Source organism: Notothenia rossii (assembly GCF_949606895.1).
Source record: "Notothenia rossii genome assembly, chromosome: 11".
Lineage (NCBI taxonomy): Eukaryota > Metazoa > Chordata > Actinopteri > Perciformes > Nototheniidae > Notothenia > Notothenia rossii.
This window is the reverse complement of record NC_136910.1, coordinates 54,129,872-54,364,871: the sequence shown is the minus strand read 5'-3', so window position 1 is coordinate 54,364,871 and position 235,000 is coordinate 54,129,872. Positions and strand designations below refer to the sequence as shown.

Below are 235,000 nucleotides of genomic sequence, written 5' to 3'. Positions count from 1 at the left end.
ATGACATTGTTTGCATTAATGTAATGCATATAGTCTATGATGTGGCAGAGGCAAAGTGTCAGTTGGGGGGGCGGGCCTTGTTTAAGAGGCCGGTAGCGGAGGGGAATGCAATGCATTGTAAACATGGCCCTGTAACAAAACAGTTTTCCAATTTGGGATTAACAAAGTATATCAAATCAAATCTATCTAAATCTAATTAAAAGCAATATTAATGGAAAAGGATGGAAAACTTGGAAATCATTCAAAACATAAAAGGTTACACAAAACTGTAAAAAAGGAAAAGCTTATCTTTTCTGTGATGAAGATGAGATACTGAGGGTCAGAGAGTTAACCTGCAGACTCGCACACAGTGTCAGATCTCAGCTGGCAGGCCTGGACTGCACCGAGCGGTAAAGGACTTAACGAGAAGGGTAAATAAATATAGCTTGCGTGTGTGATATGAATATGGAGGAGGAGAAGTGTATATGAGCGTGCTGTGGAGCAAATTAGCCCTGAGCTCGTTTTTAAAGGCTGAAAATGAGTCTGCTGGCAGAAAAGTTCAGCCAGCGGCAGCCGGAGCCAAGTGTGTAATGAGGTGAGAGAGAGAGAAACACACACACCCAGGCTGAATGTGTTCCTTATACTCACACTCACACACACACACACACACACACACACACACACACACACACACACACACACACACACACACACACACACACACACAGCGAGTGGAGGCTGTAAATAGAGGGTATTAAAATGGTTTTTGGCAGCAAACACTTCAAACTCAGTAGCAGAGCTGTGGTTTCCTCCTCCCTCACTCTCACTTTCAAAATAATTATGAACTATACCGATTTAAGTTATATTCACATATACATCCCCATACTCCACAGTGGGGTGAGTTCATCCAAATTACACACACACTAAACGTTGGCAATTGAACATCCAATACGATTTCCCTTTGATATTGGCGTATCATAGTGGGCTGTTTTAATCATAATTAAACCTACAGTAACAAAGTGAAAGGATTTATTTTCCAAAATATTTGTATGTTGAATTTGTTGTACTCTGCAGTCTACCTAAAGCAGTTCGACAACAATTCCCCAGGAAATGTGGGTGGTAATATTCAGAATGTCTCAATGACATTGAATACTGCATAAGCGACGGTCGCATCTTCAGGCAATATCTATTAACTTTACCTTTTTAAAACTGTCACCCCTGTTTGTGTAGTTTTATCCGATTTGATTGACCGTGACAAGACAATCCTTTTTTTAATCCACCCGCTCCATTAAGTTAGGTTAGGGTTAGGGTTAATGTTTGTCTGACTTCGGTTCAGCTGTTTCTAGGTTGAAAAACAATGGAGCCAATGATCTGCTGAAGGACAAATAATTAGCTAATCATCATCGGGGGACAGGACTTACGCCATTGCGGCAGTTTTGTCCAACATTTTCTCAGCCCTTCTGCGCACTTTGGCTAATATCAGACCGAACTGTCCCTTGTTACACGCAAAATCTGAATTTTGTCCATGCATCAATGTCAACTTAAAATGTCATTAGATTCAGGCGCTTATGTATTTGATTTGCTGTTATCCAGCTGATTCGGTGTCGTCAAGGACAAAAAACAGATCATTCAAATAAGGACTCTGGGTAAGATATCATCTTTTATATATAGCCCTCGATACGTATTTTCGTCCCTTCCATTGTTGTATGTTGAATGACACACACACACACACCAAACACAGGCCGTCACAAAATGCCTTCAGTCAGGCAGATGGGGATTCAAAATGGCTGACAGTTGGCCGTGTGTGTGTGTGTGGAGAACAGAGCGGAGTGTTTTGTGTTAACGAAGTTGGCAGCGTCCCAGTGTCGGATCCATACAGAAGTCAAATAAAGACTGCTGTGTTCAGCTGAGGAGTCAGAGAGAGGAACAGAGGACTCACATGTGCATCACCACTCCTCCATGCGGCCATCTTGAAGGGCGACGGCACAGAAATCTGCATTCAGACGTCAGCAGAATGAGCGGGAAACTGAGCGCCTGACATGTTCTTTTGAAACATTGCTTGCCTAAATTAACTGTTTTATCCACATAAATATGTAGTTTTTTAAAACTTGTATTATTTCTATTGATTTCAGAACCTTTTCTTACACAGGCCTGTTCAACATTGTGTTTCGTTTTTGCGGGACTTGAGATTGCAATGACATAAAACAATAATGGACCCACTTCTGCTTTTCGACTGTCTAGAAGTGTAATGCTACTTTCACCTGTGACGCTTATGGAGCACAATAACTTGCCACTGCAAAGACTGCTTGTCACTAAACGTATGTCAAATGTTAGGGTTAAGGAAACAATGACTAATGCTGTCATAGTGCACAATGTATTTAAAACTGCTTCCAAATTGTATCGGTCAAGTTTCTTTAAAATCGGCCAGATGTTTTTATGTAATCCTGCCGAAGGATAAACAATTCGTCATGTATTTTATACCTCAATGTGCACGTTCTTACCCTTCCTCATCTCCCCCCCCCCCCCCCCCCCCCCTTCCTGCAGCCATGTCCGGAGGCCTCCAGGGTCAGAGCGCCTCCTCCGTCAGCTCTGAGATCAAGTCGGAGGACGAGGGAGACGAGAACCTCCACCATGACAGCAAGTCCCTGGACACCAAGAAGGAGGACGGGGACAGCAAGGACCTGAAGTCCATTGAGAGGTAAAGATCTAGGTTCAGGTTCCTCTCAGACGTTGACTCTCAGCAAACCCCTCAGCTGGGCTGTTACAGGCTTTGACCAAAAACACCTTCATGCCCAGAGACCTTCCTTGTTCATTGAGAACATAAGTTATTTTAGGGGGTCAAGATGTTGGGTTTATACAAACTCAAGTTATCCGGGGCTTTTTCATTCTCTATTTTATATCACCATTTCCTGATAGGACAGGAATTGAAAACTGAAATGTAGCAATCTTTTGAATCTCAAGAGACACAAGGAAGGTCTTAAAGCTGTGATTGTTTTGGGGGACCAGCCTTTGGACTTTGATGAAGTAACTAAGTGTGATGAGAAGCAGCTAAATATAACAAAAATCAGAGATGTTCCTGGTTGACAGTCGCTCCATGGGCTTGAACCTGGTTTCATCTGTTTCTCACACAACAGAGTAGAGCCCATGCTCAATATTCTCAAAGAAGTGATGCCTCGTATTCAGAGCTGGGGAAACAACACCGACAGAATCATTGAAAATTCATAATCTTTCATTATAAACGTTTAAAAAATGATTTGAAGATATGTCAAAGGCAGGTATAACATCGACATACTATATAAGCCCTCAAGCCTGCTATATTTTCATTTCATTTGTATTTGTCCCGCTCATGGTACGCATACACAAATGTACAATAATTGCCAACAAAACATGTCTATAAACACACCATTGAGCGAAAAGGAGCAGGGAGAAGAATCAAATCTTATATGACCTGCCCCTTTCTAAAAAAAACAAAATAAATACCAATAGATGGTCACAGCCACACATACCAGTACACCCTCATCTGAGTCCTACTGGAGAAGAAGGTGGAAAGGCTATTTAAAGTAATAAAAAGATAAATAAGTGGTTTTGATCCATAGACTGTATAAAAATAAGTGGACGTAGCAATTTGAAAAGGAAAGACAATCTGGAAATGCCCTAAACTTGCATTTTTTTTTTTCTAATGGTCAAAACGGGGTGACCACTGGTAGAATATACTATATCAAAGTCTATGAAAAAATGTCCATACTTCTCACTGGATGTTTGACCACAGTAAACATGTTTCTAATGAGCTTATGGTCTCAATCTTTAGCTCCAGGCCTTTTTAAATTAAGCATGATTTTTGTTTGGTACATTTTGTTCACATTTAAAGTAAAATACATAATAAATCAGCTTGTGGTTGACAGGTTGTAACTTTTAGCTCCAAAAACTCAAGATGGCCGAACTCAAGCATTCAAAACGGGATTCCACAAACTAATGGGTGTGCTCCCTTAGACTCAGTCCCCTTTTTAATCAATTCTATATTTTGATTACGGTGTTGTTTCCCTTTCCTGGACGCAGCTGAGCAGCCTTCACCCTCCAACAATATTTGAACCTGGAGTAAAAATCTGAAACATTTGGATGATTATGATGATGATGATGATGATGATGATGATGATGATGATGATTTTGATGTTACAAACTGAGCTCTAACCCTCAAAACCTCCCCATCCTCCTCCTCTCCTTCCCTCACCCCCTGCTTCCTCTCCCCTTGCTGCCTTTTGTGCTTTTCACTGCAGCAACGCAGACGACGAGGACTTGTCTCCGGAGCAGAAGATGGAGAGAGAAAGGGAACGGAGGATGGCCAACAATGCGCGGGAACGTCTACGCGTCCGCGACATCAACGAGGCGTTCAAGGAGCTGGGAAAAATGGTGCAGCTGCACCTGAAGAGCGACAAACCTCAGACTAAGTTACTGATACTGCACCAGGCCGTGGCCGTCATCCTCAGTTTGGAGCAACAAGTCCGAGGTCAGTTTTATATAGAGACGCCTGACCTTCGACCTCAGTACCTGCTTTTATTCTTCGATGTTAATCTATTGCGCCTAGACTGGTAGTTCATCATGATTTGACTAAAGTTAAAAGAACACAACAATATAATGCATCTTGTTGTTCTTCTTATACAAATAATAAATAAAACACATAGCAATAACAACAATAATACATTTGTAGTTTTTAGGCGCAATCCAGAGAATGACGGACAAATGTTGATGGTCATAAATCTCGAACCTGATGCAATAAGAAACTGTGTCTGCAGGGACATTTGTGACCTTAAAACAAAAAGATTTCTAATATCCTAACTTCCAGTATTCATAAATCAGACTTTGATGACGGCCACGGCCTGGTGCGGTTTCAGTAACTTGGTCTGAGGTTTGTCGTTCTTCAGGTGCAGCTGCACCGTCACTTTTATCCATCCTTCCATCATGAACCATCTCTGGGTTTGGGATCCAAATGTTTCAGATTTTTCCTCCAGGTTAGAATATTGTTGGAGGGTGAAGGCTGCTCATCTGCATCCAGGAAAGGAAAAGAACACCGTAAACTATCAAATATAGAATGTATTAAAAAGGGGACTGAGTCTTTGTGACATCACCCATTGATTTGTGGAATACTGTTTTGAATGCTTGAGTTCGGCCATCTTGTTTCTTTGGAGCTAAAAGGGAATTTAAGGTAGGAATCATAGTTCAAGAAGTTAGATATCATTTAGCACATGTAGTGCTCCAAGAGCTCCAGGAGAGGGAACCACTGGCGCCTGTGGATTTTGTTAAAGTTTCAATACTTATTAACTAACACAGCATAAAGAAAATACAGTCAGGACAGTATGAAGTTGACTTTTGATTATGTTCTGGTTTTATGTTTCAGTATTTGTAAGCAACTGTGACTGAAAGAATATTGCTTTTATTTTACTTTTTATGGTTATTTCATTTGACTTTTTTTTTTTTTTTTTTTTTAAGAAGGGGCAGGTAAAAGAAGATTAAGTCAGAGCCAGTAATCACCAGAAATAATCTCTTCCTCCATGTGTGCAGAGCGAAACCTGAATCCCAAAGCGGCGTGTCTGAAGCGCCGCGAGGAGGAGAAGGGCTCCATGTCCTCGGACGGCGCTTCGCTCTCATTGGCCGCCGCTCACCACGCCGCCGCCACCATGGGCGATGGGTCCAACCCCCTGGGACAAATGTAAAACGCAGCAACACCTCCCTGAACCCCTGAATGGTCAGAAGGTTTCACTTATAAACTAATCTGCTGTTGTACCTTAAACTCAAACCAAAGAGTTTACATTTAAAAACCAAACCAGAAACTTCAAGAATTTTTTTTTTATAGCATTCAGTTGCCATGACATTGATGGCTAAGTAAACATGCCTCCATTGAAACGTTGGCTCCCAATGAAAGCAAATCGGAATATTACATTCATGCTTTAAGGGTCAAAAGTTACATTTAAATCATTATGACTTAACATGTAGTCTGTGTACTGTTTAACCATGTGTTTCCTGGATAGAGAATTATTGTAAGCAAACCAAAATGCAAAAAAAAGAAGCCAATCAGTCATTCAAACATATGTGAACGTCGAAGTAACGTAAAGTCAAATAACTATTTTCCACTTTAGATTAACTGATGACAACATGTTATTCAAATGTTTGTCTTATGACTCAACAATCAGAATTCACATTTTATTCTTGCAGTTGCATTATTTGTCTACTCTATTGCAGAAAAAAGGTTATAACTTACACAGACAACATGTTGACCGAATACTATATAGGTCAAATGTATTTTAAAACTTGAATGTTTTTGGACAGGGTTTTTTGTTTAGTTCTTGACAGTTAAAATCTGGAAGAGCTGATCATTCAGAAGGTCTAAAAATACAGGCCAGACTTGAGTTTCTTTCTGGTCCCGGTACATTTTAACAACAGATTGGAAGTAAGTGTGATTTTCATGTGTGACAGTGTGTGTGTTGTCGATGTTCTATGCTCTTAAAACATTCAAAAAATGTTAAATGCACATGTAATTAAATACCTATTTATTTGCACTTTTCATCAAATCAACATTATGTTTTTAGATGTTTAGACATGAAAAGCAATTTGTAATTTCTTATGGATAAGAAAAAAAAATGGAAATTGTGCAATTGGCAGATAAGCAGCACTGAAACTTGAGAATAGCAAATCATTTATCAAGTTCCTTCAAAACATTACTATGAGTCTCACAGCCTCAGTCATAAGGCCAGAATCTATTGGTATACAAATGGGGAAATATAAAAAAAAAGGGATATATTAAACATTACAAAAGCATCTATGTCAATGTTTATGTTGATTGAAATATATTTTTGTTAAGTCATTTATATATTAATCAAAAATGATTTGTGTACTTTTTGTACATTTACTTATGTCTGCTCTGACTGTAAAAGTTTGGAGTTTCTCTTTAACACCTGAGGGTAAAATAAATAAAGTTTTTTTTCAGGTGCCACTGTTAGAGCTACTCTTACAGTTAAAATAGGTGTTTGATTGTACGGTAAGTTAATGTCCCTCCTAATCCCCTGTTCCTTTAATTGTTTGTATACTTTTCAGGTCAAAGGTGCCAGAGTTCATCAAGATGATGAGTGACCACTTCCTCTGACAGCGTTTCCCTGCAATCGATCAACCACGTTGTTGCTTAAGCCTGACCAATCAGATTCTCTTGATCTTCGGTCTGACCAATCAGATCCTTCTCTCCTCTTGTCTGTCTCTTATCCTGCTCTTCACCTTCGTCTTCTTCTTCTTTCGGGAAAACGAACTACAGCGTCACGTTAGTCGCTTTTGTCACTTTGCGTCTCCGGCCGAAGTGAACTAGATGCTACTTTGTGGAGACGTTCAATGGCCGCCGTAAAAACATGGCTGCTGCAAAATGGCCGTCTGTGGGAGCTTCTGACACAAAGTGACAGCAATGGACAAACTTCTTTGGAATCACATCATCCGAGAAATTCTTCTTCTTGTACTTCTTGTTTTATCAGCATTCCCAGTTTTAATGAACAAAATGGTTCTATATATAGTATATATATATATATACGACAAAAAGGACAAAAAAGGACAAAGAACTTGTCAAAAAAAGGGCAACTGGACGCAGGGAGTTTGGAGGGTTTGTGTTGGAGCAAGTTATTCAGAACGGAGCAAAACATATCACAAAGTGTTAAAGAATTTTTGATTTCTTTAAAGCAACATTGCGCAGCTGTTCTTGAATGCAGCGCGTCTCTGACTGAATGGCAATCTAACGCCACACTGTGGATTAAGCTGTGCCTGATCTCCTCTTGGATGCCAACCAGTCAGATAGAAACACACGGAGAAGCAAAGTAAGAGAAATTAAAAAAGAACCGGAAAATCCAGAAAGAATCACAGAAGCAAGCGGCCCACTCATACTTCCCCTTACTAGCCACACATCACAGATTCAAGAACAATGTAAACAATATTAGATCCTGATATGCCGTGTCATTCAAGCAGAAATTAAGTTTGCAAGCGCTTTTTGACTATCATAGATAACTAGAATCAAACGGGGCTAAACAGCAAAAACATGGGCAACTCGTTATTCCCCTTCTAATGCATTCCCTCCTAACCTACTAACATTCACCTTAGATAAAAAAAAACGTGAACGTGTTTATGTATTTTTTAGCAGTGTTGACTTTGTTTACGAAACAACTAAATTGTACCTACTTCAAAACCACCATTTCAAAAAGGCTGAACAGTTTTGTAGAGTGTATTTTCTGGAAGGAAGACAATACTTAAAGAATCAGTCAGTTATTCAATCAATCAGTGAGGGACTCCACGCGGACCGGGGTGTTTAAATTATTAGAGGTAAAGGAATTACAGTAATCAAAAAAGAAGAAAGAACCATGCAGTAATAAAGAACTTTACTCTTAGACGTGGCAGGAAGAAAATACTTCTATTGACATCTTTGTTTAGGATTGTTGGGGTCTTTGAGGCCAGAACGAAAGAGTAGGAAACACACCTTTGTTAGATATTCGTCAACATGTGCAGAGTTTAAAATCATGTACAGGCCTTCTTTTTTTTAAATCAAAAGATTACCGGGCAGATGGTTGAGAGCATGGTGAGATCATACAACTGATACATGGATGACTGGATTAGAGGGAAGAGGGCTGGACTCAGCACTGAAGTGATTTCTATTCCATGTTTAGCACATTCCCTTAATCACCAATGCTCTGCTTGAATCGAGTGGTTGTGGAAGTCCCAAGTCCTGAACCATTCGAGTTGTGGGAGTCATAAGAGGAGAAAGGAATGAAGTGGGTCAACGTCCCCATGAGCTACTAAAAGAAGGGAGAGTATGGACAATAGAAATTAGAGGTCTAAATGATATTGGAGCTGTTGGCGAAGCAAGGGAACAATCGTCAGGGTGAATACTTTCTTCTGGGGGCCAAGCAGCAGAAGTCAAAGCATTCCTGTATTGGATTTATTTTTTAGTATCTCGCCAATCATAACCCTAAACTTCTACCCTCTTAGACTCCTCCCCTCCCTGAGTACGACCTTCGGGGACTATCTGATCGAAATGTTCCGTCCTGCAGATAACTGACAGGTTCATTGTAGTCTGTTACTGGGACCTTACTTTTCCTTGACCTTGCCATCCAGATGCATTGTTGAACATTTCTAAAACCTTGTCTTGTTTTCTGCATAGCATTGTAGAAACTAGAGAATCAAGTATACTTAAATATCCCACAGTTCCAATTGGACATTTTTGATTTTGGAAGACTACTTTCTGTCCTGTTTGGGTTTAGACGAGCTAAGCTTGTTCAGAAACAAAACTAGTTGCGCTCCTGAGACATGGGACCAAATTTAAACAGACCATCATCCGCTACAGTTAGGGTTAGGGTTAGCCCTCAGACTCTTTCAGCCAGTCATGGCCCTCAAAATAAAACCAGTATACTCCTGTGTCATTCCTTGTGAGTCTGGAATCAGTCCAGTGTGGGTTTTGCGCAATATACATGTCAATTCCAAACCCTTTTTAAATCAAGTGACACCATTGTCTGAGGCAAGTCCAATCTGCGAACCGCTAATAAAATATGTTACTTCAGACAAAGGGTTGCTTTGTGATAGAACTTTAGAAAACTGTAAAGAAAATGAATAAGGTCCGGATAGGTTATTAACAAAACCTTAAAGTTTGTTGCATTGCTAAGTATCAAGGTGTACTCCCGTCCAACAGGTGAAGTTACAAGAACTTCCATGGTTTTCTTGTATTAATCTGAAAGTCCCCTTTCACTTTCCCCCCAGTCTGATCCTCTCTCAATCCAGGCCTGTGTTTTATATCCAGTCCTAGTTCTGTCTTCTCTGCTGACCCTAGCCTTATGATCCCTAAACCAGAGCCCGAGCCCCTCTTCCCCCACCCCCCCCCCAAGCAGACCCGCAGATGCAATTTGAACATTCACACTACCAATGTGCCTTTTAGAGTTCATATCATTCGAGTTGCCAGAGGAGGACATTCAACTGGTCTTTTAATAGGATGCAAGCTTAGGGAAACCTGTTCTTAGTCATTAGGTTCTATGCAGTCAGGTTTTTTACCAGACCTGGGAATTTAAAAAAAGCTAAAAAGGAAAAAAAAGTATTTTTTGGATAAAAAAAACTAAACTGTATTTAATGTACTGTACGCTTATATGTAAGTAGACAGCCTGTTCTGGCTCTGAGCCAATGAGACAGACGCTTGATTTAGCAGGACAAGTCCCTATCCCTGTCCTTCCCTGACCCCCGCCCCAAGTTTTCCATACCCCCCCTGGTCCTAGCCCCAGCCCTGTTTCCATGGTGAACAACGCGTCTCTTCTTGTATTATAGCTTATCAGCTTTTTATCAATATTTGATCGGCTTGTTCGTAAGCCAATGTAGTCTTCAGTACAAAGTGTGTGGTCGTATGTTGTAAAACAGATTTTCTTTTTCCTCTCTCTCTCTTTTTTAAGAAGAATCTTTTTTCTTATTACTTTTTCTTTGTCTGTTCTGGTTTACATGTCGATTATAGAAAATGTAAAAACAACAAAAACAAAAACAAACAAAAAACACAATTAGCTATCTGACAGCACCGTTTCTGTCCGTGCTCCTTTTTGATGCGTTTTGAAATGCTACCCAATCAACAGGAAGGCACGGAAACTGGAAAATAATCTATTTGAATAAATCAATCTATATATAGATGTACAAAAAAATATATACGATATATAAGGAGGGGTGCCATTTTTTCTGTTATTTTTTTTATTTTATTTTCCAGAGGAGTGTTTGCTTGAGGACTTATTTTCTCAAAGATTGAACTGGCAGACGTTGGAAAGGCCCTTCAGTGTTACGAAATGTTCAACTGACTTTGTTGTGTTCTCTGTTGTTGCCATAACAACACCCTCTGACTAGTACGGCATCCTGCGCAGGACAAAAATGGGACCGGAGCGTCATCAGCTCCATTCACTGCTCGTATCCAAGGCAACAACACACAGACGTTTGTAAATTGTATGCAACAAAATGGCAAACTTTACCATTATTTTGAAATTGTGTATGTAAAAGTTATATTTTTACATGTAGACTGTTGTTATTTTGTGTTTTAGAAATATGTTGTATCGGTTTTTTTGTTAAAATATGAAAAAGTAAAATTCAGTGTGTGTTGAAAAAATGTGTCACATTGAAAATGTAGTGCGGTCAAAAGTTCAGAATCATTTTTTTTTTTTTTATTGTTTCAAACATTAGGTTTATATCTGTGGGGTTCATGGGAGGAATCCGAAAACATAAAATATATATGATATTTGTTTTATTCTCCATGCCTCATGACATTACCATTTTTAAATGTATTTTTTGAAGAGAATTGTGTAAATAGTCATAAAACTTTTTTTCTGTGGGGTAAAGACTTGCCAGTGAGAGGCGACGACGATGATGATGATGATGATGATGATGATGATGATGATGATGATGATGATGATCTTGATCTTGTTTTCCATTTTTATTGATTTTGTATTCGTCCCGTTACAGTAGCCAGGAGCCAACTGTTAGTATGAGTCAGTGCTGTATGTGGTTTAGGTTGACCATCTGAAGTGGAAGTCAAATTATTCACTTGTGTCAGAGCCGGATTGGGGCCTTTTTAGCGGCACATTACAAAATGTCTTCATCTTCAAAATTTCGATTTTCATAAGAAAAAACGCACTGGTCACTGACAAAAAAAAGCAAACCTTAGAGAAAGTGTAAAAGCAAATGAACAAAAACACAGATGATAATGATAACTGATATGATAACTGCAAAATACGCTACCTGATTCTGTTATGTAGCTCAAAAATGGTATTGTGATCATCAAAAAAAGAATAACAAAATTACAAATTGGTTATAACAAATAATTAACCTGTTTCAGAAGTAGCTATAAAAAACTGAACTGAAATATCCAAAGACTGTTCACATATTTAAATACTTCATTAACCTGGTAGATTTGGGCTTGCTCTGACTCCTGTGCATTTATTCTCTTCACGATGGGTTGTAAATGTTAATAAAATGAAACTCCCTTAGCACCTAATTCAAGATTAATATATGAAAATGTTGTAAAAGATTGGAGCGCCACTAATATAAAAAAAGCAGGTCATCGGCAAACAATCTTATCAGCTATTTCCCCAAAAATGTATCAGATCATGTGCAAGGCAGTTTCAATCAATCAAGCTTTTTTGTTAAAAGGAAAAGCTGCTTTGACTCGGACCTTTAGGTAAAACACTAGGATTGAATCTGTCAGTGTAAGTGCTAAATGTATTTTTTACGTAATGTTATTTTTGCGATGCTTCATTTTGTATTTCTCTTTGTTGTATAATCAAGTCATCTCCCGAATTACAGTATTTCATTTTTATGTTACCCCTGATGTTTCTATTAGCCAAATTGATACCTTTGTTTCTTTTCTCCCTTGTTGTACATACATGCCTCATTTCTCTTTTTCAGTGACTGTGCCATGAGCTTTGTAATCTGTTACTCTGTACCAGTTTTACTGCAATAATGAGTTGAATTGAAAATGGCCACTGTTGTTGTTTGTTTTCCCTGCGCTGTTAGAATCAGGAAGCATTACTCATGATAGTGCACCCATTTAAATGAACACTTCAGAATACCTTTATATTATTATTATTAGTATTTAACAGCAGCAAGTTACACAATCTTCAAAATACAAGATAGATACCTTGTAACAGTAAAAAGGGTTTAGCAGCCAGGTCAATCAATCAATGTTTATTTATATAGCCCAATATCACAAATGTTACATTTGTCTCAGTGGACTTCACAGTTTGTACAGAATATCAGTATGACAATACGACACCCTCTGTCCTTAGACCCTCTGTCCTTAGACCCTCACATCGTACAAGGAAACACTTCCAGAGAAACCCCACAGTTTAAAGGGGAACATGGGAGAAACCTCAGGGAGAGCAACAGAGGAGGGATCCCTCTCCCAGGACGGACAGACGTGCAATAGATGCCGTGTGTAAATTGAAAAGATAATACATTTGCAACATAGGTAGTCCAAATGTTTGGAAATGCATGTGTGTATAATAAGAAGATGAATCCACGAGTATATCCATCCAGGACTTATGATCCAGGACCACAGCCACGACTCAAGATCCAGGGCTCGCGATCCATGACACAGGACCGCAGGATCATCCATGACTCCGGATCCCGGCGTATATAGACACCAAAAAGAAAGAACATTTGGGGAAGCTGGGTTAATCTGAACATGAGAGTACACAGGTATAGACAGAGAGAAGGAAGAAGTAAGATGTCCCCCGACAAACTAAGCCTATATCAGCAAAACTAGGGGCTGAATCTAATCAGCCCTAACTATAAGCTTTATCAAAAAGGAAGGTCTTAAGCGCACTCTTAAAAACGGATAGGGTGTCTGCCGTCCAAACACAAACTGGAAGCTGATTCCACAAAAGTGGAGCTTGATAAGAAAAGGCTCTGGCTCCCATTGTACTTTTAGAGACTCTAGGAACAACCAACAACCCTGCATTCTTGGAACGCAATGCCCTAGTAGGACAGTAGGGTATAATGAGTTCTTTAAGGTAAGATGGCGCCTGCCCATTAAGGGCTTTGTAGGCGAGAAGAAGAATTTTAAATTCTATCCTGTGTTCTATAGGGAGCCAGTGTAAGGCAGCCAGAACAGGAGTAATGGTATAAATTACACAGTTATTAATGGCATATATATATTGCACATATAGCACATATTGCACAAAGTTGGTTTGTATTTAGCAGCAAGGGGTGTTATAGTCTGTGTTGCTAAATACAACTGCGGTATCCCTCCGTGTGACAGGTGGGGTGCAGCAGCCTGTCGCTGAAGGTGCTGCACAGTGAGGACAAGGTGTCCTGGTGGGGCTATCTATCCAAAGGTTGGGTATACTCTAGACATAAGCACTCACCAACATCGGTAGCACAACAATTCTGAACGTTGGTACAATATGTATATAACTACATTTAATTTTTTCCAATGAATAATTACACATTTTTTCTATTAAACATTTCATATAATCAACAACTTTATCAATTCTGCAAGGGGCAATTGGTTATGAGCAGCTTATGTCATGTGCACAGGCAGGAACATACAGGAAGACAAAGTGATATAACTCCTGTGACAGACATCAACATGAACAATCAAAGGAGCCTGTTTTCATGTCTTTAATCGCTACATAAGTTAAACTCCTGCCAATGTTTTAAATCTCTACTTGCCAAGGAAATCCCTAAAAGCATTGAATATTATTTAAAGTTAAATAACTTACATTTAAAACAAGTTATACTTTTATGGGACCCTAACTTGTTAAACTTCAACAGTATTTTTAGTTTAAGTTCAGTTGAGATATTAAAGTTTAGGAGCAACATAAGAAGTCATCTTTGAGACAATTCTTCCTAAAGGGGCCTGAATGGCTCGGTTTTATAAAGTATATTTAATCATCTGCTATCAGTAAGTCACCCCAAACTAGCACCAGCAAATTCACACATTTTTGATATTCTACACTTCATTATATATTTTGGATTATGTTTATTCTCTTCAACATTAAGTGCCATGGTTTCAGTTTAGTAATTACTGGCATACATTGTCACGACTAGGCCAACCAGTATGAACCCAAAAGTGGTGATGTTACGTATTGTGTCGAGTAAAGCAGCGTCCACATGGCGGCGTGCGTTGACGCTTGCCGGTGAGCTTGTCTGAAACTCGACCAAGGGGGGTCGAGGGGCGGTGGTGTCTAAATCGATAGGGACTTGACTTGGCTTGGCAACTGGAAGGTCACCAGTTCAAGTCCCGGCAAGACCAAGTGCTACCGAGGTGTCCCTGAGCAAGGCACTGTTCCCTACACTGCTCCCCGGGCGCCGTTCAAAATGGCAGCACACTGCTCCTAACACTAGGATGGGTCAAATGCAGAGAAACAATTTCCCCACGAGGGATTAATAAAAGTCAATTTTACATGAATCTCCCGCCCCGGACACACAAGCACGCGGTTTGATTGGCTAGAGCTTGTACTGGCATATGATTTGATTGGCTGACGCTTCCGCCGAAGCTTCAAAAGTTGAACATTGCTCAACTTTTGAAGCGAGCGAAGCAACGCTCCCACAATGCAGTTCGGCAAAGCGTGACGTCACCCCATTCAAAGTGAATGGGCAGAAACGTTGAAGCTTCAACGCACGACGCCGCCGCCGGGCCGTAATCCCCGATGCTTTTTTATGAAGCATGTATCAAGGCTTGTATCGTTTTGGGCCAGTGACGTCACCGATGACAAACGAAGCCTCGCTGCCTGTCGATACAACGTGACTGACTCAGAAAGTGCTTTAGATCGGTTGAACCACAACGCTCATAATACCCGAACGATATTACCCCTCCTGTACCCGGGCCCGGTGACACGATGGAATTAAGAGAGCTCAGACCCTCACTCATATAGAGGTCGGAACATGTCATAATTATAAATGAATAAAAGCACAAATAAATGAAGGAATAAAAACATAAATGAATAAATACAGGAATACATAGAATCCAGTGTTTTCAGGTAGATTCAGTGTGTGGGCTGTGGCTCAGCTGGGAAGCAGTTGAGTCACAACCGCAACGTCCCTCACTCCCTGGTTCAACGGCTTGTCAATACGTTTTTTTTATTTTTTTTATAAAAGCTACAGCTAAATGTGTAAATGTAGAATAAATGTATTCTTTGATATGGTTTAGCCTTTCTCAGGCTACAACATGGTTAAGTTTACGAGTATTATTAAGGAATACAAATCCCTCGTTGCAATGTTTACCAGCCTCTTTAGGCTTTTCAATCACAATCATTAAACTGGAATAAATACAATATTGTTAACATGAAAATATGATTTAATGTTCGTTGTTTAGAGTTATTCTAAGGCTTTACTCATTGGGAACTCGAGATAGAGCACACTGTTGAGATGTCAAATCTGCCTGTTTTACACACTTTGACCAACAGGAGGGTTCAAATGAAGCCTCATGAGATGAACCCTTTTGCGAACCAATTAGCTGGAAAGCTTCAAAGCTTCATAAGGCTTCCTCTCGCCATCACTACCCAAAAGCATGACGCGACAAACAAAATACAAAAGAAAGTCTATACTGAAAAAATGGCACTTAATGCACAACAGAAAATCACTCCGTACAGGTAACAGGTAGATAACAAAAAACACTCTTACGAGGAAAAGGTTACCAAAGTAGTTCCAAAAAATGCAAACGATAAAAAAAATCCAGACTCGGCTCTTAGCTCTTAGCAGAGAGACATGGACTTGACGCTGGCTGTCTGGCACATGGGACGAAACGAACTGGCAACAAGACTAGGGAGACAGGATCTATAGTGCGTCTCACTTCGGTTATTTTTCGTTTCCTCGCTGCTCGGGCTCGGTATCACCGGAAGCTGATTTGTCTGCGCCATCTTGAGGACTGAGGGCCGAGGATCGAGGAGTGATAACGGAGGAGCGATAATCGAGGAACTACCAGACCATCCTCCAGTGAAATCCTCAGACACTTGCCCCGCCCCCTTACTGTGTATCGCTCACTGATTGGACGATGCAGCGCATGCACTGATCTGGCTGCTGTCAGACGATCAGCTGTGCGGCGTCATCACAAACGGACGTCGCTTCACGTGACGCTCCGGAGGAAACGAGGTACCATTGCTCTTAAAACTCATTTCCCTGCTTCTCGTGGTTTCCCTGGCCGTTTCTCAGTCGCGAGGAAACTGGCTACCAAGCCAATATTTCAAGGATACTACGTCATCGAGTGGCGCCGAAGGACTGTTCCAATCTCCAGTATACTTGGTATTCCACGGAGGCCGCGTCCTTGGTTTGGGGGTAATTTCGAGGCTGCACATGGGTACACTTCGCGTCCTTCAAATCCCCACAATGCTTTGCGCACGGACCAATTTCAAAAACCCTTGCGGAGAATGGCTGAACCGACGCAGCACACATTTAAATGTAAGTATGTAGTGGCGTAGAACATGTGAAGGTAAATATGTTACTTTCTTACAATTGTTATCACCAAAAATGTATTCCTTGAAATTAAAGCAAGTTCATAATTAGATAGACATCGTGAGATATTTATTTTCGGTACAGTTTATGTTGAAGCCTTTAGAGAGAGTGGCACACTTGTTAGCCTGTTCCATTCTCCTTTGTTTTCTGAAGCCGTGGCTTGGAAGTATACTTGCTTCGTTTCTGAAGGAAGTGACTTGGAAGTATGCGACTACCAAGCCAGCATCCTCGCGATTGAGAAACGGCCCTTGCGTCTCTCCATGCTTCCATGGTGGGAGGGACTAGTCGCAGGGAAACGACGCAACTGAGGGACACAAGGAATCCATTTGACCAAAGTGAGATGCAGCCTACACATAGGCACGCTAAGGGGATAATTAGGGCGGAGTCGACAATCACAGTGGAGGGAAAACACACAAAGGGAGGACATGAGGTGACCTGCAACAAGAAGGAAAGGTTATTACAAAATAAAACAGGATACAAGACTGAACTAAAATACGTTAACTTAACGGAGTTTACGAGACACAACATACGTTTTCTTTAGTTATATAAGAAGATGTATTCAAATGTCCTCTCTGCGCGTTTATAACAGAAGTTCAAATATGTGTTTAGCCTAGCTTAGCACAATGACTGCAAGCGGGGGGAAACTGCTAGCCTAAGTTGAAGGAAAGAGAAACATAAGCTGTCTGATTTACATGTTTTATCTTTAGCAAACTATTTAGTAACTGAACCATCCAAAAGTCATTAGTTTTGTAATCACTAGAGCGCAGTAGAGCTCTAACATAAAATCCACAATGTCTCCTTTTAACGTTTTAATTTCTACTGCTTTTCAAAGACAGCATGTGAACCACAGAGAGTTGAAAATTATGCTGATTTTCAGTATGAGTCATGAACGGGCCATTTGAAACACGCTGAGAAGGGATTGGTAATGTACAGTTTCTTTGAAAAGTTTAATGACATCATTTAAGTAGTTTCTGTAAATCAATTAACAACTGGTTAGACAGCTCAACCTCATCCAAGTTTTTCACCATTTCTTATAAACGTATTTGTTGATAGAGTAAGATAAGATCTGTCTGGTACATTTTGCCTACAGTACAAAGCTCTGATTGGACGACTGTTTCTTCATCTTTAAATCAGCCCTCAGGTGACAACAGGAGACGTGTTGATAGATGTTTTTACAAATTGAAAACAATGGAGTATTTGTAAGGCCCAGATTGTTCAAAGTAAAAGTGTCATTTAAACACAATTTGTTAGACGAAGGAACATTACATTACATGTCACTTGTTAGAAGCTTTTATCAAAAGAGACTTACATACTCAATACTGTGGGCAATTGGGGTGAAGTGTCTTGCCCAGGAACACAACGACATGCTGACTGCAGTGGGGTTTGAACCTGTGACCCCCTGATCCCAGCACCAGCGCACAACCCACTGCACCACACGCCTCCAAATAATCAACCGTTTCTAAATACAGAATATATATTAAAAAAAACGTTCACTGGGACCAGTAGTTTCCAACATCAGTATGAACCATCACAAAGAACAGTCAACCTATAGGTATATCAATCTGATTATTGTATTAGATATTAGACTAGATTAAACTTTATTGTCATTGCAAATTTAAGTACAAAGACAACCAAGTGCAGTTGAGTTCATAATTTTCTCTTTTTAAGGATCATTTGTCATATTCAATCTCAACTTTCCCTATTACGATCATTATTGGAAGGAGGAAATATAATAATGTGGCCTTGTTTCTTTCTTCTTGTTACTTCTGATGCAACTCAGAGAAGAGATGGCAAAGGAAGGAAATACGTAAAAGCAGAATTACAGTTAGTTATCAGTGCCTGGGCTTTTTGTTAAAGGCTTCTTTGTTTAGTGCGCTTTAGCTGTTGAGAAGATGCATTTAGAAGTGAAATCAAAAGGTAATCGATCATAAATAAAAATACATTTGTCTCCTTTTTACTGGGCAATCCTTTCATACCATGAAAACTGGAAAGAATAAGTGCAGAAAAAGTCAGATTACTGTAGAGTAAGAGAAAAACCATTATCAAATATTACACTTTTTACATTTCTCGTAAAAATGTTCTCGAAATGGATGAAAAAAATGATACGTTTTATTTGAACCATGTTGCTGAAGTGGGCCACATTTAAGGACGTCCAATCCCAGCTGGCAAAAGATGACAATATGAAATAACAGAAGAATATAATGTGAAAAACATTTGAACAGTTAAACATTTCCCTCGTGTGTTGCCGATCGCCTCGAATCGCAATGCCCTTGTTTTTTCCTACGCTCCAATCCTTCTTAATTATTTCTGGTTAATATTTTAATCTTTTACTTCGTTTTTTATGCTAAATACTTATAATTGTCCTTATGGCTGCTGTTATTGTTGATGTTGGTACTACACTTTTGTATTGTAGATCAGTAGAGGTGTTGGGGAACAGGCTTCTTTTTGATTTCTGAGCTGAGGGTTTTATTCGTCCTGGTACCAGCCCAACGGTTGGTTCTCATCTCGTAGTGATCAATGAGGTTCATGTTCATGACCAGTGTGTAGCAATACATGTGCCATTTATAATACAGCACTTTGAATGCCTCTTTCTTTGTAGTCTTTAAAGCATAGAGGGGAATGACTGACAGTGCCAGTGGGATGTGCAATTTTATATTTAACAACTAGTTTTTCTACTAAACTTCGGATCAGCTTGGATGTTCAATCTGAATTCTTAACACTTTAAATAATAGAACAAAGCAAGTAGGGAGTGTCGTTGAGTTTATATTAAAGAAAATGTTTATCCAGGGACGTACAATACTTGTACTTGGCATGTAGGCTAAAGTCACTAAGAAAAGGTTTTCGAATTGAATTACATATATCACACAAAAGACTGCAAGATGATTGGCTGCGTCCTTCCTCTGCAAGATGGACAGTGATTGGTATTTCTGGCCATTTTTAGCTGGTTATACCGTGAACTCCCCTGCCCAGAGGTGGGTATACAGTCATACATGCAATGATCCTGGCGATACGATACGATACGATAATATGGCGTTATTATTTATATGTTTCCTGTTGTCTTGTTTCACTTCCTGTCTTTGTGTTTTTGGTGATTGTCTGCCCCGTCCTGATTCCAATCACCTGCTGCCCTTGTGATTTTGCTAGCCGTCTGTGTCTTGTCCATTTGAACTACTTCTGTGTGCATAGCCTATGCCGGTCTTTCCCAGTGTCCTCTGTAAGTTTGTCATCAATGTTCCTGTCGATGGTTCCCCTGGTGTTGTTCTACTCTTTAATGGTTCCCCTGTTTATCCCCTGGATGATCCCTGGTGCTCTCTTGTGGATTTGTCTTCAATTTCCTCCTGCAAAACTGTCCCAGAACCCAGTTCCTCCTCTTCAGTAAAGTCAAGCTCTACGTTCTCCAGAGGACGAAGCAGTGACACATCTTTTCCAGGTACGGTTGAGCATTTTATTTTTTTACATTTGGGCAGGAATGGTCGTAGCGTGGTTAACTTTGAGCCTTTTTTTCAATAATACCAACATGTGTAAATCTACCAAAATGCATTGAACACTAATAACAAAAATCGTAAAAACATAAACGTATCTATGGTCAGGTATGTGTCTGTAGCTTAACCTTATTCAGTTTTGTTATAATACAAATATTAAAATATCCTGTAATGTTGCAGTCACCAATCCTACCACCTCATCCCCTCTTTTACAGTTTGAACGCTAAGCTAGCCTATATCGTGTGCACAACAACATAACACCTAACCTTGTACTGATAGTGGGATTGTGTTTGTCTCAGCTCTGCAATAGACTGGAAACCTTGTCCTGGGTGTACCACTGAATGCAATTCTCCCAATGCATGCTGGGATGGATTGTCTTTTGTGACACTGAGAAGGATAAGCTTATTTCAAAAGGGGGCAAATGATTAATTTGACCTTTCCCCATTTCAATGGATGCATACTGTATTATGTAGGTATTCAGTGTCTTGTATTAACGGGTGAGAATCTGTATTCAAACTTCATCTCCTTTTTATTTTGGAACATGTTGACCTTATGCAGCTATATTCTTCGGCTCTGATGATTTATGTTTACTTCACAAATGATATAAGTCTGACACTAATTTGAATAATAAGCCATGTGTTTACAGTCTTTGTGTTTCCACCCAGATGTAACACGCCTGTACAGGCTTCATGCCTGAAGAGGAACTGGTTCTTCAGTTGAAGGGATTGCCTCCTGTCCTGATGATCCCGACAGGAAACGCTCTATTAAATTTGCATGTAGGAGGACTTTTCATTTTGACTCATCAAAGTGTTTTCATAGGCATCTGCCTGTGGGCTACAGGTACTGACGTCAATTTCCCGATATTTAGTACATGAACGCATTTAACGAGCTGTTTGTGAACTTGTCGACTTTACAAAACATGTTCATCTGACAGTGGCCAAACTCTCCATCTGTGAAGTACAGGCTTTCTGAAAACCCTTTTATTTTTAAGCTGCTACAAGTTAGAAAAAGATCATGAGCACTTGATCAATGTCCAACACGTGTTGTACCTTCACCTCCTGCCCAATAAAGAACATTTGGTCTCAAATTAGTTTTTTTTTTTAACGTTAAACAAGCATTTAAAACTGTGACTACTGGCTTGTTTTGTTGACTTTTATTACATACCGGTAACCAGATTTTTCATAACACAGTTGTTTATCTTTTGTTGGCTGGATGATTCTGCCAGGAGAGCTTCGTGTCCACCCTAGCCTGGGGCTCACTTTCACTCCCATTAAATCGTGTATGAAAAAAAAGAGCAAGACTTTTGCTTACAGTATGAAACCAGGAACACGTGAAATAAACTTTAGAATCTCTTATTGGATCATAGCATGTCATCTTCTGTGGTTTTGAGGAGTAAATGTGTAATTGAGGTATGTTATGTTGACATTTAATCTAAATTAATGGTGTTAACATTTTGTACAAACACTAGAGTTGTTCATTTGTTTCACTTCTTTTTTCATGAATAATTGGTGTAGCTACTGTATGGCCTTTTTAACATCGACGGGAGCCTTTCTCAAAATACGCAAAGGAAAAACCGTCCTTAATCTTTTCCTATACTTTGACTTGGTTTCGAAAGCTTTAAAGTTATTATAAGTTGACAGTCAGAAGTGTATAATGACTTATTTTGTTTTTAAGGAAGGAAAAAAGATCAGAATAACTCAGTAAATGGTGACGGTCTGAACTCATCTGGCAGCTCTTTCCAGCACGTTGGAACATTTCCTCTAAAACCTGTTCAGTCTAAGTGTTTTTAGACTGAAACGCAACATGTTCTGCCACAAACCATCAGGTGTGGCCGCTGGATGTTTTCCACCTGAGTCTTAGATCACCTTTCAGCATGATTATCTTGATGTTCGGCCTGTGTTATTTGTTCTTTTCTTACCAGTAGGTGATTAAGTGTGGAATTTCCACAACAACATTAATTAAATCAGCCGTACTAGGAGTACCTGAACATTACAAGATGATCACAATACCACACATGTTTGTCATTCGGGTAAATCAAACTTTGAGTATTTGGATAACTTTGTTTGCAATAACCACACAGTTCTTTACCATTTTTGATTCGGTATGTTACATAAAAAAGAAAAGAAAATCATAAAAGTTTCCCCAACATGTATAACTTTCAGATATTCTGAGTTTTTAACAAACAATTCGTTTTTCTGAATATTACATCTGTCCACAAACTTTGAAATGTTTTCCCCACAATGGCATTAATCAACAGTAATTATATCCACACAAAAGCGTTGTCATGGTGAGTTGTTCGTTATTTCTTTGTACAAAGTATATTCCCTTAAGGAAAATAAAAAAATTGATTAGTCAAGAGAGACTTGTAAAGACATTTATTTAATAATAATAATAATAATAATAACTTTTATTTATATAGCGCTTTTCAATAACCCAAAGTCGCTTACAAAAAAAAATTAAAAGTACAGAAAGGGGGTGAACAGGCAGAAGACAACATAATGGACAAGAAAATTGAACATGAACATTACATGAACAGGCAGAGGACAACACAGGGGGGGAGCAAGCATAGGACAACGAGCAAAAGACAACATAATGGAAAAGAGGAAAGAAAAAGTTTTATTTGCACACAGTTTATTGTTAACAATACAGATACAAAAAAAGAGAGAGACTTGCACAATGGAAAAAGAGACTAATCATACAAAAGCTTGTCTCCATAAATCAAGAAAGCGTATATAACAATTCTGTTGACGTATTAATGAGCAGCATAACTGAGCAAGAAGATCACCTCTTGTTGCAGCAGTGTGAGTTCTCGGTGTGTGAGTAAAGGTTGTCACCCGGACGCTCCCCTCTGCAGCATGTTGAGCTACACACACCCTGAACATCCAGGTGACGCAACACAGCGCTCTGCTGATTCACAGCCAAAGGAAATACATGTGGGAAAGAAGGAAATTAACTACTCATTACGCAGCTTTCACTTTTATTTCCCCTTTGTCGCTTGAGGGGTGTCTCACAGTTTCATATCACAACTGAGTGAAATATCCAAATCCTCGATTCTACTGTACGTCTTTTATGGTCATGATAGACACAATTCACCTACAGTAAATACATCTTGACATATTCTAATCTTTATTGGAATTGAATTCAAAGTTCTGTGGATTAAACAAAGCATATCTATACTCACTAGAAAGGAAATTGCAAACACTGACAGTGATTTCAAAGACTTTGTGATGCAGAAATTGTGTAACTATTACCATTTTTTAAATATGAAGTAAAAAAAAGAAATTCACAAGACAACCCAAACTTGAATGATTGCTAACCGAAGCAGTCGTTTTAAAATCTTGTGAATATAGGAAATGTGTTGATCACTTACAGAGGGAAACACAATGACTGGCAGTAGCAAGGGGACTTTGTTATTCTTTACTTTGTTACACAATGTTTTTCCCAGACACATTATAGCAGGAAAAAGTTTCCTATTGGTGTCAAGGACATCGCACCTTGGACTTTCTTGGAGGCAGAAGTCCTCCACGCAACACATTGAGAGAGATATTAAAAAAACAAATACATTTTCTATTCATTTTACTGAAGCTCCCTCTGGAGGGAACTTTGGGATTTTAGCCCATTTATATGCAAAGAACATTATATAACAGACTACAGGACAGAGAAACCCCCCAAAAAGCACAATAGGGCCTTTTTAATTATCAAATAGTTTAGGTAAAGGCCAACTACACCACGTAAACACACCATTATTATTTCCAAAATGGGTTAATCCTTTTTAAGTTTGATTGTTTTATTTTGAGGATGACTCCTATCCCATGTGGACTGAAATGTTGTTGCATAAAAGTTTGTGAAGTGTAATGTGAGTAAGACTGGATTTCAAAAAAACATATTTGTAATGATGTCTTTGAAACAGTTTCACAACAAGAGGGCCGTGCTGCTTACATCTCATTCCTATCAAGCCCACTAGCGGGCGTGTGCATTGGTCTGTACATGATAACGTGCCACGTGCTGCACTTTTATCAGATATTGGGGCCATTTGTTTTCAAAAACCCTCCTCAGGTGAGTCTGACCTGCCAGCAACCTGACACCAACCTGACAGTAACTTATTTAAATTCCAATGCATTAGCCTTTCCACAAACAGGTTTGTCGTAGCAAAGTTATTTGTATATGAATGGGACATTACTAAGGTCATTTGAATGCATGTGTAAGGTGAGTCCATAGTGTCGGCAGCAGAATGGGTGTGTGCTCAGAACAGAGGAATGTGAGGTGTGGTGTTCAGGGTTTCTCAACACAAGACGTTCAGTCTGACTCCTATGGCAACCAGCGGCTGGATAACCCACAGCCGGAGACTCCAAACATCACAAGAGCTGCCAGTGTGTCTGCTGTTTGCCACTGTGAGTTCAGACTGCTGGAAATCTGGCTCCAGTCTTGTAAAACGTCCCCCCCGTCCCGTCCCCCCCCCCCCCCCCCCCACTGTGATTATATTGAGATCAAAGTTGACATTTTAGTGTTCAGATATCACATCAAGCCTGCACTTAACACAAAAGAGATAGCATTGGTTTATGGTCCAAAAGATAATTTTTTTTTAGATTAGATTAGATTTACCTTAATGGTTAATTGGTCCTTAATTGGAAATGTTTTTGTTGAAGCACAATGTTAAGGAATTGCACATGAGATATAAAATATAAAATAAGTATAAACAGTAAATAAATACATAAACAGACAGACAAATATAGAGAATGTCAATTAAATTCACCATTTACTGTCTCTTCTACTCTACTAAAAAGTGTGATATTGATGCTTTACTTGAAGGACTGAAGTTATTACAATTTCTCCCGGGGGGAACAGGAATACTCCATAAAATCCATGCAGAAGTTGTTGTAAAAACATCTTAGGCTGGGACAAAGTGGACACAAAAAATCAACTACCATGCCTTTATCCAATACTATTTTATATATTTTAAAATATATATTTTATATACATTTTGGGAACACATTTAGGGTAATCAATAAGCATGTCTGTTATTGATTTGATACTATGCCAAAGATAAAACAAAAACTGTATTTGATCTCTTATCTATCTTGCTTGGATTTGGAAAATCTCCTTGGTTAAAAGGATTGCTTTAATATGAAAAAATTACTTTTCTTCTAACTTTTGGTCTTTGTTTGAATTTTACTGCATTCCCACTGGATGGATATAAATATATATAGATAGATAGATAGATAGATAGATAGATAGATAGATAGATAGATAGATAGATAGATAGATAGATAGATGGATCAGATATAGATAGATAGATAGATGGATCAGATATAGATAGATAGATAGATAGATCAGATATAGATAGATAGATAGATAGATAGATAGATAGATAGATAGATAGATAGATAGATAGATAGATATAGATATAGATATAGATATATTGATAGATGGATGGATAGATGGATAGATGGATGGACAGAAAACTCGAACAAAGAACAAGAACACCATAAGTGGCATAATCAGAAAGGAGAACCGGAAATCAAAAGGCCACGAGGGAGGAGAACATTCCTGAAAGTCTTTCAATAGTTGCATTTTAGTGTGAGACTGGCAGACTGTATGTCCATAAATGGTGAGCAGACAGAGAGTGAATATCTTTCTCAGTGGACTTCCCCCAGATTTGTTTTCTGCCTTCGTTGCGTTTCCCTCCTATCTTCCCTCCAACAGGTAAAGCGGCAACTGTCCTCCGTGCGTCATCGGCGTCGCGCGCGCTCATTACGCAGTTCTCGGTGTGCGGCAGGTGTAGCCCAGGACACACCCACGAGGCAAACTGCTGTCAGGCAGAAAGAGCAGCCTGTCAGTCTTCACAGAGCACCGCAGAGGGAGCACTAAGAGGTAAGAGGCTGATCATTTACCGGGACACTCGTTGGATTTTAACCTGCGTCGCTTTGTGGTCGTTTCCTGCTGCTGGAGTTAACTTGGTTTTGGTTTAGAATAAACTTTAGTCTGCCTGAAGCGTTTTTAGTGGGGCAACTGCAGGGAGGAATCACTGAATATACTTTTCTGGTAACTTTGTCTGAAGGCAGGATACAGTTGGCATACTGTTCAATACTTAGTTACCACGAAGTGATGCATGCTAGTAAAGACTTTGAATGTTACAAAGACCTATACAATTGGGATACAAAGCAACCTACTTTACATTTAATTATAACCAACAGTTGAATAAAGTAAATATTCACATTGCCACTAACCCATGGTGGAAAGTAACATGGTACATTTATTTAAGTAATACTTCTAAAAGTAAATGTTGAGTTTCATCTACTTGTCTTGAGTATTTTGACTTTATGCGATTTAGATGTGTATTACAAAATGTAATATATTTGTATAGGTTAAGATAGTTTGGTTACTACGTTGAAATAAGCTTCACTTCTTTTATAACTGCACAATTAAAGAGATACACACATTAATGCAGAGCTTATTATAATTCAGTTATTTAAAATATATTATTCTGAAATAGGCAGTTGTACAGAGTGAATACTTTTACTTTTGGGATATTACCTGATTTTGATTCTACATTTGACTTTTCCTTAGTAAGACTCTCAATTCAGGACTTTTTTTTAGTATGTATGTTTAACATTGTAGCATTACTTCTTTTACTTTAAAGTTACCTCTTCCAACGCTGATATTACGAGTATTCTTTCCACATAGAAATGTTGTTATCAGTCATAGGATTCAAATCTATTTGGCCCAAAATGTTGATACCCTTATCCCCCATTGGTGTACCTCTGGGGTCAGTTTGTGTTTTTGGTTTCATCAAAGAGACATCTCAGTGCTACAGTATGAAATACCTACTTTTCAACATGACACTGCAAATAGGAAAGCCCATAAAGACATTGTTTTTCAAGTTGGTTTTCTTTTTTGACTGACCTGCAGCGACCCCTGACCTCAAACCTATCCAACAGCTTTGGGGTGATCTGGATAATCGTGTAGAATCTTGTAGAAAGTCTAACACACAACTGTAGAAGCTGTTATAAGCGTGTTAATGTGCAGAGTTTATGAAGGACTTGTGTCACCCATCAGTTATGGCTGGAATGTTAGACGGCAACATACTTTTGCCCAAGGAGTATTGTTCAAATATTAACTTCAAGTCATTGAAGGAATGTTATCCTGTAAGAGAAAGAAAGAAAACATATGGCTGTTGGATTGTCTTGTCATAGTTAGATCAGGTGATAAGAGTTGTTTCCACTCTTACTTGAGCCTTAATCACAATCTGAATGAAACGGAAACGGAAAATCTGTGCAGGACCCAACTGGTAGTAATTAAACACCCACTGACAATGAAACGTGTCAAAATGATGAAATATATGTTTGTGGTTTCCCAAAGTGCTATTCTGTGTTCAGTCAAAGGGCGAGTTTGACTGGACTCTGCACTGTGCACCGATAAGAGGGCTGCGGAAAGGAGACCTTATCTTTATTTTAGCTGGGCGGGTTGTGCTAATGTCACTTACACTGGCTCCACATGGACCCTATGGTAGATATCAGTTCATTAATAACAACAATAATAACAATAACCCTATGAACAGGTGGAATTTATCTACAGCGGAAATGTAACCACAGCAGGGTTACAGCTGTGATGAAACAGGAAGTTGTGTAACTGTTCAATCAGTCTGACTGTTTGCTACTGATGCAGTGGTTTCCAGTTAGTCAATGTTAGATTTCTCCATTAATCAATTTATTTTTGATTAGAAAGGGGTCACTTGAGGAGATATCACCAACTCTCTCCAGAGCTTTTAGGCTCATAGTTTTAGTTTACAAAAAGCGTTGCAATGATAAGACCATTCGTTTACTAATCGATAAGTTGATCGGCAGATAACCTCTAAAAGTATTTCAAAATGAAGGAATGGAAAAATGGCGGAAAATGCTGTTTTCAGTTTTGGTTGCTGCCACAAGAAAACATTCATAACATTTAACTATTTGGCTCGCTGCAAAGACACAACAGGCTTAACTTAACCTACTTGTTCTTGCTTTGTTGGACAAAACGTAGCCGATCGAGCTATTCAGTATTGATATCTATTGGCAGTATCACTACCATGTCAATCTCTAGTGGAGAGAGAGTTAACATTATACTTGGACATGATTGACATGAAGTTGGCTAATGGGAATTTGTCAAATATATGTGGGCTTGTGTTTGATTTGTTCAGATTACGAGTTAGCAAGCTTGTTGCTAATGTTGCTAAATAGCTAGCTTCCTACACTGTGGCGCTAGCAACTATAGACACTATATATAACCAATAAAAAGTGCCCTGAAACTGAAACACAAAATGTATCTTTTTTGTTTGAAGTCTGTCCAAAATAGATGAGGTATAAAATGCTAGCCTCCTGTCGTAGTGTATGCCGGAAAAACATAGCTAACCCTGTGTGTCAAATACTGTAAATGAAAACAGTTGATAGACTGCTAAATATGCGTTTCAAGTAAATAGAAGATCTCTATCTTGTTAATTTGCATTCCGAAGTCTCATTTGTTTCTAAATCTGACAGAGGAGTCAGTCATACATGTTTAAGAGTTTTCTTTGAGTGAGGAATGCAGAAACTCTCACTGCTAGCTAATATCAGCTGCTAGCATCTCTGACTCTCTGCCGCCGGCTCTCTTCTGTCTGGCTCTTTCTATCCTCCTTCCCTTTATCTTTCTACCCATCTTTTTCTGATCTAGTTGTCCCACTTTCTCCTTCTGTTTTTATTCTAGCATATCTCTCGAATCTCACGTTTTCCTTGTCTTTTTGTCAACGTATTTTATCTCTCGCCCCTTTTTCATTTATATCCGGCGTTAACCTCATTGAGATTTCTCACACTGTCAACTCCCCCCCCCCCCCACCCCTCCATCTCTTTAATGTGTTTTAATGGGACTACATTCTTTCCCTTGACTCCGGTTCAGAAACTTGACCAACCGATCTAGTGAGAAAAAACAACTCTCTGTTTTGCCCAACACACACCCACCTTTTTGTCTCTCTCTCTCCTTCTCCTCCACAGTCTCTCACACACAATTGCCAAGAAAGAGTGCAGAAATAGACACATGTTAAACGGCATCCAGGGTTTCCTGACTACTTCTGAACTTGCATATAAAAGGGAGTTCTCGGCATGAAAATAGCCCGGATATTTTCCTCTTACTGGCTGAATATCGCTATTTTTATGTAAAACTGCTGATACAATATATTAGTTTCAGTACATTTGCCAAATCAAACTTTTTTAATACCATGCTAAACAAATATATGCACATTTGAAGACTTGGTGAGTACATTCTGGCCTAATTAATAATAGTAAGTATTGATAGTATACTCATTTAGAAATCTATTTTTCAAGAATTACAGGGAGAAATCTGGTTAAGCTAATTTGGTATTTGGTCATTTATTGTATATTATTAGTATATGATACTGTCATTTGTGATTTTATTACATTTTTTAATCATTTTGTAAAGTGTTTCGAAGTGTAAGGTCAGATATGATCAACAACTCTGTTACTGCTGTGTCTAAAGAAGTCATTTATTAACATGCTAACGTTAAATCTGTCAGTACGCTTATTCAGTTTGAACAGTATAACATTTTTTTTGTTTAATATTAAGACACACCTAATCTCCATGTAAGAACTGGTTTTGTGATCTAAGCCGTCACAGTTAAATCTCCACTTAATATATTGTATACACATAATGTGTCATATTATTTATATTTGAAGTTCGGCTCATTTTTAGCTTAAGAACATAAACTACATGGTATTATGGAAAAACACAGTAATACGTTAAATCAATGAGATTATACATGATGTCATTGTTATTAGAAACCCTGCTTCCTGTGTGTGTGTGTGTGTGTGTGTGTGTGTGTGTGTGTGTGTGTGTGTGTGTGTGTGTGTGTGTGTGTGTGTGTGTGTGTGTGTGTGTGTGTGTGTGTGTGTGTGTGTGTGTGTGTGTGTGTGTGTGTGTGTGTGTGTGTGTGTGTGTGTGTGTGTGTCGAAACTTCCATTACCTTTCCATTATAATGAGCACATCTTAAAGGATAAAGAAGGATATGTTAACAGTGAACATTTTATGTAAATACTTGTCAGATCTGTTGATACATGAGATATTCAGAGAGTGGAGCAGTTGTTAGTTTAAGGGATTAAAATGAACACAAGGTATAGAACTGACAAAAAGAACAGCATACATTAAATAGCAGTGTGCTTGCGGTGCTGTGTGATGAGTTGTTGTTCAGGGTGTTGTCTGTCTGCTATCTGTCAGCATGATTTAACAGAGAGTATGTCTGTGTTTTCCTTCACGCTAAATTCCGATCTATTCAAGTTATTAGAGGTTTACACACATCCTGTCTGAGACCTAACTTAGTTACCTGTACCGTGAAAACCATTAGATCTGCTGTATGTAGAGCTCAGCAGTATACATTAAAACAAATGTTCTTCGTTTTCAAGAAGTTTTTGCAATTTTATCAATTTCTAATAACACACACCCACACACAAAAAGTACATTAGGGACATTAGGTTGTGTAAAATAAATTATTAATTGGCAAAATAGTATACATTTAGCATAATATGACCCTCTACCTAATGTAAATCTTGTACTGCTAGTCAAGTCTTCTATGGAGAGCTCGTTAGTGTTGTCAGAAAAATATATAATTTCCGTCGTCATGTGTCAAAACCAGCAGGGTATCAGTGGTCGTTGGGCCTTAGTTTGAAGACTTGAGGCAGGAAGTAGAGTTTGGCTCGATGAAGAAGTGTTTAGCCTTCGTCAGTGCTGCCCGAAAGTCAAATGAACAAGCCGTCTATTATGCGCTGCATTCTTTTCCATTATTATCAGGAGGAACACCCCGAGGTGGCATCTGGTGCCCATCAATCATTTACGCAATGGGTTTTACAGAGCAAGAAAAAGTTCCCATAATGCTCTAAATACGTCTCTGTTTTGTGCATTAGACCCAATAGACGCATTAGTTCCAACTGTGACATCAATCTACTCTTCAATTCTGTACAGCGACAATTATTAAAGTCAGTTTAGAGACATTTCCCCATCTTTATTAAAAGCTCGATTTCAGTAATGTTACTAAATACAATCAGTGATACAATCCTTAAACTAATGCTTTATCTGTACTCTATGGCACAACATTTTTTTTTTTTTGTTAGCAGTTTTGTAAATCGTACATGCCTAGCCAAGCTTAGCCAAGCAATTTCTGGAAAGTACAGTTAAAGCACAGCAGACCACCGATTGGTCAAGATTGTCTCTCGAATGATAACTAGCGGGACATCCTCAAAAATGCTCAAAAAAGTCTAATCTAATCTACATCGGATATGAAATTGGCTAAATGAAAACATTCCTCTTCGGAAAAATCCTCAACAAGTGTCCCGTTACAGCACTTTCACATGATAACACCATGACTATCAGATACAAATTACGCTTACAATGAGGTGCTACCATCTGCAATGGAGAACAAAATAGAGAAAAGAACATGTACTGGACGTGATTATGATCCACAGTTAAATTGCGTGAAACTCAACCATGCACCAATTTTAATAATCAGCTTTGCAAATAGGGAAGTAGGTTGTGTTTTACACATCATATGCTAAAATGTTAGCATGGAGCATCGAACCCGCTACTTCCTTACATGGTAAACTGCTGAGTGCTACTGATTGTTGGCAGTGTAGTGGAGAATGTGACTTCACAGCAAATGTTTAGCATTGTTTAAAATATCACTCTGAATTCTGAATTGTAATAAGTTATCTAGAAGACTTCAATCACTCACCTCAGTCAACTAAAGTCTACTGTACCATGCTGCCTGCTGACTCATCAAAACGCTTATGTAGGTCAGGATTTCCCTCTTTTTTTACAATGATCACAAACCGATTTAAAAACATCCTAAAAGTATGACCTTTTAAAGCTAGCCTTGCACTTGTTGATATTTCATTATAGGCCAGATATTACAAGCACACAACATTTGGAGTCATTGTGTCACCAACTGTAACTCAGCAGTGAATCATGGGAAAGTATGAAGATGCAAGGAGGTGGCAGAATGTTAGGAATGAGGGTGTGAGCCTTGAATGGTAGGCTAACAAACAAAACATGCATGCATGCAAAATAGTTTGAAATGGTAACATCACATACTTCAGAGCATAGCTGACTCACCCTGTGAATGACAGCTCCTTGTTAAACACTGTGACGTGTTTTTTGTTGCCACATCATTGTGTTGTGCAGTTCAAATGTCAGACAATACGTTGTTTGTTTCTAGTGTAAGATAACAGCATTTATACATGATGTGAATAGCAAATAAACACACATTGAGACGGGTCATGAACTTGCACCATTGATTTGAGCTGTTCCCGTAATTGGAGAATAGAAATATCTTACTTAATGAAAAACTAATTAAGTAAGTCAACAAACTTGTAAATCAACAAATTACACAAAGAGAACATTGTGGAACCGCCCCCTATTGTTGATTGACAAATTATCTTTGGGCATCTTGGCAACAATAACACAGATGTAACTAAGGCAGATCCCAGAGTTTACCACATATCATAAATCCTCACAGTTCCTAAAACACTTGAGCACATTTTTGGGATATTCTTTGTGAACACACAGATTTGGTTGAAAGAAAACACGGAAATAGTTTTCTAATTTTGAAATGAATCAGTTGTTAATAGAGAGCCGCAGTGACGCGTCCTAAAGTAAGTTAGGTATGTAAGTTATAATTGTTACCACCGTCTCTTTAATGTGTCTCAACCACAGACCTTATTTCCAGATATTTTCCAAAACCCTATGGAGAAATTGCATTGCTTTTTGACAAAGGAACCGGAAGGAGTTTACTTCCTGGTTCTAGGACGCGTCACTGCGGCTCTCTATGTAGGGATAACACCTGATGATGTTTTGAAGGTGTGCAGAATAAACTTCACAGTCAGATAAAGACATGCATTGAGCCAGTGGCCGATTAGCTTTGCAAATGTGCATGACAGCACCTTTTAAATTAATCAAGTTGACATGTAATGTCTTGTTTGTTTTCCCCGACTAAGTCTTTGTGTTAAGCTAAGTTAATGACTTGCTGGCTTTAGTGTATGGGATTAAGGGCGGTGTCATAATAATGGTTTCAATCTTGTTTAAATTCTTGGCCATGGCCACATACTTCCCAAATGTCCCCAGGCTTGAACTATTTACTTCTTCTGTTCAACTTTGCAATGATAGGGCCAATGGTATGATGTGTTATGATTTGACCATCACTTATTTTACACTGAGTTCTTTGTGCAGTTGGTGTTGGCATTCAGGAGATTGAGTATCGTACAGTTTGTCCTGCTTATCTGTTCACTGGACATCAGAAAAGAACGTAGTTTAAAATCTGTATTACTGGAGTTGGGTAAACAACAACTTGTCGTCCATTATTGGGAGTGACTTACAATAATCATCCAGTTGATCTGGAACAGAGCCACAGTTCATCTTAGTTTCCTAATCTTCAGCTTTCTCTGCAAAGATGAACACATGAAAAGTCATTGGACTAGTTCAGTGTGTTGACTTGGCTTGGTTTCGATAGTTTAACGTCTGTTCCTAAATTATCTGATTTACAATGCTGATTGCAAAACATATTTTGACACAGATTTTTTAAATATATTCATACCATTTTAGACGAATTACCAAGTCAAATACATAAATTGCAATAGAGTGCAGCGAACAGGATATCATCTGGTTGAATTCAAAGTCCTTTATTTATTATTTCCCAAAACACGTACACTTATAATTGACTCAAATTGCAGACTGACGTATTATCTCGCTGAACTCATCTGAATGCTTCTCAGATTGTTTTTGCAGTAAAAGCCTTTCTTCCCATTTCATCAGCTTTTTCCCACTTCAACATAACGTTCAGGCCACACGGTTTACTCTAGGGTCAAGAGTGTGTATTGCAGCCCATTTCCTACATCTTGTAATTTCTCCTGCTAATGGATGCCTGAGAGTCCTAATTATTCATCTCAGTCATTTCAAAACTGCCACCGAGCTTCTCCTGAAATGCATCTTAGTGCATTTTTGCATTTTATAGCTACTTGTTTTTTTCCCCCCCTCCTAGTTTTAATGAGTGTTGTTTTGCATTATGCAGTACCTCCAGGCTTCAATTTGGCATCTGGGAAAGTTGGCTTGACTCCAAGACTGTGGTCACCCAGTGCTTATTACTCATTAAGCCTCGACGGAGGGCCAAGTGGGTGCAGGCTTGGTGGGTGCTGCAGTGCTTGGAGAGTATGGATGTTGTTGTTTGTCTCAAGGTTCTAGTTATGGAAGTAAACTAAGAAATGAGAAAGTGAGGGAATTTAAAAGTCTCCATCATCTGCATGTCTTTATAAGTCTGCAGGAAACATTAGGCCCTGAGAATTAATGAATGTATCCTAATGATCACACTGTTTTTTGTTTTGCTTTAGACCTTCAGTAATATTAGAGCAGATAGATTTAATAGTAGGTCAAATATAGCTTTGGAACAAATTACTGATGATTACAATATCAAGATTTGCTTCGTTTTAGGCATAGTTACACTGTGTTATAGTTCATATGCTTTATAGGGCTGAATGTGTGCCGAATAGAATACTTGCTACTGTTGGTAATGAGTAACTTAAGCTCCCAAACTTTTAGCATTCATCCGTAAAACACATATGCTAAGGTTAGCTCAACACAGGGATTATCAAGTCAGTCACACGTTGGGCAGCAACAATGAAGCAGAAAGAGAGTTTAAAATGAGGATGGTGTTGAAAAGCCATATAAAATGATACACACTCATGACTGGGACGATGGCTTGGGGACAGTCAACATGTTCGATGTGTCCTTGGGAAAGATACCTAACTCCAAGTTGCTTTGGAATGTTCGTGAATGTTAGCTTCCTTGAGCAGGTGGCCTTGTATAGCAGTCTTTGCTTCATCGTGAAAGGGTTTCATAGACTGGACAGAGTACCATATAAATGCAGGCTATTTACAATTCAAATTGAACAACAATTTTCCTAATTTTGTGTTTTCATTTCATAGGATAAGAGATGTTTTTTAGTTTTATAGCCTACTGTGATCTGTCGCCTTTTGGATGAGTTTTGTTGGTCCGTATTTTTTTATTTTTTTAAAACTGGCAAAATGCTACGTTAGTCCCCAGAAAAGGTTATTTGTAAATCTTTGACAATTTCAGTCATCTATTAACAATTACTGTAAAATAAATAACTTGTTGTCTCCATGTGTGGTTGTCAACATGCTCTTTATTTGTTGTTATTCACCTGTCTGTCGTCCTGTCTGAAAAATGACAGCTCAGTCTTTTTGTAATTTTTTTGGGAGGAGCTCAATCTAAGTAGGTTGCAAAACCAGCCCTGCACACGTGTGTGTGTGTGTGTGTGTGTGTGTGTGTGTGTGTGTGTGTGTGTGTGTGTGTGTGTGTGTGTGTGTGTGTGTGTGTGTGTGTGTGTGTGTGTGTGTGTGTGTGTGTGTGTGTGTGTGTGTGTGTGTGTGTGTGTGTGTGTGTGTGTGTGTGTGTGTGTGTGTGTGTGTGTGTGTGTGTGTGTGTGTGTGTGTGTGTGTGTGTGTGTGTTGGGTGGTGGCAATAGCTGTGCCTAAAATAACCTGTGGTAACACCTGCATGCAATGAAAACATGCCATTAATCAGTCTGCTGTACTCAAAGTGTGAGGGACAAAGTGACTTTACCAGAACTTGTCCTTTGTTTTTAATAACTGCACTCTATCAGTTATTACGCCTGTCTGTTATGTGTGAAGACAATCACACAGAACAGACATCTTTCACACTAGACGGCATCAAAAATGACATAAAGTTCTCTCTAATTTTGGCCTTGATCTGCGTTTCGATTCTCCTTTCACTTCATCTAGCTCCATTAACTTTTACTGACAAGGTGAAGGCAGTTCGAAAGGGATGCAGGGTGACAGAAAATAACAAATTCAACACACTTTCTGTATGAGTGGCGTTTCAAAAAAAACCGAGGCTGCAGAGACTGGTTGTTTTGTTCTGTTTTACACAGATACTGATAGTGTGGGGAGCAATCTTAAACTGGTGTAATTGTTAAACACAAAAGAACTGGTTTGGCTCTGCTTTAATTCCCAAGTGAGAGGCAAAGAAGGAGAGCCAGTACAGGACGAGTGATATGTTGCTTATTCACCGCATCATTAAGTACAAAACTGGTTCTACTGTTTAATAACTGGTGTGTTTATTGAGAAGCTGCATGCTACAATCCACTTAACTAATACAAACCTTCCTTGTTCTTTTAATGAAGCGAGGGACTGCAAATTAACTATTTCTAATTTCTAACATAGATCTCAGCGTCTCTCACCTCATGCTATGTTGGCCAAAGTCTGTGTATCATTAGTCGTTGGCTCCTGACTGAGAATTCTTAACGCTTCAATGATATTTTTTATAGAGGTCATTCAACTTTGTCCCATCAATTTGTGTTTCCATACAGTATGACAATGGCTCTGTGTACGAAGCCAGATCCGTAAAAAGTGTTCTTACAAGCTCTGGCATCACCTTCATGCTTCACCTTTTAAGGATAAACATGAACGCCTTCTGTGAGCCAAGTACGGAAGCCCTGAGATGCGAGTGAGAAATTCTGGTCGTACATTTTGGTCTAAATGTCCCTGTTTAGTTTTTTTTACTAAAGAATGGATTAGATCTACTGCTAAACATTTTTTATTTAATCCGTCAAACATTTTATTTAGAACATTTTGCAGTGTTTAAATTAAGCGTTTTGTGGCTGAAATTAGACAAACTGCATTCAAAAAATCTTTACTGTACGTCCCAAAATGTTTGATGTTCAACTGTGTTCATAAATAAAATAGGATTAACCAAGAAAAATGATGCTCTTCAAGCTTTTTTTGTGCTTGTAAAATAAAATGTCTCCACCTATTTCGCACAATTTAATACGACCTTGAAAAATCATGCCGAAATCATAGACCTTATCCCCAAACATGAGTGTCGGACCCCGCTATGGCTAAATGGGAACAAATCTCTGCAGCAGGTTTTACCATCTGGTGGAAAGAGGCTGTCGCACAGGGAGCATCAGTGTGAATGAAAGAAGTGGTTAGCGGAGGCGCTAAAGCAAATTGATTATACTTACTTTTATTAATTCAGGTATAACAATCAGGTGGACATTTTAGATTTTTGGCATAGACTCTCCTGTTGCCATTTACTATTTATTTCACAGACAAGCTGACATTTTGTTCCTTTTTTTTGTAGAAAATGCAAGAACAAAATATGATAATATGAAAATATGATGTTGTTTTTCCTGTAGTATACACCCAGTTGTATGACTAGAATTCACCACCTATGGTCATTGTCGAATTTACATCTCTAGAGAAGAAGAAAATATTATTTTAACTTTTCATTTCACTCATTTGTAAAATAGTGTGTCAAATGGTAACATATGTGCCACATGCTTTCAAACTAAGTTTTAACCCTATAGTAATACTTTTCTACGTGGAATTTCACTTTGAAATCAGCAACAAAACACATTTTATATGAAGTGCACGTTGTGTAACACTTGTGTACAGAGAGTTCAGGACTGCAGTTAAAATGTTTTTCCACCATAATGAAACATTCCTGGTCAGTTAATGAACATGCAGGGCGTCTCCCAATTTAGAGCTGCTACTGGATCAAAGTGCACCAGCGCAAGGTGACATACCACAGCTGTGAGTCATGAGCACGGCATGCTGGGTAGAGGGGTTTCCTGGTGCACTTAACAAATACAGATATGTTTGCTGAGTAATAACTTGTTTAGTCATCATGACAGTGCATGTCAAAAGACTTCTGAACATGAGAACGGAACAAAAGACGCAGTATACTTTTCACACCTTTCTCTCTCACTGCAGATTAATTGTCTGATACAATTGCATGTCTTTAACCCTCAATTTGACCCCAGTAGTTTAAAACTCAAGACAATGATCATATTCCAAATGTTAACCAACATGTATGTCTCTGGTGCTTTAGGTATCTAACGACCTAAATAACCATTTAAATAAAACATTAACCCAACCTTCCCCCCCGCAGACCCCTTTATACATCCAGAATTCCTATTATGTGACTATCGAAAAATATATAAATCACCATAAAATCTCACTGACTGAAATAAAATATTAAATTAAGATCTTTTTGATGTTGTTTAAGGACCAATAACTAAAGCAGAGGGTCGTTTTTTTTTTTACAATGATACAATTGCATGAAATAGTCACCTCAATATCATACTACACAAATCAACACAAATATGTGTAAAATATTGACATTTTTATATGTTTTATACTTCTAAAACAGCCGATGCGTACAAAGTGCGTACAGGACATTTGAAAAAGATCTTCATGTTCATTTTATGTTTACCCATTAGTCCTCACTAAATTGGGAAAAGTCATGAAATACTAAGCAAAACAAATAATGTGAAACGTTTTTTTTAGATACGTTAAACATTAAATGGGGTCAAATGGACCCCAAGGATAACAGGAGGGTTAAAATCACATAAAAACAATGTGATCAACAATTTTTAAGGAAAATAAATATGAATTAAAGAACAAATACATATTTGTAAAAGCATAGATAGGAAGGGCATATAGTAATGTGGATGACAAAGGTGATGGAGTGATTCATAACCTCACCTGACGGCACAATATGATTTGTTCAAACAGGGAGAGTCTGCAGTGTCTCATCTGAAAAGAATGGGACGCTCCTCTGAGCCGCTGACAGAGTTTTCAATGGGAGAGAAAGTTACTCTCTTCAGTCTCATCTAACTGAAGTACATCTTCAACTAAATACTGATCAACTCTTTCCGTTAAGCTCTCCTCTAGGACCGTTTCATATAGGCAATAAAATGAGTTCCACTTTAACGAGAAGCACTGCCCTGCAGACTAGTAGATTTTAAAAGTCCTAAAAAACATTATAGGGACATATTGTCTGCGATCTTGGCAAATAAACTAAACTCACTAAGAGTAAGAAGTTACTTAAAGCTACATAAACCAATATTTTTTTAAATAAACCATTAGTGGAATAAATCTATGTAATCTGCAATTTACACAATGGTGTATTTGTATTAATAACTTGTTAACATTACCGGCTCCTTTTAATAGTTTCATATCTAAACTACGGCAACTTTTTTATAATCTTGCGCGTCTATTTTTCTTTATTATATAAGTCCACTCCCTTCTGTTGTTAAATAAAAACAAATTACTTAAACACAAATAACCAGATAACCAAATCTGCAGTTTTACAGAGCATTTGAGGCTTTTTTAGCTTATAGTGTGTGTGTGTGTGTGTGTGTGTGTGTGTGTGTGTGTGTGTGTGTGTGTGTGTGTGTGTGTGTGTGTGTGTGTGTGTGTGTGTGTGTGTGTGTGTGTGTGTGTGTGTGTGTGTGTGTGTGTGTGTGTGTGTGTGTGTGTGTGTGTGTGTGTGTGTGTGTGTGTGTGTGGTAAAGAGACAGACACATGAACAGAACAAAGTCAACAAAAAGGAACAGAGAGCTGCAGACATGCTTCCATACCGGCCAGCTTATCAAGGTGTGTGTGAGTTGGCGTCCTTCCACAGTCATCGGGCTCCACCCTGACACACCCTGAGTGGGAAGAAGGACTCTTGTGACTTGGATAGGGGGGGGGGGGGGGGGAGATAGAGATTTGAATTCTTTGATCAAACCCAACCTCAGGTTTAGTCATAGTTTATTATTGCAGAGCGCGCAACTTGACTGGACTTGACGACTGGTTTCCCATCATGTCAGTGCGTTTATATTGAGCTTCCTTTTCAACATTGTGGTCGCCATAGATCCCCCAGATGGACTGTTTTGAAAATAGTCTGGAATTGAGACTCATTATTTTCCCACATGTAGTCATATCTTAAGGTTTGGGTTCACTTTGTTTAGTATGTTACACGTTACATGCTACTTTCCTCTACTAAAGTAATAACGCCATTTTATCAGCTAGTTAGTGCAGGCCAGGGATAAAGGTCTCCTCTCTTCATTAATAGGTGATGTGTCCTACACTAACGCACACACACACACACACACACACACACACACACACACACACACACACACACACACACACACACACACACACACACACACACACACACACACGAGAGGTTGAGTACACTGATCAATCGGGCAGGAAACCTAGACAGATATTAACTAACAAACTCACATTCTCTCACTCTGCTTGTCCATTGTGGTCAGTTTGAGGTTGTAGTTAGGGTCATCTCCATGTACACAGTACTGCGGCCCACCCACTAGCGCACACACCATACTTGCCAACCTTGAGACCTCAGAAATCGGGAGCATTTCAAAACCACCGCGGGGGGGTTGGGGGGGTCGCTTCATTGTAGTTGTAAGTGCACTGTCTTGATGGAGCATTATGTGTGGGCTGGAAAGGAGTGAGCAGAGGGTAGAGTTGTCGATTCTTGTGACTATCTTCCTCACCCTCTCAGACTTTCAGTTGCGCGTGCTGCTAAAGAGACGTGTCACCATGGAAACCAAACAATGGTGTAGCTGTATTAAAGTCCGAGTGGAAACAGTCCTGAGTAAATCTGATTTAGTCAGAAATCGGGAGACATGCGGGAGAAATATGACCCCGGGAGGAAACCGGGAGGGGGCAATGAAAGCGGGAGTCTCCCGCGAAAATCGGGAGGGTTGACAAGTATGGCACACACACACACACACACACACACACACACACACACACACACAGGAACCCCCTGTAGTTTGGGCTCAGTCAGGAAATTAGTTTTGAGTCTGTCTGTCATCATGAATACTTCTCTCTCTCCAAGATCTGCAGTGAGTACTTTTTAGAACATTGTAACAGCTAAGAAGCTATTTAATTGCCTTCAAACAGTGAGGGAAAGAGTCTTCTCTAAAGCTTTACTGCTAGCTTGATAACAGATCTTTGGTCAGTCAGCTAACTTTTTAAATCTTTATATTGAAGAAGTTCGATTTAACTTTATTTATTAAAGACAAGTAACAAAGCTTATAGCCTGAATACTTGGTGAGGTAAAGCTAAACATTTGTTTTGTTCTGCAGCTAGTGTGTTTAGCTATAGCTAAGTGCAGCACCTTAGCTAGCTTAACATTATTTTTAAGGCATATTATTACCTTTGATAAATGTTCTTGTTTTAAAACATAATCTTTTTAAAGCCTTAGTTAAAAACGGTCTAACATTTTCCTTTGTAATGTTATTGTAAGAAAAGTAATTTACTTGTTCTACTATTTAATAAAGAGGCATTGTGATGTTTAGATTTGATTGGTAGTTTCGACATAATGATGAAGTTGTTTTGGATGGGATTTGGATGATGCTTTTTTCAGCTGAAATTCTCTTCCCTTTCTTTGGCTGACATAATGACAGAGAGCAAGAGTTTGTGAAGTTTTTGATGTGTAATTGCATTGATGCGTTGAGGCATGCAAGTACCAGGTAACAGCTTTTGCACATTTCAACAATTTAATTGTGTAGGCGTTTAGTAAAGTGGGGACAAGTTATGTAATGTTAAAGTTATTAGTCATGGCGTTTTAAACTTAGATAATTTTGGTAGTTTTGGCATAATGATGAAGTTGGTGTTGTTTTGGCTGTGATTTGGATGACTTGCTTTTTTTAGCTAAAATTCTCTACCCTTTGGCTGACACCATGGCACAGGGCAAGAGTTTGTGTAGTTTTTTATGTGTAATTGCATTAATGCGTTGAGGCATGCACGTACCGGGTAACAGCTTTTTTGCACATTTTAACAATTTAATTGTGTAAGCGTTTAGTAAAGTGGGAACAAGTTATGCAATGTTAAAGTTATTAGTCATGGCGCTTTAAACTTAGATAATCAGCTAAATTCACCCTGGGTCAACGCCTGTAAGAAACAACACATACGGTCACAAGAAGTAGTCAGAAAACTACAGCCCTCATTACAACGTTCAAGCGCGGGTACTTTCTCGTAACTTTGTTTCGTCCGTAACCATATAAAATGTTTTTTCTGTAACTTCTGCAATCAGAACTGCTTTATGGTCCCGCTGATATTTGGCAAAAAGTAAATATGGTTACGTTCTTGTTGTGTCTTAGGTCGAACTTCCACGATTCGCTCATAACCGTCTAGGGCTTCTGGGAAATGGTGTTTGCTAAAGGAAATTTGTTTTCTAACTGTGGTTACCAATAATAAAGAAGGGATGAATTATTGAAAACATTTGTACAGAAGTGTTTAATATCTTTAATTGCCTAAATGTTTTGCCAACGATGCCAACAACATTTAGTTATACCTATGTCTGATGACGATAAAGATATTCTGATTCAGATTTTATACTGTCAGTCTCCGAGAAATGACATCCCTATACGACTAATTTGTTTTCCCAATTATGGTTTGCTGGTAAATGTAATTTAGAAAACAAATGAGCAGTATATAAACATAATTTAAAGGGTTGGAAAGTTACCAGGAGATAAATTATAGCCTCCCACATTCTTAAGGCACTTTATAACGAGATTTCTTTTGAAAAAGCGAATTTGTTGGGTCTAGAATGTCAGATGCTTCTGAAATACTGTATATTCAGAGATTTGTTTATCTTACCTCCATCCTCCTTTCAACAACGAGACATTCCTCTCTGCTCCTGTCGAGGCATGTCATCATTCTCAGAGGGATTAAAAAACAATGGACTTGTTTTGATTGCGTTTAATCAGACAACATAGATCCAGTGTGTCACGAGCACCCAGCCCACTCATGTTGTGAATGCATACACTCATATGGAGAGTAAGGGAATTAATTGCCTGCTGTCCATCTGTGGTTTTTTATATATATGCATGAAGATTGATTCCTTCCTTTAAGATGAACACATACATATGAGCCACTTGAGCTTAGTCTCACAATGGCACTCTGTGGTGTGTTTACACAGTGGTGGGTGGGAAGAGTCTGTTCAGTAGGACGACTTGTATGGTGGTTAACAACACCTCAAAACATTATTGAACATTTATGATGGCGTACTTTAACATTTAGCAGCTCAAACCAACGTAAACATTTGGCATTTGATATTTATTTTGCTTCAAAAATAAGACATATTTAGGGTTTTCTAACTTAACTTTTTTTTTTGTACAAATTCATCCGAAACATTGGAGATTTTAAACTTTGAAGGTCAACCCTATTGCTGCTTCAGTTTTAAACAATGACTTCAACCCTATTAACAAATTGCAGTTTTCCTAAATGACTTTTCTTAAGTAAACATGGCCACTCTCGACTCATATCTTTTGTTGAACTGCATCGATTCACCTGCCATGGCTTGGGGTTTAATGGAAATGTTGTCTGCTAAAGCAAGCTTACTTTTAAAAAAACTCTATTTGTTGCTTAACACTTGAACAGTTACTTAACATTCAAGAACACCCCACAGTCAAAGAAAAAATACTTCCATACGCAGTAGAGATGTCCCGATCCGATCACGTGATCGGGGATCGGAGCCGATCACGTCATTTTCAAAAGATCGGAATCGGGAGAAAAAAATTGGGGATCGGGATTTCTTTTTTTTTATTTCTTTTTTTTTAAATACTTTTTTAATTTTTTTTATTCAATGTTACAAAACAAAAATGACCATGTTCAAGTCTTAAAGTCATCCTGAGGCCTTAGTTTTGGTTTCAAATTACAGAACATCATGTATGTGTTGCTTCTTTGGGGCTTGTTCTCATAGACCTGGTTGCTTATTTCTCTCAAATCTGGCAACAGAGTGGGCAGGGCGCAGTGTCTAATTGTAGCAGTAAGCTAACGAGTACTGATAAGCTTTATTTTGTTTTGATCCAATGCTGCACAACTGAACTGATCCAATGCTGCTGTGAAAGAAAGAAGCTATATCCATGTTGGATAGAATATCCAATTTAAATAAAAAAATAACCTTAAGGGGCAACTTGAATGCTTTTTTTCTTTTTTTTCTCTTAATGCATTGCATAAAGATCGGATCGGGAAAAATCGGTATCGGCAAATTGTCAAAATCAAATGATCGGAATCGGATAGCGAGCAAAAAAAGGTGATCGGGACATTCCTAATACGCAGGAAATGTACCTGCATGCACCAATGGCCCTGTTGGCTAATTATTTATTTTCAAGTTGTTCAACCAGTAAGATAATACAACTAGAATTGCATTCGAAGAGCACAGACCTCCAATTGAAATATTTTAATAATTGACGAGCAGTCATCAAGTCTACTCCTCCGTTTAATGATGTGTGATGATGATGGTGATGATGTGGCTCTGATAGAGCTTTTAATCCTGAAAGGAACAAAGACATTATTCAGGTTCATCTCATTTTAATATACTGAGCATTTATCACCAAATGCTTATTGGTCAATAGAACAGACATAAATGATATTCAGTGCAAATAACAACGATTACAGACATTTCAATACAAAAAAACAATGATTAGAGAAGAAGCTACGGAAACATAGTCACTTACAAACACGAAAAGTACTTCTGTGATGTTTTTTCAACCACATTCAGTTTCCTAATTTCACTCAATTGTTCTTCAAACTTTCCGGACTTTATTTGTCCAATCAGATTCCTCTGTCCGTCTGATTCTCCTGACAAACTTTGGTCCACTGTTGTGTTTTGTGTCTGGAAACAGCTGTGTGTTTGTATTCAGGACATTTACAGTAATTCCTTGAGCTGCTCACGTGAACATATTTGAGTCTGGAGAGTGATCCTACCTGTTTGTCTCCATTCCTCACCAATGAAAGGGTTTGTTTCAGAACCAGAGGAGGATCATGCTAGCTGGGTGTTGCCTTAGTCCTGATTAACGATCTTCACATGCTCAAAAACTATTTGCAGAATGTCCTTCTGCTTAAGGTCTACAACCAAAGTGCACATTTAGAATAGAGATTGAGTAGATACTGTTTAAAGAAGAATCACTTCATCGACAGCCAATAGGATCCCTGCAGTGTTTGGTTGCTGCTGATTGGGAAATACAGTAGTTGGCAGTTTGACTGTATGAGGGTTACTGTGGTGAAAGTTGATAGCATACTCAGTCGGTTTCTCTTTCTCTAAAGCCTCCAGAGTTCCAGAGAAACAGAGAGGACTTCCCTGCTTCTCCAGACAAACTACGAGAGCTGATAGAAGATCACGTCCTAAAATCACGCTTCACTGAGGAGCTACAGGTAAATGATGAGAAATCTTGTAAATCTCACCTTTATATATAAACCCTTATGTAAAGTTAATTTGTACTTGAAAAGCAATTAAAGAACAGCAGTTACTACTGGGTTTTTTAATACACTTTTGTTCACCTTGATGTGGGTTAACAGGAAACCAGTGAAGTGTAATGTGCTATGCAATGTGTTCACAATTTAGTTACGTTTGTTCAAGCATTTTCCTTCTCACATCATTTTTCATAGATGAAAAAGTAACTTTTCTGTAGAAAAATTGCCGCCCTTTTAAAAAGAAAGTGATAAAAAAAAAAGAATAGTATTATTGATACGATGCAATTAAACATTCAGTTTATAAGTTACGATAAACTTCTACAAAGGTAGTTGCAAATACAATTTGACTGCAATGCTTAAAGGTGGGGTATGTAATTCACTTCAGAAACAATTTTTGTTATATTCCATGGAATGCTCTTAACATCCCGATAGCAATGAATAAATTAGATGCTTTGACAATAAATACATAAAAAAAAAAAATCATCTGTGGAAGCCGTGGCGCTGTAAAAAGCACGACCAATCATCTGACCCGGCCCGGCTAAAGTAACTGGATGGCCTACCTGCCTGTCAGCCTTCCATCTGTGCACAAACTTATCTCGTGCCCTCATTGGTCATGTGCGCGTTCGTGTGTGTTGGAGGAGGGGCTCTGTAAGGAAGTGGCTGATTTTCTCCGGTTATGTATTTTCTAATTCGAGCGCACTCGAGCTGGTTTCTCCACAATTACCTACCCCACCTTTAAGTGAAAAGCCAGTATGTTCACATTTTCAGTATTCAATTATTAAATTGATATTGTGTCCGATATCCTGACATCCCTAGACCAAATTATGAATCTAAATCTAAAAGATATTCAGCGAGTAGAGTGAGTTAAAGCTCTAATTACAAATGATAGACATTACAAGCATATAAAAAGTGCATGACTGCAAGTAAACCGTATTAACGGGTGCATTAACCTGCAGTCAAATAGATTCTAATAAAACTACAATCATGACCTAAAGCTGAATTTCCCTGTTTTAGATGTCATGGAAACACATGACTTTTTAATGATTTAAATTGCTACAACTGTATCTGAGAACATTATGAGTGTCTTTGCAGCTTCGCAGGAATCTGAGACATGACGCCTGCAGTTAAAACAGTTAGATAGTTATCACCAGCAGAACAAAGCCATCAAGTACCATTCTGTCTTTGCTGACATTGACTGTCTTTCTGATGCTCTTAAAACATGCTCCAGGACTAATTGCTCGACGCTGTCTTACTGCATTCCCTCTAACGGGTTTGTACGGGGATTTTTTTTTTTTTTCACTTGTGGTTTTCTCTTCATTTTCTTCGTGGGAATCTGAAATCCTCTCTGTTTTACTCTGTCTGACTTTCGCCCTTTCCTTTCCCTTTCTGTTCAGAAATCCATCGTTCCCCTACTCAATCGCATATGTGACTTTTTCCCTTAAATCAAATACAATTAGCTCTATGCTTGAAATATTGTTCACTGGGCTTTAACAACAACAACAACAACAACAACAACAACAACGACAACAAGCCTCAATATTTCATTCCACTACAACTTCCAGGGAGGGGGGAGGGGCATTTTTACACCCTGTCCGAAACAGTCAAGCTGTAAAAATGTGAAATAGTTTTAATAATTACAACTTTAAAAAATAACTATTTCAATTCAGTTTATTAGGTTCTGTGTTGTTGTTTACAGTTACTCAACTTTATTTAATAACAGATCAAACATATCAGATGGGCCTATCATTTTAATTCAATGAACCAAGGGGTACAACCAAAAACAAAACAAATATGTTAACTAATTGACTTACTGCTGATAAAGAACATGAGGTACAAGTAGTTTGGTTGGTGTCATGTTTATATCACGATGGAGATTATGCATGCTTTGTCTAACGCGTGCAGTAAGGAATGCACTCGTGTCTGTATCCATCCATCAAATCTATCTCTAGCTCGTGATCCGGCACTCTGCTTATCAAAAGACACTAAGCAACAGCAGCTGCAAGGCAAAAATGTGTGGCGCAAAAAGTTGAGGTTTATTTTAACAAATGTCCTGCCGTGTACAATTTCCACTTCTTGATTATTTCATTTAAAACGAGAACAAAAATGTGAAAAACAAATTTGAATTACATTTAAATGTTCAAAAGGTCCCCTATGGGCTTTCATACATCTGGTCAGAAACCCTGCAGCTGTGGAATGGCACCATACCTGCAAAATACTGAAAAGGAAATGCGTGAATATTTGAGAGAATCGTCACTTGTGTGATGTTATCTAGAACCTCTTGAGTTTTTGTGTTTCACAACAACTCTTACATGTAATAATTACATGTCTGAGAAACAACTGACATTTCCACTTGTAAGCTGTGGGATTGTGGACAGACAGACGGGGGGGGGGGGATAAGGGGCGTTTGTCATGTTCTGACAGCATGACTCAGTCGGTCTGTTCCTTTCAGCTCAGACTCACGAGTCACGACCTGATTCAAACAACTTTATTTTCACTCCTCATGTCCTCCACTCTCTCTTTACCTCTTTCCACCTGCTGTCTGTCTGTCTGTCTGTCTGTCTGTCTGTCTGTCTGTCTGTCTGTCTGTCTGTCTGTCTGTCTGTCTGTCTGTCTGTCTGTCTGTCTGTCTGTCTGTCTGTCTGCCTGTCTGTCTGTCTGTGTCTGTCTGTCTGTCTGTCTGTCTGTCTGTCTGCCTGTCTGTCTGTGTCTGTCTGTCTGTCTGTCTGTATGTCTGTCTGTCTGTCTGTCTGTCTGTCTGTCTGTCTGTCTGTCTGCCTGTCTGTCTGTCTGTCTTCTGTCTGTCTGTCTGTCTGTCTGTCTGTCTGTCTGTCTGTCTGTCTGTCTGTCTGTCTGTCTGTCTGCCTGCCTGCCTGCCTGCCTGTCTGCCTGTCTGTCTTCTGTCTGTCTGCCTGTATGTCTGTCTGTCTGTCTGTCTGTCTGCCTGTCTGTCTGTCTGCCTGCCTGTCTGCCTGTCTGTCTTCTGTCTGTCTGCCTGTCTGTCTGTCTGTCTTCTGTCTGTCTGTCTGTCTGTCTGTCTGTCTGTCTGTCTGCCTGTCTGTCTGTCTGTCTGTCTGTCTGTCTGTCTGTCTGTCTGTCTGTCTGCCTGTCTGTCTGTCTGTCTGTCTGTCTGTCTGTCTGTCTGTCTTCTGTCTGTCTTCTGTCTGTCTGTCTGTCTGCCTGTCTGTCTTCTGTCTGTCTGCCTGTCTGTCTTCTGTCTGTCTGCCTGTCTGTCTGTCTGTCTGTCTGTCTGTCTGTCTGTCTGTCTGTCTCCCCTCACTCTGAGCTCCTTCATCCGGTGATTCATCAATATTTAACTCAACATGTTTCTATGTCTTACAAATTGAGACGTCAGAGTAGTAAGTGTTCTCATATCAGACCCTCTGGGCTAAATATGATATGATTTATGACTCAAGGAAACTTTGTCTGTATTTCTTCCGTCAGCACACTTCCCCCCCCTCTGAGATCCAGTATGAAACAGTGCAGGGAACCAACTAGATGAGACTGTTTGTCTACTTCTCTAAATGACTTCAATATATCATGAGACACAGGTCTAGGTCTCAGAGGTAAACACATTGATTCAAAACGCTAAACAATCCTCACTTTCTCTTAATCGTAGGCTACTTCTAGTAAGTGTTTTTCAGTAAGCAATGTCCACTAAAGAAAAGGATATTTGTGGGCTCAATAGAAGTATGTTCATTAGGGCTCTTATTAGCACCATTGGTATACTGGTTCCCACCATTTTCAGATGTTTTCTTCTCATAAAAAAGTGATGTTAATCTCACAGAATATTCTAATTTTTCTTGTACATTTCTGCCCTTTTAAAAAAAAATGTTACTAGGAATAGTACTCCACTCCCCAGTCTCCGCAACATATTTATTTTAAACCTGCGATGGCTTTAATATGTTGTTGTAAATGCAGGCCGACACTAAAAAGACAATCAAGTCATCATAACATGCTAACATGCTAATTGAACATGCTAATGTGCTAGCTTACTGTACGTTAGCATGATATACAGATGAGCAGCACTCACTATGGCCAGCTAAGTTAACAAAATTACATAATTCTAACACAAAATCATCCATCAGTGAAATTATTTGTGCTTCCTGTCAGCCGTTAATGTCTATTAATTATGTTTAATGGGTAATTTCAACCCATTAAATTACCTAATACATATCAAATTGAGTATTTCTCAATTCTCAGTAGCGTCAAAAATAACAAATTCAAGGTACAAACATTTTTTTTTACATGCTCTCGTATGAGAAATGAAATGATGAGGCTAACTTCCTGGCTGCCAGAGTATGTTACACACTTCTATAAGTTCTGTGTTTTTTGGTTTTCAGGGTTTGGCGTGTGAGGAGAACACAGAGAGAGGAGGACTGTGGAGGTTTGCTGTTCTGAGTAGAGATCTGACCTTTCACCTCCAGCAGCTGCAGAGACAGACAGAGCAGGAGCTCAGAAACATCCACACTCAGTGAGTCAGATACATGTTGTGTGTTTGGTACGCGGAGGCTGCTGTGTACCGTCCTGGATCACAGAGCACAGGAAGCTGCAGCTAGCTGAGGAAAGTTGTGTTTAAAGGACAGCTCTTCAGGTTTTAAGATGTCCCCTACGAATATATCCATTATCTTGATGCTTTCACTTTTCTTACAGTTGGAAATACTTTTGAACTAGGAAAAGGTTAGCTATACAAAGAAGGTGATAGGCTACTAATACAGCTCCCAAAACTACAAATTACAAAATGCCTATAATCATTTAACTCAACTGTTAGTGTTATCTTGCTGTTAGCATGCATGTTTTTGGTCATAACAATTGCTTATTTTGTAAGTAGGAAATACAGCCAGGTTCTATCAACTGTAATACTAATAAGGGCTGCATTGCATTGAACCAAAAATGGCATATTGCGATATAAAAACAGCAGGAATGTTGACAACAACACAGTACTTGTTTTGCAGCTGTAATATTGCCACTTCAATCGGACATGTTTCTTTGCACAAACAATGTTCTGTCTTTCTTAAACCCTTGATGACTAGCGGGGCTTTTTTTTTAATGATACATTTCTAAGAATGACTGTGATTGGTCGTTCTTTGTGCGCCCGTTTCACGTCAGCAGCCACCTAAAGAATCCATGTGTATCCGAGAACCCTTAAATGGGAGTAAATGATGTTTAGACGGACTTCTCTTGTGGAATAGTAATGTAAAGCAGAAAAATAAATTAAGCATGACGTCGTTGACTAAAACCAGCCTTACTTATGTATATTGCACATCCTGCAACCATTGGCATGTGTACATATAATATCCCTATAGATTGTGTCCCATTATGGCCCACTCCTCTTTTCTTCTCTGTGTGACTGGCCTCCTGTCTTCCCATAAACAGCAGTGTGTGTTGTGTGTGAACATGGGAGTGGGAGGCAGCTCTGAGTGTGTGTGTGGGGTTTGTCTCAGAGCTGAAACACGCATGGGAGTTTTACTGTATCTCATAACAGCAGCAGGTTCTGCTCGGCTGGAGAGAACAACAGGATCCCGCCTGTGTGTGTGTGTGTGTGTGTGTGTGTGTGTGTGTGTGTGTGTGTGTGTGTGTGTGTGTGTGTGTGTGTGTGTGTGTGTGTGTGTGTGTGTGTGTGTGTGTGTGTGTGTGTGTGTGTGTGTGTGTGTGTGTGTGTGTGTGTGTGTGTGTGTGTGTGTGTGTGTGTGTGTGTGTGTGTGTGTGTGTGTGTGTGTGTGTGTGTGTGTGTGTGTGTGTGTGTGTGTGTGTGTGTGTAATTCTATGTTTTTTGAGGACCCAATTTAGCCTAAAACTTTGATTGATTTGTTCCTCTATTTATAGCCTGCTATTCCCAAAAGTGAAGCATGAACGCCACCTTTCTTTGTATTTCTTTGTTAAGTAGCTTGACACATTTACCAATGTCTAACACTCCTTGAGTTGAACTGAGCTTTCAGTAACTGAGAAAAATCAACATGTATTGACACAATAAAACGTTTCAAAGTAACTTTACAAAAACATTTCACACAACACAAAAATATGCAATGTGGTAAATTCGAAAAATACAAAAAGAACTGTAACCTAAACCTTACTCAAGTTCAAGTTAGACAAAAAATACAAATATTGCTTGTTTTTTTATTAAAGTGCTTATTTGTCTTTCAATTTGACACTTTTTTAATTTGTTTGCGTGATTGTTCAACACAGCACACAATAATGCTTGACGCAACTTCGATATCAGCAGTGCATCTGGGTTCTTTTCTAGAAGAATGAAACAGATAGTTTGCACATTGTTGCAGAATCTCAGATGAGATAACAATCTTGATTCTTACATGAGCGTATTGTGCCTCCGCCCTTTTGACAGTAAATGTCAGGTGTCAGTCGATTGATGCTGCTCCACCCTCTCTGTTCTGCTGCCATGACGATCAGTCTGGCAACACTGCTGCTCTCAGGTCTGTGGGACGAGACAAGCTAAAACACATCTCAGGATTCAAGGTGTGCTAACACTCACACACACACACACAGACCCGCACACCTTACTCTGACACATTTCCAGGAAATCTCGTCATTTCTCAGCAACGTTTGAGCTCATCGCCAAGACGTGCTCCTTGATGAAAGGCTTAATGAGAGGAGAAAGATGGTTTCTGTTACACGTCTCCCTCATGTTGCCCTGCCCAACATGGATTCCACTTCTAATAGCCTCTTGGCTTACGGGAAGAAGACGTAACCTTGCTTTCATTTTGCCGGGGGTTTCCTCCGCTTTAAAGGAAGGATTATGTAGTAGAGTCAGTGCCAAGAAGACAGGGTTGGGCTTTGTGAAGGAGAAGAGGATATAGCTACCTCCTACCTGCAGTATTTAACAGAGGAGATAAGGAGAGTCTCTTTCTCTTACTGAGTTGAATCAATCAGCTTCACACCTGGAACAGTAACAACTCTTCTGCTGTCTGTAAGAAGTGAGAACATAATCCCAACAATGTAGTAACCTTCATGTTTCTGTGGTAGAGGTAAAGCAGTTGTAATGCTCTTTCAGCAAGCCCTTCAGGAAGCGGATAGGGCGTCAAAGCCAGTATCTGTGGTGGCCTAACCGAGGTGCCAGTCATGTGATGCGGTTGGGCCCAAAAATACATTTTCCCATTGACTTATATTGAGAAATAGATGTCTGTTAATTGGTGTGTAAATGTTTTTTAAGGTCAGGTAAAGTGTGATAACTTGCATGGGTCGTAACATTCTCTAACAGCTAAATCCAGAGTTATTCCCCCTCTCCTTTATGTCATAGACACATCACCCACATCTATAGAGACATTTGCCTCAAAAGGAGATGGAGGCTGAAATCTGAAATGCCATATATATTAAGCTCTATAGGAAAAAAAGCAAAGGCATACATCATGTTCAGATAAAAAAAAAAAACTCAGGAAGGCTTCTTGTGCCACTTGTTTCTTTAAGCTCTGTTTTATTTGGAACCGCTCACAAACTAAACGTTTAAACTCCTCCCCTTATGGCTAACTTTCCTGTTATGTTTATCTTCCAACTTCCTCAGAAATCTGTTTTATAAATACAGTTTTTTATAACTGGAAGCTTCCCAGGCAGGTGTCCCAGCATGCCCTGCTGAAGAGATTTGGACCTTCCAGCAGGTGAAGTTGGGAAACACGCAAGAATAAAGCTTCCAAGTACTTTAACACATTTACAAGGAAAAGTAAAATGTTGTTTTGTGATGTGATGCATCTAAAAAGTTTAATTAAACATATATATAAACCCTCTACTAATAAAGTATCTAGGAGAAACCCAAAAGCTAAAGATATTGGTCAACAAAATACCTTACAAAAAAACTCAATGGAGAAACTGGAACTGGTTAGTTATGCCCCTTTCACACCAACGCGGTTCCAGGGCCGGTTCGGAGCTAGAGCCTGATAAGCACCGTTGTTCCTGTTCACACCGCAGCGGAGCCGGCTCTTTTCCCCGAAAACCGCTTCTTACCAAGCTCCAAAAGATTGTCGGTCTAGAAGCAAGAACCGCTTACGTCGGAGGCGGGGGCAGGCGCGGGATCAACCTGATCAACAGTTTATGGCGAGTACGGCAAATAAAAGTTGTAACAAGCAGTGGCGCTGACCAAAGTGACTAGAACGCAACCACACACTTGATAAAGTCAGGCAACACTAACCAGGCTTCGTGTGATTCTGTTTATTTGTACCTAACTTTGACCATCCGTTCACTGTTGATTGATCATTGTGGAGAGCAGGCAGACGTTTTGTTTTGTAATATAGCAGCTATCGGATGGAATCAATACATGGGCTGCACAGGTTTTCATGTCCGACTATCACAAGTAGAATCATAATGAAAAATACGACGGTAAAATGTGGAAAACGGCTTATGCCACAATAGGATAGCGAAAGTAGTCAAGCTAGTCAGTTTAGCTTCGGTTGCTATGCTAACATCACTTATTTTATACCAAAGAAACTTTCATAAGAGCGTTGTGATGGCAAACAGCGGGCAGCACGGCAGCCGTCGGTAAATGCCGCTGAAACACATTAATAAACAATGAACCACGGCACTCTGGAGAAAAGTACAAGGGTTGAGAAGTAGTTAGAAAATCAGCGACGTAAACGGTGACGTCATGACGCAGCACCAGTCGGGCTCTGGGCGGTGTGAACAGAACGGGGGCTGAAAAGAAAAACCGGTTCCGAACCAGAAGAGTGCAAGCCCGGAGCTAGAAGGGGAACCGTGTTGGTGTGAAAGGGGCAACAGGGTACTTCATTGTGCCAAAATGGCTGCAAATAATTGACTTATCAGTTGATCTACTAATAATTTTAGCTCCTTCCGTTAATGTATATATTGACTTTAAATTGACCGTGAGCAGCTCAGACTAAATACTATGAAGCTCCATTGTGTTGTGGATTTTGAAAGACCTTGACAAGACCATTTGGACGATAGGAACTGAGCATCTGATGTAGGAACAATTGGAAAATGTTCTTGATTTCTATATATCTTTGTTGCTAACAGTGATGTCATCCTTCAGAAGTTTGACAAAGTAATACAAACCTGAAATCCTGCCACGCTTCCTTTAAAAGAAACATACGTTCTTAATTAGGGGCAGCGGTGCATGATGGACTGAAAGCTTTCTCTCACACACACACACACACACACACACACACACACACACACACACACACACACACACACACACACACACACACACACACACACACACACACACACACACACACACACACACACACACACACACACACACACACACACACACACAGTAGTAGATGAAGAGTGAGGGTGTTGTGTTTTGTGGTATTTTCCCAGAGTCAGTGTTCGGTGGGGTTAGGCAAGAAGAGTTCAGTCTGTTGCCAAGACTAACAGGCAGTTTGGAAAACACCCAGCTGAACTCTGCCAACCCTCTTCTTCTTCTTCTTCTTCTTCTTCTTCTTCTTCTTCTTCTTCTTCTTCTCGGAAGGTTTATCTGTTGCTTATCGGAAAATCTGATATCAACCATAAAATCTATCAAGGTGGAAAAGCTTCTAATCTGAAATCCGAGGTGTTTTTTTTAACTTTCTGCCTGGAGATGTCCCGCTGCCTTAGACTGTCACGTACAATGTGTTGGAGGTAGCCAATAGAAGCACGAGAGTAACACAGTGATGTCACTATGTCACTGAAGTAAACAAAAGAGTCCATTGGCGTCATTTCAGGCCTTTGCAGATCACTTACATGCTACACAGGAAAGGGAAAAGCCAAAAAGAGTATATATAGGTATATATTGGCAGTAGATCAAAAATTACAGTTCAATTTAACTCAAAGGTTTTAATGTCATTTGCACGTAAGCTACAGTGTAGAAATGGCAATGAAAATCGTATGTCCCGAGCTCCTCCAACAATGCAACATAGTTATATAAGAAAGGAAAAGCTGTGCAGTTTAAAAAGACGTAGTATTGACCGGAAATACACAGATGAAATGTTAGAGTGAAATGATAGTCCATAAGCAATTTGCTTTTTCGTCTCAGTCGAGTCTTTTATTCTGATTTAAAAGCACACAAAAACAACACTAAACAGGATTCCTCTTTTCTCCTAAACATGTCAGCTTCATCCTTGCATTCCTTTCCTCTTTTATCCCCCTTCAAATGTTTCTTGTTTCAAGATGTTTTCCCATATGTCCTCCCTTTCTCTCAGCCCCTCCTGAACCTCTCTCCATCATTCTTCCTCTTCCACTTACGTTTTTCTACTAAAGCAACAAACACCATGTTTCTGTTTGTAGATCTGCAACTAGAGTTTATTTTCCTTGACTTATTATTTTGTCATGGTTTAAAATGTCTAATAACCAAAAACCCCATTGATTTGTTTGTGTATAAACGTTAAATACATGGAGGGCTATTTCAATACAGTAAAGTGTTTTCAATCCTTCTACACGTTCTCATTTGTACGAGTGTCTTTGTGTTATCTAATACCGTAAGCATACACACTCATACTGCTTCACAAATTCACACACAACTACTTTTTAACTTATTTTTTCTCTTTTTTAATTGGATTAGTTTGTCCATACGTGCTTTGTCAAAATACAAACTCATGTTTTTTTACATATACCATAAATAAAACCAAAAGAAAATGAAACTTAACATAATTATTGTAGCTTTAAATCCTAATCACTTTTTTTTAAATGATTAAAAAGAAAAAAAAAATATTAAAAAAAATATTTTTGATCTCTTATAAATATATTTTGTTTATGCATCAAGCTAAAGTGACTTTTTTGTATTATTATTATTTAGTTTTTCCAATAAACCAAATGCTAACAGCCCCAAAAACAATTAAAGAAAAAAAGAAACTGTTAGATAAATTGTGAATTTAATGTGTTGTTGCTGAAATGGTGATATTCGCAGTAAATCCTCACAATGGAGATGTGAAACGAGATAATAGGCCTACGTTCCGTCAACAGACTGTATCTATTCTAATGCATACAGTATGCATGAAGACAAGAATAACACAAACCATGTAAAGCAGAGGCATCAATATGCGTAAACATTTCCATACAGGTCAAAAGCATCACCTTTGTCCGCGATACAAACACTAGGATTTTATTCATCCAAATGAGTTATTTTCCTGCGATAAACACAGTATAAATGTGCAGAAGCGTACATATTCTGCGTGACCTGACACTGAATATGATATACAGTATGTGACGGGCTGCACGTGGTGACGTACATTAATGTAAAAGAAAGTAATATGCAAACTCCATAATTGTTTCACCTGCAATTATGGAGTGAAATGTGTTTGTCACATACATTTGAGCAATTAAGGAGTCCTGTTCACGCGTTTCTGTACGTAAGCAGCTAATCAAACCACTCTGACAGCTGGCAAAGAGAGTGTGTGTGTGTGTGTGTGTGTGTGTGTGTGTGTGTGTGTGTGTGTGTGTGTGAGATATTCATTGGTAATTACTGTCTTTTCACACCAATGGATGATGTTCCTCGTCGTAGCGTTTTAATGAAGTCGTTTGATTGGCTGAGATGAGTTTGATTGACAGGTGACAGAGTGGCTCGTCAAAGTTTGGAAACCTCCTGGAGATTCCTCTCAAGATGCTAATGTCTTATAAAAGTCAAACAGAGCAGAAACATCGCCGCTATACATTTCTGAGTTACAGTTGAATGAATATGAGATGTCCTACAATACAGATATTATAGGATACATACAGGTTGCCATGGTTACTGCAGGTGAATCACATCTTCATTTTTTTCTCAAAACCTGTTACTGTCGTTTGTGTTTCAAAGTGATTACGAACAAAACCCACAAATAATACAAATGTAAATGAATGCAGAAATGTGGATTCAACACAATTAACCAAATTGTAGTCATCTGTATCTTTTCTTTGACATGACGCATATAAAGAAAGAAAGTTAGTGATTTACTTGAATCTGGCATCCTCTTATTTTTTGAAATAAATAACATCAATAGTGTCATATCGAAAATGAAAAACAGCCCCAAATTTGTTTTAATTTTGCATAGAAGCAAAAAAAAAAGACAGTTCAATAAATGTATGTCAGACTTGTCTAAAATAAATGTATTGCATTTCTGGGCATCTGAAAAAAAAAAGCTGTATTTTAGAGAATATTTTATAGTGTCTTTGAATATAACTAATATTAACGAATATTACTTTTTCCTTTAAATCTAAACTGACACAAGGCGACAACTCAATAATTCAATATTGTTTGGCATTGATTCGGTAAAATCATGATACTTTATCATATCTTTTTATGTACAACCGTCTGTTGCCCAATGAATGATGCCTGAACACCTGTGATAAAAACCCTTTTGTTAGACACACGCATTGGGGAAGTATCCATATACTGTTAGAAGTAGATTAAAAAAGATCCTAAATAGTCCTTGCAAAACATGTTTCCATCAGACATTTTGTATATCGGTGTCAAAAGCATGTTGTTCCAGCAGTAGCTACAAGGTGAAGGATCTCGATCGTCCTGTGGTTTTTGTTTCCCCACACGGTGGAGTTTACAGGCCTCCTTGAAAAGCCCATTAACAGAGTATTGATATATTTCCCAGAGGGCCTTTGTGCTGCCGTTGTTTGCGTCCCTTCGACTAATTTTTGTCTCATGTCACTTCTTCACTGAGTTCATCAAGCGCCTCTCAGAAGAGCCTCCTCCTCTTCCTCACAAACAAAACACTTCTCTTCCTCTCGTCGCTGACGCTCTGCAGAGGCTTACTGCCTCCCAGTGGACACATGGGGAATTACACTCACTGCAGCAAGGCTCAAGGTTCTTTATTTGTCATACGAACATAGCTACAGAGTAGTTATGTCGATGAAAATCTTAGGTCACAGGCTTCTCCAACAGTGAAACACAATAATACAGAGAAACAAGTAAATATTAAAAAGTAAATACAAAAAGAAAAATAGTTTTAAAAAAGTGAAGTAGTGAAATAAGAGTCTGTATGCAAGCTATTGGAATGATATACAGCATTTCACTTTGCACTTTATAGTTAATACAGAGACAGATATGAATACTATATGTTTTCCCTCTTATTCTACAATTATGTTGTTTCTGCCTCTACTATTTCTGCTTTACTGACTACTATAAGTACTGCTACTGCTGTTGCATGTATCATTAGCCTTCTATACAATTGTTCATATGAATATGACAATTCTTGTAGTATCGCTTGCACATATATTAGCAGTACTACTTCCATCGCTGCAAGTATTACTAATGTTTACCCCTCCTACTTGGGCTGCACACTTATCAAAAATGTTATTAAGAACACAATATTGATTTATGCAATATCCAGTGCAACATAAGTTTTTTACAGACTTATTAAAGGACCCTGCCCATATCCTCTTAAGAAATCATACTATGATCATGTTAGTATTGGTTCTTATTATTATGTGAATGATGGATAATTAAAAAGTTTTTTTTTTTCTAAAATCACGAATGATAATGCTAGTGATATTGCTAGATAACTAGAATTGCAATTAGTTATTTTTCCGAATCCTGCAGCCCTACTTTCTACCTCTGCATACTTTCATACTAAATGTTGTTAAGTGCTATCACTGCACAGTAGATACCAGCAGTGAATAGTCTGATGTGATCCTGACACATGATGGTGTGACTCCTGCTGATGTGTGGTTGCTTTGTGGTTTGTAATATTCGGCTGCTGTTGACTTTAGACAGGAAGATTAGTCCCTTACTCCAACACTAAATCAGCTGTTCTGCTCTGTGTGGATCTCTGAAGACGCCGCTGTGTTTGTTCAAGGAAGGAACCGTTTCATGTCAAACAGGGAGGGTGATGAGAGTCAAGAATGTGGTCGGGATCAGGATGGGAGACCCGAGGGTTGATGGTTCAAATCCCAACACCGCAACTAACCTTTATTTGTTATACCCCTGAACAACCTCTGAAAAAAACTAGAGTATCAAATATCGTGATGTATCTTTTACATGGTGTTTTCTCAGGCGAGTGGCTCAGCTGCTGGGCTCTGTGTGTTTAGTGAAAATATATTTACTGTCATACAGCAACACCCGAGGGATAAAAGCTCCCATTGTGTGCATACATACAAAATAATGAATTCAATTTGCAGTAATGATCTCAAATATGGAACACTATCCTGCACATTTGCATATTTTTTTAATTAATTGGTGTTCATTAAAAGACAATTTATTTTTCAAGTATGTACTTCATGTTAGCTTGTTAAAATGTGTCTTTATATAACTGTCTTTTTATGCATCAAATAATATTTTTGAAAGATACTTTTTGTATCTTGATGTCTGCATGAACGGCCATTTGAACACATTTACCTAGTATTTATCTTCTGCAAATCAAGGAAATTATTATAAGGAAAATTAACAATATTTGCAGTATTGCGTAATAAAAATGCATGTTGGATAGTACTTTTAAAATTATTATTATTATTGTTCACATTAACAACATTATGAAGCTCTGATCATATTGAAGTTTTCAAAGAATACATTTCCATATACTGAGCTGATAAGGTGAATTATTCACCAAAATGTCAACCAGCCAATCAAAAAACAGTCATCAATTCCCGAAACATGTCATACTGAAAGAATACATATACAAACATAATGATAGTATACATTTCCGCTATCACACAGAGTGAATTCCAGAAGTGTATTTTACAACCTAAATGTTTTTGTCTTTGTGTTTTCAGACTCTTGCAGATTGAAGGCCGCCAGCAGCTGCTGACCGCTGAGCTTTTTATTCTTCAGCAGAAGAAGAAACAGAGCGAACAGGATCTGAGGAGAAGCACCAGCCTTCAGAGCGCCACTGTAAGATCAGCAGGACACACACAGGTCACATGGGTTCAAAAAAAATCGGACTAAAAACTCGTAATGTCCAAAATATTATGGATTGAAGATGTGAGAGCCTCAGGCTTTGCCAAAATGTGCTTTTTAGTGATTATAAATTTCACATTTTAAGAGATGCAATGAAAGATGACTACATATATAATATACAATATGATCATTATTAGAGGTATCTCCTTGTCAAACAAACATGCTTCTCAATGCTGATGAATGTACAACTTTATAGAGTCAAACATCTAATAAATACACTTGAACTTGATTTTTTTTTAACACAATATAATTACAATAAAAAAAAAAGTTGCATTTACATTTTCATCTAAATACCCGTCGGAGAAATTGAATAGGTTTTATAATCTGAAAAATGACATCCACTAGTTCTATTATCTCAGTTGACTTGTTTCACGTGGCCGTTACTGCACCATCAAACATTGTGTTCATTCCTTCAGAGATGAGATGGTCATTAAAATAACACCATAAACTTCCAAATGCACTGATCAGAAACAAACCAGCGTTGTATTTATTGATTTTCTCCCTCTCCAGTTTCAGCTGTGTGCTTGTCGGGAGCTTCAGGTCTCCGTCACCGAGCGTCTGCTCCAATCAGAGCGGTTGGTGTTCCAGCAGGAGGCTCTGAGCGCGCTGCGTCAGCTGCTGACCCGAGACCAGCTGAGATACCAGGAAGAGACGCACAGACTCACCTGCTTCACACAGAGAGTACTCAGACTGTCCCACAGGTACACAACTCCACGTCCTGTTTAAAGAAAGCATTGTCCAGAAAGTATTTAGTTAGGGTTAGGGTAAGCTAGGGTCATCAATGGGACATGTGAAATATAATTTATCATTTCTACTACCTGTAAAACTAAATGTCTGGTCAGCCCTTACTCACTTCAAACGCCTTGCATATGGATGCTTATTTGGGACTCAATTGGATAGGTTGCCCTTTAGCAATTATCTTCAATGACTGATTTTTTTTCCTGCAAAATGTTTCTGTTATAAATCTCATGCAAGTATATTGAATACATGTATCGTACAAAATCAATTAGGGTGAAAGCTAGTCTGTCGTACAACCGCGGTGGTACGTTTTCAAGATGCCTTTATAGTATTTGTTACATACATGGAAATAACGGATTTGAATCAAATACTTTTAATTTTCACATGTTTCACAAAACAGGTTAAAATGTATTCTCTGCAATGAGTCCATCCTAGTTTGAGGAACAGTTGGATGCTTTCTATATAGTGCACGGGTCTGGTGTCTTAATCCGGCCTTGGAGGTGAACTGGCATCTCCAGTACCAGAACATTTTATACTTGGTCAGGTCAGGGACTTGAACCAGTGAGCCTCTGGTTCCCAAGCCGATTCCATACAGACTTAGTATCTGCCATCCCAATGTAAATAAGTAGGCCTAAGTTACATCATTGGTTAAGGTTAAAGAATGAAATGAAATGTAATGTTATGTTATGGTAATATAAAGTATAGCATATGGGGTAGTTTTGGGATAGGAAAAAAAAGTATGTATGCAGTGTAAAAATTGCGATGGAGAATGTTCAGGACGTTTAGTTTAGTTTGCTTAAAGCAGTGAAATGCCTCGTTAAGTTCGAATGACTCAGATGTTTAAGACAAAACCTGTGGCTGACAATCCTATACAAAGGTAATACTTATTAACATGTCTCTTTATATATTTCTTTCAGATCGTACAGAGAGGAAACGTCCACCAGCAGAGAGAGTGACCGCAGCATGCAGGGAAAGAACGAGACAGAGCAGGAAAACAACATGGTACAACTCAGCCTCTGAACTCACAGCACACGCTCTGACCTCTGACCTCAGATCATGTTGTTCTGAACAACATCTTTCTCTGACTGCTGACAAACAGAACTAACCCTAGCTGCCATCCTGTATTGTGAGGGTTCATCCAAAGCTCCAAACTAAGTGCATCTGTGCATTTAGATTCAACTTCCTGGACCAATCAGAATGCACCTTTCTCAGCCCCACTCTGTATCACATGGTCTCACGCTGTATTTGCCTGATAACAGTCTTTTCGCAAGACCTTTTCTTTTATGATATCTCACACTTCAGGTGTACCTGAACCCATGACGTCCACACCCAACCTGATAGCTAATGTGGATTTTGGACTATCATGTATAATATATAATGTGTCAGTTCTACAGGGTGAAGTTCAATATATAGAAGACAACATGTAATGCCTAAAATCAGGTAGAACAGTTGAAGTAGAACAGTGTGTGTGTGTGTGTGTGTGTGTGTGTGTGTGTGTGTGTGTGTGTGTGTGTGTGTGTGTGTGTGTGTGTGTGTGTGTGTGTGTGTGTGTGTGTGTGTGTGTGTGTGTGTGTGTGTGTGTGTGTGTGTGTGTGTGTGTGTGTGTGTGTGTGTGTGTGTCTGGCAGTGGTCCAGCTGTTGTCAGTCTTTCTCAGACAGTCAGAGAGGAGACAGAGGAAACATCTGCCCGCTCATCTGGCTCTGTCTGTCACACACACAGATGCAGACACACACACACACACACACACACACACACACACACACACCCAAAGCATCATTTTCCTGAAAGAACAACAACAAAATCTCCCATAATAGACTGACACAGTAGTGACAGGGAACGCTGAGGGAAGAAACCTGGTTTGGAGTCTTATTATAACAGGAAACCTGTCAAAGTGTCAGCACAGTTTAACTTGTGAAGCTTAAACACAAAACAGCAGACGGCCCGCTGCCAGCTTGTATCTCTGCTCACAAATACAACATGATTCAGCCTCACCCTTTTCACTTCAGCAGGGATTCAAACTGAAACTCTACCAAAAAATCAATCATTTATTTGGGATAGGGTTTGTTTCATCATTTCGACCCAACAAGAAATCCCATACTGACTTTATTTTGACATTGTTGCAGCTAGCAGACCTCGTCTTGTTAGATTTGTTTTGGTTATATCCAAGAAGAAGTCATAACCAAAAGGTCACGTTAAAGTTAAATCAGTTCAAAAGTGATTCTCAAAAGCATTGACACACAAATTAATGAAATGGAAAACAGGACAATTCAAAATACATTGAGAAAATAGTCAAAAATCAACATTGGGAATAGATTATTCATCTGATAGCTGACGTGACTTTGAAATTGGATTTAAATGGAAATGGGTCAACTCAGTGCAGACTGGATTCAACAGCTGACAGAATTTTGAAACCTCGATGCTGAAAAAGTAATATCATAGGCAAACGGCCTCATGTTGTTTCTGTTCAGTGATGTCACCAACAGGGGGGGGGGGGGGTTCAAACCCTCGACACCTTAAGTCTCACGCTACTTCCTGTTAATCCCCAGAGGCTCAGTAACCTTTTTATCAGATTATCGGAGGTTGATCCATCAGTATATGAGCCAGGATTTGTATAATCACACATAATTCTGATTAGATGTAAATGTAATAGATTGAGATCAGATTTAATAAAGAGGTTTTTGGGGAATCACTGATCCGTCCTGGATTGGCCGATTTTCTAACGCACACACATTCAGGCTCAATCAACATATTTCTATAGAAATACACTAATTATTAAGCTTTGATGAACTCTAATATCCTCAAAAAAACATCAACATAAAAACAGGTTGAGGTCTCAGCTGAGCTGCATATTGTAGAAGTGCATTGTGGGTAAAAATAATGAACCACCAACCAGAAATGCATCCATTCCATAACCCTAAAGGTTCAAAATACATTTGAAGTGGTTGAAAAGAAATACAAAAATCAGAAGTAGCATTAGAAGTTCATATAGAGCAAATATGATATTTCTTTTTAATTAGGAGTAATAACTTGAATCGGTGAATTACAGTGTAAAGCCATCTGTTTGTGTTTTTTTAAAGGCGGAGCAGCTGCATGAGTGAAAATGTTACAATGAATTGAAACTGCTCTCAGAAACAGAAAAACATTGTTAGTTGTCATAAAAACATGAACCGAAAAATATAAGAAGAATACAAAACAACAAAACATGCGTAAAGGTTGGACACAGGTGCAACACGGGATCTGGTGAGGACAGCTTTATGCTCATGGGGAGATGTTTGGGTACATATGTGTTATAAAGATGAGTCTGGGACGGGAGGTGCTGCTGATTTCAGTTTACATTATTATAATTTGGCTCCATTTAGTTTAAAAAGACAAGCGTTTCAGTTAAGGACAGATGCCGAAATGGGTTCTTAAGTGTGCAGAAAACAAACCATTTTGGATTTTTTTCTTTATGATATAATGTAGTAGTTTTCAAGATATAAAAAGATTAGTTTCACAAAGTATTCTACAGTTATACTTTTATATAAATAAGAACTAACATAGTATACCTGAAGGAACTAAAAATAAATGTGAAGCGGCTAGAAAAAAAAAATATATATATAAGGGGGACTGTGGCTCAGTGGATAGTGTGCTGGACTTTGAATCAGGGGGTAGAACGTTCAAGTCCCACTGCAGTCAGCATGTCGTTGTGTCCCTGGGCAACACACTTCACCCCAGATTGCCCACAGTACTGAATGTATGTAAGTCCCTTTGGATAAAAGCATCTAACAAGTGAAATGTAATGTGATATAACCCAAAATTAAAAAAGACAGATTACAGCAACAACCTTTATTTACAAATGCTATAAATGTAATTAAAGAAATAGTGTAAAGTCCTCAAAAGTCCAAGGTGACTGATGTGGTTTGGTTTGAACAAAAGGCCTAAACATAAAAATATTCTGTCTGCAATGACAGAAAGAAGCTGTGAGAAGTGAGAAGCTCAAATTTGATAATTATTTGCATTAATAACTTAAATTATTTACTAATGTTCACGATATATTTTTTTTGGGTCAAATTGCTGAAGATGGATTTGTTCGCTTTATAAGATCCAGACCTACTTCGTTTAGACGCATGTAATTGATAAATCAAGCCTTTTCTTTTACTTCAGAACAAATCTGCTCTATTCAACGACAACAGACTGTTCATGACGACCTCACTAAGCTGCTTTTATTTTCCCATATTTAACATATCCCTAATCAACATATTCGACAGGCTTACAGTGATCATACATCTGAGCTCATGTTTTTTATTCCCACGTGAAACAAAGAGACATCCCGGATTAGTTTGACCAGATTTCAGCCTGCTCTGTAACAAACATTCCTGTTGGAGAGATCGTTGTCGGTTTAGTGAAATAGGGCCGAGGACAGAGCGCCGGTTGGTTAATAATCTCAGCCATGTAGATTAGGGGTGGGGGTTGGGGGGCAACAACAATAACACAGGAACATATTGCCAAGCAGATTGCGTTGGGGCAAACGGAGCTCGACGTTTCGCTTTCTGTGAGAGACGTACGTGTCCAACACAAGACTGCTGCCACTAATTGGTTATTTATTTCATTTTTTATTACACTGGTGTGTGTGTGTGTGTGTGTGTGTGTGTGTGTGTGTGTGTGTGTGTGTGTGTGTGTGTGTGTGTGTGTGTGTGTGTGTGTGTGTGTGTGTGTGTGTGTGTGTGTGTGTGTGTGTGTGTGTGTGTGTGTGTGTGTGTGTGTGTGTGTGTGTGTGTGTGTGTGTGTGTGTGTGTGTGTGTGTGTGTGTGTGTGTGTGTGTGTGTGTGTGTGTGTGTGTGTGTGTGTGTGGTGTGTGAGATCATGTTTGAGAGTAAAAGTATTGTTAGAATCGATTTGGATTGAAGACAAACACACCAGGAATGTTAACATAAGTCAGCTACGTAAAGTCTTCTGCAATATTTTTCCATGGACACAACTGAAAGGATTTTGGATACAAACAGGAGAACATATAAAGCAGCCCTGAAAAAGCAGGTCACTACCTAAAGAAGAGAGGACACCAACTGGAAACAACCATGAAAGTGTAGAAGACTGAAAAACAGTTTAAGAAAGCTAGAAATCAAGCAACTCAACTTAAGAGGCAACTTATAGGAGCTAGAAAACCATTTGAAGAAGCGACAACTGAATCTGGAGAGGAGAGAAAAACCACCAAAAAGAAGTTGTTAAACAGAAGATGAAAGAAAACCGAAGCAGCTGGAACACAACCCGAGGCAAAAGGAAAAATCATAGGAACTATAAAACAGCCAATTCAAACTGGACAATAAACAAGGGAGCTGAAGAGCAACCAGGAAGACTATAGGCGCGTTCACACCGGAGTACTTTTACCCGTACTTTTCACGTTTAGTTCCGATATTGCCTGGAATTTTGCGTTCACACCAAAAAGAGAACTTAGTTCAGAGAACTTTTACCCCCATTGTTAGTGCCTGCTAGAGAGGTGGTACTATCCTGGGGAGAAAAAAAGTACCAATTTCGATTGGCTGGGCGAATTGCAAACCAAGCCCCGTAAAACTCTGAAAAGTTTTTTGAAGCCGCCATTGTATTTGCTGGCATTAGCATTATTAGCATTAGCATTAGCCCAGCGCGCCAACAGAGAGAGAATAAGTTATGGCAACACAAAAAAAAACTTGGAGTGATGAGGAGGTGTCGGCGTTCTGGCGATTTACTCTGAAGGCTTCAGTAGAAGCTGTTGGGAGTCCCAGCAGCTCCTACTGAAGCCAGTCCCCAACTCCGGGGACTTCCGGCCGGGGACTTCGGGCGGCAGTATACGCCGTGAAGTTGTTTGCGGCCTGCCAGTAAACCCAAAGCAGAAGAAGAAGAAGTGACGTCAGCAGCTTCATTTGCGTAATCTTCCCTCAGGGAACTTATTCCGGTGTGAACGCGATCTGTACTTAGTTCCTTGGGGGTACTAAGTGCTGGGACTAAGGGCTGGGCACTAAGTACGGTAAAGTACTTCGTGTGAAAGCGGCTTTTGGACACATCCCAAAAAGAACAACCAGGAGAGCCAGAACCAAACTACCTTTTAAAAGCTACCAAACAATTTGAAGAAGGTACAGTTTAATCAGGATAAGCTATCGAAAGATACTCCAACAACAACTCGAAGAATTTAAAAAACAAAAAAGGCTGAAACGCAACCCCATGTAACAACAGAAAACAATACGATTTAACTAGAAAACTACTACGAAATAACCAGAAGAAGCTCGAAGTAAACCTACAGAAACTTGAAAGAATATTTGAAGAAGCTAAAGAACGGCCACAAGAAGCTAGACGTCAACCAGCATCAGTGAAATAAAGAAGATTAAATTCAACACAAGGAACAAAGCCAGAAATCCACAGCGACTACTGAAGGAAACGGCCAGGAGAATCTACTGTAGAGAACAACAAGCAAATCAAAAGAAATGATGTTTGAAGACAGACGATCAAATGCATTGTTACCAACTTGAAGAGTTGTTATTGTTCTGTCTGCAGATGGCCATGAGCTGGAATTGTGTTTTGGCTAAGCCAGCCTGTCCATCAGACATATCCATTTAAACTCTCATCAACATGTCCCACAGCAAAATACATTTTCATAGTGTCATATAGGGATGGAGCATATCTGCTTTATATACATACGTACAAATGTGCTATAAAAGTCCTTGTTGCCATTGGAGCAGAAATCTTCGTCAGTCCGGGAACCATCAAAGGAAACGTTTGACATGCTGTTGATGGAAACGCATTACTTCACATCACAAATAAAACTGTTTCTGGGGGATCTTCACCAAGTCTGGGAAAGTGACCTTGATGTCATCAGGTCATCAGCTTGGGTTTGGAAAAGAAGGGATGCTTTTGAAACTGGAATTGTAAACCTGGTTATCTTGGCCTCTGATGCTTCTACTTTCACAAATATATTATTAGCCTGCGAGCTAGTTCAGGCAGTCAACTCAAGCACTTATGCTGCATTCATACATAACACCCATTGCCACTCTACAACCAACCAGAGTCTCCTTAATACGCCGCTCTATTTAACCTGCCAGATCTCTCTCTATGCATTGCTTGCTGCTGCTATTGCTGCAGCTACCTCTACGTTGCTGCTGCTTGCTGCCCCACCACCACCCCAGCTTCCACCCCAGCTTCCACCTGTAGGCTCGGGGGTTAGTTATTTAATCATCAGTCATCGTGCTATGTATATCTATGGAGTGATGATGCCCGAGCCTAGTCGCCAAGCTCAACTATATGCTGCTTCTAATAAACATGTTAAAGAAACACGTGAGTTGTCTGACTGAACATGTGTAGTCAAATCTTGAATGACAGCCTTCTGCACGATGCGTTTTGGGTATTTCTCACGCAAGTGGAGCAGATTTGTTCCTCAAACCCTAAACGTCTTTCGCCTATATTCAGTATATTCACTGTACACTGAATCTCTTCCCCAGGTAATCCTCTCCTGCCTTTCCTGAACATTTATTCTGATGGGTCATTGAGTACTTCTTCACCAAACATTAGTGAGGCATGCACTGTAATTCCCAGGATGCACTGCTGTCATATATCTGGGTCAGATGTTGTACAGCTCCACGCCATATGGCTGTACTGTAGTGAGGCCAGAGGGAATGGTGTGTGTGTGTGTGTGTGTGTGTGTGTGTGTGTGTGTGTGTGTGTGTGTGTGTGTGTGTGTGTGTGTGTGTGTGTGTGTGTGTGTGTGTGTGTGTGTGTGTGTGTGTGTGTGTGTGTGTGTGTGTGTGTGTGTGTGTGTGTGTGTGTGTGTGTGTGTGTGTGTGTGTGTGTGTGTGTGTGTGTGTGTGTGTGATTATACTCCTAAAGCATGAGAAATGTTTCATAATTTGCACGTCTCTTACGGCTTTAAAAGATTAGTAAAATACAAATAAAAGTAGTTTTAATGTTTTCATTGAGGGACCGTCAATAAAATACAAATAATATTTTAGCAACAAAAGAGCACACATTGTTATTCCTTTGTTCAACCAATAGAAAGCTTGTGCTACATTCGCTAAATTACTGAGAAATGCTGTTTAAAATAATGCAGAAATGTGAATTTGAGATGTAACCAGATGAATAGAAACACCTTTGATGATGTAATTCAAACCAATAATACAGTATACAATATTTCTCAGGCCATTGTGAAGTTGTCTGGGGACTGGGGAGTGTTTTATTTTGGAAGGCCTTTCATTATCGTAGCTTTCAAAGTACCACACATATTCAGGCATTCATATCAGAACATAAGCTGTTTTTCTCAACATATTTAATCATTTATTTTGAATATATTAACTAATCAGTGTTTAACCTTTTCTGCTTATCCACTGGCCCTCCGTTGGATCTTGACCTGAATGCTATGAAACTCATTACAATAATGTTACCACACATAAGGTCGCACATTAGAACACACACATTTCATCAGTGTATCCCTGTCCTGTTTCCTCATTCCACGAGACTCACGGGGTTCAAATAATAACATTAGAAATCATCAGCGCAAGACTAATCCCCAGTCTGTAAACATTTTAATACCGTGGTGATTAGCAGGGATCTCAAACCCCCAGTCTACCCTACCCCAGCTTCCTCTCCTAACCCAAAATTGGATCACCATTCCTGGGGGAGGCGACCAGGCGAGACCCTGGAAGAGGGCCACTCAATGCTTTGGACCCTCAAACCCCGAAAGTTAAACCCCTGGACTCTCGCCACTTCATTTCTCTAAGTGGCATCAGCCAACGTCATAACGTTAATTAAAATTGGATTTAATCAATTGGCTTTTAAGCTCAAATATATAATAATCATATAAAATATGAATTTTCTGTTATTTTTTCTATTTTTTGTAGTCTTTGAGTTGACTTGAATTATTCCTTTTGCTGGAGTCTGTTTATATATTTATCTGCGCTTTTAATTTCTGTGAGAAAGTGGGATGTTGTGTGTTCGGGGGGGAGGGGGGGATTTTTCAGATGAGCGAGCAGATGTTGCACTTCCTCAAGAGGGATTTATGTCAGGATAGGGACACACACACACACACACACACACACACACACACACTGGGCTTCATGTCATTATGTATGCATTTCAACAGTCAACAACATCCACAGACTGTAAAGACAGGCGACAGAGACGGAGGGAAAACACATTATTAACATGCTGCCTTCTTTTAAAGTTCAAATCCAAGTGATGGAGTGATGTTTTTCAATTTAATTGCTTGTTGGAGATTTACTTAGTGTTTGTGTATACTAACTGCTTCTTATGTTAAAAAAAAAAGACTAAGAAAGAGGAACTAACCCAATTTGCTTTGCCTTTACTTTTTGTATTGCAGAAGCAAATAGCAGCTAATGTTAGCGTTATGTTATTTCGACAGATATGGCCAAGTTGTTGACATTACGGAGTCAGTTGTTTGACTGGTGACTAGTGTCCTAAACGGTTGTTCAAACAGTAAACACAATGCACCTCAACCTATAAGGGTCCCATTATAATCGTTCTCAATTAAGACACCTTAAAGAATACTAGATTTAGCATTGCACCTGATCCTAAAAATCCTAAAAATCTGGCCCTGCAAGTAGTTAACTCGGAGAATCTTGTAGTTTACGCTAGTAGCAGCTAATTTAGCCTCCAGCAGCTAGCCTCCAGCAGAGATAAGGAGCGGGCTAGTAAGTTCTTAACTACTCCAATCCAGGTTTATTTCATTATTAACCATGTAGCCTTCAGCACCAACGAATACTGACTCAAGTGACAAAGTATCACATTTTAACCCAGCTCCCTGTAAAGCCACAAAAGCTTTAAACTTATTCCCCATTTGCAGCGGTTCAACTGAGGCCTGTAAGGAGACTTTGATGTATTTCCATTTAAATCAACTAGATATGGGAATCTTGGCAAATCACAGGAAGTTCAATCTGCTGTACCTGCATTGCCACTTGGGTCCTCTGTTGCTGTTTTGAGTACACCTGAATTGAGTTTCTTTCTATCTTTTGTGATAGCGTCTATCAAATGGTAAAGAAGCAAGCATGTGGTATCGAGATATGTATATATTGCGAGTCATACTAAGATCAATATTTCCCATAAAGTAACCCTGATTTTAATTTACAACATTTCCCCACAATGATCTTATGCACCTTTGAATGCTTAATACATAGCTACCATGTTCTGTACTGAATGGTAAATGTGTATTCTGATACATCACTCGGTGTTGGGTGATGCATCAGACCTGCTGCATGAGGTTCAGACTATTGGCTAACAGTGTTTCGGGGGTCTGTTATTGTGTTCACCTCTTTCAGCATGCACCTTCCTCCCAATCCCCAACTAGTCATCACCAGACCACCAATAAACAAGAGGCAGAACAGGCCTGGAGACCCAATCAGAAGAAACCCGCTGCAGGCCTGTCCCGTGGTTCGAACCTGAGCAGATCCGGCAGCGTCAAAAACCTGATCAGTGTATTCTCCTGTCCTTCTTCTGGGACCCAACAGAGCTTTTCACCTGGAACACTCCCAAGAGCTACTTCTACAGAGGCTCTCTACCCTTCCAGGTCAAAGCCAAGCCCTTCAACACGGAGCAAAGTCGAAAAAGACGACGCTTTTGTTCCCAGCATCACCGTGACCCCTCCGTTCAGGGAAACCAGTCAGAAAGTGGCAATGAAAGGAAGCTTTAACAGTCAGATCGCTGCCAGGATCGATTGTCCGGTAGATGTCAATCGATCGGCTGAGAAGACTGCTTCGGTTCCACTGAGAAAAACACAAACCAAAGACTCTGGTAACGACTCGGTAGCTGACTCCGGCATGGGATCGGTAAGCAAAACACTAAATGTCCTGGCCGACCGACCGTTTCCATGTCTTTGCATGAAACGAAAATCACTGGATCTTCCCCGTATGGAGAGAGAATCAAAGCATGACGTTGCAGTTTTTCAAAAATGCATGTCCTTGTATGATTAAGGCGTCGTTCACAATCTGATCCAGATCAAAAGCATGAAACTACGGCAAGATTCCTTCTTCAATCGTACTAATCAAAATGGCCTCACATCCAATATTTAACTCTTGCTTTTCTTTACCTGTAAATGAGCTTTACATGTTGGTTTGTTTTCGATCTAAAAAAATTAACAACAATTTAACGCTGATGATTTTAACTGCCTGTGTTGATTTTTTTCCTGCATGATTGCAGTCATTTGGACAAATGAATTTGATTGGGACTAATGACACTTGTGTGCATTTCAGAATTTGGCTTGAGTTTTTATCTGGTCATTTGCTTGGTGTGAAACATAAGGGGCCTACTGTATAGTGGCCTGCCTATGGTGGGTTAAGGTCGTTGTTTTGCAATAAAGACATAGCCAAATCTTGGTTATGAAGTCCCATGTCAATGAGTTACCAGTTTCAAGCAAAGCCCAAGTCCTCAGCCCAAGACCTTTAATCAGTGTATTATCCTGTCTGCATGCACTGCCAAACACAACTGACCTTCTTTTTCACACATCGTGATTGGCTGCTTGCAAATTAAACACAATTCTTCCAACATCGTCCAACACCAGTGGGATGACCATGGGTCTGGATGTTGGAGTAGGTAGCTGCTTGCTAACATATTAACCAGAACGACTGTTTACTGTTCACCAGTATGTTATAGAGTTCTTCTGCCCCCTAGTGGTCAGAAAACTTGAAGTCTGCTTTAAAGAAACCCCAGTTGGCGACTTAAAAAAGCACTATAGCTGAAAAGGTTTGGGAAGAAATTGCAGAAACATATCAAAGTCTGGCAAGTTGTTTTGTATTGCTTCCAGAAAATATATTTTCTGACAAAGTTGACAGACTGTCAATTGGTAGTTTCAAGTGTGATTTCTTTCCCCTGGAACTTTTCAATTTTTTGCCCCTCCACCTTAATTTTGTGTGATACCAGCATATCCTCAGTGAATTCACCCTCATAGTTCCTTTTGATTCATTTTGTATTTATAAACTTCCTTCGACCCTCCAACAGTTCCATTTTCACATATCATTCAGGTATATCTCCTTGCTCCTTCCAACCTTTTGCCCTCTTCCGCCAGGAGTCAGAATTGGATTTGAACAAGCAGCCGGACAGCCCGTTGTCAGAGGATGAGCCCACCACACCCCGAGTGGTGCAGGCCCCCCAGAACCCCAAATATCAGCTGTTCCTCAACAACGACTACAAGGTCAACGGGTTGAGTGGCAAGGATGCAGATGGGCCAGTTGGAGGTGGCGGGACGGGGGGGGAGAACGGCCCTCGGTCCCGATTCGAGAGCAACCGGCTGGGGCAGGACCAAAACCAAGGGTCCCTGGAGTCCCTGGCCTCGCGGGACTGGGACAACACGTCTGACAGGGTGAGTGAGGCGGACCGAGGTGTGTGTGTGTGCGTGGGGGGGGGGGGGGGGGGTTTAGATCAGGTTTTGGTAATCACAAATTTGTCATATCTGTGATTCCAGAACCAGTTATTAAACAGTGCCATCTCCTGGTCTAAACACAGCTTTTAAGATATTTTATTTCCCATGCACTGCAACAAATCTCCATCAATCTATATAATTTTAAAATTCCCAAAAAGTTTTTGATCCTGAATCGAATTAAATATTATAAATCCATCTTTTTAAATGTTACTGTGTTCGCAAAGTATTGCACAATGGCATGATTAGAAAGTGTCGTATTAGTATTTGCTTCAAGGTATATTAAAAATTCCCATTTGAATATCAGTAAGGAATTGTTAATCATCAGTGTTTAATGTACAAACAGGATTGCTGCCCAATGAATATATCTGTTTACCACATTGTATTTGCTTTTATTTATTTAATATTTAATCAGCAGCAAAACACGCAAACCAACGATAAAATCAGCCCTTCTGAATCTGCCTTCAGTCCGTATTGTTTGCTTTTGTAATTTCTATCTATTTGTATTTTGTTGCTCTCTCCTTTGGTCGTGCTGTTTCTCATCACCGTTGTGTTTTTTTGTTTGTTTACAGCATGGAGTTGTTGACAGCCCTCCCCGGGTGTTCAACAGTCCGTACTCCGCGACCACTTCCATGGATTACAACCCCAAGCACCGAATGTCTGAGTTCAAGGTTAGTAGTGAGAAGCTATTTTCCTATTTATATCTTTAATAGATAAGGTAGGGTTGGAATGACTAGAAATGTCACAAAAACATGATACACTTATGTTATAAAAGTCAAAAATGTTCAGGCTATAAACGAAAGCTTCCACATAAATTTTTTGTGTTGATATTTACAGAAGCCGTGAGAGGCAAGTGAAAACTAAATATTTCTGGTAATCTATTTTCTAAGTTTGATCTTGGTTGTCTTATCAACTATTTATGAATTATATAAAACGTTGCCCAGATTATCTTTCTTATTAACTTAATTTAGTTGTATCATCTATGTTTAAAAGTGTTACATAAAGGCTTTTAATTAGTATAAATAATATTTGTATATATTTTTTCATGTTTGTTGATGTCATATTCATTTTGTCCACAAGAGGCTGCTGTGCACCACTACCACATGTTCTTTTTACGACAATTAAGTTTTTCTTGCTACCACACAGTTAATTTTCCTTGTGTTTAGAGTGAGTTCGGAATTTAATAATATTTAATATTTAAACTTTCTTTAGTCCTATTTTAAAGATGTGGGCATTGGTGTACTTCTGCCTCTTGTGGCCTAAATGTGCACTACAAGTAACATTCTTCTTACAGATAAAACGGATTATAAATTTGTTGTCACAAAAGTTCAAAGCTCAACACTTGACTTAACACTTGACTTAACACTTGACTTAACACTTGACTTAACACTTGACTTAACACTTGACTTAACACTTGACTTAACACTTAACACTTAACACTTGACTTAACACTTGACACTTAACACTTGACACTTAACACTTGACACTTAACACTTGACTTAACACTTGACACTTAACACTTGACTTAACACTTGACTTAACACTTGACTTAACACTTGACTTAACACTTGACTTAACACTTGACACTTAACACTTGACTTAACACTTGACTTAACACTTGACTTAACACTTGACACTTAACACTTGACTTAACACTTGACTTAACACTTGACACTTAACACTTGACTTAACACTTGACTTAACACTTGACTTAACACTTGAGAGAGAACAATTTGGATCAGATCATTTTGCTTCTGTCTTATTAGCCTTTCAGGGCTTCCGTATAAACTAATGTCAAGTTGTGTAATATTAACTTAAAAAGTAGTTACATAAACAAAACGATAATATGTGTTTGCAACTGTCAGACCCTTGTTTTAGATGTAGCTTCAGCATTAGCAAGTGTTTCAAATGAGTCAAAAATCTATGAGGAAATTGAAAAGCCTCATCACATTTTCATGCATCGTGATGTAAAAGGTGTTCTGAGGCTGACCATCACTCGGTACTGACCCTCCTCTGTGCCCACCTCCTCCTCTCCAGGTTCCAGGGGGCATTTCTCCTGCCACCTCAGAGATGAACCTGTACGGCTTCAACAGTCGCAGCACCAGTCCTGTTGGCACGCCCACCCAAACCCGCCCCCGATTCTCCGCTTACGACACCCTGGTGAAGAGAAGGGCCGAGGTCAACAACCATGTGGTACGATTTCTCTCACACACACAGAAACACACTCTATCAAAACTCACGTCCATACTATTTAATGGTTGACCGTGTTTAAAGGTCACCTATTATGCAAAATCCACTTCTCCATGTCTCTTCTACATCAACATGTGTCCCCTCTTCTTCATGTCTCTTCTACATCAACATGTGTCCCCTCTTCTCCATGTCTCTTCTACCTCAACATGTGTCCCCTCTTCTTCATGTCTCTCCTACATCAACATGTGTCCCCTCTTCTCCATGTCTCTTCTACATCAACATGTGTCCCCTCTTCTCCATGTCTCTTCTACCTCAACATGTGTCCCCTCTTCTTCATGTCTCTCCTACATCAACATGTGTCCCCTCTGCTTCATGTCTCTTCTACATCACCATGTGTCCCCTCTTCTCCATGTCTCTTCTACATCAACATGTGTCCCCTCTTCTTCATGTCTCTCCTACATCAACATGTGTCCCCTCTTCTTCATGTCTCTCCTACATCAACATGTGTCCCCTCTTCTTCATGTCTCTCCTACATCAACATGTGTCCCCTCTTCTCCATGTCTCTTCTACATCAACATGTGTCCCCTCTTCTCCATGTCTCTTCTACCTCAACATGTGTCCCCTCTTCTTCATGTCTCTCCTACATCAACATGTGTCCCCTCTGCTTCATGTCTCTTCTACATCACCATGTGTCCCCTCTTCTCCATGTCTCTTCCACATCAACATGTGTCCCCTCTGTGGAAAGAGACTCTGAAAGTTTCAGGAACAAAGATTCTCTCTCTTTTTGTCCTGATCCATTTCTATAAAAACCTGTCTGAAAATGAGCTGATCAGATTTTGGACACTTTATGATGTCATAACGATGTTTTGGCTTGTGTAACCATTAGCCAATCAGCAACCAAGGTAACCCCCCCCCCCCCCCCCCCCCTTATCACCTGAATCTCCTCCTAGAGCACCATTGAGTTCTTTGTAACCAAATGTCTCTCAGAGGGGCGTGGGGAGGGGCTCCTTATTTTCATCTAAAGTAACAGACAGAGAATCAGCACTTTTGAAACAGGGCTGAAACAGAGGGGATTATGGGTAATGCTGCAATGACCTGTTTGGTGTTTTGAGCCAAACACTTCAGAGACATGTTTGTATGTATCTGAGACCTATAATAAAGTAATGAAAAACAGTTTAGTAGGGGACCTTTAAATGTCGGTCTTTGTTGCAGATGCCACAGATGAATCATATGAATCATATGAACCAGATGCCACAGATGAATCATATGAATCATATGAACCAGATGCCACAGATGAATCATATGAACCAGATGAACCACATGAACCAGATGGCTCCCGTCCACTACAGCATGCGCTCTAACACTTTAGGAGGGCCCAATAAAAAGGACTACATTGAGGAGTTGACCAAACAGATGGACGTCTGCCAGAAGGTAGAACTTATACTCGTTATTATTATGGGTTACAATCACACTAATAATGAGGTTTGTTACAGCAAGTATAAGAACACTTCTCTCTGTCCTCTCCAGCGTAACCAGTTCCTGGAGGCAGAGGGCGTGGCGATGGAGAAGGAGAGGAACCAGATAAGGTCAGACATGATGTTTTTTTCTTGTCATGTCAATACCAAATAATATCACCAAAAGAGAATATCTTTTTATAGTCAGCTTGAAAGTGCATATTAAAATACTTTTAAAGTACAATTATAGATACAATTACAATATACATATGACAGGTAGAGCCTATGTTACTTTTTAAAATATTCGCACTCTTCACTAGAGTAGATTTTCCCATGCTACCTTCCCTCATTTTGCTCTATTTTGGTCTGATTCTCATTCTGATTAAACTCTTTAGAGCAGGGGTGTCAAACTCAAGGCCCGGGGGCCAAATCCGGCCCGCGACTTTATTTTCTGTGGCCCGCAAAAAATTGCGTCGGGCCGAACCACGCCCCTTAGCTGTGATATAATGAGCATATACCACGGCCTGTCGTGAGCTATTGCTTAATTATTTTATATATTTACATCGTCTTAAAGTTACAACCGGCCCTTTGAGTGCAACCATAATGCTAATGTGGCCTGCGATGAAATTGAGTTTGACACCCCTGCTTTAAAGAGTAACTTAACTCTAAGGTTACCCTTGCTGACATTATGTAAAGTGGGTATGATGATGAGTTCAATATAACATTTGATGGTGGGTGTGAGATTAGGCTAAGTTTAAGCTATTTGGATGACATGATGTCACAGTATAGCGAACACACTTCTTCTTAGAAATTATGGACCGATCTTCATTCTCAATTTTGTCATAGACGCTCTTGTAACCTCAAAACTATTTTCTGTTACTACTCTTGTGTTTCTTTGGCTTCCTGCCTCTATGATATTGAGTGTTAACCTAAAGTTTGACACATTTCAAACCCCTGTGAAGGTATGAGATGCGAGGCCTGCTGGTGAACAACGAGGACCTGCTGAGGACCAACACCCAGCTGACCAATGAGATGAAGAGGATGAGAGAGCAGATGATAGAGATGGAAAGAGAGCACCAATCCCTGGGCGAGAGATTCAGGGAGATGGAGGTGTGAGGACAAAGAAAAACAAGGGAATGGTACTGTATTATCCAAAGGTTTGCACGTCTGACTCTTTTTCCCTCGCCCTGTGCAGATTGAGGTGAAGCAGGCCCGGGAAGTGATGGTGGAGGCCAATACTCAGGAGTACGCCTTCAATTTCCTCCAGCAGACCCTCAAAAACAAGATCCAGGACGCTGAGGTACACAGCAGCAACTAACATTAAAAAGATGTCCCTCTTCTTCCACATTTCTACAGCAAGTGTGTGGCACTTGTCATTAGGACATATAATTCACATTTAGTGCCATTTGGAAGACAACGTACAGTAGTGAATATCGGGAGACAAATACTTCTTTGACACCTTTTTAAATTAGCTTTAAATTACACATGTTTTCACTTTAAGAGATTACTTTCAATGTAGCTAACTAGCTAGCTAGCTATGTAGCGGTAAAAAAAGTGTTTGGCTTTTTTGACGCCAGTAGCAATGGCGTGCCACAAGTCGCCAGAGATAGCTAAATGAATTGTATTGTAATGTAATTTATTTGCTTAGTACTAGCGATGCCAGTGATTATTCGATTATTCGTTACAGTCTCCATAATCGAATATTATTTTTAAAAATCGATTTTATTTATATATTTTTTTATTATTATTTATGTTTTTGTTTTTTTCTGGCTTATTATTTCAACCAAAATATATACTAATGCTAATAATAGGAAGTTAAATGAAACAAACAACAGAAATCCTTTTGTCTGAGTTTTTTTTTTCTCTCCCGCGGGGGGGGGTGGGGGGGGGGGGGTTGGTCGGTCGAATAATCGATTATTATTCGCCAGCGCTGCCGAATAATCGATTTTGATCGTGGTCAGTTTCTGGCAACCCTACTTAGTACCATTTAGTTGTATGTGGAAACGCTAAGTGAACTCCATGTCTCGTCTAGCAGAATAAACATTACCCACAATAGCTAGCTAGCTAACTCATGATAGCAATATTTCACAAACAAATGATCATCTAAGTACATGGTGAGAGTACCAAACGACAATGCTATGTGTGTTGTGTTCAGGAAAACCTGGAGAAGCAGACGCAGCACGCCCAGTCTCTGTCTGAGAAGTTGTGGGTGACAGAGAGACGGCTGGAGGAGCTGGAGGTGGACAAAGAGACCAGAGACAAGAGGACAACCGAACTCAACAGCAACCTCTTCAGGATGGAGACAGAGGTACAGAGACACTTTGCCCCCACCATTAGAGGAAACTCGACTACAAACTGAATATTTGAATAGAAGACTGGCTCTGCTCCGAATACAAACGTAGAGACATTTCAATAAATGTCAATGAACTAATAGGAGATGTTTCAAAGAGACTTGGTTAGGTGAATACTAACTCTGTTTACCAGAGAGAAAGACACAATATCATTCCTAAATACCACATCACTCCTCTCCTAAGTGTTTATTTAGAGTTGATCTGGTAAAGCTTAACTAACGTGTGTGTGTGTTCCCAGCTGGCGGAGGCCCTGCTGGTGTCCACGCAGGCTTCAGTCGAGCTGAGCCTCCATCAGAAGCTGCGTGTGGACGAGCAGCAGAGGGTGGACGAGCTGGAGGAGGAGCTGCTGGAGAAGGAGCAGGAGCATCAGAGACTGCAGAGCCTCGTGAGCCGCCTGCAGGGAGAGGTGAGCAAACACTGATCAATACAACCATGGTTTTACACCAACGTAACTGTCATTTCTGATTCACGGAGTGTGTTATATAAATATCACTCCTCACCGGATTGAGCTTCAACATCAGGATCCATGTATCTGTGATCCTCTCCAGAATGGAAGTAATCATCGCATACAGAGCATCAACTAGTTCCTGAACAGTGTCCTTCACATGCTGATAGACAAGAGAGGGAGTTACACAGTCACAAGATGGAGGAATTATGAATTTTTTCTCAAAATTATGAATTTTTCTCGAATCCGGAAAATTCATACTTTTTCCTAAAAATTCTGACTTTTTCCTTAAAAACTCAAAATTCTACCTTTTTCTCAAAATTCTTACTTCTTTCTCAAAATTCTGACTTTTTCCTTAAAAATTCTGACTTTCTCAAAATTCTTACTTTTTTCTCAAAATTCTTTCTTTTTCTAAAAATCTCAAAATTCTGACTTTTTCTGAAAATCTCAAAATTCTTACTTTTTCTGAATACTTAAAAATGTTAATAATCCCTTGTCCCCGGCTTGAGCTTCAATCTAAGGATCAATGTATCTGTGATCCTCTCCAGAATGGAAGTAGTCATCACATACAGAGCATCAACTAGTTCCTGAACAGTGTCCTTCACATGCTTATAGACAATAGAGGGAATTACACAGTCACAAGATGGAGGAATAGAAAGCAGTATTCAATGTTTACTTCAGATTAGCTCCAATATCAGATTAATCTGATATTGAGATCTGAGTAGATTCAGTATTTTCCCAACAGAGTTACAAAAAAATATCAATATTTCCCTTTTTAACACCCGTTGAATCTAAATCATCGACAGAATAACGTATTAAAAATCAGCACATTTTATAAGATAATAATAAAAGGTAATACAACAAATTACCCTAATAGTTTCCTGGTTCTATCTGCTCCCCTGTTCACCTGTGTGTGTCTCTTTTAATAATAGCTGGGATGGAGCCTCATGACCTGTTTGTGTTTTAACGTGTGTGTGTGTGTGTGTGCAGGTCTCTGGAAAGCTGATTGATAGGGAGCAGACTCTGGAGGAGGAGATCCAGCTGAGAGAGAAGATCCAGCTGCAGTGTAAGCAGGCGGAGAGGGCATTGGAGGACCTGAAGATGGAGCTGCAGACCACCAACCAGGCCAAAGAGGACCTGGTCAAACATGTCAAACAGTCCCAGGTACGGCTCCACATCTTCAGATACACTCACGTTCAATGACAACTTAAGATTATGAAACAATTTCACCAGAAAAAGGAGGGTTTTATAAGGATCAAGTTTCAGGTATTTGGCCCTAGATGTCTGTAGGCAGTACATGTTTATATCAAATGAATGACTGATATAAAAGATAAGGCTGGTAACAATTAAATCAACATGTGTTGGTGGACCATTCATTAAAAAAATCCTGCATTTTCTGTGATACATAATATCATGCTAAGTGTAGTGCAGTATTTTCTAAAATGAATTGTGTCTCCGACATCTTTCCCTCAGCACAATGCATGCTGGTACATATGTTTGGTTGGTGACCGTTGGCTGTATGGTCAATTTCTTTTCACAATGCATTGTGGGATACTTCAAGTTTACTATACACATATATAAGTAATATCACTAAAAATACAAACAACACTAAAAGAAATATTTCTGAGGCAGCCCAAAACTAATGTGGTGTTCTGCTTGCTGCTCTCAGTCCATTGGTTCCTTCTAAAGACTGAATGTAGAATATAACAAGGTGTATCCGTTTAACATTACAATAAATTAATATGTGAGAAGCATCAACACAATAAAATATGAATTTGATTTTAGACTCATAACAAGGGGGAACAAGTATTTATAGGAGAAAAACTAATTTTTTTGTGTGTGATGAATACAAAAAAGAAGCTCATATTTCCTGACCTCCTTGAAGTACACTCTGTTTCCAGCTACGGATCCGACAGCATCCATGTGTCTGCATTACGCGACCTAACGACTCAAAGAGAGATGTCCACTTGAATTAATCAGTCATGCAAACCATCAGAGTTTTAGGGTTAATGAGGAATTATTCATGCAAATCCTGTTTAGCAATCAGCGTGCTAATGCCATAATCCTAAATATTCATAATGTGGCTATTTCTGAGGATACTTAATCCGTGCCACTTTCGAAATAACCTGCATGTTTTCTGCTGATGAGACCACAGATCAGAAGTTTAGTTTGGACCAGGACTTTTTATTTATGATGGTTTTATGTTTACAGGAGAAGATGATCGACCTGGAGACCGATCTGGAGGAGCTGCACGACAGCGAGCAGAGGTGGGCGGCCAAACACAAGAGAGCCATCGAACAGGTAAACACACGCGAACAGGAAGTGAGCTAACTGAACATATTCTGTCATTAACTAGACCTTGAAAACTCTTATGGCTGGTTTCTAAGAAGTGTGTGTGTTTGCTGTCAGACTGAGCAGCTGCAGCTGAAGCTGATTCAGGAGAAAGACCTCAACGACCTGTTGGAGATGGAGAAGGGTTCCGCCGAGAGACAGGTAGTGTGTGTGTGTGTGTGTGTGTGTGTGTGTGTGTGTGTGTGTGTGTGTGTGTGTGTGTGTGTGTGTGTGTGTGTGTGTGTGTGTGTGTGTGTGTGTGTGTGTGTGTGTGTGTGTGTGTGTGTGTGTGTGTGTGTGTGTGTGTGTGTGTGTGTGTGTGTGTGTGTGTGTGTGTGTGTGTGTGTGTGTGTGTGTGTGTGTGTGTGTCCACTTGTTTTACGAGTCTATGTTTAACACAGTAGGGCTGTAACGAATAGATAAAGCCCCACTTATACATTCAAATACTCACAGGGTTTTTATTTTATATATTTTTTGCAAGTTTTTTGTTGTGTTGAAAATATATATATATCCGAAAGCCAAATATAAACTTAGAAATTAAAAAGGTAATAGCATTCCTCACAGCTTTACAGCACAATTAAGTATTTATCTCTCTATCACATTTGGATATACTGATATTTAAAATTAGGGGAAAAAACTATTTTATTAAACAGTATCGATTTTTTAAGCTTAACAAATAAATAAATAAAGGATTTGTCAGTGCCCTCTGGTGGAGAGACGGTGTAATGGCAAGACTGATTTTGAAGGAATTCATCTCTACACTGATACTTCTTGTTATTGTCTGATATACAGTGAACTCAGGTATATCTGTGCTAAGCTGCTAATGGACTGACAAGAACATGGTTTGAAAAAGCCTGTTCATTTAAGTAGGCTACGTAAATAATGTAAATGAAGAAGAATGAAAGTCAGGAAGAAATCCCTCAGGATTACAAAAGACCCCCATCACCCCAGCCACAAACTGTTCAGTGTGCTGCTGTCTGGCAGGCGTTACCACAGCATCCGGATAAAAACAACCAGATTCAGAGACAGCTTCGTCCCGCAGGCAATAAGACTGTTAAACACCTGAACTGCTGAAACCTGAAATCTGCTACTTATTAATTATCTATCTCTTATCTAATATATCATTCCAATAACTTCTATATAGACTCGTATTGCACTATTCCACTTTTCTTTCCTCACTTTTTTAAAACTATTTTTCTTTGTGTACATTAATATTGTTTGCTTATCTGTATTATTGTGTTGCATTGTTGGAGAAGCCTGTGACCTAAGATTTTCAACGACATAATTACTCTGTAGCTAAGTTAGTTTGACAAGAAAGAACGTTGAACGTTGGAGTGAAGCAGAAAGGTTGCATCGTATCTAATGGAAGCTTCTCTCTGTGTGGGTGTAGCTGCGGGAGCTGCGTCTGGAGGTGGAGGAGCTCCAGAGCTCCAGGGTTCAGGAGGATGTGGTCTCCAGAGCGGAGAGCCGAGTCAAGGAGATGGAGAACACACTGAGGAACGAGGAGAGGTCCGTCAGCACTTTATTCTGTATCAATGTTTGAACAGGCGTTCATTAAAAAGCTGTTCCATTTATTATAAGGTCACTTTCACACCTGTGGTTTGGAAATCATTTGGAAATCACCTTTACAATAATTCTACATTAAGATAGCACAGAGCAGATAGAAAGCGAAGTAACACAATAAGTGGACAAGCATATGAAAGAAGTTCAGCACAAGTTCACCCATTTTTTGCCAAGGATTTTGTAAAAACAACCTGATATTATCTTTCGTTTAACAGATAATTAAAAAGACTTTTAAGCAGGGTCATTTTATTCATAAAGTATCAGGCAAGTGCTTTAAATGAAACATGCAGCTCTAGCTTCCCTATTGTATGTTACCTGGAGAAATGGTGTAACAAAATAAATCAATACATTGTGTTCATGCGTGTGCAGGAACAAGTCTGTTCTGACCAACACCATCAGCAAACTGGAGAGGAGGATCAACGAGCTCAGCGACCAGATGGAGGAGGAGCACAGGATAGCTAATGAGCAGAAAGACCTGGTAACAAACACACACACACACACACACACTCACTCACTCACTCACTCACTCACTCACTCACTCACTCACTCACTCACTCACACACACAGTTACTTAATAATCTTACCGTCTGAACCTAATTCACTAGGAACACTTGACTTGAACTTGGGAACAGGCTCTTGAGGCTTTTGTTTGTGATATTAAAAGATACTAAATCATTGTAAACTCTTTTAGACACAGTTCTGTTGGATCTGTTCAGCCTTGTCTGTTGAAAAATGTTCAAATGTATTATTATCCCTGGAGAAAGGTGGCTTACAGTCATCTACTCACAGGTCCCGTTGAATACATACAGTGTATGACAATGAACAGCAGCAATCAATAGCGTTTGAAATATTCTTTAAACGCATTGAAACAACCTAGAGCTGTCTTCATGTCCCAGTTGTTAACATGTTGGTCCCGCCCCATGTGCCCAAACTGAGCGAGCTCTGTGATTGGTCCCCAGATGACCCAGAGGATGCGCTCTCTGAAGCGGCAGCTGAACGAGGCGGAGGAGGAGGCGAGCCGGAAGGAGGGGCAGTACCGCCACACCCAGAGAGAGCTGCTGGAGGAGAGGGAGACCAGCAGCCGGCTGCAGAGGCAGGCGCTGGACCAAAGCCTGCAGAACAAGTACGTTCTCTGACACACACACACACACACACACACACACACACACACACACACACACACACACACACACACACACACACACACACACACACACACACACACACACACACACACACATACATGGAAACATACACACACACACATGGAAACATACACACACACACACACACACACACACACACAGACATGGAAACATACACACACACACACACACACACACACACACACACACACACACACACACACACACACACACACACACAGACATGGAAACATACACACACACACACACACACACACATGGAAACATACACACACACATGGAAACATACACACACACACACATGGAAACATACACACACACACATGGAAACATACACGCACACACATGGAAACATACACACACACACACACACACACACACATGGAAACATACACACACACACACACACACACACACACACACACACACACACACACACACACACACACACACACATGGAAACATACACACACACACACACACACACACACATGGAAACACACACACACACACACACATGGAAACATACACACACACACACACACACACACACACACACACACACACACACACACACATGGAAACACACACACACACACACACACACACATGGAAACATACACACACATGGAAACACACACACACACACACACACATGGAAACATACACACACACACACACACACACACACATGGAAACATACACACACACACACACACACACACACATGGAAACATACACACACACACACACACACACACACACACACACACATGGAAACACACACACACACACACACACATGGAAACATACACACACATGGAAACATACACACAAACAGACGTGAATGGATCAATTTAAATATGTCAAAATAGTGTCTATCTATGAATCAGGTGCTACTCTACAGGTTTTAGTCTCCTGGGTAATTAGTTATGCACTTCAGCCTCTTTTGGACAACATGAATATTAAACAATAAGTCAGATCTACATTATTTTTGGGATATGAGAACTGATTTAACAATGTTTTCGCCGGGAGAATCCTTTAAAGGGTCTTAAAAAAAGTGTTCTTTAAAATACGAGACGTTGTTGTTCGCTGCACCACATTTTCAATATGACTCAAAACCTGTTATCTTCTAGAAGAGTTTAATGTTCACTGCACTCCAAACACAAGGTCTAAATATTGTCATAAACACAGAACATTTTGATTAAAAAGTCAAATGTTCCTTTCCGACTTGCCTCTCAGGTCTTCCGTAGCCATGCAGATTTCCTCTGTATCAAAAGCACGCATCATTTACAGTCCGTCACAAAGTCAGTACATTAAAGCACAAATTAAAACGTGGTGTCTCTCTCGCAGACGTAAGGACACTCTGACCATCCGTCAGACTCTGGATAGCCTGAGGCTGGACCTGAGCGTGGACGATGAAGAGGAGGATCAGCCACCGGAGGAACAAACAACAAACAATGTCACCAAAGTTTGAACCCTCCCACTTCACACATTAACCAATAACAGCACATCTCTACTCTGACACTCGGGGTGCGGTGACATTTTCTAAAGCTGCCGACACCACTTTCTGATGAAAATGGATAAATGCTGCATATGATCAAAGCTAAAAGTCCACCACGGTCTTTGCCTCTGACACTTTGAAATAATCACTGATCTCTGATGTGTATTCTAGAAAATGCCCGGAAAAAATGATCTGATATGGGAACAAATTATAGAAAATGTTAAACAGTGAGCCTGTTCAATTGACACCTTGCATGTACTTTATTAAGTGCAACTGTACCAAATGAAATGTGAACAGTATTCTCTCTAGAATGAGTCACAAATGAATTTCTTTGGTCGCCCTCTTGTGGTTACTATTAGGAATTACAGCTATCAATTAAAAACCCTAAAAACAAATGGCAGTCAATACAGCTGTCAACATTGAAGTCAAATGCCTGCTTCGACATGTGGAACCTAAAATGTCTATTAAATAGAATATTAAATAAATGCATGATCTGCTTGTTTGCATACATGTACAGATGCTTGGAGCGAACAGATGCTGACATACATTAGGGAAATATTACTAGTGGAGTGATAAGGATAAATAATGCCTTCTTTTTTTTTTATTGTGTTCTTGTAGTTGCTGTTTAATTGAGCTTCAAACAGCATGAAGTACATTGAAGTGTGAATTTCTCGATATCATCCAATGGGGCGTTATGGCCTGAACGGACACTTTGGAAGGGGACTCCTTTAAAACCTCTTTTTAATTTCATTTTTTATTGAAAAAGTGAGTTTCAATTTCAAAAGAATCACTGGTTACCACGTAAATTTGACAATTTAGAGCTAAGCTAACGGTTCTTTCATATGGAGGGATGTTCTATCATTGAGTTTAACATGTGTTTATCTGCTAAATTAGAAAATATTCCAAACAAGTTGAAACGCAGGAGAGGGATCGTAGCTGTTTGATTCACCAACAATTATTTATATTGACCGTATTTTGTATGTTTATAATGTTTTTATGATACCAAGATTATTGAATATTCTGTATTTGCAATTGCTTCTGGGGCAAACATAATTTTTAGAGAATTGAATGTATGATTTTAGTGCGGTATTTTAGGGGGTTTGCTGCTGTATTGATGTATCTTAATGTGCCTCCTACATACGCTTCTGTCCAGGTGATAAGATTAAGGGATAAGATATTTTGTATCAGCAAAGAAGATGATACAAAAAAGGGGTTTTGTTTCACACTTGGCTTCTTTGTTAAATGTGTTTTATTCAAGTCACTCAACGCAGACTCAAATAAAAAAAGGAAAGGAACTGAGACGTTTTAGCTCTCAGAAGTAATGTCTACAGAGGGTTTGGATCCAAGATGTGTGTTAATGCAAAGTGTGCCGTCTGTTCATTGTTTGGCATGCTCTTATTTTGAAAGGAAATAACTTTTCAAAAGAAAACCACGTGTACGGACAGAGGCTGGGTTGCGAAATTCAAATCAGTAGGAAATGAGGTTTCAATCCAAAAATAATGACAAGCATCCAATAGCTACTTTAAATTTGAAAATAACTCACTGATTGAGTTATTAGATTGAACCCAGCCCTGTTCCTACCGTCCTCTGCTGGAACGATGTGTATGTTAAACACACAAGGCTAATATTCATAAGCTAATATTCAGATACAGTTTGGATTCTCTGTTATGTTTACATTTGTTGGTGTATTTAGATTTGTTGTTGAAACAGGAATACTAATCACATGAAAGAGTTTCCCAGCTGTTTGAATGTGTGCTTCAGTGTTTCAAATGTCTTTGCGTTTAACATTCTCCAAACAAAAAGATATGTAAAAAGAAATAGATTTCATTGACTTATTTTTGTAACTTCACTTCACACTCTACTGGTTCTGCTGTTCTCGGGTATTTATTTTTCACATTCTCTCTTTTGGTGAGAAGTTTCTTATAATAAACTCCTATGCACTGTGACGTTTGTGTCTCTTTTAAAATGTGTATTATGTTGTCAAATGGAAACCAACATATTTCCATCCGGGAAAAAAACCAAACACTGGATTAAAACAAACAGATTTATTTGCAGCTCTGACATCAGAAACATTAAACGCATCACGGGTCATTTCATTCTCATAATGTCAAACATGCTGACGGTGCAACAAACCCAACAAACACACAGGCATCGATACACGCAGTGAGAACTGAAGAAACGTCTACAAACCGCAGGCATCAGAGAGAATTCACACAGAGGATTTTCCAAAAATAAAAGCTCTTAGAGGTACTTGGATTGATTCATTGTTTTTGATAAATCGGGCACAAAATCATCACAACTTCTGGTCTCTTTTTGCCTCTGCTTTGTAATCTATAATCCATAATGCATGAACATATTCAGTAGCTCACAAACTTTACAGACAGAAGAGTTAATAACAGGCACAACATGACTCTTCAAACAGTGTAAACTTTCAAAGTGAACTCCAAAACCATTTCAGACGTATGGAAGAGATGCTGCGAGAGACATGTGATTCGAGGCAGTGAAAAATCAATGTAGTGTAAATGGAAGTTCAAATTTAAATTAAAAATAGAGAAAATATACATTAAATGAGCAACGTAAGAAGAAAGGCTCGGATAAAAGCTGACAATTTGGTTCAGAAGATTGTCGCGATAAAAAGGCATCGGCTCAAAAGAGTTAGGAAAAACAATCTAGAGGTTTTGACACATTAGAAATCTTGAGTTAATGAATTAGTTTGAATATTCTTTTTCACATTTTTTTAAAGTTACACACCAGATTAGTGGTTTAAATTAAATCAACACTTGGCAACCTTAAAGGTCCCATGTCATGCTTTTCCGGTTATTACCCGTCCCCTTGTGTGTTATGAAGCTTCTTCTGCATGTAAACGGTCTGCAGAGTCACAAACCCTCAAAGTACACCCTGTAGGGAGTAAAACTCTAACACAGAAAAGACCTGTCTGTGCTGCCCCAGAACGCCTCGTTGGTTATGGCTAGAAAGGATCCGTCTAGTGTAAATATGACGTCACGTTCTCGTTGTAACTCTCGTTGTAATCGGAGCGGCTCGGAAACACATCTACAGCAGTAACATGATTCAACATACACATTAATGCAGCAGCAATATTAATAGAGAAACATCAGACATAATAGTAAACCACTGCAAGGGAACATTTTATTGCACCAGGAGCTATCTTGGGACTTTTACTGCGACAACGTTGATTTGCCTGTGAATAAAAAATAAACCATAGTGTTGGTGATCTACAGTGTTGTCATTCTTCTTTGAACACCAGCAAGATCGCTAACACCCTATTTCAACAATAACACTCCCTGTAATTTACATAATTAATAGATAGTTTAGCTTCTCATCATCAGTTGCTGTGGCCCACTGATGTTAACGATCGTCACTGAAAGGCTGCCTGCCAAACGTAAACATTCAGCCATGTGACATTCAGCCAAACTCTCGCGAGAGTTTTACACAAGACGGATCCTTTCTAGCCATAACCCGCCTCGTTGGACATTTCCCTTTTCCCATTGTTTTCTTCCTGGGTGTGGTCACGTGCCCATACCCAAATGGACCAATCCGCGGAGCCGTTACATGGCTCACACACACACACACACTATCTTTTCTCAGCTGCAGCTCCGCCGATTTCGCGGCAAGGCTGTGAGTCGGTGTGTGAGCACACACACAAACTCTCAGCCAGGCTGCGGGTGTACGGGCTGGTTTTGGGCTGGGTCTCGCTGTCTCGCAGAGAGAGAGGGGAGGGCAGGAGCTCCAACAAGCCGTTTAGGACAGAGAATGAATACACATGCTGTATGAGAAACCAATGTGAGTTTGGAACATTGAACAATATAAATCTATTTTAGTAGACCTCAACAATGGAATTATGATCAGTAGAAATGGCCATGACATGGGACCTTTAAAGTGAGTTCGGACCGACTTTCTCCCCTTCTGTTAATTGCATGAATATGGCCCGATTAAAAAATATTCCCCCTATAATCCCTAAACGGGTAGCCTACTCCTTTCCTCCATAGTTACCATATAACATGCAACATTTTGTTTTGGCATCACCCATGACTGAAATAACTACAGCCTCGAGGAAGTTCTGCAGTAGGTACACCGATAATAATTGATATGTCTGGGTTCAGCAACATCTCTACTCTCAGGCTTTCTAGAAACATCCTCACGCATGTATTTCTCGTAAATTAATCATTTCTACCTCTGCAGACGAGAATAAACGTTGTACTGCGCATTTTCCATCTATTCGCCCCTTAGCATTCACTTGTGTAATTGTGCCTCGCCAAATAGTCTACCACATTCGGTCTGTACACAGCTTTAAAATATATGTATAATACTTTTCAACGTTGCACTATTCAATATTTTTCATGTAACAATGGACTGTTTGATAGAAACACGACCCCAGTGAGAATTATCCAGCATGAGCTTTTCGCCTCTTGTTTTAACGGCACAGTGGAGAGTTGGTGGAGACCCAATCAGAGCTAAAAGGAGAGCGATACTGGAACTGTATTCCTCAGAAGAACTCAACGCTGCAATGAAATTAAATACAACTTTCAAAACTGGTTTACAGTGATATAAGGTCAGTGTTCAAACAATTCACTATTCATTTCAATTGCTGCAGCCTTAACTATCTTAAAGATCGAGAAGATACAATTCTCCTGTAATACCACCTGCTAAATGACTGTTGAACTAACTTGATACAAATGTACTTGTATTGAGAGGACTTCACATAGCTGCTTTTGTAAGTGTTAAGAAACATGTTACCTGTACACTATGATTACATGACTAAATATTAAAAGGTGGAATCTACATATTTTACCACAAATAAATTAAACAGCTGATCAGCTAAAACAAGAAACCCTTCTCTATAGATGTTTCTAGGGAAATCAATTATGCTGTGTCTAACTTAGAATGCAAGCCAGCAAATTAATATTTAGATAAACCAAAATTCACCACTATTAGGTTTTTGATATGGCACTGAGATCATCTGTTGTCAGGTAACTTTGTGAGGTTTTAAACTGAAAAGAGATCAATACACCAAATAAAAAACACATGTTCTACTTGTGAAGGCTGTTTTTCTCTAAGTGCACAGCAGAATGTTGTTTGGTAAAAAAACACTTGTTTGTGGCGTTTCTTTTCTTTTTAATTTGGCACACTGGTAGATTAAATATAGGTGACAATGAAGTGAAGCCAAAGGGCTTTGATGTTTTACCTTTTAATTCGATTTTTTATGTATCCATTAGGCACGATACTAAAGAGAATACTGATACAAAAGTTGTTGAAACTAAACGTGTATACTGTTTAAAATGACCATAGAAGTGTTTTGCCATTAATAAGTCACATTTACATTTTACCTACTGCTAACCCGATTGGCAGCCCCTGGTTTCAATTTACTTTAAACCAAACTTTATCGACATGCTGTAATAATTTTCTTAGTTGGGACTGCTATATAAAACGTGGCTCAATGAAGAACAAGGATTTAGCCGGCAGTAGGTGGAAAGCAAAAATAGTATTTCCCATGTTTCTGGTGCACCTCAACTTGGGTCAAGATTTTTCATCAAGTACTGTAAGGCAGATCAAGGTGTAACATGATGAGAAACCATTGAGTTGGACTTTTAAATTTAAAGGGCTTGAATGCAGCGTTTTTAGTTGAGTTTCTATATGAATGTGAGTTCTTACGTTTGTCTTCAAAGCAACTGCTCTATGGTCAGGTATGCAATGAAAAGAATTAACTATTTAGTGTTAACCATGCACAATACACAACAGAAAGTTGGTCCACAGTAACTTCAAGTGTACATCTCAAGAGTTTAAAAGTGTATTTTCTTGATATAAGAGAAAAGCATTTTGTTAAGTAATTTGTGGGGTCATAGAAAAACAGAGATTCAGAGCAAAATAGGAATGAAAAGAAAAACAAATATGAATAGAATAAAAAAAAAAAGAAAGGATGTGTGAGATGTGAAGGACATCACAAAAATATGACAACTGAAATAATAATCTATGTTTTACATTTATTTTAATATAAATAATTGGTCACTTTAAATTCCAACAATATTGGTCGTGTATGGAGCCTTAAAGCAATATTTCACTTTGTCGTTATAAAGAGATGGAAAATCAGCTGCCCTGAAAAGCAGAAGTCACCTGACTCCCATAATAATCTAAAATAGATAATCATGCTCTGCACTCATAAATCCATTACATGTGTTTAAGATGAATTTATACTAATTGACATAAAATGTTTATTACATTTTAGTGATAGCAATGGGGTGACCTAGCATCCCCAGAGCAACTGATGTTAAAGATTAAAGTCTGCTCCACTACAGTGAAATAAAGCTTTAAAAGCCAAGGCAGTAGATCAGTTTGGAACAATATGCCTACTGTATAGGATACCCTATTAATAATATACATATATGTTTTTTTGTCCACTTCCCATTGCTTTGCTGTACTCATATGTATTGTACTGTACGGATGGTATACTATACAAATAATAATCAGCCATGTCTGACACTAGTAAACTGGAAAAGAAATGCGCGATCAAAATGCTAACATCAACAAGCTAGCTTTAGCCGCTGTTGTTACGTACAGTTTGAAGTGAGGCTGGGAAATGATCATGGGGACAAAGAAATAAAGGTCATCAATGCAATGTAAACGTATTTAGACAATTCTTTTTCTAATTTATAATATGGCAGTCAAGTAAGAAAGTGACAAAGAAAAGCAAGAATAGCTAAAAGCAGCAACTCAACGGCCACAACAACCTAGCTAGCAAGCTAGTCTTGATAGCACGATTTTAATGGTACGGCGAGAAGTGGGCTATGCATTTCTCGAAATGTTTCCAAATGAGTTACTAAACATACTCTTCACTCCACACCTAGCCTGCTTTTGTTAATATTAGCATACCGTTTGTAGCCACTGCTATCACTACTGAGCACTGATATCCTACGTTAGCTAGTTAGTGGCTATCTAGCTACACAAGCTGCTAATCAGATGTGTAAACAGGAGGAAATGTAGCGGTTAGCTCATAGCAACACCTGTTCCAAGGTAACTCTTTTTTATTTAGTGGCAACACAAGTATTTATTTTATGTGATAAAAATATGACACAGTTTAGTTGTGAAAACTGCTAATAAAGTTCAATATACTCCTGGTGTGTATCTGCAGGGTCATTATAGATTCAGCTGTCATTACATGTCATTTGAGCTATTGTGTAAAGGCTAACAGAAACAGCCTCTCTAACACAGGGTCAAAGCGCTCCACCATGACGCTGTAGCCAACTGGGTTAAAAACTGTGTGGCTACATTTTTAGGAACAAAGTTTTGCATTCTTGAACCAGATAAATATGCTTGAAACACTGAACAATGTCCATTCATGGCTCTCATACAGGTACAGCATCGCATGAACAATGTTTGAAACAGGGGAGGAGGGGGAAATACAGTTGTTCTCCCTGGTCCAGGAGGAAAGGTTTCAGGAGGGGATCGTTAATTTACACAGCCTGATGTCAAGCTCTTCATGCCTGCTGTCATCAAGTGATAGCCTAAACAGGTAACAGCTTACCTCTGTTACAAAGTGATGTTGCATCAAAAGTTCAAATTGAAGTTGTAAACATCTCCTTTTTGCCTTTAGAGATCAATTTAAATTATTCAAACCAGATTAAGTCCCAGGCTGCATGTTTTACTGTAAATGAGGCACATTATGTGTCTGACAGTGATGAAACGATCCCCTCCTGTTTTCAGTTCCTCAGACTAAGACTGTGTGTGTTTCCTTGAATAGCCACTAGGGGGGGACAGGGTTGTGTCATTGCCACAGTGCCAAACAGTATGGGAGGAGAAAGAAGGAAGATAAAGAAAAAAGAAGCAGCATATGGTTAAAGGTTAGTTTTCGAAAGTGGAAAAGAGGTAGAAACATGCAAAGATGATGGAAGGAGAAGGTAAAAGAAGGACAGATGTGGTGAGTAGAAAGGACGGACGACAGAAGAGCGCTGAATGGTCGTTTCCTTCTTCATCTAGCATGCACATTTCTTCTCGTTGGGCTGCTCATCGCTGAGCTTCGTGGCTCCGTTCCCATTGGCTGGATCGGCGGGCGGTTTGTCGACACACTGCTCCATCCTCTTCATGACTAGGTCCAACAGCGTTATCACCGCCTTGTCCACCTCCGCCCCTGTGGCTGCACTCGTCTCAAAGTACGGGATCCTGTGAGCGACAAAAAGTACTTTAGGAACAATTTTCTAATGAATTTCATCAGATTTATTATATGTAATTTCTATTAAAATCATCTTGTAGAGACTTGAAATGTCATGCTGATGAATTGTCCCTGAGAATAAAGTGAAAATGAAGTGGACACCTTTAGTATTAGTCCCAGACATCAGGGGGGGGGGGGGAAATGGATAGAGGAAGATATTCATTTTTTTCTGGAAATAAAAGTTTAATACCAATTTGGAAAAATGTGGGCATATACTGAAAGTTTCACATTATTTCCAAAATGTTATTTAAAATCTTACTCCTTATCTTCTGCCCTTAGGCCTTTCCCTATTACAATATACTATATACCACAGATATCAGAAACAGTTATAGGGATAAGGGAAAGTTATTGTGATGTAAAAGCTATATAAGATTTGCTAAGTACAAGTGCGAAGAAATGTGCGTATCGTGATATTCGGATCTGCTCAGAAAATGTGTCATGAACATTGGGAAAGTAGTTAGACCAGGGGAGTCAAACTCAATTTCATCGCGGGCCACATCAGCATTATGGCAGCACTCAAAGGTCCGGTTGAAACTTTAAGACTATATAAATATATCATAATAAAATTACATTACTGCCTCTGCATTGGATTATTATCGGATAGGCTAATAACTTCATAATTAACTACGTCTGAAAGCAGAAGTCTAGGGAAAATAATTGCAAGTCTCTTCAGTGAGAATGTCACAAAATGATTTAAAAAGAAAAGCTAAATTCTGGAAAAAAAAGTCAAGGGACATTTTGAAAAAAATAAGTGCATTTTTTTTTTTTTTTTTTACAATTACATTTTTGAAAGAAAAGTAACATTTTGAAAAAAAAGTAACATTTACAAAAACAAATTTTAAGAAAAAAAGAATATTTAGAAGAAAAAAAGTCAAATTCTGAGAAAAAAAGTAAAATTTGAGATGCATTGTGGGACATGTAGTTTATGGGCAACGTGCTTCTGTAAATCGGCATGCAACCGTATTATAAACATATTATTCTTTGCAAGCTCTTGTAGGGCCACATACAATGAAGTCACAAATCCGGCTCCTTGGCCGGATTTGGCCCCCGGGCCTTGAGTTTGACAACCCTGAGTTAGACCGTTTGATTTGACTGATTTAGCTCCTGAACACTTTCCCACTGCGCCCCAGAGAGAACACATATGACTTCCTTGAAGATTGTTTTGTTGCCAGGCAACATAAGACCAAGGTCTTGGCTGGTTGGAATTACACAGGAAAAGATGTTTAACTAGCAGGAAGTCATTTGTTGAGATATTGCTCACAGTTCACCTTTATCTTTGTACAAACCCATAGACATCCTAATATTAACCCCGGATTAACCATTTGTTCATGCCTGTATGTTTGCAACAAAGTAATTGTTTGATGAAATGACCAAAAAGAAAGAAATGTGACCCGCCTGTTTAAGTGTGACACTGTTAATCTGCGTCACAGTAAAATCAAATATTATAAAGTATAAAATAATATAATAAAATACAATATATGTTCAGGGAGTTGGAGTTGCTGTAATGAGTTGCTGTAATGTATTAGAGCCAAAACCAGAAATGTTTACACTCTTAGCTAGATGTAACAATACAAAAATAAAATCTCATTATTATTATTCTTTCATTCTTAAATAATAAATAAATGAAGGGTCAATTCCTTTGGAGTAAGAGATCCATCACATGAGGACTGTGTATATTTTTTAGTGACTTAACTACTTATTTTTTGATACATAAAATATACATAAAACAAAAAATAATATTATCTCTATATCAAATCTAAGAGTTAGTTTTTCTTAAATGATTCAATTTAAAAAGGCAAAAACTGCCAAGGCAAAGACTCCTTCATGATTTAGGCCAAGTTTGGGGAAAAACACTGGCAGACGCTGGCGACCTGAGACTTTAAAATAATATATGGATACAATTATTAAGAACTTAGCTCAGGAGCTACATCACAGGGTGGCTGACAGGTAATGACTGAATGTGATTCTAACCACAGGCGGACGATAAAGAGTTGATGGAGAGTCGAGTGAACATGGAAGGGGCAGTGGGCTCCATCTATCCTGTAGGCTGTTCACTAAGAAACATCATGTGCAGTTTATTCTCTGTCTGTTACTTTAGATGAAAATAAGGAGCCCCTCCCCACACCCCTCTGAGAGATATTTGGTTAAAAAGAACACAATGGTGCTCTAGGTCTAGGAGGAGATTCAGGTGATAAGGTGGGAGGGGGTTACCTTGGTTGGTGATTGGCTAATGGTTACACAAGCCAACACATCGTTATGACATCATAAAGTGGCCAAAATCTGATCAGCTCATTTTCAGAGAGGTTTTTATAGAAATGGATCAGGACAAAAAGAGAGAGAGTCTTTGTTCCTGAAACTTTCAGAATCTCTTTCCACAGAGGGGACACATGTTGATATATAAAGACATGAAAGAGTGGAATTTGCATAACAGGTGACCTTTAATACTCGTAGTAATCATAGCTCCAAATAAAACTCCTGCACCAAATACTGAATGTGACAAACAAACAATCGTACCCGTATTTATCAGCCAGCTCCTTGGCCTGTTTCTCCTGAACCTCCCGCTGGTCCGCCAGGTCCGCCTTGTTTCCTATCAACACGATATCTGGATTCTCACAGTACGCGTTGGCCTGTAGCTGGCCTGGAAACAATCAAAACAAACAACATTAAACAACACTTGTATAAAAGGGAAAACAGATAGTTCCGCTTAGTGCTGGTTTATTTTATGCTTTCTTCATATGTCCTTCATCAGGCTTCCTTTCATTCATGACCAAATATAACTCAAACTTTCTGACCCCTGAAGAGTTATGACCTCTAGTGGCACAAAAGAGTAATGTTAAAGTTTTGAAATTGATTGTGTTACAAGTAAAGACAATATGAGACACATACTCATCCAGTTTCTGACATTGAGGAAACTCTGCTGGCTGGTGAGATCAAACATCAGCAGGAAGCCCATGGCGTCCCTGAAGAACGCCGTCGTCAGGCTGCGGAATCTGTAAGAGACGTATAGCGAATCAAACAAAGGACATGGCAGCTAAGATTTGAAGTCAGAGCTGAAATGCCTAAAAGGTGCAGTTTCTCCAACAATGCTATAGGCCAACTCAGTCAAATGTGACCGTGTGAAGAGACCACAACATTTCAGAATAGAGTTTTGTTGTGTGTATGTGATTTTGGGCTCGGTGAATATGCGCTTCACGTCAATGCAACATCTCAGCAAAAGCAGATCCAGATAATAAATCTCATTGCTGAAATTCGAGCCTGTCTCATCACACTATCATTGTGTGTGTGCCTCCTTGTATGCACACAAACACCACATGTCAATCATGTGTGTGGTCTTTAATTGCCACTGGCCTCGATTTGTTTGATCTGTTTATAAAGGCCTGATGACTCACCATTGCGGGATGACTCACTGTCAGTTACATAATCCTAACTTTATTTCTTCAGAGAACAAATTCTTATTTTTATAAACGGATCTTTTGAGGGAGCACCCAGTCATTATTCACCCTTTGTGACCAGTTTGTCAGACTGGAACCGCCCTGATGTCGGCTGCTTGATCCTGATTGTTTACGTGTCAAATATTTGCTCAGTAGTAAGCCATATTTACATATTAGTTATTATCGCTGGTGGTGTCACACCCAGAAGCATACATTACCAACTGCTGTTGATACAAACGGAAGCACTCAATATCTACCATTTGTGCATTTTAATTAATAAAAGACATATTATGCTCATTTCCGGGTTTATATTTTTATATATACATGGGGGTGTGTGTGGGAAAGAAACTCCCTCTCGACAAAAATCTATATAACACATTACAGGAAATAAAAAAAACCTAAAAAATGATAGGGCTTCTTTAAAGCATTACAGCTACCATCTCTGTGATTGGATGATAAGATTGGCTCGTTAATAGATGTTAAAATCTTGCATTGTTGTAGATAGAACCAGAGTTAGTGTTTCTCTCCTATAGTAAATATTGGGGAAATTACCCTCAGAGACCAAACTGTTTTTTGTATAAGGCTGTAAACATGTTTATTTCTGCTGTAAGGTCATTTGGGTTATCACGGGGGTCTATGGAGTTGCTCTAGCGGCCAACATTACTGCTACGAAACTGATAAAAAAAGGAATCGTAACCCAATGGGTTATGATATCCTTCATGAAGTCATTGGGCACATGATTAGATGTCCCTCTTGGACACAGTGAACTCTGGACATATCTATTCTTTTTAGAAGAAGATTATTTACCATGTGTATTGCAAGAAAGGACAGCATAGACATGGTTGACTATCAATGCTGTATACTGTATATATAAATCTGTAGCCACGTTGGTAAACACCACTGTGAACAAGTCATTGAAAAGTGTGAATATATAATTGTGTGCAAACTTACGGCCCGTCTACACTACAGGCATGAAAAAATCTTGAAGCTGGGCTTGTCTGAAGCTTGGCGATTTTTTGCGAGCAACCAATCACATGAATCTCCCGCCCCCGACATACAAAGCAATAGCAATGTTAAAACGAAGTAAACTGGATATAAACTCTCCAAACAGGCGAAAAAACTATCAGTTTGACCCACTGTTTCTGCCACCTCCCTCCATGCCTGGTTCCTCCGGTTTGTATCCCGGTAAATAGTTCCGGTCGTAAAGAACCGGGTGATTTTCTACCGTAATATCTCGTTTGGAATATGAGGAAATGAACTGCGGTCTGGCTCTCCCAGCTTGCACGCGGTTTGATTGGCTGCGCTTGCACTGGCGGGATTTGCATAAACGGGATTTGATTGGCTGATGCCAGCTTCTAAAGCATCGGGAGCATCAAAAGTTGAACATTGTTCAACTTTTGATGCCGATAGATGCTCGTGATGCTTGCAAAGCCATGCCATGCTCCCCACAATGCTGTTCCGCGAAGATTAAAAATCTTCTACGTCACCCCATTCAAGTGAATGGGCGAAGCGTTGAAAGCATTTTTTGATGCCTGTAGTGTAGACGTACCGTTAAACTGTAATTGGCATGATGTAAGGAAAAACAATCAACCCACCTCTCCTGCCCAGCTGTGTCCCATAGCTGAAGGTGAACCTTGAAGGTTTTCCCTGTTGTCGTCGCATTGGGATTGGCCGCTGTGTACACCTGAGGGGTCATAAACAAAACTACTTTAGTTACATTTATCAGATACAATTAACACAAAAATGTATATAGAGAAAATGTTTGAACACTTGGGAAGGTAGGATCTATTGCAGGCATTAGTTAGAACAAGTAGGACCAGATATACTGGCGCATTGTTGAAGAAATAAAGTGATAGGAACTGTGTTAAACATTGAAATGGCAGCTACTACTTTCAATGCCTTTGGGTTGCAGGCAACAGCAACAACATATATCACTATTACCTCTCCTGGTAATCCCAAACAGAAAACAGAGCAATCTCTCCGTCCTAGCCCTCTTACATTCAAGACGGTGGCAAAGAAAACTAAATAAATGGTGTGTCTCATAGCTCTAGGGGCTTTAACAAACTCCACTGCTTCGTTATTTGGTTTCTCAGCATGTCTGACTAACGGTGATGTATTCTGACTGTAATGAGGAACTCTCGTGTGCTGCAGCTGGTTGTTGTTGTTCCGGTGTCTCAGCATGAAGCCTCGGGCGTCATTCACACCTCTCATTCTCACAGATGAGACACTCTCTTTGAAAGCTGTGTTGATACGGATCAGACTTAAAAAATTAAAGTGCTTTTAGTTCAGTTTTCCAGGTAACAACTGACTTTCAACTTCAAATTGTTGAGACGTACATCTGACAAAAGGGAGACATGTTTGTTATTGAATCTAAGGATTGCTGGATTACGATGCCAAGGACACTGCTCCTAACACTAGGATGGGTCAAATGCAGAGAAACTATTTTGTTACATAGTACCGGTACATGTAATGACAATAAAAGTGCAAACAAAAACAAAAAAAGTTTGGGCACTAATGCCACATCTGCACATTCAGGTCTAAGGAAAAAAGTCCCCAATCGGACTGAAGTAGGTTGTCGACTGGTTCCAGGTAATGTATAACTACACACTATGTGAGGGATACTGCACAGTGAGGCAGTTGTTCATAATAAAAAGAACACAGACAGGGTTAAAATACTTATCATAATTCTATTTTATTCATTTATGCATTTATTTATTGATCCTGGTCATCTACATCAGGGGTTCCCAAACTTTTCAGCCCGCGACCCCAACATATCAGTGCCAGAGACTGGCGACCCCCTGATTTCTACCCTATCACTTCTGTCATTATTAGGCTGTAATTTCTTATATACTGTTGGAATGGGTAAGCAGGCCTATTGTTTTTGGATATTTGTGGAGTTAGGTGATCCATGAGTGTTTTTTATTGGTTAAGTGGTCCTTGGTATGAAAAAGTTTGAGAAACACTGCGCTAGTGGATTGTCAAAGGGGGAGCCTCGTTGCGGGGAAATTATACAGATGGCTAGTCCGCCCCTGAAAATGTCTATGCAAACGTTATTATTAATAATAATAATAATAATTTAAAAAAATTATAAAAAAAATTAATCAATTCTTTTTTATATATTTTTTTTTTAAATTTTCCATTTTTATTTTGTAATCATTTCGCGACCCCCCCCCCCCCCCCCCCCCATTTGGGAACCCCTGATCTACATGACCATCCGAAGCTGTGTGCACTACTTGCTGGTCGAAACTGTCAGACCTTTTAATCTGTGTTTTAATGTCTGTTTTTAAAGCACTCGCTGGAGCAGTGACTATAAATCTCGTTGTATTCTGTACAATGACAATAACAGCTTTTTGAAATTTGAAACCAACGATTTGACTCACAGCATGGATTTTAAATGACTTTTTGTATGAATTGATCGTATTGCATCCGCTGGAACTGCGGCAACAGCAACGCAAATTAAAATGGCGGCAGCACTGACCGAGGTTTACCGTAACTGTCCAAGTCTGTTCACATTCTTTTTTAAACACAGCCAGAGCCCATACAGTGTTTTTGCTAGAGGTATTTCTTGTCCGTCTTCTGCTGTTCCCTTTACTGTTTACGTCCTGTGTGTTTGCTGCTGTAGATTTCTCTATCGTTCTAACTTCTTTCCTTCTCTTGCGGCCATTTTTCTTTCTTAACACGGTACAGTTTAGCCATCATGAATCCAAAGTGTTGTGCCCTCAAAAAATATAACAACGAATATTCAAAAAGTATTCCACGTGCTTACTGATGGAGAAAACTAACTATATGTTGTTCCCAGCTGACATTCAATAAACCAGACTTTTCTCTGCGGATTGATATGACTACACATAGTCCCTTGATCCTCCTTAGCAATGGTAAGTTCTCCTTAGCAGCGAAATATAACAATCTCTATAATGTTCAAATTGACCTCAAACAAAAATTAATATCACAAGTCACAGAGCAGCCAGAGGTTCTGACGGCACGGGTGGGTTGCCACATCAATTCTGACTAGCCTCTCTCTGATAGACCTTTTAACTAGTTCACAGAGAGTTAATCAACATATTGGGAGATGGTGCGTAAACACCTGGGAACACTTGAGATACTCTTAGGCTGACCGAGAGTTGACCGGTCATTAAACTGAGACTAAGTGCAGCAGCACATTCCTTAAAGGAGATAACAGACGTCAGGGTTGGTGATAAACGTCGACAGGCAGACAGGTTAATTATCTAGAAGTAAAGACAGAAATATTCCCTCACAGTATGCATGGTAGGGATGCATATCGTTGACTTTTTTACGATACCGATACCACTGAACGATACCGATACTCAACCGATACATATCGTGATACTTTGAAAATGTATCATCCCACAATTACTCCCATGAAGCGCTTTACGATATAGTTAACATGTCAAATGAATATTACATTCAATTGTGGGACTTCTTGGACCTTTTAGTACTGAACAAACAATGAAAAATACATAAAAAACAAGAAAACCGATTATGGAATATCTTTTATAACACCCGCCATCAGGTGTGCCGCGTGAATAGCACATCTTGTCAATGCAAACAGACCGTTATAGCACCGTTATAATTAATGTTAAACCTGAGATTCGACTAGAGAACAAATAAATAATAGAATAATGGTTTTTTTTTTTTTTTAAAGTATGAAAACCGGATCTAATTTCGGTGCGGTATACCGTAGCCACCAGTAACCGGTATTTCGGTAATACCGGATACCGGTATGCATCCATAATGCATGGTCCTTGTTGAAATAAATACATAATACAAAGAAAAAAGAATTCAACTGAGCCATGTAAAAAGTATAGTTAAATGCAGAGCCTGAATGTCAAACCTTCTTGATTCCTCTCCATTTAAACAAATAAAAACTGTTCCACATTTAGCATTCAGCTTCCATAGAGACCCTGAGGAGGAGCCTCTGACATCAAGGCACTACAGCTGTGATCCAACATGTCTGCTTCTGTTTGACTCTTGACTCCCGGACACGAGGTGTGATCTTAACACGCACACAGACCAAGTGAGGAACTCTTATCAATGCTATGAGTCATCCGGAGCGCTGGGGTTTAAACAGCGTTGTCTGTATTTCAGAAGAACGAAGGCAGAAAAGTCAAAAAACATCTTTCCAAAGCGAGCCTCGCCCACGCTCTGATTCAAACAACTCACACTTAGACATCTCAATGTGTTCACCCTGATGACATCCCAGCTACAGAAGTCAATGTTTTCACTCAGGGACAGTTTAAAGTAGGGCTGTGCGATTATGGCAAAAATCATAATCACGATTAATTTTGGTCTATAATTGTTATCACGATTATTAAATACAATTATTCGTTGACTTTGAAAACATCCATTTATTGAACTTTAAAACAAATTAAAATAATAATTTGAACAGTATCTTTTTAACTGTTGATTACCCTGAACATATAATTCAACTGAAAACCAATAAATAAAATAAATGATACATTTATATTTAAATAAAATAATGAATACCAATAAACAAGATCAACAAATATTTTTGGAGGGCACTTCAACAAGCTACTAAACATATATAAATATGATAAATAAATTAGACTAAAATAAAAGTGTTGTATTGCACTGTCATAACCTAGCAAAGCAAAATAATCGTTTTTTTCGATTATGTTGTTTTTCGTAATTGTGGCAGGCCAAAATCGTAATTGCGATTAAAATACGATTAATTGCACAGCCCTAGTTTAAAGTGGTATTCACAGTCGATCTTTTGAGTGTTAAAGCCTCTGGTGGCTGTTTGTTTCTTCACAGATAACAGCAGCTGTGGAAAGACTGGATTCATCTCAATTAGAGCAGATTGATCTAACATTGACTGGTTGTTACGCTGGGGAAATGACATCCAGTCCAGCTTTTTGAAGCAAGGAATCAACACGGCTTTTTTGCTACAGATTAAGAATAGAAGATACTACTGTACAGTACATCTAGATCTGTTTAAATGTGATCATAAAAAGGGTGCTACAGCCAGGGAAGGGCTATCGTCGCTTGGGATAAAGCCTCGAAACATGGGGCCTAGATCTGTCAAAAATACTCTTCATATTCTTTTATTATTCTTTTTTTAATGTCAGTGTTGTGTACTGCTATTCCTCACAAAATCACAATCAGTTGGAATCACAAAAAGGGACTCGTGCCAGTAAGACCCTTTTATATTTCACTGTCAATGTGCATAAGCTATTCAAATAATTCAATTGTATTATAAGGACAGGGTCAGTATGTTCTGTGTGTCTGATGCTCCTTGTTAACAGTATGCTCATGTATATCACTTTAATTGAGATTATGAAAAGGGCTAGACAGGATGTCAAAATACATTTAAAAATAAGAATCTAGATATTAAATGTAGGTATACATACTGCCGGAATTTTCTTTTTATGTTTTCATTTAGCTCAGGGGTGTCAAACTCAAGGCCCGGGGGCCAAATCCGGCCCGCGACTTCATTTTATGTGGCCCCACAAGAGCTTGCAAAGAATATAATATGTTTGTTATACGGTTACATGGCGATTTACAGAAGCACGTTGCCCATAAACTACATGTCCCACAATGCATCTCAAATTACAATTTTTTTCTCAGAATTTGCCCTTTTCTCAGATTTGATTTTTTTTTCAAAATGTCACTTTTTATTTAGCTTTTCTTTTAAAAATCATTTTGTGACGTTCTCAGTGAAGAGACTTGCAATTATTTGCCCTAGACTTCTGCTTTCAGACCGAGTTAATTATGAAGTTATTACCCTATCCGATAATAATCCAATGCAGAGGCAATGATGTAATATAATACATTATTTTATATATATATTAAATATGTACATTTATATAGTCTTAAACTTACAACCGGCCCTTTGAGTGCAACCATAATGCGAATGTGGCCCGAGATGAAAATGAGTTCGACACCCCCGATTTAGCTACTCTCATTCTTCTTTATTTAAAAAAAATATATTTTTTAAATGTTATACTATGTACACCTAATTATTAAACAAAAATACTGTGTTGCTTTTATTGGATGTATTAGAGTATGTTTGATACTAAATATCTTGGTTTCTGCTTCTTTAAGGTCACATTGTTCCGTCTTACATAATACACTTAAATAAAAAACATATTTTCTCTTGTCTTCATGTGCATTGCATTTGATTTTGAGGTAATCCAAAAGCAACGGAAAGTAATCAGGTTACTATTATATGTTGATACTTAGATTAAGTTACAGATTAAGTTGTTTTACAGGTAACTAGTGATTGTAATGGAATACATCTCTTGAGTAACCCTCCCAACCCTGATGATGATTTACTTTATTTTTCCATGTGTTTGACAGCAATCATGACGTTAGAAACTCACTCCATCTTCCCCCGTTAATGTTTCCTGGGCTGGAGGTGGATCTGACTGTCTGTCGCTGTACAAGTTAATATAATGATCGTGACTCAGCTCAGCAGATACTCAGGAGAAAAACAGCTGAGCTGACCTGACCCTGTGTTTGTTCTTTCAAGTACAGCCCAAAAATATGCCTGGGAAAAGTAACTATGGTAACCCAGCATGAATATCTTGCATACTCCTGTTTTAAGTTGATTAAAAACTAGAAACTTCTCAAACCTACCAGAAGGATATACACATTTCCCTGCGTTCAGTAAAGACTATCCCAGTAATATAAGATGATAGAACTCACCACTCTCTTTTCCCTGAAGTCGATGCCGACTGTGGTGATGAACTTTGGGTTGAACTTGTTGTCTGTGTATCGGTACAGGAAGGTGGTCTTCCCCACGCCGGAGTCCCCCAGGGCAAGGAGCTTTATAAGGTAGTCATAATCCCCATCAGTCATATTGATGCCCGCAATAAACCTGTGGGGAACAGACGGAGGAGATGTTAACGGACAGAGACAATCAGAAAGGCTTAGCTGAAGTTAGAATACATCCTGCATAACGTAGGCGTACTGTGTGAGTGTGTGCATACAATGATACTAATAGGAAACATGTGAGGTTTGATAGGTTAAACTAGCCAATGAATAGAAAGAACACATACACAGTGACAGGGAGGAGACTGTGTGTGTGTGTGTGTGTGTGTGTGTGTGTGTGTGTGTGTGTGTGTGTGTGTGTGTGTGTGTGTGTGTGACTAGCCACTGTTGAATAATGGAAGTGTGGTCATCGGGTCATCCTGCCCAGAACATGGCATTCTGGGAAAATGGTATTGTGTGTGTGTGTGTGTGTGTGTGTGTGTGTGTGTGTGTGTGTGTGTGTGTGTGTGTGTGTGTGTGTGTGTGTGTGTGTGTGTGTGTGTGTGTGTCAGACTATGGGAAAGCAGTAGAAAATGTACTCAGTTTATTAAAAGGAATAATTCACCCCCAAAATAAACGCTTGAAAAACAAACACTGCTCCATGATATTCTTAGAGCCATACCAGTAGTAAATGTTAAAAGGGTTCATCATCTGGGGAGCAGGACCATGATCAAGAAATGGATTTCAAAACGTTTGATTTCCATGATTTCTTTTCACATGTTTCTCTTGAGTTGTAGTCTGGGGTCTGTTTGCCTCAAAGCTAGACGAGGTATTTTTAGAAAGAGGATCACAAGACTCTAATTCACTCAGCTGAGAGGAAGCAGATATAACACTGAGCTTTATTACAGGGATGACAGTGATTAACCAGGAGCTCTGATCTGCTCACAATAACCTCACTGTACGTCAGCACGATGAGAACCAGTCACACTGTTCACCAAACAACCACACTGAAGCAAACATGGTCTTAGTTATCACGCATATATAGAGAGAACTAGATAGTGTTGGAGGCGGGGCCGGGTGATTTTCTACGAAAGTTGCTTGGTGGCTCATGAACCTTAAAATTAGCAGAATTATGAGATTACCTTCCGTATCCATGGACCATTTGTCATTAACCCTGCCTCCCAGTTATCTATAAACCACCTCTGGATTAGACTTTAAATGCATTTTGCAACTTTAAGGAGCTTTTATATAAAAAGGGCTATTCAGTATTGGCAAGTTGATTACTTCAAAAACAATTAGTTGCTGACATTCTGATCATTTCCAATTGAAGTCTAAGGAGGCCCAACAACCTAACATGACAAACCCGGAAAAGAATATTCCACAGTTTGGCCATTATGTCTGTAACGGAGGTGATCTTTGGGGCCATAGATCTCGGCCTCCGTTACGAATTGTGTAGCTTTGTTGGTGGCAAAATGTATGTAGTGCGTGCATCTGTCTGTGTTTTAGGTTGTCTGGCTCTGTTTGCTGGTGTTACGTTGAAAAGTGTTCCCCTTTCCCCATGTCTGTTGCTGGTGATTGTGTGCACCTGATGCCCTGTGTTGTCTCCTCCCCCCCCCCCCACCTGTGTCTAATTGCTGATTAGTGTGTGTGTGTATTTAGGCTCTGTTTCCCTGTCTGTTAGGGGCTGGTAGTGTGGTGTGGGATCGTTGTGGCTGGTGACTGTGCTCACGGGAACAGCAGGATTGAGGCTGTGTCCTGTGCTCAAGTTTAATAAATGCCCACACCGGGTTATATTTTTGGACGTTCTGCCTCTGCCTCCGTGCTTGGTCGGGCTGCTCAACGGTCAGCTTCACAATGTCCAACTGGCTTTAAGGCTAGATAGTATTCCTATTATAAATAGCAGAATTGTATAATTGTCTAGAAGAGAAAGAAGTAAAATAGTAAATACAAGTTCACAGAGATGATGAATCAGATTTTTCAGGCATATTTGAGTTAGATTTTGAACCAAAGCCAACTCTCACCGAGCTACATATGTACGCAAAGCCAGTCCAAATAGACAGCTGAAGTAAAACCAAGGAATAACAGACTCCATCTCCCATAAGCTCTACCATCCGCGGCGTGAGTCATGCCTAAACAAGGTAGAACTAGTGAAGCAATGGTGATATAATGAATATGGTCAAATGGTAGAAGATGCTGTTACGCTGCTAAACTTTAACGGGAGCTGTTTTGTTTTGTTTGCTAAATAAATGGTTTGATTTCATTAAAATGCATCTGGTTTAAATGTCTAATGGACATAAAGCAGACTTTAATAAAATAAAAATCTATAAATCTAACAAATTCAAAACGTCACGATGATGACTTTCGTGAAAAAAGTTAATCAAGTTAAAAAGGACCGTTTTTATAGACCTAATTCAATGAGCGTTCCTTCATTGGTGAGGACGTTTTGGCACATGACAGCACTCTGATCGATGTTTCCTTTCTTTGGTTGCTCTTACACATTTAGCATAAATCAGTCATGTCTTTTATGAAGCCTCCCGACGTTGAAAGGACGGGGGTGAGACGAGCTTCAACGTTATTGATCTGTGCTCAGTTGTAGAAAACTGGGAACACTACAACCAGTGGTGTGATGAGTGGTGTGGTCAGTCATGATACCCCGAGGGTTAAACTGTTAACAGCAGCTCGGTCAACTGACGCCAGAGAACAGGAGGACTCACAGTCACCCAGACAACCAACAACACAACAGAGAAACTCAACAAAACCGAGCAGAATAGGAGAAGATAGAAAAAAAAGGGAGTTATTTCAAAAAGTATTCATTTTTTTAGTGGTAAAAGATCACATTTTAAAAGATTGTTATTCAGAAATAATTCTTTCATTATCGCAATATCAACATTTACGATACGTATAGGAAGGGTTGCTCGAAGTGTGATAAATCTTAGTATATTTATATATCATATACTGTATACCTCGTCACTGTACCGTTTTTTTACGTTAATTATTCGACCGTCTATGTTACTATCTAATTGCTCTTTTTACTGAACTGTTGGTGTACAGTTTTAGTATTATGCTTCTGTGTTTATTGTATATTTGTAACTCTGGCACAACAATTTCCTTCGGGAGTAAATAAAGTCCTATCTTATATATCTGGCCAATCAGATGGAGCCCTACTGCTGTAGATGTCCCGCCCACATGTAGAAGTCACGCTCATAGCTGAAGGGTAAAGCTGATGGACTTCAACTGAGTGTTGGTTATGACTGAAGGGAGGGGCCACCAAGGAAAATAATGGGGATGAAAAGGACGTTTTTCAAACACTTGTTTTATGTAAGTCATCAACCACCGGAGGTTTCATGACACACATCCTTTACTCAGGTAGAAGTACAGATAATCGTGTTTAAAAATACTCTGGTAAAAGTAGAAGTACCGACTAAACTTCTTTACTCAAGTCAAAGTAAAGAGGGCTTTGAAATGTACTTCAGTAAAAAGTACCCATAACTAGCAGCTGTTTTAAAGAGTACCTGACCTCCCTTTATATTAATAGAACAATAATGTCATTGTTAGCTAATGAATGTTTCCATGGTGACCAACGGCAACATGACAACGTTTTCATTGGTCCCTCTTCTTTAGAGAAGACCAGGAAATGATGGATACACGGATCGTGTTCAAATCAATAGGCACGCAATGACTCTAAATAATAATGATCACGCCACCAAACACACATTCAGACTAAAGGAACCAGCCTGTTTGGGAAATGAGAGAAGTAGAAAGTACAGGTATTTGTGTTCAACATGTAAGAAGTAGAAAGTACAGGTATTTGTGTTCAACATGTAAGAAGTAGAAAGTACAGGTATTTGAGTTCAACATGTGAGAAGTAGAAAGTACAGGTATTTGTGTTCAACATGTAAGAAGTAGAAAGTACAGGTATTTGTGTTCAACATGTAAGAAGTAGAAAGTACAGGTATTTGTGTTCAAAATCTAAGAAGTAGAAAGTACAGGTATTTGGGTTCAACATGTAAGAAGTAGAAAGTACAGGTATTTGTGTTCAACATGTAAGAAGTAGAAAGTACAGGTATTTGAGTTCAACATGTAAGAAGTAGAAAGTACAGGTATTTGTGTTCAAAATCTAAGAAGTAGAAAGTACAGGTATTTGGGTTCAACATGTAAGAAGTAGAAAGTACAGGTATTTGTGTTCAACATGTAAGAAGTAGAAAGTACAGGTATTTGTGTTCAACATGTAAGAAGTAGAAAGTACAGGTATTTGAGTTCAACATGTAAGAAGTAGAAAGTACAGGTATTTGAGTTAAAAATCTAAGAAGTAGAAAGTACAGGTATTTGGGTTCAAAATGTAAGAAGTAAAAGTAATAAGTAGTGGAATAAAGTACTGATACCAGAGAAATGTACGTAATACAGTAACAAAGTATTTGTACTCCAATACTTCCCACCTCTGCTCACTATATTACTAAACTGAAAGGTGTCTTGTACGAGTTCAAGAAAACCAATTGAACACAGGAAGATTGTATTTCTGACCCAAAAACACTAGAAATGATGTTTTCTGAGGAACCAGTCCTGAGCTGGAGGTGAGGCCAGACAGTTTGTTCTCTGATCTAGTGTGTGTGGATCTAAAAGTTCCCTGGTTATACTTGGCTTGTTCATTTACCCATTATTATCTCCAAAGGCTCTGGGCTATGCTCAAAAAGCCCCAAATCCCTTGTAATAAGTAACCCGGTACACGTAAACACGAGAAATCATATTGAGTTATGTTCAGACAATACATCCAGACTTCCAGGGCATATAAATCGAATCCATATTTTAATGTTCAGGGAAAACATGAAGCATACTTCTCAAGCTGCACCGCTTGCCAAAATGGGGCTTTTAAACATCAGAATGCTTTTTTTATTTTTTAAATGGAAAAGCAAATAACTGGCGATGAGCTCTTTCTCTAAAGCCTAAAACAACAGATATCTCAACTCTGGGGGATTTAAAAACATTCACATTTGCTGCATTTCCCAAGTTAGTCATGAGTCCAGTCATGTTGACGGTCATATTTGTTACCTTTTTGGTTTTACTTTTAGCATTCCCAATGTCGAGATAAATGTGGAAAGACTCTCGAATAATGGATCAGATTTCCCCACTGCACCCGTCGAAAGACCCTTTTATTTTCTTTAGTCTCTTAATAGTCATCAATGAAGACATTTCTATTGTTTGTTTCAACAAATGTGTATCTGTCCTCTGTGTGATTATTGTAAACAAAAGGTTATTATATATTTCTTTCTGCATTAAAAAGATAAAGAAGTGTGCAAAGCGACACTTAAGGGTTGTTCAGAGTAGTTGTTTTCTAATTGTACAGGCAGAATGTATGTACACACCGCTGCCACTTTATTAGGTGCAATTAACTTAACTTAAAAATACGCAGGAGCAAAGGAATGAATCCTCCTATCAGAGTTCATATTGTTCACTGCATGATATATCGTGTCGTGACGATAATCGCGATATGCGCGATAGTTACATCGCAGGACGTTTTTTTTTATTTTTTTAGGACGTGCGATATTAAGTAGGCAAATTAACTCAAACACGTCATGTTATAATTATTTTGCTGCTTGCTACAAAAGGAAAACTTGCGCTGCTCTCATGTCAGGGGTACTTGAGTGAGTGACATGCAGGCTCTGCATGCACAGCAAACCACCAATCACAATCAAATCTCCAAAGCCAACGGACCCGGTGATTAAAGGTGAAAACACTGAATAAAGTAGTTTCATGTGTTTCTCCAGGGCAGTCCGGCGCTGCTAACCGAGCTAGCTCAGCTTGTTGCTCTGATAACTTAAGATCCAGACGTCCGTGACTAAAATCCTTCATCCGGTTAAATATAGTTAGAAAAATACCAATTGTATAAAATTAAAGTTCATGAAAGGATGGTTTGCAGACAAAAAAAAAAAGGTATTTTCTTCAATTCCTGTATTTTTTCATATCGCAATATATATATATATCGCAGGGGAACAAAATAGCAATGTCAGTTTTTTCCAATATCGTGCAGCCCTACTTGTGATGGTGCTGAACTGTATTGCCTTTGTCTTAAAAGTCTTACTAAGGTTAAGCCTACCCTTGTTGATACAGTATAACTGGGTTCATTGCAGATTAAACTGCATTATGTTCAACTAGGCGTACATTATGCAGTGTCATTTAGAGTAGAACTAATATCATAAAGTTATAGCAACTAATAAGAAAAGTGGATCACAGGTTTGCTTCAATCAGGTTATGGAGGAAAGGTTTTCCCTGGCGTCTGCTAAACCTTCCATCTCAAGAACAAAAGCATAAAACACAGACATTAAAAATGTATGAGCCGTCACACACAATAGCAGAGTGGGAACCAACAGAGAAGAGGAACATGTAGAAAGACAACAGAATTAACAACAAAAAGAGATGGCTTGAGTTTATCATTAGCATCAGCTGATGGCATAATGGCTCTCATTGTAATATAAGTGGAATAAACTAATTCTACTTTATATGACCATACTATAACTTTATGGAGCTATTTCACTTGTTATTGAGTATCGATGCCTTTAAAGAATCCCCCTTCTTTTTTTTAAACCACAATTATTAATGCATCTGATTTCATTGACTGAGCCCAAGGATTCTGCACACGACAGAAAACAACAGAATACTGATATATTAAAAAACGAGTCCTCTCATAATGGATACTGAACATGATAATGAACAACTCATCCATCATGTGTTGTGGTGTTGCAATAAACAGGTTGAATCCTACACTGACCAGCAACATATATCAGTTCCAACACTGGAGCGGTCTCTTCCTTAGAGAAGCATGAAACCACCCGACAGACCCCAAGTGTAATTTCCAATTCAAGCTGATTTATAACACTGCATTTAATCTGAAAAACGAAGCAAAAAGACAAAGGAAAAAAGATTGTGTCGAGCCCAACAGCTGGTTTTTTGGCAATGATGACTCCATTACGAGATGGGAATGTAAACTTTCTGGCTTTATTGCAGAACTCATTAGATGTAAAAGGGACTGGATGGACATATTGTTTGTTTATTTATAATGAAAACAACTGTTAGGAGAAAGAACTAGATGCCTTGCAGCCAACAAATGTTTTTGAATATGCGTTTTGCTCGGGTCATAAGATTTGTTACACTGTAGCTAATGTGCATATGATAGGGCTGAACGATTAATCGATTTTAAATCGCGATTTGAAATGATGCGATTATCAATTATTTCTACTTGTGTGTCAGTCATCCACACCAATCAGAAGTGCTGTGCTCCACATGTACCAGCCATTGTCAACCAATCAGAAGTGGCCCATGATAGAAGGTGATGGACAGATTGATCCAATCACCTGCCAAGTATTTTTTAAATACTTTTCCAAATGGCTTCCAATGGAGCTTTCCTAGATGGTGAATCAAACCATCTGAGTCAGGTTAGTAATGCTCCATCACATGTTTCTATTACAGGGTGAATCTTAAACTGAAGCTTGACTTTAAAGCAACCCAACGGAAGTTTAGTTCTTTCACTCGTAGCTCGGGCTGCGGGGGTGCTAGAGACGGGAGCACGTTGATACGACCTTCCTAGCCGGAGATATGGCCGCATTTTACAATAAACTTCCGTTGGGTCGCTTAAAAACAAATATCGCAAATCGCAATATCTGTCAGAAAAATCGCAATTAGATTATTTCCCCAAATCGTGCAGCCCTAGCATGTGACATTAAAACCTTTGAATTGAATCTTTGAAATTGAATCTGATGTTTCCTAAAGCTTGAAAAACCCAAAGTAAAATGCCAATACTTGACAGACACCCTTTAATTAAGAGACACGATGTCGTCCATATTTCCGAGTAAAGTAAACATTGGTTTTCCAAGAAAAATGTTTATATTAAAAAGGTCAGCAAACATTTGTCAGAGACCTTTGTCTCCGACGGCTGTGGCCTTCAAATCATCTTGAACAGGTCAGACATCTAATCTGTTTTCCATCTGATCTGCGGTGTCCGCTGAGGTCACTTGCTGTCGTTAACCAATTTATTCTCCAGAACAATCAATAACAGTTAACATGGATGAGGATTGACCCTTTGATTATCCAATTTGTGCATTCTTCCTTCAGGTTACTCCTAAGATTGTCTGGAAACTTTTTAGCATTTCGGGCCCACTTAAAGCAGTGAGGCGCATTTGAGATGGCACAGCAGAAAGATCAATAGAGTGAACCTAATCAGCAGCTGGGTGGCTTGCTGTGTACAAAAACTGCAATTACTACTTCAGGCTATTCTTGTAAAACCAACTTCTGCCTGAACAAACAGATCAGGTTCATCCACACTGTCCAGCATGGATAAGTGGTTTTAAAGAAAGGACCACAGAGACCGACTACATTCATCCTGTGGCTTCTGGACTCATAACCAGATCAGATCATTACACACTCTAAACATCCATCTGTTAATGCAACCATAGCTTCCTCGACCCCTCTCTTACCCCACAGCAGGAGGTGAGCTTACACCTGTAGAACTGGCACACACAGCTGGATCTAAAAAGGTCAACATGGATGTAGAAAACTGTGCGGAAAACATGGATGAGAAGGTCAAGCTATAAGGGTCAGAGTTCAGCAATTCACTTGATCGGTATTTAATCTTATAACTTCTGAGTTGTTTCAGCTAAATGCCAACATCAGCATTCTCACTTTAATTTTTTTTATAAATATGTATATTACATGTTACCTGTTTATCCAAAGCGACCTACATACTAAATACTGTGGGCAATTTCCACAGGAGCAATTTGGGGTGAAGTGTCTTCAGGGACACAACGACATGCTGACTGCAGTGGGGTTTGAACCTGTGACCCCCTGATCCCAACAGAAAGGCTCTATCCACTGCGCCATACGCCTCCCTATGATATGGTATAACACCTGAAATGTGTAATCCTTTTAGACACATGCTGATCAAAACTTGTATGATTATTAACGGGACTAATAAATGGCTAATTCAAGTTGCTTTTATCTCCATTCCAAACAACCGCACATAAGGACCAGTGACTGAACAGATGGTGTTTACAGCACTGCACCAAAAACCTCTGACATCTCCATCCAAACCGATATGTTCTGCTGTTCTCTGTCTGAGGTCGCTTTCACAAGTCAGTGATCCAGTTCACAGCGTATCCAGGTCATTAAAGCATTTCCATTTCCTTCACAGCCGCACAGAAAGTGACGGTTTTTACCATTTCGTGGAGGCGTGTGGCGCAGTGGATAGTGCGTTGGTGTTGGGATAAGGGGAGCACAGGTTCAAACCCCACTGCAGTCAGCATGTCGTTGTGTCCCTGAGACACTTCACCCCAAATTGCTCCTGTGGGGATTGCCCACAGTATTGAGTATGTAAGTCCCCAAAGAAGAATAGGTTCCGTTTCATTGATTGATTTCAGAGGAGTGCAGGATTACCCAAAAAACTAGGATGCCAAAAGGTCACACATCTTCAAGTGTCTTTAAAAAGAACCAGCAAGATTTGAAATTCCAAATGCGAAGCTCTTCTTGTCCTGAGAGAAGTAAACTAACCCCTTTCAATTGCAGCACTTAAATTAGACTAAATCCGACCACATGAAACTTAAGATAATCAGAGCAGAACACTCTCAGAATTCAAACTAATGTGGAGCTGCAACCTGCAGGTCTCATGACTTCAATAGTCATGACGTGTTTAGTCAAACTATTTACATCTTAGAGCTATGATCACGTACAGCACAAACTGTTGAAAAACAAAACAACCAGGCTGTGTGCGGCAAGTGTTGGAAAGCTGTGATGTAGAGGCTTTGGTGATTCTATGATTTGAGTTCAAGCCTTTGAGTCTATTTTGGCTGATATACCATAAACACTTTCAGGGGAAAAGGGACAGAAGCTGTATTTAATTTATTCCCAAGATGTAGTAGATGTACAAGAAAGGACGAACTGCTTTATTGGTCTTTTTGAAAACACAAATACAGGAAGTTAACGTGTGGTTGGAGAGATTGGTTAGATAGTAGTGGTCTTCTTTCTCTAACAAACTATCTTCAGCTGCATAAATTACCCAAACAAGCGAGGAGGGATAGAAGAATCTATTAAATTAGTCTCAGAGCTTAGTGAATCATTGGTGTTCGGCCAAAATGGGCTTTCCAACAATAACCCTAAAGTACAAAGTTCAGAACCCCATAGCGGTGCAGAAACAATTCCTAATTTTTAATTAACATGTTTTTGGTCAGAAGCCTGAGATGGGTCTGTAGTTAATAGAAGCCTATGAAAAAAGTGCAAAGCTTCTACTGTAGGAGTAATACATTGGCAGTAGGGATGTCCCGATCACCTTTTTTTGCTCCCGATCCGATTCCGATCATTTGATTTTGACAATTTTCCGATACCGATTTTTCCCGATCCGATCTTTATGCAATGCATTAAGAGAAAAAAAAGCATTCAAGTTGTCGCTTAAGGTTATTTTTTTATTTAAATTGGATATTCTATCCAACATGGATATAGCTTCTTTTTTTCACAGCAGCATTGGATCAGTTCAGTTGTGCAGCATTGGATCAAAACTAAATAAAGCTTTCAGAACTCGTTAGCTTACTGCTACTATTAGACACTGCGCCCTGCCCACTCTGTTGCCAGATTTGAGAGAAATAAGCAGGTCTATGAAAACAAGCCCCAAAAAAGCAACACATACATGATGTTCTGTAATTTGAAACCAAAACTAAGGCCTCAGGATGACTTTAAGACTTGAACATGGTCATTTTTGTTTTGTAACATTGAATACAAAATTTAAAAAAAAGTATTTAAAAAAAATTAAAATAAAAATCCCCGATGTTTCTTCTCCCGATTCCGATCTTTTGAAAATCACGTGATCGGCTCCGATCCCCGATCACGTGATCGGATCATCTCTAATTGGCAGTTAAGTGACTAAATTAGACTTCTAACGTTGTCACGGCAAAAACAAGTCTGCATTAGCTCAGCTGTGGATGACACGAAGCAAACATAACATTTCTCTATAGACAAAAGTAAGACCTTTTACATCTGCTGATTACATTTATCTCCCAATAACATTAAAACTGTATTAATGTGGCGATTAGGCTGCTGAACAAAACGTGTAAGTATCATAAATGTGTGTTTCCCACACAATTTATTTCCAATCCAACATTCCAGTGGGGAAATCTCATTGCTTTTAGCCATGAACCTCTTGTGATGCTTACTTCTAGGTTAGCCCTTCACAAACTCTGTCATCACTGCAGCACTCAGACCAGCCATTTGAGATACGGTATGGTGTTGGGCCATGACATCACAACAGGATTGTTTCATGTTTCAATGCAGATACATTTTTATAAAAAAAAGTGCTTAATCATTGTCAGAGCATAGCCAATGGATTCCAATTTCCCTATTGGCCAATGCATTCCACCTCCTTTGCCCTTTACATGTGCTATTATGCAGCCAAGATCAGCTCAAATGTGATTCGTCAATACTACGAGGACTACATACGGACACCAAAAAGCTTCTGATACCAAGTTCTTGTCCCACCTCCAACAGGTTCTGAATGTATATGCAAATATGTTTAAAAAATTAAACTAACTGAAATGATTGCATGGGGGAAATAGGTGACAATAATGGAGTGAGTATGCAGACTACTAAGGACCTAAAACTGGCTTATTGGAATACAGTTTTTAATAAATTAACACTTTACTCAGCTCTTTTATGAACAACCAAACTATCAGTTCTCTTTCATATCTTTCCATATACTATATTCAGTTCTTCTGTCCTTTTTCTCAAGTGTACTCAGTTTCATTGTGAGTTGGAGGTCATGTGATCAGCCAGCTGCCTGAATGTGTGGTTCTGCCATTCGCCCCAGGACAATAAAGCACACAGCATCATTACAAGCTGGGTCATAAAAATACAATGATGTCCACTTTTAACTTCTTTACCATTGAAAGTGTGTATACTGTTATACTGTTAAGAGGCTAATCGTGTGTTATGTGTGTGCTTCAGTCCTATACTACTATACTCAAGCACTTATTTCGTAGAAGCAATAACAGCCAGTGTCAAGGAGCAACCCTCATGTTACATAGAAATGGTGACATAAGTCTAAGCTATTCATTATGCTGTTTCATTACAAACGTCTCATCCAATAAACCCCCATGTGGGTTCAAAGCCTGGGGCAGAGACATTGATCTAATTTCTCCACAGGAGCAATACTGCTTCCTTTGAGCAAAGGTTTCAAAATGAAATCTCTAAAGCCTCCCAAAATAGTCATGTTGATCAAATTAAGCTCCTTTCCTTTAATAACATTTGAATGTCCTCTTCACAAGCCTTTAAACACGTATTTGAAACACATGTATATAGTGTCCGCCATCTTGTTTTATCTTGGTATTGGAGCCAAATGATATACTGACAGGAATTGGAAATCAATTTAACCTTTGACACCTGTTATACTTACTGGCTCATCCGGTCATTAATCTGTTCCTAACGACAGATCTTATAGCCCTGGTGTGTTCAGAAGTGCAAGAGTGTGTGAGGGAGAAGGAACGGGTGAAAGATTAAAAATTTAAAAAGTGTAAAACAGGGACTCACAATGTCCGAGCAGACTGGGCTCTGGTTTCAGACAGAGGGTGAAAAGAGGTGCTGCAGCACAGGCAGAATGAGAAAGCATGGAAACATGTCACAGTGGAGACACAAAATACAAATATGAACCTTTTAAACTGACCTCTTTATTCTGTGTTTATCAAAACTATAATATCAAATGTTGTTTTTTAGCAAAAGTGGCTCAACATCAACATTTTAAAAACATTTGCACCGTTTTAAATGAATACTAGGAGGTATTAACATAAATTATACCACATACTTGAAAATGTGCTCAGTAGTCATTACATTTTACAATAGGCTTTTCAGTTGCTTCTTTCAAATTCTAATTATTATTATTACCACTTATTTTTTGTTCAATGAGACATGCTGCGGATGTGAAGCTGGCGATGGAAATTATATACACACCGCAACATCTGTGAAAACCCATTTAGACGTAGAATGATTATAGAAAGCATGTCATAAATAATGGGACATAAGATGGAAACTAAACGCACACTAGATAAATATAAATAGGTTTAATGTGATGAGAAAGAATATAACACATGACACGGAAAATAAAACCCACTGAATATGAATAATACAAATGTTACATTAGCGTAAAGCGAATAAACATTAGATAATTAATATTGCAGCAAAACACTTTTAAAAAATGTTATGTTCTTAGTTTTTCCATCAGTGGTAGAGATTTGAATATCTAACCCAAAAACTCTAAAAGGATTTCACATTAAGTGCACTCACCACCAATCAAATGCTCACATTTAGTCTCTCTTTGGTCTTCTTTTTAAATACATGCTGTGTCTTTTAAAACTTTACTTATGCTTCTTGTTACTGTGATCAGGTTAATGTTTATGTAACCTGCTGCATACTTGATTATATTTTCCCAAAATATCATGGTATTAAAGCACCGGTTGCTAAAACTAGACACTGTCTAAAATATGTATCACATGGATATAGACTTGTATGGCTTGAAAAAAGTCTTCATCACCCACAGACACGCATGTCACTGTCCTCCACTATGAATAGACCGAGGGGGGTTTTACACTTCCAATATGTCACATGCCTTTCAAACAGACACTGAGAGGAGGTTGGTTTAATAGATGACTTCAAATAAGCGATACAAAAATATGTCAGCTATTATTTCAGCTTTGTTGTTTGACACGGAAACTAAAGCGGACAGTGATGAATACAACGTACAACATTTGTGTTGAAAAATAACAACCGTTGATTTCATAAGACCTTTTTGAGAAAGGAAGCCTATACGGAGACACAGAAAACCTGTTCTCCTGGTATGGCATTTTAAAAGCGATAACATCAAGAAGGTTTTTCTTCGACTTAAGTGCCATAAAGTAAGGCCAAGTGCAAGATGTGTCATGTTTCAGTGTTTAAACGTCCCATGTCATGGCCATTTCTACGGATCAGAATTCCATTGTTGAGGTCGACTAAAATAGATTTATATTGTTCAATGTTCCAAACTCACATTGGTTTCTCATCCAGCATCTCTGTATAGTATGTGTATTCACTCTCTGTCCTAAACGAATTGTTGGAGCTCCTGCCCCCACCCCCTCCCTGTGAGCCCACTGTGCTCTGATTGGTCGGGACGTTGCGAGGCTCGCTGCTCAGTGAGCTGGCTTACTGGTGTGGTTTCCGGGTTTTGACTCTGCAGACCGTTTACATGCAGAAAAAACTTCATAACACACAAGGGGACGGGTAATAACCAGAAAAGTATGACATGGGACCTTTAAATATCCAAGGGTGCTTCTTGAACTTGAAACAAACACACTCCCAAGTCATTTTATTTTCAAAATGGCATCTACTTTTTCATCCTTACACATGCATGCCGGAGTCAAATGTTTACCTCAGAATCTACTAAATCATGAAAGAAGAAGTGCTTCTGTTTGAAGAGCAGTAGAACAGACATTTTAATTAGTGTTTCCGAACATTTTACAGGCTTTAAAATGGCTCTAGTTTTCCTCTGAAGCCAAACCAGTTTTAAGATAATACTGTTTAAACAAAGTGGCAATTTTTCATTTACACAGAGGTTCCTATATCAGAGCGTTAGACTTTGTGACCAGTTCAAAAGACAAACTATAACAAACGTGTTCATTGAAATTAAAGTGTGCCCCGTTTGATAATTAAATACGTAAAAAAAGAAAATCAAAGAAACCGGACCTTACAGGAGTAGAAATACAGCTGTTCATTATTTGGTTCATGAGTTTAACAGCAAACTTCTGTGTTAATGTTGAGTCTGGTAAAATAATATTCAGCCCAAAAACAAACCAGCCTGGAATTTTACTCATAAATATTAATAGCAAGAAAGCTTGTTTGGGATTGTATCAGAATAATGTCCGTGTACATTTTAATTAAACATTACCATTACAGCGGTCTGCCTTAACAATGGATGTTCAAAGCATAGATACGCCACTAAGCTTTGGCCAAACAGAAATACTGTTAGGTAGAAAAGATTAGTAGGTTTTGGAGGGGTTGTGAGATTTGCTGACCAAAAAAAACAACTAAAAAAACACAACAGTTATGGCTACTGTCCAGTTGAAAACCACTGCATTTTAATTTTCATTACCACACCAGAAGCAAAGTATGTAGTAACTGGGCTACTTAATGAAATGATGACTGCTAACATGCTAGCCATCCCTGAATGTGCCATTGCTAGTCAGTCAAAAACAATTGCTCCCCAACAAATGCTCTCTTTTAACAGGGTAGCTAGCTTGGTCTCTAAAGAAACATTACAGTTAATTCATTAAGGGCTTTCGAGAGACGTTAATAATCGATTGACTCCTGGCCCATCCACTTTGATAACTTAAAACATTTTTTAAAACCAACAGGTTTATGCTAATCAAACATTTGCTTAAAAGCCTCCCTCAAAGACTCAAAGAAGCCAAGTGTAATACAGTAAGAGCTCAAATGACGTATTTTCATGTACTTCTAAGGGAGAATTTATATCTGAAAGTGGGTTACTGTTAGGGTTGCAAAGGAGCGGAACATTTCAGGTACATTTCCGGAAAGTTTCCATGGGAACGAAGTTAAGCTGGGGAATTTTGGAAATATTCGAAATTTCAACAGATGTTTTTTTATTTCCAATTTTTTTTTTTCAAAGTAGAACAAGTTCTAATTATTTTAATGAACAATTATTTGTTTCATTGAAGAACGAAAACAGGAATGTTGAGTTAAATATTACTCATCTGTGCATGTGATGCCTGTAGGGGGTGTGGTCTCAATAGCCATGCAGTAAGCAGTGTGCTATGGCATGGATATTCAAGTGTACTTGAATGGCATCTGTTTGTTTTAGTCAAGATTATGCTAAAATATACTTTCCCCAACTATATATAAAAGTTCCCTATGAAGAGGCAACCTTCAATTTTGAAAATTCCCAGTTTATTCCCATAAATTCCTGTTTATTCCCGTGGAAAGTTTCCATCTTTGAAAATTCCCGGAATTTTGCAACCCTACTTACGGTCATGTCTTGTGATAACTATTCCTGTACAGTAACTGCTCAGTCTTTTGGTTTCAGAAGCAGCATTAAAAAGCAGCTGATTTCAGTGCGTAATTGTATGATCGTCACAGTGGAGTTAGGATTACTTGGCCTTTTAACCGTCTGCAGAAGTTGCTACAGTGTGAGCAGGACATTTTAAAGTCCATGATGTGGAAAATTGTCTTTTGCTTCATCTCTATGAAGTCAATACGTGTTTGTATGGCTCCCATAATCTTTGAATCAATCAGTCCTAATGTTTCCTTTGTCTAAGTCTCAGTAGAGCTTCCATTTAAAAAATAAATGGTCTTACAATTCAACATAACGTATTTTCATAAAAGACAAATTCTATAAACAATATAATAAAGTGTGCTGTGTAAAAGGTTGACCCAGTTTGTAAAGGCTAAAAAATGTCTTTAACCCTTTTAATAATAATTTAAATAATAAAAAAAATTAATAGCGTCTTTCAAGAGACCCAAGGACGCTTTACAATGGGAAACCAAACAACAAAATAATAATAGTCACACAGATTTTCAAAGGCTTACAAACTGTCTCTATTCTGTATCTCTTGCAATAAATGATGAATGATTTAATGAATATTTGAGAAACCCTCTTCTCATATTAAAAAGACACAAAGATAAGTTTCCAAAAAAATATACATAATAAACAGACAACAAGTCAAACTGGTTTTCTGATAACACTGAGTTATCATCCCTTAGTTAAACAAGTTTAAGTAGAAACAACAGCCTCCTGTTTAATTTATCATACATATGAGACAGAGAAAATTAATGAGCAGCTTACAAGCTTCCAGAGAACAAGCAGGCAGGATGATGCAGCTGAGCGCAACAACGCAGCAACAGTTTCCAACTTGTAGAAAAAAAGGGTGTGATCACATTCTACAGCTACAGCAGCCTTTTCCCAGATAAACACATTTGTTTTGTATCAACATCTGCACACAAACCCTTCTTCCGAGTCACCTTGCAGCGTGTCACATGCCTACAAAAGTCAGCTTTGAATTGTACTCGCCAAAATTGTCCGAACAAACATCCTTCTGAGCGTCGGAGCTCCTTACCTCTCAGTGGCTCCTCAGCTGATTCAACAGAGTGTATCCTGAGGGAGACACGAGCTATCCGGAGCAGCTGACCAGCAGCCCTGCATCTACACCCGACCGACTGAGTGAGTGGGAAGCTGGAAGCTGGTTGACTGAATGACTGACTCTCCGGATGACTGACTCTCCTTCAGCTGGAGGCAGAGAGCCACTCCCCTCACTCAGCAGCTGACTCGCTGCTTGCCTGGCTGGAGGGATAAATGGATCACTAGTTTAATGGCTCTGCGTTGCTGACTGTCTCGCTGGTTAACCGAATGAATTCCTGCCTGAACCACTGAATGAAAGACTGACCACAGTGGACCAATAATTCACTGAATAACCATCTAAATACAACTTTAAAACTCACGAACAGACCAGCTCATCACAGACCGTCAAACAAACCTGCATGAAGGCCTTTACAAACAGGGGCTGGCTATTTATTTATTTATTCATTATTTGAGAGCTATTGTATTTCTTTGAACTGGGGTCTTTACACAAAATGTAAATGTGAAAAAGTAATTTATTTTGTCTCCAAGTGAAGACGATTGTTCTTGGATTTCCCAACACAAATGAAGCCATCAACTAATTACAGCGGACAAATTCGAAACGTACACTCTATAGTAAATAGACTAAATAGAACATACCACATTCACCCCTTACTTTCTTACCTTTTACAATAACTGTTTACGCTAACCCAGACTACTTGTTCTTGATTCAAACATTCAAAGGCTTTATTGTCCTATGCACCCATGCTGCAGTGTAGTTGGCAAAGAACGTCCTAAATCCAAAGTTCCTCCAACAGTGCAACACACAATACACTAAACACCTAAACATAATTAAGGCAGTAAAATAGTGCAATTGACGCAAAGTAAAATGCAAAGCCACATAATATGGCAAACAAAAACTTAGGCTATGCAACAATTTACCTTAAAAAGAGACTTAAAACAATGCTCTAGACACAATTCACATCACTGCCGGAATTCATCGTTTTGATGTGAAATTATTATTTATTATGAGTAACTTACTCTATGGCCTGATAACCAACTAACTATCCAAATGTAAACCAGTATAGTTAACTGGTGTCCTTACCATCTGAGCAGCAGGCCGCCTGGTTATTTACCCGCTGATTTAGAGCTTTAAGTCTCTTCTTCTCTCGCTGCTTCTCACCTCGTCCTTCTCTGTTATATTCTGCTTCTCTCTCTCTCTCTGCTCCTCTGTGTAATGAGAGGGTGGGGCAGAGCTACAGTTAGCTAGCTCTGGACACACACACACACAACCGCACACACCCGCACACTTCCTCTACCAGCATGACCTGAGGCTTCTCTGCACTTACTACCTGATAAGGCTGTGTGTTTGTGTGTGTGCAGCAGTAGTAGTAAAACAGGAAGAAGATGGTCAAATAAGGATAAAAGACAGGTACGGTCTTACACATCACATATAGGTTTCCGATCGAATGCAATGGAAGTCCATATAGGAAACGGTCAGTATGGATGCTTTGATTAAAACAAATACAGGACCAATGTACATGCCTCGTGTTGAATCAGCATCAATGTTGACTTTTAAAATACATGTCTGCAATTCATCAAAGTAGTGTTTTGAGCAAAGCCATGACCTAATACCTAACCATCACCACGTACATTTTAATTTGTTGGATTGTTTTAATCTTAATTATAACCACGAGTGTAATCTTAGAGAAAGAACTTCTTCCACGAAAAGATGAATGAGAATGCAGTTTGGTTGGATTGCTATTTTGAAGGACTCACCAGGGCTCGTCTACTACATGTAAGATAATATATTTTAAACCTCAATAAGGATTGTAAAAAACTAAAATAAATATTAAGTCATAAATTGATGGCCAGAACTGCAGGTTTTCAAATAGAGTATAATTCAAATGAGAGAAATGTTGCATCTCCTGGATGATTTGACTGTTGTATTACAGTTTGAGTAAATAGTTTAAAGGGGACCTATCATGCAAAATGCACTTTGTGATGTCTTTTATACATAAATATGTGTCACCGGTGCGTCGGGGAACTCACGCAGCGTCAGAAAATAAAACCCTCTCTCTTTTCCTCTGTACCCAAATCTTTTAAAAACGGGTGTACAACGAGCGGATACAGATTTCCATGCTATCAGAAACGATGCCTGACGTGTTTTGGACGTAATCTCGCAGGAAATAAAAAAAGAACTCGTGATAAACCCGCAAGAGAAAAAGCATTTGAGCTCAATACTGTTTCAGAAATAATCCTTGATGTGGTTTAGAACAGGATGGTGTTTTATCAGAGCAGAATTTAACTTTATCTCCGGTAAAATTCTGATCAGGCATTAGCTCCGCCTCCTCTTGTTTGTTTTTTCGATCTAAGGACCCAAAATCCGCGTTTCTCTAACAGGGCTTCAAAAGGGGGGGTTTGAGCAGTATGAGGCATGGCTACAATGGGGGATCTGTTTGGTATTTTGAAAAAAAAACTTCACAGACATGTTTTGTATCGGTATGGCCCTACAATATATATTTTTTAATATGGCATGATAGGTCCACTTTAAAGAATGTATGGTTAGTCTTAAAGGTTATGTAAAGATTGAGTTCCATTACTAATCCACTGTTGCAATACAATTACTGTATATTATTTTTGCTTGTATCAAATTAACTAAATAATGAATTGTTGACTGTTTTTAATGCACATTTCTTGTATGTAAATCTAGTTATTTGGATGAACCCATTGAGATTTTTTCCACAACCAATGAGAATATTACTACTCCTAGAATAGATCTGCCCAGCTACAATTAGTTGTATCTGCTCCCCTCGGCTCTGAGCAACATCGTAGCATTGATGAGTCTCTAGCTGGCCATCAGCCATGACAGCTTCATTAGAAACGTCCATCACCCAAATTGACAATAACAGGAGGAGACACCACAGAGCAGAGAGGGTGAAGGGATACAGGCGGAGGATATTTCCTCTTCCATACTCCTCCTCTCCTTCCTTAACACAAGGAGACACTTCAGTTAAACTGAGATTTACTAGCTTTAAACCGATATTTAAATGAGTTGCTGTACCACATGGTTTGGTTCATTTGGTCCCAACCAAGAAAAAAAAACATTGACATTGATTTACTTAAAAATAAACCAATATGGCTGATAAGTGACTATTTTCGTGTCAAAAGGGTAAACCTAGATTAGGAAAAACTTTGCGGCCCATTCGACCATATTCACCTTAACCATTTCAGGGTCAATGTCTTATCTTTAACCGTTTTGCGAGGGGTCACACATTTTTTGTTACTCATGTACTTCACTTATTTCATTGGGCACATGTAAGAGTGGCACGGCGAGCATTTTTCTTAAATTATTGTGTTTTAGAAGTTTGCTGATATACAGTAGTGCCCACTAGCTGAGCTGAGCTAACTGCTAACTCGCTAACCAGTCAGGCATGCTGGTCGTGCTAGTTAATCACAATAGCTCTCCAATGTTCTTTTTATTTTTACTGGGCCATTTACTCCTTACTTGCATCATTAAAGCTTAAATCATTAAAGCTCCCAGCTACTTGATAAAAACTATTCCTTCTGTACCAGTAATGCAACTCGAAAAGTGTGTCTGGGTGTCCTAATAGTAAAACTAACAAACATCTGTGTGGCTTTAAGTTTAAGAAAAACATGAAAAATATGTTTCAAATATATAAAATGTCTCTCTGCATGCACTTATTGGATGGTGAAAGAGATGTTAAAAGCATGTGTTAATGGGCAGATATGGCTGAAAAGCATAAATAGATTTTTTTATTTGTATATCTCTGCTGTCCCTTTTAAGCTGGTTTGGAGTCTACATGTGTCCGAGCAGTGAGGCATCATGCAGCTCATGTTGGTGACCTTTAAGGCCTTTAAATGCCACCTTTCCACAACACTGACAGTTACCATGACAAAACAACATCTATCACCTGCTGCAAGGACACACTGACAGCAGGAGACAATATTCTGCTACACCAGAAACTATTCCTTTCCCTATGAGCTTTCTTTTCTTTAAGACAATAGAAGGCTTTATCTGGGAGTCATAAAAAGACAAATTCTCCCAATATCCATAATTTTCCGTCTCGCAATGTTACATTTTGATTTCATACCATGTCCTGTGTCAACTTCTGGCACAGAGGGTATCTGCCTTCACACCATGTTGACATCCAGTTGGGTGCACTAAGCTAACTTCAACTATTAAAGATTGTTACATTTATACAATGATTTAATCAAGAAAGCAAACATATATTCCACATAAACTTAAAGCATGGATTTAATAAGAGAACTGCATACAGCATTGGAAGTGGGGTCCTGCTCTTTCCTATTGAAGAGGTTCAGTGGTTCATAAAGCTATAATGGCTCAATGTATAAGTATAAAAATACCCTACTCTCTTTTGCTGACCTTTACATTTTAAGGAGTTGATAGCGCATGGTTCCATTAGCCCTGCATACCGGGCGGTCTCAACTCAGCCAAATGTCTTTTAGCATATTATACAACTTATAGGACATAGTGCTTTTTTAACTGTTGTACTGAAAAGTTAACAATCTAAAAAAAATTGTATCCGCTCATTCACAAAAAGTGTCTTTATGGGCCCCAGGGCATCACATGACTGACACGGAGGTCGTAAGTCCACAGTTTGGGAACTATAAAAATGGCTTCAGAGCTCGGCACTGTTCCTGGGGGCTCGACTTAAGGCCGCTACACACCAACCTGAGACCAAAGAACGCGCACCGAAGGCGTCCCAACTTTTACGCCGCCTACGCCGCCCGCCTACGCCGCCCGCCTACGCCGCCCGCCTACGCCGCCCGCCTACGAACACACCGCAAAGACTTCAGTCGACGAGTCGCAATAACTGTCCTTACCAGCAGGTAGCGGTAGTGTGTATTCGTCATTCAAAAGAGGCAACAGCCAATCAGAGTGATTTCAACATGTTGAATCGGCCGCGGGAGGTGTGAAAATGTGCCGTAAAGCAACGACAGTGCGGGACACACCAACCTGAGTAGGGCGCCGCGAATGCCCAACTGCCTCTGATGATCTCTGGCTCCCAAAATCGGGTAGGTGTGTCAGGGCCTTTAGGGCCCAAACGAATTGAAAACAATAAATGACTCATTTGATACACCTAATGTAATGCTCTCATGGTGCTCTTCAGGCATCAGACTCCACACAGAACTGCCCGTAAGGTCGCTGGTCAACACGTTTGTATAAAACAGATTCACTCTAACAACCTTTGTTTTAACAGTTTGATCTAAATATTTCAGTTCCTGGTAGAAAACTATAAAGTTTAAGTTGTTGATATGATTGATAAGTTTGACTAGGCTTAAAAAGTCTTCCATCTAGTGAGTCGATTGCCGGTCATTTTTACATGATCTAATCTGTTGTCATATGAGCAATCCTTGACATTCTTACCAAGCACAAATATCCCCTACAAACAAGGCACTCCTTTTATTACCATTATTAACGTTTAATGTTGTTTTTGCTTGCCTGTAGCCACTAAAGAAAAAAACAGCATTCCCTCAAACAGCAGTAAACTGTCTGTCACTGAGCGACGGTTGTTGGTGCCAACATGGCGACGTCAGCAGGACCGTGACATCACTCCATGTCATGGAGTCTTTAATAATGTTAAACATTATTTGTATAATAGGCAAATGCACTGAGGGTAGGCAGAAACATAACCGGCCAGTGGACCAAACCATGGATTTACTGAGACAACACAACCTCTCACATCACTGAGTTTGAATATTTCCCCCTCTACGCTAAAGTCCCTTTAGAGCAGGGGTGTCAAACTCAAGGCCCGAGGGCCAAATCCGGCCCGCGACTTCATTTTATGTGGCCCTGCAAGAGCTTGCAAAGAATATAATATCTTTATTATACGGTTACATGCCGTTTTACAGAAGCACATTGCCAATAAACAACATGTCCCACAATGCATCTCATTTTGTGAAATGCGCACTGAAGAGACTTGCAATTATTTGCCCTCGACTCCTGCATTCAGACGTAGTTAATTATGAAGTTATTACCTTATCCGATAATAATCCAATGCAGAGGCAGTGATGTAATACATTATTTTATATATTTATATTGTCTTAAAGTTACAACCGGCCCTTTGAGCGCAACCATAATTCTAATGTGGCCCGCGATGAAATTGAGTTTCACACCCCTGCTTTAGAGACATACTGTATGCGTCTGTGTGCTTCTTTCCACTAAATCAGCACCAACAGCAGCACTCGGCTCAGAAAGCTGCAGAGAGATGCTTTGAAACATTTACAATCACTCAATCACATTGGGCTGAATGTGAAAAGGGCAAAAAGGTCCAAACCAATCTGCTCAGACTTTGACATTAAGCATTAACGTGCTGCGAGTCGGGGACAGCCGTTCCCCAATTCCCAGTGAACCAGAGAGAAGTGCTTAAAAATTGAACGTGGTAATGTATTGCAAGGGTCTCACTGGTACAGAACAAGACACACAACCAACACAGAGATGGAAATGAGTTCACGGAGAGAGATAATGCTGCAACAAAGACACACACACAGCTCGCATCACTTTCACAGGGTCCACTGGTTATACAACAGTCATCGCTGCCATGCAATTCAGAACAGAATGTGAATGGTGGGAATCGTCTGTCTGCGTGTCTGTCTGTCGATGTTTGTGTGTGTAAACATATTCCAAACAGCTGATAGTAAAAAGCTCACAGCCTAACACAGAACACATACATCACACTGGCTGTAAAGACAATTCCTCTTTATCTGTCTGTTAGAATTTACCTCACACTTTTCAGCCAGACACGAAACAAAAAACACATTTTTCGAGAGTGAAACACAGTTTCGTTCAGAAGCAAACAAAACAACATTTTGTAAGAACAAATAAACTACCGTAATTTCCGGACTATAAGGCGCACCTGAATATAAGCCGCAGCAGCTAAATTGAATGATGTGTACAGATATAAGCCGCACTGGACTATAAGCCGCACTGGACTATAAGCCGCAGGTGTTTTAATGTTTCATTACCATATGTAAGGGTTCGTGCACAGAGGGGATTGTCGGGAAAGAGATGGCTGTTTGAGGAAGCTCCCATTTATTAACATTTCAACAAACAAGTTGCATATTTGCATAACGTATTCAAGTGTTAGCATTTAGTGCAATAGTAGCTACAGAACATGTGCTGTGTAAACTGTACTGTATCACATAGCGTTTCAGACACACAAACTTTTCAACTTTCAAACTTAAAAACGGTGCGCTCCCGGGGCACGTACCGGCAGTGATCTACAGCAGCGGTTTTCAACCAGTGGTACGGGGACAAACTGTCTCGCTCTCGTAATGTCTGTCTGTCTTGCTCTCGTTCTGTCTCTCGTACCACTCTCGGTTCCACTTTTACTTTTGCGCGCTACCTGTCTCACTCTTTTCCGGCCTCCAGCTTTTCCTGCTGGAGCCCGCCGCTTAAAGGTGGGGGGCGCGGACTGGCCATAGAGCCCATAGAGTTAAAGGTGGTGGACTGTAACCTGTAAAATCCATAGATTTAGGAGGTCCCCTAGTGGCCGTTAGCTGTAAAAATCCTTAGATTAGCCGCACCGTTATATAAGCCGCAGGGTCGAAAAATGGGGGGAAAGGCGCGGCTTATAATCAGAAAATTACGGTACAACGATATTGTAGATAGGGATGTTTCAAAAGAGCATCAAGCTGCATTCACATGATACTCTATTTGCTCTTAGCACACCAGAAGGTTGGGCGCAGGGCGGTGAAAACTATCAGTCAAAGGTCTGCGGTGAACATGATACCACTTGAAATCATTTGAAACTTGGGCGCAGCGCTAGGCGATAATTTTGATCGCTATCGCCCAGTCGGGAGGCAACGCAAACAAAAGGGCAATGTCAGCGAAGAGCCGTTTCACCGCATATCATGTGAAGGCTTCTTAACTCCAGCCTATCTGCAGGAACAGTGTCAAAGCTTCTCGGTGGGCATTTCCCTTTACAGAGTTTCACGAACAACCGAGACAAATATTGTGTCTTCCCTCCTTCTGAAACCACAATCAACCTTGTACAGTAGCTGCATCAGCAAAGGATGTAACAACTTTGATCACTCACTGTATATGCAACAGCGTTCCAAACTGCAGATTGATTTAAATGGTAATGAACTGAAACAAACTAAGCAATAATCTAAAGTTGCCTTTTCCATTTTGAGGATTAAAACAGGAAAAAGGCATGTGTCTTTAGGACTTTAATGAAGTACCAACATTTAAGGAAGTGTTTTTGATTCAGCTACACAGTTTTACATAACCACCAGCAAAGTTGTGGCTAAGCTGAAGGTGACAAACAATGTGTCAGTCACACGGTTTCCATAACAAGCCTTTTTAAAAACACCGGAAGAATGCCCTCTCCTTCAACATGGTTTACCCAGGGACAAACACTCTGCAGAACACAACAGAGTCTTTCTCCTCAGAGACTGATAGCTTGTAAGCTTGTAAGCAGAAGGTCACTAGTTCAAATCCGAACATAGGGACGAAGCTACTCCGTACAGACTTGAGAACAAGCAGGGATAACTCTTTGTAAAATGTATTTAGGAAGTTTAAACCTTTAAAAACACACAAACCCTACAACGTTACATACATGGTTGTAATAAAAACTACTATGGCACAGAGTAGGTGGGTCAAGCGTCATGAAGCCTCACATCAATCCACACCAAACAGGAAGTAGTCAAGATACAGTAACCAGAACGTGCTGATGTTTTATTGAACACGTAAAGGTCATTGAGGTTTGTATAAAAAAGGTGTTATACCCTTGAAAACAAGTTACAATAATACAGAAAGCATGCAACCACAACAACGTAGTGAGGTGTCTACGTGTAGCACGACAGATAGAAGCTGATATATCAAAGTCAGTCAGCGCAGGACGTTCACATTTCTTTTTCCCCGTCAAGATACAGACGGCAGCATTTCAATTATCTGAAATCAAAATGCTTCAAAACGTAACCCAGTGCAAAAGATGTAATGTCTTCTGAGATGAGTATCAATTCTAAAACTGACAATGTTGGTCGGTCCACCACTTGAGGCCCTTTAAGACTTTCATTATACATATGACTCGTCTCTTTGAATAGGAACAAACATTCTGTATCGCTGTTATGCCGACGATGGAAAATTTGACCTTTTAGATGGACACGACAGAGGTTGCTCTCGGAAATAACTTGTTACCGTCTACACAAAACTAGATATTGAATTGGAGTGGCCCTTTCTCGAAATAAAAGAAACAAAAGCAAGGTAATTATGTGTCAAATGTGTATAACAAAGTGAAACATTTCAATGTCTTTTCCAACACTTTTACAAACAGGTCAGTTGTGTTGTGAATGGCAGCTTTTAGAAGTTTTAAAACTTCTCAGTCAAATACAAGCCATTTTGATTCATAATGTCCTCTTAGCTATTACTCTGTCACCTCTTGACTTGATTACTGTAATCTGTAATCCCCTCTCATGACGGTTATATCATCTGTTGTTGACTTTTTTGGTCTTTGATTTTATTGTAATACATTATGTTTTATTGACTTTAGGGCCTTTTGTACATCTTTAATTATTCATACTTGTATTGAGGGACATGCTAACCTAAAGGTACCTTGGGGTCAGTACTGTGTTTTTTTAAATGTGCAAAAAAATTGAATCTGTCAAGACTGTAACACAGGGGTGTCAAACTCAAAAACACAGTGGGCCAATGTTTAAAAATGGGTACTAGTCGAGGGCCGGACTGGTTCAATGTTTATTTCAAAACTTATTGAAATGAACTTATTGCACATATTAAACCTGGAACTAACAAAGCTTAAATTATTGCCTATAAAAACATTAAATAATCAGTTTCATTCATTTGTTATGGCTCTATCTGCAGCTTTTCCAGAGTCATTTCTTATGATTACATTTTCCCACAGGCCAACAACAGCTTCAAAAAACTATTTCCCTCAAACATGCCCTGTTGTCTCAAGAAACAAAGTGCAGAAGGAAACATCCATTAAACTCAGTGTGCTGCTCTGTGATGCTAGTTCAAGCAGATACTTGGCATCTCATCTTGGGTGCAAGGTGATCAATGTTTGGGCTCAGGCTCTGAGCTGAGGAGACCCTCAGGATTGAGTCAAGGTGTGCGTGCAATATACCGGCAGGCCAGATCTAATAGTAATTAGAAATTATCCTGCGGGCCGAAATTAAATCCACCATGAGCCTGATTTGGCCCCCGGGCCTCGAGTTTGACACATGTGCTGTAACATCTTAACAACCATTGTATATTAATGCAAGAAGAGGATTTCATAAATTAAATGGTGATCCCTTGACATATCTCTAGCACCACCATGAGGTAGACCATTTTGTTCAAAGTGAATTGTCCCTACAACAGAAGTGTGATGTAAGTTTAAGTATGAAAGACAGAAACATGTTTTTAAGTTACAAAAGCCTCTAAACTGGGACCGAAATGCCGAGTCCGAACTCAACCGCTTCTCACAAACCGAGGAGAACAGGTATTGATTGTTTAGACTCACCGTGGTCAAATGTGACTCAGCCAGTACTCATTGTTGTTTTCTACCAGCACAATGGAGACTATTATGTCGCAACTGCTGATCATCATGTCTTATGTCACAAGTCACTGTAATGGCAGAAAGTCAGCAGGAAAAGCAGACGCTGATGTCATGACCACCTCCTGTTTTAAAGTGACCCCGCAGTGATCAATAAAAGGAGTTGAAATCTAAGTATTTATCGATTAATTAAGAATGTGTGAGGATAATGTGTTTGAAGGACCTTTATTGAACTCAGATTCGGCAAATTAGTTGTTTGAAGAGTTTAATTAAAGTTAAACAAACCTATTTAAAGGAAACAAGAACCGTTTAACCAAAAGAATAGAAACATCGTACTTTGTACCGTTATCCTCAATACTTGTGGGATCCGTTGTGAGTCCATTTACCACGACTCTTACAATGAAACGCTGCACGTTGTCTTGATCCACTGAAATATCTGCTCAACTTTTTTGATGGATTGAAATGTGGAAGAGATATCCACAATGCCTTGAGGAAGAACTCCTCTAGTGACTGAGGTGACCTGCTGACTTTTCCTCTCGGTTGAAATTTACGGTTTAAAGTGAAATGTCTCAAAGTAAATAGTCTCACAGAGCGGCTACCGTGGCTGTAGACTTTACTACTTTTGTAGTTTCTTTTTCAATACACCTTCCCAAACTCAGAAAACCGTGTCTTCCGATTCTTCTACTTTAGATTTATACTACGCAATTCACTGACCTCGATAGGGACAGTTTTGACAACCCTTGAGTCCTTTAGAGCAGTGGTTCTCAACTGGTGGGTCGCGGACACGTTTCGAGTGGGTCGCGGATGTGTGAGTGAAGAAAAAAAAAAAGTCAAACTTTTATTTTGAAGGCCTGATTTTCTAACGCTGTGCATGCAGTAGGCGTTGGACTGGAAGTACCGGAGACCATGGCTTTGGAAACTTCTGTCACGTGGTGATCATCTTCTCATTAAAACATCTTTGCTGATGTTTTTTCGAGTCTTCTGGCCAATCAGAATCAAGATTGTTGCCAGAAGTCCCCACGGAGAATAACTTTGCAGTAGAACTATTCTTTATATATCCATGGGTACAACTTCAGATAAAAATGAACACATAATGAAATATGACCCCTGGTCTGATGATTGACAGGTCACAGAACAATGGGGGCTATCTACCCTTACCCACAATTTAAAGTAATTCACACAGACTATCTCCTCTTTGCTCTTCTCTCTGTGTGGAGCAGCAAGCTGTCAGAACAAAGTGAAAAACAAATAATGGCATAAAATATTATTAATATGTCGGGTAGTAATAGATTTATTTATTTTCTTCTCAGAGTGTACCAGAATGCGTAGTTTATGTTAGTATTTCTAAAAATCTCCTGGGGGAGAATCCCCCCAGACCCCCTTATTAAACTTTTTTAAAAGCATACTTTAGTTCTGTGAAGGGATATAAGGGATATATGCACTGTACTTCACTTTCATTAATATTGTATGCTGAAAAGCGTATACGATTTTTTGTTGAATAGATTTGAGTGGTTCAAAATGTTGGGTCGCGATCTATTGACCAAGTCAAAAGTGGGTCCCGAGGGCGGACTTTTCAGCCCGCGACCCCCAAAATAACAGTGCCAGAGACGGCCAACCCCTGTCGACGGGGGGGGGTGAAAAAAAAGTTTGATAAACACTGCGCTAGTGGATTGTTAAAGGGGGAGCCTCGTTGCGGGGAAATTATACAGATGGCTAATCCGCCCCGGAAAAATGTCTATGCAAACGTTATTATTAATAATAATGAAAAATAAAAAAATTAATACATTTTTGTTTTTGTTTTGTTTTTTTGTAATCCTCTCGTGACCCCCACTCGACCCCCACTTTGGGAACCCCTGCTTTAGAGAACCTTTAGGCTGTACCACAGATGGTCTTACTATGTCTGCTTTCCTCCTGACACACAGGACCTATTTACAAGGACAGTAACATTCTTATCAGGTCAATCAGAACGCCTTTAGACAGTTTCATGGAGAATGGATGCTATTGTTCGTCCTTGACAGACACTCTCCAACATTCTTTGGAATCTAATGATTAGTGCAAAAATGACGTGACCTTTTACTTGTAAAGGATACACAAAAGGAAAAACAAGTTAACGATAAAGAAGAGACAGAGAAGGAAGAACAGGCTGACAATACTGTATTTCAAAAATGTATGAGTCTCCAGCCGATTGACTGTGTGTGTGTGTGTGTGTGTGTGTGTGTGTGTCAGGTGTGAAGTTTTTATTGTTGATCACATTTCACACACTCAATGCTGATGACATTTACGCATGCGAGAGAGAAAGAGAAGCCTCTGTTTGACTTTTAATAAAAGTTATGTCAGCTGGAGCTCAGAGTAAGAGTCACGAGTCCCCGAATGAGGCGGAGGAAGAGAAATAAACACAATCAAGGAAGGGAAGAAGGATGAGTTAGACGAGGAGAACAAGAGGAGGAACAAACGAGGAATGAGGAAAAGGAGTCAGATAAAGTGGAAAGGAAAGACCAGAAGACGTAAGAGAAGGGAAAGAGGCAGTTTAAGGAAGAGGAAAGGAAGCAAGGGGGGAAGCATATGCATTAAGAGAAGAGAAAAAAAGGAAAAGAAAGGAAGATGTGCATTCAGATTAGTGCTGCGTAAAAAGTTTCGGTTCAAGTCCGGTTAAAACCGGAACGTCGGGAACCGGTACTTGGACTCGCAAAAAAACTAGCACTTACGTATATTCTCCTTTTTGTTCTAAACCATCTCAAACCTTCCATAGATCGAGAAATTTGCGCTGAGAAAAGACGAAAAACATCGTGTCAGATTCTGATATGGCGGCCATTACTGAACTCACGAAGTCTCGCAAAATATCGCAACTGCTCGCGAGATCTGTGTGACGTCAAGGGAAGCTAGCGATGTGATTGGCTTAGACATAGTGGACAGCGTGGTCGAGTAGTAGTCACTACAGTGTATACTGTACAGTAGGTGTGTAACAGTGTAATGCGAATAGTCTACTCTACACTCTACCTTTCAGCAAAGTTTTAGGGATTTAGGCTCAGTCAGCTCAGGGACTGTTTGGTTACTTTAGTTTGGTGAATTAAATAAATGTTTGAACTTTGTAGTAGTTCACTGTAGTTACTGTCATAAGTCATTTGTAGACTAAGTGGCAAAAAGTTTTTTTTTTACATTTGTACTTTGTAGAGAAATGTAGACACAAGTTGGAAGGGAGTTTGAATTTGAGTTGATTATGAGTTTATTTTCAATTGATAATTAGCTCACAATAAGTTCACTTTAGGTACTCAGACAACTTGACATAAGCCATGGGTTCAGACTCATAAGTCCGGACCTGAACCTGAATGTGAGTCCAGGTACGCAGCACTAATTCAGATACACCAAGCAGATTTAGGAAGTCGTGCAATTGCATAGAAAGTCAATTGTAAAATATGACGCAAATTCATGTCGTCTGATTCATCCTCACTAGTGGGGTTTCCATTTATTTGTCGAGTGAGTTTCAAGTGAAGTTTGAAACGTTGGAAAACAGATCCTCAAATATAACTCAGAGAACAGGCAGTATAGGCCTAACCTACAGTAAACAGAGGAGAACAAGTAGAGCATGAGTACCTGCAATAAGTCACGTTTGCCACCTTAGGTAATCAGTAATTAGTTTATCTGGATAATACTTCATTGTTCTTTGATGTCAGCTGGTATTTGCAATGTTTCATAATCTCCAGAGACAGTTTTATAATATGATTCTAATGCCCAAGGCAAGGCCCAAACAATTTATAAGAATATCCAATAATTTGCCAACAGAGAAATAAGGAAATTCTGCAATTTTTTTTATGCAATTCTTCCGGAAAGCTTCATGGACCAACATTTGTCAGATTGACTTTACTTTGGACATATTCAGTGGAATCATTTTGGAGGTCTAAAGAGGTCCAACTATCTTGTATTTGACAAGGAAAGAAGCAGTAGAATTCCTTTAGGAGTTAATACAATGTTCTTAACCTGGAAACATTAAGAAACCGACACTACGAATTGATCTTCTGGCCCCTCTGAGGGGTCCTGAACCCCAGGTTGAGAATAACTGAACTAACATAATGAACAGTATTTATCGAGCTGTGGGAGGTGAATGTTTTAGTCACCAATTGCTGTTTACACCAGCTACACTGTAATGACAACTGTCGCTGACAAATGCACTGAGCTGCAGCTAATTAGCACTAATTCTGTAGGTCTGCCAAACTGCAAAAGTCTTGGCTGCCGTCTGAAAGATACGCTCTCTGTACGTCAGTGTCTGGACCACTTTGCTCAGCTAAATGTGCAATTGTCGAGGAAGAAACGCCACTCGATAATTGGCAAAGTGTTTAAGGGAAGGGTAGGTGGTGTTTAAACGATAGAAATCTGGAGAACATATGGAATCTCCTTTGTTTTAATATCTGAAGAAAGAAATGTTCCATTGACATTTTGACACAGTAGGAAAGTAAAAGATTCCAGAGAGCCATGGTTAATGTTATTAATAATTATGTGCTTTTCGAACTATGACAAGTCAAAATCTTTAAGGGATTATTATTATTATAAGGGAGCATTAAGGGAACTAGAAGGAACCAGGAACAGGAGAAATGCAACTAAACATTCAAAACTGGTAAGAGGGGAGATGAAAGAGTAGGTAAGTGACATCCATCCATCCATCACTCTGCAACATTTACTCTGAAGCTATTATGCACAAGGCTGGACTACAGCACAGTCTCAAAGCATCACATCACCACCGCTGAGCTAAAGGCGGCTAGCATTTGAAGACATGGCGTTTAGACGTCCTTTTTAAATCAGACAAAAGCTTGTGACATTAGCCAGTGGGAGGAAGTATTTTATATTGTAAAAAAAAAAAAATAAAACTCTAAATCTTTTGTTAACTATAGAATTTATTTCAGCCATCTTACCAAAAGCACTGTCAAGAAAACATTGACATTCAAAATGCTAAATCGTATGCAGGTTTAGGGACTTTTTCCTGCACTACTTTCACACTTATTGCACTACGTTGTAAATGCCGCCGCCCACTGACTTTCACCCCTCCCTTGACAAGAATTCGATAACAAGCCGCTGAGTGCTAAACCACGGTAGTGCCGCGGTATCTTTTGTGACCTTCGCTGCTTTTAGAGGCCAGCCTTACCATAACACTACTTTAGAAGCAATGAAATCAAGGATGTGGCTGGCAATTTTAAAAGCTTGTAGAGCAGGGGTGTCAAACTCAATTTCATCGCGGGCCACATCAGCATTATGGTTGCACTCAAAGGGCCGGTTGTAACTATATAAATATACATATATATTATATATAAAATAATGTATTATATTACATTATTGCCTCTGAATTGGATTATTATGGGATAGGGAAAAGAAAGTTTGGGGCTCTCTGCTGGAACTGCTACCTCCGCGACCCGACCACGGATAAGCGGGAGAAGATGGATGGATGGATGGAGGGTAATATCTTAGTAATTATCTACGTCTGAAAGCAGAAGTCTAGGGCAAATAATTGCAAGTCTCCTCAGTGTGCATGTCACAAAACGAGATGCATTGTGGGACATGTAGTTTATGGGCAACCTGCTTCTGTAAAGTGGCATTTAACCGTATAATAAACGTATTATAATCTTTGCAAGCTCTTGCGGGGCCACATAAAATGAAGTCGCGGGCCGGATTTGGACCCCGGGCCTTGAGTTTGACACCCCTGTTGTCGAGTGACCTTTTGTTAGGGTAAACATTCAAATAAAAAGGCCCTAAAAATGATGTAAAAACATTGTGGTGTCAAAAACAGAAAGGGATTTTGATAAAGTTGGACCCTGAGCCAGCACTTCCTCAAAACTGCGAGTGCAGTCTAAAAAAAAAAAAGCCAAAAAATGTGCCTTGGCTGCCAGTTTTCAAACTCACCCTCATTACAGCCATTAACACCATAAATCATCCAATACGGCACAAGATTTAAAGACTGAGCCAACACCTCTTCTTCATCCTCTGAGAGGCGGAGCGCAGTGGGAGGGATGGCAGCAGCAGATGTGGCATCGTGACCAGTAACTCTTTGCACTTGGAAAACAACTCCACGGCTCTCCTCTTCCTCCTCCTCCTCCTCCCCCTCGTTTCTCTCCTTTCTTCACCTTCTCTCTCCTTCTGCCTCCGTCACCAGGCAACTAGCCTTTCCACCCTCACTGCTTTTTTCTCTTTCTCTCTCATCTCCGTCAGCCTCCCTTTAGTCACGCATTTAACCTCCCTCCCTCGCTATGTATTTTATGTAGGGTTTATAACCGACTTAATAAAAAGCAAGAAACGTCTGCACCTCACCGTTTCTTTAACTATCTTTTTTCAGCCATTTAATCCCTTAACAACCGTTTCAGACACGACATATTAAACTGCTTCTATCTGTTCAACCATGACAATGTACTTAATACTGTGAGGCATGGCAACTGAAGCATTGTATGATTGTTTAGTTTAAGGGGCTGTGCTAGTCGAGCTGAATTGTATGTTTTCCTCTGCTCTTTTCTCCTGAATCTCAATAATATATTTCATAAAAATTGTATAGCTTCTTCTGAGGATTAGAGGCACTATTTCAGGAGGCAGCCATGGATCATTTAACTGAAGGAAGGGCTTGGCGGTATGGCGAGAATTAGATATCACATGTTTTTGACCAAACACTTTTAAGTCTTGACCATTGTTGCTTGCATTACATTATTTACACGATGACATTGGACAGACAGAGAAATTGAATGGTCTTCACTTTCAGATCCACAAAGATACTTCCGTTGACTCCTTTAAAACAAACTCAAAACCCATCTCTTCGCATCCGTCTTCCTTGTAAACTAATTACCATCACCTCAGTCACATACTTTGATCACATGGCAATACTTATGTCGAGGTATAATGCTTTTATAATTGTTAAGCTATGATGTTTGTATTTGTTTGCTTTAAACAGCCCTTTGAGGCATTTCTTGTGATTTGGGGCTATAATACATTTTGATTTGATTTGAAATGGACTGGAAAGGTGGCGAGTGCTGTGGCATGAGTATGAAAATAAAATAATCATCAGTTATCAAATTTAGATCACTGGACATCAGTAAGCGGCCATCACTACCTTTGTGTTACAGCACACCTGATCCATGACGAATGACAACTGCACTCGTTCTTTAGTTAAAAACGGAGAGAAGACTTTTTACAGTTACTTGAAGTTGCAAAGGAGTGGGAGATAGTGGACAGGGTCTTCAGTGTAGGAAGAGATAGTGCTCGCAGTATGAAAGCAGCAGAGATAATATGCCTTAGCGTACATTACACAGAGGGTGATCAAAGCGGCTCTCCATGATAATGGCTTTGTCGAGGATTTAGCCTAGTGTCAGAAAATTGGCTACCTTAATAACAATAATCCAGAAAACATGTATTATTAAAGTCACAACAAAAGCATGTGTGTATTTGTTATATTTCCTTAGAAAATGCAGCTAAATGATTTTTTTTTTTTTACTTGGGATTAATAATGATTAATCAGAGATTGTGATTATATTTTTTTAACGATTGACACATCTAATTTTAACCAAAACCTTGATATACTGGTTTTGTTCATGCTGGCACACTATCCTGGTTTAGTGGGACACTTGAATCGAACGGTGGATGTTAGAAGAGAAACCGTCTGAAGTGGTTTTCATTTCTTCGATTTTTGGGTTGCGAACTCAAAAAACCTCATATTTACTTCTTCCTCTCATTTTGTTCGAATCGTATTCGTCCCCGCCTCTCCTCTCCTGCTGCTTCTTCTGCTTTTCTACTCTTCTCTTACTCAACTCTTCTTAGGTTCACTCATTTTTAAACTAGCCGTTTTCCCCTTGAAGCCGTATCTACAATGTGTAACGAAGAGACTTCTGACGTCAAATATAAACCTCTATGACCTCAGAACTTCAAAAAGGGAATCAGATCTGTTGATATCATTGATGGTTGAAATCTGAAAAGGCAGCGGTTGAATGCAAATACAGATTTCTATGAATTTACTGAGACACGGCTGGTGATAGAAAGCTATAGGGTGGTCGAGGCAGGTATGAAATTCTTCTTCCTGCATCTTAACATGTTTGGTGATTTTTAAACCTATAATGATGGTCATTTCTGCAGTATGTAGGCGTAATGTGGTTAACATGATAAGACATGTTATGGTATAAATATGCATCACATAATTTGTAACAACTGTTGAACGCACATTTACACACACACGCTGGTTACATGCATTATTAATAAGATGCCATTAGTTTCTAATCTGCTGCTTCCCTTTACAGCACAGGCTCTGACTGATTAGCAGATAAATTAACACACCCTCAAAACACCCTAGTATCAATAAAACATGCTTAGTTTCAGTGCATGCTGTACACGGTGATCTACGGGAGGAATAATAAGATGCCTGACATGAATTCCCAAAGCAAGCAGCATAATAAAAAACTGTTTTGTATTGTCTGATCGACTAATGCAAGACCTAAAGAAAAGCAGAAATGGAAAGCAGATCCCAACAGATGCAGTTATTGAAATTGTCCCTGTTAAATGTTCTATCAATTCCCTGGTTTATTAGCCCAACTATCTTTTTATGTTTGCACTTGCTATAGTGAACCTCCAACCCCAGTAACGTGAGTGCTGTTCCCAAGAGACGTGAGATTCTAACCTTGACATGTACGACCGATAAATTCCAAGGCATGGTACGGCACAGCTTGGCTTGACTCCCACTCACGTTTGGTACCAAGTAGTTCCTCGATTAACCCTACTCTACTAACCCTAAGCCCCTCAGTGTAGCCAGGGTGATCAGCTGAGGACACCTGGATATTTTCATTGGCAACCAAACAGAGGACCTTCTGCTACTGGTCACTTGTACGTTGGGGTGAACATCGAGTATGTTTTGGGTACTTCCATTTAAAAAAAAAAAAAGTGTCTAGTGACTAAAAGATATTGATGGTAATTTAGCTGATTAAAAATGGCAGCTTTGTCTTGGCTCACGCTAGTTCTCCTTGACCAGTTATTTGTCTGCAGTGTTTTAACTTTCCTTAATAGCGTATCAGCTCGGTTGGAACTTCAGTCATGGTGCTGCCAATAAAAGTTCCAGGTGCCGTTTACAACTTTTACAAATGGAAAACCTAAAAACTTTGTATGGATTTTTATGCTGACTTTTTGCTCTGAAGAGAACGTCCAAAACTGACAGTGGATGCCTTTCCCTTGGAGAACAGAACTGTGGGGGGTATTCTTGTCTGCTCTAGGAGCAACTATCCAAATATGGCCGTGTGGGAGTTCCTGGTACAAACCCTGGCTCGAAGAGTGCCTTGCTTTGGAGCACTTGGCTTCCAAACGTGGCAGTGTTAGTGCCATACTCATTTAGAGATGCTCATCTTATAAAAACAGGCAATGTAAGTGCTTTGCTTTAGGGAACTGCATTTACAACCATGACAATATAATCATCTAGGAGACTGAACTTTCATTTCTAGCTTTAGACAACTGATCCAAATTCATCTTGTCAAGTCCATCCATCTATCTATCTATCAAGTAGTGACTCTCTTTCCAAGTTGACATTCAACTCTTGACCAATAACTCTAATCCTGGTCGTCTTTGCTTCAGAAAACTACGCTTTCAGACCTGGGAATCGAAAGCTCTAGGCGGGGAATACATCACATTTCTGTCAGCAATTATATATTCTAGTGTTGTGTTAAATACGAAATTAGGACCTATCAAAAAAGACATTTAGGGTGCATTCACACCAGGCTTTTATAGTTCGGTTTAATCGAACCCTGGTGCGTTTAGCCGCTTGGTGCGGTTCGTTTGGGTCGGTGTGAACGCAGTCCGAGACCTCTTAAGTGAACTAAACAACCGGACTCTGGTCCGCTCAAATAGGCGGTCTCGGAACGCAATGCTTGCGAACTCTAGAGCGGTTCATTGCTGGCGTGAACGCAGTCCGCACCAAAACATAGGAAGCGTAGTATTTACGTGTCACAAGAACATGGATATCTTCAAATATCTTTAGCGAAAGACTCTTTCAAGACATCCGCGGTTGGTTAGTTAAAGAGGGAAGCAGAATGAAGTGTTGAACAGTGTCGTGTAAAGTAAAAATGCTCTGTCAACTACATAAAAGTAAGAACACCTGTCGTCGGTGAAACGCCCCTCCTGACTGCAGAACGTCTCTCATGTGTTATAATCAGTGTTAATTTCATCAACGAAAACTATGACGAAAAATGTTCGCCAACTACCTTTTTTACATGACTAAGATGAGACGATGACGAGCTAAAAATATTCATGATAACGAAAACTATGACGAAATGTATATTTAGTTTTCGTTGACGAGACAAGACTAAGATGTTAATGGTGGACTATCGGACATTCAAAATGCAACATATTTTCCCTTCAAGTGTCCGTCTTGTCTGTCAAAATGCATTTTACGTTTCTAACTTGAAATATCATTATTTCCGCTCTCTTCACTCCAGAAGAGCGATCTCCCTGTGTCTCTCTGTGTGCGGGGGGCGGGGCCTAACAGACACGCTGCAGCGGACACAGAGATCTGCCGGGGAAGGAGCGTTCAGAGAGTATAGAGACACATTTGGACTAAAAGTTGACTAAAATGTAATTTTTCATAGACTAAAAGTTGACTAAAACTTTTTGAGTTTTCGTCGACTAAAACTAGACTAAAACTACGAAGGATAGGAATGACTAAAATGTGACTGAAACTAATAACCATTTTCGTCTAAAGACTAAGACTAAATCAAAAACAGCTGCCAAAATTAACACTGGTTATAATGTTTTTTAACGGACGTTGTCTGATTATATAATCATATGCGCGGGCCGCTAGAGTCCAGATTGACAGCAGCATGAGAATAACCTGCCGAAAGTGCCGATGCTCCATGGCGGAGGCTCCGGTAGAAATTGCCGGGATTTGCGTTTTCACCCCCTTAATGTCTGACCAATGGTTGAACAGCATTTCCGTGCACATGACTTGTGTTTAAAGTTTATAGTCCGTTTGAGTTTTGGTGTGAACGCAAACCGAACCTTCTGAAAAATGAAACAATGTCACAAACTGTGGTCTGGTGCGCACCAGAGAGCGGACTATTAGGTGTGAATGCAAGAAGAAAGTCAATTTATTACTTCAAGTCAATTCTTGGATCAATATAAATATATATTCTGTGCCCATTTTCTTCTTCCAGGCACATTTATCTATGGGTAAAACTGAAACTTTTATCATCCCACGGTGCAGCAAGGAACTGGAGAAAATACCAAGGATGGTACCAAATCACAAAATGTCAAGGCAGTAATAGAGGATCAGGTTGCCCTCACCGAACTCCTGTCTTTCAAAGAAGAGTGAGCGGTAAGGGAGTTTAAAAATATATATATATCGTGCAGAAAATTCTAAATGTCAAGGTTTCCCCAAAACAGAGGACATTACAAATGCCGAATCAATGCTCCGCCTGCAGGCATCTCTGCATCAAAGCATGTTTTATGCAGTTACTTCAAAAAGAAATCCCTATATGCCCTTTCATCCTCACTTATTAAGAATTTAATAACATCTTAATATAGGAATTATCATTAACAAGAGCAACATACAACCCGTTACATGCTGTCAGAAGTACTGCTTTAAAGGCTTTTCGATAACCACTAATGTGACAATTATTTTCGCAACTAATCATTTTGTCTATAAAACATACGAGGCCTTTGCAAAATTGCTTTCACTTGTTCCACCAGCCCAAAGGTATTACATGTCTTAATTCATCCAACCATTATTCAAATACTTTAATTAAAATGTCTCTAAAAAAAAGGGCTTAGAGAACATGGAACCGCCAGTTGTTTTGACCTTTGTCCCTGAAAATTGACAATGAAAAAAGCTGACGGATCAATTAATTTTGAAGATCTGCTAAAATGTTGAATCCCTCAAATATCAAGACGGGCAACACCCAAACATGGTCCACCTAGATTGCAGTTACCTTACCATTATCTGACCCTGAAGGAGTAGCCACGTTCACAACTAATGTGAATCTTAGTTAGCAATTTAGTAAATGGTAGCGAGAATTAAGGTGCAAAGGAAGTTTAGTTTCTCTGAACCTTTGCCTTAATCAAATCTTGTGGAAGTCATGTGGGAAAAGGTGGTCAGTCAGTCAGTCAGTCAGTCAGTCAGTCAGTCAGTCAGTCAGTCAGTCAGTCAGTCAGTCAGTCACCTACTGAAATAACTTGAAGCTTATAATGTCGTTGTTTTAAGTTACTATCAGAGTTGGGACCCTTCACATACAGTATGAAGAAACTGCTACAGGTAACTGCAATTCAATGCCAGTACCCAACAGCACCTTCATTCGGTAATCTACTCCGTCTGTCTTTTACCGTTCTTATTTGTCAAAACATTTTAAACAGCACACAAAATAAAACCCCTTCCTACTTCCTTTCCCCCACCAAACCCGCTTATAACCGTAGAGTTTATTGGTGGAAGCAAACGTGAGACACGATGCCAGCTTTGATTTTGTAAATATTCCAAGGAGCGCTGCCTACCTCCAGTTCTTAAAAAGTGAGACCAGACTTGTGACCACTTTCGGATTCCCAGTAGTTCCTCTCTGACAGCATCAGTGCGTCTCAGGCTGCGTCTCAGGTCGGTTATTTTCATTTCCTCGCTCCTCGGTCTCACCGGAAGTTGATTTGTCTGCGCCATCTTGAGTACGGTCCCAAGGCGCTTATTTCTGCCGGAGGACCGAGGCTCAAGGAGCGATAATGGAGGAGCTATAACCGAGGAACCACCAGACCAACCCACGATGAAATCCTCAGACACTCGCCCCGCCCCCTTACTGTGTATCGCTCACTGATTGGACGATACAGCGCATGCACTGATCTGATGCTTCTTGACATGAGAGCAGTTTCCCAGCGGAGTGAAGAAATTACATGAACCTCACGGGAGTCACTCAGTTTATACCGTGTTTTGTTTCAATTCATGTATCATTTAGTTACAAATATGTGATATATCTGAACAACAAAGTGGTCAAAAATCCTTTTATTCATTTTTTGGAAACATTTTCATGATCGCTTTTTTCGTTTTACATTTCCATTCAGTCATTAAGTACTATTTAAAATGTTAATGTGCTACATATCCAAACAAACAAACAAAGTGTGCAATCCAATGAATGTTAATCTAACTGGGTTTTGATAGATACCTCTTTTTCTTCTCTGAATTATTTTGTGCACTCTAATCAATAATAATCTAACTATTGTTCATTTAAACATTTTAAGAATGGCGTTTATCTTTTTTGAGAATGAGTGCTTATTTGGGTCTACAACAGATGATACAAATGTTTGTGTCAGTAAATGTGTACTAACAGAGGCAGGGGTGTTTGTGACAACAACGGGAACAGAGCTGCTGTCAGACAATCAGATGTGCGGCGTCATCACAAACGGACGTCGCTTCACGTGACGCTCCGGAAGAAAGGACGTCCCATAGCGAACCGCAGTGACGCGTCCTAAAACTCGGAAGTAAGTTAGCACTTTTACCACGTCCGGTTCCTTCGACAAAAAGCTATGCAATTTCTCCATAGGATTTTGGAAAATAGCTCCAAATAAGGTCTTTGTTTGACACAAATTGAAGAGACAGATCACGTTTTGTTCTACGACATTTAATACAATGCTTCTCGTGGTTTCCTTGCGTCTCTCCATGCGTCCCTGGTGGGAGGGACAAGTCGCAGGGAAACGACGAAAGTGAGGGACGCAAGGAATCCATTTAACCGACCTGAGATGCAGCCTCAGACTCCCTCAACCAGAGGCATTCAAGTACCAACATTTGACAAAGATGGATTTAACGGGCATCAGTATTCAGTAGTACCTTCGTTATTCGATCAGTACCAATGGAAGTACAGAGTTTGGTACCCAACCCAAGTGAATAAGGGAGATAGCAGTTCATTTCAGTTGTATGGAATCTATTACTTAAACTGTAAAAGTTGGGCAACAAAAAGCAGAAACAATAAATAGGAGAGTGTTCATTGTTATATAAACGAATAAAAAAAAGGTGAATTTTGTTCAAAATGACAGTTTCATGGTGTCCAGCTACGTCCGTTTCCTGATGCTGGATTAAAGGACGGTTAGAGATCAGTGTGCCTGTGCTGTATATAAATCAAGAATGGCTTACATCATTAAAACAGCACTACAGTGCGAGGAGTTCCCCATCATAACAAGTTGTAATCCTGGTATTTATGAGTGAGGATAAAAGTGGCAACTGAGGGGAGAGAATGTACTGCCGAGCTGATTTACTGTCCAGAAGAACATCCTTCATTATTGATCCTGCAGTCATACCCACATCTCTGATCTCACTCTTTCAAATCGCTCCATTTCCCAGTCTCTGTCTCTCTGAGGCGAACGCTGAGGAATGTATTTTCTACCTAAATCATCTCAGGAATAGCGCTAGATAAGCTGAGCAGATATTTGCCAATTAAGATTTAGTATGAGCAATATGTGAACTAATCTCTGAACAGTAATCCATTACATCGTTTGTCCGCCAGAGTTAGTCATTTGATCAGTATTTATACGCTTTTCCGCTGCATACAAGAAAAAGCAATCCAATCTTAACTGATTTTTGTCAATGTCTTTCAAAATACTAATCAGCCATCTTTAGACCAATCAACCCCCCGGTTAAGGTTAGAGAGTACCCAAGGTTAAACTAACATTAGTAGAATGCCTCCTGTCTAAAAGTCAAATTTGTCCTTGACCACTAGAACCTTTTAGCAGGTTTTGTCCATAGACTGGTCACCCATTGGTTTTTGGACTACTGTTGTTTTGTTTTTTTCTCCACCAAAAGCTACAACCCATTGTTTAACTAGCTTTTTAAAAAGGCAACCGAACTGTTAGCATGAACTACCATGAACAGAAAACACTTTTTTAAATTTAAATGAACCTTTGCATTAGCTTCACTTTTAAGACCCGAATGTTTTGTTTTTTTTACAAAAGAAAAGAAATATTTATATTTTACAGACAGAAAACATTCCCTCAATAATTATGCAATTGTTTTTTATATGTGTTTATTTGTCCAAAATGCCAATGTATTCATTATGATTTACTTAGCTGGCTCTCGGCAGAACATGCATGTTTCCTTCTGAAGTAGACCCTAAAAGAATGACCATTAAATTTGTCGCTGAAGCCACAGTGGCATCTTGGCATGTTTTGGGTTATTTGCTTATTCTAGGTCTGTATGGTTGTCATACTAAGACTTATAAGTGCTCTCTCTCCTTTACCCCTCTACTGCTTATCCGGCTGTGAGTTATCTGAACCGACTGGCTGAACTGAGGGAAACACTTGAGATCAAATCGTTAACCTGAATGTGTCACACCATCTCCATCCTTACACGAGAGCACAACTTCAACCACTACAGGGAGCTTACAACAACACACAGGGTTGGACTGGTTATAGACACAGCTGCAACTCATTTTTGGATTAGTTTTTATTTCCATGTATCTTTTCACAACATCAAAACCACACAGTCCATTGAACTACAACCAATCAAAATCTTTTAAAAAGTTAGTAAAAAAAGCATTTGAGTTCTGTCAGTCATTGCAGAGACGAGTGAGCTCCACTGATGGTTACAAGGCAAAAATATGGCCGTCTTTGTATTCTCTTAAAGATGCCACCAACTGGACTGAGTGTGGAATAGGGCTGAACGATTAATCGATTTTAAATCGAAATCGCGATTTGAAATGATGCGATTATCAAATCGCAAAGCCTGCAATTTTTTTAAACTTTTTTTTCATCCACACCAATCAGAAGTGCTGTGCTCCACATGTACCAGCCATTGTTAACCAATCAGAAGTGGCCCATGATAGAAGGTGATAGACAGATTGATCCAATCACCTGCCAAGTATCTTTGAAAGTGCCTGCCCTTTTCCAAATGGCTTCCAATTGAGCTTTCCTAGATGGTTTGGTGAAACAACCCATCTGAGTCAGGTTAGTAATGCTCCATCACATGTTTCTGTTACAGGGTGAATCTGAAACTGAAGCTGAAGCTTGACTTTAAAGCAAACCAACGGAAGTTTCATGTAAGTTTAGTTATTTCACTCGTAGCTCGGGCTGCGGGGGTGCTAGAGACGGGAGCACGTTGATACGACCTTCCTAGCCGGAGTTATGGCCGCATTTTACAATAAACTTACGTTGGGTCGCTTAAAAACAAATATTGCAATTCGAATTGCAATCATAATATTTGTCAGAAAAATCACAAGATTTTAGCAAGATTTTAGCTGGCTGATTTTTTTTTTTTTTTTTTTTTCGGCCCCCCCCATTGATTGATGCGCCCTTAGCATTCGCCTATACTGCCTATGCCAAGGGCCGGCCCTGATTGTAAATGACGTAATTTGCATCCAGACAGGTCCATAGAAGATTATAATTTGGCCTAAAATCCCCTAACTTTCACTATCCTTTTACCTCAGTTTGGGTCTCCACCAACTTCTGAAATAATCAGCATCTTATCAGCATTTAAACACTTTACTATTTTCCCCAACTTGTCTTGAACTGTGTGCGGCTGCTGTTTTGTTCTACGAGTGGCCCTACTTCATATACATGTTGTCATTTGATCCATTAGTAATAGGCTATAAAAAATCTGAATCATAGCCGCTTTAATACGAGTTAAAAATGCCAGATATAATTTGGTGATTTCGAGACGTACTGTCTCCAGTGAACAGTCTGGTTCTTTGGCTCCAACTTCCTATGGAGCTTTAAACAAATGATTGCAGCCAGGAAACATTTCTATCACTAAAACTCAATTCTGCTGACAGCCATCGGGACCGCACGCACCACGCTTGGCTTGGAGAGAAGTGTTACTGCAGTCAGTCAGGCCCTCGCTATCAGGTGGCAATCTTATCTATGCATTAATCATCTTAGAAAGGCTGAATCCTGCTGCTTCTGGTCAATACACTGCAGGTGGCTGGCAGGAGAGTGAGGCAGTGACAGAGACAGAGACAGACACAGGGCGAGGAGGAAAGGGCACGACGGTTAGGGAGAGCCGTCCCAGAGTTAAAAGGTCACGGAAAATCGTCGCAGCAACACATCCAACCTGTATTCTCACAGGTGGCAATTCAGTCCGGATAATCCTCAAAAGTACAACTGGGTTCTCAAACATTACCATGGAAACTGCTGGTGCACCTCATAAAAACTATCTGACAACAGCGTGAAAGGTCTACAGGTCTGAGGCTGAGCATGTGCAATTAGTTTGACTGTGGCTCCTAATTATTGTTATCTCGATCAGATTGGCATTACTCAGGAAAAGAAAGGAGTTTTTCCTAACCTTAGAAAAAAAGGAATTTCTGCTGCACGTAAATGTGTTGAGTTTTTCTAAGCTCCGACTTTGTAAAAGCATTTCATTATGACCTGTCTTTACGTTAGTTGTCATAAGGCGACCTGGAGTGGTTTTAGTCATTGTGACTGGTGCAATCGAGGAGGTCAGGGGATGTAGTTTTAAGAGCGTGAAAGACATACAAATATCGTCACCATTTAACATCAAGTGTTTAATAATGTCAGCCACTATGGGACTGCATCACAACATTAAAAAAGAGAGTCTCATATACTTGGTTTTGGGAGAATTTGGTATCCTATGGTCTATCTTCTGTGTTTTTAGAACTTTGTCATTTTTTTCTTGTTTTACCCTGATCTGATCTTTTCATTATCATTTTATTAAAACTAAATATATATCATGTTGAGTTTAACCTTATTTTTGCTGTGTCTCGTGCATGGTTTTAAATTATATGAAACCGAATCTATGAGTTCCATTGGTTGATTTAAAAAAAGAAAAAAGCCTGGATTGATCCCAACCTGAAGGACGTTAATTACTTTAATTACAATCTCACAATTAACTGGAGTTAAGAACACACATGCGCTCATAATGGTCAGCCAGATCTCAGGTGTGGTGTCTGTATGGAACGCAAGGAATAAAATCATTATGTGCCGTAAACTTTAAATTAATAACACTGTTTTATTCTGTTCACGACATTGTCGACGCACTCGACTTCCTGTCTGGGAGACGGTGTTTGTAGCATGTCACTACCCGATCTGCAGCCCTGCCCGATCTGCAGTGCGCAAGATGGTCCACCATATTGGACAACTCCGTACGGCAACCCAAGTAGGACACTTGACACAGTGGCTTTTGGCAAAGCTCAAAACGAAAACTAATATTATTTTGTTTACGTGAATATAAGGAGAAGGACACGTGGTGTTGCACACTAAACACACTGTGTTCAACTCTCACTTATTGACGCTGCAATACTATTATTAGGGAATGTTTAAATGACCAACAGATATTAGAAGATTGTAAAATTAACATCAGAAACTGAAAGGACGTGCCTTGGACCCGCCCCCCGTCGATGCTAAGCCAATGGGAGAAGACTACAGATGATAAATATGTGACACAAACAGGAAGCTGGTCTCTTTCTCATGCCCTGCGACTGGAGAGAGCAAGCTCGGCCGGGCTAACCATTTGCAAATTCATTGTATCATTGTTTTGTTAACTTGTAAATAAGCTTCCTGGACTCTTTTCAGCTAATCCTAAACTCAGATCGTAGAAAACCCAACACTAACCTGGTTTTTCAAACAGGATTTTGTTTATTCTGTGGTGTGAGCTGCTGCGTCACAATTTAAGCGGCAGGCAGTAGTTTCAATAAATGATGATGGCAAGCGTCCTCCCCCAGAGTGTCTCCCTGCAGAGTCTGCCAGGAGGCTCCCCTCCGCATCAGCTGCTGCGGGCAGTGGGTGTTCTTCAACAATGTCGTGTGCAAAACGTCTGTGTGACAGTTTACTAAAAACTATAACAGAGAAACGGTCCAAGGAGAAAAAACAAGTCTTTAGTGAAACTGCTTCACAGACATATGCAAACTGTGACAAAGAGTCATTCGCACACACTCAACTACAGCTGCATAAAAACAACTGTTGGTCATTATTTAATGTCAGGAAATATTGAAAAATGTCCATTGCAGTTTCTCGCAGTCCAAGGTTATGTCTGTCAAAGTGTTTTTTTGTCAGATATTCACTTACAGGTGGGGTAGGTAAGTTTGAGGAACCGGCTCGAGATACACTTTGTTATATTCCATGGAATGCTCTTAACATCCCGATAGCAATGAATATCTGAAGTGCTTTGACAAAAAATACATTAAAAAAAATGTCATCTGTGGAAGTCTGAATACTGTAAAAAGCACGACCAATCATCTGAGCCGGCCCGGCTAAAGTAACTGGATGGCCTACCTGCATGTCAGCCTTCCATCTGTGCACAAACTGATCTCGTGCCCTCATTGGTCATGTGCGTGTTCGTGTGTGTTGGAGGAGGGGCTCTGTGAGGAAGTGGCAGATTTGTTCCGGTTGTGTATTTTCAAATTCTAGCGCACTCGAGCTGGTTTCTCCACAAGTACCAAGTAAGTATGTTTTGACAAATGTGAGAAAAACAGGATATCTCCATATATAAAAGCAGCTTCAAAAATAAAGATTTTTGCATAAAGATTACTTTAACAATCAATTGATTATTGTTAAATGGTTGGTAAATATTCTTTCTGTCTAATTACTTTCTTGTGCACTTTTTTATGTTTACTTTTAATATTTTATATCGAACAGAGGTTATTCCACTTGGTATTGCTGCAATGCAACATACGTATAATATATACTGTTTATGAAGCTGTTTGTTTACTTTTAGTATTTTTCATATTCATAGTTTAAGTTAAGCCAAAATGAATTTGCATTTCTATATAAGAAAATACTAGATAGAGTACTCTTTTTCTGGTGTTTAATTCAAACATGAGTATACAAAAATAGGTTTTAACATGAGGTGATTTCATGTGGAATATGTATTTATTGAATTATTAGAAAATATGATTTATCTTTTGGCCATATTGCCATCCATGAGAGTAACGGCCCGTCTACACAGCGGCGTTAAAAAAATCTTCCAACGCTTCTGCCCATTGACTTTGAATGGGGTAACGTCACTTTGCCTCGCTTTTCGCCAAACTGCATTGTGGGGAAGCAAAGCGAAGATTTCCAGGATTTCCAGGATTCAAAAGTTGAGCCAATGTTCAACTTTGGAAGCTGAGCTGGAAGCGTCAGCCAATCAAATCCCGTTTATGCAAATCTGACAGTACAAGCGCTAGCCAATCAAACCGCGTGCAAGCTGGGAGAGCCAGACGGCAGTTCATTTTCTATATTCCTGAAAATGGAGGAGAAATTAGTTATTGCGGGAGCAAATCACCCGGTTCTTTATGACCTGTCGCTAATAACTTACCGGGACACAAACCGGAGGAACCAGGCATGGAGGGAGGTGGCAGAGACAGTGGGTGAAACTGGTAGGTTTTCGCCTGTTTGGGGATTTTATATCCAGTTTACTTCGTTTTAACATTGCTATTGCTTTGTATGTCGGGGGCGGGACATTCATGTGATTGGTTGTTGGTCGAGTTGCTCGCAAAAAATCCCCAAGCTTTCAGACACGCCCACCTCCAAGATTTTCAAGATTTTTTTTAAAGCTGCTGTGTGGACGGGCCGTTATGAACACTTTAAAACACTTGCTGTGTTAATCTGCTAAAGCCACAACAATCAGGATTTATCTCCATTAATGAATTCATCTTTTTATGAAATGCAACGTTTAAAAGCAGCGCCTGCCAGTGTATAACAACGGTGGAGATAACAGCGAGAATGTAATCTGTAATTTCCATTATGGGTCCATCAGTAAGGAATCAACTTGGATTGATGTTAGAGACGTAATATAACAATAAAAGCAGCCAGCAGCTCAAGGGATCGGAGTGAATTACCAAACCAATAAAAGGCAGCTTCCACTAATTACCTCTGCTCCTTCCATCTTAGTTTACAAACTGATTTATGAGTCAACAAATACAGTCAGTCTAAGAGAGAGACTCATTTCTGCCACAGAGGAGCTTCAGATGAGTGTACCATCTCTTACCGGGGGAAACACCTGGATGTGCAGTTTACAGTAAAACAAGTCAGATATGAAAACTGCAAGTGGGCTTAGCGGTAGGCCACACTCACACTGAGGTTGTTCAATTCAGCACGACTCCATAACTACTTATCGGTGTTCTACAGTGTAGGACAAAGCTTAACTCAGGGTTCATACACATTTTCACCAATGACTTCTCCATGACCTTTACCTAATTTTCCATGACCAAAAATATTACTCTCTCTCAGCGTTACCACTGAAAATGGTTTATTTACAGGACAATAAGGTCTGCATATGAAACATGTTGTACAAAATACCTCGTCAGTTAAATGCCATTTTACATTTCATTACTACGATACAGTATTTATTATCATTATAGTATTACTATTTCGGTGATTAGATCAAATGTAAATTATATTTGATGCAACTTTAGTTACATTTCCATGACTTTTCCAAAACTTTGTTTTCCATAACTTTTCCAGGGCCTGGAATTAGCATTTTGAATTTCCATGACTTTTCCAGGTTTTTAATGACCGTAAGAACTCTGTTAACTGATGTTCAACAGGTCTTATTTTTAGTTTATGATCAGATTTTGAAGCCGTATATGTTAACAAAAGAGAGGAATGAAGAAATTAAAGTTAGGGACCGTCTCCAAGGGTCAGGGGTGCTTTCAACATTTTTCTGTCAGGCTTTCTATCATGTTGGATACAGGCAATTAGCAACAATTTAGCCATTTAGCAACAAGAGCATTAGAGAGATCCAAGAACCGATGTTTGTTTAAAGTTTGGCAAGGATTTGATGCTTCAGATCACCCCAAAGGTGTTGAATGTCAGAGTTCTGTGCAGTCCAGTCAAGTTCTTCCAAACAAAACAGGGGAAACCATTTATTTCAGGAGCTTACTTTTGGTCAAACATTTGAGGTGTCCAAAAAGCTAGACTGTGCTGTAGCATCATTGCACCTAAAGGGGTCGAATAAGAAGCTGCAAGAGAGTAAATTGATTAGTTGTCGACTATTAAATCAATCAGGAATCAAGTTATGTTTTTAAAACCAGTTCAAAGTCAGAAACAATGTGATGCCTGCTTAATGTTTTCTGTAGCTTTAAATAACACTAAACAACATGTCACCATGTTCTGACACAAACCAAGCACCTCATCGATTAATCGAATAATCGAATAATCGAACGATTAACCGACCTTAAAAAAAAGATTATTTGCAGCCCTAAAAGAAAATTAAATGTATAAACTTATCAGACGTTTCCTAAAAAAAACTTGTGAATTTCATTCTGGTATACAACATCTTGCTAGCCATGTGAAATAACTATCCCATACACACACGTGTCTGCAAACGCCCACTCTCACTACAAACACACGCACACCGTAAGCAGTCATTTGCCTAAACAGCACACAGAGGTGCATCGCTTTGCATGTACTGATCAGAGATGAGGCTTTGGAGGCTGCAGACACTTTGCTCCTCAGCAGATCCGTGCTATGACTCATACTGCCTGCCTTCCCCTGATGCTGGGAAGTAACGCGGAAATCAACAAAAAGCATCTGCATCAGACAAAACCCCGAGTCTGAAGCACGACCAGGTAACATTTCTTTCTGCACTTACCTTTCCTTGATGTTACAGAAACTCAGATCCTGCTCGCAGGTGTGTGCTGCTGCTGCTGCTGCTGTTCTTCTCCTCCTACTCCTCCCAGACGGCGCATCTCTCCCTCGGTCCTGATGGAGAGGGGAATCAGCGGGGAGATCACCAGATTGTGCCCGGAAATCGGTGTGACAGCCCGGCGGAGTGTTTGTGGGGTTCAGCCTGAAGAAGTGTGTACCTCCGAGAGTGCAGCAGAGAGTCTGATGGATGTCGCTCGGCTTCCTCGAGGGGTGGAGGTTTGACGCTCATGCCGCGTTCAGGGACACCTAATAAATTCGGATTTATTAGTTGTTAGTAAACAGGTGCTAACATTCAAGATGCAAGGCTTTTATTGTCATTTGTACATAGCTATAGTGTAGTTATGATGATTTAAAATATTAGGTCACAGGCTCCTCCAACAGTGCAAAACAATACAACAGATAATAGTAAATAAATAAAATAGAATATAATTGAAGTAGTGCAGAATAGTCTACAAGTAACATGGTTCCGATTATTTTTTTGTTGTTATAGGTATTGTTTTTTAACTAACAATTTAATCCTGAGTTTATTTTACAAGCACAATTCTTCCTTACAAGGTTAAATCATTACATGCAAATCCCTAGTTGGGAATTTATATCATGGTGGATCAGATATTTAATGAGACCATAGAGAGATAAACAAATATATAAAGGCCACAAATAACGCATAACTTTGTACCATTAATTAAATAAACGGTTCCCATGTTCTGATTATTTTAAGTAATTTGAGGCTTTAGTTTAGTTAAATCGCTGAATTTTCCGACAGCTAAATAATTAACTTGAGATATTAATATTATTCAAAACCACTTTCATGTTTTCGTGTCACAATTGCAGTCGCCAGAAGTTGAAAGCTAGCTAACCATAACTTAGTTTAAAATTTGTAATTTTACTTTACCACAATCTAATACATCTAATACAATTGTGACTTCATAAATCTACAAGTGGAACATTTTACTTAAAATAGTTTCTAAGATAAACCTTATCAGTCGATTTTAGGCATTACTTCTCCACCACTAAATGTAATAGTGACAATTCCTGCAGCATGTGAAGGCAGCATCGTGTGTAACCTGAAAAGACGTGAACCCTCAGGGTCCTAGCGCCTGCCCTTTACTTCTTCATTCACTGTGGCCTAAACGCTCAACAGGTGGAAACAGACAACTTGAACTAGTATTATCACTTAAAAGGAAAATATAATAAATGAAACGAGAAAGACATTGTTTTAATCAATTCAGATGAAAGGATGCTCCTTTTTCCACTTTATGTAAAGGAGGGGGGAGGGGTAATAATGTATGGAGAGGGAAAGGGTTCTTTTAAATCAGGTAGAGAGCAAAACTGGGTAATAAAGGAGCCAACTACTAAGTTTAAGATTTTAACACAATAATTTATTCAGGAGAACATAAACACGTGACTAAGAAACTAAAATCAGAGCTGTCTAAAATATAATCTCAGTAAAAAGATAGTCTAAAACTATTTTAAAATACAATTAAAAAAATACAAACAATTCAAATGTTAAAAGGGTTAAAAGTATTTCCTTCAAAACCAGAGTCTTTCCAGGGCTGTAAAAGTGCTCCGTCGGCACTCTCTTGGACTGCCGTGGTCTCTTAATTCCTTGTTCGCCTGTGCCTACGACATTAATTTATTTTAAACTGTTCTGTTTGTTTTCTAACTCAAAACACTGGGTCATCAACAACTCAATACATCCAAGTCTATAGATGATATGGTTCAATACTCTAATGTGTGATGTATTTATCCAGTATGAAAATAAAAAGGACCATATTTCTGAATACTTTCTTGAAACATACAAATATTCACAAAACTTTGGTTTAAATAAAAGTTTAGGCGAAATTCAAAATAAAACAACAATGAATCCTAAAAATCCTATTTGTGCAGCATGAGTCCAGAGTTGGGTCAGCAAAGACCCCTTTACCGATAATAGGTTGCTAGGAAACAGCTTAATTTCCTGACGCTGCTTGCAAACATTGTAACAGGAAATAACTTTGAAGCCATTTTGACGGTTTACATTTAGTAAAGCACACTGATGAGCAAACCAGCCATGGTATATGAATACATAAAATAATGATCACATATTTTCCTTACAGAGACAAACTTGCGTAATTAACTTAAACTCAAAGAAAGCATATGGTGATGCGTCCAGTACAGTCCAAGAAAACAATGTAAGGGGAACGTTATTTGCCCAAGATTGTTTACTTTATGAGCAATATTGGTAGCAACACTACAGAGAACCTGGAATACGGAGTGCCTACCAACATCTAAATAAATACATAATAACAGAATCACTCCCTCTTCTAGATACCTCCTGTACTCTTTCTACAGGACGGAAGAAGAACAGAGACACTGCGAGAAGGGCAAAAGGGCAGGCCAGGCCGAAGCATACAGACAGACAGAACAGAGCTCAAAGTCACCAAACTTCCCGATAAAAACAAAGCTTAAGCTGCAAGAGATTAGGTCTAATTTATCGTTTTTAAGCACTGAATATTGTAAAAATGAGTTTTCACAATGAGAGAGATAGTGGAGATATTGGTGACTTTGGCAAGAAACCTGATAAAAGAAAACGTGAACCACATTTTGTCGTACAGACGATGAAACAGCATTTCACTTTCATTGAATGATGTGATTGCATGCATTAAGCTGTTAACAGAATCACTATATACACATAACCTAAACTGGCATACACTAAATGTAGCATGTATACCGTGTGGTACAGTTAAAGGGGCCCTATTGTGCTTTTGGGGGTTTTCCCTTTCCTGGAGTGTGTTTTTCAATTGTTGTGCATGTAAATGTCCACAGTATTGACATTTACATGTTTAATATGTGTAATATGTAATTGTAAAGCGCTTTGAGCACCTGTAAAAGCGCTCTAATTAAAAAATCTAATCCATCATTATTATTATTAAATGGTCTGCAAAGGCTAACATCCTAAAGATCCCTCCAGAGGGAGTTTTTCTCCCTCCAAATACTCACTACATGACCAAATGTGTGATAACCCACAGGTGAGGATAGTCCCGAACAAATACACTTTCAAGTCCTGTTTAGAAAACATTTGCTAAAAACTACAGGGCCCAGCTGTTTTAGGAAAGCACTGGGTCCTTTAGAAAAATAATCAAACCATGTATTTGGATTTGAAAAGAACGGTCTAATCCTCTTTATTTCAACCCATACTTAGTGGTGTCCTTTTTATCTCCCGATGAAATCTTACTGCCAGCATCTTTGTCGTAATGGATGCCAAGACTGCAAACATGTGATGTGCACGAGGACATAGTCTATCGACTCCTGAATACAACATCTTACTAGCAAGCCTATGCTGATTATTAGTTGACATTTAGTATGTGTGTGTGTGTGTGTGTGTGTGTGTGTGTGTGTGTGTGTGTGTGTGTGTGTGTGTGTGTGTGTGTGTGTGTGTGTGTGTGTGTGTGTGTGTGTGTGTGTGTGTGTGTGTGTGTGTGTGTGTGTGTGTGTGTGTGTGTGTGTGTGTGTGTGTGTGTGTGTGTGTGTGTGTGTGTGTGTGTGTGTGTGTGTCTATGCTGTGCGTGTGCGTGTGCATGGTAAGGCATGCATGAGTGAATCCACATTTGATCATGCATGTGCTGATGTCAAGCCATGTTGAAGATCAAAGTTTTACCACCGCAAACTGTTGCCATGGGGACATGAGAGTGGTCCTCCAGTCTCGTTATTCAGGAAACATTGAGACAGTTGTATCAAGGAAAACATACTTTGCCCCACGATGTATTTCCAAGGCATTGATTTTTACTTGTTCAATTGTATCCTACATATCCTTTGGGTTTGAACCGATCCATTAAAATACGTCTACATGACAAGGGATTTATAATAAGTATCAACTTCCTGTACCTCAGAACTGCCATAGTAGTAGGTGGATTTAAGGTGGATTGTGGCTGCAGTATTCTAACCAGTAGTGGTGCGGTTTCTTTGAAAATGATAGCCACATTTAGACCGTTAATACAGGGAGCTAATTGGGACTCCCACCGCTGCACAGTTCTGTGAGGCCATTGGATGCTACAGTGATACTTGTGGGCCAACATGCAGGACCACTTTTCTTTGGAAATTGAATAGTTCCTATAAGTAAAGTAAGTAAATAAGCATTTGGTTCAAATCACAACTGTGTCTTCATATAGAGTGCTGCAGGATTGAGACCAGAAATGTGGAAAGGAGTACGAATTGTATGTGTGTAATGTAAAATTCCCATTGCCTTCTTGTGCTGGGAACCAGGGCATTATCTGATGCAAATATATGAGTTATTCGCAGTCTATGCTATTTGTTTATAAGAATAAAGATATTTCAGGAGAAGATCCCCCTCTTTTTCTTCCCCTGTGAATAAACACACAGAAATATGCATGTTAATATTTTGATCCAATGTTCATTAATAAAATGAAGCCTCTAAGATATTGAATTGACAGTCATGACTGGGCCTGTCAATGTTATCTTTGTTTAAAATAAGTTGATCTTTGTCAAAAATAGAAATAACAACTATTAATGAACAGTTACATTTACCTTACATGACCGCCTGATCGCTGGAACTCATCATGAGGTTTATTTTTGTTTTGTAGTCTTAATGTTTATTGGATAAATGTGGTTACAATTGTTTTTAACTTTTGAAAGCTTGGGCTATTGTCTATTTTTAAGACAGAAACAGAAACTGCAAAGACAAGCCAATGAACTAACAAACGTGAGGAAACTAAACTTAATGAATTGTAAGCCAAGTGGGACACATGGTGGTGAAACACAGGCATGACAAAGAAAGCTATTCAAACTGAGGGGAAAGGAACTGAGGAAAATAGTGACAACAGCCCTAACGTTTGTATTTTTGCTGACAGGCTGTAAAGGAAACTTCTGCAGCAATGGAGAGTCAGGACTCAGAGAGACACGAGGAGAGTTGGAGCTTTGATGTCAAACAATGATATTTATGACAAGTCAAACGGCCGGAGAATTCATATCACAAGTCACAGCAGCAAAAGGTTCTGACTGCACGGCTGGGTTGTCATGCCAATTCTGATCAGCCTATCTCTTGATAGACCTTTTAACTACACTGAACAAAAATATAAACGCAACACTTTTGTTTTTACTCCGATTTTTCATGAGATGAACTCAAAGATCTAAAACATTTTCTACATACACAAAATAACAATTTCTCTCAAATATTGTTCACAAATCTGAAACAATCTGTGATAGTGAGTACTTCTCCTTTGCCGAGATAATCCATCCCACCTCACAGGTGTGGCATATCAAGATGCTGATTAGACAGCGTGGTTATTGCACAGGTGTGCCTTAGGCTGGCCACAATAAAAGGGCAATCTTAAACGTGCAGTTTTGCTTTATTGGGGGGGGGTACACATGTTAGGGTTTAATCCGAAAACCCTAGGATTAAACCCTAACCCTAACATGTCACCCATCTCCTTCGCATAGAGTTGATCAGGTTGTTGATTGTGGCCTGTGGAATTTTGGTCCACTCCTCTTCAATGGCTGTGCGAAGTTGCTGGATATTGGCAGGAACTGGAACACGCTGTCGTATACGCCGATCCAGAGCATCCCAAACATGCTCAATGGGTGACATGTTAGGGTTAGGGTTTAACCCTAGGGGTTTCGGACCCCCGCAGACCCCAGACACATATTGAGCCCAGAAAATTAATGTTATTAAGGGCTGTAAATATAATAAGCCTCTGTCTAAAATGGACAACATTGTAGGAGATTTAAACTATACAGCGGTTCTGCACTGCGGTCACTCAGCCGTCTCTCGAGTTGTTTTTTCAAATCAGCTGCTCTTCATTATTCCTGCTATATTTGACGAGTGATACAAATATTTGTTACCACAAGTTCTTAAGGAAACTGACACTGTTGGACTCGGTTCTAGTTTGACTTCTACCAGAAATAAAATGAAGAACTTTTACTGTGTACTTTGTGAGTAATCCTCTGTCAAAGTCCCCTCCATAGTTTTCCAACAAAACGAAGAACTAATGGCAAAAAAAAAGAATTCCCTCATCAAACTTAGCAGAAGTGACTTGATTTTGTTCTCAGCAGGGGACTTTGAGAGAGGATTTCTCCAAAAATACACAGTAAAAGTACTTCAATGTATTGTAGTAGTAGGCTAACTAATACAAAGTCAAACAGTATCAATTTCATTAAGAACTAATGGTAAAATTATATTTTTATCATTCATCAAATATAGCAGAAAAACATGCATTATGTACTAAGGAGGGGACTTTGACAGAGGATTACTCACAAAGTACACAGCAAAAGTACTTCATTTTATTTCTGGTAGAAGTCAAACTAGAACCGAGTCCAACAGTGTCAGTTTTCTTAAGAACTTGTGGTAACAAATATTTGTATCACTCGTCAAATATGGCAGGAATGAAGAGCAGCTGATTTGAAAAAACAAACTCGAGAGGCGGCTGAGTGACCGTAGTGCAGAACCGCTGTATATTTTAAATCTCCTAACAATGTTGTCCATTTTAGACAGAGGCTTATTATATTTACAGCCCTTATTTTCTGGGCTCAATGTGTGTCTTAGCCGTTTTCATTGTGATCGCTAAATTTCCCTTGTTTATAATAATCACCGTTCCTTCAGCATCATACTGTGTAGTGATTCAAAGTGTGATTTTAGCAAACGAGTGCTTTTGTTTTGAAATCACTTCCGTGAGTTTCGCCCCGCCCCTCGCTCCAAGCACCATTTGACCATTTAGTAAGGTGAAAAGCAAAAAGCAAAAACGCCTCTCAGACGCTCTTCCGTTTACGTGTTTAATAAAGAAAAACAATTGGACGGTAGATACACGGATTACATTGGCAGCTATTTTGACAATTGTTTATTCCAAAATATTTAAAGGAGCTATCTTTGAAGCCTTGAATATTGTTTTTTCTTTTTTTTTAAATACATTTTGATGTATTTTTAACTATTGAGAAATGTGTCCTTGTACTGGTTGATGGAAAGCATTGTGTAACTTTGTGCTAAGAGAACTTGTCATTTATATCTCACTGTTTTGATTATTTTTCACAAATCAAACAACCAATAATTTAATTAAAGACAAAATCAGGAGATTAAGTAATAATGAAACTAACCTTTATTTCCACCATAACCAACTACAACAGTAAAGAATAACTGCTTTTACATGAATCCACGAGTGATAATAGCTTTTACTGTATTCATTAGGAGCGAGATTATTTTCCTATCAGTACTTTTACTGAAGTAAGGCATCTGGAAATGTCCTTCACCTCTGCTTTCGTCCCTTAATCGATTAATGTTCAACAGACATGCTGCTCCACTGGAGCCACTCCTCTCCCTGGAATGAAAGGGATAGTAGAAGCCCCGCCTCCTCTTACTGTTGTCCAACAGGACAGTCCCATTCAGGCCAGATTTGCTCTCCTCCCTGCCTCCTTTGCAGATCTGCCAGTAACACATAACTTTGACCCACATGTTGTGAAGATCAGCAGATCAGCGAGCAGAAGTGAGGAAAAGGAACTGATCTTTAGTTTGGATCACTTTTTAGAAGAAAGTGAAACTAGTTCACATTCTCTGAGAGGTGAAATGGCGCAGCAACAAAACCTCATGGATCGTAAAAAGCTCTGCTGTTCCATCTGTCTGGATCTACTGAAGGATCCGGTGACTATTCCCTGTGGACACAGCTACTGTATGGACTGTATTAACAGCCACTGGGATGAAGAGAATCAGAAACATGTGTACAGCTGTCCTCAGTGCAGACAGACCTTTGAACCGAGGCCTGTCCTGATGAAAAACACCGTGTTGGCAGAGTTAGTGGAGGAAGTGAAGAATAAGAAGACAGACGTCAAAGCGTCTCCAGCTGATCACTGCTATGCTGGACCTGGAGATGTGGGATGTGATTTCTGCACTGGGAGAAAACAGAAAGCTCTGAAGTCCTGTCTGCAGTGTCTGGTCTCTTACTGTGAGCAGCACCTCCAGCCTCACTATGAATCCCCTGCCTTTGGAAAACACAAGCTGGTCGACCCCTCCAACAACATGCAGGAGATCATCTGTACTCGTCATGGGAAGGAGAAGAAGATCTTCTGCCGCACAGATCAGCAGTGTATCTGCATTCTCTGCTCCATGGATGAACATAAAGGCCATGACACCGTCTTAGCCTCAACAGAAAGGACAGAGAAGCAGAAAGAGCTCGGGGTGAGTCGGCAAAACATCCAGCAGAGAATCCAGAACAAAGAGAAAGATATGAAGCTGCTTCAGACGGAGGTGGAGGCCATCAATCTCTCCGCTGATAAAGCAGTGATTGACAGCGAGAAGATCTTCACTCAGGTGGTCAGTTTGAGCAAGAGTAGCAGCTCTGATGTGAGGCAGAAGATCAAACACCGGCAGAAAAGTCAAGTGAGTCAGGCTATGAAGATTCAGGACAGGTTGAAGAAGGAGATCAATGAGCTGAGGAGGAGAGACACCGAGTTGGAAAAGCTCTCACACACAGGGGATCACAGCCAGTTCCTACACCATTACCCCTCCCTGTCATGTCTTGGTGAACCTACAGACTCCCCTAGCATCAATACCCGCCCTGTGCAGTACTTTGAAGACGTGAGCGGAGCTGTGTCGGAGGTCAGAGATAAACTACAGGACGTCCTCGCTGATGCGTGGACTAAGATCTCACAGCCTGAAGAAGTGGATGTTTTACTCCAACAGGAAGAGCCCAAGACCAGAGGTGAGTTCTTACGACATTCCCAGAAAACCACACTGGATCCAAACACAGCAAACGCACGGCTGTTGTTATCTGAGGGCAACAGAAAAGCAACAGTAGTGAGTGAAAGACTGTTATATCCAAGCCATCAGGACAGATTTACGGACATGTTTCAGGTCTTGAGCAGAGAGAGTCTGAGCGGACGTCATTACTGGGAGGTGGAGAGGAACGGATTCGAGGTGTCGGTAGCAGTCACGTACAAGGACGTCAGCAGAACAGGATATGAAAGTGGGTTCGGAAATGATGACAAGTCTTGGGCTTTGGAGTGTTTTAACAACAGTTATGGGTTCAGACATAAAGGTGCTAACATTGTGATTTCAGGTCCTCGGTCCTCCAGAGTAGGAGTGTACCTGGATCACAGTGCAGGCGTTATGGCCTTCTACAGCGTCTCTGAAACCATGACTGTCCTCCACAGAGTCCACACCACATTCACTGAGCCGCTCTGTCCTGGGTTTGGTGTGTTTGCCTTCTTCGGTAACGGATCTGCTGAGTTTTCAAAGCTTGAGTAGAAAGAAGGGGTTTGATAACAGGTTTTGCATTTATTTGACCTGACTATGTAATATAAATATAATTAGCATTATGTACAAAATCTACATGAAAGGCAGAGCAAAACCAAATTGCACTTATTGCAGCACTTTTTATATAAATTGTTTAAAGTAGCCTTACTTTAATGTATGTTAACAATTACACTTTCACTTTTAATTAATGTAACATGTTTGTGACTATGTTTTGTATATACACCTGGTTTATGATTATTGCTTTGTACAAGTATAATGAAAAGCACTTTGCAAATAAACTTTATAATTTCATTTTAGTTTCATTGACTACATTGTTCTCAAGGGGTTACAGCATAAAAAAGCATTGACAACTGAAAGCAAACAGCTCTCTGGTTATCATGTACAAGTTTTGTTTTATTAAAGTCGAGTTTTGAGGTGTGTGTGTGTGGTTGTGTGTGTGTGTGTGTGTGTGTGTGTGTGTGTGTGTGTGTGTGTGTGTGTGTGTGTACCTTTCTTACATTTTAATTACTTAACATTTATATTGCACTGAATTTAGAGGACAATCCAAGTTTGTTATTATTATCATAATATGGCCTAACGAGTAGCCTACGTTTGGCAAATGTTTCCGTATTTATGCAGGATTTATACTTATCTTTTTATGACATATTTTCTTGATTCAAATTTCCTAATCGTTATTATAATATGCACAACAATTACAGTGAAGCATCCGTTGGCAATGATAGCAAAAATAAATCTCATACATCGTCAATAAATACGTTATAAAATAAAAACCATGCAAGTTCAAATGACAATATAAAAGGGGAAAATAATAAAAGTTAAAATATAGCCAAGGTCTGGGGAGAATACATAAACATGTTTATATAACTGTGGGTTAGAAATTATTTCCGATAGGTTAACTGAATGTACTAAATCATAGATACGGATAATGAGAAGTAATATATTTAAGATGAGGTGTAAATAGTAAGTAAAGTGAAGTAAAATTAATAAACAATTAATATGAATGCACGTTATTTCGTTAAAAGTTTGGCAAAAACGTATCGAAAATAAGCGGAACCTTATATCAAATCCACTTGCACCAACACGGACTGTTTTTATGCGGCACTTCAGAACGCGGAAGTGAAGCGCTGCTGTTTATGTTTTGGTCCGGGGCGACGGTACACTTCAATAGTTTGACATCATGGCGGTGAGTGCGGTTCACCTGGAGTCCGACGCCTTCCTGGTGTGCATGAACCACGCGCTGAGCACGGAGAAGGAGGAGGTGATGGGGCTGTGCATCGGAGAGGCTGAGCCCGCCCGGATCGTCCACATCCACTCGGTCATCATCCTCCGCCGCTCGGACAAGAGGAAGGACCGGGTGGAGATCTCCCCGGAGCAGCTGTCCGCGGCCTCCACCGAGGCGGAGCGGCTGGCAGACATGACCGGCCGCCCGATGCGCGTGGTGGGCTGGTACCACTCCCACCCGCACATCACCGTGTGGCCCTCCCACGTCGATGTCAGGACGCAGGCCATGTACCAGATGCTGGACCAGTGCTTCGTGGGCCTCATCTTCTCCTGCTTCATAGAGGACAAGAACACCAAGACGGGGCGCGTGCTCTACACCTGCTTCCAGTCCGTGCAGAAGGGCTCCGAGTACGAGCGGGTGGAGATCCCCATCCACGTGGTGCCCCGTGAAGCCATCGGGAAGGTGTGCCTGGAGTCCGCCGTGGAGCTGCCGAGGATCCTGTGCCAGGAGGAGCAGGACACCTACCGCAAGATCCACAGCCTGGCGCACCTGGACCCCGTCACCAAGATCCACAACGGCTCGGTGTTCACCAAGAACCTGTGCAGCCAGATGTCTGCGGTGAGTGGCCCGCTGCTGCAGTGGCTGGAGGACCGGCTGGAGCAGAACAAGCAGAGCATCGTGGAGCTGCAGCTGGAGAAGGAGAGGCTGCTGCGGGAGCTGGCTGCTCCCTAAGCCGGGGGGACATGGTGGGTGGAGGGGGGGACACTTGTTGTCCTGCTGTTGTTGGACAGGGGAAACGGACCTTCTGGTTGGCTGGTTTTAGCTTCTTTACCATGGACTCAAGGCAGGGTTTGGTATCAAACCTCAATATTTAGTATGAACCGAAGTGTCCATAATATAAAGAAAACGGTCTAATGCCAAAAGTGTAATCAGACTGTGTTTTGTTGAGACTAGAGCTGGTCTAACTTGTACTTTAAGAAATGTATAAACTGGGATTTGGCCCATCACAACCTCCTAGAGAATGTCTTAAGTCTAACGATAAGTTTTAAGATTTACAATGATATGAAACAGAAAAGCTTTGAATCGTCACATTTGAGAAGCGGGAAATCAGAGTATTTTAGGGGATCTGTTTCCTCGGAGGCGTAGTTTTGTTAAGAAAACCATCTTATATTCCTTAGTTTGGTGGTTTTGGTTTCTCTATACAACCTTTTTAATCCTGCCAAAAGCAAGATATGAGTGTAGAGGATGTGAGCGGTTGCTGTTTGCATCTCCAATGCTTCGGATTACATTTTGTTCACCCTGGTTGCTTTGTCCCCTCTCCTGTCTTCTCCTGATGTTTTTAAAGGAGCGTCATAGAGGTGTGAATATCATGGTGTGTTTCTCTGCATCTGTGAAATGTAAATAAAAACACAGGGACTTCACTGTCACGTTCGTTTAGTTATGAAATGTTGTGGTGATACTCTTTTTATCATACTTTTATATCAATGATTAATTTCTAGCTGCTGGTCTCACTAAGTTGGTGCTCTCCTACATCAGCACACAACAATGTAGAAGGCTAATTTACTCCTTAGTGTGTGAGAGAGAAACTCCTTCTGGAGGGAACACAGGGATGTGTGTGTGTGTGTGTGTGTGTGTGTGTGTGTGTGTGTGTGTGTGTGTGTGTGTGTGTGTGTGTGTGTGTGTGTGTGTGTGTGTGTGTGTGTGTGTGTGTGTGTGTGTGTGTGTGTGTGTGTGTGTGTGTGTGTGTGTGTGTGTGTGTGTGTGTGTGTGTGTGTGTGTGTGTGTGTGTGTGTGTGTGTGTGTGTGTGTGTGTGTGTGTGTGTGTGTGTGTGTGTGTGTGTGTGTTGCACCACCAGATGTCCCCATTGGCTTACCTTTCCCTTGGTGACGGTGGTGTCTGCTGATTTAACTCTATTTTTTCCCCTCAGTTTTTTGTCTTGTTCTTTCTTATTGGCCTTTAGTGTTCGTGTAGTGTCTGTTTACCAGCGTTTGATACTCAAACAGGTTTATATGTGTTATAAAAGCAGAGGTGGGAAGTAGTAGAGCACAAATACTTTAAGTACATTTTTCTGGCATCAGTACTTTACTCCACTACTTATTTTCGACTTTTAATTCTTTCATTTTGAACACAAATAATTGTACTTTCTACTTCTCACATTTTCCAAACAGGCTGGTTCCTTTAGTTTTAATCTTTAATCCACTGTTGGTTGACATGATCATTATTATTTAGAGTCATTGCGTGCCTATTGATTTTAACACGATCCGTGCATCATCTTTTGCCATCTCTGTATAAGTGTAATCTTTATTTAACTCATGCCGTTGGGCCGACATTTATCATTTATGGACGACTAAACGTGTAGCCTATTAAGAAGAAAGAAACAGAGACATCAAATAAATCAGAAATTGTTTTATTCATTCTTCAAAAAACAATCGACTGATTAACAGTTATCGACAGAATCTAATCAGCAAATCTAGTTTTAAAGTTCATGTTCAATCTTCCCTTTTACATTACATTTCTACATTTCAAAACACAATCAAGTCAATGTTCTAACTAATGATTAGTAAAATACATTTTATCTGCATTACAAAGTGACAGCAATACAACACACATGATGAAATATGAAATGATTACGAAGAGAAGACTTGTTGTGCAGTGTCAATATGAGATTATACAACAATATTAATATCCAACATGCACTACACACACATATAGATGTTTTTTACTCTGGGGACAACCATTTCACCCATCTTAATATCATGCAGGCTAGGGGAAGGCGTAATTAAATAACAACTTTTAAAGTATAGTACTCTCTCAGTACTTGGTCCATTCTGGGAGTTGAACCGGTGTCCCTCCAGCTCCTTTGTTAAGTCCCTACAGACACTGCCACCCTCAGCTAGCAGTTAGCCACTTGCTAACACGCTGCAATCATCTACTCAAAACTCCCCTTACATTGCTCACATAACATACGTTAACTTATGTTAAAGACTGCATATATGTTTTATTTGTCTGAGCCCCTATGTCCCTACCCAAAATAAATATTGAAAAAAAGGCACAAAAAAAAAAACCTTACAAAAGGTTACAAAAGATATTCTGCTCATTGTTTTCTGGGAGACAATGATATGAACAACTCTATGTGAGATCACACATCTCAGCAGATCTCACAAAATAATGTCCATTTAGTTTTCACTGACCTCACTTGACAGTTGTTTGACCTAGGTTTCACGAAATTTAACAGAAGATCCATAATAATAAACACCGAGTCCAGCATAGAGCGGCTGAGTGAATTTGATGTGGACTCTGTGGAGGAGGGTGATGGTTTCAGAGACGCTGTAGAAGGACAGAACTCCTGCCTTCTGATCCAAGAAAACACCAATCCTTTTGGATTGAGGGACAGGAACAAGAACTTCCTTTTTTTCACCGTTGTGTTTGAAATTACAAATCTTTTTACTAAACTCCAATGCCCAGGACTTGTCATTGTCCCCGAATGTACTTTCCTGTCCTGTTCTGGGAACATCTTTGTATGCGACTGCTACTGAAACTCCTAAACCACTCCACTCCACTTCCCAGTAACAACGATTAGTCAGACCTTCTCCACACAGAACCTGAGACCTAGCCATGAATCTGTCGACATGTGGATCATATGACTGTTGCTCTTTCACTTTGGTTGCCTTCTTGTTATCTTCAGATAATTGTATCTGCATGCTCGCTGTGTTTGGATCCAGTTTGAGAAGATATTTGGGGGCTGCATATTGTGAAATATCAGCTTTGGTCTGGGGGTCAGGCAACAATCTAACATACACTTCAGTCAATGTCTCTGAGATCTTCATCCATTCCTTATTAAAGCTCTCCAGTACTTTACCTCTGGCCTCTGATACAGCTGCTGTCACATCCTCAAAGTATCGTACAGGACCAATTTTGACTCTGCATGGTTTTTCAGGGTGCCTGAGATCTGACAGTGAGGGGTAGGCCTGTAGAAACTTGATCTGATCATCTGTTTGTGAGAGTTTCTCCAGCTCAGTGTCTTTCTTCCTCAGATCATTGATGTCCTTCTGCAGCGTCTCCTGAATCTCTTTGACCCGACTCACTTCATATTCCTGCCGGGATTTAATCTTCTGCTTCAAATCAGAGCTTCTTTTCAAAATGAGTTTGACTAATTCAGTACATTCCCTCACTGCTTTACCAGCAGAGCGATTGATGGCCTCCACCTCCGGCAGAAGCTCCTTCACAATTTTCTCTTCGTTCTGGATTCTCTGCTGGATGTTTTTCCGACTCTCCTCGAGCTCTTTCTTCTTCTTGCTCATTTCATGAAGTTTCAAAGCTTCAATTAGCTTGGTTTTCTTTAATGGAACTTCATCGTGAGGCTGCAGACTGGACTTCAGAGATTTCCTCTTTCTCCTTGTTGGAATACATCCCACTTCTCCAGGTCCAGCAACACGGTGATAAGATGGACCAGCTTGGGGTTCTGTCTTCTTCTTCTCTTCCTCCACTAAATTTGCTAACACTGTGCTTATCACCAGGGCAGGCCTTCGTTCAAAGGTCTGTCTGCAATGAGGACAGCTGTATTTTTTAGTCTGCTTCTCTCCATCCCAACGTCTACTAATACAGCTCTTACAGTAGCTGTAACCACAGGCAATAGTCACCGGATCCTTCATCAGAATCTTGCAGATGAAACAGCACAGTTCGTCCCGACCGGGCTGATGTCTTTGCAGCGCCATGTCACCTCTCACTGCCTCTGAATATCGAGTATGAGACTCATAATATACCAAGTGGGAGTGGCTTCCAGGTAGTGCTTGATTCCAGAGAGAGGTGTTTGTCTTCCTACTACCATCTATAAAGGGCCACACCCCAGGTGCTTTCAGATGCCTATGTTTGATACTTTGTTCTTACTCATTTCTATGAACATTTCCCAACTTTGATTATTAATATATATTATTAGTATTAGACAAGAAGTGGATAGATCAGTGAGTGAATTGAATGAGAGAAGAAGAACATTTCTGTTGAAATAGTCTGCTTAACATCAATGTTGTGATCATGGTGATGTTAAGTCTGGTTAACGTCAGTGTTGTTCACATTGAGTTTATAAATCGTTTCAAGAATTAAGTTGAACCAATGCTGCTTAGTCGATTTCATGATATAAGCCTCTCCCATTGTAATACACATTTACTAAATCTGATGAAATGTATTGTATAGTTTTTATTATAAAATCTTCACTACACGTATCAACAGGAGACACATGTTGAGATTGTCAAAATGATGGTGAAAGCCCCAAAGTATTGAAATCAAATGCAATATTTTCCAACCTAACATTTTAAATGCATTGTATATGTCTTCTTCATACTTTGCATTATAAAGTTAAACAGTTGTGCAGGCTGAAAAATGAAAAAGGCTTATTATTGATGTTCTTATTAATTGTGCTTTTATGTTTCGTTTTGAGAGAAAGCCTTGACTGAATGGAAAAGAACTGCAGGCTTTTGTTTCATCAGAAATCACCAGACCAGGTGGAATTTCCATAGACTCTTACGAAACAGAAAGTTAGAGCCACACCCACACACACTTACTGTAGGTAGGGCCAGCCTTCATGTACAGACACATAAAATCAATGGGATCGAGGATTCCTGGAAGTTATCCTAAAGCCTGTTGTAAATTATTTTATTGTTGGTTACAGGGTCATTGTACTCTTCATGCTGGCAAACTATCAAACTAGGATGGCTTATAGAATAGAATCGTTATTGGGTACATATAGACTTTTCTACTAACAAGTGAAAATGATGCTGTGAAAAAAGGCCAATTCATCACGTCTTTGACTTCATCATTTTGGCCACAACTGATCAGATATTCTCCCAAAGTTGTGTCACTATCTGAAAAGTTGGTGCTAATTTGTCAAATTATTGAGTTTTTTCACCTTAGTTTTCTTAGTTTTTAGTCTCGTTTCTGCTTTGAACCTATATTGTTTTATACTTTTGTACAACAGTATGACCGACCCGATGTGTGAAGTCCATTGATGAACGGTGGCCGAAGGAATTGAGGGATGGACATACAGACAGAGACTCCTTTTTCATTCATGTTAGCTTAGCTGAGGGTGATGTGATAGGAAAAGTTTTGGGGTCAATAATATAAAAAGGTTTGCACTGCGCAGCTTTTTCAAAAACAAACATAAAAGCCAGAAAACCGAAGTATTTTTTAATCTTCAGAACAATAATTTATAAGAAAGTGCTTTACTGTTACTAAGAGTGTTAATTGACTCCCTGTCTGCTGGAGTCTGGTGCTTTAACCTGGCTGAGGAGACGCCCCGGTCCTTGTGTCCTGGTTTTGGTGCGTCCTGTGGGGTTGGGCAAGGGGGTGATCGGGGGCAGCCGGGCCTGGGCGGGGGGCAGGACGTGGCCTCCTTTACGGGACAGGAGGCCGATCTCTCTCCGGAGCGCCTCAGCCTGCTGTGATTGTGTCTTCACCAGCTGCTGGAGCCTCTGGATCTCCGCCTGGTCCACACCTCTCCTGTAGTCCTGGGACTTGTTGCCCTGGATACGCACAAACACATTCCTAAGGTATTAGTGGTGCAATGATGACTGTATTTGAGTATTCCGAGAAACAGTATATTGAGAAACCCTATTGGATTTCGATACATCACAGCAAATAATCTTCAAATATAATATCCAAATATTATCGTAGACGTTAGAAGCCCCAAGCCTGTTTTTCAGGTTTCAGGCTCGAAAATGACATTCCCAGAACAAATGACCATATCTTCCCTTCTAAAAGGGTTAAATTAATAATCTTGTTTCTCAAAGTAATGATAAACCTGTGAGTTGGATGTAGAAAAGTCAGAATCAATATAGATGTTCTTTATTTTAAAGAAGATTGAGATTGAACATGGTAAAAAACTGTAAATTATAGTGTCCGTCCAAAACATATTTTGTACTTATAGTGAAAACTAACCTTGGATGATGGGTTAGTAGACTAAAAGCTTTAGGAATCCAAAGTACAACATATAATAAGTACCCTGAATCAAGATTGATGCAAAACAAGTGATATTTGACCTTTTTAGACAGATTTAGCAAAAAAACCCTCTTCTGGGGCCATTTGGGTGGATTTTCCTTATCTCTGGCCCCCCTTCTTCGATTTTGACATGTGACATCTCTTTCTGACCGTTAGAGCCAATAGAATCGAAGGGAAATCGTCCCGCACACACTCATGTTAAAAAAAAAAGATGGCGTCTTCGCGCATTCAATGAAGCTATAGAGCCTAGGAATGGCCTGCTCTACTTTTTAAAACGGAATTGCAGTTTTATTGCTTATAGATTATAAGAACATTTCAAAGGGGACACAGCCACATTGGATATTAACCTATGGATTAACTACATCATCGTTGTTATCGTTTTAATGCCATTGAAGACCAGTTTAGACCAGAGAAAGACGAAGGTAAGCGTTGTGGGCTACCTAGCGCTACTTGTTTTGATGTACGTTTTTGTTGATAACGTCGCGAGTTTGTATCTTTCAGTGTTGAGGTGGGCACCGTTAGATTCTGTGTCTTTACGATCATAAACGATGTGTTCGATGTGCAAGTAATAAGGGAGCTAGGAGTGATTTTCGGTGCAGTAATAGGTTAGCATTTTTCGCTCGGGGGTAATTCAGAGGCTCACTATTAGCATTGTGTGTTTTTTCTGGGGAAAAAAATGAAAAAGATCAGTTCAATGAGTTTTTCCCGTTATATGGATATAAAATAGGGATGCACGATATTGTTTTTTTGAAACCGATACCGATAACTTCCTGCTTCTCAGAGACGTGTCCCCTTTGAAATGTTCTGATAATCTATAAGCAATAAAACTGCAATTCCGTTTTAAAAAGTAGAGCAGGCCATTCCTAAGCTCTATAGCTTCATTTCTATTGGCTCTAACGGTCAGAAAGAGATGTCACATGTCAAAATCGAGCAAGGGGGGGCCAGAGATAAGGAAAATCCACCCAAATGGCCCCAGAAGAGGTTTTTTTTGCTAAATCTGTCTAAAAAGGTCAAATATCACTTGTTTTGCATCAATCTTGATTCAGGGTACTTATTATATGTTGTACTTTGGATTCCTAAAGCTTTTAGTCTTCTAACCCATCATCCAAGGTTAGTTTTCACTATAAGTACAAAATATGTTTTGGACGGACACTATAATTTATAGTTTTTTACCATGTTCAATCTGAATTTTCTTTAAAATAAAAAACATCTATATTGATTCTTACTTTTCTACATCCGACTCACAGGTTTATCATTACTTTGAGAGAAAAGATTTTGAATTTAACCCTTTTAGAAGGGAAAATATGGTCATTTGTTCTGGGAATGTCATTTTCGAGCCTGAAACCTGAAAAACAGTCTTGGGGCTTAAGAGGTTAAACATCATTTTTTTAAGAGTACTTTGAAACATTCTCAACTGAAAATAACAGAAATTACAAAATGGCGACATATGTTCACATTGTCAATTTGAAGGAGCAGTGTGCAGGATTTAGTACGTCTAACAATGGGGATGTAGGTTCCAACCAATGGATAACTTATTCACTCACCTTCCTATCCCAAGTTTGTAGGAGAGTGAATATTGGCTGCAAAAAACTTGAGGCCCAATCATGTTTTCTCTGTCCATTCTGCGCTACTGTAGACGTGGCAGTGCAACCTAGAGGACAAACAGATCAGAATCAGAAACTGGTTTATTGCCAGGTAGGTTCCCACGTACGAGGAATTTGACTAGGTGTCGTACATACAAATACAAAATGTAAAAAAGTACACAGATAGCGAACTATATGAAGAACACATAAAAAATATAATAAGATAGAAATAAAATAAAGCAGTAATTTACATCGAAATAGAATGCAATACATTATAGAATATAAAATATGTGCAGTAAGCAATATTTAAACATTGCATTATTTACCATCCTTTGATCTCCATTATGTAATGCATAGAGTCTGCGTTGTGGCTGAGGTAAAGTGTCAGTGGGGGGGCGGGCCTTGTTGAGGTGGGGAGAGGTTCTGGTCCTGATGGAGCGCAGCCTCCAGATAGAGGGTTGTGTTAAAGGCAGAGCTGAAGTCCACAAATAGGATCCTGGCGTAGGTTCCTGCTGTGTCCAGGTGCTGGTGGAAACACACACACACACATACATGCACTTGCTGCTTAGTGAGGACCGAGTCAAAAGGCCTACAAAGTGAGGACCGCCCTCTCTATAACAGTTATGAAGACTGAAACAGCAATTATTGACACTAGATGACAGACATATAAAATACATTCCCTCAAATCTCCCAAAACAGTGCTAGTTCAAAAGTTTGCAGTAAAAGTTTTTAGCCAACAAAGTGAGAACCAGGTACTCAGTTTGTCCTAAAATCGAGTCACAGTATTTCACTGGTACAATTGATTCAATTTGATTGAATCTGGGTTAATTGAAGATAGATTTGTAATTATTTTATATTTTTCACCTAAAATATCTGCAGGACTATTAGCATAGCCATTTTTCTCATTAACTATTCATTACAAAACCATGATGCTTAGAATGCCTATAATACTTTATAAGTCAAAATAACAGCATTACTGCCACAATTAAGAGCTCACTTTACTGGATAGACCTGAGCAATTAAAACATACACAAGATTAAACCAAGTAACAACAAAAACAGAGTAGCAGCAAATGAAATCCGGACAGGACAGCGGTAATAACAGTGTAAAATAAAATCATGCAATTATTTATTTATCTATTTAATAAAGAATATAAACATTGTTTGCAGAGTTATGCTGCCTTCTTCAGGGTTCATCTGTAAAACTATATATAATTGTATGTATTAAAGCTTCGCTTCGAGCCTAACCATAAACTAAATGAAATGAAATAAACAATGATTAACAGTTTTACTCCTTAAAATCTCTTTAATATAGAGCCTCTTGTGGCTAATTGCTCTATTGTATCATCACTACACTGTAGCTGTGAAGCTTCGAATTCAAAACTTTCTTTTTAAGAAACTGTCTGTTGCAGAATTTTAAAAACAAAAACATTTACAACCATACCCTTGGACTAGAAACTCATTTGAATATACATAGTACAACGTACAGTAGCATAGCAATACAGAACAACAGTACTAGGAGTACGAATAATGAACTTAAAGAGCAACTTGCAGGTTTTTTCTTTTTCTACATTTATGCTTAAACTTGCTTGAAAATTACAATTAAAAAAAGTGAATGTAGGATTTGATATGTTTTACGAGACATAAAGGCAGGAATTCAGAGGGAAAGGAGCAATTTTGAGCTCTGCTCTTAAAAACGGCTTTTTTTTAAGGTCATACGTCAAACGCGTCACAAAGGGGACACATCTCCGCTCTCTGACCGCGGGAATAGTTAGTGGTTGCGTTGAGAAGTTGTGTTTTAGTGAGCTGGTATTTTTCGGTAGTTTTACATTGTATTTCACCATTTGTAATCATGGTGCAGTATTGTATTACAGCCTGTCAGGACATCAAGTCCACTATTTCCCTAACGGGAAAAGAAAGCTAGCTAGCTTTCGGTCCTGGGTTCGTTTTGTGCAGACAAAGAGACGGGACTTCAATGCTGCGTCTATGACGAAAAACGCGGTCGTTTGTGGCGCTCATTTTCGACCAGAGGATTATGAGTCAAGTGATGTGAGGGAGTGAAGTATGGGATATCGAAGCCAGGACCGTGTGAGGCTGATAGGTAGTGCGGTTCCGTCAATAAACACAGCTTGTGTATCAGCTCCGGCTGCTGCTGCTGCAAGATAGCTGCCCCTTCCCTGCTCTCTCTCACCCCTCCGGTACAGTTCCGAAGGTAGTGTGGAGTTGCATTAGGTAACGTTTATCAGGAAACCGTATTACATCTCTCTCCCCCCCTTCGCTGCTCTCCCCCCCCCCCCCCCTCCTTCCCTGCTCTCTCTCTCCCCTCCGGTACAGCACCGTAACATAGTGTGGATTTGCATTAGGTAACGCGAGATACGGCTGATACTTGCACATTAGTTTCTGTTATGGATCAGTATCAACAGTCCTGCCAGTAACGTTACTATATTATCAATGCTACTTTATTTATAGCCTGATATATGATAGCTAACTTCACTATGTTCTGATGTGACTGATGTTAGCTAACATTAACTGTAGCTAACGCCGGTCACTCACCAAGATAGCTGCCCAGTTCTCCACTGGTTCTCCACACACCACAGCTCAATTTCTCACACGATGGCCCTTATTTCATCTAATCCTTGGCTGCTCCTGGTCTCTTGGACGCCTAGCAGGCTCATAATTATAAGGTTGTGGTCCGTCATATGCATTCAAATATACATGTTCAACTTCTTCTGTGTCTTCTGTGTCAAAACTAGCATTGGGATCCATGTTTATTAATACGTTACACCGGCCGCTCTCCCCCTTGTTTCCCCTTTGTTACGTCACACGCGGGAGGTCACGTGGGGAGGCTTTTTTATGCGGAAGTGAAAATGTCTTACTAAAACGACGCCAGATGTCACCGTAGTGTATATTTATGTATATTTTTTTGAAAATCTAGTGTATTCATCATTTTCCTACACATTTATTCACAGGTGTCTTTAACCTGGAAGTTGCTCTTTAATAAGCTGCTCTAACGGAATGCAAGCTTTCTCTTAATTTTTACAATTTCATTATGGACAAAATATTTAACGTCTTTCCAGGTGCGTGTGCAAAGGACTGGAGACTCTTTTCCAATGCACAGCAGGCAGTCCGTTTTGGCTGGCACCCTCTTCAGAGCTTGCCCATGCTTCTCTGGACTGCTCTCCTCTCCTGGTCACTCCATGGTCTCTTCATGATCTTTGGAGCATCTATAAATCAGAAAACAGAAGGAGTTCATTAGAGCAGAAAAACATGCATTATATACTATGGAGGGGACTTCAGACAGGATTACTCAAAAGGTATACAGTAAAAGTACTTCATTTTATTTCTGGTAGCAGTCAAACTAGTACTGAGTTCAACAGTGTCAGTTTTATTAAGAAATGCACCTTGTTTTCCCTTGTCTATAATATTATCATCGTTCCTTCAACCGGAAATTGTAGTGCTTCAATGCAAATTAATTTTAGCATCAGAGTGCCTTTAAAAAAAATCACTTCCGAGAGTTTCGCCCCGCCCCTTGCTCCAATGACCATTAATTAAGATAAAAAGCAAAAAAAGCCTCTTTTAATAAAGAAAAACAAATGTTCCGTAGATACACAGACTCATGATCAAATGTGTGATCAAACTTTCTCCCTTACTTGTGTGTGTAGCACCTTCTAATTCACTGTTGTTACCACATTCATTATTACGTGTCCCCTGGATATTACTTCTGTTATTAATTATACTGCTTTAATTGTGAAGTGACACTTGAAACAGCTGCTGATGTTTGTACAGAAAACTGGGTAAAGTGTTTGTATTATAGGCTGTATATCACTCATCATTTAATATATGTCACTATATTAAGTAGCCTATACCGTTAAAAAGTACATATTTTTTTATTTTATAAAACTGCAGTTCAAACAACAACATACATAACGGCTATATTATATAATACATTAAGTGTTGAGGACAGCTCTGTTTGCTGGGGTTCAGTTGGTGTGTAGGGCTTGAGATACATGTGTGTGTCCAGAGAGAGAGGTGAGGGAAATTCTAAATATATTCAGTCTCTGATAGTGTTGCTGTGATTAATGCATATATTGTTTATTTCAGAAACCCAATACCGTTTTTTAATTTAATGTCTGAGGCTATTCTATGTTAAAAAAAACAAAATAATGGACAGCTGATGCCTCTGTGCCTTCTGTCGTATTTAATTGACTTTGCTTTAATTAAAATGACCACAACGAGCAGCTTACCCAGCTAGACCGGTCGTACCCTCCCATATCACATTTTCATCACCAGTACGTCCCTTTAGCAAAGCTTCATGTTGTTTATATACAACTTTTTGAATCCTGCCAAAAGCAAGATATGTTCATTAGGTTGGATTGATGACAATGTGATGGAAAGTTACCCTTACCCTCCCATGACACTGATGGACAACTGAAGCAAAATCTGATGTGAAATATAAAATAATTTATGGTAAACTGGTAAAAACACGCCTCCCTTTGTTGGAGGAGTGACAGAGAAAGTGCCTTTGGACTAATGACAGTAGCTGTACATTCTGTATGCTGTGAATGGGGGTTATTGGGTGTGTAGAGGATGTTGCTGTTAAACATAAACTGAAGCATCTGTAATGTTCACCCTGTTTGCTTTGTCCCCTCTCCTGTCTTCTCCAGATGTTTTTAAAGGAGCGTCATACAGGTGTGAATATCATGGTGTGTTTCTCTGCATCTGTGAAATGTAAATAAAAACACAGAGACTTCGCTGTCACTTTCGTTTAGTTATGAAATGTTGTGGAGATATTCTTTTGATCATACATTTATATCAATGATTAATTTGTAGCTGCTGGTCTTACTAAATTGCTGCTCTCCTAAATCAGCACACAACAATGTAGAAGGCTAATTTGCTCCTTAGTGTGTGGGAGAGAAACTCCTTCTGGAGGGAACACAGGGATTTGAGTCTTTGCAGACCACACGTTTTTATACCACAAGAAAGGGAAACAAATATGGCCTTTTCAGTTTTCAGTTTTCATTTCATCCTCAAGTTGCTTATTTTGTCCAAAACTGATCAGCAACTGCCTTTTTCTCCCAAAGGGGAATCTAGGCATTACCTTATTCATCAACCCACCAGTGTTATTAGTTTGAATTAAAAACAAAATTATATTGCCATATAAATATGAACATATGCGTGGTGTTGCCACATCCACTTCCTCCCCAGTTTGGTGTCTTAGTTGTGTGGTTAATAACAGTGTGTGTGTGTGTGTGTGTGTGTGTGTGTGTGTGTGTGTGTGTGTGTGTGTGTGTGTGTGTGTGTGTGTGTGTGTGTGTGTGTGTGTGTGTGTGTGTGTGTGTGTGTGTGTGTGTGTGTGTGTGTGTGTGTGTGTGTGTGTGTGTGTGTGACCACCAGATGTCCCCATTGGCTTACCTTTCCCTTGGTGACGGTGGTGTCTGCTGATTTAACTCTATTTTTTGTCTTGTTCTTTCTTATTGACCTTTAGTGTTCGTGTAGTGTCTGTTTACCAGCGTTTGATACTCAAACAGGTTTATATGTGTTATAAATGCAGAGGTGGGAAGTAGTGGTCGTTACTGTACTTAAGTACATTTTTCTGGTATCAGTACTTTACTCCACTACTTATTTCTCTGACGACTTTTTACTTTGACTTCTTACATGTTGAACACAAATACCTGTGCTTTCTACTTCTCTCATTTTCCAAACAGGCTGGTTCCTTTAGTTTGAATGTGTGTTTGGTGGCGTGATCATTATTATTTAGAGTCATTGCGTGCCTATTGATTTGAACACGATCCGTGTATCATCTTTTGCCATCTCTGTATAAATTTAATCTTTATTTAACTCATGCCGTTGGGCCGACATTTATCATTTTTGTATGACTAAACGTGTAGCCTATTAAGAAGAAAGAAACAGAGACATCAAATAAATCAGAAATTGTTTTATTCATTCTTTAAAAAACAATCGATTGATTAACAGTTATCGACAGAATCTAATCAGCAAATCTAGTTTTAAAGTTCATGTTCAAGCTTCCCTTTTACATTACATTTCTACATTTCAAAACATAATGAAGTCAATGTTCTAACTAATGATTAGTAAAATACATTTTATCTGCATTACAAAGTGAAAGCAATACAACACACATGATGAAATATAAAATGATTACAAAGAGAAGACTTGTAGTGCAGTGTCAATATGAGATAATATGACAACAACAGTGTTAATATCTAACAAAAACATTACAGACACCCAAATCGTTTTTTACACTGGGGACATGTCCACATCTATTTACAGACGGCTGATTTTCCATTTTCAAAAGCACAACTTGTGAAACCTGCACCAAGACAATTTGACTAACAAATGGGAAGATACAAATACATATAAATATAGAATAAACTAAATATTGTATGTCAGAGGTTGTCCCTCACGTGACAAACAGGCACGCATTTCAGTTTAAAATATCTTTGGATTATCGACTGTGTTAAAGAATTCTAATGATTTACTCGACATGCAGTACAAGCATTTCACCCATCTTAATATCATGCAGGCTAGGGGAAGGCGGTGGTTAAATAACAACTTTTAAAGTATAGTACTCTCTCCGTACTTGGTCCATTCTGGGAGTTGAACCGGTGTCCCTCCAGCTCCTTTGTTAAGTCCCTACAGACTGAGACACTGCCAGCCTCAGCTAGCAGCTAGGTTAGCCACTTGCTAACACGCTGCAATCATTTACTCAAAACTCCCCTTACATTGCTTACACAACTTACGTAAACTCCCATATGTTAAAGACTGTATATATGTTTTATTTATCTGAGCCCCTATGTCCCTACCCAAAATAAATATTGAAAAAAAGGCACAAAAAAAAAAACCTAACAGAAGGTTACAAAAGATATTCTGCTCATTGTTTTCTGGGAGACAATGATATGAACAACTCTATGTGAGATCACACATCTCAGCAGATCTCACAAAATAATGTCCATTTAGTTTTCTCTGACCTCACTTGACAGTTGTTCGACCTTGATGTCACAAAATGTAGCAGAAGCTCCATTACAATCCACACAGAGTCCAGCATAGAGCGGCTGAGTGAATGTGGTCTGCACTCTGTGGAGGAGGGTGATGGTTTCAGAGACGCTGTGGAAGGACAGAACACCTGCCTTCTGATCCAAGAAAACACCGATCCTTGAGGATTGAGGGACAGGAACAGGAATGGCCTTTTTTTCACGGTTGTGTTTGAAATTACAAATCGTTTTTCCAAACTCTAGTGCCCAAGACTTGTCATTGTCCCCAAATTGAGTTTCCTGTCCTGTTCTGGGAACATCTTTGTATGCGACTGCTACTAGAACTCCTAAACCACTCCACTCCACTTCCCAGTAACAACGATTAGTCAGACGTTTTCCACACAGAACCTGACACTTTTCCATGAATCTGTCTACGTGCCGATGATATGACTGTGTCTCTTTCACTGATGTTGCCTTCCTGCTATCTTCAGATAATTGTATCTGTATATTCGCTGTGTTTGGATCCAGTTTGAGAAGATTTTTGGGGGCTGCATATTGGGAAAAGTCAGCTTTGGTCTTTGGGTCTGGCAACAATTTAACATCCACTTCAGTCACTGTCTCTGAGATCTTAATCCATTCCTTATTAAATCTCTCCAGTACTTTACCTCTGGCTTCTGACACAGCTGCTGTCACATCCTCAAAGTATTGTACAGGACCTGTATTTAATCTGAATGGTTTGGCCTGTAGAAACTTTGTTTGTGAGAGTCTCTCCAGCTCAGTGTCTTTCCTCCTCATATCACTGATCTCCTTCTGCAGCGTCTCCTGAATCTCTTTGACCCGACTCACTTCATATTTCTGCCGGGTTTTAATCTTCTGCTTCACATCAGAGCTTCTTTTCTCAATGAGTTTGACTAACTCAGTACATGTCGACTCGCTTTCCCAGACAGCTTTACCGGCAGAGATATTGATTTCCTCCACCTCCTGCTGAAGCAGCTCCGCATCTTTCTTTTTATTTTGGATTCTCTTCTGGATATTTTGCTGACTCGCTCCGAGCTCTTTCTGCTCCTCACTCATTTCTGTCGTGTCGTGGCCTTTATGTTCACCAATGGAGCAGAGAAAACAGATGCTCTGCTGATCCGTGAGGCAGAAGATTTCCATTACCTTATCATGTTGAGAGCAGATGCTCTCCTGAAGTTTCGAAGCTTCAATTAGCTTGTGTTTCTTGAATGGGACTTCATAATGAGGCTGGAGGTGCTGCCCGCAGTAAGAGACCCGACACTGCAGACAGGACTTCAGAGCTTTCCTCTTTCTCCCTGGAGGACTGCAGATGTCACATACCACATGTCTAGGTCCAGCATCAAAGTGATAAGATGGACCAGCTTGGGGTTCTGTCTTCTTCTCCTTATCTTCCTCCACTAAATCTGCCAACATGAAGTTTTTTACCAGGCTAGGCCTTGGTTCAAAGGTCTTAATGCACTGAGGACAGCTGTATCTTTTAGTCTGCTTCTCTCTATCCCAACGTCTAATAGTACAGCTCATACAGTAGCGGTGTCCACAGGGAAGAGTCACCGGATCCCTCATCAGATTCTTGCAGATAAAACAGCACAGTTTGTCCCGACCGAGCTGATGTCTTTGCAGCGCCATGTCACCTCTCACTGCCTCTGAATATCGAGTATGAGACTAACGATATACCAAGTGGGAGTGGCTTCCAGGTAGTGCTTGATTCCAGAGAGAGGTGTTTGTCTTCCTACTACCATCTATAAAGGGCCACACCCCAGGTGCTTTCAGAGGCCTATGTTTTATACTTTGTTCTTACTAATTTCTATGAACATTTACCAACTTTGATTATTAATATATATTATTAGTATTAGACAAGAAGTGGATAGATCAGTGAGTGAATTGAATTAGAGAAGAATAACATTTCTGTTGAAATGGTCTGCTTAACATCAATGTTGTGATCATGGTGATGTTAAGTCTGGTTAACGTCAGTGTTGTTCACATTGAGTTTATAAATCGTTTCAAGAATTAAGTTGAACCAATGCTGCTTCGTCGATTTCATGATATAAGCCTCTCCCACTGTAATACACATTTACTAAATCTGATGAAATGTATTATATCGTTTTTATTATAAAATCTTCACTATACGTATCAACAGGAGACACATGTTGAGATTGTCAGAATGATGGTGAAAGCCCCAAAGTATTGAAATCAAATGCAATATTTTCCAACCTAACATTTGAAATGCATTGTATATGTCTTCTTCATACTTTGCATTATAAAGTTAAACAGTTATGCAGGCTGAACAATGAAAAAGGCTTATGATTGCTGTTCTTATTAATTGTGCTTTTATGTTTCGTTTTGAGAGAAAGCCTTGACTGAATGGAAAAGTACTGCAGGCTTTTGTTTCAGCAGAAATCCCCAGACCAGGTAGAATTTCCATAGACTCTTACTAAACAGGAAGTTAGAGCCACGAAGCTATACAGCCACACACACACACACACACACACGCACACGCACACGCACACGCACACACACACACACACAAATCCAATGGGATCGAGGAATCTTGGAAGTTATCCTAAATCCTGTTGTAAATTATTTGATTGTTGGTTACAGGGTCATTGTACTCTTCATGCTGGCAAACTGTCAAACTAGGATGGTTTATAGAATAGAATCGTGATTGGGTACATATAGACTTTTCTACTGACAAGTGAAAATGATGCTGTGAAAAAAGGCCAATTCATCACGTCTTTGACTTCATCATTTTGGCCACAACTGATCAGATGTGGCCGTTTTCTCCTTAAGGTCAAAATAATCGATATGATGTATCACCAGGTGTTTCCATTGGTTTAAGCTTCCCTGGGTGAAAGGTAGTTGGTGCTAATTTCCGTAATTTGTCAAATGTTTGCACCTTAGATTACTTAGTTCTTAGTCTCGTTTCTTGTTGTTACCCTATATTGTTTGTATACTTTTGTACAACAGTATGACCGACCCGATGTGTGAAGTTCACTGATGAATGGTTGTCGAAGGAATTGAGGAACGGACAAAGACAGAGACTCCTTTTTCATTTGTTAGCTTAGCTGAGGATGATGTGATAGGAAAAGTTGCGGGGTCAATAATATAAAAAGGTTTACACAGAGCAGCTTTTTCAAAAACAAACTTAATGGTCAGAAAACCGAAGTATTTTTTAATCTTCAGAACAATCATTTATAAGAAATTGCTTTACTGTTACTAAGCAGAGTGTTAATTGACTCCCTGTCTGCTTGAGTCTGGTGCTTAAACCTGGCTGAGGAGACACCCCGGTCCTTGTGTGCTGGTTTTGGTGCGTCCTGTGGGGTTGATGAAACAGCACAGTTTGTCCCGACCGGGCTGATTTCCTTACAGCGCCATGTCACCTCTCACTGCCTCTGAATATCGAGCATGAGACTAATAATATACGAAGTGGGAGTGGCTTCCAGGTAGTGCTTGATTCCAGAGAGAGGTGTTTGTCTTCCTACTACCATCTATAAAGGGCCATACCCCAGGTGCTTTCAGATGCCTATGTTTGATACTTTGTTCTTACTAATTTCTATGAACATTTACCAACTTTGATTATTAATATATATTATTAGTATTAGACAAGAAGTGGATAGATCAGTGAGTGAATTGAATTAGAGAAGAATAACATTTCTGTTAAATGGTCTGCTTAACATCAATGTTGTGATCATGGTGATGTTAAGTCTGGTTAACGTCAGTGTTGTTCACATTGAGTTTATAAATCGTTTCAAGAATTAAGTTGAACCAATGCTGCTTAGTCGATTTCATGATATAAGCCTCTCCCACTGTAATACACATTTACTAAATCTGATGAAATGTATTATATAGTTTTTATTATAAAATCTTCACTATACGTATCAACAGGAGACACATGTTGAGATTGTCAAAATGATGGTGAAAGCCCCAAAGTATTTAAATCAAATGCAATATTTTCCAACCTAACATTTTAAATGCATTGTATATGTCTTCTTCATACTTTGCATTATAAAGTTAAACTGCTATGCAGGCTGAACAATGAAAAAAGCTTATGATTGATGTTCTTTATTTTTAATTGTGCTTTTAAGTTTCGTTTTGAGAGAAAGCCTTGACTGAATGGAAAAGTACTGCAGGCTTTAAGTTTTGTTTCAACAGAAATCACCAGACCAGGTGGAATTTCCATAGACTCTTAACTCAACACGAAGCTATACAGCCACACACACACACACACACACACACACACACACACACACACACACACACACACACACACACACACACACACACACACACACACACACACACACACACACACACACACACACACACACACACACACACACACACACACACACACACACACACACACACACACATATTATTTTATTGTTGGTTACAGGGTCATTGTACTCTTCATGCTGGCAAACTGTCAAACTAGGATGGCTTATAGAATAGAATCATTATTGGGTACATATAGATTGTTCTACTGACAAGTGAAAATGATGCTGTGAAAGAGGCCTATTCATCACGTCTTTGACTTCATCTTTTTGGCCACAACTGATCAGATATTCTCCCAAAGTTGTGTCACTATCTGAAAAGTTGGTGCTAATTTCCCTAATTTGTCAAATTATTGAGTTTTTTCACCTTAGTTTTCTTAGTTTTTAGTCTCGTTTCTGCTTTTAACCTATATTGTTTGTATACTTTTGTACAACAGTATGACCGACCCGATGTGTGAAGTCCATTGATGAACGGTGGCCGAAGGAATTGAGGGATGGACATACAGACAGAGACTCCTTTTTCATTCATGTTAGCTTAGCTGAGGATGATGTGATAGGAAAGGTTTTGGGGTCAATAATATAAAAAGGTTTGCACTGCGTAGCTTTTTCAAAAACAAACATAAAAGCCAGAAAACCGAAGTATTTTTTAATCTTCAGAACAATAATTTATAAGAAAGTGCTTTACTGTTACTAAGCAGAGTGTTAATTGACTCCCTGTCTGCTGGAGTCTGGTGCTTTAACCTGGCTGAGGAGACGCCCCGGTCCTTGTGTCCTGGTTTTGGTGCGTCCTGTGGGGTTGGGCAAGGGGGTGATCGGGGGCAGCCGGGCCTGGGCGGGGGGCAGGACGTGGCCTCCTTTACGGGACAGGAGGCCGATCTCTCTCCGGAGCGCCTCAGCCTGCTGTGATTGTGTCTTCACCAGCTGCTGTAGCCTCTGGATCTCCGCCTGGTCCACACCTCTCCTGTAGTCCTGGGACTTGTTGCCCTGGATACACACAAACACATTTCTAAGGTATGAGTGGTGCAATGATGACTGTATTTGAGTATTCCGAACCAGAAGTCACCATCGAGAAACACTATTGGATTTCGATACATCACAGCAAATAATCTTCAAATATAATATCCAAATATTATCGTAGACGTTAGAAGCCCCAAGCCTGTTTTTCAGGTTTCAGGCTCGAAAATGAGATTCCCAGAACGAATGACCATATCTTCCCTTCTAAAAGGGTTAAATTAATAATCTTGTTTCTCAAAGTAATGATAAACCTGTGAGTTGGATGTAGAAAAGTCAGAATCAATATAGATGTTTTTTATTTTAAAGAAAATTCAGATTGAACATGGTAAAAAACTGTAAATTATAGTGTCCGTCCAAAACATATGTTTTACTTATAGTGAAAACTAACCTTGTACGATGGGTTAGTAGACTAAAAGCTTTAGGAATCCAAAGTACAACATATAATAAGTACCCTGAATCAAGATTGATGCAAAAAAAGTGATATTTGACCTTTTTAGACAGATTTAGCAAAAAAAACCTCTTCTGGGGCCATTTGGGTGGATTTTCCATATCTCTGGCCCCCCTTCTTCGATTTTGACATGTGACATCTCTTTCTGACCGTTAGAGCCAATAGAATCAAAGGGAAATCGCCCCGCACACACTCATGTTAAAAAAAAAAAGATGGCGTCTTTGCGCATTCAATGAAGCTATAGAGCCTAGGAATGGCCTGCTCTACTTTTTAAAACGGAATTGCAGTTTTATTGCTTATAGATTATCAGAACATTTCAAAGGGGACACAGCCACATTGGATATTAACCTATGGATTAACTACATCATCGTTGTTATCGTTTTAATGCCATTGAAGACCAGTTTAGACCAGACAAAGACGAAGGTAAGCCATGTTAGCGTTGTGAGCTACCTAGCGCCACTTGTTTTGATGTACGTTTTTGTTGATAACGTCACGAGTTTGTATCTTTCAGTGTTGAGGTGGGCACCGTTAGATTCTGTGTCTTTACGATCATAAACGGTGTGTTGGGTGTGCAGCTAGGATAAGTAATAAGGGAGCTAGGAGTGATTTTCGGTGCAGTAATAGGTTAGCATTTTTCGCTCGGGGCTAATTCAGAGGCATTGTCTGTTTAAAAAAATAAAAGAATAAATCAATTAAATGAGTTTTTTCCCGTTATATGGATATCAAATATTCATAGTTTATTAAATATTAAGGTTCCTTAGACGTTATTTCCTGCAAATGACGCGATTTCGGCCCCGGAACCGGGTCCGTGGGGCCTAAGAGGTTAAGGAGTCTAATTTAGTCAACCGCCTTTTTTAATTGAGTTAAAACAATAACCTATTACATGCAATTACCACAACCAAGACTGGGTGTGATCACTGGGTGTGGATTGTTTCTTGACTGCTCTAGTAAATCATTTTAAAGGTCACCTATCATGCTATTTTCAGGCAATAGCATAGGTCTCAGACAGGCCCGCCCCTCCCTACACGCAGATCAGGCCCCACGCAGACTGCGTTGGGCCATCAACTTTGCATTAACTTTGCATTAACTTTGCATTAACTTTGCATTAACTTTGCGTGGGGCCACAAGTTGGCCAGGGGCAGCCCTGGTCTCAGATATATACAAACATGTCTATGAAGTGTTTTTCTCAAAATACCAAACAGATCACCCGTTCTAGCCATGCTTCATATTGCTCTATTTCACTTCCTGTTACAAAAGCGCTGATTCTGGGTATAAAGCTTTAAAAAAAAAAAAAGAATTAAAAATAAAAGAGATTCTACCGGCATATACTGTCCAAACTAAATACTGCCGTGATGAAACGCCACATCATGGATGATCAAGGATTATTTCTGAAACAGTATGGAGCTCAAAGGCTTTCTCTCTTGCCGGTTATTCCACAAGGTGAGTTCCTTTTTATTTCCTGCTTCTTCACACACATGCTCTCCAGTACAGGTTAGCTCTGAGTGTTAGCGATGCTAATGTGAACACCGACCATATTACGTCCAAAACAGTCGGGCATTGTTTCTGATAGCAACTTTCTGATAGGGCCGTGGGTGCACATTTCAGATATTACGTCATATCGGACGCAAATCTGGATCAGCTCCGTTGTACCCCCGTTTTTAGAGATTTGGGTACGGAGGAAAAGAGAGGGGTTTTATTTTCTGACGCCGGGGACACATCTTCATGTATAAAAGACATAAAAAGTGCATTTTGCATGATAGGTCCCCTTTAATATAACATCTAATAGATCACATGACTATGTGTAATGTCTGTCGCCCTCTGCAGATTAGAAAGGGAAATACAATTCTGTGTGTACAGAATGTGTCTCTGAATCAGCTTGAAATAAAGCTCAAGGAAAGGGGAAGTTTAATAATCCTATACGACAGTGGGGATCCAAGATTTGTTTGATAATACATATAAAAATAATTGAGTGCACAGAAATTACCATTTTCCTCTGGCTAGCGTTGATTTTACGCTCCAGTTCTCGGTTCTGGTCCATAAGAGTCGTCATGCAGAGGACTCGCTCAGTGTTACACCTGGTCACCTCCATCAAACGGTCACGCGCCTCTTCGACCTTGGCCTAAATATCACACACACAAAAATACAGATATCTCACAAGGTGCTCAAATGTACTTACACACACACACACACACACACACACACACACACACACACACACACACTGAAAGGAGCCTATGATTCAAAGCCGTTGACAAATCACAACAGAGCTGGCCAGCTGACCAATCAGAGCAGACTGGGCTCTGACAGAGGGTGAACAGAGGTAAAGAGCTTTTGAACATTAATGCATGGAGACATGTCCCAGTAGAGACACTACATACTGATATACACCTGAACATCGCTACGATGGTGTGTTAAAAGCGTACGAAGACGCCTGCGCTGCTAAACTAGCGGTGAATCCAAAGCCAGCTGCAAAGGCACCGGGGCTTTTACCTATCGACGAGGCTTTTGAAAAAGGCAAGAAGCTTGCCAGAGACGACCCCAGGGCTAAAACGAGGAAAAAACTACAGGTACATTTCATATATATATATATATATTATATTATTATCAGTTATCGCTATCGGTCTTGAGAAGCAGGAAGTTATCGGTATCGGTTTCAATATCGTGCATCCCTATTTTATATCCATATAACGGGAAAAAACTCATTTAACTGATCTTTTTCATTTTTTTCCCCAAAAAAAAACACACAATGCTAACAGTGAGCCTCTGAATTACCCCCTAGCGAAAAATGCTAACCTATTACTGCACCGAAAATCACTCCTAGCTCCCTTATTACTTGCACATCGAACACATCGTTTATGATCGTAAAGACACAGAATCTAACGGTGCCCACCTCAACACTGAAAGATACAAACTCGCGACTTTATCAGCAAAAAACGTACATCAAAACAAGTAGCGCTAGGTAGCCCACAACGCTTACCTTCGTCTTTGTCTGGTCTAAACTGGTCTTCAATGGCATTAAAACGATAACAACGATGATGTAGTTAATCCATAGGTTAATATCCAATGTGGCTGTGTCCCCTTTGAAATGTTCTGATAATCTATAAGCAATAAAACTGCAATTCCGTTTTAAAAAAGTAGAGCAGGCCATTCCTAAAAAAAAAAAAAAAAAAAAAAAGCTTTTAGTCTACTAACCCATCATCCAAGGTTAGTTTTCACTATAAGTACAAAATATGTTTTGGATGGACACTATAATTTACAGTTTTTTACCATGTTCAATCTCAATCTTCTTTAAAATAAAGAACATCTATATTGATTCTGACTTTTCTACATCCAACTCACAGGTTTATCATTACTTTGAGAAACAAGATTATTAATTTAACACTTTTAGAAGGGAAGATATGGTCATTTGTTCTGGGAATGTCATTTTCGAGCCTGAAACCTGAAAAACAGGCTTGGGGCTTCTAACGTCTACGATAATATTTGGATATTATATTTGAAGATTATTTGCTGTGATGTATCGAAATCCAATAGGGTTTCTCAATATACTGTTTCTCGGAATACTCAAATACAGTCATCATTGCACCACTAATACCTTAGGAATGTGTTTGTGCGTATCCAGGGCAACAAGTCCCAGGACTACAGGAGAGGTGTGGACCAGGCGGAGATCCAGAGGCTCCAGCAGCTGGTGAAGACACAATCACAGCAGGCTGAGGCGCTCCGGAGAGAGATCGGCCTCCTGTCCCGTAAAGGAGGCCACGTCCTGCCCCCCGCCCAGGCCCGGCTGCCCCCGATCACCCCCTTGCCCAACCCCACAGGACGCACCAAAACCAGGACACAAGGACCGGGGCGTCTCCTCAGCCAGGTTAAAGCACCAGACTCCAGCAGACAGGGAGTCAATTAACACTCACTGCTTTGTAACAGTAAAGCACTTTCTTATAAATTATTGTTCTGAAGATTAAAAAATACTTCGGTTTTCTGGCTTTTATGTTTGTTTTTGAAAAAGCTACGCAGTGCAAACCTTTTTATATTATTGACCCCAAAACTTTTCCTATCACATCATCCTCAGCTAAGCTAACATGAATGAAAAAGGAGTCTCTGTCTGTATGTCCATCCCTCAATTCCTTCGGCCACCGTTCATCAATGGACTTCACACATCGGGTCGGTCATACTGTTGTACAAAAGTATAAAACAATATAGGTTCAAAGCAGAAACGAGACTAAAAACTAAGAAAACTAAGGTGAAAAAACTCAATAATTTGACAAATTAGCACCAACTTTTCAGATAGTGACACAACTTTGGGAGAATATCTGATCAGTTGTGGCCAAAATGATGAAGTCAAAGACGTGATGAATTGGCCTTTTTTCACAGCATCATTTTCACTTGTTAGTAGAAAAGTCTATATGTACCCAATAACGATTCTATTCTATAAGCCATCCTAGTTTGACAGTTTGCCAGCATGAAGAGTACAATGACCCTGTAACCAACAATAAAATAATTTACAACAGGCTTTAGGATAACTTCCAGGAATCCTCGATCCCATTGATTTTATGTGTCTGTACATGAAGGCTGGCCCTACCTACAGTAAGTGGGTGTGGGTGTGGCTCTAACTTCCTGTTTAGTAACAGTCTATGGAAATTCCACCTGGTCTGGTGATTTCTGATGAAACAAAAGCCTGCAGTTCTTTTCCATTCAGCGTACATCAAAACAAGTAGCGCTAGGTAGCCCACAACGCTTACCTTCGTCTTTGTCTGGTCTAAACTGGTCTTCAATGGCATTAAAACGATAACAACGATGATGTAGTTAATCCATAGGTTAATATCCAATGTGGCTGTGTCCCCTTTGAAATGTTCTTATAATCTATAAGCAATAAAACTGCAATTCCGTTTTAAAAAAGTAGAGCAGGCCATTTCTAAGCTCTGTAGCTTCATTGAATGCGCGAAGACGCCATCTTTTTTTTAACATGAGTGTGTGCGGGACGATTTCCCTTCGATTCTATTGGCTCTAACGGTCAGAAAGAGATGTCACATGTCAAAATCGAAGAAGGGGGGCCAGAGATATGGAAAATCCACCCAAATGGCCCCAGAAGAGGTTTTTTTTGCTAAATCTGTCTAAAAAGATCAAATATCACTTGTTTTGCATCAATCTTGATACAGGGTACTTATTATATGTTGTACTTTGGATTCCTAAAGCTTTTAGTCTTCTAACCCATCATCCAAGTTTAGTTTTCACTATAAGTACAAAATATGTTTTGGACGGACACTATAATTTACAGTTTTTTACCATGTTCAATCTGAATTTTCTTTAAAATAAAAAACATCTATATTGATTCTTACTTTTCTACATCCAACTCACAGGTTTATCATTACTTTGAGTGAAAAGATTTTGAATTTAACCCTTTTAGAAGGGAAAATATGGTCATTTGTTCTGGGAATGTCATTTTCGAGCCTGAAACCTGAAAAACAGTCTTGGGGCTTAAGAGGTTAAACATCATACTTATAAACAGTAGAAACAAAAAGTAAGTTGAATTTTTTTAAGAGTACTTTGAAACATTCTCAACTGAAAATAACAGAAATTACAAAATGGCGACATATGTTCACATTGTCAATTTGAAGGAGCAGTGTGCAGGATTTAGTACGTCTAACAATGGGGATGTAGGTTCCAACCAATGGATAACTTATTCACTCACCTTCCTATCCCAAGTTTGTAGGAGAATGAATATTGGCTGCAAAAAACTTGAGGCCCAATCATGTTTTCTCTGTCCATTCTGCGCTACTGTAGACGTGGCAGTGCAACCTAGAGGACAAACAGATCAGAATCAGAAAACTGGTTTATTGCCAGGTAGGTTCCCACGTACGAGGAATTTGACTAGGTGTCGTACATACAAATACAAAATGTAAAAAAGTACACAGATAGCGAACTATATGAAGAACACATACAAAATATAATAAGATAGAAATAAAAATAAAGCAGTAATTTACATCGAAATAGAATGCAATACATTATAGAATATAAAATATGTGCAGTAAGCAATATTTAAACATTGCATTATTTACCATCCTGTGATCTCCATTATGTAATGCATAGAGTCTGCGTTGTGACTGAGGTAAAGTGTCAGTGGGGGAGCGGGCCTTGTTGAGGTGGGGAGAGGTTCTGGTCCTGATGGAGCGCAGCCTCCAGATAGAGGGTTGTGTTGAAGGCAGAGCTGAAGTCCACAAACAGGATCCTGGCGTAGGTTCCTGCTGTGTCCAGGTGCTGGAGGAAACACACACACACACACACACATACATGCACTTGCTGCTTAGTGAGGACCGAGTCAAAAGGCCTACAAAGTGAGGACCGCCCTCTCTATAACAGTTATGAAGACTGAAACAGCAATTATTGACACTAGATGACAGACATATAAAATACATTCCCTCAAATCTCCCAAAACAGTGCTAGTTCAAAAGTTTGCAGTAAAAGTTTTTAGCCAACAAAGTGAGAACCAGGTACTCAGTTTGTCCTAAAATCGAGTCACAGTATTTCACTGGTACAATTGATTCAATTTGATTGAATCTGGGTTAATTGAAGATAGATTTGTAATTATTTTATATTTTTCACCTAAAATATCTGCAGGACTATTAGCATAGCCATTTTTCTCATTAACTATTCATTACAAAACCATGATGCTTAGAATGCCTATAATACTTTATAAGTCAAAATAACAGCATTACTGCCACAATTAAGAGCTCACTTTACTGGATAGACCTGAGCAATTAAAACATACACAAGATTAAACCAAGTAAAAACAAAAACAGAGTAGCAGCAAATGAAATCCGGACAGGACAGCGGTAATAACAGTGTAAAATAAAATCATGCAATTATTTATTTATCTATTTAATAAAGAATATAAAACATTGTTTGCAGAGTTATGCTGCCTTCTTCAGGGTTCATCTGTAAAACTATATATAATTGTATGTATTAAAGCTTCGCTTCGAGCCTAACCATAAACTAAATGAAATGAAATAAACAATGATTCACAGTTTTACTCCTTAAAATCTCTTTAATATAGAGCCTCTTGTGGCTAATTGCTCTATTGTATCATCACTACACTGTAGCTGTGAAGTTTCGAATTCAAAACTTTCTTTTTAAGAAACTGTCTGTTGCAGAATTTTAAAAACATTTACAACCATACCCTTGGACTAGAAACTCATTTGAATATACATAGTACAACGTACAGTAGCATAGCAATACAGAACAACAGTATGTACGAATAATGAACTTAAAGAGCAACTTGCAGGTTTTTTCTTTTTCTACATTTATGCTTAAACTTGCTTGAAAATTACAATTAAAAAAGTGAATGCAGGATTTGATATGTTTTACGAGACATAAAGGCAGGAATTCAGAGGGAAAGGAGCAATTTTGAGCTCTGCTATTAAAAACGGCTTTTTTTTAAGGTCATATGTCAAACGCGTCACAAAGGGGACACATCTCCGCTCTCTGACCGCGGGAATAGTTAGTGGTTGCGTTGAGAAGTTGTGTTTTAGTGAGCTGGTATTTTTCGGTAGTTTTACATTGTATTTCACCATTTGTAATCATGGTGCAGTATTGTATTACAGCCTGTCAGGACATCAAGTCCACTATTTCCCTAACGGGAAAAGAAAGCTAGCTAGCTTTCGGTCCTGGGTTCGTTTTGTGCAGACAAAGAGACGGGACTTCAATGCTGCGTGTATGACGAAAAACGCGGTCGTTTGTGGCGCTCATTTTCGACCAGAGGATTATGAGTCAAGTGATGTGAGGGAGTGAAGTATGGGATATCGAAGCCAGGACCGGGTGAGGCTGATAGGTAGTGCGGTTCCGTCAATAAACACAGCTTGTGTATCAGCTCCGGCTGCTGCTGCTGCAAGATAGCTGCCCCTTCCCTGCTCTCTCTCACCCCTCCGGTACAGTTCCGAAGGTAGTGTGGAGTTGCATTAGGTAACGTTTATCAGGAAACCGTATTACATCTCTCTCCCCCCCTTCGCTGCTCTCCCCCCCCCCCCCCCCTTCCTTGCTCTCTCTCTCCCCTCTGGTACAGCACCGTAACGTAGTGTGGATTTGCATTAGGTAACGCGAGATACGGCTGATACTTGCACATTAGTTTCTGTTATGGATCAGTATCAACAGTCCTGCCAGTAACGTTACTATATTATCAATGCTACGTTAGTTATAGCCTGATATATGATAGCTAACTTCACAATGTTGTGATGTGACGTTAGCTAACATTCTGTAGCTAACGCCGGTCACTCACCAAGATAGCTGCCCAGTTCTCCACTGGTTCTCCTCACACCACAGCTCAATTTCTCACACGATGGCCGTTATTTCTTCTAATCCTTGGCTGCTCCTGGTCTCTTGGACGCCTAGCAGGCTCATAATTATAAGGTTGTGGTCCGTCATATGCATTCGAATATTCATGTTCAACTTCTTCTGTGTCTTCTGTGTCAAAACTAGCATTGGGATCCATGTTTATTAATACGTTACACCGGCCGCTCTCCCCCTTGTTTCCCCTTTGTTACGTCACACGCGGGAGGTCACGTGGGGAGGCTTTTTTATGCGGAAGTGAAAATGTCTTACTAAAACGACGCCAGATGTCACCGTAGTGTATATTTATGTATATTTTTTTGAAAATCTAGTGTATTCATCATTTTCCTACACATTTATTCACAGGTGTCTTTAACCTGGAAGTTGCTCTTTAATAAGCTGCTCTAACGGAATGCAAGCTTTCTCTTAATTCTTACAATTTCATTATGGACAAAATATTTAACGTCTTTCCAGGTGCGTGTGCAAAGGACTGGAGACTCTTTTCCAATGCACAGCAGGCAGTCCGTTTTGGCTGGCACCCTCTTCAGAGCTTGCCCATGCTTCTCTGGACTGCTCTCCTCTCCTGGTCACTCCATGTTCTCTTCATGATCTTTAGAGCATCTATAAATCAGAAAACAGAAGGAGTTCATTAGAGCAGAAAAACATGCATTATATACTATGGAGGGGACTTCAGACAGGATTACTCAAAAGGTATACAGTAAAAGTACTTCATTTTATTTCTGGTAGCAGTCAAACTAGTACTGAGTTCAACAGTGTCAGTTTTATTAAGAAATGCACCTTGTTTTCCCTTGTCTATAATATTATCATCGTTCCTTCAACCGGATATTGTAGTGCTTCAATGCAAATTAATTTTAGCATCAGAGTGCCTTTAAAAAAAATCACTTCTGAGAGTTTCGCCCCGCCCCTTGCTCAAATGACCATTAGACCATTAATTAAGATAAAAAGCAAAAAAAGCCTCTTTTAATAAAGAAAAACAAATGTTCCGTAGATACACAGACTCATGATCAAATGTGTGATCAAACTTTCTCCCTTACTTGTGTGTGTAGCACCTTCTAATTCACGGTTGTTACCACATTCATTATTACGTGTCCCCTGGATATTACTTCTGTTATTAATTATACTGCTTTAATTGTGACGTGACACTTGAAACAGCTGCTGATGTTTGTACAGAAAACTGGGTAAAGTGTTTGTATTATAGGCTGTATATCACTCATCATTTAATATATGTAACTATATTAAGTAGCCTATACCGTTAAAAAGTACATATTTTTTTATTTAAAAAAACTGCAGTTCAAACAAAAACATACATAACGGCTATATTATATAATACATTAAGTGTTGAGGACAGCTCTGTTTGCTGGGGTTCAGTTGGTGTGTAGGGCTTGAGATACATGTGTGTGTCCAGAGAGAGAGGTGAGGGAAATTCTAAATATATTCAGTCTCTGATAGTGTTGCTGTGATTAATGCATATATTGTTTATTTCAGAAACCCAATACCGTTTTTTAGTTTAATGTCTGAGGCTATTCTATGTTAAAAAACAAAAATAATGGACAGCTGATGCCTCTAGGCCTCCTGTCGTATTTAATTGACTTTGCTTTAATTAAAATGACCACAACGAGCAGCTTACCCAGCTATACCGGTCGTACCCTCCCATATCACATTTTCATCACCAGTACGTCCCTTTAGCAAAGCTTCATGTTGTTTATATCCCAGGGCTCGACATTAAGGACTGCCCGATGGCCCGGGGCCATCTAGTATTTAGCTCGGGCCATGAAGCCTCACCTGCTGGTTGCCCGATCGGGCAATCTATTATACCAGTATCATGCAGCTCGCGGATCCAGTAATGAGTGACCCGACAGTAAAACTAAACATATCTATAACTAGTTTAGGTAGATTGAGAGGTAATTAAAATAGCTACGTGTGATATTCTAACCTGAAGTGTGTGTTTTGTTCCGCTCACCGCTGCATGTGATCATGCAGAGCTGCGTGTCGACTCGTCAGCAGCAGCTGATCTCTCTCTCCCGTCAGATTAGACTTCACTCGCGTTTATGTCCATATCGATCAGATCCAGCTAGTTTTAGCTAATGATATGACTAACTGCTTATTAAAAGACACCGTGACCTAAACAATAAGTGTCGCTATGCAACTGGGTGAGGCCACAAAGTAAAGCGCAGCATTATGCATTTGTTTACATGCGCACCGGAACCCCGAGGCATTACCAACAGATCAACGCACAATCAACCCATACAGCACATCTCTTTCTCCACATTAAGTGTTACACATTAGAATGGACTACTCTTGTCTGTCACATACTCTTCTTGTCTGTCACATAAATGGCGCAACTAAAGGGAAATTATTTTGACCGGACATTTTGACCGAAGAGATTTAGATTTGCTTGCTAACGGGAACTCTGATGTCGCCATTGTGTGTGCTTCGCGGATGCACTCGGCTGCTCGGGTCTGCTCGGTTAGCTTCTGGATGAGGAGGCATTCCTTCGACCAATTTACAGTAGATAACATTACAAACATTTTTTAACAGGGGCCATAATAGCGTAAATAATGTGTTTTTTGGCAGTTATAACTTACAATTGAAATTGTAATATTGTGGTGGTTCATCTTATAATTCAGTCTATAGAATGCACCAGACAGCATCTAAGACCTGCAAAAATCGAAATGTTCTAGGGCAGGGGTCTCAGACTCAATTTACCTGGGGCCCCTGGACGTAGAGTCTGGGCAAGTCTGGGCCGCTTCAAATATTCCGCAAAACATTTATTAAAAAATACAACATTAACAGTTATTCAACATCTTCTTAACATGAACTGTTCTTCACAACATAACTATGTACAGTTGCTCTTTCTTGCCTACTCCTTGCTGGTAGAGACCTGGCAGCGCTTCCTCTCACACAGCTGAGCCACATTTGGTTTGAGGGAGGAAGCAGTTGAAACCCTCAGTATGGCTTGAAGATGTGCATCAGTAAGTCTGGACCTGTACTTTGACTTATTGAAGTTCATGGTGGAGAAGAGCTGTTCACACATACAGTATATGTGCTCCCAAAAAGGCACATGGTCCGCTTGAACATCCTGGAAATCTCAGGGAAGGAGGGGGGCAATTATCTCATGAACTGTCCAAGCTTGTCTGCTTTCCCATTCACTTCACTGAACTTGGCTTTGAGCTCAGAATTGCACTGCAGGTCGATGAGCTCCATTTGAAGCACACCAGGGTCATTTTACACATCAAAGGAGAAGGGGTCTGCAAACATTTGGAAAGTGGCTCTGTGTGTCTTGAAGTCTGCAAACCGCTGATCGAATTCCTCCTGTAGCTTCACAAACAATCAATATACTTCTCAGCACTGAATGCTGTGCCCCTGTCCATGAGAGCCTTGCATGCTGGGAAATGGCAGAGGTTTTTCTGAGGGAGCTGGGCTTTCCATAACATCAGTTTTGTAGAGAATGCTCTGACATTGTCATATGCTGCACTAACAAGCTGGCCCTGGCCCTGCAACTTCTTATTCAGAGCATTCAGCTCCTGCGTGATGTCAACAAGAAAAGCTAAGTCCATGAGCCATTTGGGATCACTCAGCTAGGGAACAGCCATCCCACCCTTCTCCAGCATGAATACTTTCAGTTCTGTTCTCAACTCAAAAAACCTCTTCAGGACGTTTCCCCTGCTGAGCCAACGTACCTCTGTGAAGTAGAGCACATCCTCATATTCTGACTCAATTTCCTCCAAAAAAGCACGGAACTGGCGGTGCTTTAAGCCCCTGGATCTGATATGGTTGATGCATTTCACAACGACAGACATCACATTGTCAAACTTCAAGCATTTGCTGCAAAAGGCCTGCTGATGGATAATGCAGTGAAGAGCAATAGCCTCCTCCACACCCTCCTCCTCCAGTTTTCTTTGAACAAGTGCCACCAGCCCATTTTTTCTCCCTGTCATTGATGGCGCTCTGTCCGTCGTAATTCCAACAAACCTCTTCCATGGCAGACCGATATCCGCAATGGCATCACACAGTTGCTGAAATATCTCCTGAGCGGTGGTCTGGCCATGCATTGGTTTCACTGTAAGCAACTCCTCTGTCACTTCAAAATTGTCATCAACACCACGGACATACATTGCGAGCTGAGCGGTGTCAGTGATGTCTGTGCTCTCATCAAGAGCCACAGAGTATGCACGAAAAAGTTTGGCTTTGTCGCACAGCTGTTCATATATGTCACTTGTTAAGTCAGAAATGCGCTCTGCCACTGTGTTAGCTGACAGGCTGATGTTGTTGAACTGACCCTTCTTTTCCGGACAGACTATAGCCTACTTGCAGCCTGCAACATGCATTTTTTTACAAACTCGCCTTCCGTAAACGGCTTTCCCGCTCTAGCAATCATCTCACTCAGGGCCGGCCCAACCCATTAAGCGACATAAGCGGCCGCTTAGGGCCCCGCAGCCACTGAGGGGCCCCCTAGCAAAAAAAAAAATTAATTAATTTTTTTTTTTTTTTTATCTCAGTACACCGTTGCTCTACTCTAAAGTCGCATCTAAAACGCGATCTGATCTAGCTGTGTATATTTTGTTATTTTTGATTGTTATATTCAATCCAGTGTTCGAAATGGGGGGGAGCCAAGGGGGAGCTTGGCTCCCCCGAAGAGGGAGGGAGCTCCCCTGAAGGCCGACTTTGAGATAAATAGGGGGAGCTGCATATTTGTGTCACACAGATTAGAAATGTTGAGTTTCTGTAAATAAAAGTTCTTGAAATAAATAATAGTCATTGTTCATTACAGTTTCTGAATATTTGTTTTATATTTGTGAATATTTCTGGGTGTTGCCATCTGTACGTGGCGGCGCTGCATTCTTTACGCTACTTACTTTGGCAGTGCTGAAAGAAAAGAGGCTGCGGAGCAAAAAGAGGCATTTTGCCTACGAGGCAGCTGACGAGGCAGTGGCTGATGCCATGACGAGACTGGAAACAGGATTCTTTAATGTTGTGGTGGACTGTGGCATCCAGTCTTTGGAGGACAGATTCAAGTCCCTGGGGGAAGTAAGAGACAAGTTTGGAGTGCTTCACAACTTCCATAATCTGGATGATGAGTCACTTACAGACCAATGTGCCCTGCTGGGAAAAACATTGACCTGTGGCGAAGAGGCAGACGTTGACTGGAGAGAGCTAGCCATGGAGATGCAAAGCCTTCCAGAGCTTCCCAAAGAAGATATGACCACATTGGAGATGCTCACCTTCTTAAATGAAAACGAGCTGTGTGAGATCTATCCAAATCTTTGGATAGCGCTGAGAATAGCCTGTACCCTTCCAGTGACAGTGGCGTCCGCAGAGAGATGCTTCTCGAAGCTCAAACTGATAAAAACATACTTGAGGTCCTCCATGGCCCAGGATCGCCTGAGTGGAATGGCAATAATCAGCATAAACCACCAGATTGGCAGCCAGATCTCCTATGATCAGGTCATCAATGACTTTGCCTCCAGGAAAGCAAGAAGAGAACAATTCTGACTGTACGTACGAGAGGAACATTTGTATTTGCATTTGTTTTTTTACATTTCATTTCATTGTTAAGCAGTTTGTTTTGCACATATTATTTAATCCTTTAAAGGTATTTTTGGATCTATTTATATATTCTATTTAGTGTTGAGTGTTTTTTATTTAAAATATCTATCTTTGAACAGTGATGGTCACTTTGTCAGTCTTTTTATTCTGTACTGTCAGTTCATCAGTGCTATCTGATATGACTACTTTATTCAAGTTTATGTTCATTTGTCAGAGTACTTTTGATCCCCTAAAATGGGGGATCAAATGTAATATTGGACAAATTAACATACACTTCAACAAAGTAGTCATATTTAATACTTGGTCACAGTATGCACTTTAACCTCATAGTCCTTGTTTCATTTCAAATCTAATGTGCTGGAGTACAGACTCAGAGCCACAACAACAAAACATATGTCACTGAGGACTGAGGAGTTTCTATATTTCTGTTCACTGAGTTTATATAGTCATTAGTTATAGCCTAGGTAGTTATTTGTAGTCAATTTAAAGACTGTGCTGCTCTTCTCAGGTCCCACTTTAGTGTTTACATGCTTATTTGTACAATATGTGTGCTCATACTAACATCATAAGACAAAAGTTGGTTCCGTGTTGTGTGTAGTGAGAACGTGCTAGAGTGAGGGGGGCCCCCAAACAAAATCTTGCTTAGGGCCCCCAAAAGTCTAGGGCCGGCCCTGATCTCACTCACCACATAGCTAGCTTCGACTGCTAAATCAGCCTCATTGCTTCCTTTCTTGAAGAGATTTTGTTGCTTCCATAGAATGTTTTTTAGCTCTGTGACTTTTTTCTCTCTCTCATCTCCCAGGTATTTTGCATACTCCGCATGTTTAGTTGAGTAGTGACGTTTGACGTTATACTCCTTGTATACAGCGATTTTCTCTGTGTATATAAGGCACGTTGCGTTTCCCCTGTACTCAACAAAAAAATATTCAGTCTCCCACTTCTCCTGAAATGTTCTGTGGTCATCATCAATTTTTCTTTTCCCTGAAAGTTTAGATGAAGACATGGCGATATATTTTGCTTCCACTCTGTGTCACTTTGGGATCACTCTGGATTGATTCCGCTGCGCGCATTTGATTGACGTGTGGCGGAGTTCCCTCGGAGGGGGGAGGGGCGAGGGAACTCCGCGCAGCAGCAGCAGCAGCAGCAGCAGCAGCAGCAGCAGCAGCAGCAGCAGCAGCAGCAGCAGCAGCAGCAGCAGCAGCAGCAGCAGCAGCAGCAGCAGCAGCAGCAGCAGCAGCAGCAGCAGCAGCAGCAGCAGCAGCAGCAGCAGCAGCAGCAGCAGCAGCAGCAGCAGCAGCAGCAGCAGCAGCAGCAGCAGCAGCAGCAGCAGCAGCAGCAGCAGCAGCAGCAGCAGCAGCAGCAGCAGCAGCAGCGGGGAAAATAAAATTGAAATATAAAGCACAAACGTAGACGCGCGGGCCAGATTAACACTATTACATGATATCAACAAAGGGGCCATGAGAAACTGTCCCGCGGGCCTGGAGTCTGAGACACCTGTTCTAGGGGGAGGCCCCCCAAACCCTTCGTGCGTCATTTCGTCCGCGCGCATTTTTCAGGGCAATCTCTATTGGGCTCAGGACCATCTGTAAATTAGCTTAGATGGCCCACAGGGCCATCTCCCAAAATCCTTAATGTCATGCACTGTCCATACAACTTTTTGAATCCTGCCAAAAGCAAGATATGTTCATTACTGTAGGTTGGAATGATGACAATGTGATGGAAAGATACCCTTACCCACTCATGACACTGATGGACAACTGAAGCAAAATCTGATGTGAAATATAAAATAATTTATGGTAAACTGGTAAAAACACGCCTCCCTTTGTTGGAGGAGTGACAGAGAAAGTGCCTTTGGACTAATGACAGTAGCTGTACATTCTGTATGCTATGAATGGGGGTTATTGGGTGTGTAGAGGATGTGAGTGGTTGGTGTTAAACATAAACTGAAGCATCTGTAATGTTCACCCTGTTTGCTTTGTCCCCTCTCCTGTCTTCTCCAGATTTTTTAAAGGAGCGTCATACAGGTGTGAAGATCATGGTGTGTTTCTCTGCATCTGTGAAATGTAAATAAAAACAGAGAGACTTCACTGTCACTTTCGTTTAGTTATGAAATGTTGTGGAGATATTCTTTTTATCATACTTTTATATCAATGATTAATTTGTAGCTGCTGGTCTCACTAAGTTGGTGCTCTCCTACATCAGCACACAACAATGTAGAAGGCTAATTTACTCCTTAGTGTGTGGGAGAGAAACTCCCTCTGGAGGGAACACAGGGATTTGAGCCTTTACAGACCACACGTTTTTATAGCACAAGAAAGGGAAACAAATATGGCCTTTTCAGTTTTCATTTCATCCTCAAGTTGCTTATTTTGTCCAAAACTGATCAGCAACGGCCTTTTTCTCCCAAAGGGGAATCTAGGCATTACCTTATTCATCAACCCACCAGTGTTATTAGTTTGAATTAAAAACAAAATTATATTGCCATATAAATATGAACATATGCGTGGTGTTGCCACATCCATTTCCTCACAGTTTGGTGTCTTAGTTGTGTGGTTAATAACAGTGTGTGTGTGTGTGTGTGTGTGTGTGTGTGTGTGTGTGTGTGTGTGTGTGTGTGTGTGTGTGTGTGTGTGTGTGTGTGTGTGTGTGTGTGTGTGTGTGTGTGTGTGTGTGTGTGTGTGTGTGTGTGTGTGTGTGTGTGACCACCAGATGTCCCCATTGGCTTACCTTTCCCTTGGTGACGGTGGTGTCTGCTGATTTAACTCTATTTTTTGTCTTGTTCTTTCTTATTGGCCTTTAGTGTTCGTGTAGTGTCTGTTTACCAGCGTTTGATACTCAAACAGGTTTATATGTGTTATAAATGCAGAGGTGGGAAGTAGTGGTCGTTACTGTACGTAAGTACATTTTTCTGGTATCAGTACTTTACTCCACTACTTATTTCTCTGACGACTTTTTACTTTGACTTCTTACATGTTGAACACAAATACCTGTGCTTTCTACTTCTCTCATTTTCCAAACAGGCTGGTTCCTTTAGTTTGAATGTGTGTTTGGTGGCGTGATCATTATTATTTAGAGTCATTGCGTGCCTATTGATTTGAACATGATCCGTGCATCATCTTTTGCCATCTCTGTATAAATGTCATCTTTATTTAACTCATGCCGTTGGGCCGACATTTATCATTTTTGGACGACTAAACGTGTAGCCTATTAAGAAGAAAGAAACAGAGACATCAAATAAATCAGAAATTGTTTTATTCATTCTTTAAAAAACAATCGACTGATTAACAGTTATCGACAGAATCTAATCAGTAAATCTAGTTTTAAAGTTCATGTTCAATCTTCCCTTTTACATTACATGTCTACATTTCAAAACACAATCAAGTCAATGTTCTAACTAATGATTAGTAAAATACATTTTATCTGCATTACAAAGTGACAGCAATACAACACACATGATGAAATATGAAATGATTACGAAGAGAAGACTTGTAGTGCAGTGTCAATATGAGATTATACAACAATATTAATATCCAACATGCACTACACCACATATAGATGTTTTTTACTCTGGGGACAACCATTTCACCCATCTTAATATTATACAGGCTAGGGGAAGGCGTAATTAAATAACAACTTTTAAAGTATAGTACTCTCTCAGTACTTGGTCCATTCTGGGAGTTGAACCGGTGTCCCTCCAGCTCCTTTGTTAAGTCCCTACAGACTGAGACACTGCCACCCTCAGCTAGCAGTTAGCCACTTGCTAACACGCTGCAATCATCTACTCAAAACTCACATAACATACGTTAACTTATGTTAAAGACTGCATATATGTTTTATTTGTCTGAGCCCCTATGTCCCTACCCAAAATAAATCTATCAAAAGGTTACAAAAGATATTCTGCTCATTGTTTTCTGGGAGACAATAATATGAACAACTCTATGTGAGATCACACATCTCAGCTGATCTCACAAAATAATGTCCATTTAGTTTTTACTGACCTCACTTGACAGTTGTTCGACCTTGATGTCACAAAATGTAGCAGAAGATCCATCATAATAAACACAGAGTCCAGCATAGAGCGGCTGAGTGAATTTGATGTGGACTCTGTGGAGGAGGGTGATGGTTTCAGAGACGCTGTGGAAGGACAGAACTCCTGCCTTTTGATCCAAGAAAACACCAATCCTTTTGGATTGAGGGACAGAAATTGACTTTTTTTCACCGTTGTGTTTGAAATTACAAATCTTTTTACTAAACTCCAATGCCCAAGACTTGTCATTGTCCCCGAATGCACTTTCCTCTCCTGTTCTGGGAACATCTTTGTATGCGACTGCTACTGAACCTCCTAAACCACTCCACTCCACTTCCCAGTAACAACGATTAGTCAGACCTTCTCCACACAGAACCTGAGACCTAGCCATGAATCTGTCGACATGTGGATCATATGACTGTTGCTCTTTCACTTTGGTTGCCTTCTTGTTATCTTCAGATAATTGTATCTGCATGCTCGCTGTGTTTGAATCCAGTTTGAGAAGATATTTGGGGGCTGCATATTTGTAAAATTCGGCTTTGGTCTTTGGGTCAGGCAACAATTTAACATACACTTCAGTCACTGTCTCTGAGATCTTCCTCCATTCCTGAATAAAGCTCTCCAGTACTTTACCTCTGGCCTCTGATACTGCTGCTTTCACATCCTCAAAGTATCGTACAGGACCCTTGTTGACTCTGCATGGTTTTTCAAGGTCCCTGAGATCTGACAGTGAGGGGTAGGCCTGTAGAAACTTGATCTGATCATCTCTTTGTGAGAGTTTCTCCAGCTCAGTGTCTTTCCTCCTCAGATCTTTGATGTCCTTCTGCAGCATCTCCTGAATCTCTTTGACCCGACTCACTTCATATTCCTGCTGGGATTTAATCTTCTGCTTCAAATCAGAGCTTCTTTTCTCAATGAGTTTGACTAACTCAGTACAAGTCGACTCGCTTTCCCTCACTGCTTTACCAGCAGAGCGATTGATGGCCTCCACCTCCGGCTGAAGCAGCTCCAAATCTTTCTCTCTCTTCAGGATTCTCTGCTGGATGTTTTTCCGACTCACCACGAGCTCTTTCTTCTTCTCTGTGAATTCTGCTGCAGCTGAAACTATGTAGTGTTCTTTATGTTCATCATTGAGGCAGAGAAAGCAGATACACTTCTGATCGGTGCGGCAGAAGATTTCCATGACCTTATCATGTTGAGAGCAGATGTTCTCCTGAACATTCAAAGCTGCAATTAGCTTGGTTTTCTTTAATGGATCTTCATCGTGAGGCTTCAGAGAGGACGTCTTCCTCTTTCTTCCTGTTGGACTACATCCCACTTCTCCAGGTCCAGCTTCAAAGTGATCAGATGGACCAGCCTGGGGTTCTGTCTTCTTCTTTTTCTTCTTCTTTTTCTTCTTCTCCTCTTCCTCCACTAAATCTGCCGACACAGTGCTTATCACGAGGGCAGGCCTCTGTTTGAAGGTCTGTCTGCACTGAGGACAGCTGTATCTTTTAGTCTGCTTCTCTCCATCCCAACATCTACTAATACAGCTCTTACAGTAGCTGTGTCCACAGGCAATAGTCACCGGATCCTTCATCAGATTCTTGCAGATAAAACAGCACAGTTCGTCCCGACCGGGCTGATGTCTTTGCAGCGCCATGTCACCTCTCACTGCCTCTGAATATCGAGTATGAGACTCATAATATACCAAGTGGGAGTGGCTTCCAGGTAGTGCTTGATTCCAGAGAGAGGTGTTTGTCTTCCTACTACCATCTATAAAGGGCCACACCCCAGGTGCTTTCAGATGCCTATGTTTTATACTTTGTTCTTACTAATTTCTATGAACATTTACCAACTTTGATTATTAAAATATATTATTAGTATTAGACAAGAAGTGGATAGATCAGTGAGTGAATTGAATGAGAGAAGAAGAACATTTCTGTTAAATGGTCTGCTTAACATCAATGTTGTGATCATGGTGATGTTAAGTCTGGTTAACGTCAGTGTTGTTCACATTGAGTTTATAAATCGTTTCAAGAATTAAGTTGAACCAATGCTGCTTAGTCGATTTCATGATATAAGCCTCTCCCACTGTAATACACATTTACTAAATCTGATGAAATGTATTGTATAGTTTTTAATATAAAATCTTCACTACACGTATCAACAGGAGACACATGTTGAGATTGTCAGAATGATGGTGAAAGCCCCAAAGTATTTCAATCAAATGCAATATTTTCCAACCTAACATTTTAAATGCATTGTATATGTCTTCTTCATACTTTGCATTATAAAGTTAAACTGTTGTGAACGCTGAAAAAGGAAAAAAGCTTATGATTGATGTTCTTATTAATTGTGCTTTTATGTTTCGTTTTGAGAGAAAGCCTTGACTGAATGGAAAAGAACTGCAGGCTTTTGTTTCATCAGAAATCACCAGACCAGGTAGGATTTCCATAGACTCTTACTAAACAGGAAGTTAGAGCCACACCCACACCCACTTACTGTAGGTTGGGCCACCCTTCATATACAGACACATCAAATCCAATGGGATCGAGGAATCTTGGAAGTAATCCTAAAGCCTGTTGTAAATTATTTTATTGTTGGTTACAGGGTCATTGTACTCTTCATGCTGGCAAACTGTCAAACTAGGATGGTTTATAGAATAGAATCGTTATTGGGTACATCTAGACTTTTCTACTGACAAGTGAATATGATGCTGTGAAAAAGGCCAATTCATCACGTCTTTGACTTCATCATTTTGGCCACAACTGATCAGATGTGGCCGTTTTCTCCTTAAGGCCAAAATAATCGATATGATGTATCACCAGGTGTTTCCATTGGTTTACGCTTTACCTGGGTGAAAGGTAGTTGGTGCTAATATCCGTAATTTGTCAAATGTTTGCACCTTAGATTACTTAGTTCTTAGTCTCCTTTCTTGTTGTTACCCTATATTCAGGGTGTATGCAGGAATCCTGAGGTCAAATTTAATACCTTTTAAGACCCTTTCCATACATTTTAAGACCTCATCGCAACTTTGAGTTCTAACCGGTTACATTGGCAACACACTTTACCTCACATTTACTATATTGATTGTAAGATAGTAAAACTAAACAGAGTGCAGACAGACTACTGAAGCCTCCTCTGCAATTGAACTTCAACCTCTCTGTGAAGGTCAGGTTTAATGCAGTATGCTGCATTTTTGCTTCTGTAGACTCTGTGCTCTTTCATTACAGTAAAACTCCTCAGAAAACATTAGAAACCAGTATTTGACCAATAAACAAAACAATTGACAAAACTTTGAACTATGAAATATGTTAAACTTTGGTGAGCTTCAGCGGGGTAATGCCATATAGGAGCCCCCTCACAAATACCCAGGGGTTAAATTGGGCACACGCATTCGATTCATTAACGTGTCCGTTCACACTAGACCACTAGACCGCTGGAAATGCTGGAAACGATGTAGTACATATGTCAGGCCTGTAAGTGGCGCTGCTGCCGCCCGAAATACACCAAAAGCAACGAAGAAGACCCCGGAGCATGGTTGCCATGGTTGCCCTTCTGTTTATTCTCCGCGGTGGACGGCGTGTTCTCCTGCTGTATCTCTCAGGTAGTCCACCAGCAGATGAAAAACACCCACCTCTCCGCCTCTTCCAAGGAAAGAGGGGACCGTGACGCAGTTTCCGTAAAAAAAAATTTCCGCCGGTCAACATGTCCGTTAAAGTTTAAATCTTCCGTACAAAATTAGGAAAGTGCCGGTCAGAGGTCTTCTTTGTTATTTATTGAGCTTTAAAACAAATTGATAACGACTCTGTTCTCTGTATAATAATATAATAATATTTAATAAACGGTGCCTGCCTCTCTTTTCCTCCCCCTCTTCTGACAGCCCAGCAGCAGCAAGAGACGTGGGGAGAGGGAGGTGGGCTCTTTCATCGTTATCAGAAAATGATCACATAGGGTTGGACCCCCCAGAGCGTTGCGTATGCCGGTCTACCCAAAACTGTCTTGTGAGCTCGTGGCAGAACCATGACACCAAAAAAACAAAAATATACAACGGTCTACCCACCTTGGGACCCGTTACCGTAGTCGTTTATCCCCCCCCCCCCCCAACCACACCCACACACAGAGCGGAGCAAGGCAACGAAACTTAAAATAATAAGCAGCATTTTACGGCGCGCTATGCATGGGGCCGCCTTGTGGGGTTTCCCGACATGTCTTTTCAGTAAATTAAAGGGTGTTTCATGTTGTCGTTGCTGTGAACCTTCTTAATACCTTGGAAAATGCCGTTTAATACTTTTTAATACTTTTTAGTAGCCTTAATTTTCGCTAAATTGATTTATCAACTTTTAATACTTTTTAAGACCCCGCGGACACCCTGTACTGACAAGTGAAAATGATGCTGTGAAAAAAGGCCAATTCATCACGTCTTTGACTTCATCATTTTGCCCACAACTGATCAGATGTGGCCGTTTTCTCCTTAAGGCCAAAATAATCGATATGATGTATCACCAGGTGTTTCCATTGGTTTACGCTTCCCTGGGTGAAAGGTAGTTGGTGTTAATTTCCGTAATTTGTCAAATGTTTGCACCTTAGATTACTTAGTTCTTATTCTCCTTTCTTGTTGTTACCCTATATTGTTTGTATACTTTTGTACAACAGTATGACCGACCCGATGTGTGAAGTTCACTGATGAATGGTTGTCGAAGGAATTGAGGAACGGACAAAGACAGAGACTCCTTTTTCATTTGTTAGCTTAGCTGAGGATGATGTGATAGGAAAAGTTGCGGGGTCAATAATATAAAAAGGTTTGCACTGCGCAGCTTTTTCAAAAACAAACTTAATGGTCAGAAAACCGAAGTAGTTTTTAATCTTCAGAACAATCATTTATAAGAAAGTGCTTTACTGTTACTAAGAGTGTTAATTGACTCCCTGTCTGCTTGAGTCTGGTGCTTTAACCTGGCTGAGGAGACAGCCCGGTCCTTGTGTGCTGATTTTGGTGCGTCCTGTGGGGTTGATCAAACAGCACAGTTTGTCCCGACCGGGCTGATTTCCTTACAGCGCCATGTCACCTCTCACTGCCTCTGAATATCGAGCATGAGACTAACGATATACCAAGTGGGAGTGGCTTCCAGGTAGTGCTTGATTCCAGAGAGAGGTATTTTTCTTCCTACTACCATCTATAAAGGGCCATACCCCAGGTGCTTTCAGATGCCTATGTTTGATACTTTGTTCTTACTAATTTCTATGAACATTTACCAACTTTGATTATTAATATATATTATTAGTATTAAACAAGAAGTGGATAGATCAGTGAGTGAATTGAATTAGAGAAGAATAACATTTTCTGTTGAAATGGTCTGCTTAACATCAATGTTGTGATCATGGTGATGTTAAGTCTGATTAACGTCAGTGTTGTTCACATTGAGTTTATAAATCGTTTCAAGAATTAAGTTGAACCAATGCTGCTTAGTCGATTTCATGATATAAGCCTCTCCCATTGTAATACACATTTACTAAATCTGATGAAATGTATTGTATAGTTTTTATTATAAAATCTTCACTATATGTATCAACAGGAGACACATGTTGAGATTGTCAGAATGATGGTGAAAGCCCCAAAGTATTTAAATCAAATGCAATATTTTCCAACCTAACATTTGAAATGCATTGTATATGTCTTCTTCATACTTTGCATTATAAAGTTAAACTGCTATGCAGGCTGAACAATGAAAAAAGCTTATGATTGATGTTCTTTATTATTAATTGTGCTTTTAAGTTTCGTTTTGAGAGAAAGCCTTGACTGAATGGAAAAGTACTGCAGGCTTTAAGTTTTGTTTCAACAGAAATCACCAGACCAGGTGGAATTTCCATAGACTCTTAACTCAACACGAAGCTATACAGCCACACACACACACACACACACACACACACACACACACACACACACACACACACACACACACACACACACACACACACACACACACACACACACACACACACACACACACACACACACACACACACACACACACACACATTATTTTATTGTTGGTTACAGGGTCATTGTACTCTTCATGCTGGCAAACTATCAAACTAGGATGGCTTATAGAATAGAATCGTGATTGGGTACATATAGACTTTTCTACTAACAAGTGAAAATGATGCTGTGAAAGAGGCCTATTCATCACGTCTTTGACTTCATCTTTTTGGCCACAACTGATCAGATATTCTCCCAAAGTTGTGTCACTATCTGAAAAGTTGGTGCTAATTTCCCTAATTTGTCAAATTATTGAGTTTTTTCACCTTAGTTTTCTTAGTTTTTAGTCTCGTTTCTGCTTTTAACCTATATTGTTTGTATACTTTTGTACAACAGTATGACCGACCCGATGTGTGAAGTCCATTGATGAACGGTGGCCGAAGGAATTGAGGGATGGACATACAGACAGAGACTCCTTTTTCATTCATGTTAGCTTAGCTGAGGGTGATGTGATAGGAAAAGTTTTGGGGTCAATAATATAAAAAGGTTTGCACTGCGCAGCTTTTTCAAAAACAAACATAAAAGCCAGAAAACCGAAGTATTTTTTAATCTTCAGAACAATAATTTATAAGAAAGTGCTTTACTGTTACAAAGCAGTGAGTGTTAATTGACTCCCTGTCTGCTGGAGTCTGGTGCTTTAACCTGGCTGAGGAGACGCCCCGGTCCTTGTGTCCTGGTTTTGGTGCGTCCTGTGGGGTTGGGCAAGGGGATGATCGGGGGCAGCCGGGCCTGGGCGGGGGGCAGGACGTGGCCTCCTTTACGGGACAGGAGGCCGATCTCTCGCCGGAGCGCCTCAGCCTGCTGTGATTGTGTCTTCACCAGCTGCTGGAGCCTCTGGATCTCCGCCTGGTCCACACCTCTCCTGTAGTCCTGGGACTTGTTGCCCTGGATACGCACAAACACATTTCTAAGGTATGAGTGGTGCAGTGATGACTGTATTTGAGTATTCCGAACCAGAAGTTACCATCGAGAAACCCTATTGGATTTCGATACATCACAGCAAATAATCTTCAAATATAATATCCAAATATTATCGTAGACGTTAAAAACCCCAAGCCTGTTTTTCAGGTTTCAGGCTCGAAAATGACATTCCCAGAACAAATGACCATATCTTCCCTTCTAAAAGGGTTAAATTAATAATCTTTTTTCTCAAAGTAATGATAAACCTGTGAGTTGGATGTAGAAAAGTCAGAATCAATATGGATGTTTTTTATTTTAAAGACAATTCAGATTGAACATGGTAAAAAACTGTAAATTATAGTGTCCGTCCAAAACATATGTTTTACTTATAGTGAAAACTAACCTTGAATGATGGGTTAGTAGACTAAAAGCTTTAGGAATCCAAAGTACAACATATAATAAGTACCCTGAATCAAGATTGATGCAAAAAAAGTGATATTTGACCTTTTTAGACAGATTTAGCAAAAAAAACCTCTTCTGGGGCCATTTGGGTGGATTTTCCATATCTCTGGCCCCCCTTCTTCGATTTTGACATGTGACATCTCTTTCTGACCGTTAGAGCCAATAGAATCAAAGGGAAATCGCCCCGCACACACTCATGTTAAAAAAAAAAAGATGGCGTCTTTGCGCATTCAATGAAGCTATAGAGCCTAGGAATGGCCTGCTCTACTTTTTAAAACGGAATTGCAGTTTTATTGCTTATAGATTATCAGAACATTTCAAAGGGGACACAGCCACATTGGATATTAACCTATGGATTAACTACATCATCGTTGGTATCGTTTTAATGCCATTGAAGACCAGTTTAGACCAGACAAAGACGAAGGTAAGCCATGTTAGCGTTGTGGGCTACCTAGCGCCACTTGTTTTGATGTACGTTTTTGTTGATAACGTCACAAGTTTGTATCTTTCAGTGTTGAGGTGGGCACCGTTAGATTCTGTGTCTTTACGATCATAAACGGTGTGTTGGGTGTGCAGCTAGGATAAGTAATAAGGGAGCTAGGAGTGATTTTCGGTGCAGTAATAGGTTAGCATTTTTCGCTCGGGGCTAATTCAGAGACATTGTGTGTTTTTAAAAAGAAAAAAAAAGATCAGTTAAATGAGTTTTTTCCCGTTATATGGATATAAAATATTCATAGTTTATTAAATATTAAGGTTCCTTAGACGTTGTTTCCTGCAAATGATGCGATTTCGGCCCCGGAACCGGGTCCGTGGGGCCTAAGAGGTTAAGGAGTCTAATTTAGTCAACCCGCCTTTTTAAATTGAGTTAAAACAATAACCTATTACATGCAATTACCACAAACAAGACTGGGTGTGATCACTGGGTGTGGATTGTTTCTTGACTGCTCTAGTAAATCATTTTAAAGGTCACCTATCATGCTATTTTCAGGCAATAGAATAGGTCTCAGACAGGCCACCCCTCCCTACACGCAGATCAGGCCCCACGCAGACTGCGTTGGGCCATCAAGTTTGCATTAACTTTGCATTAACTTTGCATTAACTTTGCATTAACTTTGCGTGGGGCCACAAGTTGGCCAGGGGCAGCCCTGGTCTCAGATATATACAAACATGTCTATGAAGTGTTTTTCTCAAAATACCAAACAGATCACCCATTCTAGCCATGCTTCATATTGCTCTATTTCACTTCCTGTTACAAAAGCGCTGATTCTGGGTATAAAAATATAAAAAATGAATTAAAAATAAGAGATTCTACCGGCAGCTACTGTCTAAACTAAATACTGCCGTGATGAAACGCCACATCATGGATGATCAAGGATTCTCTCTGAAACAGTATGGAGCTCAAAGGCTTTCTCTCTTGCCGGTTATTCCACAAGGTGAGTTCCTTTTTATTTCCTGCTTCTTCACACACATGCTCTCCAGTACAGGTTAGCTCTGAGTGTTAGCGATGCTAATGTAAACACCGACCATATTACGTCCAAAACAGTCAGGCATTGTTTCTGATAGCAACTTTCTGATAGGGCCGTGGGTCCACATTTCAGATATTACGTCATATCGGACGCAAATCTGGATCAGCTCCGTTGTACCCCCGTTTTTAGAGATTTGGGTACGGAGGAAAAGAGAGGGTTTTATTTTCTGACGCCGGGGACACATCTTCATGTATAAAAGACATAAAAAGTGCATTTTGCATGATAGGTCCCCTTTAATATAACATCTAATAGATCACATGACTATGTGTAATGTCTGTCGCCCTCTGCAGATTAGAAAGGGAAATACAATTCTGTGTGTACAGAATGTGTCTCTGAATTAGCATGAAATAAAGCTCAAGGAAAGGGGAAGTTTAATAATCCTATACAACAGTGGGGATCCAAGATTTGTTTGATAATACATATAAAAATAATTGAGGGCACAGAAATTACCATTTTCCTCTGGCTAGCGTTGATTTTACGCTCCAGTTCTCGGTTCTGGTCCATAAGAGTCGTCATGCAGAGGACTCGCTCAGTGTTACACCTGGTCACCTCCATCAAACGGTCACGCGCCTCTTCGACCTTGGCCTAAAAATCACACACACAAAAATACAGATATCTCACAAGGTGCTCAAACGTACTTACACACACACACACACACACACACACACACACACACACACACACACACACACACACACACACACACACACACACACACACACACACACACACACACACACACACACACACACACACACACACACACACACACACACACACACACACACACACACACACACACACACACACACACACACACACAGAGACGTCAGCGTACATCCCACTGTTTGATTTCCTTGGCGTATGCAGCTTCTCGGAGGAGTTTCTCCTGCTTGAGCTCCTCCAGCCTCCTGTTCCCTGACAGCGTCTGCAGAGCCTCCAGGTCCACCTCCCTCCCAAACTTCATCATCATCAGTTCGTGGCACTGCTTCTCCAGAACTGCACCAACACACACATCAGTCTCTAGTCAGTACATTTACCTAAGTACAATACATTGTTATTCCACTACAATTTGAAAGCCAATATTGAACACCACAAAATGTATTTGACAGTTCGAGTTACTTTACGGACTCAGATCAATAGCCACTACAAAATATAAATAAACATATTGAAATATAATTATAGGTTAGCAGCAGTAAGTAAAGTAATTAAATTAGCTCCACCTTGACCAGCTGTAATAGACACACTAATGCATCAACAAGGTTCAAGGGTTCAAGGTTCAAGGGTTCAAGGTTCTTTATTGTCAAACTAACATAGCTACAGTGTAATTATGTCGTTGAAAATCTTAGGTTACCAAACCAGTAATTTAATATTATATGATTCTGAAAAGTGCCACTACACATGATGAGTACTTGGCTTTAAGAAATGTTGTGTCAGCTGAATTGAATGGCTTCTTGCATTAATGTACATTTCTCAACGATATTGAAGTGACTGTTCATTTTAATATATTGATTATATTATATTTTTATACACATTTTTATATATATTTGTTTTTTTTATTTGGGATTGTGGGAAACGGTATTTTGATCTCTGTCTGTACACAGAAACTGAAAGATTGACAATAAAGTTGACTTTGACTTTAATGGCTTTAAGTGCATTTTACAACTTTGAGGACCTGCTGATTTAAATAAGAGCTCTTCGAGAGAGTTTTCTTTTAAATACGCTGATCAACATTTGTTTCTTTCCCAATGTAAGTCAATGGGAAAGAGTCTTTTTGGACCCGTTGATGTAACGGACTGACCAGAAGTTGTCGTACCGTGGTTTGGCCACTAAGACAATCAGCTTCAACGCCTGGCGATCTTCCTGTACGTTTGGTCTTACCCTCGATTTTGACTTTCATGTCCTTGCGGTCATGGGTGAGGCCGACGTACTGCTTGCGTGCATCGATGTACAGATCCTTCTGCTGGCTCTTCTCCTCCTGCAGCTGCTTGATGCGATCCTGCAGACGGGTCAGCTCCTTCATGTCCAGCACCAACGCCGGGCTCTGGTCGGACGGCACTGAGCCGTTAACAACAAACATAATCTGGTGCAGGGTTGGAGAAGGTGGAGGGAAGAGGGGAGGAAATGCAGGAGATGAGAAATTGTAAGGAAGTCAAAATTCCCAACTAACAGATAAACTTTAAACCCGTGTTTCAAAAACGGGGCTATCAAAAGACACAGGCAGAATATTTTTTGTTGTTATTTATGTTTTTGTGTCAATTTTTGTATTTTTTTCTGTATATTTTCAGTGTGGGTCTTTGTTTTGTATCACTTATGACTTAAAATAAAAAATATTGAACATGAAAAATGAATAGCACTTCTGTTTGTTAGCAACTCATATTAAAACAAATATCTCATTTTAATTTTCACGTATGAAATGTGCATATCTGAGGATATTTAAAATAGAACTTTCATTTTCATAGTATTTATATTATCAATTCATCATGTGACTAATTTCTAACCAATCGGCATCTTTGACTATTTTCTGACTTTTTTTGGTCCAAACAATTCATCTTTTAATCAAGAAAATAACCAACATACAGTATATCAGTTATGAATATAAACTGTTGCGGCCTTAGATAGTAAAATAGATTTAAAATGTGCTTTCAAGTCTGATGACTAGAACCTGTGTCATCTTCACTCTGTTGTCGTGTGTACCTGATGCAGTCTGAGAGGAACCACCACATCCAGCTCGTTTATTTTCTGCTGTTTCTCCCTGTTGACTAACTCCAAGTCGTCCTCTGCTGCCTTCTGACTGCTCTTCACCGATTTCTCCTACAGAGACAAACACAACGTAACGCTATTAAAGATTAAAACTGTTGGTGAGGAGATCCATGTTCATATTGTGGCCCAACCTTATACTTCCTGACCTCTAACAACACACAGCAGCGTATGAGAGCACATGGTGATAAAGGAACATGTGAGATGAGACAGAAAGACAGGGAAAATAGTTTTGACCTTCTTGACGAGCATGATGCACTCCTTTCTCAGAATCTCAGCGCTTTTCTTCTCCTCCACCAGCAGCTCCTCGAGGTCCATCCGACGCTCACGCAGCTGCAGAGTGTTCCCAAACAGCGCCGGCACACAGCCTGAGACACACACACAGATTCTTACTTATAGTTAAGCTACAATTCAACTTGGATCACACTGAAGCACCGCCTCATATCCACTGTGTCTATTCAGCTTAAGTAGTGTTCAGACGTATGGCCTAATATAACATGTACTGTGTTATTTGGTTTGGGTATAATAAGTCTGAAATTAGCAACTATAACTTTTAACTATAGGAATCCAGACCTTTCTAGGTTAGACATGTTTTACCATCACCACACTGACCTGGAGGGCAAACTTCGTCCAGAGCAGCTCCTCCTTCATCTGAGCCGCTGTCAAAATCATCGTCATCATCATCCCAGTCAGAGTCGTCATCAGAGTCTTCCTCATTCTCCTCTTCTTCCGTAAATGCAAATTCAGATCATAACAGACACATATTTACACACACACCATCACACTTGTTACATTTCACGCTTGTGTTTCTTCCTCTCACCTTCATTCCCAGTCGGTTCCTTTTTCTTAACTCGTTTGATCTTCTTCTTGAAGACTTTGGTCAGAAACTCCTCAAACTTGTTCTCTTCGCCCAGCGATGCGTGGAAGGCGGCGTAGAGAGCTTTCTCTCTCTCCTGCAGCTTGACTATGTCAGCTCGCTTCACTTCCAGCTGCTCATTATACTCCTCCAGCTTAGACTGAGGAGAGAGGTACACACCAGATGAGGACCTATTGAAAGGAGCCTATGATTCAAAGCCGTTGACCAATCACAACAGAGCTGGCCAGCCAACCAATCAGAGCAGACTGGGCTCTGACAGAGGGTGAACAGAGGTAAAGAGCTTTTGAACATTAATGCATGGAGACATGTCCCAGTAGAGACACTACATACTGATATACACCTGAACATCAGCAGGAGAGGACTCTTTAAAGTAGAGACACTACATACTGATATACACCTGAACATCAGCAGGAGAGGACTCTTTAAAGTAGAGACACTAGATACTGATATACACCTGAACATGAGCAGGAGAGGACTCTTTAAAGTAGAGACACTACACACTGATATACACATGAACATCAGCAGGAGAGGACTCTTTAAAGTAGAGACACTACATACTGATATACACCTGAACATCAGCAGGAGAGGACTCTTTAAAGTAGAGACACTACACACTGATATACACCTAAACATCGGCAGGAGAGGACTCTTTAAAGTAGAGACACTACATACTGATATACCTGAACATCAGCAGGAGAGGACTCTTTAAAGTAGAGACACTACATACTGATATACCTGAACATCGGCAGGAGAGGACTCTTTAAAGTAGAGACACTACATACTGATATACCTGAACATCAGCAGGAGAGAACTCTTTAAAGTAGAGACACTACATACTGATATACCTGAACATCAGCAGGAGAGGACTCTTTAAAGTAGAGACACTACATACTGATATACACCTGAACATCAGCAGGAGAGGACTCTTTAAAGTAGAGACACTACATACTGATATACCTGAACATCAGCAGGAGAGGACTCTTTAAAGTAGAGACACTACATACTGATATACACCTGAACATCAGCAGGAGAGGACTCTTTAAAGTAGAGACACTACATACTGATATACCTGAACATCAGCAGGAGAGGACTCTTTAAAGTAGAGACACTACATACTGATATACCTGAACATCAGCAGGAGAGGACTCTTTAAAGTAGAGACACTACATACTGATATACACCTAAACATCGGCAGGAGAGGACTCTTTAAAGTAGAGACACTACATACTGATATACCTGAACATCAGCAGGAGAGGACTCTTTAAAGTAGAGACACTACATACTGATATACCTGAACATCAGCAGGAGAGGACTCTTTAAAGTAGAGACACTACATACTGATATACACCTGAACATTAGCAGGAGAGGACTCTTTAAAGTAGAGACACTACATACTGATATACACCTGAACATCAGCAGGAGAGGACTCTTTAAATAGAGACACTACATACTGATATACACCTGAACATCAGCAGGAGAGGACTCTTTAAAGTAGAGACACTACATACTGATATACACCTGAACATCAGCAGGAGAGGACTCTTTAAATAGAGACACTACATACTGATATACACCTGAACATCAGCAGGAGAGGACTCTTTAAAGTAGAGACACTACATACTGATATACCTGAACATCAGCAGGAGAGGACTCTTTAAAGTAGAGACACTACATACTGATATGCACCTGAACATCAGCAGGAGAGGACTCTTTAAAGTAGAGACACTATATACTGATATACACCTGCACATCAGCAGGAGAGGACTCTTTAAAGTAGAGACACTACATACTGATATACACCTGAACATCAGCAGGAGAGGACTCTTTAAAGTAGAGACACTACATACTGATATACACCTGAACATCAGCAGGAGAGGACTCTTTAAAGTAGATACACTACATACTGATATACACCTGAACATGAGCAGGAGAGGACTCTTTAAAGTAGAGACACTACATACTGATATATACCTGAACATGAGCAGAAGAGAACTCTTTAAAGTAGAGACACAACAAACTGATATACACCTGAACATCAGCAGGAGAGGACTCTTTAAAGTAGAGACACTACACACTGATATACACCTGAACATGAGCAGGAGAGGACTCTTTAAAGTAGAGACACTACATACTGATATATACCTGAACATCAGCAGGAGAGGACTCTTTAAAGTAGAGACACTACATACTGATATAAACCTGAACATCAGCAGGAGAGGACTCTTTAAAGTAGAGACACTACATACTGATATACACCTGAACATCGGCAGGAGAGGACTCTTTAAAGTAGAGACACTACATACTGATATACCTGAACATCAGCAGGAGAGGACTCTTTAAAGTAGAGACACTACATACTGATATACACCTGAACCTCAGCAGGAGAGGACTCTTTAAAGTAGAGACACTACATACTGATATACACCTGAACATCGGCAGGAGAGGACTCTTTAAAGTAGAGACACTACATACTGATATACACCTGAACATCAGCAAGAGAGGACTCTTTAAAGTAGAGACACTACATACTGATATACACCTGAACATCAGCAGGAGAGGACTCTTTAAATAGAGACACTACATACTGATATACACCTGAACATCAGCAGGAGAGGACTCTTTAGAGTAGAGACACTACATACTGATATACACCTGAACATCAGCAGGAGAGGACTCTTTAAAGTAGAGACACTACATACTGATATACACCTGAACATCAGCAGGAGAGGACTCTTTAAATAGAGACACTACATACTGATATACACCTGAACATCAGCAGGAGAGGACTCTTTAAAGTAGAGACACTACATACTAATATACCTGAACATCAGCAGGAGAGGACTCTTTAAAGTAGAGACACTACATACTGATATGCACCTGAACATCAGCAGGAGAGGACTCTTTAAAGTAGAGACACTATATACTGATATACACCTGCACATCAGCAGGAGAGGACTCTTTAAAGTAGAGACACTACATACTGATATACACCTGAACATCAGCAGGAGAGGACTCTTTAAAGTAGAGACACTACATACTGATATACACCTGAACATCAGCAGGAGAGGACTCTTTAAAGTAGATACAGTACATACTGATATACACCTGAACATGAGCAGGAGAGGACTCTTTAAAGTAGAGACACTACATACTGATATATACCTGAACATGAGCAGAAGAGAACTCTTTAAAGTAGAGACACAACACACTGATATACACCTGAACATCAGCAGGAGAGGACTCTTTAAAGTAGAGACACTACACACTGATATACACCTGAACATGAGCAGGAGAGGACTCTTTAAAGTAGAGACACTACATACTGATATATACCTGAACATGAGCAGGAGAGAACTCTTTAAAGTAGAGACACTACACATTGATATACACCTGAACATCAGCAGGAGAGGACTCTTTAAAGTAGAGACACTACATACTGAAATACCTGAACATCAGCAGGAGAGGACTCTTTAAAGTAGAGACACGACATACTGATATACACCTGAACATCAGCAGGAGAGGACTTTTTAAAGTAGAGACACTACATACTGATATACACCTGCACATCAGCAGGAGAGGACTCTTTAAAGTAGAGACACTACATACTGATATACACCTGAACATCAGCAGGAGAGGACTCTTTAAAGTAGATACACTACATACTGATATATACCTGAACATGAGCAGGAGAGAACTCTTTAAAGTAGAGACACTACATACGTATATACACCTGAACATCAGCAGGAGAGGACTTTTTAAAGTAGAGACACTACATACTGATATACACCTGAACATCAGCAGGAGAGGACTCTTTAAAGTAGAGACACTACATACTGATATACACCTGAACATCAGCAGGAGAGGACTCTTTAAAGTAGAGACACTACATACTGATATACCTGAACATCAGCAGGAGAGGACTTTTTAAAGTAGAGACACTACATACTGATATACACCTGAACATCAGCAGGAGAGGACTCTTTAAAGTAGAGACACTACATACTGATATACACCTGAACATCAGCAGGTGAGGACTCTTTAAAGTAGAGACACTACATACTGATATATACCTGAACATCAACAGGAGAGGACTCTTTAAAGTAGAGACACTACATACTGATATACACCTGAACATCAGCAGGAGAGGACTCTTTAAAGTAGAGACACTACATACTGATATACACCTGAACATCAGCAGGAGAGGACTCTTTAAAGTAGAGACACTACATACTGATATACCTGAACATCAGCAGGAGAGGACTTTTTAAAGTAGAGACACTACATACTGATATACACCTGAACATCAGCAGGAGAGGACTCTTTAAAGTAGAGACACTACATACGTATATACACCTGAACATCAGCAGGAGAGGACTCTTTAAAGCATGGAGACATGTCACAGAAAAAAGGCACAAAATACAATGATGAACCTGAAAATGAGTAGAATAGGGCCCATGTAATGTAGTGAACACCCCATGTCATCAATCTAAAAAATAGACTAGAACTACAGCATTAAGTAGCAAAGAACCAAAACAAATTCCTAAAAAATGATAGTATATTTTAGAGATAGGTCAACAATATTACATAATCTACTCTAAACAGATAGCTAAAGGGCTACACCTGAGAAGATACTCCACATGATTTAAACTGTTTCCCACCGTGATGCTGATCTCCTCCTTCGTGCGTGCGCTGAGGTTCTCCTGCATGCTGTCCTCCCTCCTCTCAAACTCCTTGAGGAGCAGCAGCTCCTGGTAGAGCGTCAGCTCACGGAGGTCAGCCAGCTTCAGCTGCCAATCCAGAAGCAGCTTCTGGTGGCGCAGCAGCACGAGCTCCGCGTCAAATTGCCACACCGAACTCTCCATCTGACGAGGTGAAAGACATCCGCAGAATGTCATATTCTTAAACATTGTCAATAATAAGACTACCCTTATAAAGGATTCATAAAGGGTTTATAATTAGGTTATCAATTAGGTTGTAAACACTTAAGGAACCATTTATAAACCAGTTCTAACATACATCAACACAGGCTCACTATTTGGCAAGATGACTAAGCCTTATATTGGCTACCTAGCTTACTGCGTCTTCTTCATCAGCCAGCATCCTTGGTATCTGTTGTTCTCTGAGTTGATTCCCCCCCCCCTTCCATCTTGATGTTTCTTGGCATCTCTTTATGACCATTTATTTACGAGTTACTATGAGTTTATAGTCGCTAAAAGGGAGCCTTGTTGTAAAGTGTAAAATACATTCCCATTTATTTATGAGTTAATACCATTTCTAATAAGGCTTAGCAGTACAGATAAATATGGGCTCACTATTTGGCAAGCAACCGGTCACAGTTTCCCTGTTTATCTCATGTCTTGTAAAAGCTTATTAAGGATTCATAAAGTGTTCACAACCTAATTAATAAATGACTTACAAACTGTTCGTGAAGCCTTTATAAGGGTAGTCTTATTGTAAAGTGGTACCTAACATTCTTATTCTAGAAGATTGTGTTTGTGGTTACACATTTAGGGCTGGACACCCCTGTCTAAAACAATCTTTCTTCTGAATGCACCAATATATTTTTGAGATTTTGCAAGTGAAAAGAAAACCTCCATATTCACATTACATTACATGTTTCTGTTCAGTATGAAGACTACTTCTAAATTCACCATGGGTAAATATTACGTAATGCCTCGCTTGCATATTCAAACACTGCATACCAGAAAACGTGTAATATATAAAAATCGCCTTAAAGAGCACAAATAATGCTTGTTTTCAGATTCTATAATAGACTCCAAAGCAGACCTGCTCCAGCAGAGAGTCCTGCTCGTGCAGCAGTCTGATCTCCTCCTCCCTCCGGAGCTCCTCCTCCAGCTCGCTCAGCTCTGCTCCTTCCTCTTCTTCTTCTCTGGTTACAGATGAAGCTGAGTGACTCAGAGTCCCTTCCTCTCTTCCCACCTCCTTCTCCAGCTGCGCCAATATATAGGTGCTGTCCTCCTGCTCGTCCTGCTCCGTGCTCTGCATCCTGTTTAAATATTTGTAAACTATGAATTTGCACTATCCTCCTTTTAATGAACACTTTCATCGTTGTACCTTTAATCTAAATGTCTTTTTTATATGTCTACTCTGTGTCTAAGTCTTCTACTGGTATCTGTGTGATATCAATGTTCTGTGAGATGTCTATGTGAAGCACTTTGAACTGCACTTATTGTATGAAAGGTGCTATACAAAAGCATTCAGGAGCTATATTGCTCTTAGCGATGGTTTCAGGTTCAAACATTTGATATACACAGTCACACATTAAGAAATGTCATCTAAAGATAGACCTCTAAGCCAGCTAAGTATAATAGTGTACAATAAATGTTTTGCTACTTTGTCATTTCAATTTGAACCTGGATCAAACGGGCTGCTGTACCTCTGATCCCTCAGACGACGGTAGCGCTCTAGGGTTGCACGGTTGAACTGCAGCCTCTTCTCGGGGGTCTCCTCTGGTAGTATTGCAGGCAGGGTGGGTGGAGGGCGGTGGAGATGGGCCGGCAGACGCATCTGCACAGTCAGGACCTGTTGAGTCTGAGAGCGCAGCTGAGACACCAGGCGGACCTTGGAGTCCCGCAGCGCCACGATCCGTTGATTCATCTCCGTCTGCTTCTCCCGGATCTGTGGGGACGGATGGACTCACTAACTGAATCTGCTTTGAATGCAACTCAAGGATCTGTCCATCATACATCAATCCTTCGCTTATTTATATTAGTCTATTTACAATTCGTATTAACAGACAAAGAACAAGTCATTGTGAAAATTGCATATGGTAAAAAAAAAATCATTAATTCATGTAAAATAGTTATATATAAAGGGAGGATGTGCAATAGAAAGATACAACCAAACATATTCATAAATATGTAATAAGTTGAAGTAAAATGTCCAATAAAAGATCAAGTAAAATAGAATAAAAATATTTATTTAAACATAAGAAGTAAAAGGAAGAATGTGCAATAAAAAGACAATGACTGATGGTGTGTGTGTGTGTGTGTGTGTGTGTGTGTGTGTGTGTGTGTGTGTGTGTGTGTGTGTGTGTGTGTGTGTGTGTGTGTGTGTCCTAGCATTACTATCCTTGTGGGGACCTACATCTGTTACAGTCACGCGTGGGGACTCGCTTATGTCCCCATAAGGGAGGTCCCCATGAGGGGAATCATTCAGGGTGAAGACTTGGTTAGGGTTTGGCATGTGTTGGTTAAGGTTAGGATAAGTCTCCAGGAACTGCATGTAAGTCAATGTAATGTCCCCTGAAGTGGTGTGTGTGTGTGTGTGTGTGTGTGTGTGTGTGTGTGTGTGTGTGTGTGTGTGTGTGTGTGTGTGTGTGTGTGTGTGTGTGTGTGTGTGTGTGTGTGTGTGTGTGTGTGTGTGTGTGTGTGTGTGTGTGTGTGTGTGTGTGTACTTTTTTCTCCAGGCCTATCAGCTCTGTGCTCTTCCTCTCAGCGTTCATCCTCAGGTGTTTGGGCATCGTGAAGTCTTTGTCTGACTTCAGTTTTAAGTCTCCGAGGTTCTCTTTGGCTTCGACGATGGCCTGCACATCCTGCGGATCCTCGCAGTTCTCGCTCGGCTTCTCTGCGTAACTGAGACACCAAAAGGCCGTCACAGTTTTGTACTAGCATCACAATAGTTACAATAGAGATCCACCAATCATGTTTTGCCCCACATGACATGTTTTTAAAATTAAGCGCAAGAAACATATGAATAAGGACTGTTACCGCACCAGGAGAGGGGGGTTTTACTCAAGTTTCTAAGATCCAACTCATACATTTGTGAGAAAAACGTGTTCTTTGGCATTCCCTATCACCAACAACGTCTGTGTGGTGAGGATTATGAAGTTGATTCCTATGAAGGTGTGATCTAATATCAAACAATTTCGCTTATTCTATGAACTTCAATCTCTGAAGTTTTTTACTCTGAATATTACCCTCTTTCCCCGGGCTTTAATTTGTCTTTTTTAGCTACAAAAGCCATCAAAGGCAACACAATGACTATAAAGAAATAATAATGCCATTTATAAATCTAACTAAAATGATGTTAGACACTCACAGTTGGGCCCATTCCTGCTTCCTCTTCTCTATCTTGGCTCGAGCTTGTTCAGCTTTCTCTGCAGCCTTACGGAGCCTCTCCATCTGCCGGTCTCCCAGCTTCACCCCTTCCGAGCCGGCCACCAGGGGGCACAGATCCTCCTCTGAAGGACCCAGGAGTGACCAAGTGGCAGACATTATAAGAGAGCTGTCAAAATTCTCTTTTGATTAAACTAGATTATATAAACTTGTATTGATCCCATTTTAGGAAATATTTGAAATTCTCAGGAAAGGAGCTTCAATGCTTCATTAATGATATGCACAGCACAGCAGTAGACCCCATAAATGATGCTTTTATTATTATTTTTAAGAGGAGGGGCAACCATTTCCTTTTACTTTCCATTTTTAATTACAATTCTAACCTTGGTAATGTTATATCTTTTTCAATGTCATCAACACTTATACTCATCACACAATGTTGATTATTCTCTCAGAACTAGCTAAATACATGGGTCTGGGGTAGAGATCTTCAGAATTGGTTTGGTAACTGCTGTGTCACCTCATGTCTTGTGAATTTTCCGGCCGTAGCTCCAAATAAACCGTAAATGTTTGCCATCAAGTTCCAGCTCTCTCCGTGTCTCTCTGAGTCTCGTCTCCATTGCTTCAGAAGTTTCCATCACACCTACCTCCCAGCATGCTGCTGTCTTTGGCAGGTTCCACTCTGGGTCTTCCATGTTCCGCTGCAGCAGCCCCGTCTCCCTCAGGCCAGCCGGGCCTCGTCTGATGTCTGAGCTGCGCTGAATGCTCCGGGAGCGTGGGCAGGCTGTAGGTGGAGACTCTGTGGTCGCTGCAGATGGCGACCACGGTAACCACTTTGGAAAGAGAGTCTTTGAACCTGACAACAAACATGAGAGGTGGGTTTTATTCTGGAGTCTTTAACTCCTAACTACCTGCAGGGGCAGAATGGACATGTTATGAAAACGTCTAGTTAGTCCAATTTGTTAACTATGAAGAAGGGATTTATTAACATTCTACATGTCCACTCAATTTCCATCAAAGTGTCCTAACTTAGTAAAACGTATTAAAGTTAAACGTATTAACAAGTAACTTAACAGACATGTTACGAAATATCAGCCACAGATATATCAAAGGATAAGTATTACACTCATAGACAGACAACACTTCTTTAAATTGTATTAAAGTCAAATACACAGCAAGTAAGATGTTTTCAAATAATGTTTTTATATCATACTAATGATCTAATGAATACACCATTTACTACTACTACTACTACTAATAATAAACTCAACAATAAGTATTTTAAAGCCGCAATTACTTTGCACACTTTTAGAATGTTAATACCGGTAGTATTCGTTGCTTATATTATGTTGGCATAGGGATGGTCTATTATAGTGTGTTCTAACTTTATCTGTATTTTTATATTGTGTTTTTTATATAGAGATACTGTTGACATGTATATGTTTATTTCCTACTCTATTTAATTTTTTAATTCATGTCCAATGCCTTGTTTACGATCTGCCGTGAAAATATATTTCCCAAGTTAGTTGAAGTTCCTTCAATAAAGTCAAACTATCTCATCTAATGTGTGTGTGTGTGTGTGTGTGTGTGTGTGTGTGTGTGTGTGTGTGTGTGTGTGTGTGTGTGTGTGTGTGTGTGTGTGTGTGCTCAGCCAGTACCAGTCCTGCATTTTTCTGAGTGCTATGCTGCAGCGCTCCTCCTCCCAGGCCACCTGCTCCCTCACCAGCCTCACTTGCTGGGCCTTCTCCCTCTCTGCCTGCTCACTGAAACATGGGTGCAGCTGCAGCTCCTACACACACACACACACACACACACACACACACACACACACACACACACACACACACACACACACACACACACACACACACACACACACACACACACACACACACACACACACACACACACACACACACACACACACACACACACACACACACACACACACACACACACACACACACAATGACTTGAAGTACATGAATTCCCTGGAAATCTTAATGATATTATGCCAAACCAAATACAACGTTCTTAACCCCATACTTTAATGGTTGACTTTGTGTGAAACAGATATGAATCCCCCATTGAAAGGTAAAGATGTTTTCTAGGTTCCAGTAACATGCTTTCTTAAAAAGTCAACATGCTTTCCACACTTAGATGGTGGATTGTGGAAACCAGTTTTGATAGATTGCTGAGACATCCCATGTAGGGGAGGCCTACTTGTGATTCATTTCCATCAAACTGACATAAGGTGACCTCTCGAAGTCTGTGTCCACCACTGAAACATACCTTCTGTTTGGAACCAGAGCCCAGTCTGCTCTGATTGGTTAGCTGGCCGACTCTATAGCATTGCAGCTTTCCCAATAGGAAAGGGGTACTCCACCTATATGCAAGCTTACATCACACCACCACATAGGGTCCTGTGTACACAATGTCATTTGTCCCATGGAGAAAATGAGAATGTGCTGATCTAATCAAATTGCATTGGGGTCATTAAAAGAAACTGTAATCAGAGTTCCCCCATGCTACTGGTCTGCTTTGATATAAAACAAGGTGCTATTGGCAGCAAATACAGAAGAAGTAAAAGCCAATCTTGGGGGAGATGTTATTATTACTATAGTCCAGTCAAAGCACAAAGAATAAAATCAATTAACATTCATAAATAAGCTGTATTTTTCATTGAATGACCTTGAGCTTTTCAAAGGAATAAAAGCTATCAAATCCAAACACTGTTAAACGTTTTGATAAGCCTAACGACACAAGAGCGTTTCGATTAAACTGTGTGGTTAAGGTGCTACTGATAGTGAAGTCCTGATATAACAATCGTTTTTTCATTTGCGGAAAGTGACCGTTCGAAACAAGCTATTAAACTTGACCTTGCTGTTGATATTTATATATATAGACAGATTTGTTTTAATTCTGCAAAAAGGTATAAATAACTCAGCGTAAGCGCCGAGCACTCAGCATCATCTTCTTGAAAGACAGAAAATATATAAATAGACACATGTATCATACCTCTTCATAACATTCAATAAAAGCTAAGTAATTACTATATGAAAAGTGTCAAATTCAGACTCAGACGATTGCTAACAAACATCAGGTAGGATTTTCTGTGAAATGGCAAGATGGGTGGGAAGGGGGAGGGACGGGGTGTCATGGGAAAAGGATTCCATATATTTTATATAATTTGTAACTGTGTATATAAGTCCCTTTTTGTGAGGGCAAAAAAAAACAATAAAAAGTTGGTCACAAAAAGAAAAGTGTCAAATTCAAAAACTCTTGAGTTAATGTCACCAGTACATTATTCCAATGGATCTACCCAAATGGATGACATCTTATTATGTCCTTGATTAATATGATGTGTATTTGGCTCTGTGGCTTTCATTGGAGTCAGTGTTTATTGAATTAATGTTGTGCAAATGAAGTGTGTAGCTTTTAGAAAAAACCTGTAAGGGTCACCCTGTCTGAGTCGTCATATGACTGAAGTTTTGATAACAGTCTAGCTGATAGGGGCCGGAACATGTGTATATAAAGCCTGTTAAGACTCCGAATTGTATTCAGGAGTGTTGTGTGGACAAGAGGCATCATGAAGTGTCTTGTTGCTGTTTTGGTCTGTGTGGCGCTTGTGGAGGGAATCGTCAGGTAAGGAAATCATCTCTGTATTTCTCTGAGCCTGTTTCGTAAAAGAAACAATTTTATTTTGATGAGAGAGCAAATGTCTTTGAAGATCAACCGCTAAAGTTGCTAAGGATAGTTATATCAGGTTCAACTTCTTCATGTTTATGCTTCCTTCTTCCTCAGGATCCCTCTGAGTAAGCACAAGTCTATGCGTGAGGCTCTGAGAGAGAAGGGGATCGAGCTGCCTTACCATGATCCGGCTCTCAAGTACCAGCCTGATGAGTTTTCCACCTCTGCCAACATGTACATCAATAACTACGCTGACGTAAGAAATCCTAGCTTAACGCGATTTGACACACATCCCTGACTGATGGGTTTGCATTTTATTTGATTATATTCTTCTCTTTCTTTAACTCCAACCAATGCAATACCCAGACCACCTACTATGGCGCCATCAGTATTGGAACACCCCCCCAGTCCTTCCAAGTGCTCTTTGACACCGGCTCTGCCAACCTGTGGGTGGACTCCATCTACTGTAGCACTCAGGCCTGCAGTGAGTATGAACCAACAGGCGTTACATGACTAAATCCCTCATCTGTCACAAAACTGATTTTGCATGTAGACATAAAGCTCACATAGGCCAAGCGTGCAGAGCAAGCCATCGTGCGTCCATGAGATTACATTATTTAACATCATGGGACTTAGAGTTTAAGTGTGCTCGCAGGCATGCCACTTATAATGTTGAGTCTTTAAGGACCCATCCGCAACTGAATAACATAACTATCAAAAGACTGTTTGTTGACATGCCTCCAGAGATAAACTATGTCATTCACAGACGCACACACAAAGTTCAACCCCCGGCAGTCCTCTACCTACTCTGCCATTGGAAAAACCTTCTACCTGCCCTACGGAGCCGGAAGCCTCTATGGTACCTTTGGATATGACACTGTCATTGTGAGTCAGAGCCACCAAACACACATGACTAGTTCTTAGTGACTGAGAAAGAGTACTACCAGAAAGCATAGTATGTCAATAACACCTCAAAGATCGATGTCTCACAGTTAGAACCTACCAGTCAAAGATGTTGCATTGGAAAGATTCAGTAGGAAGATCTGTGTGGCAGTTTTCAGTTTTGAGTGTGTAGTAAGTGTGTATTAGTGAAAATATATACATTTGTATATACACAAAAAAAATATTTTTGATGAGAGACAACAGAGGCCCACCCTAGTTGTTTTTTTTAACATTGCTGTCTACACTCATATAGGCTGTTAGCTTGAACATGTATAACTACAATCTATGAATTGACATCCTACTCATGGCAGTGGTTGGTTTTGGAACCATAGGTTGGTGGCATTGAGATCAACCGCCAGGAGATCGGTCTGAGCACAAATGAACCTGGCCAGAACTTTGTGGTTGCCAAGTTTGACGGCATCCTCGGCCTGTCCTACCCAAGCATCTCCGCTGGAGGAGAGACTCCCGTCATGGACAACATGATGTCTCAAAACCTGCTGAGTGCCAACATATTTTCTTTCTATCTCTCCAGGTATAACTGTCACAAGACTTCTATGAAGCACTGTAAATCATACGCTAACACATGGAGGATATCACCTCAGATATTACTGCATATCCACATTGTGAGCTTTCAGATAAGTTTTGGTTGTTTGATTCAGGGGAGGACAGGAGGGCAGCGTGCTCTCTTTCGGAGGAGTGGACACCAGCCTGTACCGGGGACAGATCTACTGGACCCCCGTCACCTCTGAGACCTACTGGCAGATCGGAGTTCAAGGGTCAGTGCTTTTCATCATTCATTAGTAATGTTAAATTATCAAATGATCTTCCCATCTTCCGATGACTTGCATTACTTCAGCGCGTTCCGAAATAACTGCAAAATTTTTTTTTTACTTTTGTTGTGCTTTGTAGATTCGAGATCAATGGTAGAGAGACCGGCTGGTGCTCTCAGGGCTGCCAGTCCATTGTGGACACTGGAACCTCCACACTGACAGCCCCAAGCCAGCTCATTGGTCACATCATGCAGGCCATCGGCGCTCAACAGAGCCAGTATGGAATGGTAAGACAAATGAACAGACAGACAGACACTCTCATGTTGAAGAAGTAGGAAAATAAGCATGTATACATTGGGCCGGTTTCTTTTAGTTTCTGTCTCTTCTAATAATAATATAATAATAATAGACTTTATTTGTATAGCACCTTTCATGCACAACAATACTATTACAATGGTATCTAGAGAACAAGATAACACATCTACAGTGATCCCGTGAATTAAAGCTGACAAGAAATTTAAATATCTTTAAATAAAATAATAAGGGCTTTCCTGGACTCAAACCATCTCGGCTGCCAACAAGAAATATAATAATATTAATAAATAAATATAAATAAATAAAGGGAAATAAGCTATGAAGAAACAGAAAAATAACAGTAATAATAATGAAAGAAATTAAATGGGAAATGGATGAATAGGTGAATTAATCAGAAAAGGAAGAGATGTGTGCGTGTATATATATATTTATTTATTTGACTATTTATCTATTTATTTACCTATTAAACAATGAAGTATAACTATATTATGAAGCAAATCATGTATAAATACAACGCCATATGCATACATGAAATGTAACTGACACTGTAATCCCCCTACCCCCCACCCTTCATGTTATTGTCCAGTCCTATTTGTGACGTGTGTGAGCCATGTCCTTGTCCGTATGTTTATGTCTTTGAAAATGTTTAATAAAATATAAATGTTAAAAAAATTAAAATGTTGAAAAAAAAGAAGCAAAACAGAAAGAACACAGTAAAACATGGACAATGATACCAGTGAGAATTGAAAGTTAACCCAAATTAAAAGCCATATTAAAAAGATAGGTTTTTAATTTGCTTTTAAACATTTCACGGGAGTTTGCTGTTCCATAGTTTAGGGCCGTAACAACAGAACGCAGCCTCCCCAGATCTCTTGTGTGATACCCTTGGAATTTTCTAAAAGCAATTCTAATGTCTCTCTGTTGTCTTGATCTTCAGTACATGGTGGACTGCAGCCAGCTCAACAACCTGCCAACTCTCAGCTTTGTTATTAGCGGTGTTGCCCTCCCTCTGCCTCCTTCTGCTTACATCACTCAGGTAAGTTCCTTCATGCCATGCACTCAATAAGCATGTATTTCTGTGTGTGTGATTTTTCTTTAGTTTGTTAGCAATGTCATTTACCTTTCCCATCTCCTGTCTCCGCCTACAGCGCTACCAGAATGGAAACCAGTTCTGCACTGTGGACATCGCCCCCACATACCTGCCCTCTCAGAACGGCCAGCCCTTGTGGATCTTTGGGGACGTGTTCCTCAGAGAGTACTACTCCATCTACGACCGCACCAACAACCGTCTCGGCTTCGCTTCAGCTGCCTAAAAGTCATCATTTTAACCTAACCAGAATATAAGGAGTCTGTGTCCACTCGACCACTGCTTCTGATATATTGGTGTTAATATATAGTTAAATCCCAGTGGTATGTTAAAATAAAGTTAATTTTGTGTATTAAAAACTAAAATAAAGGAAAATCTGAACATTAAATAATACATTTTGTTCGAGTGCTTATCTGCTTCTGAGTGTACGAGGTCTCTGCAATGCATGTCAACAGAGTGTGGCCCCAAGCTGCACAGAGTACCAACAACAGCAAAGGCCTCAGTCCTTTCCTTCAAGAGTTCAAACACTTGACTGATCCCATATATTATTTGTTATTACAATTGTTTTTCCCTTTCTAAAATATTCTGTGATATTTACATTTCAGTATCTCTATCACATGAGATACAGCCACCTGTGCAGTGTCTACATTACAGTTCCTGTCACGCCATGCTGTGTACCGCTTGCACATCGTGACTTCCTTTGCATTTAGCCCACCTCTGCTTGGGATCATTCTTAATAATAGGGATTTGAAGCTAAGGCTTACCCGTCATGTTCCCCTCCATACTAAGAATCATACCACTTGCATGCAGAAAAAGAGCCATTGGTCTCTACCTATTCTGAATTGTGATATTGCTAAGCAAGACGACAATCCTACCACAGAGGACTCTCAGGCAGGGGGGGGGGAGTGTGTGGGAGAGAAACTCCTTCTGGAGGGAACACAGGGGTTGTAGCCTTTACAGACCATGCACAAAAACCTATATAACACACAACAGGGAAAGGGACAAATCCAAAAACCATAATACAAATGTTTTACCTAGCTTGTTTTTTCCCTTAGTATCATGTCTTTTGGTTTTCTTATTGACTTATTTGTCTTTAAATCGGAACATATTCTGAAGAACTCAGTGGTCGGACATTAGAATACAGATGACGGTGATCCGGGTGTCCGTACCTCAGGTTTCAGACGGACATGCTCCGGCAGACTCTGGTTGGTGATCAGCAGCTGTTGAAACTTCTTATTCAGCTCAGCCAGCTTCTTTCGCTTCGCTGCGATCTTAAGCTCCGCCTCTCGTCGCTGACGGTCCTTATCCAGCTTCTGCTTCTCTGACTCTATGCTGGAGGGAACACAAAGTTAGATGAGTGATTTCATGACAGAGTCCCTTAATAATAGGAAGCCAAATGCAGTCGGTGTCAACTGTCCGAATGACAGAGAAAGATACAGATACATTGAAAACAAGAATGATCAACAGATCATTCGCGCTCACCTGCAGGCTGCTGGGTCCTCAATATCCTGGGCTAACGCCTCATTCTCAAGGCCCACCTGTTCGAATAACAAGACATTATACTTTTTTATATAACAATCCGTTTGCACCATAAACTGTTTGTTTTCTTGCAACAAATCTGAACTATGTGATGACCTCAACAGTCAAAGTCAACTTTTCCAAATGTTTGACACAAGCTAGGGAACACAAGGACCCTGGGCGTTCATACAAATAAGAAACACACATTTCGTAGCAATCTATTCAAATTGGTGGACAGACTGACACATTTCCTCTTTGATAAGGCTTATAGTTAGGGCTGGATCAGGCTGACCTTTAACCAGACCCTATGCTGCTATA

General features: G+C 39.7%; 10 protein-coding genes across 15 annotated transcripts in view; 5 read left to right on the top strand and 5 right to left on the bottom strand.

The window, feature by feature from the left end:
• Window positions 1-12,489, top strand: part of LOC307024655 (transcription factor 4-like) — a 106,805-nt gene extending 94,316 nt beyond the window's left edge. Inside the window, 4 exon segments of the mRNA XM_079658973.1 lie at window positions 2,524-2,677; window positions 4,254-4,483; window positions 5,536-5,683; window positions 7,066-12,489. Coding sequence (XP_079515099.1) covers window positions 2,524-2,677; window positions 4,254-4,483; window positions 5,536-5,683; window positions 7,066-7,114 — 581 coding nt within the window. The 3' untranslated portion in view covers window positions 7,115-12,489.
• Window positions 12,490-41,100: 28,611 nt separating this feature from the next.
• On the top strand, window positions 41,101-88,424 carry LOC307024802 (uncharacterized protein). Of its 2 annotated transcripts, XM_079659204.1 has the most exons (23): window positions 41,101-41,193; window positions 45,404-45,511; window positions 49,891-50,021; window positions 60,188-60,305; window positions 60,882-61,072; window positions 62,027-62,111; window positions 71,382-71,888; window positions 73,124-73,417; window positions 74,047-74,145; window positions 75,512-75,667; window positions 76,877-77,095; window positions 77,192-77,250; window positions 78,081-78,228; window positions 78,314-78,418; window positions 79,274-79,426; window positions 79,708-79,875; window positions 80,905-81,078; window positions 82,126-82,215; window positions 82,324-82,407; window positions 83,636-83,754; window positions 84,178-84,286; window positions 84,768-84,931; window positions 86,328-88,424. In XM_079659204.1, the coding sequence occupies exons 1-23, from the start codon at window positions 41,164-41,166 to the stop codon at window positions 86,449-86,451; spliced, it is 3,435 nt and encodes a 1,144-aa protein (XP_079515330.1). In that variant the 5' UTR covers window positions 41,101-41,163; the 3' UTR covers window positions 86,452-88,424. The 2 variants fall into 2 exon arrangements, with proteins under 2 accessions (XP_079515330.1, XP_079515331.1); XM_079659205.1 differs by lacking the exon at window positions 71,382-71,888.
• An 84-nt stretch (window positions 88,425-88,508) lies between these two features.
• rab27b (RAB27B, member RAS oncogene family) lies at window positions 88,509-156,278 on the bottom strand. 3 transcript variants are annotated; one of them, XM_079659206.1, is made up of 6 exons: window positions 156,002-156,278; window positions 105,817-105,988; window positions 99,726-99,814; window positions 97,586-97,689; window positions 97,214-97,337; window positions 88,509-94,650 (listed from the first exon to the last, which is right to left on the bottom strand). In XM_079659206.1, exons 2-6 carry the CDS (start codon window positions 105,967-105,969, stop codon window positions 94,464-94,466), a joined length of 657 nt encoding a protein of 218 aa, XP_079515332.1. In that variant the 5' UTR covers window positions 105,970-105,988; window positions 156,002-156,278; the 3' UTR covers window positions 88,509-94,463. The 3 variants fall into 3 exon arrangements, with proteins under 3 accessions (XP_079515332.1, XP_079515333.1, XP_079515334.1); XM_079659207.1 differs by lacking the exon at window positions 156,002-156,278 and adding an exon at window positions 124,086-124,202; XM_079659208.1 differs by lacking the exon at window positions 156,002-156,278 and adding an exon at window positions 122,982-123,106.
• Window positions 156,279-163,417: 7,139 nt separating this feature from the next.
• Window positions 163,418-165,583, top strand: LOC307025079 (E3 ubiquitin/ISG15 ligase TRIM25-like). Its single transcript, XM_079659662.1, has one exon. It carries the CDS (start codon window positions 163,607-163,609, stop codon window positions 165,281-165,283), a length of 1,677 nt encoding a protein of 558 aa, XP_079515788.1. The 5' UTR covers window positions 163,418-163,606; the 3' UTR covers window positions 165,284-165,583.
• A 792-nt stretch (window positions 165,584-166,375) lies between these two features.
• brcc3 (BRCA1/BRCA2-containing complex, subunit 3) lies at window positions 166,376-167,960 on the top strand. Its single transcript, XM_079656795.1, has one exon. It carries the CDS (start codon window positions 166,470-166,472, stop codon window positions 167,244-167,246), a length of 777 nt encoding a protein of 258 aa, XP_079512921.1. The 5' UTR covers window positions 166,376-166,469; the 3' UTR covers window positions 167,247-167,960.
• Window positions 167,961-168,906: 946 nt separating this feature from the next.
• LOC307025915 (tripartite motif-containing protein 16-like protein) lies at window positions 168,907-171,406 on the bottom strand. Its single transcript, XM_079660894.1, has one exon. It carries the CDS (start codon window positions 171,228-171,230, stop codon window positions 169,728-169,730), a length of 1,503 nt encoding a protein of 500 aa, XP_079517020.1. The 5' UTR covers window positions 171,231-171,406; the 3' UTR covers window positions 168,907-169,727.
• A 67-nt stretch (window positions 171,407-171,473) lies between these two features.
• Window positions 171,474-197,311, bottom strand: LOC307024654 (cilia- and flagella-associated protein 44-like). Of its 3 annotated transcripts, XM_079658972.1 has the most exons (8): window positions 193,881-195,028; window positions 193,514-193,620; window positions 189,812-189,946; window positions 187,107-187,349; window positions 178,128-178,311; window positions 175,415-175,613; window positions 175,050-175,156; window positions 171,474-173,030 (listed from the first exon to the last, which is right to left on the bottom strand). In XM_079658972.1, exons 3-5 carry the CDS (start codon window positions 189,914-189,916, stop codon window positions 178,294-178,296), a joined length of 366 nt encoding a protein of 121 aa, XP_079515098.1. In that variant the 5' UTR covers window positions 189,917-189,946; window positions 193,514-193,620; window positions 193,881-195,028; the 3' UTR covers window positions 171,474-173,030; window positions 175,050-175,156; window positions 175,415-175,613; window positions 178,128-178,293. The 3 variants fall into 3 exon arrangements, with proteins under 3 accessions (XP_079515098.1, XP_079515096.1, XP_079515097.1); XM_079658970.1 differs by lacking the exons at window positions 175,050-175,156; window positions 175,415-175,613; window positions 178,128-178,311; window positions 187,107-187,349 and adding an exon at window positions 196,581-197,311 and having other exon boundaries at window positions 193,881-194,079; XM_079658971.1 differs by lacking the exons at window positions 175,050-175,156; window positions 175,415-175,613; window positions 178,128-178,311; window positions 187,107-187,349 and adding an exon at window positions 196,094-196,546 and having other exon boundaries at window positions 193,881-194,079.
• Window positions 197,312-204,945: 7,634 nt separating this feature from the next.
• LOC307024651 (tripartite motif-containing protein 16-like protein) lies at window positions 204,946-209,770 on the bottom strand. The gene has a single exon (XM_079658968.1). The coding sequence runs from the start codon at window positions 207,378-207,380 to the stop codon at window positions 205,695-205,697; it is 1,686 nt and encodes a 561-aa protein (XP_079515094.1). The 5' UTR covers window positions 207,381-209,770; the 3' UTR covers window positions 204,946-205,694.
• A 2,100-nt stretch (window positions 209,771-211,870) lies between these two features.
• Window positions 211,871-235,000, bottom strand: part of cfap44 (cilia and flagella associated protein 44) — a 29,437-nt gene continuing 6,307 nt past the window's right edge. The window contains exons 12-28 of the mRNA XM_079659973.1: window positions 234,647-234,702; window positions 234,334-234,496; window positions 228,019-228,149; window positions 227,008-227,216; window positions 226,344-226,485; window positions 225,700-225,877; window positions 224,680-224,921; window positions 224,070-224,289; window positions 222,941-223,144; window positions 218,226-218,421; window positions 218,018-218,131; window positions 217,643-217,773; window positions 217,343-217,459; window positions 216,527-216,728; window positions 215,484-215,644; window positions 215,096-215,230; window positions 211,871-212,642 (exon numbers count right to left, since the gene is read on the bottom strand). Of these exons, the coding sequence (XP_079516099.1) occupies window positions 212,361-212,642; window positions 215,096-215,230; window positions 215,484-215,644; window positions 216,527-216,728; window positions 217,343-217,459; window positions 217,643-217,773; window positions 218,018-218,131; window positions 218,226-218,421; window positions 222,941-223,144; window positions 224,070-224,289; window positions 224,680-224,921; window positions 225,700-225,877; window positions 226,344-226,485; window positions 227,008-227,216; window positions 228,019-228,149; window positions 234,334-234,496; window positions 234,647-234,702 (2,883 nt within the window). The 3' untranslated portion in view covers window positions 211,871-212,360. The remainder of the gene's footprint in view (window positions 212,643-215,095; window positions 215,231-215,483; window positions 215,645-216,526; window positions 216,729-217,342; window positions 217,460-217,642; window positions 217,774-218,017; window positions 218,132-218,225; window positions 218,422-222,940; window positions 223,145-224,069; window positions 224,290-224,679; window positions 224,922-225,699; window positions 225,878-226,343; window positions 226,486-227,007; window positions 227,217-228,018; window positions 228,150-234,333; window positions 234,497-234,646; window positions 234,703-235,000) is intronic.
• Window positions 229,546-233,843, top strand: LOC307024652 (gastricsin-like). Its single transcript, XM_079658969.1, has 9 exons — window positions 229,546-230,005; window positions 230,165-230,306; window positions 230,417-230,534; window positions 230,817-230,935; window positions 231,325-231,524; window positions 231,652-231,768; window positions 231,902-232,049; window positions 233,015-233,113; window positions 233,226-233,843. Exons 1-9 carry the CDS (start codon window positions 229,950-229,952, stop codon window positions 233,388-233,390), a joined length of 1,164 nt encoding a protein of 387 aa, XP_079515095.1. The 5' UTR covers window positions 229,546-229,949; the 3' UTR covers window positions 233,391-233,843.

Bases quoted from the DNA above. Each gene is read 5' to 3' on its own strand.
- LOC307024802 (XM_079659204.1), top strand. From the start codon at position 41,164: ATGAATACTTCTCTCTCTCCAAGATCTGCA. The intron at 62,112-71,381 runs GTACAACTCAGC...CACCTCTTTCAG, and splicing joins CAGAGCAGGAAAACAACATG to CATGCACCTTCCTCCCAATC. The intron at 73,418-74,046 runs GTGAGTGAGGCG...GTTTGTTTACAG, and splicing joins GGGACAACACGTCTGACAGG to CATGGAGTTGTTGACAGCCC.
- rab27b (XM_079659206.1), bottom strand. From the start codon at position 105,969: ATGACTGATGGGGATTATGACTACCTTATAAAGCTCCTTGCCCTGGGG. The intron at 97,338-97,585 runs GTATGTGTCTCA...GATTGTTTCCAG, and splicing joins CAATGTCAGAAACTGGATGA to GCCAGCTACAGGCCAACGCG. The intron at 94,651-97,213 runs GTACGATTGTTT...TGTCGCTCACAG, and splicing joins GAGCTGGCTGATAAATACGG to GATCCCGTACTTTGAGACGA.
- LOC307025079 (XM_079659662.1), top strand. From the start codon at position 163,607: ATGGCGCAGCAACAAAACCTCATGGATCGTAAAAAGCTCTGCTGTTCC.
- brcc3 (XM_079656795.1), top strand. From the start codon at position 166,470: ATGGCGGTGAGTGCGGTTCACCTGGAGTCCGACGCCTTCCTGGTGTGC.
- LOC307025915 (XM_079660894.1), bottom strand. From the start codon at position 171,230: ATGGCGCTGCAAAGACATCAGCCCGGTCGGGACGAACTGTGCTGTTTC.
- LOC307024654 (XM_079658970.1), bottom strand. From the start codon at position 189,916: ATGGAGGTGACCAGGTGTAACACTGAGCGAGTCCTCTGCATGACGACT. The intron at 173,031-189,811 runs GTAATTTCTGTG...GTGCGTATCCAG, and splicing joins ACGCTAGCCAGAGGAAAATG to GGCAACAAGTCCCAGGACTA.
- LOC307024651 (XM_079658968.1), bottom strand. From the start codon at position 207,380: ATGGCGCTGCAAAGACATCAGCCCGGTCGGGACGAACTGTGCTGTTTT.
- LOC307024652 (XM_079658969.1), top strand. From the start codon at position 229,950: ATGAAGTGTCTTGTTGCTGTTTTGGTCTGTGTGGCGCTTGTGGAGGGA. The intron at 230,307-230,416 runs GTAAGAAATCCT...TGCAATACCCAG, and splicing joins ACATCAATAACTACGCTGAC to ACCACCTACTATGGCGCCAT. The intron at 231,769-231,901 runs GTCAGTGCTTTT...TGTGCTTTGTAG, and splicing joins TGGCAGATCGGAGTTCAAGG to ATTCGAGATCAATGGTAGAG.